Here is a 272,133-nt window from a genome sequence, read left to right as displayed (position 1 = left end):
AGGATTCAGCTCTCCTATAGTCAAGTGCTCTGGAAAAGACTTTGAGGTATAAAAGAGAGGTCCTGTAGTTAAGAGAGCACATTTCCTACCCTGGCATACAGAGAAAAAGCCATGGGACCTGTTCCTTTTACTCCTGGCTAGCAAAAAGAAACTGCTTTCACTTAAAAGCAGTTTCCTGAAGTGCAGAAAACCGACGCGGCTCTAGATCAGAAGTTAAGCCCAGCTTTCCTGCCCACAGTCCTGTGTGGTTGCGACCGAGAGCGTCTCAAACTACAGGTGCTCCATAGACCTTCCCTCCTTCATAATGTCTCTTTGGTTTATTAGCAATAAAGGTTTCTGCATGCCAGCAGCGATGAAGGCTGCGATATCACTGGTGGGAAGCCAAGGCGTTGTCTCGGCCACCGAGGTCCTCCTCGTGGCCGCCATCTTCTGCCTCGTCTTCCTGCTCATCCAGTCCCTCCGGCAGCACGTGCCCAAGGGGCTGAAGAACCCCCCAGGACCCAGAGGCTACCCCATCCTCGGCAACGTGCTGGAGCTGAGGAAGGACACGCACCTGGTCCTGACCAGGCTGAGCCAGAAGTATGGGGACGTGATGGAGATCAGGATCGGCACCCGGCCCGTCCTGGTGCTGAGCGGGCTGGACACCATCAGGCAAGCATTGGTGAAGCAAGGAGAAGACTTCATGGGGCGCCCTGACCTCCACAGCTTCCAATACATTTCGAACGGCCAGAGCCTGGCCTTCAGCCCCGACTCAGGGGAGGTGTGGAAAGCCCGCAGAAAGCTGGCCCAGAACGCCCTGAAGACCTTCTCCATCGCCCCCAGCCCCACCTCCTCTTCCACCTGCCTCCTGGAGGAACACGTCTCCAAGGAGGCCGACTACCTGGTCACCAAGTTCCTGCAGCTGATGGATGAGGAGAAGAGCTTTGACCTTAACCAGTACCTGGTGGTCTCTGTGGCCAACGTCATCTGTGCCATGTGCTTTGGCAAGCGTTACGACCACAACGACCAAGAGCTGCTCAGCTTGATGAACCTCAACAATGAATTTGGGCACGTGGCTGCTGCTGGCAACCCCGCTGACTTTATCCCCGTGCTCCAGTATCTTCCCAGCCGCACCATGGAGCTCTTTAAGGACATCAACAGGCGTTTCAGTTTCTTTGTGCAAAAAATTGTCCAGGAGCATTACACCAGCTTTGATAAGGTAAGAGCTTGGATGCTCTTGGGCGAGGGTGGAGATGCCTACAATTGGCTGCCTGCCTGGCAACGGGGAGAAGAAGATACTCCCTTGTCCCCGCACCTCTGCCCAGGAAAGCTCCTTGGAGCTCTCCAATCTGTAGTTAAACCCCCCAGGAGGCGGCACTGGCTGGGGGAGGTTTCCCCAGCCCTTGGTGTCCGTGACATCCCTGACCCACTGGCTCTTCCCCAGGAGCACATCCGGGACATCATGGACTCACTGATTGAGCACTGCCAGGAGACGAGCGTAGGGGAGGATGCCCGCGTCCCGCTCTCCAATGAGAAGATCATCAACATCATCAACGACCTCTTTGGGGCAGGTGAGAACATTTCTGAGGGTAAAGCCTCTCTGCTGGGAGGCTGGGTGGGGGAACTGGGGCCGTCGGGGTGAGACCTTGGCCATGCGTGGGTGTTTGGAGCTGCTGCTGAGCTCATGGGCGCTCTCCTGAGCAGTGACCAGGCTTTTCAGTGATAGCTGATGGGGAACTGCTCCGTGGCAAACATCTAGAGTGATGGGGTCTGTAAATACCTGCTCGCCTGTCATCTTCTGGTAACTAAATGCCTTTTTCATGTCCATCCAGGCTTTGACACCGTGACAACTGCCTTATCCTGGAGCCTCATGTACGTCGCCTTGTACCCCGACATCCAGAAGAGGATCCAGGAAGAACTAGGTGAGTCCATGAGCCCGCTGCCTCCGGGGTCAAAGCCTCTCTGGCGAGGGCTGACCCCAGCCCGCTCCCTCCTCTCGACCTCCCGCAGACCAGACCATCGGCCAGGAGAGGAGACCGAGGCTGTCGGACCGAGGCACGCTGCCCTACACAGAAGCTTTTATCCTGGAGATGTTCAGGCACTCCTCCTTCCTGCCCTTCACCATCCCGCACAGGTACGGGCTGGAGCAGCTGACACGTTATTCGGGGCTTTTTCAGAGTGGTTTTCTGGGAGGTGCCGTTTAGGCAGATAATTGCCTGGGAATCGAACCCTGCTATGGGGAAATATTCCGGTGCACAGCCTGAATTACTCATGTTAAAGCTCCCCATGGCTTTCACGCTCGCCGGTAGCGCAGCTGCCACGTTGCACTGGTGCCTGTGGCTGCATCCGCTGCCCTCGGGGCTGGCAGCTGCCCTCCCAGGGTTGAATCCTTCGCTTCGAGGGTAGTTTTACTCCAAAGCCTTTGCTAGTGGAGGGATGGTGAACACCCCCGGATTTATATTTCCCCCTGCCTTAGCAGAAACCACAGCACAACTCATTCCAGCTTCCTGAAACTGGAGTCTTTCTGCTTGAGAAAAAGTATTAACCAAGACTGTTTAGTCTCCCAAATAAAAATTGGGGTATTTCCTAGCCAGTCCTAAGAGTACAAATAGGGCATTGAAAATGAAACACCCCTAGGACTTGCCAAGCTTTGTTTTGCCGCGAAGCTGCGGGTCTCCTCTTAACGTCTCTTCGCCTCCACCCGTATTTCTTTCAGCACGACAAAAGCGACGGCGTTGAACGGCTATTACATCCCCAAGGATACCTGCGTGTTTATCAACCAGTGGCAAGTGAATCACGATGAGTGAGTATACCCAAATCCCCCGTGCTTATCCGGGCTGTGATGGGTTTGCTTGGCATTAAGCTCGCTCTGATCCTTTACAGCAAGATGCCAAAAGCCGAATGGGTCATGAAGGCAGGAAAAGGCAGATCGGCCCGAAAATCGTGTGGGTTTGATGCTGAGCCCGGCCTCGGGTCTCCGGGGCACGGCGCTGCTCTGGGTTGACCTGGTCACCGGTTCAGCAACTGCCCAACACCAGGGCTTACCCAATGTATGTGCGGTAACGTGGTGATGTCCTCAATGCACTGGACTTCCCACATATGTGCGAGGGTTGGCAGCTTGGGCTGCTGAATAATCAGGAATCGGCAGATCCTCCTGCCAAGCAGCCCTTGTGATCTGGATTGACGGCTCTGGATGTGCTCAGTGGGAACAGACTGGTTCCCTCTTTCCGGGAGAAAAATGTCCTGATGTGACTCTCGTTAAACTCAATAGGCTCGTGTCGTTATTGCTGATAATCAGCTTTGGTGAGTGAAAGGGGATGTGGAAACCAAAGCCCCGTCTTACCCCTCTGCTGCTCTCCAGTAGAGACCCTCCTGTTGGGGAGTAAGTTGACTAAAGATTGACACAGAAGGTGGCTCCCAGGTCAGGTATTTTGGATCAGAAGCTCAAGACCTTTGTATCCAAATAGCCCGGCAGCACAGAAATATTACAATATTCCTCCTGCTCCTGCGTATGCTGGTGAGCATTGCGATGGGAACGCTGTCTTTAGGGCCAGAGAGAATTCCCCATGTCCAAGCAGAAATTCTCAGCTAAGGCACTGGAAAATCCCACGTGGCACTTCCCAGCAGCCAGGCTGGGAAGTTTTGCTGAGAGGATTCAAGGTGGGAAAACCCTCGGGTCTCCACCCTTCCTTTTTAAGAGGTGCTGACCGATTTCTGTGCACAGATTTTCTTCTTTCAGCTGACACTGCAGGACCTCTAGATATCACACGCTGAATTAAATCCATCCCCGGTATCTGCACAGGCAAACACAATCCGAGTTTGAAACAGAGGTTTCAACAGACTGAGCTGATGGGGTCTGACATGCAGTTGGCATTTTAGATCAGGGATAGAGGTTGCCAAAGTTTTTGGATGGTGAAATGAGAAAGTATTGTAACGCTTCTCTCGGAGAGGAGTTTTTTGACTGCTGTCCCCATCACGGTGGGTGAAAACGGCTTCCTCAGGTGTGTCTCCTTTCTGCTCCAGGAAGCTTTGGAAGGACCCCTCGACCTTCAACCCCGAGCGGTTCCTCAATGCCGCGGGGACCGAAATAAGCAGGACGGAGAGCGACAAAGTGATGGCTTTCGGTTTGGGGAAGAGGCGATGCATCGGGGAGTCCATCGGCCGGTGGGAGATCTTCCTCTTCTTGGCCACCATGCTGCAGCAGCTGGAGTTCAGCCTCCGCCCCGGGGAGGAGGTGGACATCACTCCTCAGTACGGACTGACGATGAAATACAAGAAATGCGAGTGCTTCCAGATTAAGAAGCGTTTCCCCGTGAAGAGCTCTCCATAAGCCGCGGGAGGAAGCATCGCTTTGCAGAAGAAAGCCAGCCCTTGGAGTCGGACACTCAGCCTGCTTTTGCTAATGCTTTCTAGAAGCCAACACAGCCCCTCGCTGTGTTGCTTCACTGGAGGCTCGTTCATCTCGCGGAAATGCGAGCGGGGAGGGATAAAGCCGGCTTTGTCGGGCTCCTCGCAGCCCCCCTAGCCAGCTCCATCGCCCTTTGCCCGCAGGAAAGCTCACCAGAGGTCCAGCCCGCTCATCCCTCTCGGGGAGGTCCAGGGGGACCGCGGCCCTGCGGTGGGGAGGAGGATGCTTCGGGCTGGGAGAAGCGGTGCGGGATGTCGGTAGGGGTGTCCTCGCCCCGCCCGGTGCCACAGGCAGAGCCGGAGCCGCTGCCGGCGACTCCCTTCGTCCACCAAATGGGAATAAACCTGCGGGTTCCTCCCGGAGAAACCTGGCCAGCCTTTTCCCACAGGGTGAAAGCCTTTCGAGCTCATTTGGCAGAGCTGTTCGCAGAGCCTTCGGCTCCTTGTGCCGATGGGAATGGGCTCCCCCCGCTGCTCCGGCCGCCTGCTGAAGGGCTCTCAAGGCGAGGCAGAGCCCAGATCTACCCCTGCGCCAGCACCCACCTCGAGCGGACCCGTTCCGGGTGCACCCTCGCACAGCTAAATCCCCTGAATATAAATTCATGAAACGAATCCAGAGCTTTTCTACCAATCCTTAGTGACAGCCTACTAGAGAAAAAAAAATAAATATATATATCCATAAGTAGTGCTGTTCACAAATTGAGATATTCGATAAACTCCTAACAAGAAGCCTCCTGGAAAATAGCAAAGGCCTTAGAATAAGGGCCAAGAAGCAGTAAGAGGCACAGCAGAACGCTTCTGGCTTTCAGACTATGTATTTGCTGCTTTTTTTTTTTTTTTTAACGATTGTCTTTTTTTAGCAAGCGATAGGTTTCTATACTCAGACCAGCAAAGGGAGCAAGGGTTTGAGGACCGCAGGAGACGCACTGCCTCACGGCGCAGTCCGCTTTAGCCGGCGTGAAGGCGAATCCTCGGGGCAAACGGAGCAGCGATTCCTGCTTGTTTGTACCGGCGTGGAACGCGTCCGTGTGCTGGGATATGAACTGCGCAGTATTTCTAACCCAATAAATACTTACATTAAAGTTTCTTGCTTGGTTCTTGCTGGTTTTATTCCACTGGGAAAAGATTTTTTTTTTTTTTTGGGGGGGGGGAAAACCCCCACGCCTCTCTTTCATCCTTAAAAATCTGACTTGGGTACGTTGGATATGGATTTCTCCTCTGGGGACACGAGCTGGTTGTTCCGTGAGTGTTGGGGCTGTGACATCAGTGGCATCAGGGGGAGTTTTTAGTCCTCGTGGGTGCTGGCTCTGGTATATAGAGTGGAGAGAGTATATATAGCGCATACAGAGAAGCTAAAGCCTCGGCTGGGATTTGTGGAGAGGTGATGCTGAGCTCCGGCTCCGTTCAGGATTTCACTAAAAATCAGGACTGGCCCTCCTACCCCCCCAAAAAAATGAATCGATAGCTTGAAAACAGCCTCGGGGAGGCGATCCACGGAGGGATGCTTCGGGCCACCCCCTGCTCCGCACTTCCCCGCCTCAGAGCACGATTATTTCCGAGGCTTTGCGTAACTCCCCTTAAAAAAGGCAACAAACATTAAATCGCCACGCAAACAATAAAGGAGTTTACGGAAAATTGGTGTCTGTGCGTACCCGAAGTGGCATCCCTGCAGGGACCAGCCCTCCGGGTTTTCCGCCTCGGCGGGGTAGGAAACGGCTCTTGCCCCACAGGCGCATTTTCATGGGGCGCAAATATTTAGCCAAGCCCTCAAACGGGGGCATAACGTCAGGAATCTTCCGCTGAAGTCTTTCAGCCTGCTCTCGGTCTGCCGCTGAACAGCCGCGCTCCTGCCCCGGGACGCCCCGCGGCGTGAGCCGCCCTCGCCCCATACGGGGATAAAATCGAAATAAGCGCAGAAAGGTTAATATTTGACTCCGTCCGGCACCGGGACGTAAAGGACAGCTGAATAACTCAGCGGCTTTTTTAACGGTGCCACCCGTCGTACCGCGGAGTTATTTTTCATTTTGTGGCTGCGCCGTGGAAAGGCTGCTCCCCAGGAGAGGAGCCTGCCTCCCGCCGGGACCTCGCTCGCCTTCGCGTTATTGTTGCCGACTGCTATCGTGACGATCTGGTTTTTAATCGGCGTCCCCGGCGCAGCCTGCCGTTTAGCTCGGGAAGGTCCAGCAGCCCGCCCGCTCCGTCCTCCGAGTAACGAGGAAAACAGCCTCCGGCTTCCGCGGGGGGGAAAGGCTGACTTCAACGGAGCCGAGGAGGAAGCAGGAGGTGAACGCGCCCGTGCCTCTGCCGGTGAGTCGGGGGGAGGCGATGGAGGTGCGACGGAGGCGATGGAGGTGCGACGGAGGCGATGGAGGTGCGACGGAGGCGGCGAGGGTGGGATGGAGGTGACGGATTCGTGACGGAGGACGTGTGACAGCGGTGACGGAGAGGTGACGGAGGTGTGAGGAAGGTCATGGAGGTCACAGAGGGGACGGAGGTGTGGCAGAGGTGATGGAGGTGTGATGGGGGTGATGGAGGCGTGATGGAGGTGTGACAGAGGTGATGAGGGTGGGGTGGAGGTGACAGAGGTGATGGAGGCGTGATGGAGGTGTGATAAGAGGTGATGAGGGTGGGATGGAGATGATGGAGGTGGGATGGAGGTGTGATGGAGGTGATGGAGGTGATGAGGGTGGGGTGGAGGTGATGGAGGTGTGATGGAGGTGTGGTAGAGGTGATGAGGGTGGGATGGAGGGGATGGAGGTGTGATGGCGGTGTGATGGAGGTGTGATGGCGGTGGGATGGCGGTGTGATGGAGGTGTGATGGAGGTGGGATGGAGGTGTGATGGAGGTGGGATGGAGGTGTGATGGCGGTGTGATGGCGGTGTGATGGAGGTGGGATGGAGGTGTGATGGCAGTGTGATGGCGGTGTGATGGAGGTGTGATGGCGGTGTGATGGCGGTGTGATGGAGGTGTGATGGCGGTGGGATGGAGGTGTGATGGAGGTGGGATGGAGGTGTGATGGCGGTGTGATGGAGGTGTGATGGCAGTGTGATGGCGGTGTGATGGAGGTGTGATGGCGGTGTGATGGCGGTGTGATGGAGGTGTGATGGCGGTGGGATGGCGGTGGGATGGAGGTGTGATGGCGGTGGGATGGAGGTGTGATGGCGGTGTGATGGAGGTGTGATGGCGGTGTGATGGAGGTGTGATGGCGGTGTGATGGCGGTGGGATGGAGGTGGGATGGAGGTGGGATGGAGGTGTGATGGAGGTGGGATGGAGGTGTGATGGCGGTATGATGGAGGTGTGATGGAGGTGTGATGGAGGTGTGATGGAGGTGTGATGGCGGTGTGATGGAGGTGTGATGGCGGTGTGATGGCGGTGGGATGGAGGTGGGATGGAGGTGGGATGGAGGTGGGATGGCGGTGGGATGGCGGTGGGATGGAGGTGTGATGGCGGTGTGATGGAGGTGTGATGGCGGTGTGATGGAGGTGTGATGGCGGTGTGATGGCGGTGGGATGGAGGTGGGATGGAGGTGGGATGGAGGTGGGATGGAGGTGTGATGGCGGTGTGATGGAGGTGTGATGGAGGTGTGATGGAGGTGTGATGGAGGTGTGATGGCGGTGTGATGGAGGTGTGATGGCGGTGTGATGGCGGTGGGATGGAGGTGGGATGGAGGTGGGATGGCGGTGGGATGGAGGTGTGATGGCGGTGTGATGGCGGTGTGATGGAGGTGTGATGGCGGTGGGATGGCGGTGTGATGGCGGTGGGATGGAGGTGTGATGGCGGTGTGATGGAGGTGGGATGGAGGTGTGATGGAGGTGGGATGGCGGTGTGATGGAGGTGGGATGGAGGTGTGATGGAGGTGGGATGGCGGTGTGATGGAGGTGTGATGGAGGTGTGATGGAGGTGTGATGGCGGTGTGATGGAGGTGTGATGGCGGTGTGATGGCGGTGTGATGGCGGTGGGATGGAGGTGTGATGGAGGTGGGATGGAGGTGTGATGGCGGTGTGATGGAGGTGTGATGGCGGTGTGATGGAGGTGTGATGGCGGTGGGATGGCGGTGTGATGGCGGTGTGATGGCGGTGGGATGGAGGTGTGATGGCGGTGTGATGGAGGTGGGATGGAGGTGTGATGGAGGTGGGATGGCGGTGTGATGGAGGTGGGATGGAGGTGTGATGGAGGTGGGATGGCGGTGTGATGGAGGTGTGATGGAGGTGTGATGGAGGTGTGATGGCGGTGGGATGGCGGTGTGATGGCGGTGTGATGGCGGTGGGATGGAGGTGTGATGGAGGTGGGATGGAGGTGTGATGGCGGTGTGATGGAGGTGTGATGGCGGTGTGATGGCGGTGGGATGGAGGTGGGATGGTGGTGGAATGGCGGTGGGATGGCGGTGTGATGGCGGTGTGATGGCGGTGTGATGGAGGTGTGATGGCGGTGGGATGGCGGTGGGATGGAGGTGTGATGGCGGTGTGATGGAGGTGGGATGGAGGTGTGATGGAGGTGTGATGGCGGTGGGATGGCGGTGTGATGGAGGTGTGATGGAGGTGGGATGGAGGTGTGATGGCGGTGTGATGGCGGTGTGATGGAGGTGGGATGGAGGTGTGATGGAGGTGTGATGGCGGTGGGATGGCGGTGGGATGGAGGTGTGATGGCGGTGTGATGGCGGTGTGATGGCGGTGTGATGGAGGTGTGATGGAGGTGTGATGGCGGTGGAATGGCGGTGGGATGGCGGTGGGATGGAGGTGGGATGGCGGTGGGATGGAGGTGGGATGGCGGTGGAATGGCGGTGGGATGGCGGTGGGATGGAGGTGTGATGGCGGTGGGATGGCGGTGTGATGGCGGTGTGATGGAGGTGTGATGGAGGTGTGATGGCGGTGGGATGGCGGTGTGATGGAGGTGTGATGGCGGTGGGATGGCGGTGTGATGGCGGTGTGATGGCGGTGGGATGGAGGTGTGATGGCGGTGTGATGGAGGTGGGATGGAGGTGTGATGGAGGTGGGATGGCGGTGTGATGGAGGTGGGATGGAGGTGTGATGGAGGTGGGATGGCGGTGTGATGGAGGTGTGATGGAGGTGTGATGGAGGTGTGATGGCGGTGTGATGGCGGTGTGATGGAGGTGGGATGGCGGTGGGATGGAGGTGTGATGGCGGTGTGATGGCGGTGGGATGGAGGTGTGATGGCGGTGTGATGGCGGTGGGATGGAGGTGTGATGGCGGTGTGATGGCGGTGTGATGGCGGTGTGATGGCGGTGTGATGGAGGTGGGATGGCGGTGTGATGGCGGTGTGATGGCGGTGGGATGGAGGTGGGATGGAGGTGTGATGGCGGTGTGATGGCGGTGGGATGGAGGTGTGATGGAGGTGGGATGGAGGTGGGATGGAGGTGTGATGGCGGTGTGATGGAGGTGTGATGGCGGTGGGATGGAGGTGTGATGGAGATGTGATGGCGGTGTGATGGAGGTGTGATGGCGGTGTGATGGCGGTGTGATGGCGGTGGGATGGAGGTGGGATGGAGGTGTGATGGCGGTGTGATGGAGGTGGGATGGCGGTGTGATGGCGGTGTGATGGCGGTGGGATGGAGGTGGGATGGAGGTGTGATGGCGGTGTGATGGCGGTGGGATGGAGGTGTGATGGAGGTGGGATGGAGGTGGGATGGAGGTGTGATGGCGGTGTGATGGCGGTGGGATGGAGGTGTGATGGCGGTGGGATGGCGGTGGGATGGCGGTGTGATGGTGGTGTGATGGCGGTGTGATGGCGGTGGGATGGAGGTGTGATGGAGGTGGGATGGAGGTGGGATGGAGGTGGGATGGAGGTGGGATGGCGGTGTGATGGCGGTGGGATGGAGGTGTGATGGCGGTGTGATGGAGGTGTGATGGAGGTGTGATGGAGGTGTGATGGAGGTGTGATGGCGGTGTGATGGCGGTGTGATGGAGGTGGGATGGCGGTGGGATGGAGGTGTGATGGCGGTGTGATGGCGGTGGGATGGAGGTGTGATGGCGGTGTGATGGCGGTGGGATGGAGGTGTGATGGCGGTGTGATGGCGGTGTGATGGCGGTGTGATGGCGGTGTGATGGAGGTGGGATGGCGGTGTGATGGCGGTGTGATGGCGGTGGGATGGAGGTGGGATGGAGGTGTGATGGCGGTGTGATGGCGGTGGGATGGAGGTGTGATGGAGGTGGGATGGAGGTGGGATGGAGGTGTGATGGCGGTGTGATGGAGGTGTGATGGCGGTGGGATGGAGGTGTGATGGAGATGTGATGGCGGTGTGATGGAGGTGTGATGGCGGTGTGATGGCGGTGTGATGGCGGTGGGATGGAGGTGGGATGGAGGTGTGATGGCGGTGTGATGGAGGTGGGATGGCGGTGTGATGGCGGTGTGATGGCGGTGGGATGGAGGTGGGATGGAGGTGTGATGGCGGTGTGATGGCGGTGGGATGGAGGTGTGATGGAGGTGGGATGGAGGTGGGATGGAGGTGTGATGGCGGTGTGATGGCGGTGGGATGGAGGTGTGATGGCGGTGGGATGGCGGTGGGATGGCGGTGTGATGGTGGTGTGATGGCGGTGTGATGGCGGTGGGATGGAGGTGTGATGGAGGTGGGATGGAGGTGGGATGGAGGTGGGATGGAGGTGGGATGGCGGTGTGATGGCGGTGGGATGGAGGTGTGATGGCGGTGTGATGGCGGTGTGGAGGCGGGGATGAGGGTGGGACGGAGGTGACGGATTCGTGATGGAGGACAGGGGCGCCGGAGGGGTGACAGAGGTCAGAGGCAACGGGGGTGCGATGGAGGCGGCGGAGACGTGGCGGACGCCAGGGAGGTGAGGGAGGGCGCGTGGCGGCGGTGACGGAGACGGAGACGACGGCGCTGTGGCGGACACGTGACAGCGGCGGCGGAGGCGGGACGGAGGCGGCGGGCGTGCGATGGCGGCCGCGTGAGGGCGGGGGTGCCGGGGGTGCCGGGGGTGCCGGAGGTGCCGGAGGTGTGACTGACACCGCGGAGGACACGCGACAGGCCGCCAGCGGCGCGGGAGGGCGGGAGCCTGCGGCGACGGAGGCGGGGCGGGGCGGGCCCCTGCCGCGCATGCGCGCGGCGGCCCCCGGCGCCGCACGCCGGCCGGCGGGTTTCCGCCGCGCATGCGCGGAGCGCAGCCGGCGCCCGCCGCCGCGCCGGAGCGCCGCGTTACTGCGCACGCGCCAAGCGTCCACTCCTCCGCGCCTCTCTATGGTGGCCCGCCGGTGGCTCGAGCGCCGCTCCGAGGCGGGGCGCGGGGCAGGAAGTGACGGAAGAGCCGAGCGTCGCTGAGGCGGAGGGGCCGCGGGTGAGGCGGGGAGCCAGCGGCCGGTGCAGGTGAGGCGGGGGCGCCCCCGGTCCCCCGTCCCCCCCCCCCCCCCGTCCCCCGTCCCCTCGCCCCGGGGGGTCCGGCGGGAGCGGGCCGGGGCCAGCCGGGGCCCTCGGTAGGGGGCCGGGCCTCGGCCTCGCCCGGCCCTCCCGTGAGGCGCGGCCGTGGCGCCAGGCCCTCCCCGGCATGCCCGGGGCCGTCGTGGGGAGGCCGGGCCGGGGGAGCGGCTGGCGAGGGGCAGGCCTGCAGAAGCAGGGCCCAGCGCCTCCGCTCGCGGGGCTCCAAGCCTCGGCAGGCCGCCTCTTGCCGGGGCCCACGCAGGCGCGGGCTGAGGGGGCTCCGTGTTTACCTACGGGGGGGGGGGGGGGCGGGCTGTGTTCTCCTCCGGGGGTCAGGCTGGAGGCAGCCCACCCTGACCCAGCCCCGGGGGGGGGGGACGGACGGACGAGTCCTGCTGGGAGCATATACCCCGTGCCAGGTTGTCTCTCGGGTGCAGAGCGGGTAGGCTCGGTGGCCGCTGTGAGCCAGCGAAACCGCCTCCGTGCTGGCCCCTCTTTCAGGCAGGGGGAAGGCGCACAGTGGCACCTCTCGTCTCAAGCAGCAGTGCCCGGCGTGCAAAGCTACCAACTCACCCCGCGCTAGGTTACCGCTCACAAGCCGTGTTTTATTAGGTGCTGCAAGCCTGTTTGAGTAAGCTCTGTGACTTGAGTTTCTTTTAAAACTTGCAGGAGCATCGGTAACGTACGCTTGAAGTAAGAGGTGTGGGGGAACGTAAGATATCCGCGAGTCGTATGACAAAACCTCGGAGTATAAGACAGGAGGGTTGACTTTCCGGGTGCGTGTAAACAAACAAATGTGCTCACGTTTGTCACGTGTGATGTAGCAAATCGTTCGCTGCACGTGCAGTTCGTTCCTTCTTCTAAGTGATTTGCACACAAAGTAGTAGAATGACATCCTTTGAGATGAGGGAGTTTCGCTGTTTGGGTTTATGTTTGCACGCAAACATTGATTTTCATGGGTTTTTTTCTTGGCAAAAGGAGGCTCTTATTTTTTTAAAAGGATCCTTGTAAGATGGTGATGTGTGCTGAACTCTCTTCCTTGTTTTCAAAAAGAGACACGAAAAACAGGAAAGGGAATGAAATGTTAATTTCGCTGCAGATACTCGGGGATGTGTTATCTGTGTTTTGAAAGTGCTTTTTATCAGCCGTCATCTCGGAATCCAGACATTGTTATCATGAGTTAATATAAATACACAGAAACAGGAAAGAAAGGAGGCTGTTCCTGAAGAATTTACAGCTTAGTGACCAAATTTAGCGTTTGCTGCCCTTTGAAGCACCCCCTGTTTTCAGTCCCCTGAAAGTTGGGGGAAGTGAGTTAGTTCTGGTAGCATGGATGCATCCTAGTTACTCCCAGTTTGGTTTTTTTCCCCCTTGCATCTTTTTCCAAGAAGCTCAGGACAGGAAGGGCTTGAAGAGAATTAAAATGACTCTCACAGAAATGTGCTTTACATATTGACGTTAATCTTCCTGGGTTATCTCCTGCGCTTTCTGTCTGTGTTCCTTGCAGTAAATATCAAAGCCTTCTCCCTCTTACTGTTGATTACAGCATGAAAGGCAAATACATACGGTAGTCATTTTCATTTATGAGCTTGTCAGCTCTTTCGCGCTATCGTGATGCTAGTGAGCCTGTCATCTTCCTGTGTTCTTTGTCTGGAGGAAGAAATCTCAGATCAAAAGATGCGCTTAGCTCCTTCAAAGTGTGTTAGTACAAGTTCAGTCGAGCATCAAAACCGAGGGAATTACGTGGGACTGAACATCTAACTAAACAAAGTGCATTTTCCCCCCTGTATTTTGGTGGAACTCGATGCTGGAAAGGAGTGCAGCTTTCTTTTTTCATTTATCTAATTGTGGCGGTAATACTAATGCTCCTGGCTCGGGAGAGCATGAAGACTTTTGTCCTGGGTTCCAGTGTTGGTTTTTTTCCCCCCCTCTGTTATCTGTGTGTTCCCTTAAAGGGGTTCGTTTTCAACTGTACGTGCAGAGGTCAGTCTTCTCAGTGCTGAGTATTCACAAAAGCTGTTCTGCCCCAGGGTTCGTGTGCCAAAATTTTAAAAAGGGAAGGGCAGATAAATTCCCGGTTTGAAATTACAGGGAGAATGTCCGCAGGCAGAACTAAATGCTAAATATGGCTGTTGGAAGCTGTTCGTCTTGAATTCAGTTACAAAATTATTTCTTTAATGATGCAAACGATGAGCTGCGTTACAAACAATCCTATAGGCAAAGCCCTGTCCAGGGATTTACGCGCTCGCTGTGATCCTCGGCATCTGTATGGATGTTATTTCCACCCCACAAAGAAGAGAGAAGCTGACAAAGCCGGAGCCTGGGTGGGAGCCAGGGTTCTGGGCCGGGGGATGCCGTTGATGCTGATTGAGGTTGTCAGTTTCTGCATCTTGTTACAGCCAGGCCTGTGTCTCTTTACAGCAATTGTGTGCCGGAAATATGGCTACGGACTGGCTCGGGAGCATTGTGTCAATTAATTGTGGAGAAAGCTTGGGAGTCTACCAAGGACGAGTGTCTGCCGTGGATCAGGTCAGCCAGACCATTTCCCTGACGCGGCCCTTCCATAATGGGGTCAAGTGCCTCGTGCCAGAAGTCACCTTCAGGTTAGTGCCCGTCTTTTTTCCTCCCGTGTCTTTTTTCCAGGCAAGGTCTGTGGTGGTTTGGATGTTTTGTTTTGTTTTTCCCCAGAAATGGGCTCTTTGCCTTAAATCTCCCTACTGCTGCTGAGCGTCTTTGGATGAGAAGTGCCTCTCGTGTTTCTGTTAGTTTGTCTGCAGGAGGTTATTTTCTGGCTCTGCCATCCCCGTGTTAGAAGCTCACACTTGGAGGTTATTTGTGGGTGAGGCTGTATGCGTGTGTGTACGTGTATGTATTGTGTGTATACATTCTGTTGTTCAGGTAGTTGAGGGGGCTGGCATACTCTCTTAAAGCTCGGCCCTCAGCATGTGTACTACATGTAATTAAAGTGTGACAGAAGAGAAAGCAGAGTGGTAGATCAGTTAAAATTATCGCCCCAATACAATTAAATTAAGCGCAGTTATCAAACCCATCTCCGTCCCCTCTGTCTCTTGCCATGTTCTTTCCTCTGTGTAGACAGGAGAGAGTTTTGAACCCAAAAGCTGAATCGATGCAGCGGTATTGTAGCTCTCGGGAGTTCTCTCCCACCAGCTCCTGGTAACACTGTGCTTAAAGAGAATAAATGGGAGTCGCTCGTCACTGGACATTTTCCTGTTACCTGGCATATTACAATAGTTAAGACTCTGAGTTATTGATTTTTAAATAAGATTGATTCCCTGAAGTCAATGCTTGCTTTTTTTTTTTTTTTTCTCCCTTGGATTTTGAAGAGAGAGCGTGGGGAAAGATAACGACCATATTCTTCCAGGAGATGTGTGGAAGTCCGTAGCAAGCTCTTGCTGCTTTTATATCCCAGTTGGACAAATTCTTACTAAGTTTAAAATAGAAGACCCTACCTTCTGATTTATTTCTTGCGATCGATGCGAATGGAGGTCTTTGTAACCGCTTCTTTGTTTCGTTTTGGCTCGTGCCCAGTGCTCTATTAGTTTTCTTTATCCTTTTTCTGAGGAAACAGGAAGCGCCATCCTTGCCCGAGCGTGAATTGCACTAATCTAAGGGTAGCTTTCTGTACAAATGGATTAAAAGTAATAGTAGCCTCAAGGCTGAGATTAATTATATTATCTAGCAACTGTTAAATTAATGCAGATTTCTACAAAGGTCTGTGCCAGTTGCTTCCATTTTCTGCTTGACTGATTCCTGTTTCAGCTCGGAACAGAACCTTTCAACGCAATCCAGGTGCAGTATAGAAATACTTGAGTTGTCATTTTGAAGATTGATACCATTTCAGTTGAATATTTTGATGTCTGTGGAAATATCCTCATGTGTTCGTGTATTAAATTTTTTTTTCTTGTTTCTGTTGATAACGGCATCAGAAAAAACCCGCTGTACAACATTGCCTGTTTTTCTTTAGGGGTTGTTTTGTGAAGGTACCTCGGATGCTAAATTCCTCAATGTCTGGTTTTCCTTTCCTGTTTTTTAGGGCAGGTGACATTACTGAGCTAAAAATTCTGGAGATCCCAGGGCCAGGGGACAGCAGACAATGTGGGGACCTGCAGCAGACAGACATGGGCATCCCTGGTGTCGGATGCCAAGTGGGTCCCAGTCAGAACGGCACTGGGAAGATGTTAAAGAAGCCCATCTCCAGCAGCGCCCCGCAGAATATCCCAAGGAGAACGGACGTGAAGAATCAGGACATTATCATCTCTCCACAGCAGCAGTGCTCCAAGAGCTACATGGATCGACATGTGGAAACACTGACTCAATCCAAAGGCTTCCGTCGTAGACACAATTCCTGTGAGTATGTGTGTTTATCCTGCAACTTTCCTTTTGCCTACCTGAGTTACCGCTGCGACGTCTTCCCTTCTTCGGCAAGAACATTTCAAACGGTGCTGGAGACTTTTGTGTGTTTGCTTTTATCCTTGTACCTGAAGGTCTGGAGAAGAGGAAGATAAATGGTGAGAAGAACTTTGCAAGCTGTGCCTCACAGTATTATCAGTATAGATCTTCCAAGTGTCTGGCACTTATCTTTCAATCTTTTATGATCAGATGGTGATGCAATCTCATCCATAATTTGGTATGAATGCATCATTCATTAAAGCTTGCAGGACTGGGCTTATAAAGGTATGTGCGTACACCTGCATAAAACGCCCTTATACAGAGATACAAAATGGTTTTATTGGGTAAGAATAGTCAGGTGAAGCGGGTTGTTTGACCTGGTCTGCCACTTCTGTATTGTTGGTTTTGTTTGTTTTGGTTTTTTGGGGATTTTGGGTTGGTTGTTTTTTGTTTGTGGGGGTTTTTTTGGTTTTGTTTTTTTAAGAAGAATACATTCTGCTGCTCTAGGCTTCCGGCTACCCTACAGAAATGTGTTCAGGGTATATTGGACACAGGGTTGCTTCACTGATGTCTCCATTGCCATCAGGCTGATGCAGACCGTAAATTCTAGCTCCTTTTCATCTGTGGGGAGACTTTAAAACTATCACTAGAGTTCTTCGGAGGCAAATTTCGCTCTACTTTTTGTTCCTTTTGATTCCCAGTGAAATACCTTTCCTTGCTGGACACAGGCTGGAAAAGTTAATGCAGAGACGTTAGTGCTGTTCAGCTGAATAACTGGAGAGTAGATTACGGTGAGAGCCTTAACTTGTGTGTGCTCTTTGTGCTTGCTCCTGAACCGATGATGGAGGAGCAGCAGAAAGCAGCTGGTTCTAGCGGAGGCCAGATCCCTCTTTATCATAGCGCTTTATCAGCTGAAAATCCAGTAGGCGGTTGTTGCCCTGGCTTCTGCAGGGTATTCCACGTGGGGGCCCGAGGCAGCGCTTGAGCACGTTGTTTGCGCAGCGCAGTCCTGTAGCCAACCTAGTTAACAGGTTGGGAAGGTCGTAGCAGAATTTATGATGTCGTTATTTGCCCGTAAAGGCTGGTGTTACTCGGGTGCCTCGCGGCCGTGTACTCGCTGTTTCAGGAGTCAGCCTGTCCGGAGTAACCTTCAGAATTGCGTGGGTAAGAAGGGGCTATGTGGATGGTTTTATTTATTAGGCTCAGAACCATTTTTGACGGGATGTTTGTGTTGGGGGAATTCGGCAAGCTTCCCATGCCAAACCTGATTTGAAGTTGTTTTTGGTTTTTTTTTTCCTCTTGAAGCCCATTAAAGGAAATTCGTCTTTCTGAACTTTAAAATGCTGCAGACTGTTGTGCGTCTCTCTTATGAACATGGTAGTATAAAGAGGAACGGCCACAAAAGCTGTTCTATTGCTCGTTCAGGACAGAAGCAGGGTGGTGTTATGTACTTCCAAAACGGATTGGGATGTGAACTGCAAATTCACGTTCCTGTCGCAGGGAAAAACCAGCCTTTATTTTCAGGGTGCGTTACTTCATTTAGTTTGAGGACACGTAAGGCAACATTTAAGAAGAAAAACGCTCTCCGTGTTCTTCCCCCCACCCAACATCCTGATACAATCTCTTACCCCTTTCTTCTGTCACTGCTGGCATGAGCTTAGAGGTTGGGTTGAGAATAGCAGGGGTGGACACCACAGGAATTTGGGATATAACAGGGAAAAGGTGTGTATGAACAGAGGGCGGAGAGGAGCAGCAAAGACGCTGAAGGAAGCAGCTGCCTCTCCTTACAGCCTCCAGCTACGTGGGCTGGTGTTTGGGAGGGGCACAGATGATACTTGGGAGCTCTTAGGAAGATGCTGTGTTGCGCTGGCTATGGTGGAACTGGAGGGACTGGGGCTGTAGATGGCTGCAAAGACAAATGATACGGTGGGACGTGAGCTGGAGTATGAATAGAAAGAGATTATTTTATCAGTTGCGCTACAATTGTGCCATGCGTTTCTGTTGCGTACGCCTTTTTGCCCATCCCTGTTTCAGTCTCCCAAAGAACAGCCCTGTTTGAGCAACGCACTGGTGTTTTCTTTACTGCAGCATTTCTGAGAGAAGTGTGGTTGACGCCTATTTACGTAAAAAGCAAATACTTCTTCAACAATTTATTTGTTAAAGTGAATATACAAATTTAATTAGTGAAGTGGCGATCTTCCCTGTCCCACCCTGTGCACTACTGTGCTTCACCAGCATCAAATGTTAGAAAATGCAGAGCTGAGTAATGCCAGTTACAATGATTTCCTCATTCCTGCTATCTTCTCTATTTGAAAATTGCCCAATTGCCAGCCTCCGTTTTCCTTCTAAAAGGAACTGGAAACAAATCGCAATATTATAAAGCTTTTCTATTTAAAGCCTGTATAACCGTAACCTATTACAACATCACCCTACGAGTAATTACCAATGTTATTTGCTGTGCCGTTGAAAATACAAATTAACGGGCTCTAATGAGAATGATGTAAAGATACAATCTGTGCATCTCAAAGTCAAGCATCTGTTATTTTTATTTCTGTTCATAAAATCTTCAGCCAGCTCTCACGCTGTGCCAAAACTGGGTATGTTCTTTTTTTCTCAAAGCCCCCTGGGCTACGCTCCTTTCCAGATCTTCATCATGCAATTATTGAAACGTCAGTATATGTCCAGCATATTTCCATGACTCAATTGTTGAAGCATCGGTATCTATCCAGTGTACTTCCATGGCTTCATTTTTTCCCCCCCTTGTTTTTGTGTTTAGAAAAGAAACAAACCCAAGGGGGGCAAGGCCAGTTAAACAGGGAGATCAAAGACTGTATTTACGTGGAGAAGTTCCTGGACCTCTCGAAGTCTTCCTCCCCCACCAACAGCTGTATTATTTTCTGAAAGGGTTGTAACTCTTTTCGTATTCACTTCTTTATTTAAACGATTGCCAAACAGGCTTGATGGGAAGAGGAAGGCCAGAACGATGCGGAGGGGGGGGGCGCGCGCTCCTTGGTGACCTAACCACCTTCAAGCCTGTCGGTTTTGAGTGTTTTACTTCTACCCAGGCCTAAACACTGCGTTGTGCTTGCTGTAGGAGGAGAGCTGTGGTTCTTTTAAGGTTAATTTTTTTTAATTCCTTAACTCTTCCTAAATTCCAGTTAGTTGTTCATGTTGCTTTGGTTGGTTTTAGGAAAACTTTCAAACTTCGGTGTCAGCTACCTAAATGTCTAAAGTAACTCTTGCTTTGCTTTCTTCTGGCTGGCTGGAGCGTGTAGGAGGATTTTGCCAGTGTCTGGTAGGTCGGGGGTGAACAGTGAGTGCTTCAAGCCACTTCAGCCCACAGATAGCTCGCGTCAGTTTTACATAAGCACAACAGCAGGTCAGATTTTCTTTTACAGACTTTGTTTGAAACAAGTTGAGCAAGGTGCTGGATGTCAATTGTTGTTAGCTTGGATTCATTTTAGGATAAATGAGGTAGAAAAGTGAACTCTTACCCTCTAAAATGTGTGTGTTTGGAGAGCAGGGCAAATGATGGGTGAATCTCGGGAGGAGGACGGAAGAGGTCCTGGCTCTGTGGAGATGGTGGGTACGGAGAAGAACGGGCTGAGATGTCCTCTAGAACTTAAGTCATATAGGGTTTAGTACAGCTGAAAGTTGACCTTTTGCTGCCCTTTAGCGTGCTAAGTCAGGGACAAAGTTCCCCCTTCGGAGTACTTGTGTGACAGGAATCAATAAACAACAAATATCAGCGCAGGTTTCACAACAATGGCTTCTGTGCTGGGCTGGCACGGGGCTCGTTCATGCCAGGGCTGGCGGCAAAAGCTCCCCCAGGGATCTCACAGGAAGGCGGCCAGCTCGCTAGAGACTTTACGTTTGCCTGTGTGCTGTACATGAAAGGTTTTTTTTCCTAAGAAACAAGAAAAGCCTGGGAAGTATTGTTTATCTTTTGAGGGAGGCGCTTTTCTGCGTGGCGTCAAGCTGCCAACTTGACGTGGAGCCATGTGCTGTTCTCCTTAATAAGCTTCATGCAAACACACACAGGGCAGAGGCGCTGGGAGTTGTGATCCGAAAGGAGCTGGACTAGAAGGCCTGGATTTCTGTAGCTGCTTGGCAGGGGACTGGATCAGGCCGTGGAAGCAAGCGCAGCTGTGAATAGCAGCTTTCAGGCAATGGCTTGGTCTGGTGTGTCACACTGGTGCCCTGGAAGGCAGTAGACGCTTCTCCTGTTAGCCTTATCTCAGATTCTTCTGCCTGAGTTTTTCTGTCCCTCCCCCTGCCCTCTTTCTAGGTGTTCCTCCTCTTTTCCCTGAACAGCGTCAGCTGCCAGTCTTCTCGCCTGTCTAGATGGCGATGCTTGAGGAGGAACACCACGTAACTTTGCTTGGAGTTCGTAGGAGGCCTCTGCCATGTTCTGTGCAACTTCTGTTGCAGGGTTGTAATGCAGCCCGTGAAAAGACAGCCGGTTGCGTGGGTCAGCAGTATTTCGGAGTTGGCATCCATTGGTATGGATTAGAAAGCTGCCCACCAGAATGCCGGCACGTCTCGTTTTGATGAGGTATGGTCTTGGCTCCCATTCATTGTGTCTGCGGGGGAGCCCGGGGAGCTTTCCAGCCATTGTTCTCGCAGCTTTTCTAGTGCAGCTTTTTATTCCGTCAGCATTTACACACTGCTCACATCAGCTGCTTCTGTCCCCTGGATCCATTGCGTGGCGGTGCATCTATCCCCACATTTTGCTTTTCAGGTCAGCTGAGGGTAGCGTGGAGTTGCTTGCAGAAGAACCTGGCAATGAGTGTAAAAACTCTTGTTGGGTAACAGGAACGGACTGAGTTGCCATAACACATTGGCACAAGAAGCAGGCCTGTTTTGCCATTGTGCTCGTTGTAGGCTCCAGCTTATTCATCTGAATTCTGAGAGTCCCTTGACCATTGCTTCGACCTGGAGCCTGTGAACGTTTGGGGAACTCGGCCTGTTGTGTTGGTCTGCGGTTTCGGTTCTTGTGCAGCTGATAGCAGCAGCGTTGGATGCGATTCCCGTGTCGGTAGTGGCAGTTGCCAGCTCTATACCAAGTCGCGTGCCACTTTGGAGTGGTTTATATGTCAAATTTGGAAGTCGTGCATTAGTAAAAAAAAAAACAACCTTTCCCTTTCTCTCAAAACTGTGCATGTAAATGACTGGTCATAGCTTGTACACTGGAATCCTTCTTGCCAGAAGGACTTACCCTTTCTCTCCCCATCTCGTGTTTTGCCACCAGCAATTCTTGAATTCTGCTGTCTGTCCTTCAGTAGCTTCTTGGCAAAAGGTGTATTACCGTAGTCTGTTCTCACCCAGTTGTTTATAAAAACTCCTTGACGTCTCCCGCAGCTTGAAAGTCACTGTTCTGAAAATGATCTACCTGCTGTAGTTTAGTAGTAAGGTCAAATTATTATAAATAGAGACTCTATAAATAGAGAGTATTGTCAAAGTGTGGTGACGCTGACCACACAACTCTCTATGGCTGGTTTCAGTTGCTCCAGTACGCGCAGAATAAATATTTCATGCTGGCCGTTCTACTGATACTGCTGTTTAGAAGAAGTAAGTGGCTTTGTGCGGCGGCCACTGGATTTTCATGATGCGGTGAGGTTAGAGTAAATCCAGTAGGCAGGGTAGCTGTGTTGCTGTGAGAGACTTATGCTATTAGCTGTCTAACTTTGTAGGTGCCCTTGAAGATATTGATTTAACGTAGCAGTGCTGTAGCTATAATGATATAATGGTGTTGGAGAAGAAAGGGAAGAGCCAATGTCTTTCATAAGGCCAGGTGATAAAGCTGGGGCAAGTTGATTCTTTCAGTCTCTTCAGCGCTTGCTAGGGATGCTTGGGCAAAACTGTTTTTAAACTGGTATAACTAGAGCACTCGAGCTCATGTTTAAGACAAAAAAACCCACCAGAACAACAAATTACTCACATCAGGAAAATGGTCATTGTGGGGGGTTTTGTTTGATGATTCCACAAAGCCTTGAAGATTTGGGGTCTTATCTCCTGCTTCTCAAGGTAGGAAATACTGGACTCTGACTTCTTGCGCCCTTTGCTGCTGTTGCAGGACTTGTGAATGGCGTAACTGGAGAGGGAGTGCTTTAGGGTGCTCCGGTCAGTTTTGTTCAGCTCAAGTACTTAAGACACCAGAGAAGGAGCTGCTGAGCATTTCAAAGAGTTTCCTTGCTGTGCGGGCTGGGAAAGCTTTCAGGTTAGTCACTTAAACAGTTCTCTAGGGAAAAAAAAAGTGACACGCTGTCTAAAATACGGGGAAAAATAAACGGGGGAAAATCCTTGCTGAGACAATGCATTCCTAATTGAGCATAAAACCAAGTGCATATCTGTAGCAAGTCATCTTTCAGCGTAGCATAAGTTAGACGTGGTATTAGATGAAATCAATATCACGCCATAAAACAAATTTGCCAGAGCTTACAAAGTCCTTGATAAGCTCTGAGACCTCCAGGCAAGCCTGCCTGTATCTTCCAGGAAAGCGTGCTCTGCTCCGGTCTGTTCTTGTAGTGTTTTCTATAAAGGCTTCAGGTAATCATAAGGGTGTTCTGGAGTTAATGGCTGCAATTTAAGTTGGGTAACTGGGCTACTGAATAACTTTGCTGCAGAGAGATGAGTTCTGTTTGTTAACTTGGCCGAAATCTGCACATTGGTCTTGAATGTGCCGGTTCCTGTCCTGATCCTGAAACGAATGGACGCTCCTGTAGAAACAGCTGGCAGGAGGAGGGCCCTTCGCTTTCTGGGGGAAGTGCTGCTCCTGTCAATGGAGTGGAGGATTTCACACTTTGGAAATGTGGGTTTGTTAGGCAGCTTGCGGCTGCTCCACCAGTCTGATCCGAGGTTACAAATAAGCCTTTCCGGGCAGGGAGAAGGAGAGGTTTGCCAAGACCAAGCTAGACTTGTCTGCACTTCTGAAGGTGACAGGTAACTTTACGGGAGGCCATGAAGGTTGCGCCTATTGCAAGTCTTCTTGGGATGTTTTCTAAGTATCCTTAGCTGACTCGAAATTCTTCCTGTCTTCTCTCAGATGGGCAATAATGTGTAAAGGCTGGAAAGCTGCCCAGCGGAAAAGGACCTGGGGGTGCTGGTCGACAGCCGGCTGAACATGAGCCGGCAGTGTGCCCAGGCGGCCAAGAAGGCCAATGGCATCCTGGCCTCTATCAGAAATAGTCTGGCCAGCAGGAGGAGGGAAGTGATCGTGCCCCTGTACTCGGCCCTGGTGAGGCTGCACCTCGAATACTGTGTTCAGTTTTGGGCCCCTCACTACAAGAAGGACGTCGAAGTGCTGGAGCGTGTCCAGAGAAGGGCAACGAGGCTGGTGAGGGGTCTGGAGAACAAGTCTTCTGAGGAGTGGCTGAGGGAACTGGGGTTGTTTAGCCTGGAGAAAAGGAGGCTGAGGGGAGACCTCATCGCTCTCTACAACTACCTGAAAGGAGGTTGTAGCGAGGTGGGGGTCGGTCTCTTCTCCCGAGTAACAAGCGATAGGACGAGAGGAAACGGCCTCAAGTTGTGCCAGGGGAGGTTTAGATTGGATGTAAGGAAAAATGTCTTTACTGAAAGAGTGGTTAAACACTGGAAGAGGCTGCCCAGGGAAGTGGTGGAGTCCCCATCCCTGGGGATATTTAAAAGACGTGTAGATGAGGCGCTTAGGGACATGGTTTAGTGGGCATGGTGGTGTTGGGTTGACGGTTGGACTCTGATCTTAGAGGTCTCTTCCAACCTTAATGATTCTGTGATTCGAAGACAAAAAAAATGCTGCTTTTTCACTTATGGAGGAGGTATATAAAGAGCACACATCATCATGGTAATTTGGTGGTAATTTGTTTCTGTGGTATCAAATGGATTCTGTCAATAAACTCATTTGTATAAATGACTCGCACAGGTGATTATCATAAACTATGAGAAATATTTTAGTAGAGCAAGCAGTTTTGGTGTGATAACTCTTAGTCCATCTGTTGGACACTGTAGGCCATCCCTGTAATTGCTGGAATTGGCCTGAAATCTTTGCTAGTCATTGCAAATTTAACAATGGGTATAACAAACGGATTAATGTTGTCTGGACCTGAGTTTGCATGGGTGACCTGAATCATAATGTAAGAAATAAGCAAGTAGAGGGATATGTTGACCTCGTAATTGCATATGGTTTTGTATCAGTCCTTGATCTCCAGCCCTAAGTTGGGAATGAGGAGACTTTCATCACTCTCACTCCAGACGAATCAGGCTTTCACAATTACTTGTGATTGGAAAGAAGTGTATTTAAACATGGAAGACGATGAATAAATAGAATAAGGCGATAGGAATGAGGAAAAGGACCTCATATTGGTACAGAAATGTGTACCTGTTGATAGCAAATGCGAGGAAAAAGAAATGCTTTACATTCAGGGTTTTAAGTTCTCCCTTAAAGATCATTAATAGGTGGGCAGCCTGTTATGGAAGAAAACACCTACATTAGTCTCTGAAATTTAGGGAAATTCCAAAGAAGGTCTTGGACCACATGCCTGCGTGAACATGAGCTCAGTATAGGAGGAAAACTGTCCTACATCACGGCTAGCTTATTATCTTATCGCTAATGCGACACTATCTTGAATTAAATAAAATGTGGAGAAACACTTATTTTGCTACTGTGATAAGCTTGTTTTTCTAACCTTGCCAGTGGAAAGTCCCTGAAAGTCTCTCTCGTGATGCTCTTGTCCTATTTTCTGTTAGCTTATCTTAGCATGAGTAATGCCAAAGATGAGGTCTGCATCTGCTTTGGGAAGCGAGTATCCCTTGAGTCAGTGGACTGCAAGCATAAGCTCCCCTCTCTTACAAAATTTGCTCAGAAAGCGTATGAGCAAACGTGGCTCTTTTCCGTTTATGACGCACTTTCAACTTGCTTTTATTTTTGTTTAGGGTCATCCAGTAGCCGTCATCCGAACCAAGTGACTCCAAAGAAGAGTGGCCTGAAAAACGGGCAGATGAAAAGCAAAGATGATGAGTGCTTTGGGGATGACATTGACGAAATCCCAGACACAGATTTTGATTTTGAAGGGAACCTGGCCCTTTTTGACAAGGCAGCCGTGTTTGAAGAGATTGAAACTTATGAGAGGAGGAGCGGCACTCGTTCCCGGGGGACCCCAAATGAGAAACCAGCTCGCTATCGGCACGACGAGAACATCTTGGAATCGGAGCCCATAGTCTACAGAAGGATTGTCGTACCCCAGAACGCTAACAAAGAATTCTGCACGGGTATGCCACATCCCTCACTGATAAGGATGCAAACTGCTGCTTTTCTGGGGCACATGTGGTGGATTGTTTTTCCCCGAGAGGTGTCTATCAGCTTAGTGTGGTACAAGCAAGGGCGTTCGTTTTACTTAAGATTGGATCTGTGCCTTGTATCTACATACAACCTTTATTTTCAATATTTCCAAGATAAAAAATATTCAGATAGGGCAACAAGGTAAGGTTTTTTTTTTTGCAGTAGGGAACAAAACTGATGGTTGGATAACAAGAATGGAAATTGAATAGGAGCCATTTGAATCCTGGCTTTGATTTCAGTAGCATGACGAACCTGTGTGGACTTGATTGCTGGCTCTTGAGGGAGGGATGGTCTCAGGATTCAGGTACACGGTAGCATGTCTTAATTTGTGCTTTCTTGGTAAAAGACAGGAGATTTCGTGTGTTTCTGATGCTCCTTAGGTGGTAGTTAGATATTTCTGCGTGGTTTTGCAGAACTTTAAATGTCCTTGGTGTAAAAAGAAGCAGTTCTGGCTCTTCCCATCCATAATTCCAAACATTCGTTCTACAAAAGGCTTTTTGTGGGGTCCCCCCTCCCACTTACTTACTGTCCACTGCTGCTGTGTGAAAGATCGCGCCCCAGGAAGCTGGACAAACACATTCACGTGTGTGTAAAGAATATCTTTCTCTCCTTTGCTTTACCTTAGTCTTAATTATAAAAGGAAAGAAAAACTTTTAGGCAGATGTTTGACTTGAAGTATTTGTCAAGCGTATCACGAGGGGAAACTAGCTCAGCCTGCTGGTGCCAGCTGCGGCGCAGGTGTTCTCCTGCAAGTCTGGTTTCTGGTCCTTGCTGCCGCCAAGTAGGCTCTTGGATGGAGGTGAAGGTAGCGGGGTGGATCAGTGAGCTGCCTGGCTGCAGGGAAGCAGCGCTCCTAAAATCAAAATGCAGAGAATGATTATTCAGCTCCTAATCCATGGCTCTGGGGAAGGGTAGAATTGGTTTCATTTCATGTTCAGCAGTATTTTTTTTGGCCGAGCACCGAGTAATGGTGTTTTCACCAGGAGCCGCCTATGTATGCAAATGGATTTGACTATAAGGAATCTTTTTATTTCTACACATACACATGCTATGAAGTATAGCATATGTACTTTATGCTACAGTTAGGTTCAGATTCCCTGTAACTGTAGTCTAGTTGTGGTGTCCTGCCTTTGGTTTGCATGCTTTGTAGCACTTGCACAACGTAGGTGTGAAGGAACTTTGGCATTCCAGGAACATTTCTTTTCCACATCAGAATAAAATCAAACTTCAGATCTTTTTGTAGAGAGATGCTAAATAGCTAATATCCTGGTGGTCTGGCCACCGAGGAGAAGTGTGATCGGGTCCTTGATCTGTCATTCTTTCTCTGCCCAGAAACTCCATCTGGGGTGTGAAACACTTCACAGAAGGAAGCTGATTCGTTTGCAATAACTTGCTGCTTTTCGATTTAAAAGAAAGTCATTTTTTTTAATGGTTCTGCTATACAACGATACCATAGTTTTCCATTTGTGTCATCCATCTTCCTGTTGATGTGTTCCGCTCTCGAATGAGGTAAAAACGTACTGGGTCATATCAGAACTTGTCCAGCTCAGTATTGTGTTTCCAAGGATACTTCAGGAAAAGTGAAAGAACAGAGTAATCGTGCAGTGAGACTTTCCCCTCAGTGCTTTGTCTTTCACAATTTTAAGACTTCCTGAAGCAGAAGTGATAGTTCAGTATTAATAGATTTGATGAGGTGGGGTTTTTTTCTGCTTAATTTAACCTATTGCTTTTTAAAATCTATGCAAGCTTTCAGTCGCTCTACAGTGTCCTGTGGCAAGAAGCTCCACCGATTGCCTGTGTGCTGTGTGAATAAGCACTTCACATTTTCATGTGTGACTGACTTTTTTTTTTAAATTTGCTACTTGTCAATTCATCTTCTAGCTGGCTCGTTTGAGAGGAGTCAGGGCCTCTACGTATGTCTAGTCTGAAACAAAAGCTAACCTACTGTTAGCTGCCAATTTGAGAAGTATGGCTAATACGGTATTCTAGCAGTTCAGTTCCTGGGGGGAAAACTGACGTGCAATAAGCAGCAAGCATCAGTAAGTAAATTCAGGGGATGAAAATGAAATCGTGTTTTGCTAAGCTCCGTCGTCCTTTACTCTGGAAACTCTTGGCTCCCAGTTTGCGGCGCGCTGAAGGGAGCAGCCCAGTGAAAGGACTGCTGTTTTCTTGTTTTGTGCTTGGCAAGCCTGCACAGGGAGGGTGGCAAACGCCTCGCCTCTGTAGTTGCAGGGTCTTGCTAGCCTCATTAACTACTGTTGGGTGATTAGTCTCCCATATGGAATTCTGGATTTGTTTGGAAGAAAAGCTGTCGTGTCACACAACGGGCAGGGTATTGACAGCTACAGTTCCCTGTCGCCTGTGCTGAGCAGGGCCCATTCACAGTCCTGTGAATGATGATAAAAGTGTCCCAGTGCTGTGTCTCTCTAGATGTTTTTTCCCACAGGGAGTGACTTCTTTTGTGTCCGCTGAGGAAGTTTACTTTTGCTTAGGAAATGCTAATGGCTGTCTAGCAAAAGCTCTTGTAAACAGTTGTAACTTGCCTACTGTTTCTGGCATTCAGTCGCTTTTTGTAGCGAGTCAGCCCTCCGAGGGACAGAAAGATATTCAGTGTGCTTGGAGTAATGATGGACTGTCACTTGGGAAAAAAAAAAAAATCCTGATTTCTTTTGTTTAGGAACTGGAAGGAGGATGCTAAGCTGTAGGCAGCTTGCCTCTCTCAGTGGCTCAAAGAGCGAGCAGCAGCAGCTGAAATTAAATGAGAGTGCCAGTAGCCCCGAGAGCCATGATTTTGGATGTATCTGTGGCAGGAATTCTCTTTTTGCTTCTGAATTCTCCCTACAGAGTTGTCTCTGGACTCCTAAGGGGAGCTTTACTTGCAAAAAGCACTTCCTAGTTATAGGAGAAATAGATACTTCATAATTTTTTTCCCTAGGCTGATCTTGAAGATGATTGTCTTAAAAGAGCTCTGGCTGATAGAATGATTATTCTGTCTGCTATAATAGCACAAACAAAGTGATGCTGGTGATTGACAGTGAGCTAATATCCAGCTCTTGTCACTGTGGGAGAGGAAGAAGTCTGTGAATCCTTGCATGCTCTTTCATGCCATGTTTCCATGGAGCTGGGAAATAACCGGGACTGTGCAGCGGTAAAACCAGCAAACTGCTGATGCCGATTCTCCAAAAGACTAATCTGCAGGGCTTCCAGTCTGTGTGTTTATTACTGACTAAAGTCTATCTGTGTAGGATGTAAGCAAAGCTTGATAAACACTTCAGTCCACCAGGATGCTTTTCTGAGAGCTAATTTTATGGAGGCAGGCAGTCATGTAGGTATACCAGCGTGTGTTTTAGAGGTAAGCAGGGAGTGAAGATGGGGATCTGTTCCAAACAAAAATGAAAACCCGAAGCTAATAAAGCTTACCAGGTCTTTGATCATGACTGAGCTGAGTCTGTCCCTGGGGCTCCACACATGAGTCGCTCCCAAATATATAATTAGTCTTTACTCTTTTGGGCTGGCTGCTATTGATCTGTCTCTTTATTTGCTGTTACATGGCGCTTGAAAAGGAAAGTGCAATTGTTTAACAAAAATCTGCCTCCCTGGAAAGGCTGATCCTTTTTATGAGGTGTGAGCTGTCTTTTTCCACTTCCAGAGCTGTGATAGAGAGTTTAAATGTGCGTTGGCATAGGTCTGTCTCTGTCCCTTCTGTTGGCTGTCGGCATCTGTCTGTCCCTTCTGTTGGCTATCGGCATCTGTCTGTCCCTTCTGTTGGCTATCGGCATTGAAGCGATCTGTGTTTGAACAGCACGGTGTTTTGGGGTCAGGTCTTTTAGCAGTAGCCGCAAAGCCAATGTTCTGCAGGTATGTTGGAGCTCAGAGGAGTTTGCAGTAGGATGGAGTATCTCAGTTCATCATCAGTGACTCTATATAATATAATCTCAAGCATACCAGGCTCTCCAAATCTTTTTTTTTTTCAGTTCATCTCTCCTTTCCTCTTAACTTTTTCTGCCAAAAAAGTGTCTTTATGAGCACACTGAGATGAGTAAAGAGGAGAACTGCATGCCACGTAGGTAAGGTATATATGTATTTCCCTGATGTACTAGTAAGGCTTTGCCCAAAGCAGGTTCTCTTCTCGTAAATGCTGTTAGTGTAGAAAATATGCTGTTTCCATCCCAGCGTCTCTTCTGGAAAATAAGTGAGACTTTTCAAACTCAACTGCTGTAGAAATTTGAGATGGCCATTTGTCAAGCGAAAGCAGGACTGTGCTCAGAAAATCGGACTAAGTGTCGATATTTCTCTGTGTTCCCCCTAACCGAACCAAGCCTGTCCTTCAAGAAACCTTTTCCCCCACGGTAAGGGGATGGCGAAAGAAAATGTGTGCTTAGAAGTAAATCAATGCAGCGGGCAGAGCTGATGTGCCAGGGTTGGACTACAAAACTAAGGCTGAGTCTGTTCTGCGAGGGTGATGCCGACAGTATTGCTTTTTTTTGTGTGCCGTGTCCTTGACTGACTCTTCTACTCTCTAGCTTTTAGCTCTTCAGTCTATGGATGACTGCCGTACAGCGATTGTGTGTATTGAATGTGTGAAGTGTTTCTGGGATCTTTGAGTAGAGTGCAAATTAAGCTCGCTTTATCCAACGGCAGGAGAAAACAAAGTGGTCGTGGGGCAAAGTCTCTTTGTCCCTCGGGTGGTTTTTTGCTCAGCCGGAGTGAATTGTGCACTAACGCTGGGAGAGGCTGACACTGGAACTTCAGCCAGAACTCCCACAGAATTTGTCTTAATTAAAAATAATAATGATTTAAAAAAAAAAAAAATCTAGCCCTTAAGGTTGTGGAGAAAATCATTCGTGTTTGTGGGGCAAGTAACTGTGTTTTGCTGAGTCTGCAGGCAGGTGGCTCCAGCTTTACAACCAGCAAAAGACAGCGAGTAATGTCCCATCTGCCTGAACTGGACAAGAGTTACACCCACTTCACGGCACCGCATCTTAGACTGCGAGCTGTGTGGCTCTGGAACCTGGAGTTATTTGTGGCTAAAGGAAAGAGTTAATGACTTTACCTACAGCTTTCAGGAGATCCTAAGCCTAGTTCCAGCTCATCCATTCCTGCAGCTTGCCTGTATTTATTTTAGCAGCTAGAGAGCTGCTAAAATAGTCAAGAGAAAAGATGGGGCTTACACACTGAGCTACTCAAGCAGCAACCCCCTCTTTTCTTTTTTCTCCCTGCAACTGAAAGCATGGGAGGCGTTTGGACTTCTGACAGCAACGTTGCTCTGGGCTTGTTTGGGGAAAAACTCTTACTTCGCTAACTTCTGAAGAGTTAGCTCAGTCCTTCTGCTGGCATAGGATGTTTTAATCCAGCCAGTATGCGTGTAACACTGCATAGTGAAGCTCGAGGAGATAACTTGTTCGCAGTCGTAGTGCCCAGGACAGAGTGTGCTTCATAAATGGAGAATACTTCATGTTTAATCAGGCTTCAGCAATACTCTGCGTGTCACAAAACTGTTTAGTCTATATCTGTCTCTTTTTTTTTTTTTTTGTTTTCCAGGCAGCTGTAAAATACATTTATTTAATATTAAAAGGCCTGAGCTAATTTATTTTATTACCTTCATTACCAAACAATAAAGATGCACTGTCCAACCCAAACATAATTAAAGTTGGCAGGAGTTCAGTTTTGTTGCAGTAGTGTTATTGTTTGTGGGTTTACACGTCGCCTCCTTGATTGCTTTCTGCCAGAGTTTATTTAACTCCCTCGGCCTGGTTTTGATAAGCCAGTCTGACCGGTTGGATCTTGCGTGAGTGTGAAGAAGGGAAGTTCTCTTGGCATTTAAGCCTGCTCTTGAGAGGGAGCAATTAGGACAAAGTGTAGCCCTGGCTCGGGCCTGCTGTTTTGCGTGCAAGTTCATCTCGTGCCTCTGCTGCCTCCCAGTAACCCCTTTTGCAATAACCCACTGGGCTCTGAGTCGCGGCTAGCTGACGGTAAATGTGGGCTTGCTAAAGCTCGTGGTCTGGGGGACGTGATTGTAAATGGTTACAGAGAAGACATTGGTGGCAGTCGTACTAAATCGGACAGGCAGCGGAATATAGATCGGCTGTTTCGCCCTTCTAGTTTGGGGACTTTGCGCAAAATTTAAGCGGAGAATTTGTAGCCCTGCAGTTCAGAAGGAGCAGAACTACAGTTTGGGAGCCCCCTGTTTCAGGTTAGCAGGGGACGCGTCCCGCCAAACTGTTTGGAGAGATCCTGACCTCAGGTCACTCATCCCAAGTCCTCCCTCAAGCTTGAAAAACAAGACTTGATGAAGGAGCAAAAATAGGAATGGGAAAGGGGCAGAGCCGAGCCTTGCGTGACTCTGGAGGCTAAGAGGGTGTGTGAACACAGGGCAGGTGCGTGACTAGTCTGACGGGCTTAGGATTATTAGTGGCTCATGACTCCAAACGTTCAGCGGCTGCTATCAGGAGTCTGAAATGACTTTGATAATGTGCATGCTTGCATGTGTGCTGCATGTAATGAAAGACTAGTAACAGAGGTAGCTTAATCGGCGGTTAGCATGCAAGGTCAAGTGTTTGAACACGTTTGGGCCCTCTGTATCTGCAGAGCACTAGCCGGTGAGTTCAGAAATGAAGGCTAGAAGGATTCAGCAGGATCTGTTCCACAACATTTTACTGTTACCTTGCAGGAATACCTCCGATTTGGCTCCGAAAACCTCAAGATGTGCAAAACCTGCCATTTCCGCCATAGCTTGACTTAGTGGTTTGTGACTGGGGCACCCTGGGGAAATACGGCAGTACCAATAATTCCTCACAACTAAAATACACGCTGCTTTTCTCATTTGAATATGGCACTTGCATGTTACAACTGGTTCTGGTTACGGGTTTTGTCTGCAGAAGAGCCCGAGCCCACGAGTAACTGTTAGGTTTCCTCTCTGAGCGGATGTGTACGCTGTGGCTGTTCCCCTTTGAGCCTGTATCGCTGCAGAGCATTTTCACTGGGCCGTGTCATGTTCCCAAGACTCTTTCCCATTAGCGCAGGCGGTCCGAGCCCTGCCGTGCTCCTCGGCGCTGGGCTGCGATGAGCGCCCGGGTGGCTGCCGTCGCCCCCGAGTTCAGCGGCGGAGCCGCTGATGGGAGTGCGAAGGTGAGTCAGGGCTGCTGGCCGTTGAACACCGCAGAAGCAGAGTGTGCTGATGGAAGGACCAAGTTCATGCTTTGGCATCGTGCCCGAGCTGTAGCAGCCATCGGTCTGAGTCCCGGACCTTTTTGACTCATCGTGCCTGACTCCCGTGCACCTCATCTGCCTGTCCCAGAGTAGGAACTAAGAGTAAATTCACAGAGCCCTGGCTCAGCCGGACTCTGCTGGCATTGCTTGTTTAGCTCGGAGCAGTGCTTATGAATGATGTGAACAGAAGGAGCTGAGAGCTTTTCTTGCTGGCAGCTGTGCTCCAGCTATGTGGCCGTCCCGTATGGGGAGGGAATTAAGCTGCGCTGCTCCTTAGCTGGAAGACAGTTAAGGACATCCAGGCCTTGCAGGAGGATGTTGCAAGGGAACAATAGCACGTGTTTCTGATTCTACATAGGTGCGAATCCTCAAACACAGAGCGAAGGGGCTTGGGTATCCGAATTATTTTGGAGAAAAGTTAGAATAAAGAGGCTGATTTCTGTGGTTGAAGATACTCACGATATCTGCTGGCTGCTGCAGCAGTTTTCTCACCTGTCACGTTTTCCTCTTCTCTCTCCATATACCATCAGTAATTATTTTCAGTTTCCTTGTCCTCCACTATTCAACACACCACCAAAAACTGCTGTGGCTCCCCTCAGAGCAAGCTGCCTTTTGGTGGCAAGGAATCCTCTGTATTTATTTCCAGGGGAGTTTACAGATGTTGCTGCAGGATTTATTTCTGTGAAGTCAGTGCCAGCTTGGCCTGCCTGGAGAAGGGAAGTATAAAGAATCGACCAGAACAGTTACTCAGGTTTGTGTTTCTCTTACCTGCTGATTCCAGGCAAGTTTGCTGTAGAAGCGAGCGGGAAGGACTGTAGTGCTTCCTACTGCAGGAGCTGTTCTCAGCGCTTAGCAAAACCTCTCTTGTTTGTTTTCCCTTGATCTGCAAGCTGGAGCATTTCCTGGCTCGCAGACCAGGCTGACAAAAACATCTGAGAAGTATTTTTCTACAGGCTTTATTCTTTCAGCCTCATCGTTCCCCTGCCGCCTCAGTGTATCGTGATTCAGCTTTTGTGTCTGAAGCCAGCCCTTCTGGCACGGCACAGCTCGGGTGGTGGGGACACCTACCTAGTAAATGTGGGACGTCTTGTTTTGCTGTGGTATGTGGGTTAGGGGCTGGAGACGGTTGGACTCGATGATCTTAGAGGTCTTTTCCAACCTCAATGATTCTATGATTCTAAGTTTGGGGCCGATCACTACCGACGTCAGGAAGCATAATGCATCCAAGCTTTTTTGGTGGGAAATCTGATTCACAGCTTCTCTTCTGACTTTCACAGTGATTAGGAACACTTGTATGTGTCTGGGCACGGGTGTGGGTTAAAGCACTGGTGGCCCGGAGACCATTAAGAAAGAACTTAATAATCTATTAAGTCAAAAAGGCCTTCTCAGTCCACGTGTTGCTAAAATTGCCAGCTGCCTGCTGAATTTTCGTGGAAAAGTATTATTTCAAGCCCAGCAGTTGCGTTTAGCTGTCAGCGCTTCACTCAAACAGAGTGAGCTGAGTCTGATGCACTAGTTTGGATTCATTTGAGGGTCTTGGAAGGAACCTGGATTACTGGGTTAAGCAGCCCCTTGCTAACAGCTAATAAGCCTTTTCACTGTCATCATTTCTAAGAGTTGTCCTATAAAACCTTACCAGACTGCAGCATCCTGCAAAAGTCTCCGATTATACCCACTTTTGTCTTCCTCCCTCTGCTGTCTTTGAACCCTAGACTCCGGGCTGGTTGTTCCAAGCGTGTCTTACGAGCTTCACAAAAAGCTGCTCTCGGTTGCTGAGAAGCACGGGCTGACTCTGGAGCGGAGGCTGGAGATGACGGGAGTGTGTGCGAGTCAGATGGCCCTGAGCCTCCTTGGGGGACCCAACAGGTAAAGCTGTTGCCTTTCGCTCTGCTGTGGGTTTGCCCCCTCTAAGAAGAGCTCAGCTTATCTTGTTCTGCTAAGTGGGCTTGAGGTAAAAGAGGGCCGAGAGGTTACTCTCGAGGTAAATGTGACGTGGATGCCTGCCGCCGCTTGCGCTGGAGCTGGAGGCAGCTGTCAGCTCTCTGCCTTTCTTGCCTCTAAAGGAAAAAAAACTCATCCCAATGCCGTGCAGACCTGTGTTGTAGCTCGTGTATCAGCCTGTTTCCAAATAATCATGAAAACAAGTGTGAGGCTCAGGCTCCTGAAGTGGGAGGAAGCCTTACAGTAGGCTTCCATGCCCGTGCTGCTTTTTTTTTTTCCCCTCTCTAGCCTCTCTAGAAAAGGGCTGGCTGAACGTACCATCTTGGATGAATGACTTCCTAAGGGCTTCTTTTTGGCTCCTGTGTCCCAGAAGCAGAAGTGTCTTCTGAGTCCATGACAAAACAGACAGAGCTGAGATTTTTCTCTCCGCTTACGGGGATTTTTTTTCAGGGAATTGAGCTTTGCACAGGTGTAACCCAGGGCAGATTAAACCACTGCAGAATTTCTGGCGAGCTATTCCTTTTTGCAAATAAGTAAACCCTTCCTTTGTTGTTTTTACATGTCACGATTTAATGATATCAACAAAACCAGAAGTCAGCACATGAAAACAAAGTGCTGCTTAGCTTTTCACAATGCTAAACGAGCTTTCAGGCATCTACACCTAAACTGAGAATATCCTGCCCAATTTGATAGCAGGTTTGGAGTGCACTTACTGCTCTTTGCATGAATATACGTGCTGACTCGTTTGAAGAGGTCCGCTCTGTGCCTGCGCTTACCGTAGTTGTTGATGCGGGCTGACAATTGCACGTGTATTTTTATGCTGTTGATAGATGCTCCAAATTATTTGCTCTTGAAATGGAAGGTAAGCCTTAAGTTTCCATCTGTTTATTTGGTAGTACTTTACCAGGACCTGATCATTTGATTGAGAGCAGTAAGTGATGACGCACCAGGCAGCACTGACCCTATCTGCTGAAAATCCTACTGTAAGCCACCCGTGACGGCTTGCAGGCCATTTAAATAAATCAACTTTATTTTGCAGTTGACGAGGAGTAGCAATTAGGGAGTAGAAATTATTTTTCTTCTTTTTTTTTTTTTTAACTGTGGCTCTACTGATGGAGTAAATCACCCCATATTTTTAAGATTGTATAGTTAGCATTCTTCTAAAATCAAGAGGGTCAGAGGAAAAAAAGGCCTCCTAAAAGTCAAATGGCACTGGATTCAGGCTTGCTACATGAGCAGTGAAAACACCCCCTGCTTTGAAAATACAAGTGGGCTTTGTGATGAGCCAGGATAGACTGGGACCTTGTGCTCTCTGTTGTGGGTGCAAGGAAGCCTTGAAGGGAACCTGCAAGCAGAGCAGCTCTCTAGTGTCAGCGCTACAAAAGGATGTGGGTTCCTTCTCGGAGGCAACGGAAGATTTGCAAAACACCTGTAAATTTGCATTTTACTGATTTTTTTTTTTTTAATAATTTTTTTTTTTCTCTCTCTTACAGGAAGAAGGTAAGAGATTCTTGGGTTTATTAAGTCCCCTTTTGTCTGCGTTTTAGGCTGAACCCGAAGAACGTGCATCAGCGGCCCACGGTAGCCCTGCTGTGCGGCCCCCACGTGAAGGGGGCCCAGGGGATCAGCTGCGGACGGCACCTCTCCAACCACGACGTCCACGTCATCCTTTTCCTACCCAACTTTGTCAAGATGCTGGAATCCATCACCAACGAGCTGAACCTTTTCAGCAAGACGCAAGGCCAGCAGGTGTCCAGCGTCAAAGGTAAGTGAGCGAGGAGCAGACCTGCTCTCCGCCACCCTCGCGCCTCACCGAGACCTGTGCCGCTCAGCTCGCCAGTGCCTGCCCGGTCCGGTGGCACCATCTAGTGGCACCGCCATAGGCAGGTGGCTGGTCGGAGGCTGGCGGGACAGCAGAGACTCGAGAGGTTCAACAGTGGAGCGGTTGTGCTGGTACAGATGTTTCCTGTATGAACAAATAGGGAAGAGCTGCTGTATGGATCTGAGTCAGACCAGCCGTTCTCTTAGGATAAGGGCCTTCCTTGTTCAGCATGTCGAAACTGCCACTAAATGAGCATCCAGCTGCTGCTTCTTCAAACCAAGCAGACAGCTTTGCTGAACTAGTCCCAGCAGCTGTCAAAATTCACATCTCCTAGTTTGCCCCAGAATAAACTGATGCTCCGTCTTCTGCGAGAGAGCTGGCTGCTGTTTGTCGTTTCACCAGCGGTATTCTCAAACCTGTTTCATTTAAACTTCTTGGGAGAAACAAACCTGGTAATCAGGGCAGCGCGCAATTTTTTGTGTTGTGGCGGGGTGGGGGACTGCGCTGTGCTGGCTGAGCTACTTGTCTGTTAGAAAAGATTATAAAAGATTTTGCACCGAGGACTTCGTGGTCCATGAGGTAAGAGGAATACAGCAGATGTGGTACAGAGCAGGTGAGTGCAGTGAGACCGACGGAGCTCAGTGGGGCAGGCAGCAGTGCAGCACACAAGCTGCCTTTCCATAGCAGAGGTAGTCGGCGCGTTCCGGGAAAAATAGGCCTCTTTTTCAGCTTGTGGAATATAAAATGGTCCTTTTATAACGGAGAGAGAACACCACTGCTTCCCTGGGCTGCCTGGACTGGTGAGCCAGCTCAGCGGCAGCGTCTGGGGCTGCTCAAGTGCTGACCACTTGATGAGATTTTGTACCTGAGAGTCTGTGAACGTTCTCCAGAGTGCTAAAGAGCTTTTAAATATCGGTGTCGGCGTCTTTTGCAGAAGGACAGCAATAACAACAGGTAAGGCTAGACTGTATGCAGTGAGACTGGGGGTGCTGGAGGGGGAAAAAAAAAAAAAATGAAATATCTGCTGGCAGTTGCAAGGAGGGAAGGCACTGAGCCTTAGTTCGTGGTTTCAGGTTGGTCCTCAGCGCTCAACGGTGTTTGTGTTTCTTTCAGATCTCCCAGATACCCCTGTTGACCTAGTGATCAACTGCCTGGATTGTCATGAAAATGCCTTTTTGAGAGATCAGCCCTGGTACAAAGCAGTTGTGGACTGGGCCAACCAGAACCGGGCACCCGTCCTCAGCATAGACCCTCCGATAAACGAAATGGAGCAGGGCATCGACGCCAAGTGGTCGCTGGCCTTGGGCCTGCCCCTGCCCCTGGGCGAGAGGGCAGGGCGGGTGTACCTCTGTGACATTGGCATTCCCCAGAAGGTCTTTCAAGAAGTGGGAATAAACTACCACTCGCCCTTCGGCTGCAAATTCGTCATCCCCCTGCACTCCACTTAGAGCCCATCCAGCCACGCGGCTCTGAAGGGAGAGAAGAGAGAAGGAGGAGGTCTGTCAAATAAGCTGTCCAGTGGATCCTGACTAGTAAACTCGTGACGCCTTAAGGATGTGAAGTTCTGGAGCGTTTTCCTTCCAGAAGAAACATTGTGTATTTAAAAAAAAAAAAAAAAAGAATAATCATGAAATGAAACAAAAAAAAGAAGGAAGCGAATGTTCCTGCAAAGCTGTTTTCATTCTCTTGTGCCATTGTGTGAAGGAACACGCAGGAAGATGCTGTCTGTCCCTGGCGAAGGTGGCCAGTGCTGCCCAGGCCCGGCCGGGAGGCTGTTTAACGAGGGGGTGTACGTGGAGGTGGTACAAGCGACGGGTGGTCTGGAGATTTGAGATGTGTTTCTCAGTCCTTCTGGGCGGATAGACCCAGCAAGGGCACCCTGCTGGGAACAGCACCCCTTGATTGTGTAGAAATACCTTCTGTTGCAGTCGTACCGGGAGGGAGGATTTGGTTTCGTTCCGTTGTTCTTTTTGACTCCCCCTCTCCCCTGTTTTATGTTCCTGAAGGCAGTTGTAGCTCGCTCTCCCTCCTGGACCCTCCAGCCCCTCAAGGAGAGCGTTCCCCCTCGGGAAAGCTTATGTCAAGAGCCAGAAGCTCTCAGGTTGCCCATGCTCTGGGAACACCCGTGTCCTCAGCTACGCCTTACTTGCTGATATACTCTGTGGCTTTTTGTTTGTTCGCTTAGTGGGTGAAGCCCAGGTCTATGGGAGCAAGGTGTGTTTTGGAAAAGAGTTTTTCCAGGATAGTTGTTTTGGTTTGGGTTTTTTTTTTTTTTCCTTTCTTCTTTCTGGCACAGCGAGTGGCTGAATCAGGGAAAGGGTAGTGAAGCAGGGCAGCGTCACTCTGAGTTTGTTGCGTGGTGTATGGTGCAGTTGATGTTTGGGTGAGTTCCCCCGGTGCTTCCAGTATCCCTCCTACACTCCGTGTGGTGTGGGAAGTAGGTCATGGATCTGTTCATTCCCTTTGGGCTCGAAGCCTGCATATAGGGTGGGCACGTGTGCGCGCGTGTGTGTGCGCCCATGTGCTGGGAACCAGCTTGAGGAAGGACTTGGGTCCTCAGCTTACACGGTCCTGTTTGCCTGCAGGAGATGGCGTGGTGAGAGCTGCTGCCCTGGAGGGGTACGGCAGGAGGTTCTTGTCTAAATTACTGTAGGGGATCTGCCCCGGGTTGCTCTGCTAACTGCACTTGTGCTGCGCTCGCTTCCCACGCGCTGCCGGGAAGCGTCGGGTTATCTTTTCCCGCGTTCATTTTGTTGGCCCGATGGAGCCTTGGTGCGGTGCCTAGAGCAGGGACGAGCTGAGAAACCATCAGCTAGCTGGCTTCGGGAATCCATCGTGCTGGCTCTGTGAGCGCTCTCTGAAGACTTTGCACCCGGTAGCTGACCCAGGGAAGCGCTGAACCTAGAGTGATGCAGGAGGTGCTGTAAGGGCGAGCTTGTTCCTCCGGAGGAACCGGGCAGACGCAAGGCAGGGGCCCTGTTCTCGCAAAGAGGCGCTCAGCTCCCCGCTTGCTCCCCATGCCGTGAGTGTGGGCAGTGCTTGAAGCTCTGCTGCTCTTCTGGTACCTTACCTGTCCCCAGAGCTCCTGCAGGTACCTTGCACAGACCCTGTTCTGGCATCTGGGAGAGCTTCACGGCTTCAAACGGTGCCTTTTCTCCAGGGGAGCTGGACCCCTTCTGAGGCTGAAGCGCAGGGACGTGTGGAAGGGGTCACCTGCTGTTGTAGCTGCCCTGTCGCTCCGCTGTGCTAAGCAGGTAGCAAACCTATTGACCCACTTGTGCTCGGAGTGGTGGGGATTTACAGATCGGGCACTTGTCTTTCATCCGCTTAGAACAAAGGCCAAGTGTATCAAAGGAGGAGGGAAGGGTCTTCCCCGGTTGAAAAGAAGCAATTGAGCAATTAATATTGCCTGGAAGCGTGGAGTGAGGGGGGAAGACCCAGCCCGAAAGGACGGGAGGCTGGTGAGCGCTGGGCTTGCCCCTGCAGCTGCCTGAGGTCTCTTCCCCTGCCAAACCGCCTGCACCTTGCCGTATCTACCTCAGCAGGGCGAAGGGCTCTGCCCCTCTCCGTGGCTGGACCCCTGGTTCCCCTGAGCTTCTTTCCCCGCTGAGGGTTGGACGACTGAACCGCGTCCGCGCTGGCTTACGCCGAGCGCTCGCACGGGGAGGCTTGGCCGCCCGTCAGAGCTGTGACAGGGCGTAGCTCTGCCCTCGAGCGGTTCCTCTGCCGTAGGCTGGTGCCCAGCACCTATTCCTCAGGTGAACCACGTTTCAGCTAGAACTGTAGTGGCATTTAACAAGCCGTGGTTCTGATTCGGCCGCACTGGGAAGGGATAGCAATGTGGCTGGTTATTTAAAACACAAATGTGAGGCTTCCCTCTGCCTGCCTTGTTTCTTCGGCTGTTTCAGCTTCATCTAATCTTTAGCCAGGCAGAGGAGCGGCGGCTGGGTTAAAAAGGTTCATGACCGTCCCCCTGGTCGTTGCTGTGGTAGCTTTAGCCCCCTTATTTTCACTTTCCTTGCTCAAGACACTCGATAAGAGAACCTGCCGTTTCAATTTCTGCTTTCTGTGAACCAGGCCGCAGGCTTTTCTCGCCTCCTCTGGGTTTGGCTATTAGATTGTACGCACCGAGCAGTAACAGTGTAGAAATAATTCCAGGCTTCATCACGGGGTCCTTTTCTGCCTCTACGCTGGCTGAAGTTAACGTGCCCAGAAGGGCACTGAACCAGGTAAGGAAGTTTTTGCAGGGATGGCAGCTGGGATCGGGCCTGTACTCGCTGCTGCATAGCTCCAGGAAGCACGGAGGCCCCGTGCATCGCCAGCCCTGCAGCAATAGGGTTCCCCACGTTTAAGCAAAAAAAATAAAAAAAAAAAGTGAGCAGTGTTGCACAACAGGAGGGTACAAACCCTCCCGATAGGAAAGGGATTCCCAATCCCTACCCGTGCAGTGTTCAGGGCACAGCAGGCAGCTGTGGGCTGCGTTTGGCACAGTTAAACTTTACAGGGGGCTCACTTTCTGGAGATGAGAACAGATTTGGGTACTTGGCTGTACTTTCCCTCGGATACAGAGGCTTACTTGAGGAAGTACTGGCCTCACCCACATGAAATGCATCTTATGTGCAGGTGTGAGCTCTTCTGGAGCACTCAAGAGACCCAGAAAGGGGTCTGGGTCCCTTCTTCTCCCCCTTCCCCCACGCTGCCAGAGTTAATTCAAAGAATGGAACACTTTTTTTTTAAATCTGTGTTTGAGATAGTTTTGACCCACAACCTTAACCACCATCATAGGAACTGCCTGCGAGTGCTGCTCTGGTCACTAACACATGAAGATCACTGCACCGCGTCACTGCTTGATATTCCATTTGTGACCTAATGTTTGTAACGACTAATTCCTGCCGCTACTGGGGGATGCCCTGAAATAAAGTGCAACTATTCATGTGTGCTATTTGTGTGCAGCTATTTATTTGTCTGCTATCATTCTAGAGCCTGACACCACAGCTGGAGCAAGTCTTCCCGCTGCTCCGCACTGTTCAAGAGGAGCGAGGGCAGAGACCAGGGAGAGTTTTTTTGCCCTCCAGTGAAGCAAAGATTCCTGCTGCTTAGTTTCCAGTTAATTTTTCAACATCTCCGTCTTCCTTTGCAGAAAAGGCAAAGCTGGGAGCAAGAGAACCCTACACCTGCCTACAAGGGAAGTATCAAACAATAAGAAACACTTTATTTTAACTTTACAACATATAAATAGACAAATCTGTGCTTTCCAATGTAGCTTTTCTTCCCCTCCCCTACCCAGGGTCCTTGTCGCAGTGCCCCAGCCCCTCTGAACTCTGAGAAAAGAGAGCGAGTGGGGCTGAACTGCAGAGGCTAGACCGATCCCGTATGTACAAATCCAGCAGGCATCGCACCCTCCCCAGCTGTCATCTGCTCAGGTCCCGGCTGGCACCTCGACCGCACAGCATCCTCTCCTCTGCAGAGAGGCCAGCGAAGAAGGGATGCAGGAGGGCTTCCGAGAACGTGATCCTCCGGGAAGGGTCGAATTCTAACATCCTCCTCATCAAGTCAAAGAGCTGTGCGTGCTCCAGCGAGTCGTGCAGCATGTACGTCTGAAAGAGAAGGGCAGGGGGGAGAGAGAGAGGGGTGTAGCACTCCGGTAGGACAGGGACTGAACCCTAGGCCCGAGCTTTGTGATGTACAGGGAGGTAATGGCTGTCTCCCCTCCTGAAGTACAGCATTCCGCTGGCCCTTGCACTGCCCGACTTCCCTAGTACCTGTCCTGCTTCAGTTAGTTAGACCAATAAACTTCTGTTACTGCAGATGAGAGTTTGGGGCGCTGTAAAAGCCAGTTACTAAGGAGAATCCCCATCCCTAAGCCCCACGCCACTGATGTGGGGAAGGGAACGGCACAGCGGCTCGGCCTCGCGCCGCAGCCAGCCCTCCACCAGCCAACCGAGCAGCACCTACCCGCAGGGGCTTGCAGTTCTCTTGGACGTATCTCCCATCGGACGTGTTCTCATCCCATACCAGGTTCCCATTGTGGAAATATTTCTGCTTCCTGCAAAGGAGAGGTGGCGTTCAGCAAGGCTACTCGGGGAGCGGGGGCACGCGTTCCCAGGAGAGCTCACCCACAGGGGCAGCGGGAAGGCAGCAGCCTGCGCAACTCAATGACAAATTAACACTATAATCTCTGCCGTACATAAGCAGCTCAGCCATTTCCCCTAGAACCCGTGATCAGGGTCACAAACAAAACTTCCAGCAGGTCTCTCAGGGCTATACCCACGTAGGTAAGACCCGGTGTGAGGACAGAGAATTGCTATCCTGAGTAATTAGCCACAAACAGTTGACTGGACTGTCCGAGTTCAGGAACAGGTTCTTACCGAGTTTTGTGGATCATGTGAGATGGAATTGGCCCGAGGATTTTTTCCATCATGACAAGATGCTCACGATTCTCATGGGTCTGCAAAGGAAAAGAGCAATGGTGCATTAGTTCGGAACGTGGAGATCTGATGACAAAAGGTCTGTCCCCTATACAAGTACAGGGGAAGAGACAAGCCTCCGTCAGGAATGATGCGGCTCCTGTCCACCTCTACTTGCTCTCTTGATTCTTCTATTCTTCACGGGCACAGTGAAGAAACCAGAAGTGATCTGCACCTCGTCCTTCCAGCAAGGCACGAGTCCTCAAACCGTCAGTCTTCCTGGGCTTATTTTCAAACTCAGCTTCTGATTTTTAGTGCCTGATCTGCGTTTCCCTTCCCTTCCCATTAAGGATTTTTAGGGTACAATGCCTCTCGCAAGAATCATACCTGGAAGAGCGTGAAGCCACGGTAATACTCAAACAGAATGCAGCCGGTACTCCAGACATCGCATGGCTGTGCCCAGCCCAGCTCTGCAAAGAGAATCAAGTTAACTTTGCGCTCCCAACAAGTCCCACCAGATTTCTGCTAGTTCCTTCTTGAAACCGCAGGGATTACACAAAGACAGACCTAGAGGTTATCTCTGCACTTTCCAGTGCTGCACACTGGCAAGAGGACCGTCAAGTCACAGAATCGTATAACAGTTGGGGTTGGAAGGGCCCTCTAAAGGTCATCTAGTCCAACCCCCCTGCCGTGGGCAGGGACATCTTCAACTAGAGCAGGTTGCTCAGAGCCCCGTCCAACCTGACCTGGAATGTTTCCAGGGATGGGGCATCCACCACCTCTCTGGGCAACCTGTGCCAGTGCTTCACCACCCTCAGCGTAAAACATTTCTTCCTTACATCTAGTCTAAATCTACCCCCCTTTAGTTTAAAGCCATTCCCCCTTGTCCTGTCACAACAGGCCCTGCTAAAAAGTTTGTCCCCATCTTTTTTATGAGCCCCCTTTAAGTACTGATAGGCTGCAATAAGGTCTCCCCGAAGCCTTCTCTTCTCTAGGCTGAACAACCCCAACTCTCTCAGCCTTTCTTCACAGGAGAGGTGTTCCATCCCCCTGATCATTTTCGTGGCCCTCTTCTGGACCCGCTCCAACAGGTCCGTGTCTTTCTTGTGCTGAGGGCTCCAGAGCTGGACGCAGGACTCCAGGTGGGGTCTCACCAGAGCAGAGCAGAGGGGCAGAATCCCCTCCCTCGACCTGCTGGCCACGCTGCTTTGGATGCAGCCCAGGATACAATTGGCCTTCTGGGCTGCGAGCGCACATTGCTGGCTCATGTCCAGCTTTTCATCCACCAGTACCCCCAAGCCCTTCTCGGCAGGGCCGCTCTCAATCCCTTCATCCCCCAGCCTGTCTCCCCCAGCTGCTTCTGTTTCAGCTTACGCTGACTGTGCATTCCCCTGGAGCCAATCTGAGCGCTTCCCGAGTCTCACAGGCTTTCCTCAGCTCTCTGCACTCCACGTCAAGGGCCTGCACTATCCACGAACACCTTCCATACAATCGGGAGCTTGGGACCGCTGAGGTGGTGTTGCAGCAATGCATGGAACAGGTTATCCCCAAGAACTGGAGTGCTTCTCAAGCCGGTTTTCCTCTAGGCAGCAGCATCCTACGGCATTCCTGGGACAACTGTTCTCCTCCACCCGTCTGAGACTCCCCAAAGCCCTGCAGTACTCACCCAGAATCACTTCTGGTGGACGGTAGTGCCGGGTAGCCACGATAGTGGTGTGGTGCTCGTGATCGAAGGTGGCGCTTCCAAAGTCTGCCACACGAATGCTCGTGTTCCGAACGGATTTCTCCTCACAGCTCTGCAAGCAAACAGGAAGTCCTCAGTGCTTCTAATAGCTGGTTCAGGATTAAGCTAGGCTTTGAGAGGAGCTCTCTGACCCCAGAACTGCCACGTCTGCACTACTAATCAAAAGGATTATAACTGTGAAGCTCTGAGCTCTCTACATCTCAGATCAGTGTTCAGGAAAGCCACCGAACACGCCATTTCATGGACTGGAGCCCCTGAAGCAGTCTTAAGGCTTTTAGAAGGCACCGGAGAAAGAAGAGGCCCGACTTCCAGTTTGTTCCCACTAAACAGACTTCTAAGGCCCTGTGGGGCACGTACAGAACAGGGAAGATGCAATTTCTGCAGGGAGGGAAAGGCAGGCTATTCCTGGTCTATTCACTGCTCTTTTGGACATAACCCACCTTTTTCTCGTTGTACAGAGTGTCAAAATCTGAGTTGACGAACAAGATGTTTTCTGGCTTGAGGTCAGTGTGAGTCAGCTGGTTGTCGTGTAGAACTGCACAGGTGGCAAAGAGGAGAGAGAACAAAATACATGTAAGAACGACACGCTGAAGCACCCGTACAATTCTGCCCATCAAAGCGCCAAGCCAACTCCTCCTCAGCTCCCTCCCGACCCATTCTGGCGAGACATCGTCGCCTAGCAAGGCTGGCCCCGGGTGACTTACATCTCAAGGCGTGGCAGAGCTGGTAGGCCATGTGCCGGATCTGAGGGAGAGGGTATGGCTGGAAGTTATTCTCCTTCAGGAACTCAAAAGTGTTCTTGCCCAGAAGCTCAAAGGCGATGCACATGTGGCCGTGGAAGTTGAACCAGTCTGACATCAGGACGCACAAGCTGCGCAGAGAGAGACACGAGGATTAACCATCATCCAGGGACTCGACAGAACAGTCATTCTCCCAGTCGTTGGCTACTTCAGAAGCGGTTGGCGAGCAAAAGCTCTGAGCCAGCCGACTCGGAAGCACAGTCATCCCTCTGTGTACACCGGAGACACCCCCTCCCCGCCTTGCTCAACCACCTTTAGAGAGAGATCTCCAATTCAAGTGGGACAAGGCAGCAGGTGGCTGTTAGAGAAGAAGGTCTAGCTAATTTTTTTCCTCACTATGACCTGGCACGTCAGTCGTTAAAAGTTTAAGTAAACAAGTGTTGAGTAGAACTAGAGACAGACTCTCTTCTTCCAAAACGCAGAGGCACGAGGCAGGTTTTCCCCCACACAGGAGACAAGCATTCCAGGTATTCCAGTCCTCAGCCCTGTATTTCTTTGGACGTCACCCAAGCAGACCGCTTGTCTGTAAGGACCTGGGTACCGACGACCCGGGAGCCTCGCAGGAACTTACAATTTGTTCTCCTTGTCCTTCTCTTTGATTTTTTTCAGGACGTTAATTTCCAGCCTGGCTGCTTCTCGGTATTTTCCAACATTTTTTATGATTTTCAGCGCCACCTGAGATTTGCCTCTGTAAGGGAAGAGACAAAAGGATGGAGTCAGAGAAAGAGCCTACGTACGCACGTCCTCAGTCCGCAGAGAGAGGGCACGTGCCAGTTACTCCCGTCATGTTTTCACGTGTTAAGAGGCTTAGTCATTGCTGGGTCCCAACAAAGCTCTGAGCTCAAAGGTCTGCCAAAGATTTATGCCGCCTGACCAGTAGTTAAGTACCACATGGAAATTTGAAGCGAAAGGCTATTGCTGGCTGACACTCCAAAGAGAGCTGCAGACAGCTCCGCAAGCACACCATTTCCTGACACAGCAGTCCGTAAGGTCACTGCGCCTCCAGCAGCCACCTCCCCTCTCCAACCGTGCCAGAGAGATTTCCGAGGAGGCAGGAGACCCCGGTGGCTCCTATGCTAAGCTGACCCCACAGCTCAGAGCCAGACAGAAGGTCAGGAAGAGACAGGGGTCAAGTGTAACCACAGGAGAGGTTAAGAAAAAAAAAAAAAAGAAGTACCCCAGCAGATTAAGAGGTCGCTTCCCCCAGCTGCCCGGCCCATCCCTCAGCCGGAGTTCGTTGCTTTTGCAGTAGGGCAGTAGAACAGCCTGTGCCGAAGCCCTCAGCCACTGAACGAACTCCCCTGCTTCCCTTAACACATCAGTCTGCCAACTCGGGGGACTGGTTCCACTTTCCACTTGCTATAAGAAATAGTTTCTACCGCAGTGACAAGTGGAAGGTGACAACAAAAGTTCGGTCCAGCAGAGTCCAGGCCCATGCAAAACCGGCAGCGTTAATCCCGCCACGCTTGTGAGCATCTGGGCTTGATGCAGAAGGGACGGACAAGTTCTCTGGCAGGGAAAGATGCCCACCTGGCATGGTCCACACACTCCACCACTTTGCCAAAAGTGCCTTCGCCAAGGCTGCCGACAATTTCATCTAGGAGAGAAAACAGGAGTGGACATGAACTTCAGGGGCTTGGCGAGAGCTGAGGTCCTGCAATTTCACAGCAATAAAATGTCAAAGCAAAAAATGTCTCTCTGCTACACTCTTTAAAACTCAAGTGTCTATTGTCTGCCTCAGGCAATTTACTGGTCAGTCCATTTATAAGCAATAAAACACTAGAGACCCCTCCAGTACAATACGAGAGATCTCGTCTAACATGGGGATAGAAAGTAGAGAGGTAAAGTTTTACGAAAGGTGGCTGTACATCGCTCTTGAAGCCAATCGCCGATCCTGCACACCAGGTGGCCTTCCTTGTCATCTTCCACGCTCCTGCTGCGCTTACTGCTCTGTTGGCTTCTCTGTACACACCGCCCCCCGAAACGGCATACGACCAAGCGCGCACAGCGGGCAGTTCCGAGTGGCAGGATTGTGGTGTCATTCAAAGGTGGAGATGACGGTGCGTCGGTGGTTGGATTTTCCAGATCCCAGCATTTCATAAGGCACACAGCATATATAACGATAGGGATATTGCAAGGGACACGTCAAGACACAAACTAACTTCAAAAACAGAAAAGTAATCAACAGCTACAGGTATGTAAAGAAAACTCTCTCATTAGCTACGGCCTCTGGTGCCGCCGCCGCCGCCTCTTAGGCAGGAAAATGCCCCCCTCTTCTCTGAAGGGAAAGCAGCAGCTGGGAGGCTCCAGTGTTAAGGTGGCTTGGCACGGCACCACCGTTCCCCACAGAGGAGCAGCTTCCTCCGCAGCACCGGAGGGTGCTGCCGGAGGCACAAGAAGAAGGAGGGCTTTGCCAGAAGAACGTCATTTTCTCCGCTGGCAAACGTGACGAAGGGTATACGAGCTGTCGGTTTGGACAAGCTGTCCAGTAGAAGCCAGAGTAGCAGTTCTCCCTCTGTGTAGCCTGCTCTTTTGTACCTCGGTTAACAGGTCGCCAGCTACCCAGAGCCGTGTCCTGCCCCGGCTACGAACCAGCCCTTCCCTTCTTGACAGAACCTACTACCACGCCGATCCTAAATCCACACGCCCGACTGGCTGCAAACAGACCTGGTGTTGCACATCGGCCTTCGGATGCAATTTTAAGCCTGGGAGAACTTTAGGAACAGGACGGTTAAATTAATCCCCGGGGAGCGTTTCACTCCACTTCAGGCATCCGCTAAAGGTACGAGGTCACATTCACCCCTGCTACTGCTAGCTTCTACTGGAAAACCAGCCGAACCTTCCCGAAAGGACCCGGGGTCCACAAAGCAAGCTGCCCTAATTCCTGATCTTTTTCTGTTTAGCCTTAAAGATAGTTGCAATCTCTACAGCCAAAGAAACGAGTACAAAGCTCTACATTTCCACGCCCGAGCTTCCGTCGGGCTTCTCTTCTGTTGCCCCTCACCCCCCCAGCTAGTCCAAAACAGTGAGCCACAATCGAACCCCTGAAGGTCAGCTGAAACGGAGGAGAAGGTAGAGAGGACAGTTGAGACAGCCGTGAGACTTCAAAGGATTTAGGTCACGCCAGCCCAAACCTGCACACCGTTATCACCGCACGCACACACGCAAACCGCACTGGAGCGTTTTCCTCATAACCCTGGCTCTTTCTCAAACTAAAAGTCAACGGGAAAGAAAGAAAAGGAGGAAAGCAACAGACCGTCAGAAGTTCCCAGCCATGCAGGTATCCGCTATGACTGCGGGGATCAGGACTCGGTCGTTTAGTTGTAACAACGTTTAAAGCAACAAACTTGTGAAAGATGGAAACGTTCCTTACAGGAGAGAAGCAGTGAAGCAGAGACATTTGGTCCGGTACCTCACAACACTTCCAGGGTATTCCCGGGTCCCGGGACCAGCCTCCCTACCCAGTTCCAAACATTCCCTGTTAATCCTTGAAAGGAATACTACGTTTCAGGGTGGAAAACGGGGAAGTTTTCAAAGAAGCTGAAATCCAAGGACCCTCGTGTGGATTTCCAGGCAAAGAGGACACGTGCGTCTCCTCGGAAGGTGGAAGCCTTTCTCTAAGTACAGCGGGACGGGGATTAATAACCACAGGGCTAACAGCTCGGGAGAACCAGGCTGACCGACCCCATCTGGTACGGGATCCTGGCACAAAGTCAAATCCGGGTGCCTTCGCAGGAGCGCTCCGTGCCGCCGCTTGCGGACCAAAACCCCCCCCCCACACCCAAAGCAGCAGCAGTACGCGGAAGCGAAGCCCTGGCCGTGTGTAAACCCGAACAGTGACCGATCCCCAGCAGCCAGGCTGGCCTGCGGCCAGGGCTCGCCCTCGTCAGCCTATCACGTGTGTGCCGTTCGAAGCCTTCCCCGATCCCCTCCCCGGCCGTAAAGAACGCAGCTTGGTTTCCTCACGTATTAAGGCTACGGGGGCTGGACTAGTAAAAACCGATAGCTACAAACGCTTCCCGCTTAACAAGACACAGGTTTTGGACTATACGTTCCACGTAATGAAAACAAACACAAAAATGGGATTAGAGGTACTCACCCAGAGTGTTCAGAGCTGAAAGGAGGTAAGAACAGTTAAAACCCTGAACAATCCTGAACTCATTCTGGATGCTACTCACCGAGGAGGCACTGCTACAAGACCTGGTCCTGCGTTTCCGGCAGTGATGCTGATGTTTCTTCGGACGGTGCTGCTCTCTGCCTCTGGATCGCCGCCAGTTCCGCGAGCGGGTCGAGTAATAGTCCTCTCCAAAAGACGGGCTTCGGTCTTCAAATCTGTAGGCGTCGCTGTCCCGTCTGTATCTCCTGTGATAAGGCATCCTGTCATGGCTGTAGCACAAACAAGAATGCATTTATAAGCCCGGAAAAGCAGGAAAGGCAGAGTCCCACTGAAACGAAGTGCTCGTGCTCCCACTCCCTGGTGGCAGGGAAACGACCGCAAGCATCCTAGCTTCAAACCACCCCTCCGCTGCGGCTCAAACGCTGACCGCCCCTCAGCCGAGTTTCTCAGATGAGAAGAAGGAGAAAGCTGGCAAGAGAAAACGGTGCGGCACTCCCACGTTGCAAGGAGCCGGGGGGAAACCACCCACTCAGAGCTCGAGCTGAGCTGCCCACCTCATCCGAGCCACCTCCGCCACCGTACGCAAGCGTTTTTCTAACATCGTTTCTCCTCCCCCAGGAAGGACTCTCATTAGTCCTTGAACAAACCGAGAACTGAAGGCACCAGCGGTGCCCCAGTCACCACCCCAGCGGGGACCGGAGTCCCCCGAGCACCAAGCCTTCGGTGTACACACGCACACCGGCTCAACAGATCAGTACCGAGAGCCAGAAGGAAAACCTGGTCTCCGCGGTATAGTCAAGCTCCCGCGCCTCTAGTGACGACCGAGGGCTGCAAGTATGTGAGGGAAACTTTCAGCCAAGCTCACCTCGGCATGGGGAAGGGCCAGGAGACCTCAGACAAAGCTCCCCTGTGTGTTTACAAGCTGGCGTCGCACAGGCAGTTTTAGGTACCGTCCGTGCACGTTAACGCCGAGAGCAGCTCTCCCTGCCCCGCGCTCAGTTAGAGGGGATCTGCGAGCTGCAAGCGCCTCAAGCTAGAGCTGCGATGCTGAAGCTCCCGCCTTTTGCTCTGCGGGTCCCACGGGCTTCCCCTGGCAGCACTGTTACGGTACCTCTTTTAAAGGGGGCAGCAAAAGCGGCATCACGTAGCAGCGGCCTGCTTGTACCCGCCCCCCGAAAGCACGACTGTCTGCGCCACCCCAGCCGTTACAGTCGGTCTAATAAAACAGCTTCCGCTACAAGCCTGGCTTCACGCGTCATCGGGGGAGAAGCCGCGTTTTCGGCAGAAGGCGTTGCAACTCGGAGACGGGAACAGCGCGTTGGCTTTCCAGTGACGAACAGCGGTATTTTGGGCGGGCGCCCGGCCAGGTCGACGCTGTCGTATGTACCCAGCCGACAGCAAGAGCAACGGCTTCTCCAACCGAGACCTCGCTGCAGCTGCTTCAGGCCGCAAACGGGAACTTTCGTTCTTTGCGCCTCTCTGCTTTGGCAGCGATTGGCTCTCTCGCCGGCAGCTTAACGGGACGCAGGAACGCCTGGGGTGGTTCATCTCACCTTGGATCAAGACTAAAATTTCAAACTGCCTGCCAAGACGGCAGCGGCCCTAGGTCACCGCTGAACTATCCCAAACACAAAAAAGACCCCGAGGGCTCCGTTCCAACGCCGATACTCGGCTCCGAACACACCTTTGGGAAACTTCAGTGGGTACTTCTACGATACAGAGGATTCAGAAAAAACAACCTAAAATACAGAGACCAGCGAACCCGCGAGAGGCTCGCAGTCCGAGACTAAAGGGGCAAGAAGGTTTTCGCCTAGCAAAAGCCTGTTTTCATCCAAATCTGTCCCACGTAACCCATCAGATGAAAGAATGGAGAAGGCCATTGCGTGCGTCAGCTGTACTTTACAATCCGCTTCCTTCAAGTAAACAAAAGCCAGGCTCGGCGGAGAACTTAATCTGTAGAACATCTCAGGAATTTAAAAGCCGAACTGGGCTCCCTTCTGGCTGCACCTGCCCCGTTCAACCAGTGGAACCGCAGCAGCTCCGGTACCGCCGAGCAGCGAGGATCACCAGCCCATTCCGGTCGCGCACCGCGACGTGTCAGCGCGCAGCTCCCCACCAGCGCTCCCGCCTCTGTTCCAGAACCCTCGCCGCAGCTCCTGTTATCAGAGGCCTTATCCACCCCGCTCCCCGTACCTAATTGTCCCTGTGGAAACGCTGAACAAAGAGAGGATCAAAGGTAAAATCCAGAGCCGAAGCAGGAAAGATCAGTTAGCGATGCTCGGATCCTTTCTGACAGCATAGGTGAGGGGAAGGCATCGTTACTTTAAATCTGATCGGTAATAATTTCAGAAGGGAGCGGGTTGTCGGGCGAGAAAGACCGTAACGCCTCCACAGCATTAGAACCGGGAAACACGAGCCCGGGGCAGGCTGTTCGCCCTCGCTAATATTAAAGACGTCGCTTTGGGAAGAACTTTTGGCTAGATACAGAGACAGACGCACGTAAGGGAAGGCAGACACAATTAAGCCCTCTACTTCCATCCCTGGGATTTGCGGGTTTAAAGCTGATCCGCAGTCAGGAAATGAAAGCTGCCACCGCTCAGCGCTGGCTCTGGAACGCGATCAGAATCGAGGACGAGCGTCTATTAGATAACCGTCCCCGCTCGCTCCCCCCCGCCAGAGCGGCTGCTGGCGGGCCTCCCTCCCTCTGCCCCAACCCGCTCCTACCTTCTCGATCGCGATCTCCTGGAGAGATCCCTCCGGGGTGGGTAGCGCAGTCTCCCCTCGTAGTCTCTGCTGCGAGACCTCTTCCTCTTCCACCTGTGGCCCAGGTAGCTCTCCTGCTCCGGGGACCGGTATCTCTTACAGTGATGCATCTGAGGACGCCAGAGGTTTCCGACTCTTAAAACCCTCGCCCCTTGGCGCCTCGCCCGCTCCCCGAAGGAGGCAAGGGCCCTCCCACCCCGCCAGACACCCCCCCCCCCCCCGGCCCGAAGGCTGCGGACAGAGACCGCCCCAAAGGGCGCGGGGAAGCGCGGCAACGGCCACGGCGCGGAGCACCGCCGGCCCCGCGGACGAGACCTCTTGCCGGCCCCTGCAGCGTCAAACAAGTTCAGCGGGAGGGCTCCCCTCGGGACGCGGCGCCTTCAGAAGAACGTTACCGGTTGTTTCCCCGCTGCCCCCCCCCCCCCAATAACCCGGGTACGGGCCGGTTCCGCCGCCCCCGGCCGGCGGCCGCGTAACCCGCGACAACCGTTCGGCAGGGGAACCGGAGAGCTCGGGGCCCGAGGCACCGCCGCCCGGAGGCGGCCCGCACCGGGACCCGATCTCCTCCGGCGATACAAGTACGACAGCGGGGCGCAGCGGCTGGGCCCAGGCCCGGCCCGATCCTTCCTCCCCCCCGCAACCTCGCCCCGCCGGAGGCCCCCGCCGGCCGGCCCCGCCGAGCTCCCCCGGCCCCCCGCCCCGGGCCGGCCCCGCTGGCTCACCGCCCCTCCGCGCCCCTCCGCGCCGCGCTCGGCGGGTGCGGCCCGGCCCGGCCTACCGGCCCAGCAGCGCCGCCGCTCCCGCTACCACTTCCGCTTCCGGCGCCGCCCGCCCCCTCCCCGCGCGGCCAGAGCGGCTCCGCCCCGGGGCGCTCCCGCCGCCTCTCGGTGCCCCGGAGGTCGCGGTTAACCCCTGCCGCGCCGGGCCGGGCCGCGCGGGGCTCAGCCGGTATGAACGGGCCCGGCCCGGGGGGGGGGGCCGGGGAGCTGGGGTCTGCCTGGGCACGGCCCTCCGCACCTCCACGCGGGCTGCCTCACCGCGGGCTGCCTCGCCGTGACCTTCACCATGGCCTTCCTCGCCGTGGCCACCCTCACCGCGGCCTTCCTCACCACGGCGTACCTCACCACAGCCGTGCTCGCCCTCAGCATGGTCTTCCTCCCCGTGGTCTGCCTCGCCGTGGCCTTCCTCACCATGGCCTACCTCACCGCGGCCATCCTCACCCTCAACATGGCCTTCCTTGCCATGACCTTCCCCGCCATCACCTTCTTCACCATGGCCGCCTTCTCCATGGCCTTTCTCACCATGGCCATCCTCACCACGGCCTTTGTCGCCATGGCCTTCCTCACCATGGCGTACCTCACCGCGGCCATCCTCACCCTCAACATGGTCTTCCTCCCTGTGGTCTGCCTTTTGTCACCATGGCCACCCTCGCCATGGCCATCCTCACCATGGCCATCATCACCATGGCCTTCCTCACCATTGGGCCTTCCTCATTGCAGCTATCCTCACCGTGGCCAACTTCACCCCAGCCTTCCTCACCATGGCCTTCCTCCCTATGGCCTTCCTCGCCATGGCCTACCTCACCATGGCCTACCTCACCGTGGCCATCCTCACCCTCAACATGGCCTTCCTCACCATGACCTTCCCCGCCATCACCTTCTTCACCATGGCCGCCTTCTCCATGGCCACCCTCGCCATGGCCATCCTCACCACAGCCTTTGTCGCCATGGCCTTCCTCACCATGGCGTACCTCACCGCAGCCATCCTCACCCTCAACATGGCCTTTCTCGCCATGGCCATCCTCACCACGGCCTTTGTCGCCATGGCCTTCCTCACCATGGCGTACCTCACCGCGGCCATCCTCACCCTCAACATGGTCTTCCTCCCTGTGGTCTGCCTCGCCATGGCCTTCCTCACCATGACCTTTGTCACCATGGCCGCCCTCACCGTGGCCATCTTCACCATGGCCATCATCACCATGGCCTTCCTCACCATTGGGCCTTCCTCATTGCAGCTATCCTCACCGTGGCCAACTTCACCCCAGCCTTCCTCACCATGGCCTTCCTCGCTATGGCCTTCCTCGCCATGGCCTACCTCACCATGGCCTACCTCACCGTGGCCATCCTCACCCTCAACATGGCCTTCCTTGCCATGACCTTCCCCGCCATGACCTTCTTCACCATGGCCGCCTTCTCCATGGCCTTTCTCACCATGGCCATCCTCACCACGGCCTTTGTCGCCATGGCCTTCCTCACCATGGCGTACCTGACCGCGGCCATCCTTACCCTCAACATGGTCTTCCTCCCTGTGGTCTGTCTTGCCATGGCCTTCCTCACCATGACCTTTGTCACCATTGGGCCTTCCTCATCGCAGCTATACTCACCGTGGCCAACCTCACCCCAGCCTTCTTCGCCATGGCCTTCCTCGCCATGACGATCCCCGCAATGACGATCCTTACAATGACAGTCCTCGCCATGACGATCCTCACCTTGATGACCCTCGCCATGGTCTGCATCACTGTGGCCTGTGCACCTCCTCCCCCCACGGGCTCTGCAGACACTCTCCTTCCACCAAACGGGGCCGAGACCCGCCGTCGTCCCCACGGGGACCTGCCCTTGGGGCTGGAGATGGGTCACGGCCAAGGGGAGTGAGGAGCTGGTGGAAGAGGTTCAACGTCCAGTTAATCTGCGTGGAGAGGGGGCCTCAGTCCCATTTATTTACTAATTAGCAGCACGCAGGGGTTACGTGAGTGGGGCTTTGCTCCCTCCTGCCCCATGAGTAGGTGACCATCCCCTCCCACCCAGGCCACCGCTCTGGAGGACAGTTCTTGCTCCTAAAGCCGGACCATGGACGCTGCTGGCCTGTGGCAGAGCCGAGCAAAGAGCACCGGCATAGGGAAGAACTTCAATTACTCCGCGCGTGCAATCAGGCTCGACCCCTTCATTTATTTATTGACCACTCATTTGGGCCAGCGGTTAATTAAAGATGCCGATGAACACCTTTAGCGCTGGTGCAGGGAGGGTTGGGGCGATATCGGCGAGTCCTTGCGGTTCTTCTCGCCGAGGAGCAGAGCAGGATGCGTCCCACCCTGAGGAGATGGGGAAGGGTCTGGTCAAGGTCTTGGCTGCCGCGGGCCTGGGTGGAAAGGGTGGGCTGGTGATGGTGGGTTGGAAGGGGCAGTAGATACCACCACCGCGGCCGTCGGCGGGTGGGCATAGGGCTGGTCTCCCAGTTGGGTGACCTTCCCACCCGTCTCCCACCGTGGCCAAGGTTTCAGGCGCTCGGGGCTCGCTCGGGGTGCGGGCACCGAGCGGGCGTCCGGCGGACGTAGCGGAGAAAGGCTCCTGCTTTGCTCTTCTCCTCTCCCCAAGGCTGAAGCCGTCTCAGATGGGATCGTTCCCCTCTGGAGCCGTTCAGAAGGGGGTTTTGCCAACCACTGCCCGTCTCCAGCCCTGGAGATGGAGCCCAGGACGACGTGCGGACTGAGACCTCACCTCTCCAAGGCTCGGAGATCCCCCTTCACTCGTTCCCGTGGACAGCTGAGTCCCGGACAAGCCCTGCCCGTGGGCTGCGGGCGAGATCAGGGTCCGAGAGGGTCGGGCTGGATCCGGTGCCACCGCGCCGACTCCAGCTGGCCCCGGCTGCACATCTCCTTCCAGTGCAGCAGCCCGGCCCCGGGGGCGCGGGGACCCGCCTGTACGTGGCCCAGCGGGGAGCTGCGGGTGTAGATGCGAGCCTGTGGCAGGAGAGGGGCAGAAGTGGTGTGGGACATGGTTGATGGCCTTCATAGCAGAGCTAGAAAGACCCCTTGCCCCAAGAAGACCGATCCCACCCCAGCAACCTCCTGTGGGCAGCAAGAACTAGCTCCTCCGGGCTTGCCTGTACCCCTCCCGCAAGCCGGGGCTGAGACCCCTGGTTGCAGGAGAGGCTCCTGAGCGTGGGTGATCCAAGCCACCTTCTTGGCCGTGGTCACCTCCGTCCTGCTCACCTGCATGACGGTGAACTCCAAGGACAGCTCTTGCTGCTGGATGTCCCCAGCGGGGAGGTTGAAGAGGAAGGGCGTGTTCCAGACGGGGTTGTAGCCGGTGATGGACTTGGTCTCCTCGCTGTCGATGACGTGGCCGTTGTGGTAAAGGTGGATGATGACGCAGTGGCCTGGAAACGGAGACAGAGCCTTGGTGAGAGGGACCTGCTCTGGGCACGCACCAGGGAGGGAGGCTGGAGGTTCGCGAGCCAGGTTCCTGCATGGTGTGGGCAGCCAAACTGGGGTGCCCGGGGGTCTACAAGACCTCTGCGGAGCTGTGGGGAGAGGACGGAGACGTGCTGTCCACCTTGGTTGCACCTACCCCTCCCTGGCTGGGAGCAAGGACCTCCAAAGTCCTCAGCTCCCGTCCCTGCCCACATCCCAGGCTTTGCAGGGGCCGGGGGAGCCAGAGGTGACAACAGCCAGCAGGACAGAAAGCCACATGCTGGTTTTTTTTACCATAAATACGTATATTTTAAGCGTTTTGGGGCCATATCGGAGATGTCTAGATCCCAGCTGTGCTACCTGCCCTCGTTTTGCTTAGAAAAGAGAAGTTCAAGAGGCAATAAGGCTATCCGCCAAGCAAAAGGAGGGGAAGCCGTTCCCCGTGCCCACCTGGGCATCTCCTTGCCCCCCCCCGCCCCGTCCATGCCCGGTGCCCTACCTGGCGTGCCCGGCATGCGCGAGGGCCGGCCCGGGTGCTCTGCCTTGCGGACCAGCACCTTGATGCGGCCGGCCAGAGGTTGGCACCGGAGGAGAAGGAAGAGCTGACCGAGGGATGCGGGGGGGGGGGGGGGGGGGGCAGGAGAGGAGGCTGCGGCTCGGGCCGTGGGCGCTGGGGCACCGCAGCGAGACGAGAGGGCAGGAGGCGCCGCGAAACCTTCTCCAACCTCATCCCCTCCAACTCGGGGATGCTCGTCTCCCACCTGTGCGGCGGGTGGGTCGAGAACGGGCAAAAACGAGTCAGGAAGGTGAATTCGATGTTTGCCGTCACCGTAAGGATGGCGCCAGCTTGGCCTTTAACCCTTCCACCCCCAGCACCCCCATCTTCAGCGACGCCCCCCAGGCAGAGACGCCGCCAGTCGCTACGGTTGATGGATATTAACTGCGGGCGGCTCATGGACCTGCACCGGGAGGGATCGATGGATATTAATTGCTCATGAACCTGCACCGGGAGGGAGGACACCGCGGGGGACGGGGGGGCTGCTGCCTACAGCACCTTCAGTCCCTCCCGCCGCCTCCCACCGGGTGATGCTTGGAGGAGGCTCTGGCTCTCACCGTGGAGCTTTAGGGCTCTGAGACCAAGCGGACCTCAGCCAAAACACGAGGGCAACCCCTCCCGCTGGAGACCGCTGCCTTCCTGACCTTTCTGAGCGTGCTTTTGGTGCTCGACAGCTCCCAGCTGTAGCGAGAAGATGCCTGCGGGTCCCAGGCGGCCTGAGCGCAGGGGAAGAGGACCTCTCCCACGAAGGAGTCTTTGAGGCTGCGAAACCTGGCGTAGACGGCGAAGCGCAGGGTGAAGCTCCTCAGCTCCTCCAGGCTGTACCGGCCGAACCGGCACTGCTCCCGGCGGGCAGGGTGGAGGCTGCCGCGCTGCAATGCCGCCTGCCGGGACGCCGGGAGCCCCGGCAGCAGGTACACTTTGATGTAGGAGCCCCAGCTGCCCCGCAGCCCCTCGGGCAGGTGGGAGATGCCGAGGACCATCACGGTGAGCGTGGCCTCGGCTGGCGAGTAGAACAAGTCGCAGTGGAGCCGGGGCCACTGCTTGGGGCCGGTGCTGGGGGGCAGCGGGGCAGGGGGTCCCGGGATGGGGTGGACCAGCGGGCTCTCCTCTTTGCAGAGGAGGTTGGCTCCAGAGATGGTGCAGCGGTGCTGCCAGGCTCCCGCCGGCTTTGGGGGGAAGGGGAGGCTGGGCAAGGAGCCTCTGCCCTGGAGCAAGCCCCCGTGGGATGCCGGCGACGCCGGGGGACCCTCCTCCGCCCAGGCACCCAGCACCTCTCCTGCCACCTCCTCATAGTGCCGCTGGATGGGCACCGGCACTGTCCCGGCGGGCAGAGCGGGTCCCAGCTCCACCGTCGCCCGCTCCCAGCCGAGGCGGGGGCCCGGGTGCCGGCGGTGCCGCCAGCACACGGCGCAGCCCAGGAGGATGCTGAGGCGGAGCAGGGCCAGCCCTGCGCCGAGGAAGACTTGCAAATGCACTGGGGAGGGAGACGGGCACCGTTAGCACGGCGGATCTCGCCAGGGCTGCACCGCCGTGGCTCTCCAAGGGTGATGGAGCAACGGAGCAGAGCAAGACCTGGGTGCCCACCTCCCCTGCCATGCCCGTGACCCACCCCCCATCTTTGCAAGCCGGGGTTGAACTGGAGCATCCTGAAGCGGGAAGGTGGGAGAGGAGCCGTCAGGGCCAGGACCGTGCTCGGCATCTGCGGGCGCCGGCAGCCTGACATCAGTCCGGCTCTGGTGAGGCTAAAACAAACCCGGCCTCACCCCGGGGACGATAAGGGCTGTGGAAGAAGCGGCAGTTATCAGCCCCGCTGCCGGGCTGACGCAGGTTGGGCACGACCGACGATTGGCCGCTTGCTTGGCCGGGGGCACGAAACGCGTGGGGAGGCACCGGCGCCGCTGGAGGGGAGCGGGGGCACCTGCAAGGGGGTGGGATTTGGGGGTGTCCGACCTGGATTCAAAGCGGCAGCAGTCCCCAAGGCGTTACATACCCAAGCCTGGCCCTGAAAGAGGGGGAACCTCCTCCCCGAGCTGTGCCCAGAGGACCGGCGTCCTGCGGGCGATGAGTTGGGCTTTATCCCTCCCGGCGGGGATGCCCGCAGGGTTTCGGGCTGCCCGGCAGCTGAGCAGGGAGGCATCTCTGCACATTGGTCATTTAAGGACCGGGGAACCAAACTCCTGGACGTCAGGGCCGGAGTTTCTTGGGAAACTTGGGTTGCAGAGGTGGGCAACAAGCGCCGATGCAAACGTCGCTGTGCCGGTGCAAAGCCTCCCCGCGCCCGGAGCCGGCTTCGCCTCCGGCCCTGCAGCGAGGGATTGTGGAGAACAGGGGCTGGACAAAGCTCTGCCAGAGCCTGAGCCGGGTTCGATAAAGGGATCTTAATGTTTGAAAGAGAAAAGCAAGCGGTGTCTCACGCCGTGGGGCTGGGCTTTCCTACCCAGATGCTTTAATCCGCGCTGGGCTCTCTTTAGCCCTTTGTTATTTGTTAGGGAAGCCAGGTTGCGGCGGGGATGAGCAGTGAATGGCGGCATTTAGGGGAGGGATGGAGGGAAGGGGGTTGGGATGTCAACTTGCCTGGAGGATTATTATATTCCAGCCCAAACAACGGCTGCCGACGCCCGTGGCCGTCCGGCCCTGGGAAAGCAAGTTGGGAGGGCTGGAGCGTGGCCACCCCCGGCGCACAGACGCACACGGGTCTGTAGGGCCGGGGAAGGTGTACCGCATCCCTTTGGGTGCCTGCTTTTGGGTGCTGGGGCAGCCGGGCTGGAGGATGCTGCACCAAGCAGGTAACGGGGCCGGAGGCTGGGAGGGCTGCAGGGATGTCCCGGACCGCGGCGGTGAGGTTGGGGTGGCCACCACGGAGCACCCTCCTCCCCCCGCCTCACCCGAATTCAGGTCTCCGAGCACCCCTGCAGCCAGGGGGGAGACCCTCCTCCGGCCCGGCACCGGGGGCCGGCACCGTCCCACCTCCGATTTTAGGGCTGCCGGTGGATAAACCCCCCGGCAGCGCACACCGAGGGCGTTCGCTCCCCGCCGTTGCCAGAACCCACCTTACCTGCTTCAGGCATCTGGCTTTTAAGGCGAGCGGCGAGGGCAGGCGAGTCCTCGAGCCGTCTCGGCTGAGCGCACGTGGGGAAAAGTTGGAGCCGGGAAAAGCCGAAGCCGGCGGCGGGCAGGAGGGGAGGAAACGCGGGGGGGAAAGGCTCTGCCTTCGCCTGCCAGCTGGCCGGACAGGCTGGGACCGGAGCCCAGGCGAGGCGAGCGGCTCCGCCAGCCCGCTCTCCTCTGATAACCGGGCTCCTCGGGGTGGCCGTAAAACACAGGCACGGTCCTTCTTGCACAGCGTGGAGTGAAATCAGCAGAGACGCCGACCGGCAGCTGAATTTTGCAGCCCTGGTGACGGGCACCAGCCGCATCCCCTGCCTGCGGCGGGCTCAGCCAGCGGCCAGGCCCCGTGGTGTGAGCTCGGGGACTTGCCCGGCTTGCGAAGAGGGGAGGAAAAAGCAGGTTCTCGGCGTCTCCGTTTTCACGTCAGCTTTGGGGCCAGTGGGTGGCTCCTCCGCGCCCGTCTAGCAGCGAGAGGCTCCTCCAGCCTCCGCAGAGAGGCAGCGGGGACGCTCGAAGCACTCGCAACTCGCTGTTTTGCAGCATCCCGGCCACGGAAGGCAAGACGAGGAAGCCCCGGGGTGGATCCGAGCGCGGGGAGGCCGTGCTGACGTGTGCTGCAGGCCCGGCACAGCCATCACCCTCGGACGGGTGTTTCACAGCCACAGGCGGGTCTCCCGTAGTGATGGAGGGGCCGGCGGGCGGCGTGGGGCAAGGTGCAGGCAGCAGGAGGGGAGAAGGTTTCCCCGCCCCGTGGCACGGGGACGGGGCGAGTTTGGCGTGAAGGCGGGGAAGGTCGCGCGCCGGGCCCCGGCCCAGCAGCCTCAGACGGGCCGCCGGCCAAAACGAATGCAGGCACCGGGGCTTCGGAAGCGCCGGTACGAAAAGGGCTGGAAGGCAGCTCCTCTCCGACCGCCGAACCGGTTCAATGCCTGGAAAAACATCATCGGGTGCTGTGCAAATAGCAAGACCGTTGGGAAGCATTAAACGTCCTTTTTTTGCGCGGAGGAGGCGGTGACACAGGAGGGATTTGGGAGAGTGGCTCCTGCCCCGGCCCTCGCGGAGCCGGGTAAGGGACGCAGGGCAACACCTGGGAAAGGAGACGCGGGTGTAACTCGCGCCTACCGCCTGTTCTCCCCCAGAGGTGCGTGGAGGGGGTTTCCCAGCCAGCATCCGACCTGGAAGCCGGACCGTTTCACCCCAACAGGTACCCAGCTCATTTCTGGCCACCGCTCCAAAACGTCGCTGTGCCGGTGCAAAGCCTCCCCGTGCCTGGAGCCGGCTTCGCCTCCGGCCCTGCAGCGAGGGATTGTGGAAACAGGGGCTGGACAAAGCTCTGCCAGAGCCTGAGCCGGGTTCGATAAAGGGATCTTAATGTTTGAAAGAGAAAAGCAAGCGGTGTCTCACGCCGTGGGGCTGGGCTTTCCTACCCAGATGCTGTCCCAGAAGCCGGTCCAGCTTTACAGCCCAGCTCTCCCCACGAAGGTACAAACCGGGAGCATAAAGACCTGGAAGGACACGGAGCTCACCGGGGCTGAGCCAGCCTCCCGGAACAGCTTCCTGGGATGAAGAAAGGGCCCGGGAATCTTTAACTCGCGCTTTAGCAGAACAGCACGGCCACAAACCAGGCTGGTGGGGGTCACCGTGTGAAGAGGTAGAAGTTTATTGGAATATAAACATTCAGATAACGTGTAAGATAGAAAAAACCCAACAACAACATATACAGACACTTGTTGGAAGGAGACGTTGAGGTATTTATCCACCGCCTAGGCTATCACATTTCTTTTTTTTTTTTTTGTATTTTTTTTTTAAATTTTTCTTTTTTTTAAATAGGTAAGAAAACTAGTAGCAAGGCTGCTGCAGCTGTTTGGTGAAAACATCTTCTGATCTGAATCCGTTTGGAGCACACGCACGCACGCACGCAGCGGCCAAAAGGACTTGGTGTGACACGTTCACATTCACTTCGGGAGCCGAGCAGGCGCGCAGCCTCCCTCCCCCTCTTCCCCCCCTTCCCCAGCTCACAATCTTTGTGCCTTCCCAGCATAAACCGGGATCCGCTGGAAGAGGACGAGCAGGTTTGGTTTCGGGTCCCCCCCCCCAACCCCCCCCCTGCAGCTGGGCATCGAACCCAGCCGGCAGATCTCCCCCTGAAAGAGGAGCGTCGAGGCTGCGGGGAAGCAAGCTGGGGGCTTGCTTTTCTTTTTCTTTGTGGTTTTTTTTTTTTGGCTGCTCGCTGCGAAACCTTCGCTGGTCTGGAGTTGAAAAAGAATTAGCCACACTGCAAAGCGGAGCACTTCACACGAGGAACAGTCCTACCCGCAGTATCAAAACCCCTGAGTACTATACAATCGAACACGGTCGAGTGAAATGAAGCGGAGCCGGGGAGGGGGGGGGGGGGGGAAATCCACCACCGCTGCTCAGCCTTCCCCGGCTCCCGGCTCCTCCGCCCCGTCTCTGCTGCTGGTTTCCATAACCCTGTCCCCAAAGCCCGGCAGCTCAGTAGGAGATCCGGAGCTCGGCGAAACGCGCGTTAAGCCAGCTGCCAGCGTGGAAGCCAGGCTCAGGGAAAGGGTTACTCTTCACAGTCTGAATGGCTGGTCCTTGTCATCGTGTACTGAGAAAGGACCAGTTTTATTGTTGCAGCTTATTTTTACTGAGGTATCTGTTACACATCCCGACTTGATTCTTTCCCTGAATTGGATACAAAACAATCTGTTAGTCCCTGTCTATTTCCAGTCTAGTTGTGTAAAGCTTATAAACATTAATACTCTAGTAGTGTCAAAGCTGTTTAGCAGTTCAGTGATTCGAGTGCCTTTCTGTGCAAGAAAACACGATGTTAGCATGTGATACATAAGCAAACCCACCCATTACTAACCTCTGCTCCCCAGGACCAGAGAAGAAAGCATAAGGAAAAGCAAAAAGTCCCCCAGTCCCACTCGTAGGAAACAGCCCCCAAACCCACCCCCAAATAAAAGGGGAAAAAAAAAAACAACCAAAAACAAACCACAACCAACCAAAAGAAAACAAAAAAAAGGGAAGAAAAGCCCAATCTGAATGAGCCCCGGAGTCTGGAAAACCCTCTCCGAGCCTGCGAGGGTGAAACGCCGCGGAGGCCTGCAGGATCTGCCACGCCAACACCCAGCGGCCAAAGAGCAGCTCGGCTTCCCCGTGCCCGGCGGGTGGTCGTCAACTCCAGCTAAAAGCAGCCGGAGCGGGAACGTCTCGGAGCAGCGTCTGTCTCGGGACATGTGCACGCTCGGCCACCTTCCCTCTTCCTCCCACCGAGCCCTCACGATGTCGGGCAGCGGGATAACTCAAGCCACAGTGTGTAAGCTAACGTACAGAGAGCACCAGAGCCTCTTGCAAACGAGGAGGTGCCTTTACACGAGCCTTAGCACGAGACCTCGGGGCTCTCAAGGACAGAGCAGCAGCCCGGCCGAGTAGTGCTGCGGGATTAAAAAGGCGAACCTGGCATTTGAGAATTTAAAGGAAGGCTTATTCGTTTTCGACGGTACGTTTTTAAGCCCGATCCCCGGGCTGCTGAGGGGGCTTTTCCTGTGGCAGTATCTGGCCCGGTGTTTTTAGAAGCCGCGCTCTTTTCAGTAGTGTCAAATAAACAGCTTCTGGGAGCAGGGACGTCCTGGGAGCACAGGGACCACGCCACGGCTAACCAGAGGTGTTACGGGAGGGCGTCTCCCCCGGACCCGTGAAGCCTCACAGAGCACTAAGACAGGCTTAAGTTGCTCACGGCGCGTTGCAGAACTGACCGGGCAGGGAAGGGACAGACACTTCTGGGCCGAGCTCGGGCTCAGCGGCGCGGGCAGGCACAGCCTGTAACGGCAACGGCGCCTCAAGCCTCCCATCCTGCGGGGAGCCAAATGCTCCCAAGGGCTCTGCTCACCTGCGGGAGCAGACAGAAGGCGACCTGCTCCTCTCACACTGGTATGACACACGGCAACTCACCCACCACCCTCCAGGAAACTGGTTTTTAGCAGGCTGAACCTCTGGAGTTATAACGTGGTTTTCGCTTGGATCGCAATGTAGCTACTAGCTCGGGTGGCTGGCACACAGGCGCCTACGTACGGGTGAAAAACGGGAATAACTTCTTATTTTGGCGCCTCTCGCAAAGGCTACCCAAGACTGCTCAGTCTTGTAGCGCAGACGGAATTAGCCGCGTCTGGGATAACGCGAAGTCCCAGCGCGGCTGAGGAGGGTGGTGGGGTGCAGCACCGCCAGACCGAGCTGTGCTTTCAAGGTGCCAGGAACCACGTTCCTGTGAGAGGCCTGGCCAACCCGCGGCGTAAGCAGTGCCGTCACCTCCCAGCTGCGCTAAGCAGCTTTCCTCCAGGTAAGCACAGATCCCGGAGCAATAACGGGGACTTCGGAGACACCTTTTGTGTCCAACAGGAAAGACAGATCACCTAAGTCAGCAGTCGCTCTTGCCCTCTTTTCCTACCTCTACCTGTCCTCCTGTGTCATGCACATGTCCTGGGACAATGCTGTTCAGCTTGTCTCCTGCTGGCCTAAAGGACGGGGAAGCCACTGCTCCTTTGCTCAGCTTTCTCTCTGTCTTTGGTGATACAATTAAAAATAAAAAAACCAAGCCCAAACAACCCACAATGTCAGCAAAACCACATATAAAAAAACAAGCGATAAGATATGCCAATACTTCCTGAAGAGGTTAAAAAAAAAAAAACAACCAACCAACCCCAAACAAACAAAAAACCCAACAACAAGTACATATCTGAGGTATTTCTTCTGCTCAAAAAAACCTGACTTGGGCCTGGAGGATGGGAAGGACGTCACCAGGGCAGGAAGGATGGTGCTCGGACCTGATCTCCAGGCTGGGGAAAGCACAGGTGGGAAAGGCCGGCAGGAGGAGAGAGGACAGAATCAGGCCACCCGAGCAGGAGCCGAGTTCGTGGAGTCACTAAGTCAGCTCGGTCGGCTCCAGACGCAGGAGAGCCAGGGCCAGCCTTTGTTTGCTTTCACCTGGGGGTTCGAGGGGAAAGGGCGAGGGCGGGCTTGATTTCCTTTCCTCTGCGTCCACCCAGGAGAGCGAAAGGTCTTACTCAACTGAGAGCCGCTTTCTTTTTCCTCACGTACAATTTGAAGGGGACTGGGCGTCTGGAGGCTTGTTCAGAGACCAACGGAGATACGCCTGTCACGTTAACCGCAATACCTACGCCCCCCCCCCCGCAGCCCCGCCGAATCGGATTTCAAATATCGCCTGCTGTTTTCTCGGCGCACGGACGTGGAGAGCTTCCAGGGGCTATCGAAAGACACCTTACGAGAAGGAGGTCGCTCCAGGAAGCCTAGCTCAACCTAAACGACAGCCCTTTCGCGTCAAGGGGGCAGAGGATCGAAACAGCAAGCCAAAATAAGTTCAGGCTCTCAGGGTAAACGTCACCGGGATGAGTTCCTCAAGGGGAGAGAGAGACAGGGTCAAGGGCATTTAAAACTTGGCTGAAAGCCTGCAGAAGGCAACGGTAGGGAAGAGGCCAGCACCAGCCAGGAGAACGAAGCAGCCGAGCGAGGGGTTTCTAATGTGTCTGCGGGTCAAACGTAGCGGTGAGAAAGTCCTTCCCCTCTTGCCAAGAGCTCGGAGAGGGGGAAGGAGGCTCACGAGCCGAGAGCACGTGTTCTAGGGGAGGACATACGAACACCGGACCACGACAGAGCCCGAAGAAGAAAAGCGAGGAAGCTTGCCTGCTCTGCAGCCGCACGGCCCTCTGCGCCACAAGCCACGGGAGGACAGGGGCGAGGCATCCCGCCGGCTCTTAGGATTGTCAATACACGGAGTTGTTTTGTGGGAAGAGTCCTTCTGGCTACTGGTTCGAGGAGAACCAAGTTTCCCCGCCCCAACTCCACAGCTCTTTCCACCTGCCTTGGTGACGTCTCGGCCATCTCTCAACCCGCAGCTCCTAGAGACGATCCCTGATTGAAAAACGCCAGGCATGCCCCCCCCCCCCCCCCGCCTCCATGTCCCACCCCCCGACAGGAACACAGCAAACCCTGGGAGGAGGAGGAAGAAAACAAAAAGCAAAAGGGAGGAAGAAAGGGGAGAACAAAGAAAAAGGCTGGACAAACAGACGATGAAGAAAAACTCGCTGGCATGGAAAGGTTTCAGCATCATCTTGCCGTTGGCCAACCGCAAAAGCAGGTTCCTTGAGATGAGGTAATCTGTGCGACTCCTTCCCGGCTCGCTCCCTGCCGAGAGCAGAGAGGAAGAGCTGCCGGAGGCCAGTGTGAGAGACAGCAGGCTCGGCCGTCCATCAGAGAGACCAGCTGGTGGAGGGCTCTGCACTGGGGGTTCCCCGGGATGAGGTAGGGCTGGGAGAGCAGTGGGAGCTGCTGCTGCTGCTGCAGGAACTTTGGGTGCTGGAGCCTGCAATGAGATGGACGACTGGCTTCTGGGCAAAGAGCACTCCTGGAAGGCAGAGAGAGGGAAAGAGAAGGGTTACTGGGACTCTGGGGTGGCACGGCTGAGAGGGATAGGGTACAGAGCAAAGGGCAGTCTATCCAACCCCAAAGATCTCATCCCAACAGAAAGAGGCTCGGTGCAAGACAAGCAGGCTTGGAGACAGATCAGAGGGTCAACGGTGACCGGGATATACGAAGGGATCCCCCAGGACTTGTTCCGGCAGCCTCTGTCACAGGGATGTTGTGCTTACAGAAGACAGAGATCCCAAATGGCTTCAACGCCTTCGGAGGAGAGAAGCACCTTTCACTGCACTGCAGTGCCAGGCCTCCCGCTCGGGCTTTGTCCAAGGATGCGTGTGTGTGACCTGCAGAAGCGAAACGGCTCGAGCAGAGTACAGGGGACAACAATTCGTGCTGCCCAGAGACGCGCGAGGAGAAGCTGAGTAAAGCCACTCCTCAGCAGGAGGAGAGGGATAATGCTCCTTCCTGCCAACACTTCCACAGAGGTCCCTTCCCTCAGGTTTTAAAAACACTAACAACCACCACCGGAAGGAAAGGGCATTAATCTTGACTGCCTAGGGCTGAAAAAAGAAAAGGGAGAGAGAAAAGAAATCATCTCCTGCTGAACTTTCTAAGCCGGAGAGGTTGTGTGTGTTGCGCTTTGGCAAAGGCCAGCCCCTGGGAGCACGCCACCCTCTCCCCGTCCTGCTCTGCACCGCCAGCCTGGCTCTCTACCCATCCCCGGGAGCGGTTCTTTCTCACCAGCATAAATTGTGCCGTTAATCTCCACCGACATGTTAATGCTCCCAATGCCGTTAGGTGACAAATTCAGTGCCGCCGCCGCCGCCGCCGAGTCCGGTTTATCTTCTTTCAAGAAAGAAGAGATGCAGGGTTAGAGAGTAACTATCCTGTTTCCCGCAATATCCAGAGGTGATCAAAGGTGTACACAGCCCTCCTTTTGCCTCTTCTTTGGTGAGGAGATCCCCACGCGACCTCTGCTTCTGGCCCCCCGATAAGGTAAGTCTACGCAGGTGTTTAAATGCTTCAGTGTGAACTGAGTATGGGCTGGGATCCCAGCGGCGTTCGCAAATCCCTCCCCGACTCGCACGCTGGAGGGCCAAATTAACATCCCCTCCAAGGAAAAAGCTGCCAGCACGCGAGACGAGACCATCTTTTGAATCGGCTGGATGGCGGCTGCGTTTGCGGCGGGCGGGGAGCGCCTGCACAGCCCCTCTCCCCCGTCGCTGAGAGGCGGCGGTTTCTGGAGGAGCTGGTGAGGGGCTCAGACTGCAGCATCTCCAGCGGCCGCTGGAGGGAGGGGGACTACCCGCAGCGCCAAGGACTCAAGCCCAGGGACACGACGCTGGGCTGCCCCTACGGCCCGCGTCAAAGCTGGTTTTGGCTGTCCCCTCAGCCTGGAGGGTCCTTCCTAAGCCGTGTCGGCAAGCTCCGAACGTGCCAATGCAGAGCAGGGGTTGAATTCGCACTGACGTTTAAGGGGAGCTGAACGTCAAACGCTCCCGGCCGTTTCTGAACCTCCAACTTAAGCGACCCGTAACCGTGAGCCTGGGTTGCGGGATTGCTTCTCCGCGCTCGTGAATGCGCGCTTACAGTTTGCACAGCCGTATCATGGTTACCGGCCCACCCCATGTTGGTTTTGGGGCACTGGGCTATTAAAACAGAGAGAGATGATGCAGACAGTCTGCTCAGGCTCTGACATTGCATGTAAAATGCATGTTTTTAACTCCTTTCAAGTCTGCCGGGACAGCAAGTCCACCGTCCCTGTAAAGAACGCTAAGGACGCTGTTAACGTTTAACCTAAACGTTGCTATCGAGCTATAATAAGCTCACGTGGTGCTTTTCAAAAGCGCCTCTCAAAGCGCTCCACAAAGCACAATATTATTTTTATTTTGCAGTTGGGAAAATTAGGGCACGAAAGACAGGACAGACTCGTCCACAGTCACCTAACAAAGGTGGAAATAGTATCGCTGAATCCTTAGGGCTCAGCCCTCGGCCCGTTACTATTTGTAGAGACTAAAATTGTTCCCAGCGGTTTGATTTAGGAAGTTCAGGGTGGAAAGAAAAAAAAAAAAATAAAAATCAAGTGAGATGAGAGGGAATGAACATGACTTAATAAATTTGTCTTGCCTTTTACTCACTATTTTCGTTTTGGTTTTACGTAACCGTGACATTTAGGTGGATGCATAGCTGTCAGGAACTGTGATGTGAAGTCCCAACCCCATTTAACTCCGCAGCCAGCTGCTACTGCTTCGAAGGGGAACCCGCTTCGACCCTTGGCCATACATACGTCTGGCAAAGCGTCTCAATAAAGCATTTACCAGCATCGCTAGCAAAGGCCTCAAGAACAACTCTTCCCTTTCTTCTAAGCCGTGCCAAACTTGCCTGGCCTTGTGCCTACATCCCAATGTACAATTAATAGGGGGTCTGAGACTTTTAATTTTAACGGATCAAAAGGTTTGGAGGAAGCAGCTGTCGGGACTGAAATTTTCTGAGGCTCTGCTGTCCAGCGAAGTGCAGCCCCCAGGACAGGTAAGGGAGCCACGGCACTTAATCAGCTTTTGAAGCCACTATATAACAGTATTGATTCTGACAACGTGACCTTTGCAGGGTGACTCCCCTTTTACAAAGCATTTCAGGAGTGCATTTCCCAGGCTGTGAATGCTGCTTATACGTGACCTCCTAACCCAGCCTTGCCAGGAGTTCTTTGCCTGGAGGCTGTGCGTAGGGTTGCAGCAGATGTTGGTAGGAGTCACCTGACTTGCTAAAAGCCCTGGGACGGGCAGGGCCCCCCTGCAGATACACAGGTCTTTGTGGCCTCCTCATCACACCTGACAAAGGATTGTGCCCTAAAATTTAGATTTAGATGCCCTAAAAGCTGGGCATCTCTCTCCCGCGTCTCCTGCAGCCTGCTGCCCGTACGGAAGAAGCTGTTACCTCCACGATCAATTAAAAGGGTTCCTGACCGGGAAAGGACAGGAAAAAAAAATCATTCCCTGCAGCACAATGCTGGCATGAGGCTCAGGTGAGAGCAGGGCCGGGGAAAGCCGAGCGTCTGGCACACGGGGGGCTTTCCCCTCCAAAAGTCGTCTTATTGACTGCAGAATCACAGGACTGCCTTTGGCCAGGCTAAACCCTGCTCTCGGATCTGAAGTACGCGCCAGGTATTAAACACGAGGGGGTCAGGTACGTGGCCCAAAGCAATTGCAGCCAACCCACGTGCTTCCCGTGAAGGAAGGAGCATGCTTACAGCACGCAACAGAGCGCTGCCGCAAGGACAACTGAGCTAGCATCACCTGAAACCGGCAATTCCCCACAGCGCAAGGTCCGGGGAGACACAACAGCTTGAGTCCTGAAGCAATCTCGCCGTGATCAACACAGGAGGTCATAAGCTCAGAGTAAGGGTCCTGTTGTATGGGTCAAGGGGGTTTTGTCAGCTTAGACGCAGAGCTTTCTGAACACAGCTAGGGTGCTTCCGAATCCAGGCTGGATTCGGATGATGCCGGATTATGCAGCGACAAGAACAGAATAAAACCAGCAGCAGTAAGTGAAACCTAATAAAATATTGCTACAGTTTAGCTTTGCAGTTACTGAGCTCCATTTTAACAGCTTCTTGACAGTGACCTCTGCCTGGTACCCAGAGAGAAAAATCAAGCCTGTGTGTAAAGAGGTGTTTGACATCCTAAACTGGGAGCAGTTCCCTCCCTGCTGCAGTCTGCACAGGCCTTTTGTGTATCTAGAGGTGCTGCTTACCCTTGCCATTGATTTTGATCTTCATGGGGATCTGCCGCGCCATGCTGAACAGGTTGCGCTGAAGAGCCTGCTGGACGAGCCGCTGCTCCTCCTCTGTCATCCGTGAGACCTTCTTCTCCGGAGGCTCTCCCGACTCCAGTCTCTCCCTCAGCTGCTCTAGGGTGGCTGTTCTTGCTGCCACAGTTGCCTGCTGGCTAGCCAAGGTCACTGGCACGGCAATACGATTTGGCATAGACACAGTCAAGGGCACGCCGTCACCTAGAAAAGGAAAGAGTCACTTAGTCCCTCCCACGGCCCTTCCTAAAGCGAGCACGCAAAGGTTTAAACCGCAGGCAGAACGTTCTGCAAACCCCGAGCCACCCGAGTCCCACTGCTCTCGAGTCCAAAGCAGTCTGGGCGGACAAAATGGAAAATAACTGTGTTTCAGTGCCTGCGCCTCTTAACCCGGCCACCCTCTTTGCCGCGAGTAAAAAGTAGCTGACCTTTTCTGACAGCTGCTGCTGGAGACACCCGAGGATTGCTGGTCCCACTGCCTGGCGCGACACCGATGATGGGGAAGCGGATCTTTGGGGGAGACAGGAGGGAAGGAGGCCCCGTGGTGGTGGGCGAGTAGCTGAACAAAGAGGAGCTGTAGCTGGGCCGCCTGCCTTCCCGCCTGTTGCCATCGATTGCAGCCTGGAGCTCAGCAGGAGAACTGAGGGATTTCTTCTCGCATTCGTAGGCATATAGGTACTTCATATACCTGGGAGGGAGGCGAGCACAGGGAAACTCAAGTAGGTTTCTCAATAGAACGTGAAATTCTAGGCTACAGCAACAAGCATTGCATTCGGGAAGACTTTCAGACTGAGGTCCTCTGCAGACCCGGAGTCTTTGCGTATCGTGACCACCGCCGCGCTTGGTTTGATAAGCATTGAGCAGTTTGGGCGTGAGGCACAGCTCTCAAAGAAACGTTGAGTTTACTCAGTGTTTACAGGGAAGCACATAGTTACATACTACTACACCCACAAGGGCAGCAAAGAATCATCCAGAATTCCTTTACAACCGAGACACCGTCTAAAACGATAAGAATTAAGATCTTGGACTGTAACACTTAATGCAAGGAAGGAAGTTTGAGGAATTACCCTTGTCCAAGTCAATTGTACCGGGCAGCACCAAACCATACCGCTTTTGCCGAATACTGGTACACACGTTTGCAGGAGACTCTTTGTACCAAAGGCTGTAGAACTGGCAAGGAGCTCCCCTCGCTGGGACTCAGGGGCTCCAATAACTTCCAGGAAAACCGAGTCTGCCTAAGAGCTGGGTGCGGATTCCCAGAGCCCAGCCTTCCATGCTCCACTCACTAAAGCACAGCTTCGCCCCGTTGCTTAAATTTTACAGTAGGTTTACTTTCACTATTCTTTTTCCTCCGCTTATTCTACTTTTGCTTCCCTTTTTTTTTTTTGCTTGCCTAACCCACGTGAGGTACTGCAGGTCAGAAAGGCCATCCTCACAGTAAGTAGGTGCTGAATGCAAGTTTCCACAACTTAGTAGCCATAACAGACATTAAATGATCAAGTTCATACTCGATGCCCACAAATCAGGAGGCCTCCCTCCCTCCTCGCTGTGCCAAGCGCTCTTCAGAGACAGAGCAAGACCCTCCTTGCCCCGAGGAGTTTAAGCTCTGAAGAGGCGAGAAAGGCAGAGGACGGAGGGAGGCGCAGAGCCCAGCGAACAAGGCGATGGCGTATTAGCGCTGGGATCGTAGGGGTGGAAGGGGAACGAGTTCAGGAAGAATCGCTGCTAAGAAAAACGAGAGCAGAAAGAACAGAAAGGAAAAACTGCACGTCTTGGGCGAGAGGGATAAATAAAGCAATTTATCAGCTCCTCCCTGGCCACAGAGTAGAAGTCTCTTAGTTTTTTTTCACCCCAGTCCCTGCTTTGCACTCCCCGATCCCCACTCTGCGTTCACACCCACGCTGTTAGACCTCCCGGACTCACTGGGTTCGAAGCGTGAATGCGGCACTGGTGATGGAGGTGGGCAGATTAAGGCCTTTGGTGATCTCTCGCCAGATCTTCTTGTTGATGATTTCCACCAGCCCTCCTTTCTCGGTCACCAGCTTGTAGAGCATGTAGAGATCCAGGATCTGCTTTGCCATGATGGGGATCCGATTGATGGGAGTTCCTGCAGGGAAACAGCGGGGAAGGAAACATGGAGTCAGAGAGAAAATGAGGCCAAGAAAACCGGCGGGTTGGGGCTATCGATCTTCCTTCTAATAGGAAATTCAGGCAACTCTATTTGTAGCCTGACTTGAGGCCTCTCGATAGGTGAGTAAACGAGCCAGAGAAGTGTAGCTACATGGCACGTCCTTTTCATGAAAAATCCTTTCCTGTGGGCAAAAGCAATTATCAGACAAATAATAACCTGCAGCTAAGAGCAACTTCTAAAATAGAAAGAGGGGAAGTAGGGACTATTCAATCCTAGGGGTGAGGGAGCAGCACAGAGGAATCATTTTTTTTATGAGCTCCCAGGGCAATCGCAGATAAAAATCTGCATCGCTTGTGCTCAGGAAGGGGCTGAGCAGCCAGGCAACTCGAGCTACTCGTACATCGGGATTCGGCTCCCTCACTCCCCAGGATTTGCTATCCTGTATCGCTTGGGAACCGCGACAGAAAAGGGTACGTGACACTTGAGAGCATCTCCCTCCCCCACGTACATTTACCTCTGTCCTCCCTCACAAGCACGTGCGTAACGTTTTGCCACAGCTCCTGCTCTCACAAAGCATTTTCACCCTCCCACTCCTTTCCCCTGAACACGCTCCCAAATGACACACCGACGAGGCCACGCGTGTACCTTGGTAGCAACTGCAACCCAGCTGCTGGAGCGGTAACTCGCTGCGAGAAAGCCAGAGAAAATCGCGTTGATGGTGGAGGCGAACAAACGAGCGGTGCGACGCGGCATCAGCGTGCCCGACTGCAGACACCGCAAAGCCAGGCACCCTCGCGGCTGCTGGGAGAAGCACCAGGCATCCAAGCACCTCTTGGAGCCCAAAACAAGGTCCTGCTCCACCCTTGCGAGGATAGACGGGGCAGGCAGGGAAGCAGCTCTATCCTTCCTGTTCAGTTTTGTCATCTTGTGGGTTAACAGAGGTAAGAAAAATCTGATTTTTAACCTGATAGTGCCCTTTTAGCAGCACCTTAAAGTGATAAAGCACGCAGGGTTTGAAAAGGTCAAACTAATGAGATTTAGGCAAGGAGAGGAAGAGGGGGGAAAAACGCTGACGTAGCAAAGCTTTTATTTCGCATAGGAAATACTGTCCTGGATCAAAGAGCCGTCCATCTGAGGTCAGTATCCTGTCTACCACAATGGTCAGCACCAGCCTTTACAGGAAAGCCTGCGAAGCGCCGTAATGGACAATTATGGAATACCCAACCCACAGGGGAGACTTCTGCCACTGCTCATCAGCCAGCGATTCGGTTAATGCCCCGAAGCAGAGCAGTTTATGGCCCTTATAAATGGGTTTTATTCTGTTTAGTGAAAAGGAGTTCAGCTCAGCTCTGCAGATGTCCTCATTATACATGTAAGTGTAATTTTTTTTTTCCCCCTCCCTCTCTTTTCTTTTTGAAGCCTGTTATGCATTAGCTCACGGTACCAATTCCCACAGGTTAATGAGATGTTGGATAGAAAAAGTAAACTTTTTCAGCTTTAAAAGGGCTGCCTTCAATTTCACCAAGTTACTAACTCTGAAAATGTAAGAAAACATAAAGAGCAACCTGATCAGGCTTGGTCTACGTGCTCCGTCATTTTATATCTACCATATCCTCTTTTCCTTGCCTTGTCTAAACAACCCCTTCCCTGTCCACGACAGAAAAGTCCACAAAGCAGTAATTTCACAAACTGCATCAGATCCTCTTCCTGCATTTCAGAGATGACAGTTCCTTCAGGGAGCAGAGAGAGACAGACGTTTCCAAACTGTTCAGACGCACTGCGGCTCCATCCGTCCATCCCAGCCAGCCGCCCCAAGCCAGGAGCTGGTCCCTCCCAAAAGGCCAGCCTGTGTAAACGCAGTCCTCAGCCTGCTTCGTTTTTTCCTCAGCCACCATTTTGTCTCGGTGTGTTATTGCAAAGATTAAGAGCACACTAGCAGCATCATTTCAGACACACGGAGGGCTGGGAGTGATCATGTTACCAGCCTTAAGTTATCATTCATCAGCTGAGCCACAGTAACCACAGTCACACCCAGCCCGCTCCAAATGAAAAGCAGGGAAATATTTATCTCCGAGGACTCCAGGAAGAGCCAGGGCTGGTTTTTTCCCACCCCAAAATGCCCCTTCATTAACAGTTCAGCATTTCTGCCCCAGCTGGGGTGTCCTAAGTGGCACCGCGCTGCCAGCAAAGCTTTCGCTCCACCGGGGCAGGATCAAGACCCGCTCATCCAGCAACCCCGCGCCGCTCAAAGCCACCCACTTTTCCCCAATCCAATTTAGGAAATGGCATTAACTTGTCCAGAAGGGACTTTCATCCAGCTCTCCTTGGACAGTGACCAGATGGGGAGTGAAAGGGAAGGGTCATGGGTAAGGCTCCTCAGGCAAACAAACCGCTAATACAGAAGTATAAGGAAATATCTACTGTTTAATATACTGCATTTATCCTAAACGCAGTTTTGTTCTTCTCTAGATTCTCCCATCTCAGCATTTGAAAAGGTACACAAGTATATTTATCCAAATGCTTCTGTGAAAGGGACAAACATTATCTACATCAGTAGGAAATAAAGGCTTAAATATATTTCCAGAGAGCTGGCTCATAGCTGGAGAAGAAACAGCAATCGGATCTGACCTCCCCACCTCATGTTACTACCCCTTTGACACCCTCCCTTCCTGAAGTTTGCTTTTAAACAAGATCCACCGACCAAAGTGCCCTGAAATTTAATTAGTAGCTTTGTAAACTAAGCTAAAACCTCTAGCTGTTTTTTTCGCCCCGTGAAGTTTCTTTATGCAGGCTGAGAAATTCTACAGCAGGGACAAAACTACTTCCATCCTTCTACCACTTAAGCACGGAGATGCGATCATTTCCCTCCCACGCCTTCTCACAGTACCGCTCGAAGTAGTATCTCCCAGAGCTAGCAAAGAGTGATTTGGGTTTTGGACCTGGGAAATTAACTGTACTCTTCACCGAGCGAGCTAGGGCTCTGCCAGTTTCATAGGATCCGACTGCGAAAGAGCTGAGAAGCTCTCGCAGCCCTCTCCTCCCCCAGCCCCGCTCCGAGGAAAGGCAAAGCGATAAAGTCTTTATTGGAAACCCCCAGCGCTCGAACAGGAAAGGCTGAAAAACGAGTATCATGGGACGATTGGATGCTGAAGCCGAGCGGATCCTTTCACAGGCGGCTGCAAGCCTTGTCAGGGGCCATGATGGATTACTGTCATCTGGCAGCATCAGGATTAATGATCCGGAGGTCAGAGGGGAGAATTCCAGAGGGAAAGGTCAGCAGCCGGGGGCACAGCATAAGACTTGTTGCCTTTTGATGGCAAACTCATTTTACTGTACTTTCGAGCCTCTCTATTCTGCCGGCTCTCAGAAATGCTGTATGCACTGTGCTTGCGAAGAGGCAGAAGCCTTGCCCGACTCAAGAAGAGGGCAAGGAAGATGACTCGCTCCTCTCCTAGTTCTCTTGGTACATTACTTTTTTTTTTTTCCTTTTAGCATAACCCTAGCTACACAAGTACGGGGCATTCCTGCAAGGCATCAGCCAAAGGGGGGGAGACGACGAGGAGTCTGTTTCCACTGGAAAAGGGATGTTGTGTAGCTGACGAGCATGGGAGACCTCAGGAAGACAAACTCTAGGGCAGGCAAACTCCTGCTACCGAAGACCCAAGGGTGGGAGTATAGCCTAAGGGTAAGAGGCTGTAAGACTCCAGACAACCTACTTCCCCCTTTGCTAACTAGAAGGCCTGTGAAGAGGACAAAAAGCCCAAGAACGACACTGGAAGGAGAAGGAGGAATCATCCCATAGCCACGGGCTCCTGGTTTTTTGAAGGGAAAGACAGCTGTAACTAAGATTAACTGTAATTCAGATTTCTGGAATAAAGAGTTTCCCTGGAGGAAGCCTCACTGTAGCTATAAACGTCTCTGTCCTTCAAGGGGAATAAGCAGCCCCCTTTGCCAAGCTGCTTCACCCCGTTCAAAAGCCTCTTCTGTTTCAGGCAGACGTAACAGAAGCCTAAAGGGCTTATAAGGATAGGCTTGAATGTCCCCTATGTCCCCTACGCTGGAGAGGCAGAAGGAGCAACTGTTTGATTTTCGTCCTTCAAGAGCTCTTTAAGAAGGGTCTGAGGAAGCTGTAAACCCCGGATAATCTTTGAATGACTGTTTTTACATCTATTGGCAATGAACCAGCATCTGGGGGTGCTGGCTGAGCCATCGGCACTCGCTCAGTGCTGAGGCTCAGCCTTCCTGCTTGTCGAAAGGGACCTAAGCTTTGGACCGTCATCATCATCTTCATCTTCACCCACCCAAGCATGCTGCCCAAGGTGGGCTTTTTCCTGCTCTTCATCCTGCCTTAGCCAGACTTCAGATTTACACCTAATTCTGAAGGCGCAGACTGATGTTAAGCAAAGAAAACTGCCCCTAAGACTGTTCTTAACCGAATCATAGAAAGTAAGTCCCCTCTCATTTTGCAGGGATTCGCTTGGCTTTGCGAGTCCTCCACGACAGGGATCCCCTGCCAAGAGCCACTCTCTCCTCTCCTCACGCTGAGCTGCACGGGAGTTCCCCACCATCAAGCAGTCTAAGCCATGACTTGTCCTGCGTGCAAGAGACAAAGAGCAGTTAATTATACCCAGCCTGGAGCACTACTTTTTCAATCACCTCCCATTTTTTCCCCTATCCAATTTACTTTCACAAGTGCCCATTTTTTAAGTAAGGAACAAAGGGGGTGAGAATCCCAAATATTTATTCTGCAGAGCAACATTCAAAGTGCAATAAAGCACGCTCTGGAGCGAAAAATAGGCACAGAGGGGGCATTTTTAAGCCACAACCTGCACAGGTAAGGAAAGAGCTGCTCTTTCCAGCTTCCACTCTAAATACGTTCGGAAGAGAAACAATATCAGACGGCCAAAAGGAAGAGGCTTTTCCCAGGAGCCTGGGGAAGTCCACAGTGATTTAAAATAATTTTGAACTAAGTCTTGAAGAGATCTTCATGTTTCTTTGAAGGGAGACGGGGAAATTACTTGGTATGAATGATCCCCGCTCTCCCAGGCTAAACAGAGGTAAAAATCAGTTCAACAGCAGACCAGCAGTGTAGGAAAGGAGCAAATCAACTTGAGCCCTGCACCGTCTCATTTCAGGGCTTGCTTGAATTCCCCTCTCCCAGGACAAACCCCGGCTGGCTTCACATGAAGCTGCCCCAGCTCTTGGCATGAAGGTTGTATTTGTTGATTTGGTTCGAGTCTGTCCCAAGCACTCAGCGTTAAAATAAAAAGCGAAGGCGTACAGAAGGGAAACGACGTCTCCCCTCTTCCTCCCTGCCCTTGCCACGACAGCTGATCTAATCTCTCCCTACGCATGGCATTTCCACAGCGGGCATTCGCACCTCCCAACGGGAATGTCACCACCTGATCCACGAGCCTGCAGACCATTAGACACTCCTATCAAAGCAAGAGCCAGGACAGAGGGTAATTAATCATGCTCTATTTGACAGGAGGCCCACTTCTTATCTGCACCCCTCCCTCGAAACACCATCAGTTTCTGCTTCCCTCCCCAATAAGCGAGGCTGACAGCAGCCCCTTATCAGATTTCGGCTGCTGAACCGGAGGCAGCCTAACTGGCATCCAGCGCCCCGCTTCTATTAGCCAAGGCTCCAGCCACATTAACCTTGCCCGCACAGGGTGCTCCTCCATCCCCGAAACGGAGATCCCATGGAGATTTGCTCTCTTGTACCCAGCTCAACTACAGTCCAACTGTTTGGCTGCTACTGACGCAGCTGGGTCCAATATATTTGCCATTACAAATTTCTTCGCCAGATGTTGAACCGCCATGCAACTGGTGGTGGGTTTCCATACATACGACCTTTGAACCGAATGGGCAAACTTCTTCTCTAGGCAGAGAGGGGCACAAATACAGAAGGCAATGCAGAGAAATGGGGGCAGCTGGGAAAAATAAAGGTTGGTCGGACAGGCTGCACGAAGTCAAGAACTGGAGCATCTTCATGCCGAACAGTTCCACCTTCTTCCATCCACCCGGATATCTACAGCATCATCTCTTCGGTGCTGAGCCACCTCCGCTGCTCGAGTGCAGCAGTTCATTAATCATTTGAAAAACATGCTGTTAAAATTTAGGGGGGGGGGAAGGCCAAGAACACCCATCACAAAGAGGAAGTACCAATATAAGGAAGAGCTCGAGAAGACCAGGATTCGAGACACAAACATCCAGCCTTTGAGATGCTGGAGAAACACCTGACAATTTAACATCTCAATCTTCAGGGGAAGCGAGGAAGAAACCCCTTTGACTCCATCACTCAATTCTGTATACCCAGGAAGGAGCACCTGGGATTCAGAGATCCTCAGCTGGCAATCGCTAGAGCAGACTGGTGATGGAAATCCGATGAATGAGCTACAGAAAGGTTCATGCAAAGCAACAACAGCCAATCACTTCAAATTAATTTCTTTTGTACCCTGTCCAGTGCTAACTCAGTTCGTAACAAAACATTTAAGCTGCTCAAACGCTCTTCACGCTGGCTAAATTTAAAACAAATCTCCTGTAAGCCAGAACCAAGTAAACTCCCAATACTATTTTCCCATTGATTACAACTGCAGCTTCCAATGTGATTTTCCTTTGGAGCTAAAGCAATACTCACTCTAAAATACCATTTTTCAGCTGCTTAAAGCCAAGGGATATTAATTATTTGAACTGTACTGAGTACTTTCCCAGGAAAGATTTTTTTTTTTTAGGTCTTTCCAAAGGGAAACTTCCAGGCTTTTTCCAAATTAGAGAAAAAATTCTCATGTCTCGATGTCTGCAGTGAATGTTTTGATGTATGAAAAACAGAAGGGGGAGAAAGTTTGGTTTTTGTGGGAAGGACCGGCTGATAACTGCTTCTAAGTTATTGCACTTTGCAAATTTTGCAAATTGGCCCAGGTACAATCCCCCAAAATATCAACTTATGAATCTGGTGGAGACTTTCAGTCACCCGGCACCTAAGGTTGATGGGCAAGACACTGCCTGCAAGAGTTTTCTGGATGCTACAGAGAAGCCTACCTCAGGTACAGGACTATGCATCCCCAGAGGAGCTGGATTCAAGTTGTTCGGAGATCCCGAGCACCTCGCTTTGCACCTGTTTTTATCCTAGCATCTCTTAGAAGTGTTTAAGTAGATGGAGTAGTGCATTCTCCGTTCCCTGTTCCGAAAGGCTCAAACCACTTAAAGAATACAGAGGAATGTAAACCAGAATGCCAGCTCCCCCTACAACTTAAGGAAAAGCCATTCTTTCCATTCTTTCTAACAATATAAAGGTAAAAACCTAAAATATTTCACTGATCCCCACTGCTTACCATCTGCACAAGACACTAATCACCATTCTTCCTCAGTCTAAGTCGGAACAGCTGACCACAGAGGTTCTTTGAAGGAGGTACTGGAGGCAGAGATTCAGCTGTGTACAAATCCAAGGGTCTAACAGGGAAGAGGACTTTGCCTGGTTGGTTTGGACCATCCAGAAGAGACCTCTGCAGTGCCTCGAGTGAGAATTTGCCACTGCAGAACGTCATCTGCTATTTAGGGAAGCATTTGCTGCGGCTCAGCATTAAGCAGGTAGCATGAGCATAGGATGCTGAGAATTCATGTCTATTGACGTCTCATTTAGAGAACTACATTGCTTAATTCAGATTCAGAAATATCTCCAGAGGATCAAAAGAAGAAACCTGCAAAATTGAATCAGTAGAAGAATGAAGCGTATTCCCCAGACAAACATTTCATAAACACCACTTGGCCTATAGATAAACGAATCCATCAGTAAATGCTTTTGTCAATACCCTGGATTTGTTGTATTTCCACATCTAAAATGTGCAGGCAGAGCATACAACAGCAGGAAAACATTAAAACCACACGGTCAGACTTACAAAGCCCCTTCTATGTATATACACATAAAAAAACAGAATGGTCAAGCCATCTGGGAAAACCAAGGTCACGCAGAAACCTTGAACAAAATTAGTAGAGCTGTACAATTGGAGACGTTTTATGAGGTCTTCACAAAGGCAGTACTTAAAGTGAACAAAACAGCTTCCCTTGAAAGGGAGCCTTTCCTAAGACACCATAGCACGCAGTTAGATCTCTTCCCCGTCAAACCTTTTCTCAAGAGGAATTGTCTTGCACGAACACTGCTGATCCTTCCAGGGGATGAAACAGTCCCGCTACTCCAACTCTCTCCTGACCAGCGCTGCCGGAATACGATCAGCTCAATTACTGGTGGCTGCCTTAGTGGCTGTAGGAGTCATGCCACTAACAGCCCTTCGCCATCTGGGGACAAAAAGCAGCCTAGCTGTGCTACCTAGTACATGCTACAGGGCTAACAGCTACATTTTTCTACTACTCATCATACCTCTGCCTTCTATCGCACACAAAAAAAGGATGGAGACAAAATTTAGCTTCAGGGTATGTTCACAGGGTGAGAAGGACCCGAAAAGAAGTGGAAGATGCCATCATCTCTAACGCTGATCTGAGTAAATGAACTTGCCCACCTGGCTACATACATTTCTGTAATAAAATTCTTTTCAGTGATACAAAAGACGGGGGAACGCAAGATTACCCTGAGTTATTGCAATGGATGCAGCTCTACCCTGAGCGCTTAGCAAACTGCTCCCGCCTGCAGTGCCCTCGGTGGCAGGCAGAACAAATCCAGCCTCCATGCCTCCAACGCAGCCCACTCCGCAGCACGCTAGCCTCAGCCCGTGCCCTTAAAAAAATACCCTGAACCACAAACCTGCCCATAGAGTGGCTCCCCATGCAGCAGGAGGTTAAAAATACAGCTTCTGAGAAACCAGACCTCGAGACATCAGGGCTCAGCTTGTCACAAGACACCAGATCAGCAATGGAGATGGAGGGAAGCCACTGCCGAAGCTGCTTATCCCTGCTCAGTCCGAGGAAAGACAACCTTTGGTTTGAGACTGCAGAAGAGCTGCGAAAGGGGAAGGTGGAAGCGGTAATACAGCAAGCTAGCATCATCCCTGCCAAGCTAGCATCAGGCCGGTCCTGTTGTAAGCCTGGTTCGAAGCTAGTCCTGCACACTAATTGCTCTCATCGGCTGGTCTCCGTCCTCTCCCCATCTGCCCCTTCAATCACAGCCACGGTGGGACCCACTCACCTAAACACATACAAGGAATAAAACATCCAACAAAGGAAGAGTTACAGCTTTCCTCTCATCTCCCTCTTCCATCATTATTGCCACTGAAGGGCCATTTTATCACTTGCAGCTGTGGTCATTCAGCGACAACCTGCTGTGCTCAGAGGCAGATGAGACCTGCACATTTGATCTGCATTAAGCCTGTTTCATGGCTTCACATTTCTAGGTACATTCCTAACAGCAGCACCAACAACCAAATCTTTTCATCCCTCCAACTACTCAGTAGATCCTGTGAAATCTGTCATTTATCTTTCACATCAGGCTTTTTTTGGTTCAGCATGAGTTAGCAATCCGTGCCCCAAATCCATCAGCCCCAAACAAGGGCCAGCACTTCTCCGGCTCCTCCTGGACAACAGCAAAATCCCCATCTTTACACCAGCAAATGTTTATTAGCAGAGCTGCTTTCCACTCCCTTCAGACACGAGGTGCAAATTAACCAGCTCTTCACACATACTAGCTAAGAAACACAGCACTTTGCTCTCAGGTGCAATGAGCCCTGGGTTGTATCCATCTTTGGGGGACTCTTTCAGAACAAGGCAGCTGTTCAGCCTTGTTTGGTTTAGGATGCTCATTTTGGCACATAAAGCAAGGGGAGGAGAAATGAAAGCCTGAACGGTATCCTATGATAACTTCGCTGTAGAAGCTCGCAGATTTTTGAAGATCCCGGAATAGGACACAGTGGGCGAGTCCATCTGCTCACTAGAAAACCAAAGCCCTGCTGTAGATAGCTGTGGGGAGAGCAGGCATGGGAAAAGTGGACAGTAGAGCTTCTGAAAAAACATGCCAAGGCAGAAGATTTCCTCTGCAGTACGGCACAGCAGCTCAGATTAACAACAGAAGAGAAGCTGCCTCCTATAGCTCAACATACGCCGTTCAGTTCTCCTATCAACACGAAGAAACTTAGCTCCCCAGAGTCCTTCTGCCTATTTCTTCTGGGGCTGCCAAAATAGAAAGCAAGCCCACAACTGCCTCGTACCTTCCAATCTAGCCAGTTCCCCAGAGCAGGGCCGAACATTTCCAGCCCCTCTGGCAGAGGGCTGTCAGTTCCCGGCATCTCTCCCCCATGGGTGCTGGGCTCTTAGATTTCACTTTCAGCCTTCTAGCAAGCAAGAAAACGAGGGAGTCTCCAGAAAACAAATACAATTGGAAATGCCCAGATGATTAAAAGCTAAACTCCTACAGCAACCAGCTGGTGACCAGCTCAGCCCCTGCACTGGGAACGTGTCAATTATAAATAATTAAAAGGTAACAGGAAGGAGACACTGAAGTATTAAGCAGATTTCTCTCTAGGTATCTGGAGGTTTCTATTGCTGCCAATCACACCCTTCAGATTATTGTCTTGTCTGTCAGTCATCCCAGCCCTTACATTAACATGTGAGCTCAGGTTAACATTTGCAAGTAAACTAATTAAGCCCGGTTATGCCTCTGCACACAAAAGCCAAAAATATCAGCAAAACCCGGCTCTAATTTTTAACCGACTAGGAAGCATACCCTCAAACCGCCGGAGAGTGAAAACTCACACAGGTCAGCTGTCAGCCCCAGCCATGCCAGGAAAGACAGGCACGGATACGAAGAGCAATTGCAATAGCTGCATTTTGGATAGCCTTTCCTCTGCTTGTCGTCTAGTCATCCACAGAGGGGGATGCATCTGAAGACGCAGGGTTCAAAAGACGACTGGAAATGAGACTCCAGCTCCAACCCAGCAATCAGATAACTTTCAAATAGATGAGACCGAGATGTTGCATATTTATACTTTATTAGACTCTCAGGGCACAGTACTGCTGGTGACACTACGGCGGACCCCCTTCCAAATAAGCACAACCGGGCTCGTTTGGTCCAGCACACTCTCAGAGAGCATTACGCCAGGAGGGAGCAACCGGGTCCTTTTTATGTCCGTTCTTCACACCTACCTTCAGCAGACTTTTTGGAAACAATGAAAAGCTCTATAGCACAATTTAACACTTTGTCAGAAGCACCTTTGTTGGAAGAGTCTGGCCTGGCATGCTTGGAGAGGTAAAGGAAAAGAGAACCACAAAGCATTTCCCACAAGTGTTCAGAGACGTACGCTTCATACGCTACTACGTACATGTACATTTTTATTACGGATAGTTTGCAATGAGGGAACTGAACTTTGATAACTAGGGGACAGAAAGAGACTTTTGTGACATCCCAGCTGAGCTACTTCACACATGCATCACCACTCCTGTAGCAAGGAGAGATGCAAGTTGCTGACACCCCAGGGAGGAATGCGAGAACATTTCTGAACTGTGCGCTTCTGCACTCAGTTACACAAAATTACTCAACGGAAAGCTGACACATTGTGAATCTACAGGAAAGTGTGGCTCGGTGTCTGTTTTCCCAGTCCCCAGATTGCGCGCCACTACTCTACGCAGACTGTGAAGACATTCACAGTCAGCTTCCACATGCCACTGAAATCAAACATGAGAAGATGTGTGATCGTGCCACCTGAAGGGCAGACCAGAGAATCCGCAGCGGTACTCGGCCTTGTTTCAAAAATCCTTGGGGAGCCAGGCTTCTTGGGCTCTTCAGTGCGTGGACAACTTGAGTATTAGGTAGGAGTGAGGGTAGAAAAATAGTGTCTGGGAAATTAAGTTACAGGGCAGAAGAGTTCTTTCCTACCGAGCTCCTTACCTCCCAAGGTAAATATCTCAAGTCTTACCGCTGCTCTTCCACCAGATCTGCAGGTTCAAGGGCCGGATTTGTTCTTTCAAGCTCAGGAGGGAAGAATTCAAACTGCAGCAGCACCCCTCCGCCCCATTTTACCGTATCAAGTTCAAATAAATGCTCACCCCTCTTCTGCATGAAGATGAAGAGGTCATCCAGGAACTCCTTCCGTTCAGGGTCACTATCCAGTTCGTAGAGCTGGGGGAAAAAATAAAAATGAAGGCACATTGAGACAGATAAAATTAAAAGAATAATATTAGCTTCTTCCAGCGGGTGATCTGGTGTTTGTACTGGGGGAATGAAAGGCAGCCACAGGCAGAGAGGCAAAATGAGGAAGGATACCAGGCACAGTACAGACTGGCACCCTGAGGGGAACAGGATTCCACTCAGTTAACAGCACTGCTACAGCGCAGGGTTTGAAACCACCTGAAAGCAAAGGGGAGAGAAACGATTAAGACAAGTTGGAAAGAAAGATGAGACAACCAAAAGGAAGGTGACAGTGGTCCAGGGCGGATTAGTGGTCTGTACCTTTGAGACACCAGGGACGTAAACTTCTCTGCAGCTTCTCCTAGCCTCGTGACTCCCTCCCTTCAGGGATTGTCATGTAAGTGACAAACTCCAAGTCCCTTGAAGGGGGAGATGAAAGGATAGAGCTTTCTTGTAACTACTAAGGCCTGGCAGGAAAGGCTCCTCTAAAATAAGCCAAAAAGCCTTGAAAGATATCAGAAACCAGCCTGGAACGGGTTTGCTGCAGAAATCATTTTACCAAAAGGCTTAAAGACCCAAGCATTTAAAACAAAGTTCCGCAGGCAGCTTATTCCAAAGGAGAGGCACTGCATGCTAGCATTATCCGCTGATTTTTCAGAAGAGACAGGCACGAGTGCCACCTTACAACTACCTCCTGAACCAAAAAAAAAAAAAAAAATCCAATTTTCACCTATCCAGAATCCTGCGAGGCCACAAAGTGACAGGCTGAAAGGGCTGAAGTCAGTCTCTCGCTGAGATACAGGAGGATATAGAACAAGACAGAAGACAATGCTGCACATGAAACAGAATTTAATTCCTTCTCTCGTTTGCACTGAGAAAGAATCCTGCATAACTCCAGGGACTTTTTTGCTGGTTGTAGCTACTCTTGTGGAGCAGCTCCACAGAAAAGCAAAGATTCACTGGGAAATATGTATTTCAGCCTCTCCGTAGGTGCTGCTAGCTACTTGGTATTCATCTAGTCCGAAAGAAGAGGGGCTTTTTGGGTTCATTTCCTGTGAAGCTCTGTGCTTTCTCACACACCGAGCTCTGGGAAGAAAATGCACCAGTGTATTTGCAGAGCAATTAGCTGCACCCTTTCAGAAAGAGCCAGCTTAGTTTAAAATGAATTCCTCCGGCTGACGTGACACACAGCTGCCACATTCAAATCCACGACCACAGTGCTAATCAGGTTCAAGAAATGAAATACTCTTCTCCTCCCAGCTGGAGAAAGTATTGACTAAGATTTTACATGTCAGAAGTCTGGTTATGAAGTCTCAGTTCAAACCATTCCAGTTATCAAAGGCAACAAAATAGCCCAAAATAGCCCAACCAAATAGCAGGTTTGTAGGCAGAAGGCTGCGGGACAAAGCAGTTTTCTTACAAATTCACTACAGAGGAATAGCGAGGGCTCAGTAGTCACTCTCGTGTCACAGATCAGGGGAAGAATTCCCCAAAGTTACCCCTTCCCCAAAATCCCCATGATCAGACTGACCTTGGCAAAGTCTCGTGAAATTTCTCTTCCTCGGCACCCATCACCTTCATCGCTCCAGGTCACGTTGCCGTTCTAGGGAGAGAGGAATGAAAGGGTGAAAGGATCGCCGGGGAAAGGCTTTGCGGACAATTCCGGAAAGCTTGCAAATGTGCATTTTGGGGCACAAACACGTGCAAAAGCAGCTGCTGGCTTAGACCAAGACGACTAGGAAAGACGGGGGACATTTGTGCATTTGTCACAGCACACTTTCCCGGAATCTCTGACACTCAGCCCAAAATGGGAAGTGGCATTTCACCTTCCAGGCAACTACTGAAGGTAGGGGAAGTTTTTCAGCTCTAAGATTTTTCCCCGCAGAAATATATTTCAAAGAAGTTGTCTTGATGCCAGGGAAAACCATTCTAGAGGAAAGTCCTCAACGCCTTCAAGAGCCGCCTGCCTTCATCTGCTAAGCAGAAGTACGCTAACCCCCCTGTAGCAGGTGCTTTGCCGTAACGCGGTCCAACACCTAAATAGAGAGGTGCTGCTTTTGCTCTCCATGTCCCTATCTTTTTACCACGTGCACATCCTAGAGCCCCTAGTGAAAGGTGCAGGGGTTACCCAGGCCATCCTTCCTTTCTGTTCGCCAGGTGACACCGAACACACTTGGAAACGCCCTTCTGTCCTCCCCCCGCTTGCCTACGAAACCAAAACCAGAGTACGCTGAAGAAAGAGGGAAATAATCCCACTGGAAAGCTTCTCGCCAACCCAGGACCCTCACTCCTGGAAGCGCCCGGATCTGGATCTTCCCCACAGAAATGGAAAGCTCAGCTTTGCTGGATTAAGGTTCATTCTTCTTAGGCACTAAAAGGATTACTCTAGTTAGGCCTATTCTACTTGGTAAATCATCATCCTGAAACGATCACCGGGGCTGGAAACCAGCAGAGGCAGCCTCTGGCTGTACGGCAGGACCAAGACCAGAAGAATGATCCTGAAAAACTGTTCGAGCATCTTTAAACCATAAACTTCATAAAGCTCCGGTATAGCAAGTGCTCCTGAGCCACTCAAGGAAAGAGAACAGCCAAATCCACCCGGCAAGGTAGCTTGGACTACCCTGTCCCGATAAACACACAGCATCCTAAGGCAGATAGAAAAGCACTGGAGATAGCAAGAGGTTTCAGCACAAAAAAAAAGCATGCGAATTAGAGAGGCGGTCCAATATCTGAAATCTTGGAGTCATCTGGTTGTGACACATACATTGAATTAGAAAGATGAATAGCTCTTGTCAAGGCCAGGCAAAGCTACATTTCCCCCCTTAAAAAACACTGCAGTGAGCTGCCCTAATGCCTGCTGATTTAGTTTGAGCCACTAATTCCTGCTGGAAAGTCAATTATCCAGTGAGTCCCATCAACTGAAAGATATTTAATGGGGGATTATTGCCACTTCTGTTATGTCAGCTGTTTATTACAGCAGATCAATTCCCAGCCCTCTCTAGGAAGAGATCTGAAGAACGGTTTTGCTCACAGGAGGATTCATCTGGGTGTCCTTTCCTAGCAGAGATTAAAAACAGAGGTTTTTTGCTAATTACGGTAACATCCAGCTGCTCCTAAACCCCCGCTGATTGTTAACTCAGATCAACAAACCTATGTGAACAGTCAGAATAAGAGACAGTCTCTTCAGAAGACAGCAGCTATTTCCCATCCTCAACTTCACACGCTCCAAGGCAAAATGATCTGTGGAGGGCTGGGCTGCTTTCTTCCCATGTTTGTACTCGGTTATAAATCCAGAGAGCAAAACTGCTTGTGGTATTAAACTGGGTGCTCCAAGCAGCAAACCACTTGCTTTTCATAGGGAACTTTGGTCGTGCTGAGAGCTTATTCCACTACATTTGAGGACAGGGAGAGGAAAGAGAAGAGGGCTTAAAGGAGACAATTCTCTACTGCCAGTGGGTTTGAACTTGGTAAAATTTCCAGGAACAAAACTTTACATGGAGTTAAAGACTCTTTAGAAGTTATTTTACTTGTTCTATTTGAAGAAAAAGGGTAACTAGAGAAGAATGGCAGGATTAAGGTTTGATACAGAGAATAAGCGGGATATATGCGCCCTACTTTCCGCGCACCTACATCCCGAGATGCTCGAGAGCACAGAAGTAATGCCCCCCACACCTCGCTAGTGAAAAGGAGCTTAAAGCTAGCTGAAGCCGTCAGTGTTTTGCCATATGTCCAGAAAATTGGCAGAGATGGAGATCACCTGGCGTGACACGGAGTGATACGAGGTGAGAGACGGTGGACAGCATTAGCATTTCCTCCTGCAATAGCTGGAAAGGTTTAAAGCCAGTTACCGCTCCCCACGTTAAGCTATCAGAAGAGATAAGGAGAGTGCTTCTCAGCCACCTCGGTGCAAGCAGCAGCCGCCGCGGTGCAAATCAGCAAGGGTGCAGTGAAACGACACATGGGCTGCGGAGACATGAGGACAGAGCACAGGTTTGTTTTGGGTGGCGGAGTTAGCAAAGTCTCGGGCTAGCATGAAATGTCAGCTCAGCAGCCAGGGAATAAAGCCTTATTTATTCAGAGAACAGAGTACAAGCACCGACAGGCACTTTCCCAGGCCTCGGCTTTGATCTTGAGGGACTATTCTGCTCACCAAAACCTCTGGGCCCGTGCCAAGGCTACAACCGAAGATACCAAATATTGGCAGCGGTCAGAGCAGCGACCTGAGCACAACCGGACCAGGTAAATCAGTAAAGAGCCCCACAAAGCTACTGAAGCAAGAGGTGCTCCATATGTAGAATAAACTACATTTTGCACAGCAAGAGAGCTCAGCAGGAGCTCTGGTATCAAGCTTCCTTTCTATTCCTCCTAGGAAAACAAAGTTACCCTATGCTGAGAAGCCCTCCTCCGTATAAACAGCAGGAACCTGAGAAATCAATATATCCTCACAAGTCGTTAAAAGACCTTTGTATAAGTCAGGCAATAGTAGCAGGAAGGAAAAAACACTGTTCAGAGAGGCAGGTCGTTCTCTGGGGAGAGTCCTGCCTCTCCCTCCACCCGTTTGTATCAAGGGAATTTGCTGACGCTTGACGAACAGCCCTTGCGTTACCATGGGCAAGAATTTATCTGGTTTCTTGCAGAAAAGCAGCACTGGTTGCGCTTTACCCCCTGATGCGAGCATTGGTGGGAAGGCAGCGGTGTTGGGAAAGGCTGGCCACCTTCACGGGCTGCTGGCAGAGCCGGAGAGCCTTCCCCGCGCTGCAGACACACCTCGGAGGCCATCAGAGCCCCCCCCCCGGGACCGCCCTCTCCCCGAGAGGCTGCTGGCCTGGCTTCAGAAGCAATTATATCTGGAGCTATTTTAGGATTACTCCCTAACCACCTGGAATATCTTATTAGAGGGAAGCTCAGATGTCCAGAGCAATTTTGGTTTCCAATCCCACGTTCACAAGCCAGAGTTAACCCTGAGTTGCCAAGCAGACAGAAAAGGAGATGACAAACGCTTTCCTGCTTCGTCCAGCCCATTCTTTTGAGGACAAAAACCTTACAAGCAAGCAACCTCAACCCCTCCCCTGCAGGACACCTACCTCTCAAATATTACCATCTCACACGCCTGTCCCTCCCAGAGACTAGAGAACTAATCAAAACTCTGTGCTCAATTAAAAAAAGTGAAGTATTAAGGCGAACGGAACAGCAGCTCATTGTCTCCTTCTCCGGTTTTGCCTGCACAAATTGCAGTTAGGGTGCAAACAGCGACATGAATGAGAAGTGGGAAATGCTCCTTTTCCAGGTCATTCCCTTCTCCCGCACCCCAGTTTCAGGCTGGGGGCTCAGCTAAAGCCCGATGAGGTTTTACCAGACTACAAAGTTGTATCCAAATGGCAAACTCTGAACCGGAGAGAACCCACTAAAGCTTTACTATGTAAAAGAAAAGAGGAGAAAACTTCTGGCATGAAACTCAAAATCATTCTGCACCTGCTTACTGCAGACCTGCAGTTTTGACAGAGGTTTTAGGCCAGAATCTGCTGAAATGTCCACTTAGGGACAAGGCTAAATGTTGCAGGGAAAAAGAAAGCCCCTCCCCTACCCCATGGGTTAACTGAAAGCACCGAGTCAATGAAAAGGTACAGGGGCAGCAATTTCAGGATTATCAGAGAATCCACAGAAATTCCTTTTGTGGGTAGAGTTAAGCCTTAGGAAGTGAAACAGATGCTATTATAAAGAAAACTGTTGTACTACAAAACGCTGATAAGATCAGGACTACTGCCCTGAGCTGCAAGTTCTCAAGCATGGAGAACCAAGTTATAATTACTGCCCGCACAAGCTGCCTGGTAAAGCTCGGCTGAAATTGGAACAAACTCTTCCCCGTCTTACTAATAACAGAGCTCAATTCAAAGTCTACAAGCTTCAAAGATGGGTTTTGAAAACATTTTAGTGATTTCAGGAACGGCAGGGAGGATGGGGAAGGAAAGAAAAAGAATGGACTGAAGTTAACAGATTAATTCCTTTTTTTATTAAGTTTCTTTTATGTGCTCCCATGACCTAGTGACGGCAGCACCAACACAATTCTTTGCAAAACAGGAATCTGCTTCCTTATCCTTAAGGAAAAGTTGGACTCTTTGTGAATGACTCCTATTCACAAATACTCAGAGGAATTAACTAAAACCTAAGTGACAAGTAGATTTGCTCAGTGCTACATGGCTGTGGGAAGAGAAATTCTCACTGCCACATGAGAGAGTCTCAGATTTACCGTGAAGTGAGAAAAACAGAAGTGTAAGAAGACAACACATTCGAGCTCTTTCCACCTACTGTTCTCCAGTGTTAGCTAGAATTCCTATGAATTGGCACCAAAGGAGACAAGCCGCAACTATTCCTAAAGATAAATTTAGCGCCCAAACAAATCCTAAAATGAGCCGTATCTTCCCCGGGATATAAACGAGCTCCTCGCTCTGCTCCTTTGCTCTGCCTCCAGATATAGCACAGTCCCTGCAATATAGCATAACCTTGATGAAGCCTATGGAATGGCTCCTGGAGATGAAGATCTGGGGGAATTCTCTGATGTCTAATACAAGCTGTTTGTGAGCTTGCTGCCTACAGTCATTAGCGGAGACGGTTTCTTGGTTCTCTTCTCCCACACATTATTTGTTATATTAAACAAAAAGGAGACTTTATAACCAAGATCCTGCTCTGCTCCCGCCACTAATGCTGTACTTCAAGTTACATATCAGCACGAACTCCAAGCTAGGTGCTACAGCAGAAGCAGACTGCCGCAGGGATGAAGACTTCATCAAAACAAACCTAAAGCAGGAATGCAGGAGAAGCAGCAATTGGCAATTTAAGAATTACAATCTGTTCCTACGGAAAACAGCTTTCAGTAAAAGAGAAACCGAATACCTAATGTCGGCTATTAATGAAGAATTCTCCTCCCACTACATCAGAAAAAGAAAAATACCCAGTGACCCGCGTAAGGAATTAAAAATCCAACCCCTGAATTGGGCCCTGGATATCTGCAATAACTAGGAGGCAAAAAAATGCACCGTGTGAAATGCAACTTTTCTATTCCTGGGACCTTCACCCCCTCTGGATTAATGAGTATCTCCTGAGCAATACCTCAATACGCACAACACTTGAGGCACATACTTAAGGTTATGGAATCTCAGCCACTCATTCCTAGACCCTAGAGCAAAAGCAAAGTAATTATTTTAAGCTGACTTATCTTAATAAACACCATGACCTTTGTAAAAGTTTGGGTCAGGATTTTCAGGAGTGACTGGTGATTTCTGAGAATCTAACATGAGACATCCCCAAAAACCAGACCACAAACCACTCTCTGGAAGTCAGACAGCTGCTTTATGGCGACTTACCTTGCTGCATTTAAGAAGGCATTAAGTATCAGCTGATGCCTGAAAACCTTGGCTGTATTTTTACATTCCGTGAAGGAATGCACGTACTAATGTGCGTGCTGTAGTAACAGCCTGACAAAATTGCTCACGCTGGTGCTGCACACCAGCCTCGAGTGGAAAAGGAGCAAGCAGCACCAGCAAGACGGCGGCTGTGGTCCTGCCTTTCCTACACGGCTCTCCCTGGTAACCAGAGACATCGCCAAGCAATGCAAGAACCCACGGGACGAGGACCCACACCCAACCATCTGCTAAAAGCAACGTTTTCACCCGCGGAATTAAAAGCTCATTTTTCTTCACAGACAGGCAGCCCACAACGCCCTTTTCGAGGACGGCTGCGGGAGCCTTCGGCTGTCGGAGCCATGATGGATTTGCATGGGATTCAAGCAAGTCCGAGGAGCGAGCGAGCTGAGCACAGGCTCCCCCGCCCCCCGGCTCTTCTTTCGGGACTGCAACTCCCCGACAAGCAACTCCACTCCCTTGTTGTTTTGTGCTGACAGGATTCCCACCGCCCCTGTGTCATAAGCTGAGCCAGCTCTTTTGTCTGCCAGCTTGTTCTACAATTATTTACTTGGCTGTCCGGGACCGAACAGAACGGGGCTTCATCTTGCCGGTAGTTTCCATCTTTCTGCCATCTTCATGCCACATGCCTTCCAGGCAATCTTAGCCTTACACTTTCAAGATACATTTTTCTCCAAGGGCGTCACTTTCAGAAGAACAATCCACACTTGAAAGAAGAAATAGAAGTGACTTTTTCCCCCTCTTCCGCAAGCAACAGCCATTATGCATACCACAAATACTCCCAGAGCAGAGCTAGCTGGAAGCAGCGTATGCTGACTGGTTATTAGCCTCCATCTCAACAGAAGCTAAAAAAAAAAAGATAAGTTTGGGAATCGTTTTGAAAACAAACTGGAGAACACAGGCACTTCTGCATTCGATCCTGATTTTTCTGCCTCGAAACCGTTTTACACGAAGACAAAAGAAAAAGCCCAGTATCTTTAAAGCATGCATTTGAAATGAAAAAATTCAAGCAAGGGCAGCGTGCTACCATTTAGCAAACAGAATTATGCGGACAGTCCACAGCTACGCACACATTTCTCCCCCCTTGCTGTCATGCCAGCTAACAGTTCTAGTCTGTCTGTCTCCCCCCCCCCCAGGTTATTCCTACCTCCACGCAGCCCCCCGCTCACCAGCTCTGACCTGGTATACTGCAGTTAAATTTTTACTCCCTGGTATGCAGACTCCACTGGTGAACGCAAACAAGTTGATCTGCAATATTTACCCTACTCAAGGTGAATATACTGCACCAGCATGGCTAACGTTGGGCACTTCAATATGGCCTGCTGAGCACGCCATAGCACCGTAACAACATCGCTCACCGGCGTGATTACGAATGTAAGCCGTGCCTCGCTGGGGCAGACCATCTAGCCCAGTACTCCACCTTCAGTGACAGCACCAGGAGACAGTATTTCAGGACAACATGTGAACCTGCCCACTTTCTGCCACGCTTTCCCACCATCCAGAAGTGGTGTAGCACAGCACATCCCTGATATGCCTTTATAATCCATTCCTTAACTGAATGCCCGTGAATTTCTCTAATTCCGTTCTTTACTGCGGTACTGCCTGCCTCCCTTGCAGTGAAACAGATTACTTCAACACAGCAGCGAGAGGGTTTTTCTTTTAGTTTTGCTTCCTGGTGAAGCTTTGCGCACTTTGGCTTCCAGAATAAGTTGGCCAGCCATCAGACTAAGCTGCAACCTACTACCAAAATACTTGATTACTGCTGACATGGGCCAAAGTAACTGGATCAGTATTCGTGCACAGTATGCCAATTGTAAAACAGTATTTTATTTTCTACTTTTTTGCTCTTCCACATCAGCTAAGACCAGATCTGGCATGCTTATGGTCATTTGTCTTCCCAGAACAGGGCGAATGACCTAAGAATCAAGCCTATTAATTCAGTAAGATTCACAGGACTCTCACAAGATAAGCAAGTATTGGAAAGAAGCACAATGACATACTTGTTAGCACCGGCCGAGCTAGAAATAAAAACAGCCAAAGGCTAATGCTAAGTTTGTTGGTTTGTTGGTTTTTTTTTTTTAGAAAGCCATCCCCCTAACACCACCAGAGCCCTGCCTACTATTCTCCACCCAGAGACCCGAAAGAGGAAGTTTTCGCCAGTCACTCCAATCCAGTAAACTCTGAAGCAATTTCTCCAGCGACCGTCCCCTGACCGACATACCCACCTCATTTCCCTACAACAGCTTGAGTAACCTTTTTTCCCCCAACCCAACCCCTCTTGAGAAGCAAGCCCCGAGAAAACACGGGAGCAACTGGTTGCCTGCTGCATCCCATGCACCAGGGCTGCTTCGCCAGCGTGCCTGATAGCGCCAATAGTCACAAACGCCATTCACCTGGCAACTTAGAGCGGTTCCTGCCACACGCATTGGTGTAGAAACACCAAACCGGTACAGTTTTGCAGGAGCAGGTGGATCGGAGCCTACAGGCCACGCTAAATGGAATGGGAGAAGAAATAAAGCTTGCTGAGCTTCAGCAGTTCCTCCTCAAACTGCTGCCCGTGGCAGCGTAAAACAAATCGTCTCGTGCGTGCGACCAACAGCTAAGGGGAGAGACTGCCCTGAGTGCCCACAGCAAACTTGCAAACACCTGTGGTTCACCAGCCACCACAAAGGAGCTCCAGCTTTTTTTACTTCGTAGGGTTTTTGCAGGAGGGAAGGAAAAAACAGCTCTGTGTTTGTCCATACAAGGTTTCTTAGCTCAAAGAACTCTACCTGAAGGAAAACCTAACCCTCTTCACACTCAGGCTAACATCTGTACAAAAAGACAATGAAGTCCAGCTTTTCTTCTTTATTTGAACCATGCAGTCCTTCGACTCCACTTCAATACACATAAATGCTGTGAGCGTCTCCCAAAGTCTGCTCAAGTTAGCTCTGTAACAAAACAGCACACAAGTGCTACGTTAACTGAAATACCCACTTACAACAAAGAAAAGAATTCTTGATCCTCTAGCATTTATCTACCAGGAGTAGTAATTCTTCATTCAAACACAGAATTAACCTCCTACCAAAGCCAAGCACTAGCAAGTTAGCTCCTTCCTTCCCACACGTGAAATGAAAGCGGCTCTGCTTACTCGCAGGACCAGTGGCAGGACACGCACTCTTCCCTGCCTGCCCTCAGCACCAACCAGAAATCCAGCCAAAGTGGCTGCATCCCGGAGGTCTTACACAAAGGGGTTATAGACGTCGTACGTGAAGTAACTCGAGTGAGACATTAGCAGGCAAGTGTCTGCACCAAAAATAAACATAACGCCAGCCTGTTCCATTCTGAATGGCACAGCAGCAGTGAGAGAGAAGATAAATGAGCCAAAGATCAAACCTCTGCCTCTCCATAAAGGTTCTTACAGATTGGGGTTTCTATACCATCAGCTGGAAATCGGTATCTGTAAAGCAAATCGAGGTCTTGCGAAATCTCTTTATAAAAGAATAAACCCGGAAGAGTACCCCAGGGAAGCATCGCTCTGTACGTGCCCGGTTCTTGCACGCTTTTCAACGCACTTGCAAGCAGCCAGCGCTCGTAACAGGACGCTGGGCTAAAGAAATCCTCGGTCCGCCCGAATATGGTCATTCTTATTCAGAAGGAAGTAACGTTAACACTGACCTGTTTGAGCTGCTCGTCCAACCGCCAGTTCTGGCGTCCAGACGGGGAACCGGAATACGGTTGCTTAGTAGTGTCTTTACCCTGTTCTTCTTTGCCCTGCTGTCCCCGCTGGTGCCCCGAAGCTGGGAGAGGATTAGAGGTAGAGGCCACTCTTTGGTTGTGATGGGCAACTTTGGGAGCATGAAAGTATTTCAGAGCAGAGCAGGTTTCTTTTCCAGTCACATCAGCGCCATCCTCAAGATCTCCACCTTCCAAACCCCCTTCTTCCTCCTCCTCCTCCTCTTCCTCCTCCTCCTCTTCATCCTCCTCCTCTTCCTCTTCTGGCTCTGAATTCATGCTGCTCTGATCAAAAGCCCGCGTAGCTCCGGCTGCAGGTGGGCCTCTGGCCAAGGGACCAACAGCGGAGCCGCCCGAAGCCCTGCCAGATGTGGCTGCTAGGACGGCCTGCTGCACGGCCAGCTGCTGAGTGTAGAGCAGCTGGGCTTCTCTCATCTGCCTCTGCTGTCTCTCCCTGGAATCCATCTGCAGAGGCGTTTGCTGCTTCTGCTGCTGCTTCTGCAGCTGCTCGACCACAGCTTCCAGCTTCATCCCGCAGTTTGCATGGCTGGGAAAAGAAGGGGGCGTTTTTGACTTTATTTGGCAGGGTTCAAGCCCCGACCTTGGGAGATTGGCAGAATCTGAAAGATAGACAAATATTTGTCTGTATGAATATAAAATGCTTTCATCTTTTCCCCAGGAAGAGGATAAATAGACTGCAAAGCCAATACTCTTTCCTGTGCAGGAGACCGTGAAACAATCAGCTTCATGTTTAACAGCCTCAGGCTCAAACTTGCATTCAATTTTCAGACTGTTTAATTGTATTTTCAAGCTGAACACATTTGCTATAACCTCAGTTTCATATACCCCAAAGACAGCATCTGAAATGCCTTTGTCCACTCTCCCAGCAGTTCATTTTTTTTGTCAGAATCCTTCCACGCTTCCTAAATAATTACTTTTGAAATGTTAGGTTTAACATCTAGGGTTTGGTTCTTCTGAAAACACTACCTTAAAAGGAGATAGCCGGGATGATAAGCTTGCCCATATTTCTATTAAAAAACGGGCAGGAATTTATCGCACACCAGTTATCTCTAAATTCTTTTATGCTTTCATTACGTTGCTAAATTCTTTACCCTTTATACGTCTTTCTTAACCACCCCCCCCTATATTTAGCCATTGTTTTTCCCCAGAAGAGCGAGACGAGAGCAAAGCAAAGACCACTGTAGCCTGAACCAGACTGCTGAGCACCGAGCAACTCCTGCCTCTGGTTCCCAGAGTTGCCAGCACATCTCAAGCCCCGGCCGTGGCCTCCCTTCGATTTTCCCAGCCCAAGGACCCGAGAGGTTTCCTAGCTCTCCATTTTGACCTGCAGCAAGCCCATGCTGAGCCAGCACCAGCCTCCTCTTGAGCGAAGACCAACAGGACAGACCGCAGTCGGAAACACAGCTCTGATCTAGTGTAAATCCTAGAAAGACGACTACGCCTTTAATCCCCAACCATCAAAATCAGCACGTGTATTTTGGACTTTGTGTCGCAGACTGGACCTGCTGACAAAGACCGTCCTTCTCAGGTTTGGGTTTTGTTTTTTTTTAATGTAAAAAAGATGCTTAAACGGATCCCACTTGCTGCCCTTCAAGGTTCATCGATATCAAAATACAGTCAGCTTAGAGAAACAAAGGAAAGGCCAACTACAAACAAGCTACAGAGTCTCCCGGCCACCTCCCACCACCCTGTTAACAACCAGCACTGTGCTATTCAAGCCACATACTTGAGAAAAGAGACTACGTTGCTAACACGCATTTTCAAACCAGGCGCAGTTCTGTCCTAAACCAGCAAATAACCTACCAGATACCCGTTTCAGAAGTGCAAGACCACTTCCAGCATCTCCAGCGCAACTCCAAGTCTTCCTCTAAGGCGGTCAGACCCCCGTCTCTCGTACAAAGCGCCCGCGAGCTAGGATGCCCAACTCATTCTTCCTCTGCAAACTCTTCCCCGTGCTAAATAACAGCCCATCACCAAAATGAAAAGCCTGGCCGGTGCATTTGCATTTTTATCTAGCAGGCAGCAGCATAGCTTTAGCTTGCAAATGAAACAATATAAAGTGGATTAGTGGTTTGAATGTCAGGAGCAATAATGCATTACCTGGCAGCTGAAAAGAGTCTTAGACTCGTTGGGAAGGCACAATACACCATCTGGCCTGGCTCCACACACACACACACACACTCCTCCAGTGAAGCAACAACGAACCGGTGCGGGTGTTGCAACAGCAACCGTCAACCAGGCTAGAGAACCTACAGCCCACACCTTGCTGTATATTGTCGCACCTGGGGCACGGTGAGGTGTCACCTCTCCTGCCTGGGGGATATTCAGCAGGGCGTGCAGTTAATACACGCCTCGGGTGCGTTAACGATAATAAATGACCCGATACTCGGTTAACGTGCCGAGCAAACACACCTCAGGTGCAGCAACACCCTGGTATGCGGCGCCCGCGTGTTTCCCGGAGTTCAGGTACAACAGCGCGTGACAGGTTACGGCAGGATTTACGCGCGGCTGCCGAGGGTTTTCGTCAGAGCCCAGCGCAAACCTCGCGAGCCTCCAAAAAGATGAATTTTTGGATGCAGCAGACACGCCCTCAGCCAAGTTACCGATGTTATTGTGGAGAGGCAGCCAACTTCACGGCGAGTTTTAAGTCGCCGAGGAGACGCGTTGCTCACGGCAAAAAATTAAGTCACAATATCAGGACAGAGTTTAAGATAACAGCTGCAACTAGGCTGATAACCTTAAACCGCCCCAGGTTTTAACATCCATTTTACCCCTCAGCGTGGGTATCTGCTTACTTTTCGCGTCTCTCCCAACCGAGGCAGCGAAAGGGTTCAGTTTAACCTCCGGGTCCTCACGCACCAGCCTTTGTGCGGCTTTCAATCCCTGGGAGAGCACTTGGATTAAAAAGCCCCTTAATTTGAATTTTTAACTAGCTCTGCTTGCAGCGCGGTTGGGAAGACGCCTGCCTTCGCGCCAGCGGCCCTCGGAAAGAGCTTTTCCAAGGGGAAACCACCTGAAAGAGTTAAAGCATGAGACGAGCAGCCGAGGCCAGCCTGCCTCCCAGCCCCGAGGAGGGGAGAGGGCTCCCGGGGCGGTAAACAACTCCGCCACCCCCTCACCCCCCCCCCCCCCCGCCGCCCGGTTTTACCGGAGACCTCCCGTGCCCCGTAACCACCGCTAAACCAGCGATCCCCCCCCCCCCGAGGGGGCCTACCCGGGGAAGGGCGGCTGTACCCGCCGGCCAGCCCCGTTCCCCCGACCCCCAAACCAAACCGGCCCCACCCGCCCAAGCAGCCGGTGAGCTCCGGCCCACCCCCTCCCGCTTCGGTACCGGCCCCCGGTGCAGGCCCGGCCCCAAGACCGGTAACTTTCCCCCCCGCCCCTCCAGTTCCCCACCCGCCCCCCCCTTCACTCTCTCTCCCCCCCCCCCCCCCCACACCCGCCCCTCCTCCCCACCGGGGCCGTTACCTCCCGCGGGCCCCGGGAGCGGGTGGCTGCCGGTCCGTGCGCGGCCGCCTCGACTCCGCCCGCAGCGCAACCTCTTTCCCTTCCCCCCCCACCCCCCCCCGCGCCGCCCCTCCTCAGCCCAGCCGGAAACGGGGCGGCGGAGGCGGCGCCCAGCAACGGAAGCGCCCGCCCCACTTCCGGGTACGGCCCCGGCAACGGAAGGGGAGCGCGACGGCCCCGCTACCCGGAAACGGCGGGGGGGTGGAGGAGGAGGGAGGAAAGGGGGTGGGGTTGAGAATGCGCCGGGAGCCAATTAAATAGCGAAGCGAGAGGCGGCTTCCGGTTCCGGGGGGATAAAAGGGCGCGCGCGGGGCCAGGCCTGGCAGTCGCTGAGGAGGCGCCGCTGCGGGGCTGAGGGAGCGCGCGCAGGTGAGGGCGGTGCCCCCCCCTCCCCCCCCGGGCCCTCAGGGCGGGTTTGGGGGTCCCCGCTGTCCCTTCGGGCCCCGGGAGGGATGGGATGGGGGGGAAGTGCTTTATGTTGGGGCTCCTCTTTGTTCCCTCAGGTCTGGGGCAAAGGCAGACGTGGGGGGTCTGTGTTGGGGGATTCCCTGCTGGCCCCCTCGGGTGCCTGGGGAGGGAGTGCGTGGGAAGGGTTTGTGTTTGTCTTCTCAGGGGCTGCTTATATATATCTGCCTGTGTTTTGGGGGAGCAAATAGATGTTATGGCTCCCTGGCGTCTCCGCTCAGGCCCTGAGGGCTCTGTGGGGCAAACTTGCAAGACTCCTCAATGTCCCCTCTCGCCTTAGATCCCTCAGCGCTGCTGTTGAGGCTCCCTAGGGAATTAAATCCTTTCAGGCCTGCAGCGTGTGGGGGCAAGTGTCAGGGCTCCTTGACGTGCCTGCTCTGTTCCCTCCGAGGAGGGGACTCTGTGACATCTCCGTGTCCTTACTCGCCTCAGGCCCGGTCAGCATGGCGGATGAGGAGATCGCTGCCCTTGTGGTGGACAATGGCTCTGGCATGTGCAAGGCAGGCTTCGCGGGGGATGATGCCCCCCGTGCTGTGTTTCCTTCCATTGTGGGGCGTCCCCGGCATCAGGGCGTCATGGTGGGCATGGGGCAGAAGGACAGCTACGTGGGGGATGAGGCCCAGAGCAAGAGGGGCATCCTCACCCTGAAGTACCCCATTGAGCACGGCATCGTCACCAACTGGGATGACATGGAGAAGATCTGGCACCACACCTTCTACAATGAGCTGCGCGTTGCCCCGGAGGAGCACCCTGTCCTGCTCACTGAGGCCCCCCTGAACCCCAAGGCCAACCGGGAGAAGATGACCCAGATCATGTTTGAGACCTTCAACACCCCAGCCATGTACGTAGCCATCCAGGCTGTGCTGTCCCTCTATGCCTCTGGCCGCACCACCGGCATCGTCATGGACTCTGGGGATGGCGTCACCCACACCGTGCCCATCTACGAAGGCTACGCGCTGCCCCATGCTATCCTGCGTCTGGACTTGGCTGGCCGCGACCTGACCGACTACCTCATGAAGATCCTCACGGAGCGGGGCTACAGCTTCACCACCACGGCCGAGAGGGAGATTGTGCGGGACATCAAGGAGAAGCTCTGCTATGTCGCTCTGGACTTCGAGCAGGAGATGGCCACGGCTGCCTCATCCTCCTCCCTGGAGAAGAGCTATGAGCTGCCCGATGGGCAGGTGATCACCATCGGGAACGAGCGTTTCCGATGCCCTGAGGCCATATTCCAGCCCTCCTTCCTGGGCATGGAGTCCTGCGGCATCCACGAGACCACCTTCAACTCCATCATGAAGTGCGACGTGGACATCCGGAAGGACCTGTACGCCAACACGGTGTTGTCCGGGGGTACCACCATGTACCCCGGCATCGCTGACAGGATGCAGAAGGAAATCACGGCCCTGGCACCCAGCACCATGAAGATCAAGATCATCGCCCCGCCGGAACGTAAATACTCCGTTTGGATCGGCGGCTCCATCCTGGCGTCTCTCTCCACCTTCCAGCAGATGTGGATCAGCAAGCAGGAGTACGATGAGTCCGGCCCTTCCATCGTCCATCGCAAGTGCTTCTAGAGGGACTGCTGGCAGTCACCCGAGGGCCGTCCTCGCCGGGGGGACGCGTGCGGGGCCAACCTCCTCCTCCTTCCCTGTTCAGACCAGAATTGTTCGACTGTTATTTTATTGTTTTAACTAATTTGTTGAGGTACCGAGTAGTGTTTTAATGGCCTGTTAGGTTGTAGTTCTCCTGCTCCTCTTCCTCGTGGCTCTCCGGGCCTTGGAAGCGGACGGAGGGGGGGGGGGGGGGGTGTTGTTCACTCTTCCTCTGTAACGCCGATAGGATGACGCTCGAGTCAGACTCGGCGCCCCTCGGGTTCGTCGCAACTGACTCCTTCGTAGGAAAACAAATAAAACTTCTTGGGCTGAAAAACTGTTTAAGAGGTTATTCTGCTTTCTTTCGGGGTGGGCCCTCGGTCTCCTCATGGCAGAGGATTATTGTGCAATGCCTGGGTTTGGACTCAAACCTGGCCTGCAGGCCAGGTTTGAGTCCAAACCCAGGCATTGCACAATAATTTCAAGCTGCCTGCTTAAAACTTTGGGGTAATTGGGGGTAAACGCTCTACGAATCACCTAACGGGTGCCTTTTAGCGCTGCCCTGCAGAGGCCCTCTCACAGAGAGCCTGGCGGGCCGGCCTTCTCCCATTTTCATGGCGGCTTGGCCTTTTTTTTTTTTTTTCCGGTTTTTAGAAGGGCTCTTCCTGTGGGGGGGAGAGGAAAAAAAAGCGGGTTTGGGGGGGGGGGGGGGGCTGTTATCGTTTTCTGGGAGAGAGGGAGCTCCTCCCGCCGCGGCGGACGGCCCAGAGACTGGCTTACCTCAGCCCAGCTTCCCCCTTTTAAACCCTCAGCCGGCTGCCTATTGGTTGGCTCCGCCTCGTCGCCGCGGAGGCGGCCAATCGGCAGCTTCTTTTTTCCCTCCCACCCCACCCCCGGAGCCGCCGAGCGTTGCCCGCCCGCCTTCCCCGGCGGACCCCCGGTTTCCCAGGGTGCGCCGCGCGGAAGGCCCGCACTTCCGCTTCCGGCGACGCGGGTACGGGGGGGGGGAGCTGCGGGGGGCGGCGGGCCGGGGCCTCGTCTGGGGGTCCCGGGACGGGGGGGGGGGGCTGGCACTGCCGGGAGCCCCCTCGCTGAGCGGCCGGGGGCGCCTCGCCCCGCATTCCCGCTCCCCCCCCCCCCGCCCCGTCTCTGTGCCGGCAAACGGGGCTTTCGGGGGCTGGAGAGTCGCCTGTGGGGGGGGGGGGGGACGCGTGCCTGCCCGCAGAACCGGGCCGGGCCTTGCTCTCGGCCCCTCTTCTTCCTCGGCTGAGTGTTGAGGCTGGCGGGGGGTGTTTCTGCCTTCCCTGTAGCTTCAGAAATGGCTTAGGAGCGAGGCAGGTACCTAAAAGCACGGCTGGGCGTTGGTCAGGCCTCCTCGTAGTTTCCCCTGTGCTTCCCGGCAAAGGCTCGCCCCGTGAATTTGTAAGGTTTTATCGTCTGGTTTGGGGTGGGTGGGGTGGGGTCTCGCTTTGATTCGTTTTCCTCCCTTTCCAGAGCTGTGTGGGTCTTAGGTTGGCTTGGCTCTGTTCAGCGAGAAGGCCGGAATGTCCCTGCCGGAGTGGCACATCGCGGTGAAGCTGGCGGATCAGCCGCTGGCTCCCAAATCCATCTTACGTTTGCCGGAGACAGAGCTGGGAGAATGCCCGCTCGGTGGGTGCAGCATCTCCTACCTCAAGCAGCTCATCACCGGCAAACTGCAGGAGTCTGTCCCAGACCCCGAGCTCATCGGTAGGTGCCTGCGTGGGGTCGTGTCAAAGTCCTGCCACTTGGGGCCACCCTCTTCCTCTCCTCCCTGCGGCCGGGACACAAACATCCTACCGTTGGTGATTTTGGGCTGGTGGGGAGACTTGGCACAACCAGACAGCGCGGCGTGGGGGCTCGAAGCTTGCTCCAGAGACTCTGCTACGCTGCAGCAGTCTTAGTACCTTGTGATTTTGATAGTTTGTTCTGCGCTCGCTTGGGATCACAGCGCTCCTGCGGTGTCGGTGCCCTTGTTAAGAAGTCCTTTGACTTCCTAACACCCATGTGTCCTTGTGAGATCTCTTATGAGAACCGTGAGAGAGGTCGGCCCTTCTAACGGAGGCGGCAAAGTCGCATTCTGTGAGTCTCAGCTCCGTGATTTTCCTCCCTGAACCTCAGCTCCGTAACTTCCCTGTGTTACGGAGTCCCTGTGCTGCTGACCAGACGAAGCAGCCACACATGTGGAGCAATAACCCCCAGGCAGCCCTCACTTAAAGACCCCAGGCCCTTTCGGAGCGTGCCATAGATGTTTAGATGTTTCTCTCTCCTAGATCTGATTTACTGTGGCCGTAAGCTGAGGGACGACCAGACGCTTGATTTTTATGGCATCCAGTCTGGCTCCACTGTTCATGTCCTGCGCAAGTCCTGGCCTGAGCCTGATCAGAAACCAGGTGAGGAGGAGGCAGCGTGGCTTACCGCTTAGATCTCCTCGGGATGTGTTTGGTGTGGGTCCCTCGTGACCGAGGAACAGCTTCGCTTGTGATTTGCTTCTGGGAGGCTGACGTGGGGCCTGCAGGAGGAATCGATCGATACGTTTGTGTGGGAACTCTCCACCTCTGACAGCAGCGAGTGGGTGTCATGTTTTCCTGCTGATGGGAGAGTTAAGGAACGAGCTAGGTAATGTGGAGAGTGAATATCCCTTCCTTAATTGACTGTGATCACTTTTAGGGGGTTGCCAGAGAATTGGGAACAAAGCGACTGGTTGCTCAGCTCGAGGGATGAGGGGGCTTGTGTGTGTTCCTAGTCTGCCTCACTGCAGAATAAGATGGGTCAGTTTAGAGTTGTTACTTTAATACAGCTCCTTTTGTGCGTGTAGGAGGATATATCTGTATATTTTTACACGTCTGGAAGCTGAGAATGCAGTTCCCTGTTACGCTGTGGTAAATGTACTGAGACGTTCACAATCAGTAGTCTGTACCCTTCCTCTCTCGGTCAGTTGAATCCGGGGGAATTAAAGAATCGCCGCCGCTGTGGCAGCGTGGAAGTCCCAGTGGCATGTCAAATGGCTAGTAAAGCTGACAGAGGGAGAACCATGTTTTGTTCTGTTACTTTTCCTCCCTCAGAGCCTGTGGATAAGGTGGCAGCAGTACGGGAGTTCCGGGTCCTTCACACTGCCCTGCACAGCAGTCCCGCCTACAGAGATGCAGTGAGTGGGGCTCCGTACTTTGCCGTCTGGGTGTCTTTTCGTCTGTCCCCTCTCTGTGAAGAGTCTCCTTGAGTGGAGCCTCGTTGTGCGACGCTGCTGATCTGCTCTGATTTCTCTGGTAGGTCTTCAAAATGCTGGGGAACAAGGAGTCGCTGGATCAGATCATTGTAGCTACTCCCGGCCTCAGCAGCGACCCTGTTGCTTTGGGTGAGTCCAGATGTGACCCGGAGGATCTGAGGGAAGCCAAATGAGGATAGTCAGTGTTTAATTCCTGACGAGGGGAAGGGAGAGTTCCCCTCCTCTGGAGAAAGCGTCTGTTTTGGTTCCTTTGCGGAGCATAGGAGTGAGCGCCTGCTCCCGCGCCAGAGTTGTGCTCTGTTGGTAATGTTTGGGGATGGACGCTGGCTTCGAAAGGTTTAGGGAACACGGAGCCCAAAGGAGAGCAGTGGAGATGGATGTTTTTTCCCTTGCTGCAAAGTGTTGCAAAAATGTTAGCTAAATCTAGCGTGCTTGTTCTGTTGTTACGAGCTTTTTTGGCTCGCTGCTGTGAGGCAGGTGGAATATGGGATGCAGTCGCAACCTCTCGCAGCAAGCAGCCGGCTGGGGTGAGCCAGGTGCCAGATTTGATCCTGCCCTTGCGGTGGAGCTGTCTGTGCTGGAGCACAGCCCGTGGGATCTGCTGGGACAACCCCATCCCTTGGGTGTGTGGCTGTGATCGAGAGTCTCTCCAGGAAGAGGTTTTACGTCTTTAACATCTTTTATGGCTTCAGAGGGAACAATAATAGAGTATTTATGGTGTCTGCTAGTGACTCAGTTCCTGAAAAACAATGAATTCTTTTGGTTTTTCCCATGACTCTTGTTTGACTGGCTCCTGTTTCTTGTATCCTGTCTTTTACTCACCCTGTTTCCTGGTCCCTCCCAGGAGTCCTACAGGACAAGGATCTCTTTTCAGTGTTTGCAGACCCCAACATGCTGGACACGTAAGTTCACGTAAGCTGGTGCAGTGACTAAGCAATGCCTTTGTCACGCTGTTGTGTAGACCGCTTCTCTCTGGGGGGGGGAGAGAGAGTTCTGCTACTGCCTGCCAGTACAGACGCACCAGGCCAGAGATTCAGGATAGAACTCTTCTTCCTCGGCAGCAGAAAGGAGGGAGCTGGTGGCTTTGATAGGCATCTGCCCCCACTGTTGGATTAAACCAAAGGCTGTTTAGTGGGAGACAGGGCCATCATCGCCTCCGGCTCGTGGGTTCAAATCTGGATCTCGTTGCTCACAGCAGAGAGTTGCTCCCATGAGAGCGTATGGGAGATGTGTTCAATGGGAGGGTCAACATGCGATCAAGAAGGAGCCTCAGCTTTTCTGGCTGTGTGGAGCAAGGTGGGGAGGTGTTTGGTGCTGGACAGCCAAAAGCAGTATCTGAGGTGGTGTTGGCGCAGCCAGCGGGGATGGCTCTGCCATTCCTGACCTAAGTTCTTTGCTGGTGTTGAGCTGCTGATTTCCTCCTTTCCCTGCGTACGCGATTCATTCTTCCGCTCTTTCTCTCCAGGCTAATCCCAGCCCACCCCGCGCTTGTGAATGCCATTGTCCTTGTCCTGCACTCAGTGGCTGGCAGCACCCCGCTCCCAGCCCCAGAGACGTCCTCCCGAGGCATGTCCTCTGGCTCCTACCGGGACATGCCAGGTACGTTCAGCCACACAGGTGAGCGGGGAACCCGCAGAGATGATGTGCTGCAGGATTTGCAGACAAATCTGTGCTGTACTGACAGAGTCATCCCCAGGATGGAAGGAAGAGAAGTTTGGGTTCCTGAGCTAGGAGCGTGCAGGTGTGGTTTGATGGATTTTTGTGCTGTGTGAGACTCACCTGGTCCACGTCAGCCTCGGGGCCTCTCCCAGCCGAGCGTGTATAATGACGGTTGGTAGCAGAGCGCTGTGGCCTCTGTTTTGTGCAAGTGGTGGGCCTGACCTGTCTTCCACTGACCTGTTGCACGTGAACTTGTCGGTGCTGAGGCCCCTGTCCTAACCAGTGCGTTAGCTGGGGCTGAGCCTTGGCTGCATGGCCAAGGACTCCCCAGGACTCTCGTCTGGTGCCTAATTCCTGCCAGCACCTAGTTTTCTGCGTCTGTTGATTCTCCGTTCTGTTGCAGGTGGCTTTCTGTTTGAAGGTCTCTCTGATGATGAAGATGACTTCCACCAGGTAAGCAGCCAGGTTGGGTGGAACGGCTGTTTTGGACTTGCAATAGGGGTTTAACTTGTAGCCCTTAAAAGACTCCAAAAGTTTTCTCTCTTCCTGTCTCGTGAACGGCATGAGCCGCTCTGGCTCCTAGGGGTGTTGTGGAGACAAACATACTGATTGTGGCGTGCTTGGATGCTGTTCACGTTAGGATCTTGAGTGCTGAGGTAGGGTCACAACAGCAGAATGCAGAAGGACGGCTCACAGCAGCGCTTGCCCTCAGTGTAAACGCCTTCACGGTCAAATTGACGCAGAGCCAGCGTTGTGCACGGATGAGCACGGCTGAGAAGCACGGGACTGTTGGTCCTTGCTCTTCTGTAATGTAGGGAGGTTTTCCTCTCCAAAGGACAAAGTATTTTGTAAAGAGAAATTACATGTTCAGGCAAAAAAAGTGCCCGTCAACGGTCAATTGTTTTGTTATAGGCTAATAACACTTTGTTTTTAAGCTGATGGATGATATATGAAAAAGTTTACTGCCAGTTTCCACAGCTTTGTAAAAGCTGAGTTGGTGGAAAAAAGCACATCCGATTCTGTCGTGTTTATCTTCTAAAAGTTCCGTACTTGAGTTTCAAGTATTGTAGGAGAGGGATCCCCGGGGATGAGCACATGAGCCAGATTTCACTGGGACACGGACACCAACATCAGAGGTGGTTTTTGGGTTGGTTTTTTTTTTCCTCCATGCAGAGCACAAGATCTACACCGTCCAGCAGCGCTTCTGGTTCCCGCCCAGCTTCCCTTGGCTACGCCGGGGCTGCTGGACCCCGGCCGATCACCCAGAGCGAGCTGGCCACCGCGCTGGCACTGGCGAGCACCCCAGAGAGCAGCTCCCACACGCCCACCCCTGGCACCCAGGTACAACGGCAGCGCAGAAGCTAGGGGGATCCTCCTGGGCCATAAAAGCAGCGCTTGACTGAGCGCAAGCCCTGCTCGGGTCTGAGGGTCCTCGCTGTTTTATTTTCTTATGGCTGGGGTCTCCTCCATACGGGCTTGGGGGGAGGCATGATAGTGGGGGTGCAGCAGGCGTTGCTCTGTGCTGGCTCTGGTTCCCGTGACAAGTGTTCTCCCGATCCATATACAACTTATTTCCTCCTAGGGCCACTCCTCTGGGACCTCCCCGATGTCGTCCAGTGTCCAGTCGGGAACGCCCATCACCAACGACCTCTTCAGCCAGGCCTTGCAGCATGCCCTGCAGGCCTCGGGGCAGCCCAGCCTGCAGGTCAGTGTTGCAGCCTCTTCCTTCGGGAGCCCCTGAAAGCCCCGTAATCGCATTGAGTGTTGCAGGGTGGAGGTGGTTCCTCTAGCCGCCTCCTGTGGCAGGACGTTAAGCCGAAAGGGGCATCGCTGGAGAAGCGGTGCTTGCAGGAGGCATGATAGACTGATGCAAAAGTACTGGGCGGAAGCGGGAGAGGTGGGCTGCTGGATTTGGGGAGTTTGCAGCAAGACTTTGAGCTTTCAAGATCTTTTTGCGCACTTAGCATTGTACTTGGGAGCTAGAGAGAGGGGGGAAATCCAACGTGGAAGAGTGAGCTGTGGAGAAGGCTGTTTCATTTCTGCTTGGACTCTCGCACCTACCCTTAGCTTCTTTTGTTTCCTGTCTGTAGAGCCAGTGGCAACCACAGCTTCAGCAGCTGCGAGACATGGGCATACACGATGATGAGCTAAGTCTCCGGGCCCTGCAGGCCACTGGAGGGGACATTCAGGCTGCCCTGGAGCTCATCTTTGCTGGTGGGGCTCCCTAGGTTTTTGGGCAGGAGAGGCTGGACTGGTGAGTCGCACTGAGGCAGCCGTGACATTCCTCGGTCTGGGACTTGGCCCTGAAACTCTTCTCTGCACTGGGGTTCCTCTCTCCAGCATGGAGCAGTTGGGGTGGCTGCTCCTTTCCTTGCAGGTGGGCAGTGTGCTCCTGTTTGGGAGCGCTGACCGTGCTGAGGGCAGCTCCTCCAGCTCCAGCTACTTCTCTCCAGCCTCCTTCTTCTGGCCACCAGAGACGAGACCTCAGAACTTTGTCCAGCACGGAGAAGGAGGTGGCTCTGTGTGTGGGAGAGATGTTGCACCTACGGTTCTGCAGTCTTAGGTCTGTCAACGCATTCTCCTGCCTGTTGTTTCATTCCTGCCCACCCGACCTGCCTCCGTCTATCCTGTTTTGCTTTTGTGGTCCCTCTGTGTTTGACTGTATTAAATGGACTGTATTCACTTGCCTGTTGTTTGGGTTGTGATCTGTCCCGGCTTGTGTTCCAGATCTGCGAGGCCATGTGCTCATTGCAGGAAGGAAACTGGAGAAAATGCTGTGCCTGTTGTAGGACTGTTGTTATTTCAGCAGAGGGCACTCCTCTTACAGAGCAAAGCTGTATCTGTTAGGAGAGCAGTGTTTGGGGTGTAGCTGACCTGCGTAGCCATCCTGCCCTGAGTTAGGCCAATACAAGAGAACTCTTTGTGCTACAGATATTCTCCAAGGAGGTGCTGCAGAGAAGCATCGTGTCTCCTTCTTAGCAGAAACCTGTTTGTTCTCCGTTCTGTTGGGTGAGGCTGGTAGAGTCCCGCAAGCTGACAAGAACAAGGGTACAGGTGCAGGAGTTCATGGCCACCACAAGGTGACAGTGGAAAAAAGTGACGAGCGCGAGGGTTGAGGCAGTTGCCAGGAAGTGTGAGGTGCTGCCAAATGACTTGGGAGAAATGACTGTGTCTCTGACACAGGTTAGTCTGGCTGCAGCCAGCGCTTTCCAAAGTGTCTTCTAATCCTGGGTGCCACGTTCGAGGTGCCTAAGACCTGAGCTGCAAAGGCAATCAAAGGCATTTGCCTGTAATTACAGTCAATGGGAGCTGAGAGAAGCCAGAACCAGAGCGGGGCTTGGCTTCGCTCCGATTGTACCATTGAGATTAACAAGGCATGAAAATGGGAGCTGGTTTGCCTGAAACGCCACCGTGCGTTAGTAGGGAAGCTAAAAGCAGAAAATGCTTTCCTACCTTCAGACTGCCTGTGCTCCCCTCTAATTCCTCTCCAAGCGCTAGGGTCGCGCTGATACAATCTCAGCTATCGCCCAGCAAGTGCTGGATTGCTCTCTCCAGGGTAGCCCATCGACTGATAGGCTTTAATCCTGTCTAGAGGATTAACTCTCTCAGGAGGGAGGGACTGTTTTTATTTTTCAGTACGTAGGAGACAAGATGTGACGGACGTAACCGGCTTTCCTGACTTGGTACACCCTTCCGGGTTGCTGCCCTCATTACCTGCTTTGGAAACCCAGTCCAGATGATGGCCGTGGTTTTATGTGTATGAAAACGGATTAATTTGTTCCCGTCCCTGGTGCCTTCACTCTTTGCTTTGCTGGGGGAGTGGATAGCATACGCACAGCATCCTCCCTCCCTTCCCCGCTGTGGAGGCAAGCCCTGCTGTCAGCCCTCAATCCTCTCGGGCTAACTGAGGATTAGCTGTATCGCAGATGTTGCTGCCCAAAGCTGGAAAGCATTTGCAGGCTCTCACAGACCTGCTCAGGGCTAGCAGGACTTGCTTTGGGACCAGGGCGACTAGTTTGCTTTGCTGTACCATGTCAATTCTCAGCTTAGCCCAGCCTGGGGTTCTTGGTGTCCCAAAACGGTATTTCTTTTCTGTCCTGACCTTGCTCTTATGATTTGATCACTTTGTTGACCCACATTTTGTATTGAGTAGTTTCTTCTGTTATAATGGCTATTTCTGCTTCTCCCTGTGTCCCCAGACAATTGAGAATTGCCTGGATGTTTCGTATGGAAAGAACTGTTTTCCAATTTCTTTCAGAAATTGTCTCACTTGGCTTGAAGTACCCCATCAGACACATTCTCTCTCTGAACTGGCTACGGCAGAGAAGAACTTGGCACCGATGTTGTTCACGACGCGACTGGTGCGTGTGCTTTGCTTCCCCCATCTCGCCTGCCTTTGGCTGCCTAGAATAGACGTGCTCAGCAACCAGGCAAATTTAGAGATGCAGGGATGGGAAGAGAGGCTCTGCCTGGCACCTGCAGGGCTGGTGATGGAGGAGGAGGAGGAGGAGGGGGAGGAAGGGAAACTTTGCTGCAGGAGCTCTTGTAGGAGAGCGGAAGCTCGGAGTTCCTCAGAACTGGCTCTGCAGCAGCCAGGTGAGCGCTGCCTTCCCGCCTGCTCTAACGGCCGAGTGCCTCCCAGCTTTGGGATGAAAGGGATGCTGGCAGCCACCTCTGCGTGCAGGGAAAGCTCAGCCAGCGCAGCCTCTGCCAAGGGGGAGAAACCGGCTGGGGGGAGGCTGCAGGAGGCGCACGCTTGTTTGGAGAGGCCCTTTGCCTGGGATTAGCAGCCTGAATGTGGCTTATGGGGATGTAGCATGAGGTCTTTTGTCCAAGCCAGTTGTCCTGACTTCTACAGTCATTGGAGGAGCCTATATCCCAAGAGAGATACCGAACAAAACTGGAATGACGCTGGGAGACGAGGGTATCCATTGCTTGCTGAGAAAGCAGCTAAGTCCGCGACAGATTCTGCTCTTTGGGAGCAAATTGCAATGCACTACCTCCCTCCTGCCTGCTCCCTGTGGTCCACCCTAGGTGCCACTGCCCTGACACCCTCCCCTCCTCCTCGCTACTTCCATGCTAGGGTTAGAGGTGCATCTGTTCTTGTTGGGTCTCGGCTTATCTGTATCGGGCCTGCGTGCCCGGCCTCCGCCACGCTTTGTTCGCCAGCCAAGCATCTGTGGCCTGACCGCCTCACCGGCACTGCTGCAGGAGCAGACTGGGAGGTGCTTGGCTGACCCTTTGGAAGAGGTGGAGGTCAGGCCACGGTTCCCCGACGTAAGCGCTTTCAGTAGGGACTTTCTGGTTCTGACATCAAAGAGAAATTTTTGGTTCAGTTCCTTTGCCTGTAGTGGAGCTGACAAGGGAAGTAGTAACAGCGGGTGTTTGCAGTAGTAATGGTAGCAGCTGTTTGTACTCCTGTGTTTTCAGTGATCTTGTTGTTTGTTCTGGTGCTTGACGGCCGATACTGGCGCATTGTGGATGCCTGCAGGGCGAGGCAGTTTGGCTGGGACCTAGGCTCTTCGCCACGTGTGCTCTGCTTTTCTACTTTGGCCGCCCTGATGGCTTTTTCACTCTTTCCGCCTTGTCTCTTTCTGCCTAAGGCAGTCCTGAGCTGACTGTCTCCGTGAGGAGCAAAGCGGTGTTGTGGGGGAGTAATCTTCCAGCAAAAGGGTGAAATGGAGACAGAGCAGAATCTCCCAGGCCTCACGTCCCTGATGGCTTTTGGCTCAGCCTGTGTGACTGCCCACCTGTGTCTTCCTCTGCTTTCACGATGGTGCTGGAGGCTTCCCATGTGTGAAGTGAACGCAACCGGCGAGATCTATCCCAGCAGCAGACGTTGATGTTTGAGGTATTAATTGTTTATGTGCAGGCGCAGTCCCTCTGGTGTGGGCACGCTTGGGTGGTTTGTTGGATCAGATCGTAAACCGCCAAAGTTTCAGCCTCTTCAGCCTTGATTTCTGACTTCAAATGACTAGCGTGGGAGAGATTTCCCCTGATCCTCCCGCACGTCTCCAGTATTTCAGAACAAATGTTTCTTCCCTGCTCCCCCAGCCAAACAGAGGCTCTGAGTGTCCCCTGCTTGCGGGACGCTGGCACAGGAACCAATTCCTCATCTGGGCAAGGCAGCAGAGCACCTTAAACCGGTGTTGCTGTTTTGCCCAGCTCTGTCCACAAACAAATGTGGAGGAGCCAGAGGACTAACCGTCGCAATGCCCCTCCTGCTCATCACTGATGTCCGTACTGAGCTGGGGGAACATCGTTCTCTTCTCCCCAGCACAGTGCGGGGCTACACGCCTTGGCTCCCCAGCTGCTCTCTGGCACATCAGTTCAGAAGATTGGTGAAGGTGACTTTCTCCAGTGCTCCAGGATGCAGCGTCTCCCTCGGGATTTGCTAGGGCAGGAGTAAACTGGGTGTCGGTCTCTTTTCCCGAGTAAACAGTGATAGGACGAGAGGAAATGGCCTCAAGTTGTGCCAGGGGAGGTTTAGATTGGACGTGAGGAAAAATGTCTTTACTGAAAGAGTGGTGAAACACTGGAAGAGGCTGCACAGGGAAGTGGTTGAGTCCCCATCCCTGGAGGTATTTAAAAGACGAGTAGATGAGGCGCTTAGGGACATGGTTTAGTGGGTGGTGGTGTTGGGTTGATGGTTGGACTCGATGATCTTAGAGGTCCTTTCCAACCTCAATGATTCTATGATTCTAAGCTTGGGCAGCTCGGCAGGATACATCCATGTCGTGAGCAGCAGCAGGGAACTTGTCTGGCAGAGCTCTTGCCCGTCGGCTTGCCTTCTTTACAAAGGACTCAGTGGTTTCCTGGCTGCTTTCAGCTTTGTCCTTGTGGGGAATGCCAAAGTGTCGGGAAACACATAATCATTTTTAGTTTTGTGCTGGTTCAGTGAGCTGAACGGTCTCACCGTGGGGGACAGGCTGGTGGCAGGGCAAGGGGAAGAGGGAGCAGCGGGACCTGGTGGGGTTTCCCTGGCAATAACGAAATCTTGGTCTTACTCTTTAACAGGCAAACTTTTGAGGAAGGAGGAAAGAGTTTTACTGATGCTGGGACAACTGATCGGGAGTAAGGTGAGAGCCCAAGGAACAGGGCAGCTGATACAGTGCAGCTTCCCAGCAGCGTGTGTCCTGTGGGACTCGGTCCCTTTCCTAGCGCGAATCAACATTTTTCTTTAGAAGTGACAAAAGGGGAGCTCTGTGACTTTAGTCATCAAAGCATCCTTTTAAGGAGCTGTGCTTTGCGCAGCTGAGAGTCCATGTGATGCTAAATGGAGAACAGCACAATAAAACAGTGCGGTTTTAAGGTAACTGACTCTATTTTAACCTGGTGAAAGCAGAAAGGTACTGAAAATGTCACACCATGAAAATATTTCTATTTCCTAATATTTTCTTCTATATTTATAGTTTTCTAATATTTATAAATCACAGTGTTTATGAATAATCCTTTGATGTACAGTAGTGTGTGCAGTTCTAGTTCTGCCTTACGAGGATGCTTGAGTTTAGGAGTATGGTAAGCAAAAGGAAAGTTCAGAGGGAAGAAGATAAACATCCCCTGATACATCCTTTGAAGTCAAGACAATGGCTGAGCCACTGGCTTTAAACGTGAAGCTTCCTGCCTCTAGTCCTCTTGAACTGAGCTCGGAAACTTTAAACAAAACAAAAAAAACCCCCAACGCTCTTAAGGTGAGACCAGGGATTTTGGGGAGCATTTCTGACCACACAGTCTCTCTAGCTGACTCCTGGGTGTTCCAGGCTGCCAGCACGCAGAATGGTTGTCCCAAAATCACTTTGAGACTTTTTTTTGTCCCTGCCACTGAAATAAATACCTTGCTGATTTACGAGCGTGGTCCACTTGTTCAGCAGGGCGCATTAGTTTAGGTGTTGAGTTTGAGGGAGAAGCTGGAGAGCTGTGGAGTTCCACTCCAGGGGCGGTAAAAGCATCAAATGGGTTACGCAAGATGAGAGCCAGAGTCCCCCCGTCTTCCTGCAGTGGCCAATAACAGATGCTGCAGAAAAACCGTAAGAACAAGAGAAAGAGCCATCTCTAATAGATTTTTCCAGCATCCAGTGATCTGAGGCTTAGGGACTTTTAGAGCTAGAAATGGGGTGTTAATAGTTAACTTTTTTCTTTGAACACAGATAAACTTGCAGCCTCTGTGCCACCCCGCAGCAAGGAGTCCTGCAGTTTAGCCACACGTTCAAAGTCTGTGACCCACGAGAGTGTTCCGCAGCTGGAAGGAGGAGATGAGGTGCAGCCGGGGACTGTGGCACAGGTAACTTCGGGGATGTCACGCTCTAAAGGGGTGGCGGTGGTCCCAGTAAAGCTCTGAGGTTTAATTTTTGGGTGCCTGGGACTGCTGTGGCCACTAAAGCAGCAACAGGTGACAAGGACAGCTAGGGGAGTCGGGCAGTCAGGTAGAAGATTGTGACTTAATCTCGCTGAAGCAGAAAGGGTTGCTAATGACGGCAGAGCTCTCTAATCCCCCAGCAACGCTCGGCGTGCTGCCCTGACATCCCACAGACAGACTCTAAACTGTTTACCTTTGTGTAATTGGATTGTTTGTGTACGGCCCTGTTCCAGGGAAGGGAAGGACTGCCGACCGTCCTGTCTCCGGAGGATTCCATTCCGAGGTGTAGCTCCCTGGCATTAAATGCTTTGATCCCAAAGGATCCTCAGTTATGCATAATTTAATCATCCTGTGGATCCTGCCAGCTGGTGTCTGGTCACGCAAGTTCACGTCCATTTATTCTTCCTCCACCTCATTTTTTATTCTTCTTTTCCTCCTCTCCCAAAAGCCCATGACCTGGTTGCTTATGGCTTCCTGCGATCGCTTTCCCGAATGAGCCGTGTGGGAGCTATCCGGACACATAATAACCAGGAAGCAGGTGACAGGCATGAAGCCTGTACAAGAAAGGGCAGATGAGAGGCAGGAAGAAAGAGGAGCTCTTCTTCCCTGCCCAGGCCAGTGTCCCTTTCAAGAGTTCTGACAGGTCATAGGGAAAAAGAAGTCAAACGGGTCCAGCACATGGTGAGATCCTGAGCTGTTCCCACTCTCCTGCTGGAAGAGATGGCGGGCTTCCCACGTCTGATGGAAAGAGAAACCAGTGCATCTGTGGTGCCGAGCCTTTGTGTCACCAGGCAGGCTCTGAATTTAGAGCCAAGGACAGTGCTGAACTGCAGACACTTATCTTCTGCGTCATTTGGCCCAGGGTTGGCTAGCAGGGGCCAAAATAGGAAGGAGGAGCAGGAGGTAGACCACTTTTTAGATGTCTCTCCCTTCCTGGCGAGACAGATATCACTGCTGGAAGTACTTGAACACCGCAAGGTCAACTTAATATCTTTAAAATAGTTTACTTTCCTGAGCAGCCTCCACTTAATCTTATGTGCCTGGCCAGCTTGTAAGAGATTCTGTTGGCATTTTTCCCAGCAGCAGTTTGAAGTGGTTTCTTGGGGACCAGGTGACTTGCTTTGATTCCCCAGAGAAAAATGTGGACTTAAATTCCAACCCGTATTATCGCAGGGGATGGGGGAGTAGATTGTGGAGAGTGAACCTTAACTTGTGTGTTACCAGGAGGAATTTGTGTGTTTAATGAGGCTGATAAAGGGGGCGTATAAGCTTGTGTATGGGATGATGGGTGCTGGACCCTTCTTAGGCCTGTTCAGAGCAGCTGGCAGATGTGGGAATCGGTACTGCTGAGGAGGCTGCTTTGCACACTGCTGAAACTTAGCCATTCCTGCAGGAGAGCGTGGTAGCTGCTCTGCAGCATGTGGTGATGCTGCCCTGAAATCCAGGCCCTGCCAGGAAGCCGAGGAGCACAGCGGTCAAGAAAAGAAACACCAGGAGTTTCAGGTAAGCAAAACACAGTCTGGCCTGCTGGGCCCTCGTAGGAAGACAGAGCTGACACGCTGTGCAGCATTAATATATCAACGTGCAGCTCTCGTAGCGGGAGCGTGGCAGATCAATCTCAACAAAGCAACTTGTTTCTGTCCTTTTTGTTTTAACTTTCTCTTAATTGGGAAGGACTCTGCACTGGGTTTTATTTACTCTGCCTAAAGCCTTTGGCACCCCTGTCTGAGGGGTGCTTGTGCTTTTGGCAGTCTGTGTCGCTGATGTGCATCTGTTTTACCTCCTTTCCTGCTCTGTCGGTGAGTTGTCACTGAATCACTATTGACAGTGCTGCTTGTTAATGTGATGAGCATTCAGGTGAGATGCATTTGCCAACCAAATGCGTGTTTGCAATGGAAAGGGTGAGGTGTGGTTTGGGGTCATCTAGGTGAGCTGAGTTTGTTTGTGGCTAGTCCTAGGGCGGGACCTCTGCAAGCTACTGGGATCAGTGAATAGCGTCATGAAACTCTGGTCTGGGAGGCCCTGCCTGGGGTGAGGTCCAGGGGTTTCCTCAGCAGCAGAGGGGAAAGCAGGGAAGAAGAGGAGTCCCAGCTAGGGGTTTTGTGCTGCTCCCCAAGGAGCTGAGTGCGAGGCGGCTCTAGCACAGGTTTCCTTTGGCAAGTCAAAGGGGTCGATCTACTAGAAAAAGATGTCCTGGGGCACACGGTTCCTTCTCCCCTTCCCTGATTCATTTTTAAAGCCCTGGGAGTGGCATTTAGCACGTGGGGGCTTCTGACCCCTTTAGTGACACTTCTTGGGGCAGTAGATTCACTGTGCTGTCCTTCAGCATCATGGCAGAACTGAGAGGGGGAGGTATACCGACTGATCGGCCCCTCCAGACTCAGTCCAGCTTAAACAGCTGATGGAGATGTGCTTGCATAAAACCAGCATGCCTGGAGAGGCTGAAGGGTTGACAGCCATCACAGGGCTGTGGCTTTAGGAGAGGACGGTTGAGGTTGCGGTAGCTGTCTGTGAGGAATGTGAGTTGGAGGGGAGGATTTGTGTGTTGAAAGCAGAATGCAGCAGCTTGCTGATAAATGATCTGCTATGCTTCCTTCCCACCTCACTTTGTCATCTGAAAGACCTGTTGGTCAGTGCCAAAAGAAACTGAGTGGAATCTCACTTTTTTCCTCTCAAAGTCCATGCCTATAAGTCTGCTTGCTCCCAAAGGCAAAACGCAAGGGGTAAGAAATGGAAGATCTGGTCTTGCAAAGCTCTATAACGGTCATTTATGCTTGTGTCCCAGCCTCACGGGACGTCAGTCCATCCTGCCGCAGGGTCCCGGCACAGGCAGGGTTTATCAGGAGATTTCCCCTGCTCTGTGTCAAAACATGCAGTCTCCCAATCCCGTCTTGGGAGGGACTGTGGAAACTCATGCACACCTGTGGCGTGACGGACCTGGTGAACGTCCTCAGCCCTTTGCGCCACGTTCAGAAAGGTCCCTCTTTGTAGTGTTCTGAAGCTGCCATGGCTGATAACAGCCAGAGATCGAGATGTGCTTGTCAGGTTTCTGGAAGAGATGGCACAACAGAGAAAAGATCTTGCCTGGCTTTCGCAGGGATAAGAATGTTTGCAGTGTTGATGGTGGTTTGTTTTTTTTTTCCCATGGAAGATTTGTCTGTGTTCAAACCCATCGCGCCTACTGCCTGTTTCCCAGGGTCACCTTCCTGGCCTGGGGTTAGCAGAAGGCAATTGATATGTTGTTGTGAATAATGTTCTAACATACCTGCTCTTCTCTAATGAAAAGGTGCCAACAAAACCGGGAGGTTTCATAATACTTAGACTGCCTGGGCCACAAACATCCAAGCAGCCTGTTTCCTCTGCATTGATGAATAAAACTGTTCCTCTTAAGGAAAATCTGTGCTTTATGATTTTTACAAGGTACTTAGGGGAAGCTGCCTTCTGATCCACGTTGGAACTGAGTAGCATGATCTGGAAAAAACCGCACATAATTTGCGCTGTAGAAGTTTTGATACTTGAGTGAAGCAGACGGAAACCTCTGCAGGAGGGGGCTGAGCGGGGAGTTTGTGCCTGGAACCTGATCTCTTGTGTATGCATTCCTTGTGGAGGACTTGGCATGGGGCTGAACAGGCCGTGAGCAAACAAACTTTTGCAGAAGTGCTTCCCCGCTTTGAGATGGGTGCGTGTGTACTTAATGCACGGGGGGGTTTCTGGCTGTATTCAGGGCACTGTTCTGTGTTCAGCACCCCCTGCAAACTGGTACAGGGTTGGAGCGACCTTGAAACCAGCTCTGCGCTCCTCCGAAGCGTACAAGGTGGGCTGCTCCTTGATCAAACGTGTGCAGCATTGCACGTCTCTGTGGGACAGCCCTGCCCGGGGGAATTCATGGTGGGGTTATTTTCCCAATGCGTTGCACAGTGTGTGCCATGCCACTCCCTTGACCCTCCACATCTTGCCTGTGTGTTGGAAGTCACTTTCCCAATGTTGTCCTGTGCAATGATCTGATGTTTCTGCGTCTGTGGGAGTCAGGCTCACCCCGGCTGATCAGTCACGTTGCTGCCCTGAAGGAGCTTGTGGGGAGGAAAAAGGACGCTAAGGGGAGCTGTAGCTTCTGGAGGGAGCAAAGGCATTTGGGTGAAAGCTCAGTTTTAATGAAGACCATTCATTTGAAGAGTTGTAACCAGCACTTTGGGTGGGATGCTCCTGTATACTTGCGTGTTCCACCACTGTCTCTTTTTTTCTCCTCTGCTGCGGGCTCCTTTCCTGGTGAGCTGCGTGCAGAGATCTCACACAGCTTTGTATTTGACTGATACACACCACGCTGTCTGCCGAGTCTCTTGCTTAGCAAAAGCAAAAGGTGCTACAGCATCATTCTGAATCCAGGACCACAATACAGTCATGTTCGTGGGGTGGCTCAGCTCCTGGTCTAGGAGATGGAGTGGTATCATGCGTTGAAGCAGAAAGAGCCCAGAGCTGAACACTTCCAAGGTCTTGGGGGAGTTTGAAGCTGAATTTTATACACAGGAGCGTTGTATTTAGCTGTAGGTGGAAAAACCCCTAAAAGCTAACCATGCAGAGTCCCCGGCTGCCTTAGTTACAGGCAAGGAAAAAGGAAAAGCAAAGGATTTACTGTTCTAATAAGGCAGAAACTCTCCTTGTTCATCTCTGATCAGAACCCTTCTGTGTTTCCAGTTGGCAACTTTGTCAAGAGTGGGAGTTGAAAGCCAGTTTCCCAGCCCGCCAGCTGCGTCGTGTCATAAAAGGCAAAGCAGATAATAACGTATGCAACTCAACTCGCATAGCATAGCCCAAATTTGGGGTGGATGCAAAATGCTAAGTCCCCATGTTTATTAAGGAACCAGCATGGGTTGTATGGCTTAGGCTGTTGATTTACAAACGACGTTTCTTTTTCACTCCCGACTGTGAGAAAGAGCCTTAATGAATTAAATGTTTTTCAGCAAGCCTTCTCTGCAAGAAAACAAGTGATAACAGGGTTTAGTACCTCTGGGAGCAATGGGGCAGGCAGAGAAATACAGCCGCCTCGGGGGGGGGAATGGGCAGTTGTTTCGAGGTGAGCAGCAACTCAAACTGGTTCAAGGCTGGGAATCACCATGTCCCAAAGTGAAAAACCGGAGATGATCTGTATGTTATCATACTGTAATTACCCAAGCAGATATTTGGTTAAAGAGAAAGCTGAAACCCCATGCTTAGAGTTGGTGGGAAATTCCTGTGGGCCCTTAAAATTCACCATTAGCTGGCTCATTAATTTTTTGCTTCCTCCAAAATGCCCCCCTCGCCCTGCCACTGTTCGTCTCCTTCAGGAGCGGAGCGGTCCTGGGTCTAGCTTCAATACCAACTTTAAAGAGCACAGCTGCGTCTCTCATCCTGGTGAGTTCCCCGTGGGGCTCTCCTATTCTGGTCACGTCCGACCTCGCTTTCCTTGCGTGTAATGCCCTGCTCTTCTCATTAACAAACCTCACAGCACTTCACAAAGACCGTCAGCCCTTCCTGGCGTCCCGGTGGGGAATGGGGAGGACGGGGAGGTGTGGCAAAGCAAAGTGACTTTCCAAAGGTTGTGCCACAGCCCTGCGGCAGGCCAGCCCCTGAGAGGGCGTGCTCAGCATACCGTCCTTTCGGAGAACATTAGCATCACGAAAGTTGGGGCAGGATCTTAGGGAAGGGAGTATTTCTTCATCCCAGCTCCCAGTAGATTTTTCCACATGCTCTCTGGGATGTCATCCACTCCCACACTCACACCTGCACACTCACAAGCACCGTGGTGCGAGTTCGGCTGGTCTGGCGAGGGGGTGTGTGATGCAGGGTAAGAGACACAGCTGAGTCATCATCGGGTCCCTGGTGCTTGTCTCGTAGTCTTCCTGACTTGTGACGACAAATGAATTTTTGGGCAGTGTTTTGTCTTGCTAGGAGCGGCCCTTTGCTATTATCTAATTGTAGCACTAGCAGGAAGAGGGCTGGCACATGAGATATGCTGCAGCCTTGCTGCATTGTCCTGATGGTAGAGCGGGCTCTTCTATTAGCGAGCTGTTCCTCCTGCCTCGACATCCGAGCATGGCTTTCTGGCCTTGACTCATCCCTCTATTTAAGCAGCTGGGAGCGGCAATCCTTTGTTATCGGTCTCTGCACCCTTGGTCTGCTGTTGCTTCTTGTGCCTTCTTACCCACTGTCCTGGTTTCGGCTGGGATAGAGTTAATTTTCCTCCTAGTAGCTGGTGCAGTGCTGGGTTTTGGATTTCGTATGAGAATAATGCTGATAACACACCGATGTTTAAGCAGCGCTCACGCTAGTCAAGGACTTTTCAGCTTCTCCTGCCCTGCCAGCGAGAAGCTGGGAGGGGGCACAGCCAGAACAGCTGACCCAAACTGCCCAAAGGGCTATTCCGTACCATACAACGTCATGCTCAGTGTAGAAACTGGGGGGAGTTGGCCGGGGGGCGGTGACCGCTGCTCGGGAGCTGGCTGGGCATTGGTCAGCGGGTGGTCAGCAATTGCATCGTGCATCACTTATTTTGTATATTCTGTTATTATTATTTTTTTTCCCCTTCCTTTTCTGTCCTATTAAACTGTCTTTATCTCAACCCACAAATTTTACTTTTTTTTTTTCTTCCCGATTCTCTCCCCCATCCCGCTGCAGGGGCGGGGAGTGAGCGAACGGCTGTGCGGGGTTTAGCTACCTGCCGGGTGAAACCACACCACACACACACACGTTTTCATTCTTATTGCGTTCGTACTGACCTTAAGATTCCTCTTACAAGCCTCTGTGATAAGTTGATTGCAAGGCTTGGGCCAGCTGCAGCTTTTCTCAAGAGCCTGAGGGTGAACAAAGCCGTCGGACTCCCACCTTCCCCTTGCAGAAGGAGGGGAAAAAAAAGGCAGAAGGGCCAAAACCCCCAGCAAAGCCTGCAGGTACCAACTGCTGAAGATCCGGTGCGAAATGAAAAGAGCCGCTTTGGATTTTTTTTTTTTTTTAATGAGGGTTGCTTCCTAGCAAGTTAAACGTAGTCCCGCCCTCTGTTTCAGTCATTGGCTATGCTGGATGCTGCCCACTCTTTTGTATAAGGCAAGCGATGCAGCTGTCAGCCTCACAAGCTCAGGATCTCTGCTCGCTGAATATGGGCAGGAGGTCACCCCTTGCCCTCTTCGTGGCCCTGTGGGCCAGCCAGCTGGGCGTGTGGGCAGCGGGGCGCTCCAAGGTGAACCCCCGGATCATCACAGCTCCGCAAGGTAAGCCCCGGGCTGCGGTCGGCCGCAACCTTGAGACGCGGCAGCAGCAGTGTCTGCAGCTGACAGCTACTCCCTGCGCCGTGTATTCTCTACCTGTGTCTTGTCTTTTGAGAAGAGTTGGTCTTTTTTATTTCTTTTGTCTCTTCAGGGAGACTTTTGGCTTTCGTTAAAATGAGCTAAAATGCCTGTGATCTCACAAGGGGCTTCTGGCTTCCTTGGTTGCTTTTAATTGAATTTTTAGATCCCTCTTCTTGCCAAGTCCTTTCCTTTATACATTCTAAACACATTTTCCTACAAGCTGGGTATATTAAAGGCTGTCGAAAATGCCCTGAAACAGACGCAGTAACCATTTCCCCTAACTTGCAGGGAGAAATGGAGAAGTGTATTTGCACAATACAGTTAATTTTCTTGTTTGTCTGATGTACTTACCCTGTTAGCTGCAAATGAGTTCTGTGAGTAAATATTTGCAGAAGATCTCTATTCTCTGAGAAAATATATATGTCTGAAATGGCACGCAAGGACTTATAATCAGATCCGATCTTAGCAGAAACCGAACAAAGAAATGTTTTCAAGGAGCAGGCTTAGAGCACAGCCCAAGCTTCGTGTGTTAAAAAGAGCAGACTAACGTTTACTGTTTTTATCATGTGTCTTCCAAGCTTTTTGACTAATACCCTCCAGGGAGGCTTTAACAAAAGACACCGGCTTGTCCCCGGCGGTTCTGGTGTTTGGCTAAGCCGGCGGGTTCAGCTGAGCTGCGGATCTCACGCTGCTCTGCAGTACAACAGCTCCTCTGTCTTTCCTATTCGCCGACAACTTCAGAGGACACGAATTTCCCGTGGTTTATTCTGCGCCATCTGTTATTCTTCTGCCGTTATTTATTATGCCCTTCTTCTTCAGGCCCATCGCTGCCTGCGGATGAAGGGCCAGGAGCAGAGGGGAGGGCGGTGGGTGCCTGGCTCGGAGGTGGCCTCTGCCCGTCGCACAAAAGGGAGGGACACCGGCAGGGAGGGCAGCGAAAGGTTGCTCCTAGTATTGCGTCATTTGTTTTATTCACCTGGGAAATGAAGCGGCTCAGAAAACGGGACGCAAGAGGGGGAGAAGGCATGGAGCCTGAGACTGAACAGAGGATGGGGGTCACGTATTTCTCCCCTGTGCCGCTTAGGGGAGGTGGGGGGGGGAAGTTGAATTACAGGGGTCTGGTGTGCTTGGAAATGCCTGTCCTGGAGTAAAACTGTGCTGAGGGGGAAGAGCAAACCTGGGGGGTTGATTTCCACCCGTCTCCGTGGGCTGTGCTTGGCACGCGCATGCCGTATGGTCATTTGGCCTTTCCCTGCATCCGTGTCAGACGGTGGCTTTCCCGGCATTGTACGCAGCAAGGATCTGTCACCGAGGAACACCGAAACCAATTAGTGTTAGGACACTTCCCTGCAAGGGAATCAGCTTATGCTTAGCTCTGTTTCTCTCCTTTCTTTTGAGCGAGAGCTTAGCTGGGACATAGGCCGAGAGGGATTTCAGTTAGGGAGGTATCAGAGGTAGCTGTGTGGCACACTCATTAAGAGTCACTCACGTGTCCTATTTAACAGATTGCATTTTACTTGGCGTAACCTCTACCTTTTAGGAAGTGGGTCTGTGGGTGGGGAGGAGGGTGGAGAGGAGGCTTTGGGGGAGGGTGAAGAAATGGGACGGGGGCAAAGGGGACGCGGTGGGTGGCAGGGAGCCCTCTTTAACTTCCCCAGTGCTCCAGGCGCAGTGAAAGGCAAGGGCAGCATCTTTAGTAAAACCTGCAGGTCGAAGCAAGTGCTTCAGCCTTGCAGACTGTGTTCTTGCTTATCTTCCCTTTTATTTCTATACAAAACACTGCTGCTGTTTTGTATCCACGTATAGAAGCTTGTCCCTTGCCGTGGGGGTGACGGTGTTGCAGGGCTCGGTTTGCGGCTCGAGCCCTGGACCTGGAGGCTGGGAGCGGGGATGGAGAAGAGCAGCAGTGCGGGACATTTGCATGGGTGTTCGTGCCGGGGCTGGGCCTGGTGTGCTGCATTTGCCGTGGTGCAGTGCTGGCCTCAGCCCTGGGCTCTGCAGGAGCTGGCAGCTCTTCACGTAATTAAATTTCTTACATGCCACAGCCCATCACTAGCACCAGGTATGGCAGCCTCAGCAAAGACACCTAGAGACGTTACAGCCCTGCGGGCGAAGGGAAATACTCCTGGTGCTGGCCGGAGCCCAGCTCTCTCCAGGAGGGAAGAGTACGTGTGTGGGACCCCTCCCTGGGCTGCGGCGCTGGGGGAGAGGAGGAAATTGGTGCTGAGCAAAGCTGCAGCTGCCCTTTCATCTCTCAGCCTTGCTCTCCTCGCCAGCACCCCACCAGAGCCGGGGAGAGAGCCCTGGCCTCGCTGCAGGCAGCCTGAACTACTCTGCTGTTTCGCCCCACGGTCCCTCGTTGTCCAGTTTCGTAGCAAGAAATAGGTGAGGGGACATTGCGAGCTGGGAAAAAAAGGTAGCTGGGCTTAGGTGGCACGATCCTGAGCTCAGATCTGAAGACAAAGAAACCAAGTTGGCCTGTCTCGGTGCTTGGAGCTGCCTGGGTTTAAGTAATTTCACAAGTCCTGGGGACTTGGACTCGCGGCGGTGGGTGGCTGGAGCACCACGCTCTGCAGATCTGCCTTTCTATGGATGCAGTGCGTATAAAGCCAGCCCCGAGGCCTCGGCTGCAGCTGCTGATCTGCCTTTATTTTGCCTCCCTGATGCCACAGCGCAGTGCAGGAGCGGGTAAGGAAGGGGCACGCTTTTCCCCAACATCAGCCCCATTTCAGCGCGTGCTTGGGAGCATTTGCCACCGAAGGCAGGTGAGGGATCCCTGGAGCCCTCCCAGCAGCCGGCACAGGTGGCCGGCTCTCGGGTCCGGCTGGGTACACAGTTGTTTGAAAGCACGTCTGACTCTGCAGGATTTCTTCCTCTGAGGGGAAGGACACTCGGAGCAAAGGGCTGAGGTCAGCTCCAGACCACTGGCTGTATCTAAAGTGCTTAAGATCCTGTTTACTGACAAGGACTTTGCCCCGCTTCCCCCTTTGCAGCTGACCCACACACAGATGGGTCAGGGTCTCTTCTGGCTGTTACCCTCCCCAGTGTCCTAACGAAGGCAGATTGTAAATGGCAAGTTCCTTATCTGTTGAGATTTGCAGAGTGGGAGTGAGTTCAGCCTTAGCAGCCTGGGCTGGCGCAGAAGCAAGTGCTTCAACCTTGCAGACTGTGTTCTTGCTTATCTTCCCTTTTATTTCTGTCCTCCCCCTGCCTCCACGTATTTTTCTAACTAAACGCTGACCAGCTGGGCTTTGCTTTGAAAAAGGTGCGTCCACATCCCACACTGAGCTTTTGCTTGTCAGTGCAGATATCGTGTTTACTCTTCTGATCTATCTGCAGAGACGGAGGCCGCTGTGTCCCAGGGCTGGGCAGAGCTGTCCGGGTGACAGAGCGGGCAGATACAGCCCCTCTGTACGGAGCAGGAGGGTGGCATCCCAGGCTGGCTGGCTCATGACCGGAAAGTCACTGAGCATCGGGAGAGCGGAGGAGTGCAGTGAGGACAACAAGGAGCCTGAGGGCTGGGTCAGGCTCCTATAGCCTGGGGCCTTTGGTGCAGAACAGGAATAATTTTTAGCTACTGCCGTGCTTAAGATTGTCTTGTCCCTGTTTACTCGCACGTGCGTAGATCCGAGACAAACTCACAGCCCCTCTCTGGTTGCCTGCTGCATTTACACCCTGGGGTAGGATGGGGTCTGACAGTCTAATTATTTCCTCTTTCTCATTAACAGATGAGGCTGGAAGCTGGAGGGGACAGGTTCTGAGCTGGTGTGTAGCCCACAGAAGATAAGCAGGTCCCGCAGGGGAAAAGAAAGATTATATACTTGACCCTTGGCTGCCTCGACTGGGTAAACTGGCTCTAGCCTGCCCTGGGTCACGGGGTGGGAGTCGAAATGGCAGTTCCTGGAAATTGCCCACGCTGTCAATAGTAGCTCCTGGGCTTTGCCAAGCTCAGCTGCCTCTCCTTGCCATGGGAAAACTGTGCCGGCAAGCACCTCTGAGTGCTGTAAGAGCTCTTCTAGGAGCTCTTCGTGCCCACCGGTGCAACGGTGCTGTGTTCAGCTAGCAAGGGAAGAGGAGAGCTGACCAGAGATGAGGCCAAACTCATACCGATTGGGAGTGGCGGCAAAATGAGAGACTGAGGTGCTAGCACCAGCTTTTACTCCTCGGTGACAGCGGCACTGTTTCCTCAGGAGCCACGGTCCCCATGGCTGTGAAGCATCTCTGTAGGACAGTTTCACATGAAGCTCTCAGAGCATCAACATTTCCAGGAGAAAGCTTCTCACTTTCCCAGCAACGCTATTTTCTGCAGACGGCTCATTTTCACAGGGTAGGTGATGCTGGTATCATAAAATGTTGGTTGAAAAGATTTTTTGCTCTGCGCAGATTGAAAAAGAAAAACAAACCAAACAAACCAAGCGAGTGAATCACAACCACCTCCTGTTGCAAGAGCATGACACAAAAACAACAGGCATGGGTGAACTAATAGAAGTTGTGGCTGCTGCACTGAAATGCTCAGGGCTGGGAAAGAGAGCCAGATGCAAATTGCTGACCCGCTGCCCAGCTCTGTGCCAGCCCTCGGGCTGATTCAGGGTCAGAATTGCAGAAAATTGGCCTGGGAAGGTTTTCCGGAGTTGATGTAGTCCGTCTCTGTGCCTTAAAGCAGGACAAACTAAATCTAAGCCTGAGTACTCGAGTGCAAACTAAATCTAAGTAGTGAGTACAAGATGCTTTTTAAAGAAGCTTGTATCCAGAAAAAGGGCTGGAAGGTGAGTTGGAAGGAGGAAATTGCTTGTTTTGCAGCCATCTCTCTCCTGTTGAGCTACATCCTATGGTGTGCGGCTATTCCTGGTTGCTCCAAGAATAGGACTTCTTCCTCCTGTTGGGCACTCTTTTCTTCTCAATCCCGGCTCCACCCGATGTAGTAGGCTGTGTCTAAGTACGTCTGGCGTCTGGTGTGACAGGGAAATGCTGTAAGAGTGCCACAGGAGCTGGATGCGGAAGCATCTCCTACCATCTCTACTAATTTCAGGGTAGCTTAAGTCTGGAGCAACACGCTTCGTATAATAAACCTAATATCGCCTTTAATGATAGCTCTGGTTCTCTAGTGCTATAACTATCCAGTCCCCAGTTTGAACCCTGTTGGCTGGTGTCAGCATCCTGCAGCAATGACTCCGTGTCTAATTACCCACTTGGGTTGAATTCTTCGCCTTTATTGGGCATGCGTGGACTGGGAGGGAGAGGGCATCGCAAGTTTAAGGAGCTGCAGGAGTTTCCTTGGGGAATGCATGGACAGTCCTAGCCAGACACTTGCCCTTGGGCTGCTCACAACAACCGTGGCCATGGGTTAGCTCGTATCTTGGATAACGCAAGTTTTGGAAAGTCTGATCTGATCTGGTTTCAAATGACTGACTGTAACGCGGTGGTTTGGCTTTCCAAGTCTGAGTAATGCGGCGCTGCAGCCAGAGATGGACGTGAGAAGAATGGATATTGTGTGTCCCTGCTGGTGGGGGTCAAGCAGGCAGAAAGGGGATGCTAGGAAGGTCTGCGTGGTCTTCCCTAGCACAAATCCAGAAGGCTGCAGGGCTGAGACCTAGCCGACATTTTTTACAGGGGTGGGAAGCCTACAGCAGCAGGCAGGAGAGCTGCAAAGAGCGTGACAGGGCCCTTCCCAATCTAGCGAGAAAGTCCCTTTGCTGCGTGCATAATCTCATCTGTTTTCTGTAGGGAACTGAAACTTCATCCTCGCTCCGGAGCCACGGATTTCTCTTCCCACCTTTAAACCTTTGCAGAGGCTGGAGGCTCCGCAGGGGACTGCACAGGTCCCCTCGCCCCATGCCCACCTCCTGGATAGCCTCCCCTGGGCTGGGAGAAGAGGGCATGTGCCCGAGAAGGGTTTCTCGGCTGCCCTGCCCTAACCAGCAGCAGGGAGGTGGGAGATGGCTGCCAATTAAGCTGAAAGGTAAAGCGGCTGTTTTGCTGGTGGATGTGCATAGAGGTGCTCAGGGCAATTTTTATTCTGGGAGGCTTTTTATGATAAATCAGTCTCTGGAAACTGATCTTCCCAGTGGGAGGGGCAGCCGTGCTCTCCAGATAGCAGCTCTCCTGCGAAAAGCATCCTTTTGTTGCTCTGCCGTTGTTCCAGTGACCGTATAATAAAATACCATAATCACAGGCCAAAGTTCCCCAGCTTCCAGCAGGAACACGACACAGCTCGGGACTGTCATTACAGAGAACGGCTTTTGGAAAGTAACAAAACCTGGCTCTAAATTTAGCACCGGCAATCCTTAGGGTGCAGCAAGCAGCTCGGCTTCAGGGCTGGTAGGGAAGAACGTACCTGCTAGATGACAAGCTGCACCCTTGAAATCATCTTGCAGTGACACAGGCTTCAGTGCTGCATAATTTTGGGGGGGTGGGGTGTGTGTGTGAGCATGCAGGGGGGGCCGGGGGATATTGGTAATGTGCTAGCATGCATAGAAAACACTGCCATGCCTGTCATACAGTCATTTTGTGTTTAAAAAAGGAGAAACCCATCTTTCCTGGAGCACGAAGCACTCTGGTTTGAGCCTTTAAGAGGGTAAGCGGAGCCCTGCAGCGCTGCCTGTGCTCACGAAGCCCTGCCTGATGGCAGAGGCTTTGAAGTCGAGGCTTGTTCCTTCCCGGCTGCGGGTTAGGGGGTCTCTCTTGTTGCTTGCCGAGTGGGCGTTTGGGACCGCTGCCGGCTCTGGCTCCGGCTTGGAGGCCCCTCGCGAAGGGGATATAGGCTGCGTAGTTCTCAGAAGAGCTTTTGAGCAAGCATGCCCATGCCCAGCAGCTGGGTTACCAAACCGGGAGGTTTTTTTTCTCTTTCTTCCTGCCCTCGCTCATCCCTGCGCTGAATACTGCTGCCTGCTGCCAAGGCGCTCCGGAGCTTACCAGAAATAGAGTAGAAATCGTTAATGCACCAGAATATTGGCCTTCTGTAGTGCAACTCTAAAAAAGCATATTTGTCTAGTTAGAGTGTATTCTGGGAGCTTGAGCCTTTCCTCTGTGCTCGCGCGGCCCTCCCGGGCATTTGGATTGCACACAGGCTGAGAGCTTTTGTAGGATATATTCCCAATAATGCGGGCTGAATTGTTTCCTCTGCTCCGGAGCATTTTGCTGTTGATGGCAGGGATCTCTCGAGGGCAGCAGAAAGCAGCCGCATGAGCACCCTGTGATTGCAGGGTCTTGGGGAGCGGTTGGGGAAGAAGCCAGAGAAAAGGCAAGCAGCGTCGCGTGGTGGCAGCGGGGAATGTAGCTTGGCCGAGGGTGGAAAAGTCCCACTGCGGAGAGGATGTGGATGTTACTGATATATCCATGGCCTTGCTCTTTCCTTTGGAGGGGTGCTTAGGGGGAGTCGGCAGCAGTCGGGGAGGGGTGTGAGAAAAGATAGCGTGAAGTTTCTTGGCAGATGATTAAATGCTACTTGTCTCCAAACTGTCTTGGGGGAGAGACAGAATGAGAAATACCAAACAGATCAAATTTGTCACTCCGACTTGCTGTGAACTTAAAATAAGAAAGAGGAGTGAAATGTGTAAGGCAGTCAGGTCTGGGTTTGAGTAATGCGGGCTTCCCAGCTGCATGTCTCCCTGCGTGCTTTCACACCTCTCTTTCTTCTGGGTTTCCCACAAGCACATGGACCCCTTAGCAAGGGTTCAGGGCTGTATGTTCCCCTGATCCTCTGCAGTCTCCTGCGGGTTGCCTGTGCATTGCCCAATGCTGGGCTCACTGGTTCTCCCTGTGAAGGACAATGGTCACAGATGGAAAATGAAAGGGAAGGCAGCACGCAGCCCAAGCCCTCGCTCTGAGCTGTGCTGCTTTCGGGAACCGAACTGCGACATTTCCTACAGGATGGAGGGCATGGGAAAATTACGGTCAGGGCTTTTACCCGCCCTGGACTGATTAGAAAGCACTTTGCCTTCACTGGGAAACCATTTTATTTACTCTATCCTTTCAGGACACCCACGTGCTCTTGGGATGCATCTGTGGGAGAGTCTGGCTAAAGCAAAGGCAGCTGCTCTGACCTCAGTGTTGCTGCCCTACCTGGGCAGTGTCCTCCCCTGCCCCGGTGGGAGAGGCTGTCTCGGTTGTGAAATACGTAGGAGATGCCTGCAACAGGCCTTGTTTGATCTGCTTTCCAGACCCTGCCCTTTCCAGAGCTGCTGGTCACAGCCGGTGACTGCTCTTGGATGCTGGCAGTCGGTACTAGAAATAAGTGTACCTGTGTTTCATCAGCGGTTTTCCTGCTTGTGCTGAGCGCTCGGGGCAGGAAGAGGAGAGAATTAAGCAGCGTGGCTGCCGTGTAAGGCTCTCACGGTGGACATGGGCATGAGCTGGGGGTCTCCCCGTGGCAGGGAGCTGCGTGGCCCCTAGGAGAGCACGGAGGACTTTAAGAAGCAGGAAACACGTGTGTCTCTGTCTGGTCACACTTCAGCAAGAGACATTTTTAGCACTCTTTCTGGTTGCCTGGTTTCCGCTGCTGCTCACCAAGGCCTTTTGGCCCGTGGCAGACTAATACTGCAGTGGAGTTTTGGGGGGTCCCTGCCAAGCATCCTGAAAAGACAGCGGGGGGGAGAGGGGAGACCAGGAGGGGAAGGCAGGCAGCACAAACCCCTTCTGAGATGCGCCAGCCACCGGGCTGATGGGCACCAGGTCAAGGCCATGCTCCCAGTCCGCTACCTCGTGCCAAGTTGAATAGGTAGGGGACAGGGAGGGAGTGAAAGGGGAACAAGGATGATATTTGGCCCTGGGAGGGCTCTGGAGGGAGCTCTTAAGGGTCCAGGATAGAAATCTATAGGGGATGGGGCTGTATTGGTTCTGCTGTTTTTATTTTGCTTTCTTTGAGAAATGACTGGTGTTGGAGCATAGGTTGAACCGAAATGGTGCGGGGCTGCCCCGCGCACCGAGCTATGTTCCCCGAGGGGTGATCATTCAGCCTGTGCCACTGCTTCCCCAGCGCCGAGAGGTGGCTGTAAGGATCCCGGCTCCCAGGGGTGCAGCTAAATCCCTCGGCAGCATCCTGGTGGTGTAAGCCGGGGAGAGGAGGGAACAACGGGCCAGGTTTTTTCGTGAGCAATGAGAAGGAAGTGGTTTCCCACATTGTATTGCCTTTTCACCCCTTTCTCAGAAACCCCTCCTGCAAAAGCATATCATTTTCCGCGGGGCGTGTTGGCTGGTGGCGTGTTGGAGACCTTGCAACTCACAGCCCTTCAATTACTCTGTGGCAAACCCCCCCTGAGTGTCCCTCCTGGGTCGTCTCATCTAGAGACAAATTGTTCCTATAAAAAACCCCATCGCTGCAGGATCTGCTGGGTCCCAGAAGCCCGTCAGACTGCTCGAGGCATCCATCCCCCGGGAAGGGGACGGCTGGTGGGTGAGCGGGGCTCTGGGGAGCACCTCCCCGGCCCCACTGTGGTTTCCTTGTATGACATTGCTCCCCTTGGGCAAAGTCAGGGGGGAAGGAAAACCTAGCCGCTCGGTGAGCACAGCGGCTCCCCGGAGGCGTACTTCCTCCTTCCGAAATGTCTCAACGTAGAATTTATAGATAATCTTAAAAAAAAATGCAGCTTGGCTCTTGTGGCAGAGCTGGGGAGACAGATGGCGCGTGGCTCTTGGATGGGAGCAGTGTGGTTCAGTCCAGTCCTTCCCCCAGGGATGGAGGGGACCCACGGCAGCCCCGTGGGGTGTCTCCATCCCTCTGGGGTGGGTGCTGTGACTTCCCGTGCTCCCCTTAGAGGAGACCGTCTGCTGGTGGGGCTCCCGGGGCTGGTATCTGGCCAAGCAGGTGGGAAATCCAGGGATTGTCCTCCCGGTCTTGCCTGAAGGAACAGTGAAACTGGAACTCCACTGCGGAGTGATGTCAGAGCTGGGACCGGGAGTCCTGACCCCAAAGTGGGTGACTAAGGCACTGCGCCTGCATCGCATTCCCGGCCCTTAAAGGAAAGCAGTTGATCTACCTCTGCGGGGCTGCTTGTCATGCATCCTGCATGCACTGGGGAAGCGGGAGCGGAAGAGGGATCGGCGTTATCGAGTCGAGACGGCTCTCATGTTTCCAAAAGCGGAATGATATGCAGGAGCCTGGAAGCGCACAGTCAGCCCTGACTCACAGCCGGGCCCGCATTGCTGGGAGATAAGGACTCCTGGCACAGGTGTAGGGGACGCGACCCAGGGGAACCCCCGCATTGCCAGTCCTTGAGTCAGCGTCGAGAAGGCAGCTTTTCCTTCTGCCGTCAGAGCGAATCCCAATCGAATTGCAATGGAGACATGCTGGTAGTAAGGTCGTAATCTGTTCAGTCTATTCAAAAAGGAAGGAGGATATAAAACCGGGGAAATGAGAAATTGTTTGGAGGAGGCAACCGGGAAATGATCCGACTAGTGCGGTGATTCAGGCAGGAGCATGCTTGCTGTCAGACCTGCAGGCAGCAGAGCAGGTGGCAGTGTCATCGGCGGCGTGCCGAGGAGGGTAGGACGCGTGACGGTGGTGACTGACAGCGTTATAACATGTTATAGCGAGAAGAGTTCCCGGGGCTGCCGGGTGGATTGCCTGGGCGTCGGGGAGTGTGGCGGCGCCGGAGACTTGGCTGCGTTTGCTGCAGTGGCGAGCTCCGGCGCTGCACAGGTTTAAATCCCGTTTTGCCATTTGGTGGGTGGCCCAGCCCTGTGTCCCCGTCATACGGCAGCAGCAGGAGAGTTTGGGAGAACACAGGCAGCTTAGCTAAAGGAACTTCCCCCGCTCAGGGCAGCACAGGCCCCGTGGTGTGGAGCGGGTAGTGCCAGGGAGCAGGTAAAGCCCATACCCTGCCTGTTTTCCCCTCCATGTTCCAAGGGGGGTCCCACTTAACAAGGGTTTTATGAGCAGCAAGTAAAGGATCTGCCTCTCCTCTACATCAGCGCCGCTCCCAAGAAGCAGCAGGTTCTTATCTCGTCCTCCTTCCCTTTTTATTTTTCCCAAGCTTTATTTCAGTTCCTTATTTTAAAATGCTGGCACCAGAGCAGATTCGAACCATCACCTCCATTTTAGGGAGATGTAGTCCTCCCCCAGCATCAGTGAATCGTAGACGCGCAAAGACTTGCCCGCTACTGGTGCTGGGAGCCGTGCAAGCAGGTGACTAAGCCGAGTGTCTGGGATGCGGGAGCCAGCTGCCAGACCAGGGAATGGTGGAGTGTGGAGGGGAGAAGGAGTGCTGTAGCCGAGTCAGCCCTCCAGCCGGGGTGAGAGCTGGGTTGTTGAGTTTGCCTGCAACAAGGCTGCGCGCCCACACTGCTTCTCTAGTGGGACACCTGTTCTGGAGGTGGGGGGCACGTTCCCTCCCCCTGCACAAAGCTCTGGGATGCCCTGGGAGCCCGACCTTGCTGTGATGCTGGGGAGGGACAGGCTCTGCCCAGGCTCTCGGTGCCTTTCTGAAGGGGCCTCTAGACCCAAAGGGAGCCAGAGAGCCCTTCGGTGTGTCATTAAAGCTGGATTTGCCCAAGCTGTGTCTAGGGAGGCAGGCCCGTTTCACCCTATCAGATGGGAAGCAGGATTGCTCCGTCTGTTAGCTGTGTTGCTCTGTGTGTTTAGGACAGGCCTCCCTGCCCTCATCTCATCCAGAGCATCTCCCTCTTCGTTTCCCTCGTCCTCCATTACCTCACCCCGCAGGCATCCTTTCGAGATGCACCGGGCTTCCTCCTTCTCCCTCATTTAATATTTTTCTTCTTCTTCAATCTGGTGCGGTACTCTCCATCTCGCCTGCAAAGCACAAAGCCGCTCTTTCTCCCATTCATTCCTCTGGACCGGGGTTAGCATTTCAGTTGACAATTGTGCCATTGACTTGTGCGCTGACGGTGAGGTTTGCAGTAAATGCCAGGCAAAGGGACTTGGCGGGGTTAGCGAGGCTCTGGAAATGAGCCCTGTGTCTTCCGAAGCTCCGGACTTGATTTCGGAGGGAGGGTGGTAGCAAGGTCGTGCCTTCCCCCTTCCCGGGGGGCGAGCCTTTCTTTGTATTGTCAAAAGCAGCCTTGGACTTGCTAGGAGATGCATGTCCCCTTCTTTGGGGACATAGTGTGGGCCATTAGATGCCCTCTGCCTTGTCATCCCTGGCTCTTGAAGCCATTTACACCCCAGGCTCCTGGTCTGGGGGTGCAGGGCAGCTCCCCCCAGTCCTGCCGGATGAGAAGCAGAGGTGAAGGGGATCAAACCGCTTGCCTAAGCCGAGCTGTTTAAGGCAGAGCCAGGGCTGAAGGCCAGCTTTGCAGGTCAGCCAGAGGGCTGATGCGGAGGCAGAGGGACTCCGGTACTCGCTCACGGAAACACCTTTAAGAGGCTCCCTTCCAGATCAAGTTAAATCGGTGCTGGAGCCGCAAACACGCTTCTGGGCCCTGGCTAGCAGAGCTGTTTACTCTCAGCTTAGTGATTCAGTGCAGTCCCCGGGGAGCAGTAGGATAAATAATACGTTGGCGCCAACCAAATTATTGTTTTGGGCTTGTTTGTTTCTGGCTGTTTGGAGAGAAGTGTGTCCTTGCAGGTTGGCACAGCTCTCAGAACTGAGCTTAAGAAAGAGGCAGTGTTGTGAAAAAGCCTCAAAACGAAACCGAAGGAGCACGTGGGGCTGAAGTGCGCAAAAGGGTGAGATGGAGGAAGAGGAGTGGGGAATGGCTGCAGGTGTATATTTTCCTGGATTAGCAGCAAATTTAGGGGCCAGGCTGGAGGTTTAAAAACAAGAGCAAAGTTTGCTGAAGTCTGGCCAGACCTGCTTGCGACATGTTGGTGATGGGTTGTGCTGGCAGCGGTAGCTGGATAGGGGAGAAGGGCTTTAGGGGCTCCCGTGTGCGTGGGCTGTTGCCTGCCTGCTCCGCAGGTTGGGCCAAGAGGGAGATTTTGAGGACTGCTGGGAAGGGGGCTGGTGAAAAGGGGATCAGTCCTCTCCTTCCCGGCAGGCATAGACTGAGTCTGTGGCTGGTGCTGTGCCCGGGCTAGCTGGCATGCCCGGCTGGCATCCTGCTTGTAGGGCCACTTAGGCAAATGAGTTGCAGAGTCACTCTGAAAAGACTTGACGCCAGCTTCTCCAGCAGGCAAAGCACATGCTCAGGGAGGGGACGGGGAGCAGGCAGGGACTGTCATCCAGCTGGGCTTTCCTGGCTGTGGGGTCCTGACTGCCGAATCCCCCCCCCTGCTGCCATGCAGCCCCACGGCCTCCATCCCACGGTGCAAGGGAAGGGCAGCCCAGAGGTGATGCGTTAGCGAGAAGCGGCAGTCTGGAGGGCAGGGATCATTTCTGTACCATGGCACACCTCCACCCTCTGTCTTTGTGGCTCAGGTGCCCTTGTGAAACAGCGGCCCGTGGGTCTGGCAGGGTTTTCCATCACCAGGTGGTGGCTGGCGGCATCCCCCGTTAGCCAAGCCGGTGATGGGAAAGCCTTGCTGGCTGGGTGCCATTTAACCCCGCAGGGATTAGAGACCCTGAGGAGGTACGACCAGCATAGTGAAGTGGAGAAAAAAGCCTCAAATCAAGCAGGCATTCAGTAGCCCCAGTGACCTCTAATAAGTCTTTTTTTACTTTCGACTCTGTGGAGCCTTGGCGGGACCCCTGCGCGGCATGCTCCGGGCAGAGGGGGAGTGCTGGACTGTGCAAAGGTTGTCCTTTGCCTGTCCTGCCAAGTGCCCCTATAAATAGAGGGACACGTGCCACTGATTAATTGCCTGTCTGTGCAGGCAGCCAGCTCCCAAGGCAGACGCAGCCTTTGTCTGCTGGGAGCAGCAGCACTTGCCAGGAGAGAGGCCCCCTCTTCTCTGGAAAAGGGAAAAGAGGGAGAGATGAAAACGAAGCGCCCTGTCGCGCTAAGCAGAGGTCAGTCCTGATCGGAGACTTTTCCCCCTCGGAGGAGCAATCCCTCTCATGTCATTGCTGCAAACTATGGTAGGGGACAGGGTAGCGTACGGCAGTGCACATGTGCCACGTGCATTGCACCCTGCCGCGGAGCTGGGCCCCGGTACGGCTGCTCAAAGCTGCCCAGATGTGGCTGCACCATCCCGGAGAGGGATGCAGGACCAGCGGACCCCATTGAGGGACAGCAAAAGCCCCAGGGGAGGAGGCTCACAACTGCGCTGCGGTGCAGGGCCAGCCTCCCACACCTGAGCTGGCAACGCAGAGGGGAAGGGAGGATGTTTTTAGAAAAGAGGAGCTGGAAAAGCCAGAAGGTGAAAGAGGGGAGAACAGGCAGTTCTTCCTCCCAGCTGGGCCCGGAATGCTTCCCATCTGCAGCAACCGGTTGTGACGTGGGTCCTAGGTCTTGCAGCTCGCTTCTTGTTCACGTCTGGGGTGTGGAGCCTGTGAGTTGCGGCTTTAACGTGCACCCTTCCCCTGTCACCTGTGGGCCCTGGCCTGGGACCTCCAAACCCTGTCCATCCCTCCTGGCCCTTGGAGGGAGGGTGCTGACGGTGCAGCTGGAGGCTGGCGAGGAGAGGTGTGATGCTGGGCTGTGGCTGGTGGGCGATGATCTACCCCATGGGCACGGGGAGGTTGACCCCCAGCTGCAAGGCAGCGCAGCAGCTCCTCTCCCATTCAGCCAGATAAGAACTCACAGCTCCAGTTAAGCCTGTGCAAGGTCCCAAGGCAGGGCACAAAAAGCTGCAGGCATGTTAAATGCAAGAGGATGCAGGAGCCAAATCTACGAGGCGGTTGCCTGGAGTGGTTGTCAGAGGACGGCCAGAGAGGGGAGGGAGCCCTTAGCTCAAAGCTGGGACGCAGGAGGCACTCGGCCATTAGAGCAGGTGGGAAGGTAGCGCCCTCTTGGCTGCTGCAGAGCCAGTTCTAAGTCACTTCGAGCTTCTGGTCTCCTGCAAGAGCTCCTGCAGCAAAGTTTCCCTTCCTCCTCCTCTTCCTCCATCACCTGCAGGGGCCAGGTGGGGCCGTTCCATTGTGCAGCTCTCCTGGGGCCAAGGGAACAATAAATAGCTCAGCTCTGAGCCTGGGAGCTGCCTTTCCCTGCCTGCCTGGTGCTGGGCCAGCCATGCCAGAGGGCCCCCAGCCCCGTGTCCTTGTTTTTCTCATCACTCGCACCGAGGACACGGAAAGGGAATTGATCAGCCTGAGCTGGCTGCGGGGGCTCTCCACAGTCAGCTGCGGTTTCCCTGACCTGTGTCTCCTCTGTGCTGTTCCTAGGTGCGAAAGAGTATGCATTTCCCAGGAGTGAGAAGTACCCGGTCTTCTATCATAAAGAAAACAGCTCAGCCATCTACATCGGGGGAGAGGGAAAGCTTTATTACTATGACTTTGCAACCTATGAGAACTACGTGGTAAGGATGCTCTGCTAACAAGTTTAGCCCTGGAGCCCTATAAGAAAGTGTCCAGCATCCGTCTCACAGCCCAAACGCTTGCTACCTTGCTCAGTGTCTCTGCCAGCAGCGAAGTCAGGCCTGGAAGGGTCTGGTCTCTGCCCAGCCTGCCCCATCCGTCCGGGAAGGCGCAACGTCGGTATGATGAATGGCTGCAGCAAGGGGAAAGTCTCCTACACAAGCTGTGGGTGGGTTCTTCCCAGGCTGTGATCCTCCTGAGGTCTTTGCTGCCCCAAAGGGAGGATTTTTCCGGTGAGGGACCCTTTCTTTAGTGTGAGAAGGGGTGCTCAAACTCATGTCACTGGGGAGAAGCTATGTTCCCATCCCTTTCCATTGTCGGAGCCCAGGCTGCTTTTCCTCAAAAGCAGGACGTTCTGGATCAGCTGGGCACTGAGTTTTACAGCAGGAAAACCCTCCAGTTGGCTTTCTCATGACCCCTTCTTGTCCTTCTCAAACAAGTCGGTTGCTGAAGTTTGGGCCCAGATACTTCCCTTCTTGTTCCCAGGAACAGTGTGGTTCATGTGTCTCAACCCTCGGACACCACCCACTGTTGAACACCCACTCCCCACAACGACAGACCCTCTCCCGAAACCCTTTGGAGAGCAGCCCAGGCTGGCTGCCAGTCATGCCTGCCATTTTGGCCCTGCATCCCCACTTCTCCCCATCCCCTCGAGGGCCTGAGAGGTCCAGCCCAGCCTCCCCCAGCCTTTTCAAACGCTGAGGTGGGGAAAAGGGCTGCGTTGTAGTGTTTAATGACCTTCTCACCAACGTGCTTGCTTTGCTTCTTGTGAAGAGTGGCTAGCATGTAGCGCATGGGGCTGAGCCCATGTCGGTTGGCTTTTAGAGGGAAGGAATTAAAGCCTATCTCTTTCTCTTTTATCCTAGGAAGACTTCCCAGTGAAAAATGAGGGACAGTGCATGATGCCTGGGAGTTTGGTAGGTCCTACCTGTGGTGGAACAGCATGTGGAACAGCTGGATGGGCGAGGGTTGGGGGACTGCTGGGGAAGGAACTGTGTATGCTCCTCACGTGCTCTCTCTGGGTGAAGACCTCCAGTGCCTGTGGAGCAGGAGATCAGATGAGATGATGCTAGTTTCCTCCTCTGGTTTTAAGACCCATGAAAAAGCTAGGAAGCCATATAGCAGTGTGCTTGGTAGTGCTGTGGGCTTGGAGCTGTGGGGCTGTGCTCTGCCATTCGCAGCTGCTCATGCTCCTCTTCTTTCTCTTGCAGAAGGACAATAAAAATTACCTCACGTTAGTGGAGAAGTATGGAGATGGGATGTTAGTGTGTGGGACCGGCGCCTGCGCTCCCACCTGCTGGAACATGGTATGCTGTGGCCGCCTGTGATGGGACCAGAGCAAAGCACTTGCTGTTTTGTTTTGTGCTATCTCCATCTGTAAAATGGTGTCCTGATCCCCCCCTCCTTCTCAGAGTGCTCTGAAATGCCCAAATGCCAGCTCCCTCGAGGAGCTTATCGTGACAGCATGGGACAGCCCGCACGATCAGAGGTCGGCATGGGCCACCTCCGTGCTCACTTGTCGTGGCCCCCCTCTCCTCACCTCCTGCCTGCAGCAGGGGCTCTGCCTGGCCCATTCGACGATGGGCTGCATCGTTCCCTCATTTGGGCTGTGCCAGCCAAGGAGAGCTGCTTTCCTCCTGCCCCAGGGGTGGATGTGGGCACCTGGCTCCCCTGCCTTCCCTGAACTGATCATGCTTAGGGACTATTTCTGTCCTTATCCAGACACAGAGAAAGGAGAGCACTTCGTGGGATGGGAGAGGTATTGCTCCTTTCACCCCTGACTCGAATACCCTCGTCGTCGTTGATGGTAAGTCTGACTGCTCCCATATTTTCAGTCGTAGTGCTGTGCAGGAAGGCTGGGCTCTCTGTAAAAAAAAGGGGCACCTTGAGGCTACTCCAAGGGCTTTGTCCCTCTGCTCTAGCTGGCGATCGGCCTTAAAGCTTCTTGCTTTTGCCTCATCAAAATGCACATCCTTGTAGGACAGAGCATGGCACAGGGTTGTTTATTCCTGTCCAGGGCACGGGGGTTGAGTCTCTGTGCAGGAGGGTAGAGTGCAATGGAAACAGCAGGGAAAGAGGGTCCTGCAGTAACTCCACTGCTCTGGACCTGGCAGAGGGACAGATATAGATCTTTCCCAAAGGTAGAGCAAGAATCTGTCCCTGCCACTCTTTAAGGAAAAGGACTGGGGGAATCCTGCCAGGCCTGCTCAGTCCTAGGCAGTGAGGACTGGGTTTCTTGACCTGTATCCACTGCCTCTGTGAGTCCATGTGCCCAGAGAGTTCTTGGTTCTTTGATTTCTTCTCACAAACCCTCCTGCCCCTCCAGAAACAGCCCGCTGCAAATAAGCCTTCCTATCCCACAGGTCATGACATCTACTCCACCATCAAGAAGAGCCAGCAGAACGGCAAGATACCCCGTTTCCGCCGAGTGAGAGGGGGTGGAGAGCTCTACACAAGTGACACAGTGATGCAGAGTAAGTACAGGGGAAATCCTGAAGGCGTGGGACCCGCCGCTTTGCCCCTCCAGGCAGATCAGCTGGACTCTTTGTCAGCCCACAACTGTGGGCCATAAGCACAGCTTGGAGGGGTACATCCTCTCTGCCCAGCTGGGGTTCAGCTCCAGAGCTTCTTGTTTGGGTTTGGTCACCCCTAGAGCTGAGCTGCGGAGAGGGCTGATCTAGTCCCCATCCGCAATGCCAGCGAGGAGGGACCCAGCGGCTCCCTCCAGCTCTCTTGCTGGCAGCTGGGGGAATTTCACCTCTTTGCTTCTGGGAGAAAACAACTGACAAGTAAGTTCCTCTTGCTCAGGGTGAGGAGATGGGGAAATGGAGAGAAATGGGCGGCAAGTCCCCTGTCAGATGCTGGAAGGAAATACGGTTGTGTAAAGGTGCCCGTCAGCTGGTGGAAACAGGAAGAACAACTTCCACTCCGGGCAGTGACTCTTTCCAAATCCCCAGCCAGGGTGAGACCTTGAGGAGGAACATGTTGGGCTGTGCATGGGACAGGTGGGGAACAGAGAGAAAGGACCCTCCTCGGTTTCCATGAGCTTATTACGTTGCCTTCCCCCAAGCCTCCCCAGTGACACTGGGAAATGGGAGATTATTGAACCCCTGGCTGAAGAAAAAAATCAAATCAAAATGACACAAGGGCAAACCAGAACTTGTGCATGCAAGGGCAATGGAGGGGGCAACCAAGGCACCAGCAAACAAAACTGATAGACCCAGAGCCGCGAGGCTGATCCCCTGCTTACACAGAACTCCCTGCCATGGGGACGCCAGCTAACGATGCTCAGAGGGACCCTGCCTCTGCTGGGGATGCCCTTTATGGCAGTGGTGTATTAATAGGAAGAGCATCATTGGGTTTTCCACGGCAAACACAAACAACAGTGCAGCTTGCTCCCACCGAGGGAGCCTTCCTCTACGATAATAGCTCCGCTGCGCAAGAAGGGAGAACGGGTTTCCTTTGCTGCTAAGCAGCCGAGGCTTCACCGGGCTCTGGGGACTTGCCCTTCAAGGGAACGGGTGCGTGGAGTTGGGCAGGGGGGAGAGGAAGGGGAACCCACTGGGAAGGTGGCACGTGAAGAGCGGTTGTTGGTGCGATGCACCGGTCCAGGTGTAGAGCATGGGCTCGGACCTGTCCTTTGCCGGGAGCACCCTCATCTTGTCTGAGGGTTAGTGGTTAGCTGCAGAGCACGCTGGTTTGGTCCCCACTGGTGGCTTTTCAGATGAAACGTGTGTGTTCAGGCCAAGGTTTTCTGATGGCTCGCTTCCCTTTTCAGACCCGCAGTTTGTCAAAGCCACCACATTAAGGCACGAAGAGCCTCACCAGGACAAGATTTACTACTTCTTTCGTGAAGACAACCCGGATAAGAGTCCTGAGGCCCCTAGAAACATCTCTCGAGTGGCCCAGCTGTGTAAGGTACCACAGGAACAGTGTATGGTGGGGAGGCAAGAGTGTTACAGGGGTGGCAAATGGATGTGCCAGCTCATGTGGTGTTATCGGCATATGATTTGGCCCCTCTGGCTCAATTCTCTCCTCTGCCACAGAGTTCGTGTGGGATACGGCCATGTCCTTTGGCCTTCCCATCCTCTGGCTCCCATCTTGCCTGTAGGGGAGAGAAAGCCCTGTTCTGTCTCGCTGGGATGTTAGAGAGGTACATGATTGTTGCAGTAACCAGCATCAAGTACACCTCTGGAGCATCCCCTGGTTATCCATCCAAGATGCTGGGCAGGAGGGCACTTTGTGTTCTTCTCTGCCAAACCCTGACTCCCTTGCTTTCCCTCTCCCCCAGGAAGATAAAGGGGGAACCAGTTCGCTCTCTGCTTCCAAGTGGACCACCTTTCTGAAGGCCAGCTTGATTTGTGTCGACCCAGTCACCAAGGGCAACTTCAACTGGTTGCAAGATGTCTTCTTTGTCCCTGCGAGTAACTGGCGGCACTCCAAAGTCTACGGGCTCTTCACGAACACCTGGTGAGGGTCTTTGCAAAACGGGGGGATGTCCTGTCCCATGGGCCAAATCCTTTCTTTGAGCCCTTTAGTCTCTCTGGCAAGCACGTGGGTGGAAAACAGCCAGAGTGGACGCGGTCAGCGAAGGCGCGATGCACGCAGCCATGCCCCAGACGTAGGGGTGATGGCCAATGTCTCCCTGACCCTCTCTTTGTCTCGTTGTCCGCAGGGGAAGCTCTGCTGTTTGCGTCTATTCCTTTGGGGACATTGACAACGTGTTTCGGACATCCAAACTCAAAGGCTATAATGGTCCCAACCCAGAGATCAAGCCTGGGCAAGTGAGTGAGTGATAAAAGATGCCCACATGAAGTGGAGAGGCCTCCCGAGGCCAGGAGAGCAGGTCCCTGCTCTGCCACTGCAGTTGCCAGAGTAGCTGGGGCAGGTGAGGGGACGGTCCCATCACTGAGCAGCCAGGTGAGAGCTGGGGCAGCGAGGAAGGTTGTAGGCACTGCAGGAAGGATCTGAGCTTTGTTGCCAGAAACAAAAGGAGGCTGGATAAGGTCCAATGCCTTCAGAGAAAGCAAGGGGAGACAGGCTCTTACGTGCCTCAGCAAACAGGTCTGTGAGCTCTCGTGTGTGAGGCTGGAGGACAATGTCTTGCCTTGTGTTTGCTAACCCTGCGGGTTTCGCCGAGCCAACCTGCAGCCCAGCCCTGCGGTTACAGGTGCATCACTGACCTGGCAGCAAACAGCAGGGTGGGGGGAGGCTCTGGGGCGGTGACAGGGCGTGAGTCTCCTGAACTGCAACTTCTGCAGCGGAGATCGCTGGTAGGACCTGGCACGAGCACAATCACAGCAGCCCCAGGGCTTGTGTTTACACCCAGGGCAGGCTTGTGCACGTGCCTGGGTATCCTTCTCGGGGCTGAGATACCCATGCTGTGCCCTGCCTTGCTCTCCTGCCCTCGAGCCTCATCCTCAGGGACCTGTCTGACTCTGACGGTGGCTTTTGTCCCCTCTTGCCTCAGTGCGTTTCCTCTGGACAGCACACCCCGAGCGAGACCTTCAAGATAGCGGACAGCCACCCGGAGGTGGAGGACCGAGTGGAGCCCCTCTCCCCCACCAAGAGCCCCTTATTCCACAACAAGCACCGCTACCAGAAGATCGGGGTGCACGAGGTCTCCGCGGGTGACGGAAACCGCTACAACGTGCTGTATCTGGCAACAGGTACTGGGAACCATTCCCTCTGGAGTTCTCCGGAGTTTGCTTTCCCCTCGAGGGCAGGGAACCCAAGGGAAGCAGACGAGACCCCCAGTGCAGAGGGAAGCAGGGGGCTGTGTTCCCAGCTTGGCATATGTTTGTCAAGCAGAAAAGAGCTGCCAAGTCCCAGTACAGCTAAACACATCCCATTTGGCTGCATAGGCGAAGACAGGCTGAAAGCAGAATCCCAGCACGTGGGATTTTACCCAGTTGGGCTGCTTCAGCCTGTGGTCTCAGGCCAAGTGTTTTTAGGACAAGGGAGGGGTAGCACAGCTCTCCCCACGTGCAGCTTTACACTGTCAAGCAGAAATCCTTTGCCAAGGGACCCACTCTGTCATCTCCTGTCCCCGCTCGCTCTAGTGCAGCAGCGCAGACTCCCTCCGAGGCCAGGACCTCTGGCTGGAGACACAGCCAGCTGATCACAGCTGCCGGTGGTCCTGGGGCAGCCGGAGATGCTGCGGAGCTGGGCCAAGGCAATTCGGCTGCAGGTGAACGGGATGGAGAGCAAAAGGTTGGCCAGCTCAGCCAGGTGGCTTGCCTGGGTTCCCACGCAGTGCAGCTACTCGCTGCTCAGAAGGTGCAAAGGTCCCTAACCCAGCGCTTCCCTTTCTCGCCTGCTTGCTCCCTGCAGCTGTGCTCACCCCTTTTTCTGCACTGTGCTGGCATTTGTTCACTGGAACTTGTGGAGGGACTTTCTGGGGCTTTTGTTTCCTAATCTGTGATTAAAAAAATGCAAACGGCTCTCAGTAGGTGGCCTGGGTTGGATTAGGGCCCACGCACGCTCAGATCAGATTGTTCTTATCTTGCAAAAGCCGTAGCTTAAATGCAGCTAACGCCTTGCAGAGTCCCGCCAGGGAGCTTGCTCCAGGATGCAGGGCTTGGCAGGGCAGCTGCCCACCCTCGCTGGGGCGGGCGCGGAGGCAAGGGCCAGCACCTGGCGGGTCCTAATCCCTGCCTGACCTGTGGTCACATCTTTCACCTCCCCCTGGTTGATGGTGGAGAAAGGGGCGACTACTTGGGAAGGGGAAAACATGCAAGTACTAAAAGAGGGTAAACAATGAGGACTCCTGAGCCCTGTTCCCTCAGGATCTGCCTTTCCACCCCTCCACCAAACTGACTCATTTTCTTAAATCACCAGTTTGGAGTCGTTTAGCTGGGGAGGGGAGTCAGTTTAGTTAGAAAAACAGAAAGGCAAAACCCCAAGTTTCAGCCTCAGGCGAGCGGTGAGATGAGGCTCACGCAAGAACAGGCCAGTGATCAAAGCAGAGCGGAGCTCGAGAGCGGTTGGTTTTTCTTGCTGAGGCTGTTACAGGCGCAGCTGATCAAAGCAGGCACAGCCGAGTCCCGAAGGGCAATGGGGAAATGGGTTCCTCGTGGCTCTTGGCTGGGAGGATGACAAGGCTCTGCTGTGGGAAACACTACTGTCTGGGGGACGATTTCCCAGCAGAGCAAGCAGGCTCCTTCTGAGAAAGGTCCTGTCTTCTCTGGGCGGCTGGTTTCAGGAATCCAGTCGAGCCTGGCTCTGCAGAGTGGGTATTGTCTGCCACAGGGAGGGCTGGAGGCAGAGCTGGTTCTCTGCCTGGCTTCCCCACCCCTGCCTGCAGCCCCTCTGCCTTACCTTTCTGCTCTCAGCAGGCTTCATCAGGGCTCTCCCCTCTTTCTTTCCAGACAAGGGATCCATCCACAAGATCGTGGAGCTGCCGGACGGGGTGCAGAACATCATGGAGCTCCAGGTCTTCCCAAAGAAGGACCCGATCCAGTCTATGATCCTGGACCACAAGAGGGTGGGTCTCCGCCTGCTCCATAGAAAGGAAAACAGTGGGTCGGGCTGTAGCTTTAAAAGCAGGCAGCAGGGGAGGCAGGGACAGATGGTTTAATGACAGCCCCTGGATCTGGAAGTAGCCTCCGGGTGGGTTTGTGGGGGGGTCCCGCAGCGTGCTTTGCTAAATCCTAACAGCTGGGCTGATGTCCTCAGTCCTGGGTAACTCTCTGCGTGGTCAGTGGGCAACGGAGCTTTTTGGACACCTCCTCCCCTCTGGAGGCGAGGGAAGAACGAGGCTGTTTGCTCCCTGGGCCAAATCCCAGCACAGTGTTCCCTTCCCTCTGCAGTTTCCCTCTCGTTGTCCAGCCTTGCTGGCAGATGAGCTGTCAGACAGCGCTGGTGCTCCATCCCGGAGGTGACAACGCTGCTGCCACTGATGGAACAAACTTATTTATACACAGGGCTGGTGGGGGAAGGATGGCTGCTTCCCCTGCATTGCAGGGGACATACGACTGCATTGCCCGGAGACCTACCAGCCCCGCTGGTGAAATCCACCCCATCATCACAGTGAAGCTGCAGGAGAAGTGCTAGACACTCGTAAGGTGGCACTGGGACACGGTGCCGAGATGATCAGCCCCTCTGCTTCCCTCCTGCAGGCGATGCTGTACGTCGGCTCAACAAACAAAGTCATGGAGATACCCATGGACATGTGCAGCGTGTATCGCAACAACTGTGACAGCTGCTTGCTGGCGAGGGACCCGTACTGCGGGTGGTTCAATGGGAGTTGTCAGTCAGTTTATCTAAACCGGTACGTGGCACCGACAGCTTGCTGTTTCTCCATCACCTTCAGCCGGTTGCTTTCATGTGAGAAATACCCAGACCCTCAGTATTCCCCTTCCTGGCCAGGGATGCACGTGGTTTTGAGGCCATCTTCCCATCGCAGAGAGGGATGAGCCCATCGTGTCCAGGCAGTAACAGCGCAGACGTCTGTGCCGTCCCCAAAAACTGTGCCTCTGCAGGGATCCGTCCCTCCCGCAGCACCCCTGCTCCGGGGAGGGAGAGGTCAATGGGTTTTGAGCACCCAGCCCGTCTTTTGCTGTTAGAAATGTGTGTCGCCCTGCTGGTTGTGATGCTGTTTAAAGCAGTTGATTATGGTGAGCTGCTGGGTCTCGTGTTTGTCTTCCACCAACCTCCTAAGTGGGAGTGTGGGGTGTGTTTTTCCCTACCCAGGTAATAGCAGGTGTTTAAACTTTCTTCCTTATCTGATCCACCGCATCTCGTATGGGCGATTCCTTTCCTAGCCCTGCAGCGCTGCTTCCCTGACGTTAGTGCTTTGTTAATGCTTGTTCCCATCTGCTAGGGAGGTACATCAGAACCTGAACCTGGACCCGTGGCGAGGAAAGTGCCAAAAGGGGGATATTAAGGAAGGTATGTAAAGGTTTTGAGCTGTAGGCCATTTATCCAGGGGGTGTTTGGGGCAGGGTGACTGATTCTCAGGTCTTTGTACGGGCTGTGCCGGGTGTTGCAACTCATTGCTGGGGAACTGGGAATGACCATGCTGAGACCAAGACAGCAAGCAAGTCTCAGCTTGGAGTTAATCGCTAGATAATGTATTTCTGAGCTGGCTGAGGGCTCAAACTCTGTTTGCTGATGTCCAGGGAGAAGAGTCCCATGGACTTCACCAGGCGCGGGTCAGGCCCTGCCCTTGTCGTTAAATGGCCGTGTAACACGTCCCCATCGACCCCAACTGTTCTTCCCTCCAGACTTGTGGGGGAATCGGTGGTTCCTGGAGATGCCTGTCTCATCCCCCCCCCCCCCCTTCTCAATCTCTTCCAGTAGATGACTATCAGAACATCACAGTCGTCCCTTTCTCCCGCTACTACCTCAACTGTCCCATCGAGTCCCACTATGCCACCTACAACTGGTACCACAACAACAGCCTCATCAAGACCTGCAACACCACCCACCCCCAGCAGGACTGCTTCCACTTCATCCAGAACGTGAGCCACATTCACTACGGCCACTATGTCTGCATCTCGGAGGAGGACGGCTTCAAGCAGGCTCTGGTGAAGGAGCGCCTGGTGAACCAGCTCAGGTTCATGTCCCAGAAGGGCCAGGCCACCATGACGTTTGGCTCTTGGCTGCAGCTGCTCCTGATGGTGGTGTTGGTGGAGCTCTTCCACTGAACACGACAGGACTGTGTTCCCACCGTCCTGGCTGCCGCTGCTCTTCCTGCACTTGCTGTCCGCTCCCAAGGCGAGATCCCCATTCTCTTAGTCGCTCCTTGGACGTTAATCTTTGACTGTCCCAAAAGGGGTCCCGGGCAGCAACCCCTCCATCTTTGGCCTTGGTGGAAGGATCATGGCGAGGAAGATGCGACTGCAGGGCCAGATGGAGCGGGGTTTGGGGGCAGGGAGGGAAGGGTACCCTAACACGCGGGGGACGTTCACAGTACCCAGCAGCGTGAAGGGAGTGGCGTCAGCCTCTCCCCGAGCCCATGCTGGTAGCTCTGTACTGAATATCGTCCTGAGCCTACCCTGGGTGCGGATGTTCAGGGGACTTCTGCCGATGTGCATGCACTGATCCTCAGGGCACAATGACTCCTCTCTTTGGGAACGTGCATGTGATGAAGAGGAGGAGCCAGCCCTTGGCCTTTCTAACTGGTTGATCTGTGCTTCGCTCCGAGCGGGGACTGATGCCTCCAAGTTCTTAGTGGCTAATGTCTGTTTGGGTTGGCGAGCAGCTGGAATGCTCCCAGTGTCACACGAGGGTCCCGTTCTGGTCTGGAGAATTGGGCTCTGGAAGGGTTTTAGGGTTTGGTTTATTATTTTTATTTACAGCTGGCTTTGACATGGGAGGGAGGTCGGGAACTAGTGTTGGAAACCTGCAGGCAAGGGCAGGCACAAAGTTAGCGTTTTGCATGGAAAAGCCTCGGAGGATGACTAGATTTGGGGCGTGGGGAAGGACAGACGGAAGGGGAGGCGGAAGCAGAGCCCAAACCAAACCCGGGAGGCCCTGGGATGGAGTTTTAAATGCACAAATCCTCTGCAGGCAGCTAAGGGCATTTATCTGTGGGCAGCAGGCAGCCCCTGCTCCCAGCACCTCTCCTCCGGGAGAGGGACCGGGCTTCCTCAGGGAAAGAGGCGGCAGGCTGTTGATCTCAGGGCGATGCCGACGGGCTCAGGGGCGCTGGGGCTTGTCCCCACCGCCCGGAGCAGATCTGCCTCTCTCCCTTGCAGTGAGGGGACAGGGGAGGACCAGGGTTTGCTTCCCTTGGGCTTTGAGGTCTCTGAGCAAGACTAAACTGTGAAAAACGGGATGCTCTCCCCGTGCCTGGGTGCAAGGGGTGATCCCACACCTTGTCCAAGCCTTTCCCAGCCCTCTTGACCGCCGAAACGCCCGGCCTCGGGCCGTGCAACGGAGGGGGCATCGTATCTCATGCTTCCAGTAACCTGTCACAGCGGCACAGCTCCTGCTTCGTGCCTGCTCGGAGACACTCAGGAGTGCCCGAGGGGTCTTTTTGGCAAGGGGGAGAGATGCCACGTGCATCTCGCGACCGCAGACTACGGACAACAGGCCAGAACTTCCTACTGCACTACATTTCCAAGAACCCCCCCCTCCCAAATCTAGGATAGAGCTTCTTACATCCCTTCTCAAAGCACTTTAACTTTGTGAGCTAACAAATACCTATTTATTATCAACTGGTGATTACTGCACTTGTATAATTTTATAATATTATAGAAAGTGGGTTCAAATTAGAGAAGAGAAAAAACAAACAACACAACAGCTACCAAAAAAACCTTTCAGAGCTGTGACCAAAGTGAGAATGTGATCGTTGAAATAAAGAATGGAAAAGAGCGGGCGAGTGCTGGGTTTGTCACCGGGAGCCGAGGGATGCTGCTGCGGCGGTGGCTGGGGTCTCCCCTGTCCCTCTTTGCCCACGATCAAGGGGATCCCCCCACCCTCCTCCATGTCCTACCTGCCTCTCCTCTCCAGCAGCAGCCCCAGCCCAGTGCCAGGCCACCCCTCGTGCCCTGGGCTCGCTGCTCCCGCTTCAGGCTGGCACCATCGGGAGCAAGAAGCCGGGCCAATTCCCACTGGAGAATCCCAAGGCGGGTGTTAGCAGCAACTCCGCTCATCACCACCCACTGCCTGCGGAAAGCGAGGGATATAAATAGCGGCGGCGGGTCCTTGTGGGCGCGGAGCCGTCCTGGCACCTTCTGCCTGCGGCTCTGCCGCTCGCCGGGAGCCGGGGCAGGCATCGCGATGCTCCCGCGCATCCTTGGCTTTGACGTCGGGAACGGCTTTTAGGAGGGCGCGCGCGCGGGCTGCCTGGCTGACAGCCCGTGAAACGGAGCGGTGCTGAACTCGCAGCTCTCTTTCTGCTGATTTGGGGGAAAAATGAGCTGATGGTTGAGAGCCGGGGCGGGAGGGGGGGGGAAGGCCAGGCCGGGGATGGAGGGAAGCAGGGAATAGGAATTCAAGCTTTAAAAACATGCCAACAAAAGCAGGAGGGAACAATAGCCTCCCCCTCTCTTTCGAACCCTCCATCAAAGCACCTCGGCACAAAGGCGGAACCGGTTGCAGAGCCCAGCAGACCTGTCGCAGCGCTCGTTCCCCTTTTGCAGGGCTTTCAAAGGGTCCCGGCTTCGTCTAAACCCGTGCCCAGGTGCCTTTCTGTGCGCTATTCTTAGTGCTTGCTGCTGGGCCTGTTCCTGCAGGTAGTGTGGGAAAATATTTGGGCACTGGTGGTTGGGTAGGAGCCCCCCGAGCTCCAGCCCCGGTTCGCAGCGATGCACCGGCGAGCTCCTTTTGCAAAGCATCGGAGGCGATGGGGGACCAGCCGGGGGGCACAGGGACGGCGGTGACGGGCACCTCTGTCCCCTGGGACCTGTGCTAGACGTCCCGACCAAGGATTTGCAGGAGAGTTTTGCAGGTCCCTGATCTGCGGGGTGGGGTTAGGCAGCCGAAAGCAAAAGCCTCCCCTGCCGTGTTTCTTTCTTAGCACTGGGTTTGGCAGAAAACTTGGCGCCGGCAGCATATGCGGTAGCGGCATCTTGACGTAAAGAAAGAGAAACAGGACCGAAAGGCAGGCAGGTTTCAGCGGCGCTAAAACAAGAAGTTTGATCTCTGGCAGCCCCCCCCTCCACGGTGGGAGGAGGCGGGGAGCTCGCCCAGGCGGGGAAGGGAGAGAAACCCGGCACCCAGGCGTTATCGCTCGGGTGCTGTATGCGGACGCCGAGATGTTTGCATTTCCAGCTCTATTGCTGCCAAGCGTTGGATTACCAAAGCTCTAAAAACTGTCGCTAAACCCCCAAACACCGAAGTGTTTCGCAGTGCCCTGGGAAGAGGCGAGCGGGAGGGCTGGGAGCGGCAACGCTGCAACCCCCTGGGAGCAGGTGGGAAGCGATGAGCTGGGGCCGTGCGGGGCGCAGGGCTGCGATAACGCCGTTTCGGCTGCCTGGGCTTGGTTTTCTTGCCCAAGAAGCAGGCTGGGAGCACGGGACCGAGCGCCACAGGGACGGCCCTGGGTCCCTGGATAACATAGAGACCCCACAGACCCGCGTAGGGGCTGCAGCAGCATCTCCTTCCCCAGCCCAGCCCTTGTCCCCGCTCCCTGGGGACAGCCAGGACAAAAGACGGAGCCTTTTGCTAAATTTCCTGAGAAAAGCAGCAAAGACCGACCATTTCAGGCTGTGTTTTATGCTGGGCCGCATTTCCCCTGGCCGCCAGCTGTTTCCTATGAATACAATGAACCGAAAACTATGGGGCTGCTGAGCAAATACATGCGCCGAGATTTATTGTGGACTTCAGGGGAAAAGGCATGCGTGGGGAGGGGAAAGCCGAGGCGTCGCCCCCCTCACCCCGACTGCGGCCACATTGTTCGAGCGAGTTATTTTGGGAGCCTTGTTTGAATGGGAACGGGCACGCACACGCCTGAAACAAAAGCTTCGAGAGCATTTGATTTTTCCCAGTGCCGTTTTTGGGGGCTATTTCTGCCTCCAGCCTCGCCAGCGGCCTTGGAGGCTGCTCTGGGAGGAGGGTTTGCTGGGCAGGACAATAGACCCAGGAAATCCTGTATCCGCCCCAGTCGGATCCAAGAGCTGGTGAGAAATCCCACAGTGGCTGCCTGCTTGCTCCGTGCAAGCACCCGGGGTATGCACTGACTGTAGGCTCACCCGAGATGCCGTCTCCAGCCATAGCATCCCCCTGGGCAGCCTTTCCTGGCGGGATGGGGGTACAGAGCAACCCCGGAAGGAGCCGGCGGGAGCTCGGAACTGGGATGCCCCGACGGGCACCCCTGGTTTCACGGGAGCTGGGATCCCAGGGATGGAGAGGTGCTGCCACACCGGGGCAACAACTTCCATCCTCCCCGTTGACCAGCCTGAGCCCGCTCCCGGCGTTTTTCTTATCTTGCACCTTATCTTGGGGTCAGCCTGTCCAGCACACGCTGCCCTTCCCGGCCACACCTGAGCTGCGGTTAGAGCTGGAGCCGGCCCAGCGGCACTCCCACACGCCGTCACCCCCGGGCCAGCTCTCCCATGGGTGTCCTACCCATCCTGCCCGTCCCGCCTGACGCGGCCGGTGTCACCGCCTGCTTCCCCCGGGACAGGCTGGCAAAGGGGAACCATAAACTGAGTTCACGTGTCTGGATCGGGTGACCGAAACCATGCTGCCCACCCGGCTCGCTGCCAGCTGCCTTCACCCCTCGCTCCCCTTCGTCCAACCTGTTTTTCCCATCGGTGATGTGGCAGCTCTGTTTGCACGGGGTCTTTGCTGCCCTGCAGCTATTTCCCCCTTTTCCCTGAGGATCTCGGGATTTAACCAGCCTTGGGCAGGTGTCTGTCTGTCTGTCTGTCTGTCTGTCTGTCTGTCCGTGCACGGCTCTGGGCTCCTTTTGCCCGTCGTCCATGCCGGGGCATGGGGGATGTGGCGTGGGTGATGCTACGCCACCAAGGAAGGTCGGGGCCGGCTGTGGCGAGCGATGTGAGTGGGAAATCCAGCCGCTTACTAGAAATGAGATGACCCAGGAGATTCTGGAGGAAGTTAAACCCGCGATAAACCAGCGTGCCTTTGCCTCATGTGGCCACGTTCCTCCTCCCCGCAGCCACACACATGAAAGCTTTCCTCTCCAGCCATGAATTTCCACCCCGAGATCCCGGAGGGGTGATCACGGCCAAAGGACGCGTCCCATCGGGCTGAGATACCCCATCCCAGCTCAATGGAGACCCCAAAAGCCAGGCATCAGCCCGGCAATTTTTAGGTCCGGGACTGCACGCAATAAATTAGTAAGAGGAGATTCAGTTTAATGGAGCGGGACAATAAAAACAAGCTAGACTCGCCCCTGTTTCAGATTAAAGCTTGTCCTGGCTGGGTCCGTCCTCCCGATGAGATGCTCTGGGTGCCCCCGGCAGCTCCTCGAGCATCACGCGCTCAGCCCCGAGTGCCTCAGGGATGCTGCCCAACACGCGCCGGGTCATCCCCTTCTCTCTGCTCCCGGGGGAAACCCTCCAGCAAGAAGAACTGCTTGATCATGGCTACGGTCTGTCTGCAGCTGAAAGTTTTCTCTTTTTCAGCTTAATATTATGAAAATGAGTTTTTCCCCCTCCCCTCCAGCCCTGAACTGAATCACAGGGGGTTTCTGGGCAGGAGTTTTACTACTGAAATTTTCCCAACCACCTGCTCGTGGGCAGGAGCTGAAAGCTTGCAATGAATGGATTCGCTCATGCGGAGAGCGGGGAAGACCCCGGGATGAAATCACTGCAGAAAAGAAAAGAGCTTGTTGGAAAATACATGAAAAACACCGTCCTTCCCAAGGGACGAGTGTGATCGGCGGGGAGCCGAGCAGCGTCCGTCCACATATGGATGCGGGCTGTATTTTTAAGGTAAGAAAGCAATGCAGTCAGCTCCATGCCCTTTTTCCAACCGCCAATTTCACGCCTGCTCTGCTCCGCTCTCCATCCCAGTGATGTGATGCAGTCACTTTATTCTGCCCCCCGCAAAACGGATCCAGCATCACCCTGGCTGAAGTCAGCCCCATCCCGGCCGGTTCCCATCGGCTCGGGGAGGGGGGGCAGAGGTGTCTGCAGCGGTGTAGAAAGGATGAGCTGCTCTGCCAAGACACCTTCCCTCGTCTAAACCACTGCAGTCTTGGCATTCCGAGCCCCAGGTGCCTGAGGGATGAGGTCGAGGAGGGGGATTTTCCAGGGAGGTTGGGGTTTCGCTGGGGCTGGGGCTGCGGCGCTGGCTCAGTGACGTTTCCTGCTGCGGAGCAGAAAGCCCAGGGGTTTCTCAGCAGCCTCCCAGAGGTGTGATTTACCGGGGGAAGGTGTGAAGGGGCTGGGCAGCTAGTCACCCTGCTCGCTCGGGAGGTGATACACACCCGGAAAGCCCCACGGGTGGAAAGCGAGACCCTGACGCCCACTGTTGCCACCTCTCAGTAGCAGGAAACCCGGCTGGAAGGACCCTCCTTGTCCCCAGCGTAGGTGGCACGGGGAGAAGGAAGGGGAGAGACTCTCTGTTTCGGCTCATCCAAAAATAGTAAGGAATACACATGAGTCATGTGGGCTTCGTGGGCGAGCTGCTGCCTGCGGAGGCGGGGGAAACGCCTCCTCCCATCCACATGCCGCCTGCTTTGCTCATGACGGATGAGGCCATCGGCAAAAGCAGTCAGAGCCCCGTCCCCGCTGCCATTTCTGCTGGCTGGGGAAAGAGTGATGCTGTGGGTTTCTGAGCACCTCCCCGACCCGTTTCCTGGCCCCCCACCTTTCCATCAGAGCCCCCCCCCAACCACACGGGTTCCTGTGCCCACCGCGGCAGCCGGCGGTTTCCTCTGCGAACAACGTGTTCGGGGGTTGTCGGAGAGGGGGGACAAACCGTCGCGTTTCCTTCACGCTGCAGGGGTGGCAACACCGTTGGGGAGGTGTCCGGAAAATTTGGAGACCTCCTGGGGTGTGGGGGGGCATCGAGAGAGGAGGGCAGGGCCCCCACGGAGGATGTGCGTGGGACCCTTTGGAGATGCGGGGCACAGGCACAGGGTGATGGAGCCCATGAGCTGGCTCCCCACGCTTTGGGGAGACGGTGGAAAGAGGGGGTGCAGAGGTGACACTGAGTGCGATGGGTGGCTGTCCCCTCTTGGGGCTGGAGCTGGTGGCCGACAGGGCCACCCAGCCCCGCGCGAGGGCAGAGCTCAGCCGCGTGGCCGTGCGTCCCTCCGTGTCCCTTGGGCCCACGACTCTGTTTTTACAAGCACCGAGGTGGCCAAACTGCTCCGGACTGACCCCGTTCCCGCGGCCGGAGGGGAGGCAGCAGGTCCCACCCAGGACAGTGACAGTGCAGGGGTGAAGGACGGCGGGGTGGCACTGTGCCACCATGTCCCCCGGGGGTGTGGGGCTGCTCTGGGACGCACGCTGAGCCGGCGGGTGTTGACCCAAGGTGGGCATCTTCACGCATACGGTGGCAGCTGGGACAAGCCGGGACAGGAGGGGGACAGAGCCGGTGCCTTGGGAGGGGACAGGGACCGCGGGGCAGGAGGGGACAGAGCCGGTGCCTTGGGAGGGGACAGGGACCGCGGGGCAGGAGGGGACAGAGCCGGTGCCTTGGGAGGGGACAGGGACCGCGGGGCAGGAGGGGACAGAGCCGGTGCCTTGGGAGGGGACAGGGACCGCGGGGCAGGAGGGGACAGAGCCGGTGCCTTGGGAGGGGACAGGGACCGCGGGGCAGGAGGGGACAGAGCCGGTGCCTTGGGAGGGGACAGGGACCGCGGGGCAGGAGGGGACAGAGCCGGTGCCTTGGGAGGGGACAGGGACCGCGGGGCAGCAGGGGACAGAGCCGGTGCCTTGGGAGGGGACAGGGACCGCGGGGCAGGAGGGGACAGAGCCGGTGCCTTGGGAGGGGACAGGGACCGCGGGGCAGCAGGGGACAGAGCCGGTGCCTTGGGAGGGGACAGGGACCGCGGGGCAGGAGGGGACAGAGCCGGTGCCTGGCAGGTGACAGGCTACACGTGGCGGGGAGGGAGGGGACAGGCCGGCGGCTGTCGCCGGCGCCGGTGGCGGCAGACGGGGCAGGCGCGCCCCCCGGTGCCCGCCGCCGTTCTGGCAGCCGCCGCGGAGCCCGGCTCGGCATCCTCGGCCGCAGGCGTCCCCCGCTGCCTTTCCCGGGGAAAATGAGAACCTAAGAGAGGTTGAAAACCAGAATAAGCCCAGCAGAGCCCTCCTCGAGCTCCTCCTCCAGCCTTCAAGGCCGTGGGATGTTGTGCCCCAGGGACCCCCGGGTCACCCCAAGGAAAGTCCAGGGACACCCCAGGGACCTGCCTGGAATCTTCCCCCCCCCCTCTCCAGGGACACCCCAGAGACCCCAGGGACGCCCCAGGGATGCTCAAGACCAACTCCAGGGACACCCCAAAGGGATGCCCCAGAAAGGCCCGGTGACACCCCCCCCCCATTAACTCTCCCACACTCCATTGATAACTGGTCACCAGTGGGTGTTACTGGGCCTGGGGACAAGGGAAGGTGTCTGCCACCACGCTCGGGGGTGGGGGCCTTTGTCCCCAGCTCCGTGGGGGCCACGACACCCCAAAACGCCTCTCCCTCCTGGCGGGGGGGGCTGTTTGGGGTTCCTGCGTTAAATGGCAGCCGACAGGAGATGCTCTGGGACAGGAGAGCCCAGGAAGGGGGGACCTGCCTCCCCTAGGACCCCCTGCCCTGGGGTGGGTGGAGGTGAGACACCCCCGGCGGTGGCCAGGCAGTCCCCAAGGCTGTCCCCTCCTGCGGTGACCCATCAGGCTGGAGCTTTATTAAGTCTAACCCACGCTATTTTGTCCCCTAGATCATTTCTATCATTTATTCTGCAGACAAAACATTTCTCCCCTTGGCAGCTGGGTTTTCTTTTCCAGCGCTTGCAACAGCACCCGCTTTTATTGGGGTGGCATGGGCCACCTGCCAGCGTCACCCCTCGTCACCCCACGCCGCTCGAGATCTGTGCATCACCCGGCAAAGCCCCCTGTGGCAAGGCTGGGAGAGGACAATGCTTGGCAAACCCACTTGCCTTCCCCAATGTCAGCCCGCCTTGGTGCCGGGGCGAAACGCCCTGTGCCTGTCCCCGTCCCTGGTCCCTGGGGCGGCCGTGACTCATCGGGAGGCGGGCGAGAGCATCTCACCTTGAGCGGCGGCTGAGGCGGGATAAGAGTGAGGCCACCCTCGCCTCCCTCTCCCGCCGCCCGCTCCCATGCTCGCCCGGGCTGCGCCCAAGCCAGGCGCCTTGCGGGGATGTCCCCCTGCCCGAGCTGGGGGATGCCGCCGGACTCGGGGGGCTGCCACCCCATCGCATGCACCCCCCATCCCACCAGCTCCTCGACCCTTTAACCAGCTGCCCGGTGACTGGCGAGCCGGCTGGCTCAACCTCTACCGCTTCTGGCAGGAGGGCGGCTTGCACAACGTCCATCACATCATGGCTCGCAAGTTCCAGCAGTTCGGGCCCATTTACAGGTGAGGCAGCATCTGGCCCTGGCATTCCCCCCCCCCCCCCCCCCCCCCCCCGGGCTCTCCGGCTCTGGCAGCCTTTCCAGTCCGGGATGCTGCTGCTATTCCCAGCCCTGCTCCGGGCGAGAGGAGGGTAAATAGGTGGCTGAGCTGCCGGAGCACGTCATCTTGCCGTGTGCCAGCCAGGCTCAATGCCACGGTGAGGGGCGAGAGGGGAGACCTGCTCGTACCTTGCGGATGTGGGATGTTGGGAGGAGGGGGCGGCAGGGCTGGAGAGGGGCTCTGCCCCCTGTGATCTCCGAAGGTCCGGAGCTGACATCCCCAGGCAGAGAGGGATGGGGGGGAGGTCCAGGTCCAGCACCCCCCCCCCCGTGCCTGCCTGAGCCCTGGGGCCCGATCCTGGTGCTGAGCCGCTGCATCCCCTGGGATGAGACCCACAGACAGGATTTTGGGGAGTGCGAGGGGGAGGGTGGATGATTTGGGGGTGCTGGGGGAAGGTGGTTGATCTGGGGAGATGAGGGGCTGCGGGGGGATGCAGGTGGGGGTCGGGGTGCAGGGCTGACCCCCCTCCGCGCCCCGGCAGGGAGAAGCTGGGTGTCTACGAGAGCGTGAACATCATCAGCCCCCGGGACGCCGCCACCCTCTTCCAGGCGGAGGGGACACTGCCGGAGCGCTTCAGTGTGCCCCCCTGGGTGGCTTACCGCGACTACCGCAACAAGCCCTATGGCGTGCTCCTCAAGTGAGTCGGGGGGCAGGGGGGTTCCCCTCAAAATGGGGCTCCCAGGTCCTACCGCAATAGCCCCGGCACACAGGGCGGTGAGAAGCTGGAGCATCAGGAGGGTGATGGGGACGTTGGCTGGCCCCATGCTTTGGGGGGTGGCATCCTCTGGCGCGGGGGTGTGGATGGGGGGGACACGCCTCTGACTGACCCCCCCACTTTGGTGTCCTGCAGGACGGGGGAGGCCTGGCGCTCGGACCGCCTGATGCTGAACAAGGAGGTGCTGTCGCCGCAGGTGGTGGAGGGTTTCGTGCCTTTGCTGAGTGAGGTGGGCGAGGACTTTGTCCGGCGGGCACGAGCCCAGGTGGGGAAGAGCGGCCGGGAGAGCTGGACGGCCGACTTCACCCACGAGCTCTTCCGCTTCGCCCTGGAGTGTGAGTGTCAGGGGCATGAGTCTCTGCAAGACATGTTCCCCCCCCGCCCCGAAACACCCCTTTGCATGGTGCCCGAGATGGGCGACGCTGCGTTTCCCCCAGCTTCATCCTCAGAGATGGGCAAACAAGCTTCTCCCCCAAAGCCATAGGGTCTAGAGGGATGTCCTCTCTCCAGACAAGTAGAGAACAACTCAACGCTGTTGATAAAACACTGTTTTATCATCTACCGGTCATCAACTGGTAGCCAACCCTACCCAACAAGGGATGCCTCCATGGCCCCGTGATGCTCGGAGCGAGGAGGAGGCCAAGTCAGGTCCCTGTAGCCGTGGAAAGGCTGGAATTGGCCATGGGAGGGTGGAGGGGACGGGGTCCCCTCTGGCCAGGTCCCCTCATGGGTGCTGGCTCGCAGCTGTGTGCCACGTGCTGTACGGGGAGCGGCTGGGGCTGCTGCAGGACTTCGTGGATCCCGAGGCGCAGCGCTTCATCGACGCCGTGACCCTGATGTTCCACACCACCTCGCCCATGCTCTACCTGCCGCCCGCCCTCCTCCGCCACCTCAACGCCAAGACGTGGCGGGACCATGTCCAGGCCTGGGATGCCATCTTCACCCAGGGTGAGCGCTCCTCCTGCCCGCACCTCCCTGTGTCACCCAAGGCCCCTTTGAGGACTTGGCTTCATAGTGCAGCCTCATCTCACCAGCGTGGAGACCTTCTCCTGGGTCCAACCACCCAGCACATTGCCACCAAGGCCGGGAAGGCTTTCCACATCTGGAGCTTGTGGGACAGAGTAGTGGGGAACCAGCCAGGAGTAGCGGAGGGCAGATGATGGGCATCACTTTTAGGGGAGCAGCTCTCCCAGAGGGGCTTGCGGCCTCAGAGAGCTTTTGGCACCTGGGACAACCCTCCTGCAGGGTGTCCCCCCCCGGGGGGGCACCCTCACCCCCCACCCTCTCTGCCCACCCAGCCACTGCTGGGTCCCGCAGCAGGGACCGCAGTCCCAGGCTGCTGCAGGGACAACTGTGATGGAAAAGCCACCAGCATGGGGCAGTGATGTCCTAAGGTGCCCCATCTGGTGCCTTCCTCCTCCACCATGGCCCTGGGGGAGGAAGACCACGCCGTGTCTCCGTGTCTCCTCAGCGGACAAATGCATACAAAACGTCTACCGGGACCTGCGGCTGCAACGCAAGAGCACCAAGGAGTACATGGGCATCCTCTGCAGCCTCATCATGCAGGACAAGCTGCCCTTGGATGACATCAAGGCCAGCATCACCGAGATGATGGCGGGCGGGGTGGACACGGTAAGGAGCAGGCAGGGTTGTTGGCCAGGGAGAAGGTCCTGGCTGGTGTTGAGCCTTGCTCTCCTGCCCCGCTCCAGACCTCCATGACGCTGCAGTGGGCCATGTTCGAGCTGGCACGGTCCCCGGGGATCCAGGAGCAGCTGCGGGCAGAGGTCCTGGCTGCCAAGCGGGAGGCGGCGGGGGACAGGGTGAAGATGCTGAAAACCATCCGGTTGCTCAAAGCCGCCGTCAAGGAGACGCTCAGGTGAGGAGGAGCCCCTGCTGAAAAACACCCCCCAGCCCCTTCCCTCCCCTCCCCAAATCTCTGGCACTGCTGGGACATCGTGCACCAAGGTAGCACGTGGGCGGGCCAGGCTGTCCCCAAAATCAGGTCCGTGGGACCTGTTCCCCCCCCCAGGCTGCACCCCGTGGCGGTGACCCTGCAGAGGTACACCATGCAAGAGGTCATCCTCCAGGACTACCGCATCCCTCCCAAGGTGAGCACGGCCACCGGCTCCCTCCTCACCCCGACCCGCTTTGCATGGGGCTCTGGACGGAGGTGGGACCTGGAGCACGTGACGTGAGGGGAGCAGCCGTTGGGGCTCCTCCGGGGCTGGATCCCAGCCCTGCACCCCCTTCCTGTACCCCGAGTGCTGGCGAAGCCCCGTGGGGAGCCCAGACCCACAGGGCTGATCCTTCCCTGCAGACGTTGGTGCAGGTCGGTCTCTACGCCATGGGCCGGGATGCCAAGGTCTTCCCCAAGCCGGAGCAGTTCAGCCCCCAGCGCTGGCTGGCAGCCGGTCCCAAGCACTTCAAGGGGCTGGGTTTTGGTTTTGGACCCCGCCAGTGCCTGGGGCGCCGGATCGCCGAGCTGGAGATGCAGCTCTTCCTCATGCACGTGAGCATCCCGCTTCTGGGGACGCCAGGGACTTGGCGCTGGAAGGGACCGGGGAGGTGGCACGTGGGTGTTGGTACCTCCAGCGTTTTCCATCTGCTCTTTTCTCCCCCATCCCAGATCCTGGAGAACTTCAAGATCGAAACCATGAGAGCGGTGGAAGTCGGGACCAAGTTCGATCTCATCCTGATCCCGGATAAACCCATCTACCTGACCTTACGGCCACTCGAGTCCCGGGCGTGAGGAGCCGTCCCGGGTGACACCCAGCTGGTCCCGGTTTGGGGGACATCCCCAACAGCCCGGCAGGCGCTTTCGGCTCCTTACAGCCAGACTCCGGCACGGGGTTGCGATTTGGGGGACGGCTGGGACGCTTTCACGGCCACAGCCTTGGCTCGGCACATCCCTGCCTTCGCTCCAGCCCGCTCAAGGCTGCGCTTACGCCACAGGGGAGATAAACCGGAGGAACCCCAGCCCCGCCGCCGCCCCTGTAACCCCCAAGGGGGTGCGGGGTGGGTGGCTGCTGCTGCACCCCTCCGGCTGCTCGGGGGTCCCCAGGGACCAGGCCGGGGATCGCGGCCATGCTCCCCCGACACCCTCTAATGTTTTGCTTCGCCTCGAACTTGCTCTGTAATTTCATCTTGTGAAAAAGCACCGGCTCCTTTTTGCCAGCGTTAGGTTTCTCCGTCTCTCTCGCCGGGCGCAGGCTAGGGCAGGGGGGGCAGGGGCTGGGGTCTTCTCAGGGGGGCCGTGGGGATCACCGGCAGGTTCTGGTGGGGAATGGGAAAAGGTCTCGGGGAGCTGTAAATCCATCCCCCCCTCCCCACTCCCCTGGGAGGCATCGGCTCTGGATGAGAGGGCTGCGATAAGGGGGTCTGGGGTTGGTGGGGGGGCATATCCTGGGATGCCGGGAGGGGGTCCTGCGGCCCTAGAGACCACCCACCCCCCTTCCTCTTGCCCAGGGTCCTGCAGGGAAACTGAGGCAAATCCCCCCTGATGTGGGGGTGGGCATGGAGACCCCCCACTATCACCCCACCCCAGCTGCCTGGGTGCAGAGGGCTGGCTCTGAGCCACCCTCCGTCCCCCTGGCAGCAAACACCAGCTGCCAGCCCCCATGTGGGGTGGCCCTGGTGTCCCCCCGCCCCGGGTGCTCACCGAGGCAGGGGCGTGGGGGAAGCCGTGCTGCCGCTCCAGCAGACGAGTGCCGAGCTCCTGCTTCTCCCGTCCCCACCTCCTCGACGCCTCCTCCAGCTGGGACAGACCCAAACCAGGCTGGCTCTCTCCAAGGCGTGGGGGCCAGAGGTGTCCCCCACCCCGGCCCAGCACCCCAAGCCCCCCGCCATCAAGCGGGGTGCGGGAGGGCGATGCCCACCTGCCTCTCCAGCACCCTCCCGCGGGCTCGTGCCTCCTCCAGCTTGGCCAGCAGAGACAGCTTCTCCGTGTCCCCAAAAACACCCTGCAGGCCACGAGATGAGCAGGAGTGGGGAAAGGCAACGCTGGATATCCCCCCCTTCCCACCCCTTGCTCACGGGGATGGCTATCGCCCCACAGAGCCAGAGATGCCACCTGGGGGATGCCCCCGGCGTGCCCAGTCACCCCCTGGTGTTGTTTTCTGGGGTGCCACGGCTCTGCCCCCCTTCCCACCCCGTGACCCCCTCCCTGGTCTCACCGGTAAGGCTGGGGGCCGCAGGGCGATGGGGGCCGAGCGGTGGGGGGGCCTCGCCAGCTCCTCCCGCAGCCTGCGGTTCTCGGCCAGCAGCACGGCGTACACCTCCCCGGAGAGCGCTTCGCCTGTGGGATGGGGTGGGGGGCCACTGGGACCTGTCCTACCCCCCCCTCCCCGCCCCATGCAGAGATGGGGGCTAGGAGCAAGCCCCCATCTCCCTCATGCCCAGGGATGGGTGACAGGGAGCTCAGGACCTCCTCTGATCCCCCACCGCAAACCATCCCATGGTGCAAACCATCAGAAGGGGATGGCCACCAGCGGAGCCCAGCAGCTGTATGTGGGTGGCCCCCCCGAGGGTCCCCGTCCCCACTTGCACCCACCCGCCAGCTTCTCAGCGCTCCTGCCCGCCCCGGCAAGCTTCTCCTGCAGCATCCGCTCCATCGCCTCAATCACCTGCGGGAGAGAGCAGAGCCGTCCCCGCGTCACCAGGGCACGGGGGACAGCTCGATGCAAGGCTGTGGTGGCCATCACATCCCCTCCGGCACCAGGTAGTGCTTGCAGAGGGGTGGAACAGGCCAAAGGGTCCCATCTTCTCCAAAGAGCCTCGTGCCCCTCAACCTGCCCTTCTCACTCCCAACCTCGTGCCCCCCAACTCACCTTCTCCTGCTGCCGCACCGTCTCCCCCAAGCCCTTCGTCTTGGCCACCTTCTCCTGGCACCTCCTCAGCGTGGCTTGCTGCTGCCAGTGGGCTCGCTGGAGTAGCACCAGGTCCTTCTCCCGGTCATTTTTCTGGGGGGGGGGGAGGAAGGGGAAAACCCCCAGGGACCTCCGTGCCGAGCCTCAAGTCTTGGGGCATCACTTGTAGGGCTGGGAGAGCCTCGTGGTGGGGGTCCTGGGGCTTTCAGGCACTTGCTTGGCTATGGGGGTGCCGTGATGCTCTCCCTGCTGCCCCCCTGCTCCTCCACCCCCACCCCGTCCCTCGGGCAGCCCCTGCCCGCTCCTGCCGGCGTCCGTACCCGGATCAGCTCGTTCTGCAGCTGCTGGACACGGTCCTTCAGCCTCCTCATCTCCGCTGTGCTGGCCACCAGCTTGCGCTTGAGGGTGGCTGCAAGAGTCCGTGCCACATCCTTGGCACCCGGCCAGGGGATGGTGTCGTCCCCTCCGCTGCGTGAGGGAGAGGGGTCCCCTAATTTCCACCCCTCCGCCTTCCCCATCACGCACCAAGCCTGTCCAGAAGCTCCTCCCGGGTCATGACGTCCAGGTCCGCATCGGCAAGCAGAGCGTGGCCCAGCTCCTCCTGCGAGGCCAGGCTGCGCCGCAGGTGCCCGTTCTCCACCTCCAGGCTGGCGACGTGCTGGCGCAGGGACAGGAGGTCCCCCGCCATCCGCTTCAGCGCCAGGCGGTAGCTGCTTCCTTCCTGCCAGCCCAGAGCAGAGCCGCTGGCACCCCGCTGCCAGCCCAGGCTCTGCCCGTCACCAAGGGCTCAGCTGAGGATATTTGTCTTGAGGGTTAGACCCACCACGGAGGAACTAAGAAACATCCAGGTTTTCCCCTCTTCTTGCAACCATCCATCCTTCCTTTCCCCATCCATCCATCCATCCATCCATCCATCCATCCATCCATCCATCCATCCTTCTCTCCTTCCCTCCAAACCTTCTTCTCTCCACCCCGCAGACACCTTCCCCCCACATTTCCCCATCTCTTCCCACCACCCCCCTTGGTGGAAAAACAACTCTCCCAAGGACGTAGGGTGGAGCAGTGTCAGAGCTGGGGGTCAACCTCACGCTCTGAGCCTTACGGGGCTTTGCAGGTCTTCAGAAGAAGGGAGGTGGTCAAGAATAACAGAGGATGAATGTTTAATACAGATGAGCCCGAGGGGTTTTTAGCACCCGTGCGGCCGGGGAATGTCTTGCCAGGTGATGCTGGGGGGAAATAATTCCCTGAGGGTTTGCATCTTCTCAGGCTGACCCTCCGGAATCCCTCCCTGCCACGCTGGGCTGCGGAAAGGATCCTGGCAGCGGGGACCTTGGCTGGGGGGGAGCCGCGTGCCTCCAGCTCCCCTGGCCCCCCGCTCCCAGCCTTGGGGATGGCCTTGGCCAGCGGCCCGCGGGAGGGGCCGGGGCGCGGGGAGGGGGTGCAGCAGCATCACGCAGCCTTGGGGAAGGGGGGGAAGGGGGGAGCAGGTGCTGCCAGAGGCTCGGCTCCTTCCTCCCCATCTGCCCGAGAGCTGTTTCACCCAGGACTCAGTTCATGCCCAAGACAAACGCAAGGGCTGCCCCCCCACCAGACCTTCACTCACCGGCAGCGTAGAGCCGACAGCATCCTGGCTTTGGTCCCCACAGGAGCCAGGACCCGCCTCGGGGACACTGCTGTCCCCCCTGGTGCCCCCACTGCCCCCCGCTCCTCCCGTCTCCCTGGCACTCACCGTCTCCCGGTGGTCCCCGATGATCTCCTGGGACCTGCGGAGCAGAGAGCGGGGGGACACCCTTGGCCAGCTGCTCCCGCCCGGGCGAAACACTGGCAAAGCCTTGGCCGGGGAACCCTCCTTAGGAGACAAGGAGCTTATTTGGGGTGCCAGGGGGCAAGGCAAGTGCTGGTGGGGATGGGGGGTGCAGGGAGGGTGGGAGCCTGGAGGAGATGAGGAGGAAGATTGGCAGTGATGGGGCGGGAGGAGAAGCTGCTGGGGAAAACATGGGGAGAATGGAGGAAGGAGGAAACCACCCCAAGGAGGATGAGAAGAAAGAGCCAAGAGGGGGCTGCAAAACCGGCGTGGCCCCTGTACCTCCTCTCTTCCGATGGTCCTCCCATCCCACCTGGGAATAGCTGCTTTCCGGGCAGGATGCTGGCCACGGCGTCAGTCACCGGGAGGGACACATCGTCTCGGTGGAGCTGGCAGGAGACATCAGAGTGGAGGGTGAGGATGAGGAGCAGGCCGGGGAAAGCCCTCCGAGAGGAGCAGCAAGCTCCTTCAGCCCCTTCCCCGCAGCCGGCAGCAGCTCTCCTGGCTTTCACCTGGAGCAAAACACCTTTGCCATCGTTGCTTTGGGGTCAGGATCCAGCCCTGCCCCAAAAACCTCTGGCATCGCTGGCTGCGATGCTTCAAGCACCCCCCTTTGGGGCTTGGATGCAACACGGTGTGGCCACAGGGCTGGAAGACCTTCTCCTGAGGATGGGAACGCTTAGAAATGCTTGGCTTTGAGCATCATCTCATGGCTGGACCATTGAGCCATGCGCCCTTGGGAGGAAATTTGGCTATGACCGAAAGCAACCCCAACCGAGCACCCTGGGACCTCTGGGTCCTCAGCTCCCGTGGTGACACCAGAGACAGGGTGACGTCCCCATCCCCACCCACCGCCCCCCGGCACTCACAGTGGAGGAGAAGGGTCTGTAGTACAGCATCATCCCCGCGCCTGGGGCGCCCCGGTCCCCCCGGTACCCCGCTCCCGGCAGCCAGCCCTGCCCGCCGGCGGGTTGCCAGGCTCTGCCTGCCCCAAACAAACTCCCCAGCGGCTCGGCCACCCCCCCGGGCAAACATCCCGTCCCCGTGCCGCCACCCCAGCTGCCGGCTGGTGGACTTACGGCGATGCCGGGGTGTTGCAACATGAGGAAAAGCTGTTTTTCCCGGGCCCTTTCTTGCTGGCAAAGGGATTTCGGTGGCGCAGGGGCTCCCGGCAGCCTGGCGCGCTAGCGGCTGTTGCTACAACACAACCCTCCTCTTAGCAACTCCTCCCTGCAGCAGCTCAGCGCCTAAAATCACCCGGCTGCACCCCGATGGGTGCATTCCAGGTGCAGGCAGGTGCAGGCAGCTGGCTCTGCTGCTCCTTGCCCCGGGCACCCCGCATCTCTTCCCCTTTAGCATTCCTCCAACCATCCCACGTCCCATTGGCACCCTATGGCCGCTTCCAAAGCCATCGGGGGCAGCAGGCAGCGCCTGCCGGCAGTGCAGCACTCCCTTTGAGACACCAGCCCCTCGCTGGGAGCCAGGGGGGGGCTCCCCCTCCCCATCCCCATCCCGGTTTCGGCCTCCGCTGCCTTATCCGCTGCTCCCAGCAGTGCAGACCCAAGGAGGTGACTCGGTGGCAGCCACCGCCGGGTCCCAGCGCGGTTGGATGGCTCTGGTGGTGACAGCACCTCATTTCCATGCCTTGGATGTGGGCATGGAAACGCTCTCCCCTCCCAGCACGCTCCTCTGATGTTTCAAACGCTCAATTAACTTCCGAGGACCCACGTCTTGGAGATGCTGGGCAGCATCGGGCTTCAGCTCTGCCTCGGGGTTTGGCCTGATCCCGAGCAGAGAATAATTCACTGAATAATTCGCTGATCAAACCCCACTTTCATCCCGGGATTGAATTTCTAGCATTTTAAGGCAAGGCGTGCTCTGCCCCAACCGGTCCCCCAGTCCTGTCCTCCTTTCCGGGTACCCACAGAGGCCCTTGTGCCTCCCACCCGCTGCGACATCCCGCATCCACCTCTCCTTCGGTGTTTGTTAAGAAACAAAGAGGCCGGTGTAAGTCGATGGAGCCCCTCGCTACCTTGTCCCGTGCCATCAATTTTTCATCAAAGAGCCGGTGGGAAGCGCGCAATTATCTGCTCCATCAATAATGCACGGGACTGCGCTTGGCTTGCCCGGGCCGGGCAGCTGCTTTCCCTGCCTGCGCTGGAAGGTGCTGGCTTGAACCACAGCTTTTCTAAGGCTCAGACGCTACCTGCAGAGGCTGAAAAACCATCCCCCGCCTTTAGTCCCAGCCTAACGCTGCTCAGACACCCACCGTCCCGTATTCCCGCCCGCGCTTGTCCCGGCGTCACCCCGGCGCTGCCTCTGGGGACGGGGGGCAGAGCTAAGGGTATTTGGACACATTCTCCCCTACACCTCCTATCTCAAATCCACCCGGAGATAGCTGCGTCTCTCCTTCCCGCAGGGGTCTGGGATGAAAGGCTGGGAATCCACGTCTGAAATGACGGAAGCTTTGAAACTCCCGGCACCGGCTATTTATTTTTTAATTTTTTTTCCCCTCATCGTTTCCAAGCCTCTGAAGCTTCCCCTGCCTTTAGAGCCTTTCATCCGCCCCGACGAGCCGCCCCCCTCCTTCCCGTATTTGCTCATGCCAAGTTGGTTTGGTTTTTTTTTTTTATTTACTTAACGAATTGCTCCGAGACACTTTGATGTATCCGATTAGCTTGAATCGATTCATCTCCAGACGGGCGAAGGAGCAGCACGGAGCAAAGCGAGGAGGGGCAGCTGGCAATAAACCTCTGCGGGAAGCAGGTGGGGAGCCCACAGGTCTGAAAATGGCCAAAAATAAGGTGTGCCGGAGGATGCCGCATCCACGTGGCACGGCCTGCCCCCGTCCCTGGCCGGGGAGGGGACAGCAAGGCACCCCCGGAGAGAGGCTGAGGACGGGCCAACTCGTTTCACTCGTGAGCACGGAGGCATTTGAGCCCCTGGCAGCGCACCAGCCTCTTCTGCAACACAGTCTCTCTCCAGCCCAACAAATAACACGTCCCTGGATGAGTATTAAGCCCCATTCCTTAATTGTTACGAAGTTGGGATAAGCTCAGATTTACATATCTGAGAAAAAAAATTGCTGCAGCAGCTTAGGAAGATCAGAGGGGAAAAAAATCCAATTTTTCCCTCTTTTGTGTAACAAAAGCTCACGAAACCATCAGGAGATAACGACGCCTTCATTTGCTTTGCCCGATGCCTCCATCAACCTTACCCCCATCCCCTCGGGACACGGGTACCGGCTGGGGCTGGGGGGGAGAACGTCAGGTCCCCGATGCCCCCAACCCCTCCCCGGTGACACACCGGTACCCAAACCCATCCACGGGACAACATCTGGGTGGGCAGATCGGTGGGTCAACTGGGTTGTGGGTTTTTTTTTTTCCCCTCTACTTCCAAAATCGAAGCGTTTCCCTGGGGAACGCCAACCACCGGGGGCTTTGCGGGTCCCCCGGGGGAAATAAGGAGATTTTTAGCCCGGCCGCTCGCCGCACACCTTGGCGGGATGCACCCGCCGGCGAAAGGCAGCGAGTAAGCGGGGTTTTATCTGATTAAACCGAGGCTGAACTCCCTTCCCATACGTTGGGGCCAGGGGGGGAGCCGTGCTGGGGGGGGGTGGGGGGTGGTGTATATTAGCCACAGCATTACAATTCAATTTAAGAGTTAATTGGATTGCATTAAAAAGTGCTTAATCTGAGCCGAGTTCGATTTAATAGAGACACCACATCTTCCGCTCCCTTCCCAACCAGGATGATGATTTTAGGGCGGGCGATTACCATCGCTATCCGGCTCCGGGCCCAGCTGCCGGCTGCTGATATCGTGTCGTACAAGGAAATAAAAGCCTCTGAATTACACCGGGTAACTCGGGGAGGCAAGATGCTTGGTGTAGAGACGACTGCTCCTCGGGCTCCCACCCGCCCGCCTGCTTCTTCAAGATAAGGCTCAAGAAAACAGTCGTGCCACCAGCAGGGACCGTGATTCCTCTGTGAGTCGCTGCTGGTTTATTTTGCTCAAAGAAAAAGAAGGGGGGGGGGGGGGGAGAAAAAAAAGAAAACCAGCGGCTAGGAAGAGGTGGGATGACTTCTGAGAGCAAACTCCGGCTGAGTCAGCTCCTGGCTCCTGAAAAAACAGTTTTTCCCCCATCCCGCTGCACGGGGCTGCTTTTGGGAGGGATGGGGACAGCCGGAGTGATGTCCCCAAGTGATGTCCCCAGGTGACGTCCTGCTGCCCATGGTGACCAGGGGGAAGGGGAGGAAGGGGAGGTCAGCGGAGCCTCCCAGGATGGGTCTCTCCTCCCAGCATGGGTCAGAGCATCCCCCAGTGCTGCTGCTCACCCATGACCACAAACCGGGGCCAGACCTAAAAAAGCCCCCTCCTGAGATCAAAAAATGAGGGAAACAGGTTACGACTGTTACCCTGGGTTCCCGCTGGTCCTTTGCAGGGTTTTTTTTTTTCCCTCCTAGGAAAACATCCTCATCTGTTCTTAAGATAAACACGTTTCCAGCAACTGGGGATGTGAAGAAGTGGAGAAATATCACCAAAAAACCCCAGTACCAGTGGGAGACTTGGCAGCACTCGGCAGCTCCCCAAAGAGTCTGTTTTCCAAGCATACCTTTTAAAATCCGCGCGTGGGACCCGAGTTAAATACCCTCCCCTAGCCCCACACTTTTTAAGTGTCCTCAAAGCATTTTCAACCCCTGGGCTTTGAAAAATAAGTGGCTGCAGAGGGATAAAACCCAGGCATCCCCATCACCCTTGGTGACAGGCGCTGCCGTGACTTGCCCTTGGCCTGGCAGGCGGTTTATTGCCGGCGCTGTGGCCATCCATTTTCATGTTTGCTTATGTAGTGACTCGATTTGCTGATAAAACGCCCCTTGCATTTCAGCAGCAAGCATAAATCCATCAACACCCCAAGCCACCGCGCCGAGAGCACCCAGTGCCGCGCAGCACCCGCCGCCCTGAGCACCCACCACCCCGAGCACCTACCACCCCGAGCATCTGCCCCCCGGCCATCGGGCCCCATCCTTCATTAATTAGCACCGGGAAAGGCTGAGAAGTCACTAAACGAGGGTGGACGAGCCCTTCGGTGCTCTGTTCACCGAGGGTTTAGTAGTGCTGCCGGGACTGGGTTGGAGCAGGACGCACAAGGGCGCACACATGCCGACGCACGCACCCCCAAACACACAAAAAATGGTATTTTGGAGCCAGTTTTCTCTTTTTCCCCTGCTCTGGCTCACTGCTGGGGTCCCCGGTCCATACCCCCCGCAGCCACACCCACGGCCACCCAGACCCAAGCAGGAGAAGCGCGTGCAAAGCCCACCACGCCCGACCTGTTTCCCACCCCTGCCCAGAGCCTGGATCACCAAAAAACCCCTCATGCAACGTAGCCGCGGCACTCAGACCCTTTGCAAGCCCCCCAACCCGCTCCCAGCCTCCCCCACCCCTCTGCCATTGGGTCCCTGCCCCTCCAGCACCCTCCGCTGCCCTGCAAAAGCCACGGCCCTCTGTCCCGCTCCTCGCCATCCCATCTCGCCCCATCTTGCCCGCAAGAAAACAGCATTTCCAGCTGCTTTTACTCTCCCCCAGCCCAGCCGGGCTGGAAGCAGGGACCGGGGATCTTGCAGCCGGATTTGGGGTGGCTGGGAGGCTTCTGTCATACTCTAAATCCCATCAAGATCCTCTCCCCCCTTTGTGACTGCTGGATGCGGGTCGCCCCGTCCATGCCCCGGTGTCACACAGTGGGGGACACTGGGGGACCCGCCCTCAGCACGGCACCTGGGCGCGCCGGGTTCATCATCACCAGGGCAAAAAGCTAATTAAATAAAAGGGGAAGCAAATTGCTGAATCCTTAATCTCCTTGAGAAGTAAGAAGGGCATAAATATCACCTGGGGTCACATTAGCTGATTTATGGGCCTCTTTTATTAATCGGCTTAATCCTGCGTAACGGGTGTGCTGGGGAAACCCACCCTCACCCACCCAGCCCGACACGGGCTGAGCCTCGTGCCTGTGGGTGCTCGGGCACCCATGGGTGTCCAGCTCACCTGCAAACCTCACTGAGCCTCACCCGGGGCCAGGGCGGAGAGGAGCATCCTCATCCCAACCTTGCAACCGCTCCTGCCTCCATCCCTGCCTCTCCCAGCCCGGAGAAGAGGAGCGGCGACCCCGGGCACCAAACCGGAGCCCGGCTGCAGCTGCTGTTGGATTTCGGCTGGCACTTAGCTTGCAGCTTAAAAATGAAATGTAGAGTAAATCCTCGTTTGTCCCCCTCTGTGGGAACCCTGCGTTCTCCCGGGCGTTTTCAGAGCCGTGCGGAGCTCCTTCTCCGGCGAGCCTCGGGGCGGGGGCTCGGCAGGGCGGCGGGGCTGACGCTAGATGGGGCTGCAGCCGCGGACGGGGCCGGCCGGCGGCCCGGGGGAGCGGGGGAGCGGGGCCGCAGCGCCCTCGACCCTCCCGGCGGCCTTCTCCCTCCCAGCGCGCTCGGGCCCTGCAGCGTCTTCACCCCTTGCAGCGTCTTCTTCACCCCATGCAGCACCCGCTCCCCTCGCAGCATCCTTTTCCCTTGCAGCCCCCTCTCCCTTCACAAACCCCTCTCCCCTCGCAGCACCCTCACCCCTCACAGCACCCTCGGCCCCCTGCAGCATCTTCACCCCTTGCAGCACCTTCTCCCCCTGTGCCATCCTTTTCCCTTGCAGCATCCCCATCCTTCGCATCCCCCTCTCCCCTCACAGCACCCTCTCCCTTTGCAGCATCTTCACCCCTTGCAGCACCTTCACCCGTGTGCCATTCCTTTTCCCTTGCAGCCCCCTCTCCCTTCACAAACCCCTCTCCCCTCGCAGCACCCTCACCCCTTACAGCACCCTCGGCCCCCTGCAGCATCTTCACCCCTTGCAGCACCTTCACCCGTGTGCCATTCCTTTTCCCTTGCAGCCCCCTCTCCCTTCACAAACCCCTCTCCCCTCGCAGCACCCTCACCCCTTACAGCACCCTCAGACCCTTGCAGCATCTTCACCCCTTGCAGCACCCTCTCCCCTCGCAGCATCCTTTTCCCTTGCAGCCCCCTCTCCCTTCATGTCCCCCTCTCCCTTCACGTCCCCCTCTCCCCTCGCAGCACCCTCAGCCCCTTGCAGCATCTTCACCCCTTGCAGCACCTTCTCCCCCTGTGCCATCCTTTTCCCTTGCAGCATCCTCAGCCTTTGCATCCCCCTCTCCCCTCACAGCACCCTCTCCCTTTGCAGCATCTTCACCCCATGCAGCACCCTCTCCCCTCGCAGCATCCTTTTCCCTTGCAGCCCCCTCTCCCTTCACGTCCCCCTCTCCCCTCGCAGCACCCTCAGACCCTTGCAGCATCTTCACCCCTTGCAGCACCCTCTCCCCTCGCAGCATCCTTTTCCCTTGCAGCCCCCTCTCCCTTCATGTCCCCCTCTCCCTTCACAACACCCTCTCCCCTCGCAGCACCCTCAGCCCCTTGCAGCATCTTCACCCCTTGCAGCACCTTCTCCCCCTGTGCCATCCTTTTCCCTTGCAGCACCCTCATCCTTCGCATCCCCCTCGCATCCCCCTCTCCCCTTGCCAGCGGGCCACCTTTGCAGGCACCAGCCCTGAGGAGCTGCTGGGCTCAGCAGTGCCATGCTGTGCTGGGAGTCCCCTCCCAGCTCGACGAGGCAGAAGACCCCGCTCAGCGGACGCAGGAGCCCCCATCTTCCTCAGAGGTCACCCGGCAGCTGGAAATGGGTCCAGCAAAGGGGCCCCAATGCTGCTGGCAAGCAAGAAATCCTGCCCCCAACCAACACTGCCTGTTTTACCACCCCACGGTGTGTTTTGAGGGGACAATCTGCACATCTGGGCTCTCATCTTATGTGATGGAGCTGGTGGCACACGTGCAGTGGTGGGAACAAAATGCCAGCAAGGGGGGGAAAAAAAAAAAAAAAGACATTTACTTCTCCCAGCCCCACCAGAGGCCCTTCGGCTTGTAAAACCCCTGGCGTCGACAGGTCGGGGAAATACGAGTGATGGGAGTGGGGAAAGAAAGGCTTGAAGAAGAAGCAAATGTTTGAAGAGGTTGGAGAAAACACCCCCCCCCCAATCGTTAAGTGCTGCTTGTAAATTATTCATGGACTGGTAAGAGAGGCGCAAATCTATTCAGCGAGGGGGCAGAAGGGTAGAGAAAACATGGTTAGGCTGAGCCCAGTGTAAACCTCAGCCTAAGGTCAGATATCTCGTCCCTCAGAAATCAGCCTCAAACCTTGGTAAGCCCGAGGAGGGGTTTAATGTCCCAGCGCAAACCTGCACGGAGGCTTTTCTGCCTCTGCGGGACCGGGGCAGGGCAGGGTTACCCCATCTCCGATAATATTCCTCATCGCTTTGTTTTCCTCTCCCCCCCCCCCCCCCCCGCACTTTTTAATGAAGGCATTAACGGGCAGATCCAGAGCAGGTCCTCAAAAGCCGCAGGGTAGGGATGGGGATCCGGGTTTGATCAGCCGGAGCGTAGTGGGAAGAAGTGACAGGGCTGTGATCAGCCAAGTGCTCCCCCCTCCAGACACCCCCCCGCCCCCCCGCCCCCGCTGCCGGGGGTGGGCTGTCATGTCCCGGCTCCCTCCCGCACACACGCTCCATTAGTAGGGTGTCAGCCCTGATTCCCGGGGCTGTCAGGAGATGGGCTTTCCAGGGCTTTCCGAGCAAATCCCCCGCGTTGCAATGCAAGCCGAGTGAAAAGAATTTGCGCTTTAGGGGGAAGGAAAAAAGCAAAAAAGAAAGAAAACGGCCGCCAAAGTTTGGAGGGAAAAAAATTAATCCTACCAGCAACGCTTTCTACCAATTTTAGCCAGAAAAAGGGCAGGGCAGGGTGTGCCCAGGGCTTGTGCAAACCCTTTCTGTCCTCCCCAGCTCCCGTTGTCCCGCTGGAAGCATCCGTGAAACCACTTCCCACCCTCCCTCGCTTTATCGACACAGGGATGCTCTTGTGAGGATACAGCGAGCCGGATTTGAGGCTGCTCGGAGCATCAGCGCAAGCAAATGGCAAAGCTGGGGGTGAAAACGCATCGCACGGACCACGTAGCGATGCCAGGGCCGGATCCTGCGCAGGTCTGAAGGGTGTTGGGGCTTCTCTGGAGCCCCGGGGCAATTTGGTCCATCAATTTTGGACCTCGCGTCCTCATCGCATTTAAGCTGTGCCATGGTACCCGCCTCTGCACGCCCCATTACGGGTTTCTATTAGGCTGGGCATAAAGCAGCCGCCGCGGCCACAGAAAAGGAAGCAATAAAGCTCAGTGGATTGGAGGAATTAAAACAGCTGGAGGAAAAAAAAATAGCTTTTCTGTATTTTTATGGTCGGTTTTTTATTGCTAATTTTCTTCCTGCTTTGCAGCCTGAATCGCAGGGAGAGGGACCGGGTTGAAGGTGGGGTTCGGGCGGCCGCTGGCGGGGAAAGAGCTGGGTGTTTGGGCAGCGCAGGGCCCCTCCACCTCCTCCCTCCCAGCTATTTAATAAGCAGAATTGAGGTTTAACGACCTGTTATTTTTAAAGCCAGATGGCTTAAAGTACAGGAAGATATTAGGACCACGAGGGCTGGGTTTGAATTCATCCAAGGGCTCCATTTATCAATACAAAGGGCTGGAGGAGGAGAGCAGCTGCCTTTTTTTTTTTTTTCCTGGAGCCGAAAGGTATGAGCTGGAGGTGCCTGGGCTCTCCAGCATAATGCAGCGGTAATAGGAGAGAATTTGCTAAATGGATTTGGGATTGAGCAATCAGGTCGAAGCTGGTGCATCCAGGCTGCTCCGGTGAGCGCTGCCCCCAGCAAGGCGATGGGATGCTGTCCCCCCTCCAGCCCCTGTGCCAACCCGAAACAGCCGGGGACCAGGGGTGCGGGCACCGATGGAAAAGCTCCTCCACGGGCACAACACAAGAAATTATTGGTACAACCAGGCTATGGATAAAACCCGCTGCTCCCAGCAATGCGTACATTGGAAGAGAGATTAACATTTGGGATTTATGCCAGTTTTTCACCGTTACGAGGCAGGGTGCGTGCCTTCGTGGAGGCTGGCGGGGCGATGCAGCCGGCAGGGTGCCGGCGTGGCATTGCTGGCTGCTCTCATGGGTTCTTACCTGGCAATAAAATGGGTGCACGGGGGCTGCCCGCAGCTCTTCGCCCCTCTCGAGCGTGCTGGCGGCGGCGGGGTCCAGGCTGGGGAGGGCATCGCTGCCTGACGGGGTCAGGAACGCCGCCGGTCTCTGGGGAGGGAGAGGCAATGGTCTGTAGGATGGATGGATGCGATGACAGGGGCAAGGAGGGGGCACCTGGACTGAGCAGCCCCCGCTGCACGTCCCCTGTCCCGCCATCCACGTCCCCAATATGCCTCCAGGACCGGCGTGATGGGAAAGAGCTGTGGGTTGGCCACACTCATCTCATCTTTGCGAGGTGCAAGGGGAGCTTTGGGCAGAGAGAGGATCCCCGGGGAACCAGCGCTGGACCGACAAGGCAAGGAGGAAGAGGAGGAGGAGGCAGTTCTTCGTATTGAAGCCTGTGTTGGTGGAAATAGCAGGTCTGCGCCCAGCTCAGCCCATCTCTCCCCTTCCCTGGGCGGGCAGGAGATGGGTACCCAGGTCCTGCGGGTGCAAAGGGATGCGAAAAGCCACTTTGCCGCCTGGCGCTGCCCCGGCTTTGGTGCCTGCCGGATAAGGCACCTCCGGCACACCGGCAGCCCCTGCCAGACCCCCTGCCAGACACTGCCGGCAGCAGTAATGTGATTTCCCTGCCCCTCATTTCCCGCGCCAGGCTCTGCGCGCCCTGCTCTCCTCCCGCCAGCCTGGCTTTTATAGACTCCCTTCTAATCTGGTTAGAGGGGGAAGTCGGATCTAATGGAATAAACGATGGAGTCCGCGCGCTCCTCGCTGCCGCCTGCGATGGCAAGGTCACGAACAGGGACCCTCGCCCTGTCCTGGCCATCCCGGCTCCCAGTATCGGGGCAGGTTTGGGCGACGGGGACCTGCCTTGCCACTGGGATCCTTGCATCAAGGCATGGCACCCCGGCACCCACCTATTTCACCGCCCGAGAGCCGGTGACTGTGAGCCGGCAAATCCTCGGCTCCCCCCCGCCTCCCCACCTCGCAGATGCTCTCTTCGCTTCGCCGGCCGAGCAATCAGGCTGGGTGCCCTCTCCAAATTGGCTGTGGGCACGGGCAGCGGCGAAGTGGCCCTCGCTGTGTATTACTCCGTGCCTGCGCCCGGCCTCACCTCGTTAGTGCGGCTAACGAGGGCAGTGAGCATCCCCCCCCCTCTGCGGCAGGGCGGGGGGGACGAGGAGGTGTCCGGAGGCGTCCCCGTGCCCTTCCCCATCGCTGCCTCATTAACACCATCAGCATCATCGTCCCCTGTGCCGCCGCATTTCATTACGCCGCCGGCCCCGACCTCAACCAAGCTCTTCCAGCATCAAAGCCGGGGTGAAGATGCCTCCCGCCCCGCCGCTCTCCCCCCTCCCCGGGGACCGGCATCATGCAAAATGCAACAGTTTAGGCTCAGCCTGCAATTACCGGGGCCGGCGTACAGCTGCTGCCCGCCGCGCCGGAGCGATGGCCAGCCTGGTCCCGCCACCGTTGCCCATTGGAGAGCCGCTTGCCGGAGCGCACGTGCTCTTAATTCAATTAGCGTTGCCCTGAACGCTCCCCCGGGACCGGCGGACGGAAACCAACAAATTCTCCTTAACAAAGACATTCCCTGCTTTTTTTTTTTCCCCCGGTTCCTCGCTGGCTCGGCTCTCCCCAGCTAAAGACGCTCCCGGCCGGCCGGCAGCGATGCCGTAAAGCCTCTTGTAATCCGCCGTGTGATAAGGGGAATGGGTGATATGGTTGATGGACAGGTGTCAGTCAAGAGCTGGCAAGCAGGAGCTCAGCTGCCAGCAGTTCGGCTGTGCCAAAAGCCCTCAGCCAGCTCACCGAGAGAAGCTGCTCAGCAGGGAAGGGCGATGTTTCCCCAAAACAAGCCTTTCACCAGCTTCTGCATCCCCCGCAATGTCGTCTGGGGATAAAACCCCATTTTCGGTGCTCGGGGAGGACAAACCTGGCCAGGCAGGCTGAAATAACGGGAAACCCATGGCGATTCCCCCCTTCCCAACCAATTGTAAACCCATTTTTTTGCCAGCCCAAAAGGGGTCTGATCGCCGGGCTGGCACGGTGACAATTTACACCCCGGCGCTGTGACAATTTACGCCAGGCGCCGATCTGCTTCTGGTTTTAAATGGCAGCAATTACATAAATTAAGGCTGTTTAAGCAATGATATAGCCAGCCTGTTGATTTTTTTTTTTTTTTTTCCCTTGCCTGGAAAAAAACAGCACTAGCTTTTCCCTTTTTTTTCAGAGGCTGTCACCGCGTGCCGGCGCGTCCCCAGACCCCATTTCGGGTGACATGACTAAGGGCGCTCCGCAAAGCGGGTGGCAGAGGCTTGAGGTGACCCCGAAGGTCCCAAGTGCTGAGTTAATGCGCTGAGCAAGGTGGGGTCGTGCCAAAACGAAGCGTAAAACAGGGCTGGTTAATAAATGGGGGCGATGAATAAATCCTTTAGGAATAAAGACGCCTCCGGTGTGTGTTTTCCAGCCCTTGGATGGGGCGCAGCGTCCCCCGGGGATGTGGGGGACGGCACCCTGCTGACCCTGCACATGGATTTGCCACCAGCTGCTGCACGGTCAAACACATCTCTCCTGGGCGAGACACCAAATTCGGGGTGGAAAAAGGAAGAACGGAGGGAAAACAGGAGCCCTGCCTTGAGCCACAAGCCCGTACGGAGGTGGATGAAGTCGGCTGCAGGTTTTCCCCCTGCAACAGTTTTTCGAAGACAGCCGTTAATTTGCTAAAACGCCAGCGTTTTGCTGAAGTCTTTGATTTCTTTGTCTCCCTGAGATGATCAAAGTCTTTTGTTCTCGTTTGGGCTCCAAAGAGAGAGTGCAGGGAGACGAAGGCAGGGGGGAAATGGGCTGGGTGGGGGCAAACCCGGGGGTCTCGGTGCCTTTGGGGGGGGGGGTGTGAGGGGTGCCGGGGACGGGGGGGGGGGGGGGCTGCCCTTTCCCTGGGATACCACGACTCCCGTTTGCTCATCCCTAGTGTCAGGGCTCTTGGCTTTTAATAAAGCACCTGCTCCAAACCCCCTTCCCTGTGGCTATTACAAACGTAGCAGGGTTTTGAGAGCCTGCAGAAATACCGGGGGATGAGTCCTATTTATGGGGAACCCCTTATCCCTAGAAAACCCTGGTGCTGAAGACATTTTCCCAGCACGGAGGGTCGATGTGAGCATCCGAAGCCAAGCTTGGGAGCATCCAGACCCCCGGTAGGAGTCGGTGACATCCCCGCAGAGGCCACGGAGCAGGCGGGATTTACGCCCAGCTCCGAGTGCGCCGGGGAGTACAGATGGCCCAGGGTTTATTTAGCTGCTGTTTGTTATAAAAAGCCCAGCCAATCTAGGATATGCACTTTCAGCTCTCTACATTAAAATTAAAAAAAAAATAAGAAAAGAAAGGAGACGAGCTCGGTGAGTCTGTTCTCCTTTGCCATCTGGCTGGGGAGAGCTGTGAGGCGAGAGAGCACGGGGCAGGACGGGCAGGGATGCTGCGGCTCCTCGCACCCCCGGGACGGGCAGGGATGCTGCGGCTCCTCGCACCCCAGGGACGGGCAGGGATGCTGCGGCTCCTCGCACCCCCGGGACGGGCAGGGATGCCGCAGATCTTCGCACCCCCAAGAACAACCCCGGTACGGAGGTTGCCCTGATGCCTCGCTGGGTCAGTACGGGTCCTGTATTGACTGTCTTTGCCTCTTGGCCCCGGTTTGGCCACTTCTTGCTGTCCCAAAGCCGAGCTCAGGACTAATCCATGAGCCGAAGAATTGGAAATCCAGCCTTCAAGCATCCCTTGAAGCCTGGGGCTGCCAAAAGGGGGAGAGAAGAGGCTCTGCTCCTGCAACCACGGCAGCATCTCCCCTGCCCGCCGGGCTGCAGTTTTGGGGTGCTGGGGATCACAGCCAGCCGTCTGGGGCATCTTCCTTGGAAAATCCTGACCTCCAGGCAAGAAATAAGGGCCTCAGCAAAGCCGGGAGGAGCCAAACCTGCCCTCACCCTGCTCGGTAGCAACTCGCTCATTGATTTGCATCACTCCCGGTCCGTCTGCCCGGGCTGCCGCCGGATAAATTAACCAGACGTGGAGCCCAAGGCCGGCTCTGGCTCTCCTGTTTTTTGTTTCTGCTCCCAGCTCTTACATATATTAAGGAAGGCAGGGCTGGAGGGGGGGAAAGGGAGAGGTTGGGGAAGAGGAGAAAAAAAAATTACAGCTCCCAGATCAAAACAATAATCAGCTAAATGAATTCCGCAGCATTTTCCCGCATGACTGCGAGTGATAATTTAGTGCAGCAGCCAGCTGGAAGCAAAAGGATTAATTCTGCACTTAGTGACACCCATGTGAATAATTCATCACACGCAGACCCCTTTTCGCTGACCCCCCTGGGCAATCACTCCAAAGACCCCCACCAGCCGGCCCCGGCCCACCGCGGCTCCCCTGGGGACGGGGGGGATGCAGTCGCCAGCGCAGCATCCAGACCTGTCCCAAATTCACTTTATGGATAGGATTTTTTTTTGCAGATGGGAGCAGAGGCTGGCGGCTGCAGTAATTAGATCAATCGGGCTCACGGCCGCATCCTAACCTGCCCGAGGGCTGGTCCTGGAGCCAAGGGCAAGCGGGGTTCCCTCCTCCCCGGGAAAAGCCAAATTCCCTCCCTGCTGTGACATCCCTGGGGACCACAAATGCTGAAGGATGAAGACAGCTGGACATTTGTCACCGTGGTTAACCAGCCTGGTCCTTCTCCGCACGAAGGCGGCGAACAGCCTCTCCCAAATACCCTGCCTGTGCCCTGCCTGCCCCCCCTGCCTCCAACCGGGATTTCCTGGGAATATGAGCACGTGCCAAGAGCCCTGGGAAAGCGATGGATGCGCGAGGGCAAGAACGACGCTGCTTTTTCCAGCTGCCCGGTGGCGCAATCCAGAGCCCTGAGACAACAGGCACAAGGGATAAAACCCGGATCCAGCCCAGCTGATCCCCGCCTGAGAGTTTCGGAGAGAGGGTGGCAGCTCTAAAGAGCCATCTCCTGCCCTGTCCCCATCCCCCCTTGCCTCGGGGTTCGCCATCCCCAGCGTCTCACCTCCGATCGAAGGAGCTGCAGGCAGAGCCCCACGGTCGGGATGGCCCCAGACGTGGTTTTGAGGTCCGTGCCCTGGGGAGAAAGAGGAAGGGTCACAGCCCGCGCTGGCCTCTGGGTTTCTACCGGGACTCTGGTGGCTTTGGCATCAGCCAGATGACATCCAGGGGGTCCGGGGCTGCGGTTCGGAGCAGGGACCCCGGCTTCCCGTGGGATCCTCGGGAGCTCTGCACCAGGCTGCCCACCCAGACGCGGAGATCCCTCCCACCACGCCAGCAGCTATACCATCACCTGTAGGTACCATCACCGTGCCACCTGCCCAGCATCACCCCGCAGCCCCCGGCTCACCTGCACGGCGAGGCTGTCCACACGCATCCCGCCGCTCTGCGCCGTCAGCTCCCGGAAAACGCGGTTGGTGAGGGGCAGCACCGAGTATCCCACGGGAACGAGGGTGCCCGGAGCATCCCACACTGGGGAAGGGGTGAGAGCAGCCGGCTGGGGGCACGGCAGCTCAGGACCTGCCCCCGGCCAAACCCAGGGACGAGGGAGAACATCCTCGGTGGGGTCCCCAGACTCACTGGCTTTGTGCGGATAATATTCGATCGCCAGGGCAGTGTCTTCAGAGAAGATGGTGGCCACGTCTCGGCCTTGGAAGAGGAAGGAGGTGTCCCAGGTCGGCTGCTCTGGGGGCCCGGCTGGTCGGGACATCTTAGGAGACAACGGGAAAATTATCCTTCAGATACCTTCTCTCTCTACAGATAAATAAGCAGACAGATAGGAGGGAGAGGAGAGGTGGGGGTAAAGAAAAGCACAACCTGTGCAGCTGCATCCCACCCCTGGCTCAAAAGCAACCCCAAATCCCAGTTGCTTGAACAGGTTTTCACTGGGTCTTCGAGCTTGGCTGCTTCTGTCTGGCTAATCCCTGCCAGCATCTTCCCCTCGCAGAGCCAGAGGAGGAAAACGGCACATGGATCAACTACCCCATGCTTAAAAACACGATGGGAAGAGCCTGGAGGATGAGCTGTGCTGACTCCAGGGTAAGCCTTTTGATATCTGTTGTGCAACCTGGTGCTCACACTTGGGAAAGGGTTTTGTGACGATATACGGACCCCGAAAGCCTGCTTGCAGGGGGGGGTCCTTATATCATCGCAAAACCCTTTCCCAAGCGTGAGGTCCGGGTCGCCCGATAGATATCGAACAGCGGGCAACATGTTTATCCCCAGAGCCACGATCTGTCGTTGGAAATGGCATCGGTCCATCCCCGCCAGCAGCTGCTCCCCTTTGCCTTTGGAGAGCCCCGCCAGCTCTCCAAAGGTCAGCCTTAACACCGGCTGCCCAGCGCCAAGAAAGTATTGACAGCGGCTCCTTTTTAATGCTGTTACTCCATCCCCTCGGCCAGCATCACTCAGCGGGGACGAGAAGCCGATCGGCTTTTCTGCATCAGCACATTTCTGCTTCGTCGGGGAGGGTGGGAGGAGGAGAAGGGGGGTCTCCCTCTGCTCACGTTTGGGGATGCTAATGGGCATTACGCACCTCGGAGACCCGCAGCGGTGCATTACTTAGCCCTGGGGGCTGTTAGCAAGGGGAGAGCGAGGCTGGGATGCTTCAGAGCCCGAAAACACCTCCACGATGGGCTGCATCAGGCAAGCGCTGTTAGTGCTGGCTCAGCACCGGGCTGGGTCTCTCAGCCAGGAATTTGTCAGAGGCTCCCCAGCATCAGCTGGGATTTTTAGCTGGGATGCAGCTTGCTTTGACTGCAGGGAGCCCAGTCTGTGCCTGTAAGTCCTTAGGGAAAACCCGCACGGACTGGGGCAGCTCCCAGCAGCTGGATCCGGCTCAGCATCCTCCAGCCGCTCCTTTCGTTTCCCAGCCTGCATCCCAGCCCACGGGGCTGTTTCATCAGCCTCAGAAAGCCGAATTTGGGGGGGAAATCTCCTAAAAACCACTGAATGCCGCCTCCAGTTACTTTTCCTGGCATCGACCTGTACAAGGCGCTGCGAGATGGTGCCGTTTTAGACTCAGCGGGGAAGGGAAGAGTCAAACGTGGGAGCATATTGTTAATTTGACCCCATTTGTCAGAGGTCCCAAGCCCACATGGCTCCTCTCGCCGGGACAGGGATGGGAGATGATGTTCCTGAATTCCCCCCCTGATTTTGGGGGTTGGGGGCGGGGGGCAGGAGCGCTCGCCAGGGCCAGGCTGTTTCCCACCGGCTCAGCGGGACAGATGGATGCTCTGCGCCGGGGCGTCAGAGCCGATGCACTGATCTGGGCAGACGTCTTGGCACAACAACCGCCCCTGCCCAGGGCCACCTGGAGAAACACAACAAAGGGGACAAGGAGGAGGAGGAGGAAGGAGACGCCTTCATCCTCCTTGGATACCCCAGCTCGTCTCCCGTACAAAGGCTGGTTCAAAGGCAGCATCATTGGCACGAGCAGAGGCAGAGGTGGCCAAGCGCACAAGCATCTCTCCTGCCTTCCCAAGGGATGGGGCCATCCCCTGGTCCTCACAGCTGCCTGTCTGGAGGGTGCAGACCCCGGAATAGAGCGAGAAGCTCCAGATACGTGGGTTAAACTGGAGGGTCCCTAAGGGAAAGAGCCCAAAAGGAGATTTATCTTAGAAGGGACCAACATCACGAAGGCTTGAGCTTGGTGGCGGGAGGGCAGACATGGCGTGGCTTTCTGTAGGAGGCACAGCCCGGTGCCCATCCACCCCATGGATTTGCCATTGCCACCAGCGTGTCCAAACACATCCCTTTTGTTGAGAAAGGGGCTGTTGGCCCAAGGAGAGCACCCAAGGAGAGCACGCAACCTTCTCGCAGGCGGCTCTGTGCAGGTCTCAGCTAACTCCTGGCCAGGAAGACCAGGTGTCCAGGAGCCCCGGCCAGGCAGGGAAGGGTTAACCACCCAAGAACCCAAAAAAACCCCTAAGTAAGAGGGGTGCCCTGCTGAAGGTGAACCCAAGTGCCGTTGTCTGCAGACGCTGATGGGAACCGACAGGCGAGAGGACACGCTGGGCTGGCGGAATTATCGAATCCGATTAGCCTGCCCAGGAGTTCGCTCCGGGAAAGCCATTAACCTCTGGAACCGGAGCAGCAATGTTCCCTCCGCCTCCTCCTCCTCCTCCTCCTCCTCCTCCTCCCAGCCTTGCCCTAACCTTTCCTCCCAGGCATTAGGAGTTCATCCTCCCTGGGAAGGAACCGCGTCCTACAGGTGGGGAAACTGAGGCAGGAGACAGGGGGAGAGAGCGGATGGGGGTTATGCAGCTCCCCAGGGCACCCTGTCTGTGCATCCCCAGGGAGAGCATCCTTGGTGACGTGCAAAGCCAGACAGCCATGTGGGCGTGGAGAGGAGGAGGAGGAGGAGGAGGAGGAGGAGGAGGAGGAGGAGGAGGAGGAGGCGGCAGCAGCATGCACGCAGGCCAGATGGCCAGGTTTAATCACTCGTCCTCCCGCATCGGGCTCCCATGGCTCTGCGCTGGCACCGCTGCCTGTGCCAGGGCTGTGGGGCTCAGCTTGGGCTCACCCAGTGCCCGGCTCCCACGAGTTCACAGGGGTTTGTGTGTGTATTTATCCATATAAATCTGAAGGAAATGGATTTTGACTGCCTTTAGAGGAGAGAAATATCCCTGCTCTGGCTGGGAAACTGCAGCCTCGGGGTGCTGCATCCTGGAGCAGAGGTGTGTGTGGGGGGAGATAATGCAGGGGCAAGCGCACGGGGATTTCTTTCCTAATATCTGCTCCGGAGCCAGCGTGGGCAGCCCGTACCCCAGACCCATTGCCATGGTGGGGCTGGGGGTGCTGGGTCCCAGGGGGGCCCAAAGCGGGTGCAGACCCAAAGCAGAGGGTCCCTGGCTCTCCCCCCCGCTTCTCACCTGCAAAGAACAACCCAGAGAGGCGGAGGGGGGGGCAATAAAACAACAATTATTGTAATGAATGAAATGCACTAGCGATTTTTATGATCATTCACCGCCTTGTGGGTGACTTGGCATTTGGCTGGCCTCCTCTAAGTAATATTTTATTTATGGGCTCCCCGAACGTGTTGATACAGGGTGTTTCGTTCCGAGACGATCAAAATTCAACGCACGGGGGGGAGAAGGACCGAGACGGAGAAACGTGTGCTCCGCCGGCGTTCTGGACCAGCTGGATCCATCTTTTGGGGGCAGCTGGACATCTGCCTTTGCCACACTTTCGGCTGGCGCTTTTCGGAGGTGAAGGGATGGAGCAGCTCTGGTATTGAGAGGCGGCAGCTTCACGCCGGCTTCTGGCTTGGCTGCCCCATCACACCTCCTCCCTGCCCCAGCATCCCTCCAGTCCCCTGCCTCTCCCTCCCTGCCAATTTTTGGCAGGGCTCAGGAACAAAAGCGGGGCCCTCCTCCTGCTCGCCGATGATGCCGCGTGCCGAAAGCATATGTTTCCCTGGCAACAGCTATTTTGAAGATGTGCGTCGCTAGCTCTCCCAGCAGTACTTGAGCCCCCGGGAGGAGAAGGTCTCTGCCTTCGAGAGGCGGCACTCAAGCCGGAGGCGCGAGCGGAGCAGGGGGAAAATCGAAGGACAAAGGCACAAACGAGGAGCTGCCTGTGGGTTTCTGCAGGCAGGGCGAGGCGGATGTGGGGATCGCGTCTTTGGTGCTCAAAGCATCGCTTTGCCCCTAAAGCTTTTCCCTGCACGGGGTGCTCAGCTCCCCTGCCAAGGGAGGGATGCTCACCGGTACCCAAGCGGGACGGATGCTGCCGGACCCGTGCATCCCTGCGGATGTGCTCGGCCTCGTACCTGCGGGCAGCCGTGGTTGGCAGCTCGGGCGATGCTGAAGGCTGCTGCCGGAGGGTCCGGGAATGTGATGGTGGTGGGGCTGATGCCAGGCCAGGCGATGGGATGCTTCTCCATGCGGTGCCTGAGAGGTGATGGAAAGGGGGAGAGTCAGCACGTGCGGAGTCTTGTCTGCTCCTGGCAAGCCAAGCGCCGCAGGAGGGGGTGATGGCACCAGGGGTGCTCAGGTTGTCCCAAGCCCAGCACCCCCCGCCCATGACACCAACAGCCCCCCATGGCCATAACTCACTCGTACTCCCGAACGTTGGTCACAACTCTGGCCACCGCGACGAGGGCCCCGAGGGGGGTGGCCAGGGGGGCTGACAGCCCCCGCAGCAGCACCTGGGAGGTGGGGAGCCCATGGTGAGGGCTCAGCAGATGGGGCGGGGGAAACAAGCCGCCCTAAATCAGCATCAACAGTCACTGGAGCAGGAGACAACTTGCAGCAGCGTCCTCCCTGACTCGAGATGCTCTGGTCTGTCCCGGACCCCGCCACCTCCTGTCCCCAGGGCCACCTCTCACCTCCAAGGCCACGTAGCTCAATCCATCGCAGCGAGGGATGAAGCTCCCTTTGCGGATGATGGTGACGTGCAGGACCGTCCCCGCGGGGTCCCGCGTCCTCGGCTGTTTGCGGAGGAGAGCGAACCGTGGGAGGAGGAAGGGTCAAGGCTACCAAACGCGGGTGCTGCGCGCGCAGGCAGCCCATCGCTGACAATAAAGCACCAACTGACAATTAAAACTCACTGTCCCCCCGAGCCTTGCCAGAAAAGATCAATATAATAAATCCTTCCGCATTTAAATATTGAATCGCTCCCAATCTCTTTGCAGGGAAGAGGAAAGTCATTTCTGCCAGCCAGAGCATAGGGGAGGCTGCTCTGGGGGAAGTATTGAGTGAGTTTGCCAGGTCTCAGCTGTACAGGGAGCCATCAGCCAAGTCCCTGGGACTGTTAATGTGTTGGGCCGGAGAAATCCCCACCGAGGGGCTTCGGAAGCGGCTTCTCTCTGGGGCTGGGTACCTGCCTGCATTAATTAATGCACAGCGGCCCCTGTTTAACGAATGCTCTGACGTATGGCCCAGCCCCGCATCTCCTTCCCCAGGATGCTGAGGGCGAAAGCACTTCCCAGCTTGCGATCCCATCGCTTTTCCTCCATGTTTTCCCACCGGAGGGAGATGAAAAAAAGCCCAGCACAACGCCTGCCTTGTTCCCACCTCGCGGGAAGCTCACAAGCCTCTTTGAGCACCTTCCCCAACTTGCCAAATTCGGTTTTCCCACCGGGATTATGCCGTTACACAAGGCTCCCTTTGCCCACAACCCCCAGCTACAGCCCTGGGGTGAAAATCAAAGTTATCAGCAGGAATAAGCAGCGGGATGGAGGGGCAGGCGCCCTACTTACCAGCACCAGCCTGCAGTGGTGGGGCTGGAAGGGCTGGAGGTGCCGCACCGGCAGCTGGAAGGTCCCCAACGCCTCCTTGGTGGCTTTGTCTGCCACGGTGAGAGTCAGGGCTGGAAGGGAGAGGGTCAGCCATCAGGATGAGCTGGGCTGGCCGCGGGGTTTGGGGAAGGGGAGAGCAGGCGAAGGGATGGGGAGAGGTTTGGGGGAAGGTCTGGGTGAAGAAGGGACAGAAGCGATGGGGGGATTGATTCACTTTCAGCAGCCCCTTCCTCGCAGGTCATGGTGGGGTGGACAGGGGCAGGATTTACACCCATCCTGGGTTTACAGGCACACCCACACACATGCATCTCAAGGAGCCATCAAGAGCATGTCCCAGACATCCCCAAGAAAGCGAAGCCCGTGAGCAGCTGGCACCAATGCAGCTCAGATTCCCATTTAAGAAGCCGGGATTTCCCGCTTATCCATCTAATCCACCTCCCTGTCTCCAGCCCACCTCGCTCAGCTGCCGGGGTGCGATCCTGCCCTGAGCCCTCCCTGCCCCGGGGTCAGCCAGCAGCCCACGGGTGGGTTTTGCAGACACTTGCCACCACAGACATCTGCCCTCTCGGGGGTGCCCAGTCTCCATCTGACTCCCGGCACAGCAGCATCACCCCCACGGGCGCTGGCACCCCCAGCTCTTCCCTTAATTTAAAGCAAAGCTGCAATTTAGTTGACAAGCAGGAGCAGGAGCCTTTTATCAAAAAAAAGGAGCTGATGGAAGGGAAAAACGCCCTCTCTTTATGCTGCCATCAAGACTTGGGCTTCCCTTCCCCCAGCTTAATGACTGTGCCGAGGCACCCGCCTTAACTCCTGCTTGGCCAACCTGGCGATGCCACAGGTCTTGCATGTCCCCAAAACGAAGATGATGGACCAGGCAAGTGCGTGGACCACGCTTTCCCGAGCTCGTGCTTTTCAGCAAGTGCTCGATTTATATGGAGATTTTCTTTTCCTCCCAGCCCCTTGTAGAAAGAGCACCAGGGAAAATGTTCTGGGGTCGAGCGAGAGACAAGTGGCCTTTCTGCTCGTCATCACCAATGATAGATCACGCTCGGCAGTCCCACCGATGGAAACCATATTTCTGGGCAAGAAAAGGATGGAAACCGTATTTCTGGGCAAGAAAAGGTGCGAGCTGCACCTGGAAATGACAGCTCCGGTCTGAACATCTGGGGGACGAACATCTCTGAACATCTGGGGGATGCTGGGAAGCGGACGAGCGGGGCCGGAGGTCCCATCGGGTCTCCCCGCGTCTCTCCCGGTACCGCCCGGGGCAGGTCCAAAGTACATCAAAAGCTCCTCAATTTCATTTAGGTCAGGGTCGAATGGGATTAGGCACGATGTGAAGATTGGTTCCCACAGTTTGTTTTGCAAGGGTCTGATTATAATCAAATCCCGGCCCCTAATGCCATGAGTCTTATTACAATTACAGACTTAGCAGCCCTGCGCGGGGAGGAACAGCATCATGATGTGGGTCCAACCGATACAAGGTGTCAGGGTTGGGATGGCAGTGGGGAAAGATTTGGGGTGCTCTCCCCTGATGCCGGTTCCCATGGGACGCTTTGGAGGACGCCCAGCGCTCGGCACCGTCGCTTGCCTCATCCTGCAGCACCGTATCTGGGGACATGTCCCTCCCGGTCCTACCCTGAAGCCACCACAGCCACGCAGGGCTCAGGGCATGGCTCGTCCCCATCGCGGTCGCCCTCTGCCTGGGTGCTGCTCGGGGTCCTTCAGAGCCCGGGCTCCCTAATATCCCAAAATTAACCCTTTGAGGAGATGAGTCCCATGTCCTGGTCCCCAGCATCCCTGTCCCCATGGTCCTCCGATGCTCTCACCTGCCCAGCCCGCATCTTCAGCATCCATTTCCACTGTCACCTCCTCCTCCCAGGTGGGTGTGTGGGTGGGCACCGAGGATGCATGGGTCACCTCCGGCTTCTGCTCATCCTCTCTGCTGGTCTTACTGGGAGGAAAAGGGAGGCGAAACAGGCCGGTTACTGGGTGAGGAAGGGGAATGTGTCAGCAGGGAGCTGGGCCTGGGAGAGGGATGAGCACCGTCCCCGCTCGGTGCAGCTAACAGCGGCCAGCCCATGTTCCCACCACCCTTAGCAAAGCTCTGGCCCTGCTCTGGGGGGGCTGTGCTGGGGGTCCAGGGCTGGTTTTGCTCCCGTCTGCCAGATCCTGCCGAGCCCTCAGTGGTAGGGTTTGCAGCCCCTTTTATCCAAAAGGCTATTTCAGGCCCCGGAGGCTAATTATCTGGCTGTATTGATGAAGGGACAGGGAGGAGGCTGCTGGGAAAGGAGAGAGAAGATTGAATGTTAACGACTGCTGTCATTAAACTCGGCACATAACGAGGCTAAGCAATAATTACGGCGGCGCTAGCGGCTATGGGTCCTGGGTAATTCTTCATCCATGCTGGTGCAGGGCCATCACCAGGAGGGCTGTTTTGGGGTTGTTCCTCCCACTTTTATCAATTGATCACCAACCACTCACGAGCTTGGCTAATGATAATAATGCCCCCCCATTTGGGGGGTTAGCAGATCTTCTAGGGAGTCTCCGCTGCCCAGTAAGACACTTGGTGTTATCCTGGGAGTCCCAAGACCATGACAGAATCCCACCGCCTGGTGATGTGGTGACCTCACGTCCTCTCCATCCCCAACCACGGGGTAAAGGGGGACAGTGACGTGGCATCAGGCCAACGTGACACAGATGCCCCAGCCCTGCCAATGGGATGCTCTGGATGTTAAGATGATAAAGTGTCCAGTGTTGGCTCCTCCAGGAAATCTCTTGCTGTAGCAGAGCCAACGTGGCTCTTAGGGAGAGGTTACCGGAGCACTGTGGTGACAGAGAGCAGATGGTGGCACTTTGCCACCCCATCTCTGGGAGAAAGGAGATTATAAAGGTCCTTCCAGCTGCAGCGTGGGCTCCAGGTAGTGGTGGGACCAAGCAGGTTCATCCCAGCGGTACGAGCCGGATGGGAGGATGCTCCATGTTCGCAAGACCTCCATCCTCTCTCATTGCTGGAGAGACCAGTCTAACAGCCCCTCAGCCAAGCTGCATCCATGCCCCGTGCTCCTCTCCCATCTCCCACGTGTCCCCTTCCCCACTGGAGAAGCCCACCTGCATCCCGCAGGGATGGAGCCGAGCCGGCCAGCTCTGGCAGGTGGGAATTAGCATCGGGCTGGCACCGTTGTGGAGGGGCTGGAAGAAAATCGGCTCTCCAGTAATGAGCTCTGTGGGGGATTGCTCTACCAGCAACGTGCTCGGAGTCCGAATGAAGCCAGACCTGGGCTAGGGGGGGTGGGAGGAGGAGGGTGAGAATCGGCTGCTCTGGGCCCCCTTCATTATAGACTTGCCTAAGGACGAGAGAGCATTCAAAAAGAGCTGTGAAGTGGGGGTGGGAGGGGGAAACAACCCACAACAGTGCAACACATGGTGATGTGCTTCAAAATCAAATGAATAGGCCGGGGGCAGCAGGAACGGTGGAGAGCGGAGATGGTTTGATGTCTCCTCCTCACCCCAGCCAGCTCCAGACCCGCTGGTGGGGCCGGAGATGGGATCTCCAGCGAGCAGGCGCTGCAGAGAGCTGCCCATGGGAGCGCATGCCTTGGGGCAGGACATGACCGGGATGGACCAAGAGATGTTCCTCTGATGCTCCGCATCCCTCCCCGCCTGCTCTGGGGTAGGCACTTTGCTCTGCCGTGCAGGGATGCACCAAGTCACCCACCGCTGCGATAAAAGATAAAGATGAAAGATAAAGACAGTCACCCCTGGGGAATTATACACAGCGTCTCGGCTACGGTGCTCGGGGACAGCATCACGCAGCCACCCCATTGCGTGTGACACCTGGGTGCCCAGCAAAGGGCTTGGCAGGGCTGTGCCCAGCCCTCGTAAATATTTATTTATCCAGAGTTATAAGTTATTATCTCTACAGGGTGAGTTATTTCTCGGAGCCAACATCCCTGCAGAAGCAATGTGGTGGTGCAGACTCATCGTTCTCGGGGAAGGAAAATCCCGTGCAGCACAGCCACGGTTCGCAGGGCCGACATCCAGGGTGTTACTTATGCGGCGGTTGCGGAATCCGGCGCTGGGGAAGGCGATGCCGCCCCCCGCCACGCAGCCCCACTGTGCTCGGTGCTGAGCCTGGGGGGCTCAGGTGCAGTTTGGGTAAATAAATACAGACAAATAAATTACAGAGGTGTAAGAGCAATTTCTGAAAAGATTCAGAATGAGAAATGAAGAATTATCATTTCCCGTCTCCTTTGCGATACCCAATTTTTACATTGCTCCTGACCCTCTAACCCTGGGACAGTCCATCTTCATCCCACCATGACCTAAGCCGGGTGCTGGGGTGAGGAGGGGACCCCCAAAGACCCCGCTTAGTCCCGCTTCCCACACCCTCTTGCTCTGGGGTTATCAGCTGAGCCCCTGGTTTCTTTTTGGCCACATCACAGAGCCAAAAGGCTTTGCTTGCAGGAACACCCTAACCCCTTCCCAGGTGGAGCACCCCATCCGCACCACAACCAGGACGGGCAAACCCGCAGGCGGGGAGACATCGGAGCCCCCATCCCCCAGGCTGGGAGCAGACGGCGCATTCAGCAGCGACCTTGAGTTTCTTCTCTTGGCGCTGAAGAGCAGAAAGGAAGAAGCGAGGAGGTGCTTTCACCAACCCGCGGTACTCAATGGAGAGGAGAAGCCGGCTGGAGCCAGGCGCTTTGTGCCGTTAATTGCAAACACACCTGGCTCCAGCGCGCCAAGGTCATCCCCGCGTCACGCCGGTCCAGGAGCAATTTATCTGTGTGCATGAGGGAGTGAAAGGAAGACGCAGAGCAAACCCATGGATGCCCCTGAAACCAGGGAGTGGGGATTTGCTCAGGATTCAGAGGATGAGGAGCAGAGCCAAGCCGCTGCCAGGTCCCCGGAGCAGCCCCATCCTCTCCGGGGCAGGGATGAGCCCAAGCCCATCGGGATGCCTGCGCGGGCTCTCCTGCTGCTTGAGGTCTTTCAGATTCACTCTGCCAAACCTTTTCCTCCCCGATCCTCTGCACCGAGGGCTGGAAGCGATGCACACAACTACGGAGCGCTATGGGATGCCGAGTCCGGGCACAGCCACAAAGGGTTGGTGCAAGTGGTATTGCTCCCCTCCTCCCATCCCACTCCTGATTTTGGGGGGTGATGCTGTGGGTGCCGGCAGTTTGAGCTCGGGCTGGTTCCGCTGGTGGTACCCAGCCGCTTTGGGGGGGACCAGCTGCCACCAGGTCCCCACCAGCACCATCCGCCGACCGCTTCTCCTTCCCGTCCGTAAAAACCCACCTTTTAACTGCAACATGCTACTCTCCTTCAAAAGCAAGCGCCCTGAGAAACAATAACTGATTCCCTTCTGCCTTGGCTCCCTCACTATGGTTACTAAAAGGCTCCTCATGTGTCCTGCATCCCTAATACCACCCTCCCCTCCATCACTCCCCCGTTACCATGGCAATGCGGTGATGGAGCAGCACCAGAATGTAAAGAGAGATGCAACAATCACACGCCACCCTCGTGCTATCATTTAGGATATTGATGTTTAAATCTCCTGAGATTATCTGGGTATAATTGGTTTATGGAAATAGAGACAACTCCTGCGGTGGCGTTACTCAGGCTGTCGGGGCAGAGAGCGGGTCCTTGGCATGGAGGGTGTGGGAAAGAGGGGAAGGAGTGATAGAGGGGCGGCAGTGGGGGCTGCCAGCCCATGTGCCAGCCGGCTCCTGCTGGGCTGCAGGTGCCAGCCAGCCCCAAAAACCCAACAGACGCTGCCCCCGCAATGGAGAGGTGCATCCCTCTTGCCCAGGGAGCCTCCGGGACATCCGAAGCGGCTGGCGTCGGGCACCATGGAGAAAAGGCATGCTGTGCCACGCTGACAGACCTTGGGACCCCCTCCACCATGGAGCTCAGGGTTTGTACATTGGAAAATGCCTAGCAAGCAACAGTTTGCTCTACACGCTTGCAGAGATGTTTCCAGGCTTTCACAGCCCTGGCTGCTGATTGTCCCCAGCGGATGAGTCCCGGCCCCGCTTCCCTGTCCCCTGGCATCGATGCACCTGCTTGGGTACCAGCCTGCCCAGCACTGCCCCAGGGGGATGGCCCAGAAAAACCAAACTCCGCAGGGAGCCAGGCGATGCTCCAAAGCCACCGACAGCCACTTTCTCCCCCCTTTTCCAGGGAAGTGGTGCCGAAGCCGCTCTGCCTCCTGGAAGGGCTCTTTGGGATCCCAAGCTCACCCCGCAGCAGCGCCGAGCGGAGCGGCCTCCCTCTTAACACAGACCAAAGCATGACCAGCTAATTGAGTCCCCTGGCACATGCATAATGCACGAGGAGCCAAGTTCTCCTTACCCAAGCATCCTGTTTTATTTATTAAAACACTCTTTTATTTATCGTGATATCATCCCCAACCCCAGGCAGCATTACCCTGTGGATTCTTTGACATCATTTTATACTTTCAGTATTTGCAATGCTTTCTTCCCGATGCCCCAGCGAGCCAAAGCACCCCGTCCCCCGCCTTCCCCCAGCTCAGTGAGGAGTCCTGGCTCCTCTCCCTGCACTGAGCATCACATGGAGGTGATGCTTGTGCATGTCACCGCAAAAGAAGTTTCCCCCTCAAAATTTCTGACCTCCTGGGGCTTACAAAGTTAATAACAGGGTGACAGCTCCTCAGCTGCTGTGTCCCCGCTGTCCCCCTTCGCGGATGCTGGGTACTCACACGATGACGTATGGCCACGGCACCCGGCCCTCCCGCGTGGCTGGCAGGTTGCTGGCACTGTGGAGGGTGACGGTGATGGCTTCCTTCCCCATGTGAGCCACGTGCCCCCTGCCAGCCCCCGGTGCGTGCCTGGGCTCCTCCGTCCCAGCGGGGCACTCGGATACCTGCCGGGAGTAAGCGGGAGAGACGTCAAGGTGGGGAGCGGCTGGCAAAGCTGCCGGCACATCTCCGTCACCCAACCTTGTCCCCATGGCCCCAGCTCAATGCTGAGAGCCCAGATGGGGGAGATGATGCCCCTGGTGCATCTCCATCACCCAGACTTGTCCCCACAACCCCTGCTTAATGCTGAGAGCCCAGGTGGAGTAGAACAAGCTGGGGTGATGGTGTCCCCAGCACATCTTCATTGCCCAAGCCGGTTCCTACAAGCTTTGCTCGATGCTGAGAGCCCGGATGGGGGAGAACAAGCCGGGGAGAGGATGTCCCTGACACATCCCCATCACAGCTGCCTCTTCCCTGTCCCCAGGGCCCAGCCGTGGCTCTGCACCAGGGATGTCACCATGCCACGGCAGGGCCACAACGGGTGCCAGGCTCTCTGAGAGGACACCCAGCAGCACGAGAGCATCCTGCACAGGCTGAAACCGGCCCAGCATCCCTGCTCACCATGGTCCCATGGGCGCCAGCTACACCACGGTCCAACCACAGACCCCAAGCCAGGTCACCAAAACAGGGATTAACCGTCTAAAACATCTCCATTTCCCCCAGGGCCCTCTGACCTGCCAACAACCCCCACCCCGGCCCTGGCCCCTGCCATCCCCCTTCTCACCAGCCCAGGCATCATCTGCAATTTGTAGGGACTCCGCAGGAATTGGGATCTCAGCCCAGTCCGGGGGGAAAAGGGGAGAGCTCCCCCCGCCCCAGCTCATTAATTCCCACCAGCTGATGTGATAAGGAGCGGCAGAGCTGCAAGCTGCCGCTCCTCACCCGCAGGGGGACCGTCCCCGCGCCCATCACACCCCGTCCAAGTGAGAGACGGCGCCGTCCTCCCCACCCCGGCTGCATCCTCGCCGTGCCACCGTCTTGGGCAGCACGCAGCATTAACGCATCTAATATTGCATAGTGCTGTGCCTACAAGGGGTTAAAACCCACCCTGCACCGTTTCAGACCCTGAAAAGCAAACCCTTCCTGCATCCTTCTGACCTCCTGGGGTGAAAGCAAGAGCTCCAGCTCAGCAACCACCCTGTGGGCTTCTCAAAACCGCTGCCTGCAAATCCCCTCCGACGCGTGGCTTTGCCTCCAAACTCTGTAATGAGGGGCTGCTTCGCCCTAAGCCCTCTCCCTTGTCTCTCCGGAGGCCGCCCGGCTGCAGCGGTGATGGGCTTGGCAGCGGGGAGGTGACCCACCACCGTGGGGGACAACAAACCCAAACCTGAGGATCGCTTGGGGGATGGAAACCTGGGTGCTTTGACCACTAACGGCTCAGAAAAACATTTAAATCAGCTTTTTTGCCCCCTTATTTTTTTGCTGTCAGCTCAGAAGCCAGCTGGAGCTCGGGGCTGGGTGCTGGGGACCGGCTCAGCATCTGTGACAGCCAGAAAGTGGCACCGAAGGAGCAGAAACACAAAGTGGGGGAGGATTCCCCGACCTGCAGAGCAGATGGGGGGGTGGGGGGCGTGGATCCCAATCCCACCTCAGCTCCAGCTCTGTAAGCAATTATCCCCCTGCCCAGCGACGTTGATGGAGAGGGGAAATTACAGGGTTTCGTGACCTGACGTGAGATGTTACCCGTCAAGTCACCCCCCACGGGCATGGGCTCTCCCTGCCGCCAGCCGGAGCGGGTCCGCTCCCTGCCCGAGCACCGCAGCACTCCCTGCACCCCCAAAAGCCCAGCTCGGCAAGCCCTGACACCTTCCCAAGGCTTTTCCAGAGAGGAAGGGAAAAAGGGGTGTGTGTGAAAGAGCATAAGCACTATCCTAAAAAAAAAAAAAAGCATGATTTTGCTCCATCCCAGCATCGACAAAGAGGGCAAACTGCGGGATGGAGCCGGGGAAAAGAGGAGGAAAGCACAGACTTGGGTTTAAGACTCCTGGGCTGTATCAACACGCAGCTGCATCGCCAAGGGAGGGCAAGAATGGGTGGGGGCTTCAAAGAGGCAGCGTGCAGGATTCGCGGGCAGGAAGCGCACACGGGTGGGCAGGCAGGGCAGGCAGGGATGCTCTCCCTGGAGACCCTTCTCTCCTTTCAAGAAAGCATCTGTTCAGGCTCCGGCTCTGGAGTTTCAGTGAGTATTTGCACCCCAAACACTCACTAAAAACCCAATCCAGAGGAATTCCAGCTGGCAGAGCCAGGAAACAACCTTGCTTTGAATTGCACGGACACGTCCGAGCTCGCTGATGGAGCCCTGCTCTGGGGGACCCCAGGACCTAAGCTGTGATGCTGGATCGGTGTCCCACACCACACCCTTATTTACAGCTCCAGATCACTGTTTTGGGACATTTTCCTATGTTTTTCCTATTTTCTTTCACGTTCCAGATAACAGAAGCAGGTTTCTTAGTGCACATCTTCATACCCACCACATATATTTACATTTCCCTAAGAAAACAAGTAGGTTTTACCTCTAGCAATGGTTACAGCACGATAATTAGCGAGGGGTTTTAATAGCAAATTCACGAGCGGTTAAGCTAAGTAAAACCAGCAGGAGAACAAAACATTTTAAAAATAGCAGGCGTGAACAATGCCACGTTTTGCAGGCAACTGGTACCCGAAACCCTCAGCAAGGCTGTGATTAACTACCGAAAAAAATCCCCAGTCGCTATTTAAAGCCAGGAAGAAATTCAGTATTTCTTCCAGAAAGGAGGGTGCCTGCGGTTCCAGGTAGAGCCCACGCTTGTTTTTCAGCTCTCTTACTCAGCGGGAAGCAAAACTTCTCCTTCCCTGCCAAGCCAAGCGCTCTCACCCAGGAGTTTGCAACCTGTAGCTTGCGTAGGCGGAGAAAAAATAAAGTTCCCATGTCCCCAGGGGTCTCAGCTGGGGACACTACATGTTTAAAACATTTTGAGGTCCCTTGGAGCATCACCGACTCCTGCAGAGCATCTCGAGCACCTCACTCAATCCACTGCCCTGATCCCATACAGCACCTTAACCCCAAGCCACCCTTAAAGCATCCTTAATGACGATTATTAATTATTCACACTGCAATGTTGCGGGGAGGTTGATTAACGGTGCCTGAGCTGCCATCATCGTAATTTGTTTTTCTATCAACTCTTTATCATCTCGAAAGAAGCATCGGGGCCCAGGCAGTTCCTCTACAGCAGCGTTCAGCCAAGATTAAATTGCTTCTGGCTGCGGGCTGACAAGACATAAATAGCCTCAAGAGCCCGGCGTTTAGTTCGGGGAGGGCAGCCCGGGCTGGGAGCCAGCAGGGACATCCAGGCATGGCACTGCAGCGGGGCAGGGGCTCCTCCATCCCGGCTCAGCCCCTGCCCACGGCTGGGGGCTGGAGCTGCGTTTTCCCCCTTGCAGAAGGTCAGCGCTTGCAGGATGCTGCTTGAATTTTGATTTCTCCGGTGCGTCGGACAGCACAAGACCAGAGGTGAGCGCCTGGGGCTGTACACCTGCAGCGTTCACCTCTTCAACCCCAAACACAGCCCTGCCAGTGCTCCTTGGGACGATGCACCACTGCTCTGCAGGAGAAGACGCCAGCCCCTGCTCTACCGTGGAAGGACTAGGACCCTCCTGGTCCTTCGTAGCGAGCCCCACAAGCTCCCCAGCCCTGGCTACAGCCAGGAGCGACACTGCCACGGGAGCGGGAATACGCTCCTCTACGGTGGGAGCATTCGCAGCCCCGAGCTCCTCCCTGCCCCTGACAATTTATGAGCTGCTGTTGGGAATGTGTCAGCTTTATTCTCCTCCTGAGACTTCATAAAATAATAGTAGGCTCCATGAGCGAAGATGGACTGGAGCTGGTGTGAGTTTTCCTATGTGATGTCTCCCCAGGCTCCTTTCAAGCCTCCTTATGGCAGCTAAACACCGGCAAGCTGCTTCCCCTCCCCTGGCAAGCCAAGAGGATGGGAAATAAAGTGCCACTTGGCTTTAAACAAGCAGCAGGATCCGTCCACAGGTTACACGTCCAGCGCTGTGCCATGGGGGGTCTGAACACGAGGTAGAGCTGGAGGATGATCAGGACAGCCCGGAGCCAGGCCAGGATATCCTGGAGCCAGGCTGGCCTGAAGATGCTGGGTCCCCAGGTGTCCCTTGGGACATTCTAGTAGATCCAGCCACCTCTCAGGGCTGGACCTCAGGGCTCTGGGATGCAAGATCATGCCAAGAGCCCCCCAGGACACCACAGAGCATCTCCTGCTAACGGGGGCAGGCAGCCAGCTAACAGCCGATCATCTCCGTCACGGGCAGCGAGCAAGCACGCACCTCCGGGCACAGGGGAACTGGGACGGGGAGGGGGATTTTTACATGTCATCAGGCAGCAAAATGGGGTGAAATATGGTCTTACAGGCCACGAGCAGCCCAGCAAGGACTCAGCGGCTGATGGGTGAGCGGATGCAGCTGCTTTGCCCAGACCAGCCTTCTCCCAACATGCTGTGCAAGGGACAATTTAGCATCCTGAATTCAGAGTTTTCTGGGGGTGGGAGATGCATTGCATCCCGGCTGCACCGTGCCCTGCTGTCGCCATGTCCCCAGGCTCCACGCTGGTCCCCGCAAGCCCAGAGTGTTAGGGTAGAGCGTGACATCCCACATCCGTATGGGTTTGCACCCCCCCCCCAAGCATCACGGCTCCTCGTCTGTCTGCCCCACTCTCCAAAGCAACCGGAGCCTCAGCGCTAATCAGATTTGAGGCTGTGAAATCTCATTTGAGGCTCTATTAATGCATAGCTGGCATGACACAGGCCCCGGCCTGTCTCCAATGAGCAAAACAAGGAAAGCAATCTAGCTGGGAAAAATGCATCTCCCGGAACAAGCTCGGGGGAGCCGGCCAAACGCAATTACAGTTAAAAGGAAGATTAAAACAGTATCAGCACTCTTCTTCCTCTGACCCCTGCTCCCACCTGTGAGGAGCACCGAGCTGCACGGATGGGCATCCCCAGCACCGTGGTCCTTCAAGCAGGGCTGGGACCTGGTGTTTGCAAGATGCAATTGCAGCGGGATGCTGCCCCTACAAAGCAAAAGGCTTTTGCACGATGCCACGATCTCCCTGCATCGGTGGAAGGCACGTGGGCTCGTCCACGGTTTGCTGATGCAGCATGGGGAGGTGTTATCCTGCTGGGTCCAGCCGCGGATGCTTTCTCCCTCTTTGCTCGGACACCACTGAAGTTTTGTTCCCCGATGCCTTGGAGCTGCTTGGTATGGGATGGCAGGAGAACACAGCCCCCCTGTAACGACACCTACAGTTAGCATCTGATGGAGGAACCCTTGCCCTTGAAAAATAGCCTCTAAGGTGACACAGAGGTGGGCGCGCAAGGCAAGGAACAGCCGTCAGCTTCCCAAATGAAAGGAGCCAGCACGCACACGGTTTCCATTTCGAGGAGCTAGCAAGCATATCCTCCCCCCTGCAAAGGCTCTAGACTCTGGCAAGCGCAGCTCAAAACACAGCCCTAAGATAAACAGCCATATGGTTAGAGAACCTCAGCTCCACCAACGGCCCGAGGCAGCCCGAGCTCGTTTTTGAAGCAAACCCAATTGTATTACAAGGGGTATTTCCCAACACCTTCACACAGCAGGTTCAAACCACCCTCCAACACCCGAGCGGTTAAAGCCCTTTAGTAGATCCCCAGCGAAACAAAAGCGAGAGGAAGAAAAGCGATGCAGGAAAGCAAACACTGTTTTATTCATCGTTTCATCCTGCCAGCCTCGGCCCTCCCTGCCGCTCCAGTAACCTTCATTGCTGCAGGCAGACACCGCTGCTCTGCTCCCATTTCCAAGCCAGCAGCAGGGACGGGGGGATTTTTTCCTTGGATTCGGGCTGAGCTTGATATATTCTTCTTATTATTATTTTTAAGCAAGTTGTTCCCTCGAGGGGACCCTGCGGGAGCTCATTAGAGATCACAGGGCGGTTTCAGGGCGCCAGGAGGGAGGATGCTCTCCCCCATCGGCACGCAGGGATGCCGACTCCGAGCAGATTTCCCTGGGGACCCCCATTGCCGCCGTCCGGGAATCCCTTTGGGCTAAAAATTGCCAAATTCATTTTCCTTCCATTTATGTAGAAAACTCCCAATTCACCTGTCAAATAATTAAATGGGCCGGCAGCCCAGCACCGCCTCGTCTGCTCCATTAGGAGAGTTTTACACTTTCTATATTTATCAGTGGCACCAGTGCAATTTCCTCCACCCCACCTCTTAAAACGGAGCAATTTTCTCTTTTTAACCCCATTTGCTTTTCTCATCAAGGCAGTTATTTGACACTTAAAGGGACACGATGACTTAAATTGCAGGAATTGGAGCTAGCAGCCGCTCCTCCTACCTGCGTTTCCTCCGAGCATCCAAAGAGTTTGTGCTTTACAGACGAGCAAATTGAGAAGCAGCTTGGAAAACCTCTTGAGGATCTGTCTTCTCCATCCGAAAAGATTCTTCTCCATTTTTAGCTAAGGAAATGTGAATTGCCGCTCTGCACTGGCCCATTTCCATGCCGGATCTCCACTCGGGCAAGGAGAAGCAAGCGGAGAACAGAACTTTTGGACCAAGCTGGGCAGCCTCAGCTCCCCAGCGTTATGATAGGGGATATCGTTTCCTTGCAATACATCACTAGGAGCATGCATTTTCACTCCCAAAAACATCATCTTTCCGTAAATCAGAGCTATGCAAGCAGCACCCCAAAGCCATTTGCCTCAGGTCCCCTTTTGCTCCCGGCTCCCGCCGGCACGGAACAGGGATGATCAAGGGATACTGAGAGCCGGGGCGCTGCCGGAGGAAGGCAAAGTCCCCAATGAACCCGTCAAGGCGTGCTCCTCCCCGGGCTGACAGCTTTTCAAAGCCCTACAAATTGCTCGCCGGAGTGGCGTTATTCATCTCACCCGCATCCCGGGGTGAGCCCTGCCAGCAAAGTTTGTTTTTCAGCCTCATCGGGCTTTCAGTGAGTCGAGGCAGCTCCAGCCCCTCACCCCGGTGTCGGGGCGGCAGGCCGGGGAGAAGGGCTGGACCCCTGCCACCCTCCCTGTGACGGCCTCTGTCATCGGGATGAGTGATGGATGAGCGGGCCAGGGGACAGACGGGAGACACACGCCATCCATCACCCGCTAACAGAGACCTCTGCCCCGGCCCTGCCGCTCCGGTGATGGGAAGACAGAAGCTTTTATCCACCATCATCGCTCAGCGAGATGGGGCACATCGCGAGGGCATCTGCATCCCGCCGCAAGCATCCTTGCCCTGCCCCCGCAGCCCCTCTCCCCCTACCACGGTAGACGGACAGAAATGCAATGTCTCAGCCCAAAACCATCCCCCAGCCCCTCGGCACAGCCAGATGGATGAGCCAGGCTTGCAAACGGGTCTGGGTTTGATCTGAAGCATTCAGGAGAGGCCAGGGCTGGGCTCTGCTCCCCACCGAAAAGCAGCAGAGCTAGCAAACTAATTCACTTCACAGCCTGTCATCCACATCTGACCGGTGGGGAAAGGACTCCTGAGATACCCCCTGCACGCATTAAGAAAGCCCCAGCCTGCCCCCCCCCCCAAAAAAAAGGGCCAAAGTTGGTCCAGCTGTGGCTCAGACTCCCGCAGGTCCCTGTGCCTGAAACGCACTCGGTGTTTGAGGAGCCGCTGCTTTACTTTCTGTATCCTGCTTAAAAAAATAAAGGTGATCCTTATTCTCGGGGAACTTCTTTGCTCGTCCCTGTGATTTATGTTACACCAAGTCACGCTGCACCCGTGCACGCTTTGCTGGGGAAGCTGTTTAGCTCCATGGAGAATCCAAAGGGATAAAGCACAGCGTAAGCGGGGCCAGGAGCTGTTTTGGTCCCATTTTTCAGACCTGTTGAAGCTCCACAAGTCACAGCTGGCCTTGTACGGCATGGATGGGGTGTGCTTACCATGGGAAGCACCAGCTGCCTCTCACCCAGCTGCCTGGTACCCCTGCGCTCTTGCAGCCTGGTAAACAAGCGAGACCGAGCGGGAACACAAGCTGTGTGCAAACCTATTTGTTTGATGCAGAAAGGCTGCGATTCCTTGTACCCTGACAGCAACAGATTGCTGTTTTGGGATGGGCGCCTCGCTGCCAGCTGGTCCAGGGAGACTGGAAACAAACCATCTTCTGTGGGCTTGCAACCAAGTCCAACTGCCAAGGAGATCTCCAAAAGCTGGCTCCTTCCCCCCAGCACCACACAGACCTGCTGGAAGTGAAACGGGAATGGTTCCCAGAGGAAGGGTCCGACTTCTGCTGACCTGGGGGCTGATTCCCCTTAACTGAGCCCTGTGCTCTGCTGCAAAGTCCCCAGGGATCTGGTGAGCCCAGTCCCCTCCCCTCCATCCCTGCCAGGCTAGGGGAGGAGATATCCCTGGGGCTGACAGCTCCAAGGCTCAACCTCAGCCATCCCAGCGACTGAGAGATCCTCCGTGGCACATTATCGACCTGCTCGGTGCCATGCCCAGGTCCTGGGACAATTAGGGAGCCGTCTGGCTCTGCAACACGCGCGAGGCATTTGAACAGCTAGCAGAGCCTCCCGCTTCGTGCCTAGGAATACATTATCTGCAGGTTGCGGTGAGATGAGAAAATCGTTAGCCCCGTGCCTTGGCCTTTCGGGTGGAGCTCAGCACCCATCCATCACCCCCACCATCCTGCAGATGAGATGCTGGGCACGAAGGCAGTGTCAAAGAGCCGGTACCCCTCTGGGATGCGCCCGCACGTCTTTGCCATTTGGGAAAGCAAAACAGATAGACACAATACCCCAGCATCCAGATTTCTCAGGCCACCGCTCCGAGCAGCAGCCCTGCGATGGGACCCCTCACCCCTCTGAAGTTGCCCCTCTCCATGCCCCAGCGTTACTGACTCCCCAAGCTATTGACCACCCAAGTCCTGCCTGAATTTAGGAAGATATTTAGGCTCTCAAACTTCAGTTTAGGGTTCAACTTCACCATGCACTGCAGGATCAACATGCGATGCTTCGAGATGCTCAGGTTTGGACCACCGAGAGCCAAAACAGCTCCAGACTGACAAGCAACTCCCATAGCTTCAGCTTGCTCCGGGCTGCAGCATCCCAGGAGTGCTTTTGGAGATTAAAACTCCCTCCCAGCTCCACCTGGTCCATCCCCCTTTCCCATAACCCAGCACAGCTCAACCACCCTCCAACACATTTTCCGTCACTCCAGCCCTCCCCGGAGGGCGGGGAGCCAACATCCCCCCGCCTCTCAGCTTTTAATTTTTAAATAAAAACCACCCTGGCGAATACTTGCCGGGTGACATCAGCAGCAGGTGATTTATTGCATTCCCTCTGGGGGCCCAGGAGCAAAATTACATTTGCTAATGCCTCGCCTTACGCCCCTGGCCTGGCTCCGCACCATCCTACTCCCCATCCCAGCTGATTGCTATCGATTTCCGCAGCTCGAAAGAGTTTACATCTAGACATTTGCTGAGCAAACTCAATCAGGCCTCGCTAATAAGCATTTCTGGCCAGTAAATTTTCAGCTGATTGGGGTGGGGATAGCACATCCACTTGAAAATCAAGAGAGGCCAAGTGCTGCGAAGGGCGAGGAGTCGCTCCAGGGTCCTGAGGGTTTGCAATGCTCAGCATCCTGCCTGCAGCGCAAGGAGCAGGCAGCTGCCCTGGAGGGGGGCTGAGCAGCTCAGCAGGGCTCGAGCACCCCATAACTCCTGTGAAATACATGGATCAAGTGCTCCAGAGCCATCAGCAACACATTTATCCTGCACAAGGGAAAGAGCCGAGGCACGAAGGCGTCCTGCAGCACTGCAGCAGCAGGTAGCCCCCGTGCAGGGCACACCGCAGGGGAGAGGGATGCCAACCCAATTTTTACCCTACAGCCACACCAACGTAGTCACCAGGACCAAGAAGCACATGTCCAGCATTGAGGACATCCTTGTGACTGCACCCCGGACACAAGCCACCACCTGTGGAGTCCCTTGTCACCTCTCCACCGTGGAAGCCCTTAGCTGGGGGGGCTGAGTAAGGGCTGCCAGCCCCATCCCTGAGCCAGCAGCGTTTGCCGGTGGCCCAGAGGCTGCAGAAGACCTTGCCATCAAGCCCACCATCCCCAGCTCTCCCACCAGCCCAGCTGGAGGCCGCGAGGGACTCCCTCGAAGGAGAAGAGGGCCCAGAGGATGCCTGGGGGACGGTTGCATGAGATCAATCCTGTCTCCGGTGCTGTAATCCAGCTTTCACAAGCAATGTTTTCACAGGTGTATGAGACACCTCTGAGAGCAGCAGAGACAATGTCTTCATCAACGGACATGTTATTCTTACAGCGAGATACAGGAAATGGAGCCCCTGGGGTAAGGGTTGTCTCTTTTTCCTTTATTTAGACAGCTTTTAACATAACTAAGGGAAGAGAAACGCAGCCTCTCAGACTGCGTTAGCCCTGCCCTATGGTTTCTGCAGTTTTTAGAAGTCTAGATTTGAGCTGCAAGATGAAATATTTAAGACATGTCAGCCCCAGATGCCCACAGTCAGCATTTTAAGAGCTTCTAGGTGACACCGTCCGCTGCCTGGGGACAGCCAGCTTGCAGGGCTGCCTTTTGGTACTAGAAATGCAAAGTTTGATGTCTCATTCCCCCATCTGCACGATGGGGGAACGATCCCAGGCTGGGAACGCGATGGCCTGGGAGCAGGAGCAGCGCTGGTACGCAAGCTGAGCCGGGGACGCGGATGGAGGTGGCCATGTCCCCTTGCACCCCTCCATCTCCTCTCCAGCACCGCAAAGCTCTAACAGGAAGCTACTATGAATAATAACATTTTGTTATTAATTTAGGATGGTGTCTTCAGCGGCTGCACTCACCTGCACTGGTGAGGAGGCCAGATCCGGGCTGTAGCCTGGCGAGGAGAGGTGGAAGCTGTTGCGGCTCAGTGCAGCAGGGGCAGGCACCGAGGAAGAGGAGGAGGAAGGAAGCTCGTCTGCCGAGTCACCCGGGAGCTCCGGGGAGGATCTGAGTGCAGGGTCAGCCCACAGCCTCTGGGGGTAAGAGAAGGGGTTTGAAGACCCAGCTTTAGGCTCCAGCACCCCTTTCCCAGTCCCCCCATAACATCTCCCCCCACATCCCAGGGAGATCCCTCTGCATCCCAGCTCCATCCTCCAACACTTGGGCTCAGGACCTCACCCTTCAAGGGCAGAACTTTTGCAAGAAATAAAAAGAAACCCTAAACCAGCCATAACCACCCCAACAACATTTATTTTAGACTTAGAGACCATCCCCTCCCCCGATCCCTTGGGATTGCTCCTCCACAGCCCCAACTGCCTCAGGAAAAAAAAGAAAAAGAAAAGAACAAACCTATTCTCATTTAAAAAATTATCTTATTAATCAGCTTTTTAGCAGCCCAGCCCTCCCTCCATCCCTTACAGGGAGCACCTGCCCAGCTCCCAGCTGCCTCTGATGGGGACTGGCTGCTCCCAGCCCTTAAAAGAGCGGGGCAGAGGAGGGCAGAGTGATGCTGGGGAGCTTCACCCTCCCTTGGGGGGGTGGTGGGTTTTCTGCTGGAGGGGGTTGCCCTGCACCAGCCAAGAAGGTGAGGGAGATTTGGCTGGGTTAAGCAGGTGGGTTGGTGGTCCTGGTCCTAGTCTTACCGCAAGTGCTGTGGGTGAGGTCAGGGGCAAGCTGTAGGTCTTGTGCTTGGTAGGGGATGGTTAACGTTGTGTTGGACCATGCTGGGGTGGGCAGAGCCAGGTGAATGCCCCATAAAGGATCTTTTCCTGCAGCTCTGAGCATGGTTTGACACGCATAACCCTCTTTACTGGCTTTGCTTGGGTGGTTGCTGTCTCACCAAGACCCTGCCTGCATCCTGAGCTTGTCCCAGCTTGCTCCTGTCCTGGACAAAGAGGGTCCCTAACTTTGGTGGCAGGCAGGGGACAGGATTCAGGCTTCTACCCAGCAATGCTAGGGAATGAGGGAGGGGAAACTGAGGCAGGGCTGTGCTATTTACTAAAGACACCCCTGAAAGCCATAGAGACCTCTCCCTTTTTGCTCTTACTCCAGCTGGTGCCTACGTGGGGCCATCTAGCTACCCTAGAGCCAAATCCTGTCCTAAGCAGACTGGTCTGCTCTTGTTTTGCTGGAGCATAAGATCTCTGGCCCCCAAATCTGGGCTCTCCTACCTCAGGGGAGCAGGCGCGGCCCTCGGTGGGCAGCGAGTGGTAAGCAGACTCGGGAGTACGGAGCAAGCAGTTGGGGACAGGGATGCCCAGGGTTCGGGATGCTGAGCCTGTGCCCGCTGCTTGCTGGTCCTCCTCCTGGGTGCCGGGGGACAGTGGTGGGGGTGAAGCCAGCGTGGTGGGTGGCCGGTGCTCGTGCAGGGATGCGGTGAAGGCCAGCCGGCCGCAGTGCATCGCCGGCTGCTCGCTGCCCACCCGCAGCAAAGCCATCACTGCGCTGTAGCGGTACCAGTCCTCGTCCCTCCTGGCGGAGAGCTTCATCCGGGGCTGGTTGGTGCGGGGGTAGATGGCGAAGAAGGCTTTGCCCACCTGCCTGCTTCTCCTCATCCTCTCTGCCCGCCTGGGGAAGTTCAGGGCCTCGATGTGGAGCCGCACATCGTGGTTCTTGTCATTCTTGCAGAAACCTGCTGGGGGGGGGTGAAGCCTTGCTTAGGAGGACTGGTGGTCCCAGGAGCATCTCCTGGGCTCACCCATCAGCAGCCCTGGTCAGCTCTGCTCTGTGAACACTAGCAAATGGGTTATGCAGCCTGGATGCACCTAGACCTTGGGGGGGCGAGGGGGGAGGAGTTGCATTGCTGGTGGTGTTGGCCCCACTCTCCAAGCTGGACCTGCCCCGTCCACCTCACTAAGCTCGGACAGCTTTGACTCCAGCTCAGGGGTTTGCTGTGGAGGCAAAGGTATGAGCATGATATGGGGGTCTGCAAGCCTGAGACAGGCTGTGCTTGCTGCAGAGCTGTGCTCCTGGGTCACCTCTGCCATCAGCCCATCCCTGTGGCATCAGCCTCCTACCTCTGGGCAGGGTGAAGGTGAATTTCCTCCTCTGGAAGGAGTAGATCTGGTCAAGGTCGCTCTGCTCGATGGTGTCGGTGGTGCCGGTGCTGCTCTGGATGACCTTCCCGCTGTTGATGCGGAGCTGAATGCCGGTGCCAGAGCCCTGCAGCAGCGGGTTCTCCACGGTGAGCCGCAGGGCGTAGCGGCCCCGCTGGTTAAACTGGGCACTGACCACCTCAAACTCAAAATCCAGGGTCTTCTCCTCAGCCTTCAGCCGGGAGCGCTGCAGGGCCGGGGGGATGCGAGGCTCCCCTGCCTTCCCTGCCATGGGGATGACAGAGATGGGATTGGAGATGAACACTCCTTGATAGCAGGGACCTTACAGATCTCTGCCCTAGAGCAAGCCCTCCTGGCAGCCTGGAGCAGGTTTCTGAGCCGAGCTGGCTCTGCTGCCACTCTTCCCTTCTCCTCTCCAGCTGGGAAAGCTCCTGAGGGTGCCCCTGGGTATGTGTTGGCTTCAAATCTCAGCAGGCAGCTTTCAAAGGCAGCAAAAAAAGGAAAGGAAATCCCCACCCCTGAAAAAGCATCCTTCAGTGCCGCAGGGAGATGCTGAGAGCTTTCCTGCCCCTGTGCAATGGCAGGGACAGGGGCTTTGAACACCAGTTTGTTTGCTGGGAAACCAGGTAACTAGATGCAAAGCAGTGGCTGCCTTCCAGCAAACAGCCTGGGATATCCAGGGTGATGCTGAGCGATGCAACACAGACGTGTGTGCGCATACCGGGTGTGCTGGGGGGGGTGCGTGTGTGTGTGTGTCCCTGCAGCGGGGAGTTGATGGCTCCTCGAGCCCTTTGCTTTGGGAGATTCACCAGAAAGGCGTTTGCTGGATGTTGCAGAGCCTTCCGGAGATGCTGGTGCCGAGGGTGGTGCGAGCCATGCCAGCTGCTCCCATGTGTTGCTGGCCCCCGTGGGACTATCCCACTCCTCCTGCACCCACGGGCTGTTTGCTGGATCTCCTGCTGATGGGACCAGGCAGCCAGGCCTGCAGCTGCTTTTTGCTTTGTCTCTAAGGCAAGTTTTTAGCTGGGTTTGCCAGTGGAAGTGGCTCCCCACAGGGTCAGGCAAGCCAGGGGAGGGGAACGGGATGGGCCTGGGGAGCAGTGCTTGGCTGTTAGGTCAGCTCCCAGAAGGGATAGGGGGCACTTGCCCACCTAATCCTAACGCCTGGTAACTTTGCAGACAAGCCCAAGGCAGAAACTGCCCCATGGCTTAAAGCGTCTCTACAAAACAAGCAGTTGAAATGGTTCTTTGCACGGACGGCTTGGAGATGTGCATTCGCAGCCTGCCTGGGAACTTGCTGGGCTTTGGGCACCAAGGGCTCAACACAGAGCTGGGATCTTGCTGCTGCAGCAAGGGCTGGGAATGCCCTGAGAGTCACAACTGGGCTGCAGAAGGGAAATTGGGGCTGGTGGGGTGCCTGCATGTGGGTCAGGAGCCGTTCAGGGGTGATGTCCTGAATGAAAGCTGGTTGCAAAGGGGTTTTGGTCCACGTCTGCTCTCCTCCAGCTCAGCGTTACACGGGCTGCTCTTTCCTGCACAGAAGTATGTGATTCTGGCTGGTGCAACTGGAGCTGAGCTCCCTGCCTGCTAAACCTGCTGCCGAGCCAGCTGAGCATCCAGAGGTTAGTCCCACCATGGATATTTTGGGACTGACATCAAGGGGGTTGATGGTCTGGGGTGGGCAGGAGCTGGAACAGCACAGTCTGATCCTCGCCAGGAGCCCCCTGTCATATCTCATTCCCCCATCGCCACTGAGAATAGCACGTTCCCACAGCTTTCGGGATGTTTCCAGTGAAATGTGAGCTGGAGCCGGGCTACCAGATGGCCCTTCTCTAAGGCAGCTCCGTGCTCCATATAAAAAGCCACATTCCAGTCTCTTCACGCTGGTGCAAGCTTGAAACAACAAGGTTATCCTAGGGGGGAGCAGGTTGGAGGATAAAGCAGCATCTGAGACCCTGGGGCATAAGACTTTTTTGCTTTTTTTTTTCTAGCATGGGAGCAGCCCAGGGATCTGCAAGGCAGCTGGCCAAGACCCGTACTGAAATCACTGCCCCCAAGAATCCCTTTGGAAGGGTGCGTGGGCCATGGATGGACTCACTAAAAATAAATCCTGGTGACTCACAGCTCCTTGCTGCTTCCAGGGAGGCCGATTGTACCTCCTGGTCCTTCCTCAGTTTCTATTTGGGAAAGAAAAATAGAGGTTGGAGCCTTGCCTTGAAGCACCGATCCTGAACACAACCTTGGCTGACGCGTTTAACCTCCTGCCGTGGTGAGGATGTTGTGGAGGTCAGGATGAGGACAGGAGGGAAACAGGCCACAATTCAGGGGGTTTTGGGCACCGAGTTGGGTTTAAAGCAGAAAAGGGTGATCTGTGTGGTGCTAAGCTTGAGCTGGTGAAATGGAGGTGGGGGGGGGGTCACTCCCCTGCCAGTCAAGCCTGTCGGGAAGAGTGCTAATGTCTCCAGGGCGCTCAGATATGCTGACGGCTGGATTGCTTCCTTGAGAGGGCTGAGAGTATAAATGCTTTTAATGCTGTTGGAGGGTTTGGTGGTTCTTTCCCCTGATGGCTGGAGACCGCTCGGTGCTCCCAAAGCAGAGATGTGCGTGAACAAGATGGTTTCTCCCAGCCGGGAGCCCAGGGATGGCTTGAATTGAGTGTGCGATGCTGCTCTGAGTTGTTTCACCTACAAAATCGTGGCAATCTGAGCTGCTAGCCCTCTATGGAGGTGTCACAGTTGTGCTTATCTGTGCAGCTGGGACTTGCTCCTGCCCCCCCCCCCCCCCCCCCCCCTTGCACCCCCATACCATGGTGGGGACCCCGTGCCACTGAGCTGGGCTCCGCTTCCCTGGGGCGCAGCAGCAGCAGCAGGAGGAATCATGGTGATCAAACTGGTGTACGTGTGAAGGATCACGCCCTGGTCTTCAGCTCCCAAACGCTTCTGAAATTTTTCTCTGCCTCAGCCAAAACCCTGCCAGGCTCTAACGCGGGGAAATGGGAACTATTTCATCCTTAACTAGCCTGCTTAATTTCCTTCCTGCCCTTACGCAAACACATTACGGAGCTACTGCTAATGACAGCATCATCAAAGACTAATTTTCCCCTAATCTATTCTAAGGCGCAGTTCATTCATGCAGCGTTTTCCCAGCTGTATCGGGGGCGCACGTGCAGCGGGTCTGGAGGTGCCACCTCCATCACGTTAATGTGGCACCAGGCACAGCCAAACCTGGGGCTGAGACCCTCCCTTGCCCCCGCCAAAACCGAATACCAGTTTCCACAGCTCTACTGGGAACGAGGTTGATTCATAGGACGCTGTGAGGTCTTTTTTGGCAGCCTGGGGGTTTTGTTCTGTAAAATGAAAGGTGGCCTTTGGCTGGAGCTCTGCCTGCGTAACGAGCTCAAGGTTTGGGTCCGGAAAGCTGTGTAATAGCAACGAGAGCTGGGTGTTTTGGCCAAAGGTGGGTTCCTGCTGTCCTTAGCTCTGTTCCTCCATGTAAAAGTCCTTTCTCTTAGGGAAGGGTCCCCATAGGTGCAGTGATTTGCTCATGGCTGCTGGGTTGTACCGGAATCTCAATGCTCCAGCACCTTATCCAGTGTTACAAGATAAAACAGGCTCAGGACGTCAATGCATAGAAGAGGAGGACACTTCTCCAGAAGCAGAAAAGGGATTTGGGAGAGACCTTACCGTGTGGGGCAGAGGCCAAGGATGCATGTAGCGATGGGCTTGTGGTGTCGGAGGGTCTCTGCACCCCGCAGCTGCTGCTCAGGACTGGGAGAGGTGTAAGGAGCAGGAAAACCATCCCATCTCCTTGCTTATCCAGCACGAGCAGCAGCATCTGGGGATGCCACTGAGCTCCTGGTTCACCCGCACCTTTCAGGGCTCTTCCCAGCCTGGTCCCTGCCGCCTGAGAAGAGGGCAGGGAACCTTGGCAAGGTGTACCATCAGAGCCTGGGTGGGAACCGCACACCCAAGGCTTGCGGCTGGTTTCGCAACAGCCATTTTTGAGTCAAAAACACCAAACTGCTGGAATACCAACTTTTTGCAGGGCGTTAGAGTGCCTTGAGATGTTTTGGTAGCAACAAAGCCCTTCCAGGGCTGGTGTGCATCTATATAATGATGACTTTGCTAAGATCAGGATAGATGTTGCTGGAATATTTTTGTCGGGGGGGGAAGGGGGGGGGAAACGACCCCTGTGACTCTGAATTTCAGCCCCTTCCCTCTCTGCTAGCCCTTTCCCCAGTCCCTCAGCTTTCCCAGGAAGCACCTTTGGGATCCAACAGCAGCATTTATCATTTAAAAACAATCCCAGAGAAGGGGGGAAAAAAACCAAACCCTGCAGGTCATTTTGTTCAGTATTGCCACAAGGTTTTGGCTAAAAATTAAGCTAAATCTTCACCCTTGATTAATTTTCCTTTGCTTCACTTGCTGTCACGTGTGGACCGTGTGTATATTTGTCCGGATTATATCCTTTTTTTGTAAGCTGCTGTCTCCTGGACTAAGTGTAGCTGGTGGGAAGGACGTGTTGGCCGAGGAGCAGATGGATAATGGCAGTGTGGCAAAGCTGCCTGTTCCACCCAGCCGCCTGTGCCCACCGGGGCTGGTTACTCCTGCCCTCACCCTGGGGGCAAAGCATCCCTCAGTTCGTACCCCAAGATGTTTTGCATCCCTTTCCGACCTCCTCCAGGCTGTTTCCCGCTGCTGTGGGACTCACTCTGCACCCGTGGCACTTGCTGTGTGAGCCCTGGGCAGGATCCGGCCATCTCTGAGGGCCTGCAGGGAGGATGCTCTGTTGGTGGTGTCCCCAAACCAGGGACGCTTGTCCCCAAGCTTGCAGCAAACCAAAACTTTCCCTCCCTGTTCCCACCCCTCCCAAGTTGCACTGGGTGGGGGCAAAACCAAATAAATCTGCAAGATTTGGGCAGAGGATTGGGCTCAACTGATTTACACCAGTAAGGAGCTGGCCCTTTGATTTACCCAAGGAGGAAGCAGAGATGTTCGCATCCCGTGGGTGGGACACAGCAGCATCTCAGTCCCTGGGCTTCCCCCTAAATCTCAGCGTGGGGGGCGGGGGGGGTGTGTGGAGGGAGCAGCTACAACCCAGCTGAGCCACCGGAGAGCCGGGGAAGAAGGGGGCTGGGTCGAGCTGCCTCCTCTCCCGAAAAGCTCTGCCTAATCAAAGGGAGAGAACGGAGCACGGGGTTGGTTGTTTGTAATTTTCTAAACCCCAGGGTGGCCCCCAGCCAAGGCCTCCTGCTGATGGAGGGGATAAAGTTCCCTGAGCCACCGCAAGCCTCCGCTCGCTCGCCGGTGCTCTGAACTTTGCCATTAAGCTTGCATGGCTGCATCTGCGCCGGGCTTCCGCGAGTGGATGCTTCAGACCCCGCTTAGCAAGGCCACGCTTCTCCCGAGACCCTCATCAAGCCTAGCCTCTGGGTGCCTTGCAAGGAGGTCGCTGGTTGGAAGAAGGTAACTTTTTTTTTTTGGTCGTCTTTCCTCTCCCCCCCCCCCCCCCCCCTTTTTGTCGTCACTTCTCGCAAATTTGGCGTCGTGGGGGAAGCCAGGCTTAACGAACCCGCAGAATTGATTGCTCCAGGTTGTAATTGCGAGCGTTAATCTGCAGCCTGTTTGCTCGCAGTGGGGCAAATCCTGCTCTGGGGGTGCAGAGCCCCCAAAAAATCCATGCTCTGCCCTTAAGCAGGGATTTCACATCCCTCTTGGGAAGCAATCCCGGGGGGGGGGGCTTTTCCTGGGAGGTGCTCGCTCCCCCCCAGCATCAGAGGAGCCAAGATTATGGAGTGCTCTGCCCTGAGCCCCCCCAGCACCGCTTTCCGTGCTGATGTATGACTTAGCCAGCAGGTTTCGGTGCAATCCTGCAAACTACTGACTTTTCCCCTTCACTGGCTTGTGGGGGGGCTTCATGTACAGCAGGTGCTGCTGCCTTTGCTTTGAAACAAAGAGCGGGGGGGGGGGGTCAGGAGCCTAAAAATAACCTTAAACAGCCTCCTTGGCTTAAATGTTTAAGCTGCCTTTGCTTTTAAAATGCGAAAGGGGCTTCTCCTTTGACTTGCTGATGTGTTTATGATCTCTGCGGTGGATTTATTATCTGCAGGCTCCAGCTTTGCAGAGAAAAGGGTTTGTGAAGAGCTGGCGAGGCTCCTGGGCTCTCCCCAGGTTGGTGGAGGTCGGGGTGCGGGAGAGATCTGGGGGAGAAGGGGGTTGATCCGGATGAGAACTGGCCTCGCCGTGTCTGAGCTGGGAGGAGGGAGGAAAATGCTGTCGGAGTGGGACGGCTGGATGGGATGAAAAACTTCCTCCCGATCTTTCCCTGCCCCGGGCAGGGGCTTTCCCGAGGGGATGAGTGAGTTGGGGTGCAGTGAGTTCACCAGCCACCGGGCTTCCTGCATCAGCTCACCAGTGCAATGAGTTCGGTGTCCTCAGTCCCCTGGGGCTGAGCCTGTCCCGGGGGAAGAGTGGGCAGTGACTTCCCAGAGGTCCCAGCCTCCAGCTTGGATGGTCCGGGGTGTGAGTCGGCTCCTCGGCACTTGTGTTTGGGGACAGCATGAGATCTTCACACTGAAAAAAGCTCTGCTTTTCCAGAAAGATGATCAAAGTCTTCAAAAAGCTCTGAGCAAGGGCTGGCTGGGGCATCTTTGGTGCTTGGAGGGCTCCAAAGTCACCGGTGGAGGGAAGGGATGGGACTGACTGTCCCCTTGCCCTTCCCAGCTGAGCACAAGTGGCTGCAAACCGACCTTTCCCATCTCACTTTGGGGCTGGGACACTGAGTTTGGTGGACTTTGGGGGCTGAAGTTGGCTGGCTCAGCCTGTGCTGATGTGAGACCGGGCTTCAGCCAATGCTCGGAGGGGCAGAGCCGCTAAACTCACCTTTGGGAACGAGCATCTCATGAGCTGGGTCACCAGATCCTCTCTTTGCTGATGTCCTCCAAAGCCATCCCTGTGCCACCTGGCTTTGCAGCCACCAGCCCAGCAGCCACCAGCGCGGCTCCCGAATGGCAATTGAATTAGAGGAGATCTCGCTTAAACAACTCTTCCCCTCTCCCCGGCCCAAGGGCTCCCTGAACAATTGTGAAATGAGATCTTTATCATTTTTATTAAAAGCTGTACACAAGGCATCACCATTAGACTGGATGGGAGGAGGGAAGGGGGGGTAATTCCCTTACGGCTCCCCTCTTCTCTTCCCTTCCCCCCCCTAGTTTAATTCATAGTGGTGGGATGCAAAAGCTCCCCAGAGGGTGATGGATAGTGGGAAATGAAGAATATGAAGGAGCTTTATTGAACCCATCAATCTCGGGCGAGGCTGCTGTGATCAAAGGCCCAGCCTGTTTCGGCAGAGGTTATGCAGAGGAGCAGAGAGATCAGGTTTCGGGAAAGGCAGGGCACCGAGGGGCTGCGAAGCCGGCAAGCTCCTGGCTCGGCCCTGGCGAGAGGAGCCAGCGCCCGCGGAGCAGGGTGGAGAGCGGTGGCCTTGCCCTGGCTGGGGATGCTGATCCTGCTGAGGTTTTGGCACACCTGCGTCTCCTCCTCCTCTGGGACACCAGCCTTTGCAGCCTGGGCAGGAATAGAGCGGTTAACTCTTCCCTGTGCCTTGGTGAGGCTGAAGACCCTCATCACGTGCTTCTCCCCAGCTGAAATGCCCATGTGCCAGCAAGGTGTCTGCTCCAGCACAGCACCAGCCCTGTTGCCCAGGGCAATAGGAGATCCACTGGGGTCCGGGCTTGGATGTTCCCGTGTCACACGGTCACTCGTTCAGCCTTGCACTGCCACGGTTTGCCTGATGGTGTCCAGCAGATGGGTTGAAGGCTCTGAAGCACCTCCTGATGTCTCCAGACACCTGGTTTTTGCAGATGATGACCAAGATGTTGCCACCCTGCTTGGTGGACCACAAAAGGGGACCTTCCCCTGGAGCAGGAGAACATCCATCTCATGAAGGTCACCTGGTGCTGGGACAGTGTTGATCCACCTTGGTCCCATACCCAGTCAGAGACGGGCAGCAAAGCCCCGGGGTCTGAGTGTGCATGATACTCCGAGCAAGGATGCGCTGGAAGGGGAGCTGACACACCATCCGGGGAGCTTCTCAGCTTGGTCTCGTGATGTTGCTGCCCGGCGCGGATTCAGGCTGCGGCTTGCCCAGCGGGGCTCCCTGACGGCTGTACGTGCCTCTTGTTGGGCTTTTCTCTCCTTTCCTTCCCGCTTTTCTGTGGCCGTTGTGTCCCCCCGGAGGCTGAAAACCAGGGCATTGGCAAGGTGGCTTCTGCTGGCTTGTTTGGAGGTGGGTCACATGGGGCAATGCTGCTGGGCTGGTGGGTAGGTAGATCTTGCTTTCTGCTGGTTCCCCTTCTTTGGGTGACCCCAGAGGGAGGTGAGAGGGGCACGGGCAATCCCACGGTGGCTTATGGAGCTGGTCCTTCATCCGAATGCTGCAGGGGAAAACAGCATCCCCAGAGCGATGCTGCCCCATGCCAGGGCTGGCATGGCACGCTTTACCTGCCTAAACCCCAGCCCCAACTTCCAAGCCCTGCCAGCCTTCGGTGACCCCACGGGAGCAGAAAGGGGCTTGCAGACGTGTGTGTGCACTGCCATGAACTTTACAGGCTCCTTCTACCTTTTTACGGAGTGCTACATTCCTGGGAGGTGAGGTCAGAACTGCTTCCCCGCGCAGGCGAAACCAAGGGATGGCTGGAGAATCGATGCTTTGAGGCTGGGACATGCGCTGGGTGGGTCGAGGACGGGGTCTGGGGTCCGTCTGAGTTGGATGCTTGCCTGGGGCTGGTGGGGTCCATCCCTCCTCTGCTGGAGCCTGCGCTAGTGGGGAGCGGGATGGCAGTGGCACCCTGACATGTGGACCAAATGCTGGGGTGGGGGGGACCTTCTTTCCAGCTGAGTTTTGGTCCTCTGGGAAGGGAGGTGAAGGTCCCAGGTCTCATGTCCTGACCTAGAGGGAGTCCCTGGAGGGCACCCAAAACCTGGCTGGGGATGTGACATCCAGTGGAGCATGAGGCCATGGGGCAGCATGGTTGTGGTGGCGAGTGCCGCTTGTCTGTCCAGAGACGGATCTGCCTGCAGATTTGCCCTGCAAATCTGCCACAGCCCTGATTTGGGGAATCTCTTTGAAGCTGGCGTGCTATATCCATCACGGTCCCTGGTGAACACCAGCTGTACAAACAGTAGCCTGGAGCAAAGCTGCCGGCTCAGTCATCCGTCTCCTACTCGTTCCCTCGGAGCCACTGAGCAGCCCTGGGGGGTTTGGTGATGTCCCCGAGCTGTGGGATGAGGTGTCGCCAGGTCCTGGGCTGGTTCCTGGGGCTTGGAGGCTGCACTGAGCACTGCTGCCTGGCATTTGGGGATGCCTTTGGGCACTGCCTTTCCAATAGCGATGGTAGATGAGGCATGTTGCAGCTTGTGCGATGTAGCTCTGGGACAGCAGTGGAGGGTGTGGGGCTGTCTGGGCCAAAGTCATCAAAAAATAACAGGGAGAAGGAGAAATGAGAGCTTGTTGGGTCTGGCACCGTGACAAATCCTTCTTCCTTTTTATTGCTACAAAGGGACAGGGGCTGAGGTTTCCTCCCGGGGCTGGGGGAGGCTGGATGCTGTGTGGGGCATCTGGTGGCACAGAGGGACATTGGGGACACAGGTCACAGCCTCCCCAGCAGCGGTGAGATCTTGTCCCCACTTTGCCAGCCAGCCCGTGCCGCCGAGCCCAAAACTTGACCCTTGTGCCAGTTTTCGAGTCGTTGGCGTAAAAGCTGTTAAACAACCCAAACAAAGGCTCTGAGTCTATCAGCATCCCGCAGAGGGCAGGGAGCGGCTGGAGGATGACTAGGTGTGCCCTGAGCGCTCGGGTTGTGCGGGGAGGGGGATGTGGGGTGTGTGTGTGTTCATCCTTCTCCCTCCCTCCGAGCCCAGATAAGAGTTGGATCCTTGGAGGCACAGCTGGATTTGAAAGCTCCCGGTCCCGCCTGGCTGCGGGAGTGACCCAAGAAGATAAAGCTTCTTGGCTCAGCGCCTCCATCCCTGCTTTTCCAAGAGCCCAGGAGGACCCACCTTAGGAAAGCCCGGTTGCTTTCTGCCTCCGGCTGCCTCTTGCCATCTCTCTCCAGCCCGCGGAGGGAGGAAGGAGACAGCCATGGCAGCCAACGGCTCCAGTGCGATGCATGATGCTCTGCTGGACAACGGCTTTGCTGGCACCGACGACCTTGTTTCTGACTGGTACATCTACGAAACCATGGAGCCAGCCATGCCACAGGATGAGTAAGTGTCCAGCCCTGCTGGCGGGTGCCACATGTCCCCCTGTCCCTGCCGGGGTCACCCTGGGCAGCTGCCAGCCTTCTGGCCGGCTGCTCTATCCCCTTTCTGTAGAGCAATGTCCCCTGAGCAGCAGAGCCAGGATTTATTCCCAGGTGAGCGGGAGGGGATTAAAAAGGCTTGTTTTGGCCCCCTAAAAATGCTTCATTTCTCTGGGGTGCTTCTGGCAAGAGCTGGGGTAAATCCTGCAGTGGGTATCTCTGCCTTCTTACTCTACTCTTAGCCTTCCCCAAAATGCAAAGTCAAGTGCGTGGTATTAACCTGCTGCCCTGACCCCCCTGAAGCCCCCAGAGCCTTTGCTGACCTGGAGAGGGCTGCTCTGGCTCCATGCTTCTGGGTTTGAAGACATCCTCATGACACAGCCTTGCAAATCTGTCCCCTGCCTTCATCCCGCCCCAGCTCTCGGCAAGCAGCTGTGCAGATTTTGGCTAGGGGTGAAGAGAGCTGGCAGCACACCCTGATCTACTGGCAGGGAGGCAGGGCTGGGATGCTCGGCCAGGTCCCTGCACGGCACGGCGAACCCTGAACAGGTTTCCTACCTGCAAAATAGGTCTGAGCATCCCTGGGCTTGCATGGATGTCTTCCTTCCCCCCCCCAAAACTGGTGTATCAGTGGGTCTTGTAAAGCCTATGCCCTCTCCGTCCGTGATGATCCTCTCTGTAACTGAGTGTACTCCCAAGAGCAGTGCTGTGTTTGCCCCGGGGACGGGACCCCAGGGCCCAACCTCGCAGCAGGGACCCAGCACTTCATGCCCTCCTAGCTGAGTGTCCTTCCCAAGGACAAGAGAAGTGCTGTAAGGAGGGGAAACTGAGGCATGGAGCAGTGGGGCAATTTATCCAAGATGTCCCACAAGGCTCGAAGCTGGGCATCCCAAGGCTCATCTATCAGCATGTATTGTGCCTCTGTTGACTTAGTCCTCCGCAGGTGGGTTTTATGCCGCTCAGTTGACTGATACCTAATCCTGAGGGCAAGCAGGAGGAGATCCTAGCGGTGACCAGCCCAAAGGGTTCCTCCTCATCCTTAATCTTCTGCATTGCAAAACAACCTTTGAAATCTCCTTGCCCAGCCCCGGTTTCCCCAGGTGAAGCCCCACCTGCATGACCCACACCCCTGCTAGAAACCTTTGGGGTATTTTCTGGGTGTCCTCCTTTGCAGCAAGCCATGGTCAGCGAAGGGATGGAGGCAGCACCGGGGGGTTTGCCCATCCGACAGCTCCTGAATGCTCTGGATTTAGATGCTGAAGCCCTGGTGATACCAAAAAAGGTTTTGGTATCCCTGTGCTCTCAATCTTGCTGGCGGGTGCCCTGGATTTCCAGAGCCTGGATATTTTTGGCCAGCAGGAATTTTCTGGTCTATCCGGGGCCAGCTGTTGGCAGAGAAAAACAGGCAGAAATCAGAGTTTTGCTCATGGCAGCTGGTCCTATAAAGCCTTTTCTGGCAGGTTGGTGACAGCCTTGGACATATGATGCCCGAGAAATCCTAATTTCACTATTGGACCCTTCCCTGCAGCCTTGCTCATGGGAGCTCTGCAGCTGGTGTCCCGTCTCTGCCTACCCCAACAGCACTGCAGGGTTTGGGAGGGCACGAGGGCTTGTGTGGGTTCCCCCCCTCGAGAGTTACGGGGCTCAGGGGGTCCAGCTCCCCGGCACAGGGATTTGCTGCCCAGTGTTGGGTGAAGGTGGCTGGGCATGATCACGCCTGGCCTTGGGGAGAGGAGGAGGGCTGCGGCAAAGCAGAGATTAAGGGATGTAATGGAGGCCAGAGAGCAAATAAATAAAGCAAAGCCTGGCACGCCTGCTCGGCTGGCCTTGGCTGGCCGGGGGATGCGGCTCTGGGACCCTGTCCCGCACGCACCTACCCCGAGGCAGCCATCGCCTCTGCCGTCCCCCCAGCTCTCGGGCTGGTCCCTCTCCCATGAGAAAGGCGTCAAAACACCCTACAAGGGGTCTTCGGCCGCCCAGCTGGCATTTAATAAGTGCAGTGCCTTAGGCAGCAAGGAGGACTGCTGCTTTGCAGGCTGCATCTCTTGGAAAAGACAGTGCCAGAATGGGTATAGGTGTAAAAGAGGTAAAGGGGGGCTTCATCCTTCCTTGCTGATCTCCTGTTCAGCCTTAGCATCCCTGTACGTGCAGGGAGATCACCCTGCCCCTGCAGGGATCAGCTTGGGGCCACTCCCGGGTGTTACCTCTCTCACTTGATCATAAAGTCATCTCGTGAGGGTGACTTCATCCCTGGTTATTGACAGTTGTGTAACCCAGCTCTTCGGAGGTTTGCCCCTTCTCAGCATCAGACTGACGTCTCTGCTGCTGCAGTGTACGTGGGCGATACCCCAGCATCTTTGCTTTGCCCTTTTGGGACTAAATACAACCACGTGTTATTTATTTCCCCCCCTCCCCCGGCTCTTTCTAGCATGTTTCCCAGCGTAATCCCAGACTGCGACCCCACCATTTCTCCCAGACTGTATCACACCTGCATGGCACCTGTCTCCGTAAGTACCTGCCAAGTCCCACGGGGTGGGTTATCTGCCCCCATGTCATATTTGCTGTCCCCCAGCTTGGGTCATGCCCATCTACTCCCAAATAGCAAGTCTGGGCTCTTCAGCTTGAGCCGGAGCGAGGCTTGAGCTGGGATGCTCTAACAGGGGACTCGCACATCTCCAGACTTTGTTTTGTGCCTGTAGTCAATGGAAGGCTTTGATTTATTTTTATTTTTTCCCAGCGTGGTCCCTCTGAGGCGCTTAGAGCCTGTAACTCATCAGAGCAAGTTGAGAAGTGCCCGTCCCTGCTTCAGCCATGGCTGGATTTAGGGTTTTGGATGGAGACGGTGTCTCCGTGGAGGCCCCGTCACATAGCAGCATGTCCGAGCCCCCCACCCAGACACCCCCATGTATTTATTGCTCCCTCGATTGTGTTTCTGGCAGCTGGCTGTGCTCGTGGGCTTGTCCTTGCTCGTGAAACGCAGGCGTCTCCACCGGCGCTGCTGGAATGGTGTCCCGGGACTGCTCAGGTACCCTGGCCCTGCACCCCAGTCCCCAGGGTCCCTGTCACCCTGCAGCCAAGCAGGTGGAGGGATGCTGAGGTGCAGCATGGGATAAACCAGCTCTGGGGCAGAAGATGGTGGGGACAGGGTGCCCATGATCTGATGTCAGGCTCATCCCTTCCTTGTCTTGCAGCCCGGCCAACTTTCTGGAGGAGGAAGGCAACCGAGGGCTGGTGGCTGCGGTGTTCGGCATCCTGTTCTCCTCCCTGTGCGTGCTGGTCTTGGACAGGGACCCTCTGCCGCTCATCGCCCACTCGTCCCAGAGCACACGGGGTAAGGCGAACACCCTCCTGGCCCACGGGCACCACGCTCCTCCCCACCCAGGAGCTGTGCAGCTTTGGGTGGCATCCCTTGAGCAGCCTGTTCACTCTGGTCCATACTGAGAGCACTGCCTTCTCTTCCCCATTTTGCTCTCCCTCCCCTCTTCCCACCATCCCATCTAGAGTACTGGAAGATCCTGGCTTTGCTCTACTACCCTGCCTTCTACTACCCCCTGATCGCCTGTGCCACTGTCCGGCACAGGGTCAGCTACCTCGTGGGCTGCCTGCTCTCCTGGTGCCACTGCGTGGTCCACATCTGGCAGAAGGTGGATTGTCCCCAGTCGCCAAAGGTATGTGTCCCGCCGCCTGGGTGGAGGGAGGCTGGTGTGGCCCAGGGTTGGAGGTTGCTTTCTCACCACCTCCTTGAAGTGACATCAAGGTGTCACCTGCCCAGGACTAGACCCCCAGGCTGGGGTGGTGTCGTGGTTTAATCTCAGTCAGCAATTAAGCACCACGCAGCCGCTCGCTCACTCCCCCCCACCCGGTGGGATGGGGGAGAGAATTGGAAGAGCACAAGTTAGAAAGACTCGTGGGTTGAGATAAAAACAGTTTAATAATTGAAATAAAATGATAATAATAATATGATAATAATAATAATAATACACAAAACAAGTGATGCACAGCACAATTGCTCACCACCCGCTGACCGATGCCCAGCCAGTCCCCGAGCAGCGGCCCCCCCGGCCAGCTTTCCCCAGTTTATGTACTGAGCATGACGTCACATGGTATGGAATGTCCCTTTGGCCAGTTTGGCTGTGCCCCCTCCCAGCTTCTTGTGCACCTCCAGCCTCCTCAGTCAGTAGAGCATGGGAAGCTGAAAAGTCCTTGGCTAGTGTAAGCATTACCTAGCAACAACTAAAACACCGGTGTGTTATCAACTTTGTTCTCATCCTAAATCCAAAACACTGTACCAGCTACTAGAAAGGAAAATTAACTCTATCCCTGCCGAAACCAGGACAATATCCACCCCTTATTCTATACCATTTGCATCATGCTCAAGTCTCACATTTTCCAGTACATTTTCATTAATCACCACCCCCTTTTATATATATATATATATACACACATACACAGATATCATTCCCTTCATCTGTGGGCCATCCCTCTAAAATGTTCGGTGAGTTCATTTAGTCCATGACTTCAGGCTCCATCTGTCATAATAACCTTTCAGGGCAGGAAAAAATGGAGATGGTATGTGGTGTTGGATTGTTTCAGGTTGAAGTCAGTTCTGGTACCATCATCACTGTGCTTTGCTTGGTTTCACTGAAGTTATTCTTCATTAATCTGGGTGATTCTTATTATAATAACATTAGTATGGCATATAATATTATTAGTATTATTAGTATATCTGTGTATTATTAGTATAACTATTATAACTATAATTAGTACTTAACATCACATAATTCAGATCATTGGCTATTCTCACCCAAAATCAAATCCCCTTGAGGCACACATCGGACTTCCCCATCCTTCCGCATTATCCACCAAGTGCACCCAGGTCCTTGAGCAAAAGCAATCCCACGGATGGGTCTGCCTCTGCCCGAGGCAGGAATAACCCAGACTGTCTTCCCCAGCATATTTTTTATGTGCACTACAGGGACTTTATTCCCATCTACAGTACGTAAAAGTTCTGACTGGGCAGGGCCTGCTCGATTGGCAGATCCCCGAGTGTTGACTAACCAGGTGGCCTTTGCTAAATGCGTATCCCAATGTTTGAACGTCCCACCACCCATTGCTCTCAGCGTAGTCTTTAACAGTCCATTGTATCGTTCAATTTTCCCAGAAGCTGGTGCATGATAGGGGATGTGATACACCCACTCAATGCCGTGCTCTTTGGCCCAGGTGTCTATGAGGTTGTTTCGGAAATGAGTCCCATTGTCTGACTCAATTCTTTCTGGGGTGCCATGTCGCCATAGGACTTGCTTTTCAAGGCCCAGGATAGTGTTCCGGGCAGTGGCATGGGGTACGGGATATGTTTCCAGCCATCCGGTGGTTGCCTCCACCATTGTAAGCACGTGGCGCTTGCCTTGGCGGGTTTGTGGGAGTGTGATATAATCGATCTGCCAGGCCTCCCCATATTTATATTTCAACCATCGTCCTCCATACCAAAAAGGCTTTAACCGTTTGGCTTGCTTGATTGCAGCACATGTTTCGCATTCATGGATAACCTGGGCTATAGTGTCCATGGTCAAGTCCACCCCTCGATCACGAGCCCATCTGTATGTTGCATCTCTTCCTTGGTGACCTGAGGTGTCATGGGCCCACCGAGCTAGAAATAATTCACCTTTATGTTGCCAGTCCAGATCCACCTGAGCCACTTCAATCTTAGCAGCCTGATCCACCTGCTGGTTGTTTTGATGTTCTTCAGTGGCCCGACTCTTGGGTACGTGAGCATCTACGTGACGGACTTTTACAACCAGGTTCTCCACCCGGGCAGCAATATCTTGCCACAATGCGGCAGCCCAGATGGGTTTGCCTCTGCGCTGCCAGTTGCTCTGCTTCCATTGCTGCAACCACCCCCACAGGGCATTTGCCACCATCCATGAGTCAGTATAGAGATAGAGCACTGGCCACTTTTCTCGATCAGCAATGTCTAAAGCCAACTGGATGGCCTTTACTTCTGCAAATTGGCTTGATTCACCTTCTCCTTCAGCCGTTTCTACAACTTGTCGCATAGGACTCCATACAGCAGCTTTCCACCTCCGATGCTTTCCCACAAGACGACAGGACCCATCAGTGAACAGGGCATATTGCTTCTCATTTTCTGGTAGTTCATTATACATTGGGGCCTCTTCAGCACGCGTTACCTCCTCCTCTGGCAATATTCCAAAATCTTTGCCCTCTGGCCAATCCATGATCACTTCCAGAATTCCTGGGCGACTGGGGTTTCCTATTCGAGCCCGTTGTGTGATTAGTGCGACCCACTTACTCCATGTAGCATCAGTTGCATGATGTGTACAGGGGACCCTCCCTCTGAACATCCAGCCCAGCACCGGCAGTCGGGGTGCCAGGAGGAGCTGTGCTTCAGTGCCGATCACTTCTGAAGCAGCTCGAACCCCTTCATATGCTGCTAATATCTCTTTTTCAGTTGGAGTATAGCGGGCCTCGGATCCTCTGTATCCCCGACTCCAAAACCCTAGGGGTCGACCTCGAGTCTCCCCTGGTGCTTTCTGCCAGAGGCTCCAGGTAGGGCCATTCTCCCCGGCTGCGGTATAGAGCACATTTTTTACATCTTGCCCTGCCCGGACTGGCCCCAGGGCTACTGCATGAACTATCTCCCGTTTAATTTGTTCAAAAGCTTGTCGTTGCTCAGGGCCCCATTTGAAATCATTCTTCTTTCGGGTCACTTGATAGAGAGGGTTTACAATCAGACTGTAATTTGGAATGTGCATTCTCCAAAAACCCACCACGCCTAAGAAAGCTTGTGTTTCTTTTTTGCTAGTTGGTGGAGACATGGCTGTTATTTTGTTGATCACATCTATTGGGATCTGACGACGTCCATCTTGCCATTTTATTCCTAAAAACTGGATCTCCTGTGCAGGTCCCTTGACCTTACTTTGTTTTATGGCAAAACCGGCCTTCAGCAGGATTTGGACTATTTCCTTCCCTTTTTCAAAAACTTCTTCTGCTGTGTTGCCCCACACGATGATATCATCAATGTATTGCAGGTGTTCTGGAGCTCCACCCTGTTCTAATGCAGTCTGGATCAGTCCATGGCAAATGGTAGGGCTGTGTTTCCACCCCTGGGGCAGTCGGTTCCAGGTGTACTGAACGCCCCTCCAAGTGAAAGCAAACTGTGGCCTGCACTCTGCTGCCAAAGGGATTGAGAAAAATGCATTAGCAATATCAATTGTGGCATACCACTTGGCTGCCTTTGATTCCAATTCATATTGAAGTTCTAGCATGTCTGGCACAGCAGCACTCAGCGGTGGCGTGACTTCATTTAGGCCACGATAGTCTACTGTTAGTCTCCACTCTCCATTAGACTTCCGCACTGGCCATATGGGACTGTTGAAGGGTGAGTGGGTCTTGCTGATCACTCCTTGGCTCTCCAGTCGACGAATCAGCTCATGAATGGGAATCAGGGAGTCTCGGTTGGTGCGATATTGCCGCCGGTGCACTGTGGTGGTAGCGATTGGCACTTGTTGGTCTTCGACCTTCAGCAACCCCACAACAGAAGGGTCCTCCGAGAGACCAGGCAAGGTGGACAGCTGTTTAATCTCCTCCGTCTCCAAGGCAGCTATACCAAAAGCCCACCTGTACCCTTTTGGGTCCTTGAAATACCCTCTCCTGAGGTAGTCTATGCCAAGGATGCACGGAGCATCTGGGCCAGTCACAATGGGGTGCTTCTGCCACCCATTCCCAGTTAGACTCACTTCGGCTTCCAATACAGATAGCTGTTGGGATCCCCCCGTCACCCCAGAAATATAGATGGGTTCTGTTCCTATATATCTTGATGGCATTAGGGTACACTGTGCACCGGTGTCTACCAGAGCCTTATACTTCTGTGGGTCTGATGTGCCAGGCCACCGAATCCACACAGTCCAGTAAACCCGGTTGTCCCTTTCCTCCCCCTGGCTGGAGGCAGGGCCCCTCTAATCCTCATCACAGTACTCGTTTCTCATTTCTTGTACGTATGAGTCAGAAGTTTCTTTATTAAGATCAAGAGTAAGATCAGCCCTTCTACTCTCTCTGGGGAACTGCCCGCTGGAAACTGGAGCAGCAATTTTCCTGGAAGAACCTCTTTCTGTGATTGTTTTCCCTTGTAATTCACGTACCCGTGCCCCTAGGGCTGCAGTAGGTTTCCCATCCCACTTCCTCATGTCCTCTCCGTGGTCACGCAGGTAAAACCATAGGGTGCCCCGTGGTGTGTACCCTTTATATTCTCTCTCTTGAGCAAAAGAACGCTTACTTCTAATAGCCGAGATACTGGTCCGTATAGGTGAGGAGTAGGACCTATCCTCTCTGAGTTGCTGGATCTCCCGGGACAGTTTTTCGGACAGTTTCTCCACAGCCGAGACGATGGAGGAAGAAAGACTTTCCTCGTATTGCCGGAGTTGACTAGCCAATTCATCCACCGTTTGTTCCTCTCCATCTTTCCAGGTTATCACTGCCAATGAATTGGCGTATGACGATGGTGCGCTCCTTATAAACTTCCGCCACATGGGTCGTGTGCACTTGACTTCGTCTGGATCTTTGGATAGTTGTTCATTGTTCAGGTCATCATAAATCACCTCCAGCACAGCTAATTCTCTCAGAAACTGGATACCCTTCTCCATGGTGGCCCACTTGCTTGGGCGACATATGACATCTTCCTTAAAGGGATACCTTTCCTTCACGCTTGACAGGAGTCGCCTCCAAAGGCTGAGGATACGTGTCCCTTTTCCAATTGCTTTGTCAATGCCCCCTTCCCTAGAAAGGGATCCCAGCTGCTTGGCTTCCCTACCCTCTAATTCCAGGCTACTGGCCCCATTATCCCAGCATCGGAGCAGCCAGGTGACAATATGCTCACCTGGACGGCGGCTGAAATCTTTTCGTATATCTCGCAGCTCACTCAGGGATAGAGATCGGGTGGTCACTGTCTCGTTTATGAGTTCTTCCTCTTCCTCCTCCCCGATCAGCGGCCGGCTTTCCTCCTCCCGTTCTCGTGATGGTCCTTCTCTAGGGTCATCTGTCTCGTATACTTCTTCCTCCGGTTCCCTTTTAGAAGAAGCTTCTTCCTCCCTTACTAAACGAGCTGACTTCCGCTTCCAAGATTTCTTCTTGTGTACAGGGGCGACTGATACTGGCACAGGCTCGTTCTTTGGTTCAGCCACAGGGCGTGTTGCTGGGGTTGGAGTGGCCGCAGTGCAAGTGCATGTCACCGGAGTCTGAGTGGCCGCAGGGCCTGTTGCTGGAGTTGGAGTGGCCGCAGTGCATGTCGCTGGGGTTGGAGTGGCCGCAGTGCATGTCGCCGGGGTTGGAGTGGCCGCAGTGCAAGTGCATGTCACCGGAGTCTGAGTGGCCGCAGGGCCTGTTGCTGGGGTTGGAGTGGCCGCAGGGCCTGTCGCCGGGGTCTGAGTGGCCGCAGGGCCTGTCGCCGGGGTCTGAGTGGCCGCAGAGCCTGTCGCCGGGGTTGGAGTGGCCGCAGTGCATGTCGCCGGGGTTGGAGTGGCCGCAGGGCCTGTCGCCGGGGTTGGAGTGGCCGCAGTGCATGTCGCTGGGGTTGGAGTGGCCGCAGGGCCTGTCGCCGGGGTTGGAGTGGCCACAGGGCCTGTCGTCGGGGTCTGAGTGGCCGCAGAGCCTGTCGCCGGGGTTGGAGTGGCCGTAGTGCGTGTTGCCCGGGTTTGAGTGGCTGCACGGCCTGTTGCCCGGGTCTGAGTGGCCGCAGTGCGTGTCGTTTTACTGTCAGAGCCAGAGACCTTCTCTTCCCTTTGAGGGTACTGAATGGTGTTGAACAGGGCTCGGTAGGCATGGGCCAGGCCCCAGCACGTTGCAATGAGTTGCATCTCTCTAGAGTTGCCAGGGTGACAGCATACTTTTTCCAAATATTCTACTAACTTTTCAGGATTCTGCACTTGCTCAGGGGTGAAGTTCCAAAACACTGGGGGTGCCCATTGGCCTAGGTACTTGCCCATCTTGTCCCACACACCCTGCCACTCATAATTATTCAGCCTTGGGGCAGATCTCTGGATGATATTCTTAAATTGCTTACCAACTTTAGACAAAACCGAAACAATATTCCCAAGAAGTATTAATAGAAGTATCTTAACTGCCCAAGGATGCTCAAAATACTGAAAAATTACTGTAATGAAGGAGGAAACATCATAGAAGAAGGTAGTGACACTGCCATTCTGTATTTCCTCCGTAAAAAAACTCTCAGAAAAGTTACTGCAATTACTAGTTGTCTCCACGATATGGTATCCATGGTACAGTAACGGCTTCATTGCGAAGTTTACATACCACAGAAACGTCAAGGTCAATGTTCTAAAAACAAACCTCACAAGCGAGACATTACTATTCACTGCAGACCACAGCAAACTGCAAAACCCAACACCAATCTTTAACATGTACAGCAGGAAAAAGAGCGCGATGCAGATTATACAAATCAATATCGAGAACAGAGAAACCAACATTGTGACCCTCAACTATTAACAGATATAAGTTCCTTAATACACTCCGGTTAATCTGTTATTATCTCAAACCCTTCGTGCCCCACGTTGGGCGCCAAAAAGGACTGTCGTGGTTTAATCTCAGTCAGCAATTAAGCACCACGCAGCCGCTCGCTCACTCCCCCCCACCCGGTGGGATGGGGGAGAGAATTGGAAGAGCACAAGTTAGAAAGACTCGTGGGTTGAGATAAAAACAGTTTAATAATTGAAATAAAATGATAATAATAATATGATAATAATAATAATAATACACAAAACAAGTGATGCACAGCACAATTGCTCACCACCCGCTGACCGATGCCCAGCCAGTCCCCGAGCAGCGGCCCCCCCGGCCAGCTTTCCCCAGTTTATGTACTGAGCATGACGTCACATGGTATGGAATGTCCCTTTGGCCAGTTTGGCTGTGCCCCCTCCCAGCTTCTTGTGCACCTCCAGCCTCCTCAGTCAGTAGAGCATGGGAAGCTGAAAAGTCCTTGGCTAGTGTAAGCATTACCTAGCAACAACTAAAACACCGGTGTGTTATCAACTTTGTTCTCATCCTAAATCCAAAACACTGTACCAGCTACTAGAAAGGAAAATTAACTCTATCCCTGCCGAAACCAGGACAGGTGGTCTCACGTGTGACAGCTCTGCTTCTTCCCAGATATACAGGTACTACTCTACGCTCTCTTACATCCCCATCATCCTCTGCCTTGTGCTCTTAAGCCTTTGGTATCCAGCCCTGCTCATCAGGAGCTTCACCACGCAGGAGGAGACCTTGGATAAGGAGGTAATGAAGATCCACGGGGCAACTCAGGGGTGGTAGCATGGGAGAACGCTTTGATGGACCCGCGTGGTTTCGGGAGCTCTCCTGCCCTGCAGCCCATCTGTCTGCCTGGGGGACCAGGAGAACTGGAGTGCTCCCAGGGCACGTGTTCCCCACTTTGCTGCGGCACCGGGAGCTGCCTTCCCTCCGTCCCTCTGACGGCACGGGTCGCGGCTCTGTTTATCTTGCTGGATTTGAAGAGGGAGTGAAAAATCCATCTTTGGAGTAAACTCCTTAGTACAAGAGGCTTAAGGCATCAATGCGTCCCATTCAGGCCAGGACTGGGGTCGCCTTGTTTTCCCGGCAGGCTGGATAATCCCCGGCCCTTAGGGAAATGCCGGGCTTTGTTGGGAAGAGAAGAGGAAAAACCTACTTTAAAAAAAAAAAAAAAAGCCGTCAGCCCAAGCGTGGACTGAAGTGACCCCCAGGCGCTTGTTGGGAGCTGGCTGGTGGGGATGAGGGTTTTTGGCTATCCTACCGGTGCACCTGGTTTTGGGCTGCTTTGTTGATGGGAACAAGGCAGATTTATTTCCACCTTTGCAACGCCGGAAGATTTGCTGCCAGCATCGCTCCAACGCGTTCGTTATCCAAACGAGGGCTGGGAGCCCGTCACCCGCATCCCATACGGAGGGTGCTGCGGGGCATCGTACTAGCAATGGGCGGGTGGATGGGGGTAGCAGAGCAAGGAGATGGCTGCTGGGTGGGATGCAGATGCTCTGGACCTCCCAAAAGGCAGAGTCACCTCTCCCTGCCCCGAGTGCCTGAGCGTGTCCCTGTGCTCAGATCAGGCAACTTATTGCTGCTTTCCTTAAGGTTACAGGGAGAGGTTATTACAAGAAGTACCTAAAGGCTGTCCTGTCCAAACGCCCTCGGAAGGGGAGGTAAGGACGACACCTTCCCATAGCTCTGCCTGATCAGTCAGCGCCTGTGCCAGCCCTGCCTGGCTGCCCGCAACGGGGGCAGAGAGGGTCCCTGCTCCCAAGGGACATGCTTTTCACCCTCTCCTTCCTCCTCCAGCTCCACAAAGATAGAAGAAAGTCTCCTATCAAGGGTCCAGACGTATTTACGCTCCTACATCTACGCTCCTGAGGAAGGTAGGCTGCGGGCAGGCACGGGCTGCGCTCTTGGCTGCAGCAGCAGTTCGGCAAACAGGCTGCCTCCCCCTCCCCAGGGAGAGCAAATGCCTTTCTTGGCTCCTTCCCCAAAGCATCTGTGCCGCGGCAGCTGCCGCCCGCAGCACGTGCGACGCCTCGGCTTTGCACAAACTGTTGCGGTTTGGGATGGGGAGCTGGACACCTCCCCCCCCCACCATGGGGCCATGGGTGGGCTGAGGCAGTGAGGTTCAGGCATGGATTGTGCTAATATTGCAGCCTGATGCTTGATAAGGCTACGATAAGGGAATAAAATCTACAATAAGTGGATAAAATCCCTAACAGCCCAGGAATGGGGAACTACTCCTTGCCCCCTCTGCCCATGCAAGAAGCAGGGGCTGTCCTGGGAGGTGGCACCTCAAGGGACGTGGCTCCCCACACAGCAGGCGCCCGGCTCCTGGGACTTGGTGCTGCGGGCGCACGAGGTTTCGTGGGCTTGCAGGAAAGGAGGATCAACAGGAAGGAAATCCATCCAGCCGAAGTACGGAGAAACTGCTCCCAGCCATACAACCTTGCAGGATTTCCCTGGGGAAATCTCAATTAATATTTGACTGCCCTGTTCCAGTGCTCTCCCCCGGGGCGTTTGCTTTGGCTGCTGGGTTGGGTGGACCTGCAGCCTGCTCCGCTCTTCCCCCATGATCCCATGTCCCAGCTCCTCTCCGATACACCACTCCAATTCTGCCTTACAGGTTTCCAGATCCCGCTGAAGCTCGTCCTGTCCATAACCATGGCCGTGATAGCTGTCTATCAGGTGATGCTGATGGTTAAATGCCAAGCAGAGCCCCCTCCCTGCCTTCTTGGCTGTGTCCTCTCAAGGCAGAGGAGCCCAGAGGTCATTGCCACGCCACAATTTTAGCTATGGGGATGGTATTAGCATGCCTCAAGGTATTACTATCCCTCAGCTGAGCCGCAGCAACCGGCCATGCGCTTCCAGGGCTCAGCCAGCCTTAAGTCTCTAAGCTAAGGCGGTGGCTCAGCAGTGGGATGCTGTGACCCGAGGCTCACGTGGCACCGCTCCCTCACAGGTTGCCCTGCTGCTCCTGGTAGCCGTTGTCCCCACCCTCCAGATCGTGCGGGCGGGGATGACGAAGGACATCGTAGTGTTGTTAGTCCAGTTTGGCTTGGTGCCCTCGGAGAGCCCGGCTGTCCCGGGTGACATGGAGAAGGAGCTCAACACCGTCAAGTACTACCTGTGGTCCCTGGAAGGTGGGTTCCCAGCCAGGTCCTGCATCCATAGGTGATTTTTGGAGGATTTCAGAACTTATCAGTGAGACTTCTAACCCAGAGGATGGTCCAGGAAACCGGTCGGTGATGGGGTAGCTTCCAGGGGGACTTAAAAACCAGCTGCTGAAGCTGCAGCCGTGCAGACATGAAAGGCGGCTGCGTGAGCCTGGTGCCGTGCCAGGCATCTCCGAGCGGCTGCCGCGTGCCAAGATGGTGAGGCAGGGAGAGCTGGCTGCACCGTGCTGCAGATGCTGCCCTTCGGCTGCGGGCTTTGATATGTGCTGGAATCGAGCAGATGGCCCCTGGCCCCCTGGATAATTGAAAGCCCTGGATGGGGGGGCGCAGGCAAGGCAGGGGTTCCCCCTCCCTCCACAGCGCACTACCTTGGGGTACCACCAGCCAAGGGGGGCTTTTATGGCTTTTCCAGAGTCACCAAGCCCCTCTCATCCTCTTTGTTTTCCTGACATCTCCATCCCTCCTTCCCCCCTCTTGCTTCCTCCCCCCAGCACCCCCTTTTCTGAGACCATCTTCCCAGGCTCTCTCCATCGCACTGCCTGCTTATCACGGCTTGCTCAATGATTTGTCCAGTGCTGAGCTAGCCTAACTGCTTATATTTCCCCTGGCTGCTTGGCCTTCCCCTTCCCTTTCACTGTCTCACCAGCCCACGCCCGCCTGGGAGATGGAGAAGGGCCTTCCTGTATCACAAAGGGGTAGGGAGGGAAACTGAGGCACGATGCCCCGCTGGGGGGGGGTACATCCATGCAGCCCCATAACTCAGCCCCCCCGCGATGCTCCTGAGATACATTTTTATAATAAAATCCTGTTGCTGGCCGCAGCCCTGACCCGGCCGTCTCCCCCTGCTCCTCCGCAGTCTGCTACATCTGCTCGCTGGTACTGTGCTGCCTGCTGACCTGCGCCATGCTCCTGAGGACGCTGGTGATGCACAGGTACGGTGTCCTCGCTCCTCTGGCCTTGACCTTCTCACCGAGCTGGGTTGCAGCTGGTCTCTCTCCCCAGGAACAACCTGAAGGCGCTGTACCAAGGGGCCGTGCTGGACGTTTTCTACAAAGCCCATATCCTCCGCCCGTCCCGACAAGCCGTTGTCTGCTGGATGAGTTTTGCCGGCTTCCAGACGGCTTTTGCCTGCCTGGGTAAAGGGGGCTGGGGGGCAGGAGGGGGCGGATGGGTGGTGGACCCCCACCTCGCACAGCCTGCCCCAGGTTTAAGCATCTCTTCCCCCTCTCTTGCCCCATTTTGCAAAGGGACGGCTGTGAGGCTTTTGTTCCTCTTTTCCCCCAAACACAATCTGTCCTTCTGCGGGGAGGACCATGCTGAACACCAAATGGTAGGGAAGAAAATAAGGGGGGGGGGGGAATGGTGACTCGTTTTGGCTCAAGCCCAAATATTTTGATTTGGGAAGCTGTCACAGCATCTTGTGCAAAGGACTGTCTGTCTCCTCTGGTCCTGGTCTTCGCATCCCAGGTGTTCCTCGCTGCACGTCTTCCCCAGCACGGCTGGGGTCTCCCTGGCTGGAAGGGCTGGCCACCGCAGGGATGGGTGGAGGACGTCAAAGAGGGTAGAAATCATCACTCCACCATGGTTTGGAGATATTTCAAGGCCTCTCTGCCCCATGAGAGGAGACTCTGGGCAGCATCTGCAGTGATGCATGTACAACACCCAACCATATCAGCACCCCGAGGCTGCGCAGGAGAGTCAAACTGAGGGTCCAGGGGAGCGATGGAAGGACAGGGGGTACCACCAGGTCTGTTGGTGACCACCCCTTGGGAAAGGGGACCTATTTTGCAGGCAGATCGCAGAGATCAGCGTGTAGGTAGGAGCTGGGGAGCACCAGTCCTTGCACCCCTTTGCCAGCAAGGAGCAGCTTTTCTTCGGCCACCCGGCGCTTGGTGCATCCCTGGCAGAGCCAGCTGCATCTCGCTGTGCTGCCGTGAATCTACCTCCTGCTTAAAAATCTTGGTTTTCAAGTCATTAAAGCAAAACAGCAGAGGTGAAGCACAAGCGTGAGGAACCACAGCCGCTGCTGATCTTGGTGTGATTTATGATTAGAAATCAGAGCTCAGGCTGATTTTTATGATGAGGCATCATAGTTGCAGCCCCGAGTGATGGCTCTTCTTGGCGGGGATAATGTGGGGAGTGATAAGAAAGGCTGAACTTGTAATTAAATCCCGCGCGGAGCATTGTGTTCGGAGTGGGGAGGCAGGTAAGGATCTTGCAGGCTTTTTATAGGGTTAAAATGAAAGACATGCTCAGCAACGAGCACAGGTTTGGGGAATAAAAGCAAGAACAAGAACCGTTTCTCCGTCCTCCCCCACCATGGTTTCTCTCCCCGTGTCTCCCTCCTAGGTCTCCTCATCCAGCAAGTGATTTTCTTCATCTGCTCGGTGGGGTTTACCTTCCTCTTCGTCATCCCGCTCCAGTCCGGCACAAACACACACCTCTTCAAAATCATTCAGAACATGTGGTGAGCGCTCACAGCCCTCAGGGAGGGATGGAAGACCCAAGTGGGTGCCATGGCCATGGTGTGTTTTGGGGTACTCTCTCAAGGGGAGGCTCTATCTTGGGCTCTTTCAACTTTGCTGGAGGTTTCTGCTGCCTGGGATGGTCTCTCATGCCTGGGACCCTCCTGGTGTCCAACCTGTCTCTTCCCTCCCACCCAGGCCCTTCTGGTTGACCCTAGTTGTTGCTGTCATCGTGCAAAATTTGGCAGCTCACTACCAATTTCTGGAACAGCATCCCCTCCGGAAGGAGCTCACCAACAGGTATGGGGACGTGGGGGGCCTTTGGGGCAGAGCTGTCCCTCCCAAGGTCCAGGACCCTGGGACTGTGTTGGGTTTACACGTGCCCCTGATGTCGTGGCATCCTCTGTGCCATGAGCTCAAGGGGGAAAGGCTGCGTGTTTGAGGAGTTTAAGTGGCTCCGTGTTCCCAGAGAGGTTTCTTTAGATGTTTTAGAGGGCCATGGTCCATTTACAGCCTTGATTTTGGTGGGGTGAAGCTGGTGAGGTCTGTGCCCTGCTCTACCACCCCCATTTGCAAGCCTCGGAGGAAGCCCAGATCCCTCAGGATTGGCTGGACCAGTTCAGATGCTGCTAGCAGATGTGGTCCCTCGCTCACGCATGGTGTCACTGCCTAAGCTGTCTTCCTACACTGAAGACCAGGGTGACAGATAGATCGAGGTGTCCTGCTCTGTCTAGCCAAGGCACTTCCATCACCTCCATCACTTGCCCAGCATTGTGGGGTGGCTGCTGTAGGCTCTTCTGGTCTCCACAGGAGCTGGTGTCCTCCATCCCAAACCACCATACTCATGATTTGTCTGGTTTCTAAGTCCTCAAGGAGAAATGGAGACCCTGTGCGTGCTGGAGGCCGAGTCTTGAAGTCCTGACAGTGCACCAGACTGTCTCCTCTCCAAGAGCCCTGAAGGGTGTTTGCTTCTCTCCATGGGATGGAGACACCTCAAACAGGGACCGTGTCTGCTGGGGAAGGAGAGAAGGGTGGGAGGCTTATTTTGGCAGGAGGTTTCTCTGGCAGGGAAGGGATGCTTCCCGTCCCGTGGTGTTTGTGTTCCTTACTCCTCCTTCACCACCCGCAGGCGAGCTCTCTACATAGTGACCTACCTGCTCTTCCCCATCAACGTCCTGGTGGGCGTCCTGGCCGGGGTGTGGAGGATGGTCATTTCTGGCCTTTATAACGCTGTCCACTTCTGCCAGCTGGACATCAGCCTGCTGAACCGCGGTGTGGAGAACTTCGACCCTGGTAGGACACTGGGGGGTCCCTCTGCGGCACCTCTGTGAGCATGGGGGCCCTTCTCCCACCATCAAGCTCCTGGGGGACACAGCCAGGGGCTCCTGCATCACCTGGAGCTGCTGGGACCGAGGGTGGCTTCAGGTCCTCATGCTCTGTGTTCAGAAATGGGCAGGTGGGACAACGGGAGCAAGTGGCTCCTCCTGATGCCCACTTAGTCCTGCTTTTCCATCCCTCCCCAAGGGCAGGTGATGCCCTGCTGGGGACCCCTGGGCTTCACCAGTGGCCAGACCTGGTTCCCATGGGCAGCGGACCCTCATGTCTCCTGCGCTAAAGGCAGCAGGGAGGGGACCTCAGCCCTTCCTCTGCTTTTCCTGCTAGGATTTTGGGAGTGGAGCTCATCCCCAGCTCTGAAAGCAAAGCAGCTCTGCAGGGCAGAGATGGAGCCCAGCAAACAACCCTCCTCTTTGCTGCAGGGCAGGAGGGAGGGGGGAACCATGAAGTCTGGCCCTACCACAGGTGTTTACCGTGGGCTGTGTTCCCCCAGGCTACCACACATACTGCCACTATCTGAAAATCGAGGTCAGCCAGTCCCACCCGGTGATGAAAGCCTTTTGCTTGCTGCTTCTCCAGCTAGCCGGGCCAGAGGGGCCACCGGGGCTCCGGGCCAGCAACGTGGAAGAAGGTAAGACCTTCCCACCACCAACCAGGGGGATGCACGGCCATCGCCGTGGGGTGGCATCGGGGTCTCCTCTGCGGGTTTGCTGCTCCTCTAGAGATGCTGTTGGTGCCTTGGGGTAAAGGGACCACTGGGGGTTGTGGTTCTGCTGCTCCCTCCACCTTTATGCCACCTCCTCTGTTTGGTGTGTGACCATCTCCATCCCAGGAGCTGCCACTGTTCCTCTGCCTGTGCAAGGACAGGATGGGGCTCATCTGCTTTCACCCCAGGGTGTAGATGGCATCTGGCCAGCCTCAGCGAGGGGGAACTGGAGCTGAAATCGTTCCCCCCTCCTGTCTCCTTTCAGGCATCCAGCTGATTCAACACAAGAAGGTGCCGCCAAGCAGAGCCAGGTTCAAGCAGAGCCGAGCCCGGTGGTGGCTGGTCTACACACTCCTCAACAACCCCTCACTGACAGCTTGCCGGAAAACCGCCCTCTCCGACTCCACGGCTAATGGCACCCAGCTCAGCTCCCCCAAGCCCTGACCTCCAGAGAAGCCCCCCACCTCTCTCTGCCTCCCACACACGCTCCCATCCCATCCCACCCCTGTCTCCTGTTGACTCTCCTCCCGCGCTGGCAGGAGTTTTGGGCACCTCTTGCCCCTCTCCAGCCTCCGGTCCCTCTCCAGTGGTGATGGGGGCTGGTTTTTAGCTCTAGGTCCATGCTGAGCCACTACCAAGGTCCAGAGGTGAAGGCACAGCCAAGGCAAATGGGTCACCTCCAAGCCTGACCGAGATGGAGAGGAGTTGATGAGCCAAGCTAAACCCTTCAGGCATTTCAGAAACATTTTCTTAAGTGTCACTCCTACAATGAGCCCACCAGTTCTCAACAGCTGCCCATCCAACACGTGGCAAGGCAGGCACAAGTCCCCAGCACCAGGGCAGTAGGGAAAGAGGGAGGAGGGGGGGGGGGGGTGTGTGTGTAGGGATCCTCAGCCCGACTGAGCACAAAGAGCTACCTCCATCTCAGCGTGGTCTCCCTGCGGAGAAGGTCCCCGCTGCCAACCCCGTCCCCAGCTTCTCACTTTCAGGTCTGACCCTGGCTCTCCTCGGGTGCTGTACCTAACCTTGGGATGCTTCCCCCCCCCCCCCCCAGCCCCAATATTGTGAAGGCTGGAATCCCAGTCTGCTCTGCTCTGGGCCATGAGGTTGCAGAGCCATTTGTTTTCCACTCCCTGTAACTCTTGTCCCTTTGGTGCTTCTTGCTGCCGCCCCATTTTGTTTAAAGCCAGCGGTTCCCCAGGGCCAGTGACCCTCTGAGAGAGCTGAGCTTGAATCCATAGAAAGCAGTTTTACACCGTGCTTGGATGTGCTGAGTCGGGGAAGGTTAATAAATCACATACCTCATTCCTATGCTTGGGGTGTGCTTGGTCTCTTGACCATTCCCAAATAAGCTGGGCCTGGCAGGAGGTACACAAGGACTGTTGTGGTCATGTCTCTGGGTGATGGTTGGGACTGACCTTGCTCAGCAGAGGCTTTGTGGTAGATCTGCTTGACCTGGGGGTGATGGGACCAAATCTGTGATCCTTCTCCCCACCTTAGGGAAATTTTAACGCAAAGCTGATCAGCTTGCTTTCCCATCAAAATGTTTGGCCCCTAAACCACAGCTCCCATGAAGGCTGGGAACTGAAACAGGACATTTTGTGGCTAAAGCACCAAAGGTAGGTGTCCAAGGTGTTGCTGGATCACCTCTTCCCATGAAGTGTCCCCTGAAAATCCTGCCTTCAGTGGCCGGAAGGATGCCCGGCATCAGCCCACCACTGCAGGTGGCAAGCAGGGCTCTTAAGTTGTACTGGTGGCTCCTTACTCTTCCATCTCACCACCATCTAAACACCTCAGCCTTGCTAAAGCAGGTGCCTTTGAGACTTTGCAGCCCACCCTGCATGGAGCAGGGCTGCTGTGCCATCCCCTCTGCTCGATGGGGTCAATGCGGTTTGAGCCCCTCGCCCCAGGGTGAGCAGACCTGCTCTTCACAGGCTTTCGAGGACCCTGTGCCCTCTTGCTGCGGTGCTTGCAGCACCATCGGTGTGGCTTGGGGGTGAGCGAGGTTGAGCCCGGTGCTTTGGGGTTTGCCTGGAGTGTCCTGGCATCTCCCCAGAACGTTGAAGCTTCTTGGGTGGGAGCCAGCCCCCTCCCCAAGAGCTGGACCCCCTCCTTTTCCATCCCAGCAAAGAGAGGGAGGTCCCTGCCTTCATCTGCTGCCTGCAGGCGCTGCCCAAACAGCCACCCGGTACGCTTGGATGCTCAAAGCCCTGTCGCATCTGCTGCCCTGACCAACACTGTTTTAATCGTATTTGATCAGTCTGGCACATAGTACAACGTCACCAAACTGGGTGACAGCAGTGGCACCGGAGGCAGATCTGGGTCATTTTCTTTTTAAGATAGCAGGAGCCCAAGGTGCAATTCCTGCTGCTTTCCCAGCTCTGGGCTTTGCGTGCTTGGGTCTGCATGTCTGAGCACAGGAGAGATGCAGTGCTGGTGGGTGCTGGGTGTCCTGCGCGTATCGGGTGAAGGGATGTCCTAAGGCAAAGGCTGCGCCTTTCCCTTGCAGCCCATCCCAACCCATCTCCAGCCTCTGAGGCGCTGGGGCTTTGAAGGCAGCCTTGGTAATCCCTGCAATCTTTCGCAGCTCTGGGCCATGGGTGGAGCTGGATTTCAGCATCTGTTTACACAGCCCTGCCCGAGGCTTCCTGGAGATATCTTGGCAGGCAGTGGGCTGGGGCCGAGGTGAGAGATGACAGCCCTGGGAGGAAGACAGGAGGTGGCTTTGTTGATTTGCTTGTCTTCTTTCCCTTCTTTGACATAAGCAGGGTGCCCTGGGGGTGAACGGAGCTCCTCTTCCTCATGGTGGCTTCTCACCTCCTCTCCAAACCCCCACCATCAGTACAGCCATGGGATAGCTCTGCCCCTGCGCCTCCACAGTCCTCTCCACCCAACCTTGAACTGATAGGGAGGAGGTTCAGGGAGCTGATCTGGCTGAAAACCGCCCTTAACAAAAAAATGCCCGCGTGGGGAATGGAAATTCGGGTCTGGGTCATGCTGTGGCTTTGCAAACCTGAGGGACAGAGAGGAGCTGATGGCGGGTTGTGGCATCCCAGACTTGCACCGGCTGGTGGCCGTGGTGGGTCAGGATGGTGATGCCAAGCGTGGTATCACCTGCAGCATCCAACCCAGGAGCTGCATGACAGGGTGCCCTGTTTGTTATGAATGAGAGATGCTTAACATCGCTAATAACTTGCCATAAAAACTATGAGTAAAACTTGGCAAACGCGGAGGAATTCACTTTTCCGGCAACAAAACCGCCACACACCAGCAGCTCTGCAAGGCGAGCAAAGACTTTCAGGCATGGCTTAGGGCTGCTGGGAGCCTACATTTTATTTTTTTATCCTTATCCCAGGCTCTAAGCCCTGTTCCTAGCTGAGGTTGCAGGAATAAGCTCCCGTACCCCCCTATTCCCAGGCAGACAGGGAGGGGAGGACCCCGGCTGGGATAAAATTGATGTTAAAAGTTGTATCCTACGAAATGAAAAGAAACTCTCGTTGGGGCCGCAATGTTTTTCATCCTTTCTGCCTGTAATGGGAAAAATATGCGCCTGCTTGTTACCATCAAAGGCCGTTCGTGCAAGGAGCCGCTGGCTGTTTCTGCCTCGGGACCCCCGCAGAGACCTCGGCGCCGTACCCGGACGGTGTGGGCGTGTGGCAGCTCCTCGGCTGCCCCTTTCCTTACCCTAGAGCTGGCTGGATACTGAATCGTGGGGCTGGAGAGCTTGTGTGGAGGCTTGAGGCTCCGGGACAGCTGCTTTTCAGCTGGTTTTGATGTCGCTGCCTTCCCCTGCCCGCTGCAGGCACCGATGGGGGGAGTTTTGGGTACCCTAATAAATGCATCCTGCCTCCAGGGTCATCATGGAGGGATGTTACAGCACGGGGAGGGCTTTGGGGGAGCTGGGGGGAAAGGGGGTTGGTGATGAGTTGTGGTACCTCAGATGATGCTGGGTCTGGGGGGTTTGGGGGTGCACAGAGGCAGCACGCACCAGCTTGTTTAAAAAAAAAAAAAAAAGTATTTATTGCGCTTGGGACTTTGCTGTCCGTACAGCTTTGGTTATAAGGCGAGGGTGGCTGCAGGGGGTCCGTCCAGCTCCCGCAGGCGAGCGCTGGCAGAAGGCAGGAAAGCCAGAGTGCGCCTGCCTCGGGGTGGGGGAGGTGGAGATGGTCAGCCCCCCCGCCATGAGACAAGGGGTCCCCCAGCACCCTGGGGCAGCCGGGTATGGTATATATGTCCCGCGTGGGAATGCTAAAGCACTTAAAGAAAATTGTGTTTATGGCTTATAGGTCAGCTCAGCCTCTTTCTCTCTCATCTGGATTTTCCCAATCTTTCTTCCTCCCGCTCCATCATACAGCCCCTGCTCGGTTTCCCATCAGAGAGGAGCACTGGGAAATTATTTTGATCTCTTTGGGCTCAATCCCTCCCTGCCGGGGACGGAGCCAGAGCAGTGCAGCTCGGTGGTTCCAGCCCAGCCGAGCGTTTTGGACTGCAGGCTTCAACAGTGAAAGGGAAGCGGGGGGGGGAAATCAGCTGCATCACATCTGGGAGAGGTACTGAGGGTGGCAGGGCCTGATCCTGCAACATGCAGGGAGGGTGCAGGCACCCTGGGTGCTCCCAGCACCCAGACAGTGGGAGCCCTTTGTGCTCCTACAGGGATGAAGCCTGTGGGAAAGCTTCCTCTGCTCCACAAAATGGCCTGATCCAAGCCCATGGCCCCATCCAATGTGTCCTACCGTACCCATCCCGCTTACAAAGCACCACCATATCTCTGTCCCCTGGAGCCATGTGTCCTGGGACCCCAGGACCCCGTGCCCAGGCTATTCCCCCATTCTTAGACTGGTCCTTCTGCTCCCTGTGCTTCACGTGAGGTTGGTGGTAGGAAGGATGCGCCTGGCCGGCCAAGGGCCCAGGCGCTGGTCACGGCGGGGATGTCACCTTTGGTGCCGCTGGACCGACGGAATCCTCTGCGAAGGATCCCCCCCCTGGTTGTGGCTGGCTGCTGCGGGTGGAGGAGGGCTCGTGGTGGGCTCTGAGGATGGGTGATGGTCACCCTGTTGAGGGTGGACTTCAATCCTGCAGCCGCACTTTGGTCTCAGAAGGGAGTTAACTCAGGAGGTGGCAGATTTGGACGCCTGGAAAGTGGCAGCAGGGTGTGGATATGCTCTACATCACCCGAGCTTGTTTGAAGCTCTCCACTAACGGAGCCCAGCCCGGACCCCCATCTAAGGAGGGGTTGAACTACCAGCCCTGGGCCTGAGTCTCAGCCCTCTTTGACTCCTGACCGCCTGCAGTTCCCAGAAGCTCAGCAAAGGCATGGCACTACGTGAAGATAAATGCTACAGAAAGAGGGGGAACCCCCAAGGCACCATTTCCTTCTCCCCCCTTTAACAGCAGAGCGCGATGCCCAAAGCCAGCAGGAGGGTCCCCAGGTGGACCTGGGGCAAAGCTCCTCCAGCCCTGCTCTTCGACTCCCTTGGCATGTGGTAAACTATCACCAGCTTTTCTCCAGCACCAGAGGGATCCATTTCATCCCCCTTGTAGCAGCTCTGACCCCCGAGGTGGCTGGCTTGGGGGTCATCTCGGAGCAGGTCTTCAGCTGGATTCTCCGACCCAGCCAAGGCCACGTTGACCGAGACATCCCGTGTGCCCACATCATTGACAGCGAGGCAGGTGTAGATGCCTTCATCCTCCTTGCTGAAGTTGGGGATGGCCATGGTGCCGTTCTTGAAGACCAAGAAGCGCTCCTGGCTCTGCTTGACGTTTCCATCCCGCGCCACGTTGGGCCCATTGATCTCGACGTGGCGGCTGGAGGTCTGGATCTTCCACCTGATCTCTGGTGGGGGGCTGCCTGCCACGCTGCAGTGCAGGGTCAGGGTGAGGCCATCGTACATGACGGTGTTGTCCAGATTGGAGAGGTAGGTGAGCTGCACGGAGGGAGCAACACAGTGGTGGTCAGGGATGTCCGTCACCGCCCTGCCCTTCAGCCTGCTGGGAGCCACGCACAGGGTAGACCCCCCCTTGGTGACGGAGACAGAGGTGTTCTCGGTCCACTTCTTCAGCCAGAAGACCTTGCAGGAGCAGTTGAAGGGGTTGTTGAAGATCTGCAGCTGGGACAGGGAGGGCAGGTTGTTAAAGGTTCCCTCGGCCAGGGTGGTCAACTCGTTGTCATTGAGCCAGAGGGAGCGCAGGTCCTTCAAGGAGCGGAAAGCGTCCCGGGGCAGCCCGGCCAGGCGGTTGTTGTTCATCTTCAGGATCTGCAGACCGCTGAGGTTATGGAGGTCCTGCCAGGGGAAATCCGCAATCTTGTTGTGGCTCAGGTCCAAGTTCTTCAGGTGCACCAACAAGGCGAAAGCCCCCGGTTCCACCACCCCAATCTGGTTGTAGCCCAACCACAGCGACTGCACTTCGGGAACCTCGGAGAAGGAGCCCTGCCCCAACCAGCCGATCCTGTTGGCCGACAAGGTGAGGATGGTCACGTTGGAGGACAACCCCTCGGGTACCTCCTGGAGATCCTTGTAGGCGCACTCGGCCAACAGCCGCCCGTTCTTCTTGGTGGAGCAGGAGCAGGCGCTGGGACAGGCCAGGCACGGTCCCAGGAGCACGGCCAGCTCCAGGCAGCAGAGCAGGGGCCTCATCCTTCCTCCTGGGAACAGAGACGGAGGGGGAATGAACGGGACGGGTCTAGCCGAGATGGGGATCTGCTTTTTCTTGCCAAGTACTAAGAGGAAGCGGCAGAAGAGGGAAGCATCCATGTGATTATCCCCAGCACTTCAGCTGGCAAAGGCTGTTTGAAATATTCCCTAATCTGAAGGCATTTCCTCGCCAAGAGCAGAGCCCTCGACTACGTATGTGAGTGGGGAAATTCCCCCTAAACCCTTTCCTTCCCCCACTAGAAAATGCCTCTTTTTGATCTTTGATGAAATACCAACCCCCCGGGATGCTGTTTCCCCAGGTTTTGGGATGAAAAGCGGGAGCTGGGGGTTCAGACTTCACCCTCCTGAGGCTGGAATTAGGGGAAACAGAGCAACCACAGCTCTTTCACAACCAGCCTTCCCCTAAACCGTCAAGCTGTTGGGATTTTCAGCATGCTTTCAGACCTCAAACCAACCCCCCATCTCCATCTTTTTCCATGTCATGGAAAAAAACAGCTTCTCAAGTGCTTTTCCTCAGCGAGAGAGTGTGGGGTCCCTGGCTGCTGGAAGTCTTTAGAGTGAAATACTTCTGAGCTAACTCCTTACTCCCCTTGCAAAGGGGACTGTGCACGCTCGGTTCCCAGCGTCTGGAAGCTGTGTCCCACCGGGGAAGAGGTTAACTGTGGCTCTGCGAGAAGCTGGCAGCGAGACCCCTTTGTCTCTGCCTCGTAGGCAAGTTTTGCTGCTCCTTCCAGTCGCCAACCCTGTCATTTAGAGCAGGAGGGGGGAGACATTTTATTGGCAATGGAGAGGCTGAATAAGACCTGCACAACAACTGCGGGGGGGTGGGGGGGACAAAAGGGGACACAAAGGTTCCTGTCCTGCAGAGCTAGACCACCCCAAGGGCTGGGGTTCAAGGGCTGGGGAAGGAGCCCCGAGGGCTCTGGGGGTGATGGAGGGGTGAGAGCCCAGCAGTGCGGGGCGGGGGGGGGGGAGGGGGGGGGGGCCTTGGCTGATGCATTTAAAGCCCCTGGCTGGTGTAATTTTGGGGTGCCCCCTGTCTGTCCCAGCCCAACCTGCCCAGCGAGGTGTTGGTCCCGGCTTGCAGAGACAGATCCCCATCACCCCGACCAACGTGCTGCGGGATGCAGAGGGAGCAGGGATGGGGGCGCACCCCCAGGACAGCACCGCGGGGGGGGGGAGCGGGCCCCGCCGGGACGGGGGGGGGGGTCCCGCGCAGCTTGAGCTCCCGCAGCACCCCTCCACCTCGGCTCCCTCCCATCCCAAACCCCCGCTCCACCGCCAGCATCCCCCCCCGGGGGAGCCCGGCGGCGCTGCCCCCCCGGGGGCGCAGTTACCTCTCCCCGCCGCCTCTCTCGCTGCCCCGCGGCCGGGGCGGGCCGAGGCAGCCCGGGGGCGGTGTGAGCAGGGCCGGCACGCCGCATACCAGAGCCGTGAATAACCATCCAGCCCTCCCTCCCTCCTTCCCCGGCCCGGCCAGCCCGCTCCCTCCCGGCCCCGGCGCTCCCCGCCGGTCCCCGGCCCCCCCCCCACCCCCGCTCCCCTCTCCGGCCCCTCCTGCCCCTTCACCGGCAGCTTCACGGGGATGGAGCCCGGTCGCCCTCGCTCCTCTGGAGGCGGGGGGAAACAGAACCGCCGGTTCCCTCGGCCCTGGTCGGGCTTCTCCTCCCCTCCCCGTCCCCTGGGCCCTTTTGTTTACCATGGCACCGACCCACTCCCGCCGTCGGAAAACGGCTGCGGGGGCCCTTCCTCCGCCCGCCCGCCTCTCCCCCCGGAGCTGCTGCCGGAGCCCAGCCGCGCTCGGCCCCCCCCCCCTCTGCCCCCGGAGCTGGGGGAGCATCCAAACCTCTGGCCCCCGGGGCACCCCAGCCCCGCATCTCGGGGTCCATCATGCCCCCCAACTTGTAGGGGACATCTTGGGGGGGCAGTGCGGAGGGTGAGCGGCTTGTGGAGGACATGGGGAGGCTGCTGGCCGGTGAGTTGCCTCTGAGAGGGGGTGAAAGGCTTCGGGGTCTCGGGGGCGGCAGGATGCCCCCGCTGCAGGGCTGTGTGGGGCTGGGGCAGGGTGGGAAGGAGGGTGCATCAGGGTGGCAGGAGGAAGGAGGACGAGCCGTCAAGGTACAGGGAGGTCATCCGGAACCATCTCTCTGCCCTACAATAAACTGCTGATAAAAGCTTTTAAAAGTAGATCACGGGGCGTTCATCCTGCAGCCACCGTTCTCCAGCCTAGCAGGACCGCTCGGGCAGAGGTGGGCATCCAGAACCAGGATGGTGAGCGGTCCTTGCTCCCTGCCCTCCCATACTCATCCACTGGCCAAGCTGGGGCATCACTGGTAGGAAACCTGCCTTATGTGGGGCTGGCGTTGGAGCAACGCGGTGCGAATCGCCCGGAGCGTGGAAGCACCGAGGCATCTGCAGAGGTGCAAGGACCTCCACCCCGGAGCAAGCCAGACCCTCTTTGGAAAAGGCCCTGAGCATCATGAAGGTGGAGCAGGGGTGAGCTGGAGCCCCCCGGGAGAGCAAGTCCGTGTATCCCAGCCACAGCTTTCTATCTTCACACTTGGGCTGACACCGCTGTCACTGAGGCCAGGCTGTGAACAGGATTGGGGTTAAAAATAGTGCCGTGCAAGGGAGAAGGGGATTATTTTGAATCCAGAGCAGTTTATTGGGCAGGCTCGCAGCGTGGCTGCTGCGGGACGTGCAGGCGTGCCGAGTGAGCTAGGGATTTTCTCCATGGGGGCCAGGACCCACTTTACAAGGCATTTGTGGGGGCTGTCACTGCCCCTCTTGGGTGTGATGCTCCCACTGGCAGGGCCAGCATGGGGGTTGCTTCCTGAGCCTCCCGTGGGTTGATATCGCTGGTGCCCATCACCTCAGACCAGGCAAGCTGATGTCTGGCTGGAGGCGGATGGTCCATCAGCCCCCCGTGATGTGAAGCACGTCTTTGAACAGCTTCAGAGCCCATCCGGAAGGGCTCAGGGGCTCTGAACCAGTGGAGGACGCAGAGCAGGGGTGACTGCCAAGGACCAAGCCTAATTCTGCCCACTCACACCCACGCAGCAGATGAAAGATGCTGCTCTGACCACTTCTACGGGGACCCCAGACTCCATCTGTGACCCCACCGAGGCACAACCCCTTCAGCGGGTGAGGGCTGTAGTGCCGCCGGTGGCCATGCCGTGGGGGACACGGCGATGCTCTTTTCCCTTGATTTTTTCATCTGGGTTAAGAGATAATTTGGGGATGGGGGTGGGGGGTGGGGTGAAAGCTTCTTTATTCTGGGGCTGTCCTGGGCAAAGGATGCCAGACGCCTTCCCACAGTTTAGGTGACACCATAAGTGTGTGACAGCCCGGGCTGCGTGGGCTCGAGCTTGTCATCATCACGTGTGGGCTCTGCAGAAGGGTTAATGCCTTAGGAGGGGCTGAGCCACCCTGCCGGGATGCTTTAACCCTTCCCAGGAGAAACCCTTTCCAGCCCCCCGTGGACATGGAGGGGGTGGGAGGATGCAGAGCTCCATCCCTGACCCCTGCTTGTGCTTTTGGGCACTGGGTGCTAATTAGTGCCCTCCTGAAAAGGAGCAAATCTCAGAGTAATCCAGCATCGGTAGGTAGCTCATCACGGCGAGATTCCCTGTAGATATGTTAGGCGGGGAAATCTATTACTCTCTAATTAAATGGAGGCAGAAATGATTGTTCTTTTTCTATTCCTTATATGTTTCTAAGCGTGAAACTCAATTATAAGTGTATCCGCAGAAGGGGATTTGTCTACAAGAGGGAGTCTCTGCCTGGCACGGGGTTTTAAAAGCTGGAGCAAACACCTGGGCTGCTGCGGCAGAGCCTCAAATTCCCAGGATTTGGGGGATTTGGGTGGGCATACCCCCGCCCGCCGCCTCTTTGCATGCCGACCTGCTTTGTCTGTCTCCCCCACGCTCCCTGCCGCAGGAGAAAGATGCAGAGGCTGGACTTAAAATAGAAAGCCGTCCTCTGGAGGATGGAGAAACGAGTGTTTGCTTGGGGGGGGATCTGCTGGGATGCGGAGGCTGCATTTGGGGAGGGTGAGGGGCATCAGTGGGGCCTGAGGGGCCACCCGTGGGTGCTGGTGAGGGGGTGACCGTCCCCACACGGCGGCGGGATGCTGCCTCTCAAGCAGGGACACTAGGAGGGCATGTGGCTTCGTAGCTCCAGATAAGAAAAGCAATCAAAGGCAGCCTTAAATCTTCGCCATGTAATTGTGGGCTTAAATCATCAGCGGGACGAGAGGGGAGTGCTCCCGGCCGGGCTGGGGAGGGGGCGTAAATCCACTGGGCACCTTCTTAGCACCCTCGGTCTCGGGGCTGGGAGTGCTTGGGGACCAGGCAGCCCCGTCCTGCCCCCGGCACGGCTCTGCAGGGCGGCACGGTGCCGGGAATATAGTTATTTATGTACATACAGGGTGTCTACAGGAGATAAGCGTTGGGTGCACGTGTGCATGGAGAAAGAACACGTCTATACATGGGTAGCGTGGGTATTTAGCGTGTACTTGTACATATATTGAGCATACATATTGTGTGTGTGTAGGTACACAGAGCTCATATAAATTGCATGTATATATTGTATGTATTCTTACCGCGTATGTGTGTATATAGTGTAAGAGTATTAGTATGTGTGTAGAGAGTGCGTGTGTATGTGCTGGGGGAAAATATTGTTTGTATTTTTCTATATAGTGAGTTTATAGACAGTGTGTCTACAGAGTATATAATATATTTGGTTTATTACATTTTCATACATATGCTGTATTTACGTATATATTTACGTATTTACATGTACATATGCTGTATTTACATATATATACACACACACGTATATATATTATATAATATATAATATTTATATTGTGTGTATAGACTAAGTGCATATGAAATGCGTGTGCAGTGTGTGTGCATATAACAATTATTTGTGCATATACATAGCGTGTATGTATATATATAGAATGAGCGCATACAGCATAGATGTGTATACATAGTGTGTGTCTATCTGTATATAATATATGTGTGAATTATATATAGTATGCATATACATAACTACAGAAATATAACATATGTACTGTATGCATGCACGGTGTATGGGTAGAAAAATATATATATACACACATTTATAGTGTGTGTGTGCTTCACCTGTAGCTGTGGTGATGTGTCTCCGCGCCGTCTCCCACCTCCTCGGGGCCCCCTCGGCCGCGCCGAGCTGTACCGGGGGCTGTACCGGGCTGTACCCGGCAGAGCCCCGGAGGCAGCGGGGTGGGGGGGCCGGGAGCAACCTCCCCCTCGCCCCCATCAAGCACGGACCCGGTTCCACTTTCCATCCCTTTTATTGACTCTTTCACAGACAGAAGCTCGCAGAAAGGCGCCCGCGGCTCTCGCCGGCCCCGGGGCTCCCGGGGACCGGAGTGCGGGGGGGCGGCGGCGGCGGCGACCCCTCGCCTCCCGGGGCCGGGCCCCCCCGGGCGCGTCTACGGCACAGACACTTGGCTACACGGCTACTCTACCCAACACACATCGAGAGGCCCCGCCGGGCCGGGGGGGGTCGGGATGGGACCGGGGGGAGGGGAGGGGGGTCGGGCGGCCCCCGCCGCCCCGGGGACCGGGCGGGGGGCGCGGAGCTGTCCAGCCCCGCCGGGTGCTGAACGGCGCCGCGGGGAACCGGCGGGGAGCGCACCGGGGAGCGCACCGGGGAGCCCCGGCACCCACCGGGCAGCAGCAGGGCTCGCACCCCGGCACCCACCCGGCAGCGGGGAGGGGAGCGCACCGGGAAGCCCCCGCACCCACTGGGGAGCCCCGGCACCCACCGGGGAACGGAGACTACCGCCGGGGAGCGGCAGGGACCGGGGAGCCCCGGCACGCACCGGGGAAAATAGGGATGAACCGGAGCGCGATGGACACCCACCGGGGAGCGGCGGGGACCGGACCGAGGCGCGGCGGGGGACCCACCGGGAAGCGGCGCGGAGCGGGGAGCGGGGAGGATAACGCCGAGGAGCGGTGGGGACGGCACCGGGCAGCGGCGGGGTTCGCACCGGGGAGCGGCAGGACCGGACCGGGGAGCGGAGGGGACTTACCGGGGACCGAGGGAGCGGCGAGACCCGACCGAGGAGCGGCAGGGACCCGCCGGGGACTGAACCGTTTCCAGAAAAAAAAGGTTTGGGGCTATCGGGCTTTTTTCTTTTACCCGGTTTTTCTCTTTTTTTCGTTTTTTTCCTTTAAGGGGAAAGAAAATACGGGGCGAGCGGAGGGCAGAGGCGGGCGGGGGAGCGGGAATCGTTGCGGTGTTGCCGCCGAGCCGGGGGCGAGGACCGCCGGTACCCAAAACGGAAACGAAATCGTGGGAGAAACGTCCCGCCCGCATCGAGCATCCCCGGGGCAAAGTCCCTTCCCCGGGGTCCTGCCGCCTGAGGGAGGAGGAAGAGGAGGAGGAGGAGGAAGGTCAGGCGGGCGTCGCTGAGGATGCTTCGCTCTTCCGTCAGAGGAAAAGCAGCGGCGGTGCCCCGGGAGGCGGGGGGGGGGGGACGGACCAGGGGGAGGTGGGGACCGGGGGGGTGGCGGAGGGGGTGCGGGGAGGCTCAGCGGGGGCGCTGCCGGTAGTTGCCGTTGATCTCTTGGGAGATGGTGACGGCCTCGGCGCCCAGCGGCAGCTTGTCGCTGTACTCGGAGCGGACCTCGAACTCCTCGCCGTTGGCTTTGGATTGCGACTCCGCCATGGAGCTGGCCGCCACGCTCTCGTCTCGCTCCAGCTCCGGAGCCCCTTCGGCTTCTCTCCTCCTCCTCCGCCTGCCTCCTTCGTCATCCTCCTCCTCCTCGTCGTCTTCTTCCTCCACGTCCGCTTCCCCCACCTCGCTGGGATTGTAGTTCTTCTCGGACTCCAGGTAGGAGGCACGGGGGTCGAAGTCGGCAGCCATGTGCTTCTCCATCTGATCCGGGTTCTGGGCCTTCATGATGAGCTTGTAGGTCTTCCCTTGGTACTTGGAGAGGAGGTGACACCATGTGGCCCCCATCAGGGGTAAGGTGGCCAGCACCAGCAAGAAGATGCTGACGACCACGATGATGATGAGCGAGGGGATCTCTTTTTTGGTGGTGAAGACCACTTGGACCTGGCAGTCCTCCCCCAGGTAGGTGAGACACACAGAGTAGTTGGTGCCAGGGTTCAAGCCCTGGAACCAGTACGAGTTCACCCCTTCCTCGATCTTGGACCACTGGACCAAGGCATGGCCCTGGCTGCTCTCCTGGCACAGGTAGAGCATCCTGAGGTGGACCTTCTCGGGCTGAATGTAGGTGGGCGTGAGCTGCACCCGGGCATCGCGCTCCGACACATCTAAGGCGATCACTCCCAGGTCAAACGTGTGCTGCTTGAAGTCACCGCTCTGGTTGAAGGCATGGTTGGAAATGTACTTGCTGGTTTGCGTGGAGCCACACTTCTCAAAGGGTGGAAGTTGGAAAGGGACTTGCCCATCTCCTGTGGACTCTGTCCCAGCTGCTGAGGATGGTTGGCTCTGCCGGGTGGGACCGAGGGGTTTGTTCCTCTCATCTGGCATGAGTACACTGTTCTTTGCTCCCTTGGCCCCAGGCTTCTTGTCACCTGGCTGTGCTTTACCCCCCAGCGGGTCCCTCCCGGGCTGCAGTGGGTATTTCTGGGTGCCCGCCACAGCCACGTTGACCGAGGTCTGGTTGCTCCCCATTTCGTTGGTGGCCAGGCAGGTGTAGGTGCCTTCTTCCCTCTTGCTCAGGTGGGGAATCACCAACGTGCCGTTCTTGAAGACCAAGAAGCGCTCGGGGTCTTGTTTGGGGAGGTCCTTCCCAGCGCTCTCCTTCGGGTTCCCATTGAGCTCCAGGGTTTGGCTAGAGGTGCGGATCTTCCAGCTCACTTCGGGCGGCGGGGTGCCCGTCACGGCACAGTGCAGCGTGAGGGTGAAGCCATCAAAGAGCTCCGTGGTGTCCAGGTTGGGGTAATAGGTGAGCTGCACGGTAGGTGAGGTGCACTGCACATCTGGGATCTTCCCCACCGGCACTCCTCGGAGCTGCTCCGGGAGGGCACAAGTGATGGAGTCCTTCTCGGGGATGGAGATGAGCGTGCTGTCCATCCACTTCTTCAACCACTGGAGCTTGCAGGAGCACTCGAAGGGGTTGTTGTAGATCTGCAGGTGGGAGAGGGAACTGAGCGAGTCGAAGATACCCTCTGCAAGGGTGGTGAACTTGTTGTTGTTGATGCGTAGGGACCGGAGGTCCTTCAGGGTGTGGAAAGCCCCCTGAGGCACCAGAGCCATGTGGTTATTGTTCATCTTGAGCAGCTGGAGAGCGCTGAGGTTGTAGAGGTCCTGCCAGGGGAAGTCCACGATCTGGTTGTGGCTGATGTCGAGGTTTTTCAGCTGCACCAGGATAGCGAAGGTACCGGGCTCGATGGAGCGGATCTCGTTGTGTGCCAACCAGAGGGAGGTGACCTGGGTCACCTCCACAAAGGAACGCCGCTGAAGCAAGGTGATCTTGTTAGCCGAGAGGCTGAGGGTGGTCACGTTGGAGGGCAACCCCGTGGGCACCACTTGAAGATCCTTGTAGGCGCAGTCGGCGAACTGGTGGGCATACTTGTCCACGCAGGCGCAGGGCTCGGGGCACGCCCGGGCCAGGCCGAGCAGGGCCACCAGCCACAGGGACAGCAGCGGGGCCATCTCCCCCTGCCGAGGGACACAGGGGGCTCTCAGGGCTCCCGCCCCCTCTCCCCGCCCCGCTCCCGGCCCCGGCCCCCGCCCGGCGAGAGGCGGTGGCGGGGCCGCGCCCCATTGTCTGTGCCCGGCTCCCCCCGGCAGCCGCCCCCTCGCCCCTCGCTCCTTCTCATCCCCTCTTCCCCCTTCCCCTCCTCTCCCCGGTTTTCCTCCCTTTCCCCTCCCGCTCTTCCCACCCTTCTCACTCTCTTTTTCTTGTCTTGATTGTGCTTTTCCTCCCCCGCCCCCCCAAAAAAAATTAAATCTCGGTTTCTTTCTTCTCTGCTTTAATTTCTCCTTTTTCTGTTATTTCTTTCGCTTTTCTTTTTTCTTTCTTTCTTTCTTTCTTTCTTTCTTTCTTTCTTTCTCCTTCCAGCCTTTTCTCTCTTCCTCTCCCCACTTTTCTCCCTCCCTTCTCCGTCTCTCCCTACTTCTCTCCCTACCTATTTTCCTCTCCCCCCTGACCCCCGCTTCGCCCCTGTCCCCCACCCCCGCCTCGCCGCACCGGGGGTGACCCCGCACCTTACCCGCTCCTAAGTGGCGTTAAGCAACACGCAGCCCTTCTCCTCGCCGTTACCGGTCCTCCGCATCCTCCTCCCGACCGCCGTCCCTGTGGCACGGAGGAGCCTCCGCCAGCCCGGACACGACGGTGAGGGGCGCGGCGAGGAGTGGGGGGAACCCCGCCCGTACCCCCGCACCTCTCCGGGCTGAGCTGCGAGCCGGAGCGGGGCCGTACGGGCACTGGGCTGCCGAGGCGAGAGCGAAGGGAGGAATTAGCATTTCTGCCAGCCTCCCCCTCCGCACGGCTGCCCCCTCCCTCCTCACCACCCCTTTCCCATCCCACCACCCACCCACCGCCGCCGCTCGCCAGCCTCCGGCGGGGACGGAGCCCGCTGCTTCCCGGGGCGGGCGCGGCACCCCCCCCCCCCCCCCCCCCCAAAATAAAAAATACCCATAATAAACGCCCTCCCCGCAGAGCAACGAGTACAACTCACACGCACTTGGCAGCAGCCATAATCCAGCCCCCATGCACCCTGCCTTCCCTGCGGGTCGCCTCCCCCGGTCCCCCCCCCGGAGACACCGGCATGCCGTCGGGGCAGATGCGGGACACGGCTACCCCCGTCCTCCCGGGACATCGCGGGGCCGCAGCCCTTTGGGAAGCGCTTGTGGACTGGGAACCGGGGCTCGGGACGCAGCCCAGCCCTCCCGGTCGCCCCCCCGGTGCTGCCGCCCCCCCCTGCCCGGGCGATGCGGTATTTCTGCGGGCGATGCGCGGCGTGTGCCGCCGCCCCAGCCCGTCCCGTCGCGGGTGGTTCCCTTCTGCAGGGCGCTAATTGAATGCAAAGGGCTTTTAAGCATTTGAGCGGAGGGGGAAGGAGGCGCGGGGGGGGGGGGGGGGGGAGGGCACAGGGGGCTGCCGGGGGTTCCCGGGACGGGGCCGCTCTCCCTCGTCTTCCTCCTGAAGGTTTCAACCCCGTGGAAAGGCGCGGTAATGGGGAGCCCCCTCTCCCCTTCGCAGTTTCGCTTCGAGTGGGGGTCCGTTCTCCCCCCCAGACACCCCCGGCCCTGCCCCTCGCCTCTCCCCCCGCCATGAGAAACCCGAGGAATCATTGATTTTGTGAGCGGGATCGATTCCTTCCTCCCGCCGTCCCCCCCATCCCCCCCGCATCCCTCCATCTCCGCCCCACCGGCGGCTGCGCCCGGGAGCTCTGCCGGCGGGGGCTGGGGCGGGCTCCGCAAGGGCTCGGAGGGGTCAGTCCGGTCCTCCCGGTGTCCCCGACCCGGCTCTGTCGCGACAGGCCTGCGGCCCGGCCCTGCGGCTACCCGCTCCCCCGCGGGGACTGGGCACGTCCCGGGGGGCTCCGGGGGTGGGGACACCCGCGGGTCTTGGGGGGGGGGTCTCGCTGCCTCCTTGCTTGCTCGCGGGCAGGGTAAAAGCCCGGCTCCGCATCCCCGCCCCGAGGCCACGGGGATGGGCGTGTTCTCCCAAGATCGAGGAGCGGGAAGGGCGGAGCGGAGCGGGGGGGTGGGGGGTGGGGGGGGTGATGGCTGGAGGGGAGAGAGAGGGGAACCTGCTTGACAGCAACATGCCAGGTCTGATCCTCGATGCCGGCTCCAGGCACCTCCGCTCTCCCAGGACCCATGTCCAAAACCCCCCAGCCTGACGCCTGGTGCCCGGGAACCCCCTTGGCCACAGTGGTCTGCCTCAGACGGTTTCCTTGCAGCCCTGCGACCTGAGGGCTGGCGGGTGGCTGACACCCACGGGGTGGGCGAGGCTCTTGGGTGATGTGCGGCCACCAAAAACACCTTGTTTCCGTGCAAGTGAACTAACATTGTCCAAGTGTTGCACCGTGGCCACCTACACCACGGCTGTCACCACGCTCCCCGGCAGAGTTTTGGCCCAGCCCAACATCCCCCAGAAAAGGCCTGGGCACGGTCCAGAGGACTGTCCCAAGCAGATGGACAAAGCCACCTCGCTTTGGGGGGCTACACGGGTCTGCAGAGGGGTCAAGCAGGAGGGAGGCACAGCTTCAAATCCAGCTCAGACATCTGCAGGGCAGCACTTCCACGCCTCCCTTCCAGCTGGAGCGGAGTTTGAACTGCCGTGGTGCTCTCAGCATCTTCAGGGCTGAGCCATGACTCACTCCCTTCCCATCCCCGCGGCTGGCTGGTCGCCCAAGCATGCCCTCACCCTTACCGTGACACTCTCCCAAGCACTAGCAATTTGCAGCTCGGGGAATTACGGCATCAGACATTTGGAGTTGTGGTTTATAGGCATTTTTATTCCTGTTCTGCTCACTCTCTGGACGCCCATGGGCTGTCAGCCTCTCCCCAGCCCCACGGCAGGGAGTCCCATGGTCAGCGGGACAGCACCTGGGGGCTCAGCATCTCCAAGCAGGCCAGATGTGTACCCACACTGCTCCTCACCCCTCGCTGCTGCGTGTCAGGCTATTGCATGTCCCAAGTTCTCCACGCCACCGTGGGGCTATGGGACCATGGGTCAGCCCTTGATGACCCATAGCTGGGACTTGGGCTGCAGAGCTCAGGTAGGAGACACAGGGCTGCAAGACTGCAAAGTTGCTTTGAGGAGCATGAAAGTAGGATAAAATGCCACAAGGACGTGGCCAACACGGAGAAGATGCTTGCTTTCTGGCTTGGCTGCTGTCCACCACACTACGCTGAGCTCTTCCCAAGATGCCTTCATTCATCATGCAAGAGGAAGAAACCCAAGTGTCCTAGATATGGTGGCAGCATTTCAGGAGCATTGGAGGCAGCGTGTTGTGATAGAAATGGGTCAGGGGATGAGGCACGTGTGACAGGATGGATAACACATCCCTCCTGCTCCTGAGGGCCAGACCCTAACCTACACACTCTGGAGGTCATCGTAGCATGAAGCTGCATGGCGTGGGTTACATCACCCACCCACCTCCCCATTCATGCCTCCCCAGCGGACACGATGTGTGGGGTTCATGTCACCACTTGTGCCTCAGTTTCCCATGGGCTGAGCGCAGGGAATAACAGCAGTGCTCTGTGATGGCTTTTCAATCCCCTCAGATGAGAGCTCCAAGAGAGGACGGTGGAGGATGGAGGCTTGGAGGGAGGGAGGGAGAGAGGGAGAGAGGGAGGGATGGAAAAATGGGTGGATAGATGCGTGGATGGATCGATGGATCGATGGATTGATGGATGGATAGATGGATGGATGGATGCATGCGTGGATGGATGGATGGATGGATGGATGGATGGATGGGTGGATGGGTGGGTGGGTGGAAGAGCAGGCTCTGGGGCTCTCCTTCTCACACCACATCTGCCTCAGCCCCAGGCACCCTAAGTTTCAAGCATGCTCCTAAACATGTGACAAGTAGAAGCTGGGCTGGGGGCCAGGTCCACAGCTGGTGTTGACCATCGCAGCTCTGGGGACATGTCTCCCACTGGTATAAATGAGGGCAACCTCCCAGCTGGAGGAATCACTGGATCACCACTGTGGTCAATGAGGGTTTGCTGATTTACACCATTAATCTCCAACTGAAGTCTGAGGGAGGAGCCCTCCTCACCACGCTGGTCAGGGCATTGTCTATTTAAGAAGGAGAAGGCCAAGCTCCCAGTTTGGGCTCTCCTGGCTTCTCTAGCTTCTAGCTCCAAGCCAGCTCCTCTCAGTTCAGGCGAGTGCATCAGGCCACCACCCTGGGAGCATCCTGGCTGCAGGAGCTAGCTGGCCAGAGACATTGTGGCTTCTTCTTCCATCTAGACAAGGCTTCCCTCAGCTTTGCCTCACCATTTCTCCAAATATTTAAGAGTCCTGACCACCCCTTCCTTGCTCTTGATGGTCCGTGGGAAGCAAACCTGTTTGGATGTTAGCAGGCTGATGTTTTTATTAGAAATATAATCCAGGTAACCTTTCTCAGGCTCATTGGGGCGAATCCTCCTCTGCCTTGGCCTTCCACCCACCCTGGCCAGCCAACCTGAGCGGTCTCGCAGGGCGTAATCAAATGCAGAGGAACCAGCCCTTTGGCTCTAATTAGTTTTGCATGATTGTTGGGGGAAGAAATCCATTTTCATAAACAGAAAGGATTTATGCTGCTCCTTCTTGCCTTTTTCTCCCCCCTCCTGAGTCCCAAAGCACTTTGCTCGGGGCTAGCAGGGAGTCGTTTTATGAATGGTTTAGATTGAGCAATGCATTATTTATAACAGCCAATCAAGCAAGCAGCATATTATATATCATTTCAGAAGATTCGCTTAATTCAGTAAAGTTATTTATTGCTCTAAAAAACCAGAGAGACTCCAATTCTTCCTTATACCTGTGGCTTGGAGGGGGATTTTCATGGGGTGGCTGTGGGTGGAAGGGAGGTCCAAGCAGGGCTGTACCAACCTGTGAGTGTGTAGAAGCTGCCTGTTGGAGGTGGAAGCTGGTGGGACCTTTGGGGAGCCCTCACCCCGCAGGGGTACCCCAGCTCCAGCCCTTTCCTCCAGAGCTGGGGCTTGTTGGGTGCTGCTCTGCTCACTCCGCAGTGACAAACCCTTTTCTAGCCAGATGAATGAGCTTTACGGCAGCTCAGGGCGAAGAAACAGCTAATCTGGCTCCCGCAGCCCATTGACTTCGCTATTGTTTTACAAGACTTTGATGAGGCTGGTGACAGCAGACAGATGGGGTCTGCTCTCCTCCGGCTGTGCCCCTTGTAGAGGCTGCTCCCCGCACACAACCCCGTATCAGACACCAGAGAATCCTCAGGGTGAGATGGCATCGTCTGAATTTGGTGACAAGCCCCGTGTGCCACCGTGCAGTCGTGGGGGCTCCTTCGGGCTCGCTCCCTATAAACTGCTGTATGGTGCTGGATCTGAACTGATTCTTCCCTGACCCGGCGAAGGCAGCAGGCGGGGGGGGGGGGGGGGGGAAGGCAGCAGGCAGGACAGGCAGGGGGGCAAGGCAGCCCCTTGCCTACCCCCGCCTCGCTGGCCGAGACCCCGCTCCAATAGTTCACAGCTGTGTCCGGGCCGCTGCTTGTTCCCGGGGGGCTCCCAGAAGATGGGGGTGACGTTTCCTCCCCATCTCCCCCCGATTTTCCAAGCCCGGCAGCTCCCACCGCACCCTCTCCGAGAGGAGACCTTCACCGCGTCCCTTTCCTGCCCATCTTCACCCACCTCGAGCCACCCAGAAGACCTGTTCTCACACACACACACACACACACACACACACACCCACACACCCCCCACCCCCCCCCCCCCCGTGCCCAATCCAGCAGACCAGACGCCCCGGTGATGGTCGCAGTACCTCCCAGCTACGGGAGGGACCGCCGGCGGCGGGCTCCAGCGATGCCTGTGCCCGTGAGCCGCGTGGGGTGCGCGGGTGGCTGCACAAGCACGGGAGCCAGCCCTCGCACGCCCGGCCGAGCGCGGCTGTACGAAGGGGACACCTGGCGGCCTGTGTCCCGCACTGCCTTGTCGCACGCAGCCCCGGCTGGGGACACCGCTGGCAACCTCTGCCTGTCACCGGGGGCCGCATCCAGGCTGCGGGGGGTTTGCGGGGTGGGGGGGGGGACGGGACACGGGGGGCGGGCAAGGTACCTGCTGCTGCCCGGGCAGGGCGAACAGCGCTCCGAGTATCTCCCCTCCCGCCTGGCTGGGAAAAGGAGGGGTGGAGACACCCCAATAAATTACGCTGGGCTGCGTTGTGTAATTTATTTTATAAAAATATTAATTCGATTGGGTGGTTTCTTCCCCCTAGAGCTGACCCAGGGTCCTGACGCTTTTAAGCACCACGCTGGGAGCAGAGAGGCTCTGCGAGTCCTGTTTGATGCTGCTGCGAGCATCCCCGCATCCCTGGCGAGCACCCCTGCATCCCTGGCACGGTTAGCCTGAGGCCTGGCCAGCTCAGCTCACGCCACGATTGCGCTCATGCCTCTTCCAGCTCCTGGAAGATGAGGTTGCGCCGGGCCAGGATCTTGGCCACCCTCCTGGTGAGCAGCTTCTCCTGCACCAGGGGCCGCAGCAAGGTGTAGCTCTGCAGGTTGCAGTGCGTGAGCATCATCCCCACGTCGGCGTGGGCAGGGAGCTCCAGGGCTCGCCAAAGATCCTGCAAGGCCTTGGCCGTGGCCAGCGCGCTGCTCTCGTGGAGAGGCTGCTGCACGTACCTTTTCAGCATGTTCTTCAGCTTGTAGGAAGGGGCCTGGGGCAGCTTTTCTTTGATCAAGGACAACATATCCACGTAACCACGCACAATGTGGGCGAACTCCACTTTCCTGCCCATGGCATCCAGGGCTTTAAAGAAAGTGGGCAGCTCCGGAGCCCAGAAGTTATAGACGATGAGGATGGGCCTGGGGAACAGGGAGAGGTACCAGAGGAGGTGCTGCATCCCCACCTCCATGGAGACACCCTGGGAGAGCAGCGCCAGCACCGACTCGGGCGTCTGAATCAGCGTCTTGAAGGTGTGCTCTCCATTTGCCACTGCTACCTCCTTGATGTACTGGGCTGCGGAGGGGAAAGGATGGGGCTGGAGTAAGTATTTGGGGGTACCCCTCTCTGCCCCCCAGCCCCCTGTGCCTAGGAAAGGCAATGCTCACTTCTCTGGTCAACCTTCAAGCTGAGGAACACCAAGGTGCTCAGCTCCGACTCGTCATCCCGGGGGCTGGTGGGGCCAGTGTCGTAATAGGGCGAGGTGCCACTTGCAGACCACATGGGGCTGGAGGGCTTCTTGCTGTCCTTGGGCTTGCTGGAAGCCTGCAAGAGATTGGAGGAGGGGGCCAAGTCTCATCTGCCTGCTGGGACCTGGCTGGGAAGGCATGAGGAGCACCTTGGGTGCACCATTGGCCATGCGCAAGGACCTGGTTGTGTGCAATGCCATGAAATCCACAGGGTCGGATGTCCCGGCACTGCCAGGGACGGGTTGGGTGTGTGTTGTGTCTCAGGAGTGGGCTGGCCATGGGGAGCCCTGTTGAGAGCCCAAAACCAGGGTCTGGGCCAAGTGAGCAAGAGCAGAGCCCCGGATGCAGCTCATCCTAAGCAGGGGGTGGGATCCAGGCAGTGGCCAGAGGGACACAACACACAGGTCCGGGGACTTGCTGTCCCTTTCTGCCCATCTCATGTGGATGCAGCTCGTGGGGGGACATAAACGTGGCTGGGCAACCTCACCACATGAGATACCACTAGGCTTAAAGATCTGGTTGGTGTCTAGAGAAAAAGGGACTGAATCGGGCCAGGAGGAGGTTTGGTGCCTCTCCAGGCTCAGCAGATCCAGTGCCTACAGCAGTGCTTCCCGAGGGTGAGTAAAAGCAGCCACACCAACCGTCCCCTGCCCAGCCTCGGCAGGGATGGACATCCACAGTGAATATCTCCCTACGGGAAGAGTAGGACAGCAATACATTCAAGAGGCTCCAACCTCAGTTTTCCTTCCTCTTTCCCCCAGGGACAATCCTGCACCTCTGGCCTGGGCACCCTGCAGCGATGGGGCGTCCATCTCCCTCCGCACTAGCTCTCTGCATCTTCACCCGCAGCCCAGAAGTGGTGGAAACATGGCTGGACCGATGTCTGCAGGAACATGAGCAAAACCAAGCACTCCCCAGCTCAAGGAATGTGGGACGAGAGGAAACGGCCTCAAGTTGCACCAGGGGAGGTTTAGATTGGACGTGAGGAAAAATGTCTTTACTGAAAGAGTGGTTAAACATTGGAACAGGCTGCCCAGGGAAGTGGTTGAGTCCCCATCCCTGGGGGTATTTAAAAGACGTGTAGATGAGGCGCTTAGGGACATGGTTTAGTGGACATGGTCGTGTTGGGCTGACGGTTGGACTCGATGATCTTAGAGGTCTTTTCCAACCTTCATGATTCTATGATTCTATGATTGCTTAAATGCCAGGATAAAATTAGGTGTTTGAAGGGCATATGGGGTTGCTCTGTCTGGGAAGGGACAGGAGGAGGATGGTACTGGTGGTGGGGTGGTGGCAGTGCCCCATGTCCCGCTTGCCTGGCTGTGCCCGGAGTGACCCAGCTGGCCTGAAGGGAGTTAGATGAACCAAACTTGGCGACAAAATGTGACCACAGATGCTCTTGTTACCCAAACCAGCAACAAGCAAATTGAATTTCTATGCAAAAAGGTTTTATGGAAGGGTTAAGCAGAGAGGGAAAATGTGCGGAATTTTGGGGGAGGAAAAATCACCCATTCAGAGACACATGCTCGTAGCACCGCGGCGGCCGTGGACGATGGATCCGGGCACAGCCGGGCACTGGCGATGCTCTTGTGGCTTCAGCTCGGCGTGCAGAGCATGACAGTACCCAGGTGACCCCACAAAGGTTCCTCCCCAGCCCCAGAATCTCCCTTTACATGTCTGAGCCTCTAGGCAGGTCTTCAGCCCTTGCCTGCCACCCCCTGAAGGCTGCAGCTTCCCTGGGCTGCATCCCGCTGCCTCATCCCATTGCTCAGCCTTTTTTCTCACTCAGCTGCCATTTTTTCCCCCTTTTCCAGGCTTTAAACCAATTTTTCCCAGCTCTCAAGGTTGCACTTTTCTAGTGCCCAGCACCAGACCATCGGTGAGATGTTTATACCCCTGGGACCTCTCTTTCTTCAGCCTGCACCTTTGCTACACCCTTAAATCCACATCATGCCAAAGGACACCTGATTCATGCAGGGATTTCTCACAGCAAGCTGCTAACATCCCCAAAAGTCCCAGCCTCAGGATTTTTTGGCACTAGCAGGGAGCGGGGACAGGGTTTTAGCCTCACAACTTTTTTTTTCCCTCCGTTAGAGATGAATCAGGAGAGCAAGGAAGAACAGAAAAGGAAAAATGAATAAGGAAGCCAGCAGCGGGCTGGGATTTAATCTAGAAACAGCTTTATTGAAGAGTAAGAAGAGCTTCTGCATTAGTTTATACAAAAAAAAATGGGGCTGTTAACCCCTCATTAAGCCAGTGATGGAAAACCAACCCCCCCCAATCCCAAATCAGCCGCACTCGCCTCCATTTGCAAAGGGAGCCCCTGCTCGTCCTGGTGATGGGGTATCCCAGCAGGGATCCCATGCCCTTGGTTCATCTAACCACCTCGGCCAGGGCCATTTGGTTGCCACACACCAGTTTGCAGCATCAGTGCTGTGAAATGTCACCGCAGGGAGCTCAGAAATGTCACTTTGGGGATGCTCAGATGGTCCCTTACCCGCTCTGGTGGCTCCCGGGAGCTTCTCAGCCTGCATAGGTACAGGACTGATGAACTCTCTGAGCACGGATGCTACATTCAACTTGCAAACTTGATTTTTATATGAAAATTGATTTTTTTGAAGCTGAGAACAACCTTCCCAGCGAGGCGGAAAGGAAGAGGCCATAAGGACCGACTCAAAAGGGTCACCTTGGGGGGTCAGCTGGTGTGGGATCCCAACTCAGAGCAAATCAAGGTGGGGTTTGCTGCCTGCGAGAGAGGACCCTGGCTGCTCCAGAATACCAGGAGATACTGGCAAAGGTCCTAGCCCGGGAGGACTAGATTTGGGATAGCCCAGAGGCCCTGTCACTTGAGAGCAACCCAAGGGGAAGAGAAAGATGCAAGCAAGTCTCTGGGCAATGCTAGGAAGGGAGAAGGCTTGGCTTTGAGCATGGCATGAAGAAAGGGAAAGGCACCCCAGAGATGATGGGGTGCAGCTGCCTCTTCTGCCTGTGGCGTGGCTCAGCAAGGAGGGAGGTCTGGCATTACACTCACCGCCGTGTCTTCCTCGCTGTCCTCCGAGCTGCAGATGATGATGCTGGTGTCTTCTGTGGAAGGAACAGGAGGGTGTTGAAGCTTCAAGACTGTGATTTTTGGATCACACCAGTTTTCCCATGGGAGGACTGACCTTATCTCCCAATTTTTGCTGCAGAGGGTAAACGCTTCTACCAGGACTGTGAACCACCCAGCCCTTGGGTGCTCTCGGATTCACCCCAAGTGGAGGCAACCTCTCCACTGCTGCTTCACCCCCATAGACCCTGTACCAGCCTCTCCAGAACATGCATTTCATCCTCCCTCCTGTTTGCAGAGCTGAGCCCGGGACCCCTTGCTGCGGGATGCTGCAGCAGGCTGGAGTGGGGCTGGGTGAGCTCGGGGAAGAAAATGTGTCTTGCTAAAAATTGTAGCATTTTTTGCCTCAGGAAAATCCAGAGCTCCTGGAGCAGGAGGCAGGGGAATCTCTCTGCACGCTTGCCCTGCTGCTATGCTCTTCCCTAGGCTTGGTTTTGGCTACCTCGGAGGCAGGACGTGGAGCTGGATGGAGCATCTGCAACAACCCCTGAGCATTGCGCTCGTATTTACCCCCTGGGAACCAGCTCCCACCCTCTGCTTCTCTGACCCAGGGGAGGTTGGCCAAGGCTCTGAGTGCATGGGGGTGCACAGAGGTTGGGAAAGATGGGGGACTCCCATAAGGGGGAGGAAGAGATGGGGTAACGAGGAGGGCCACGTCCCTGGTCCCCACCTGCATCATCAGTGTGGCTGCTGGCAGCAGGGATGCTCCTGCAGTTCTGCCTCGGCACGGAGGTGCTGGGCCCCATTCTGTCATCCCACTGGTTTGAACTGGGATCGCTGGGGACCGGCACAGTGTCGTGCTCCAGCTTCAGTAGCTTGGGTGACATCTGACTGCCCCTTTCCACACAGTGTGAGCTCCGCTTGGGACATGTGGTGATGGGGAGAGCCTGGAGAGAGGAGGGCATGGGGGATGTAAGGTGCCAGGGTGGCATCTCCTGGTCCCCAAAGGCTCCTGCCTGGCTAAGGCGGTTCTTACCGGGCTCGTGTGCATCTCCTTGAGGCTGATGGTGAAGGTGGGCAAAATGCTCTGGCTCTCGGGCTGGACCGGCTCCTCTTGCTGTGGAGAGAGTGCGGAGCAGCATTAGGGTGAACCTCGAGACCACCGACCCCTCTGCAGGGCTGGGGTGTCCCCGAGCAGCGGGCAGAGCCGGGGGGTGCAGAAACATCCTCAGCAGGGGGGAAACTGAGGCACAGCCTGGCCCTCTGGCTTGGCTCAAGGCTTGTGCCTGAGCTGCGGGTGTTTGGCAGTCCTACAGCCAGGGGAGGCTACGGTTTTCCCTGCCAAAAATGGGGGATGAAGCAGCAGGCTTGGGGAAGCGGGATGGGGTAGGAGCACGCCTGGGTAGCAGGAACCGATGGCTACAAAGCAGGTTCTTCTCTGCCCAGGCAGAAACATCCCCGGGGGTTTGTTGTTAACAAAGAAATGGGAGTGACGGGCTGGGAAGGGGAAGGCAGTCCCTTGGGAAAGGCTTGCAAAGGTGAGAGGAAGTGGGGGGGTCCAGGTCTCGGCTGATGCAGGAGCCCTCCCCGCATGGCAGCGCACCGGGACGAAACACGGACATCTCACCAAGTTGTTCTCCAGGGCCACCTCGACCATGGGGACAGCTTGGGAATTGGTACCTGCAATGGAGAGAGCAGGGCTGCAATCCCAAATCGGAGCCTCCGGAGCTCCCACCCAGCCCCAGCAGCAGCTGAGCCAGGAAAAACTTGCCCAGCAGCTGCAGCAAGGAAGGGGCAGCTCTGGTCTCCTTCCCATTTTCCAGCCCTTCAGTTTGGGATGGCCCAAGGGGTTTAGGAGCCTCTGGGGACCCAGAAATCAGCATCACCAGAGCCTGTCAGATTGGTGGGAGACCAAAAAGGGGCTCTGGCCATATAAGCAAAGTAGCAAATCTTGGAGCCATTGGAAGTAAGCACCCTACAAGAGTGAATTTGGGCTCGTTTTGCTGCAGGGAGGTGGCTCTGAACCCTGCGGGACCCAGAGCTGGGTGATGGCTTTCTGAGCTGGTCCAAGTCCCCGCTGCCTGTGGGGTGGCTGGATCCATCCCCATGCAAGTCCTCACCTGGGTGCCCCGTGACACGCTCCACCAGCGCCTGCAGCCTGGCTCTGCACTCGGCCAAGTCCCCGGGCTGCGCTTGGTCCCCGGTCGCTGGTGGCTGCAGCTGCTGCAGCTGCTCCAGCGAGTCCTTGATGAAGGGCTGCATGTCCATCACCTCCTGCTCCGTGGCGTAGAGGCTCATCTTCTCCACCAGCCGCTCGCCCGCCTCCATCCGCCGCAGCACCCCCTCCACGCGCTGCAGCTCCCTCACCACCTCCTGCCGGCCCTGCTCCTGCTGCGCCTCCACCAGCCCCAGCAGCTCCTCTTCCTCCTGCCGGATCAGCCGCACCAGCTGCTCCACGCGCTGCCGGATCAGCTCCCGCATCTCCTGCTGCACCTGCTCCAGCCGGACGGCCTCATCCTGCAGCGCCACGTAGGTGGCCTCGAAGCTGCTTCTCTTCTGCTTCAGCTCCTGGCTCATGATGCCCAGCTCCTCCTGCCTGCGCTGGGTCTCGCTGTGGATGTCGCAGAAGGGGGCATGCTGGCTGTCCAGCAGCGCGCACGAGCAGCACAGGGGCTTCTCACACTTCCTGCAGTAGATGCTGGAAGGAAACGGGAGCATCCTTCAAAGCCGGTACGTGAGCAGGGGGAGAAAAGCATTTCCACTGTGCTGGGCATGATTCCCCCTCCCCAAGGGACAGCTGAGGAGTTTAACAAGAGGGGAAACTGAGGCACGGGGCAGGAAAGGGCTCTGCCTCACATCACCAGCTGCAGATGTGGGCATGAAGCTGGGTGTTCAACCCACCTTTGCTCCCCTCCCTCCTCCCAAGGACCTGCCAGCCCCATATCACACCCTGCTCCTGCCCAGGGTCTCTCCAGGGTTGCAGTGGTCCCTCTCCAAAGGCAGGTGATGAAACCCCCTTAGCTCTGCCCTCCTGGCAGAGTTGGTCCTGGAGCAGCTGCCCCAAAGCCCTCGCTGCAGGATGGGACCTGGGGACAAGGCACCACCCTCACCTGGAGATGTGGCCCTGGTTGGCGTGACCAGGACTGGAGCAAAAAAGGTTGTAGGACTTTCTGGTGTCTTCCAGGAACTGATGGGCTGATTCAGCACGAAGCTCCTCCACCCTCCTGGCCTCGTGGCTCCTCTTCTTGAAGAACCACTGGTGGTCTTCAAAGCACTTGGTGCAGAGGAACTCCTCGCACTCGGAGCACCACACCGCCGCTGTTTCGCTACGGCACCGACTGCAGCTCAGGCCACTGCTGTTGCTGAGCTTCTTGTAGATGTTGAGCCTGGTCTGCAGGTTGGTGAAGAGCAGGTTTTCCATGTTGGGGATGCCGCTGGCCTGTGGGATGGCCGTCCGGCATATGGGGCACTGCCCAATGGGCTTGTTCTCGCTCAGGCAACCGAGGCACAAGGTGTGGAGGCAGGTGAGAAGCTTGAGGTTGGGCGATTCCTGTCGGCAGCGCTCACAGAGGACGAACTGGAAGTCATCCTTCACCGCAGGCTGCTGGGATGAAGGGGAGCACGGGGGTGTAGCCGTCTGGGGTCCCGTCTCCATGGGGGCAGCAGCACCATCTCCGTCTAGGTGGGATGTGGGGGAAAGACCCCGTTGGAGCACGTGAGATGGAGGCGGATGGGAGGCTCAGTCCCACCCTTGGGGGCCATGCAGGCCACCCACGGGCGGCCCACTTTACCCACCCTGATGCATGGAAGCAATAAGGGAGCCGCAAGGCGGGTGAGCAGCTCCTCTCCATCCTTCCTGCCGAGGGCGAGTGGGTGGCAGCACCCCGGCAAGGCAAAGGGTGGTCTCCCGGGGAGACTCTCTGCTGGCTGCAAAGGGCTGTGCTCCCTCCTGCCCTCAGTGTGGGACCCTTGGAGGCTCTCCTCCTCGCCCCCCCTTTCCCTTCGGGGAATTTTGGATTTCAGAGTTGGGGTGGGGGAGGAAGGAAGGCTGCAAAGCGACTTTTCTTTCACTTTGCTGCCACTACCTCTTCCCGCCCTGCGAGCGGGGAAGGCAGGGGAGGGAAGGGGGAGCCCCGGCGACGATCCCCCCCGCTTCCTGCAAAACCTCCCGGGCACCACCGGGACGCTGGCACCAGCCCTGTCCCCAGAGATGCCCCCCTCCCCACCCTTCGCCCCCCCCCCCCCCCCCCCCCGGGCCTCCCGCTGCCCGGCAGCGCAGGCAGGAGCCCCTCCGAATAAAGCAGAGACGCCCCCCTTACCACCTCCCCCCCACACACACACAATGGTTTTGCACCCTAAAAAATAACGCCCCCCACCCAAGCAGGCAATCCCCGCGGCTCCCTTTGTGGGGCGGGGGGCCTGGGCCAGGCTTTGCCTCCCTTCCCCGTCCCCCCTCCCCCTCCAGAAAAGCGGGGAGCCCCCCCCTTACCTGCCGGGGGGCCGTGGCCGGGCGGCCGGGGGGCTGCGGGGCTGTCGGGCATGCGAGCGACGGGGCCTAGCACCGCTCACCGCGAACTTTCGTTTCCCCAGCCTGCCTGGGGGGAGGAAGAGGAGGAGGAGCTGCCAGGAAGAAGGCGGGGAAGGCCGGGGGTTTCCCCGGGCGGGAGAGGGGCGATATGGGGGGGGGGGGGGGGCTGGTGGGTGGGATGGGTGCGAGCCGGACCCGGAGTTCCCCGCTCCCACCCGGGCAGCGCCCTCCGCCCTGCCTGCTCCTGCCTTTCCTCCGCCCTGGGGTGCCGGTGGCAATTTCGGGGGGGGGGGGGGGGATGCAGGCACCGGGGGCGGGGGGTATGCTGGTACCAGGGTGGGGATGCAGACACCGGAGGGGGATGCTGGCACCGGGGGGGGGGGGGGGACGGGGACGGGTCGGATGGCAAAGCTCTGCTTCACCTGCTAGATAGGACCCCCCGAGCTGTGCTGGGGTGCATGTCTGGGTGCTGGCTTGGCTGCAAGGGCTGCTGCTGTGTCTGGGGCAGTGTCTCAGGCCCCCACTTCAGCCAGAGGGGGCTTTCAACCTGCCCTATTGCCACCCCCTGTCCTCAGCAGCGCTTCTCTGGGCTGCTCTTCGGTCCCCACTACCCTTTGCAGGCCGGTGAGATGGGGTGGGGGGCCTTTGGCACGGTGAAAAGGCCACGCCGGAGCCAGGAATCACTGGGAAAAATACCTCTCCCGGTTCCCCGTGGGGCTGAGGTACCCTCTGGAGACCCCCAAGGTATGTGTGCGATGGAGGATGCTGTCCTCCCCATGGCTGGTGGAGCAGTTCCCCTGCAGGGCCTCTCCAGAAAAACTCACCGAGCCGTGAGCCGTGAGCCGTGAGCCGTTTCGTCCCTGTGCCGTCAGCAGCCACATGACGGGCGGACCAGGAAGCGCCAGCGGCTCCCTCCTTCCCCGCCGCAGCATCCTTGCCGCGGCCTCCGGTCCCCCCAGCCACGGGGCTGGTGGCCAGGGACACCCCAGGGTTATCTCCCAGCTCCAAGGGGGTGCAATGTGGAGGGTGGCTGTGGGGCCGTGGCTTTTGTCTCCCGGCTCGGCCACTGCCCAGAGGGTCGCTGGGAAGATGTGAACCCCTCAGCCTGGGTGAGACCCCGGCAAGGAAACCCCCTGAAGGACTTGATTTCTTCTAGCAAGCATCCTCCGTGATAACAGCAGGGCTCATCAGCTCTTCTCCGGTGTCTCTCCGGTTGCACGACAGGGCGGGGAGGTTTGCAGGCAGCCGGGCAGGGACGTTGGATCGGGTCAGGGGCAGGCAGAAGCCGTGCTGGCCACAGAGGTGGCTGCGATGGCAGCGGGGAGCCGGGCTTAGAGGGTGCCGAGCACTGGGAGCGGGGTGCCGTGCAAGGCACCAGCACCATGTTCAGCCGGTCGGGATACCAGGCCCTTCCCTTGGGAGACTTTGACCGCTTCCAGCAGTCCAGCATTGGGCTCTACGGTGCCCAGAAGGGCTGCTTCTCCTTCGGATCCAAGCAAGACCCTCTGGGGCCGGCCGGGAATACCACAGGTGAGTCCCGACCTTAGAGAAGAGCTGCTGCCTTTCTCTCTATTGCCACTTTTGCTGTAGGATGTTGCACTGGCTGGCTTCCCCCTGACACTGCCGGCTTCCCTGGGGTGCAGGGTGCATGGGGAGAGAGGCTCGGGTGGGGGTTCATGGGCAGGGAAGGGGGTTTTGGAGCAGGTACATCCCCCTTTCACCCCCCTGCAGATTCCTCCCAGGGTTGGCTGTCCTGGATCTGCCATGGGATTATCACCTCCTTGGTCTTCTTGCTGATGGCTGTCACCTTCCCCATCTCAGGATGGTTTGCCTTGAAGGTAAGGGAGGAAAGCAGGCGAGGAGTGGGATGACAACCCATCCTCCGCAGGGGGGACCATTCCTGGCTGCCCCTGGCCCCATTGCTCCTGGCACCGCAGGACCCGGGGTTTTGGTCTCAACTTTCCCGTTCCAGATCGTGCCCACCTACGAGCGAATGATCATCTTCCGCCTGGGCCGCATCCGGGCGCCGCAGGGACCCGGCGTGGTCCTGCTGCTGCCCTTCATTGATCACTGGCAGCGAGTGGATCTGAGGACGAGGGCCTTCAACGTGCCCCCCTGCAAGGTGAGCTGCCTTGGGCCTCAGGGCAGTATGGAGAGACATCTCTCAAATGCCCAGAGAGGTGGATTTTGGGATAGCCTGACCCTTGGTGCCATGCATGGACCCAACTCTCAGTTCCTCCATCCTCACGGCGAGGCGAGGGGGGTCGTAGCTGGTGCTGTGAACCCAGAGTCCTCACCCGCCCGCAGTTGAAAAGCTCCTCTTGACTTTGCACACCTTGTCCAATGCACGTTCCTGGCTGGAGACATCTCAAAAACATCAATCCCTATCCTTCCCAGATGTCTTTCAAGAACAGCCCCGTGCTGGAAACTGGCCTCACCATTCAGACTAGCCCAAACTTCATCCTTTGGGTTGGTTTTGTTTCTAATAACCCTCTTAATAAAGAGAGCTAGAGCCGGTTGCCAGCTGGGAAAGAAGTGCATGCCTTTGCTCTCAGGCTCTATGCACAAGGGTTGGGCCACGGGGTGAAGAGGGGGAGAGACCCTGACTCCCCTCTGCCCCAGCTGACCTCCAAGGACGGGGCGGTCATCTCCATGGGCGCTGACGTCCAATTCCGGGTGTGGGACCCCGTGTTGTCCGTCATGATGGTGAAGGACCTCATCGCAGCCACCCGGATGACAGCGCAGAACGCCATGACCAAGACCTTGGTGAAGAAGAGCCTCCGCGAGATCCAGGTGGAGAAGCTGAGGATCGGGGAGCAGCTGCTGGTGAGCACTACCCCAGCCTGGCGCAGAGCCCCCGCAAACCCTCGGGCTCTTGGTGTGGACGTAAGAGTAAGGGAAAGCTGTAGCTGCTGGAAGTCCACCTGGCTATGGACCTGGCCAAGGAGGAGAGCTGGGAAGAGGTGGTGATTAGTGGGGAGCAGATGCCTTCAGCCTGTGGGTCTCTGGAGCTCTGTGGCTTATCTCGAAGGGCTTTGGCCACGCAGAAAAGCCCACGTTTTGTCAGCAGGCTTAAATTTGGCCTCCATATCTCCACCAGGAAAATGTCTGGAGGGGGCTGCAAACTGGAAAAGGCTTTTGGGGAGAGAAGCAGGACAGGGCGGTGGCAGAGGGGCAGTGACTAGTGCCCGCAGCCGACCTGGGCCAGGCCAAGAGCTTGTGGGTTGAACGTCTACAAGGGATGATATAAAAGGAGGCTGGGGGGGATATACTGGTATCTCTGGGGTGTCTGGGGTAGTTTGGAGGTCAGAGGTGCTGCCTGGTGGAGCACCATGCCAGGCCGCAGTGCCCAGGGGAGAGCGAGGAAAGAGGCCAGCCTGGGAGGGAGCCACAGAAAGGGGACCGAGACAGAGCTGTCCTCCCTGTCCCGACCTCCTCCAAGCTGGGAGAGCACCTGGGTGAGCAGGGTTGAAAGTGAGAGTGGGCAGCTTGGAGGAGACGGACTACTGAGCCTGGTTCAACACCCTGCGTTTAAAGCTGGTGGGCAGCAGAAGTATAAGCTATGGGAATGCCCATGGTGGGGGGTGCTGTTGTGGGTGGTCTCCATGGCCATACCCAGCTCTGCCTGGGCTGCCAACACCTCTCCCTTTCTTCCCGGCTCGGCAGCTGGAGATTAACGACATGACCAAGTCCTGGGGCCTGGAGGTGGACCGGGTGGAGCTGAGCATGGAGGCAGTGCTGCAGCCACCCCGGGAGAACCTGGTGGGCCCTCTGGCCACCATGCCACCCGTGCCCGGGCTGGAGGGGCTGGATGGCACCGTTCAGCAGCTGGCTGCCCATTTCTTCAGCAACACCCTGGCTCTGGCAGGCAGCGGGACTGGCGCTCCAGAGGCAGGTAACCAACCCAAGGCCATCACTTCTGCGCTGGGGGATGTCCCTCCTGCCCAATGACCTTTGTGTCCATTGGCTGTTTGACAGAGGAGTCCAAATCTGGGAGATATCACGCTCCTACAAGCACAGCACAAAGAGGCTGGTAGGGAGGAGGAGAGAGGACTGCTTCGGGCACAGCTCCACACGGCGTGTAGCACAACACAACCTTTCTAACAAGACATTGGAGATGGGACTGGGGAGGGCAGGAGCAGCTCTGCAGGACCCTGGGCTGAAGACCAACTCAGAGCTCAGCATTTCTGCCAGGCAAACCCAAGCCTGAGCTTGCCGAGAGAGTCGCATCTCAGGACAACATGGAATTTTTTCCAGAAACCCTGCACCAATCTGTGCCTCGCTATTTCTTTCAGGGATGATTTTCCACCCCCTGGTAGCAGGGGAAGAGTAACCCATGGCAGACAGAAGAGCAGGCAGTAGGAATTGGCAAAACCATGTTGTCCTCTTCTTGCTTAGCTGGAAACTTGCTGGATAAGTGGGTTTCTTTGCTCTGGAGACCTTTTCTGGTGGGTCCATGCAGACCAGCAAAGCTCACTACCCGAAGGTGTCCCCTCAACCCCCTTCTGTCCCATTGTCCCCAGCAGACAGCATGGAGACGGTGAACGAGGTGGAGCCTCCCACCGCTCCCCTCCTCGCCACCGCCGGCAGCGCCCGGAGGAAGCCCAGCGCAGACGAGCTGCTCTCGGCGGTGGAGCCCATCCTCTCCGAGGCCCTGGTCAGCCAGGTGGGAGCATCCTACCAGGTCAACATCGCCCTGCCCAGCGGCGCCCAGAGCACCTACTTCATAGACCTCTCCTCAGGTCACCGCTCTTCGGGGTTGTTGTGTCAGAGGTGGGAGGGTGTTTCGTGCCCGTGCCCCCTTTGCATGCTGCAAACCCCACCGAGCTTGGTGGTAGGGGGTCCCAAACCAGGTCTGTTTGGTAGCTCCATGAAAGGCACCCCAGGGTCTATCAGCCGAGCACTGCATTTTGGCGACTGTGGCCTTGAGTCCATGCTCCCTGAAAGTCCAAGGTATAATTTGTTTTGGGTTAAAACCATGAATTTTCCTTCAGAAAGAGAGTATGGATAGAAAATTGGCAGCTAGGTCTCCTCGTGGCTGGCCAAGTGGGATGGCTCAGAGACCTCAAGGTTTGTTGGTTCTTGCATGCCACCAGCCCAAAGGGGTAGTGATGGAGGGACATGCATGGGCAGCGCCTTGGGCCACTGCCACGCTGGCAGATGTCCTCACAGCACCCTAATCCGTTCCCCTAGGGGTGCTGATGGTTTTCCTGGTGGCCACGTGTCCTGATTTTGGATGGGATAGAGTTAATTCTCTTCCCCGTAGCTAGTACGGGGCTGTGTTTTGGATTTGTGCTGGAAACAGTGTTGATAACACAGGGATGTTTTCATTGCTGCTGAGCAGTGCTGACAGAGTCAAGGCCTTTTCTGCCTCTCACCCCACCCCACCAGCGAGCAGGCTGGGGGGGCACGAGAAGCTGGGAGGGGACACAGCCGGGACAGCTGACCCCAACTGACCCAAGGGAGATTCCACACCATATGACGTCGTGCTCAGTATATAAAGCTGGGGGAAGAAGGAGGAAGGGGGGGACGTTTGGAGTGATGGCCCCATACTAGCTACTATGAAGAAAATTAACTCTATCCCAGGCAAAACCAGCACCATGGCAAAAGTAGGACAGGGCTTGGAGGTAGACCACTGTAACAGGACATTGGTGGAGCAACGCAAGAGAAATTTATCTCCATAAGGAGTAAGGACTCCTGTCTCCAAAATCTCCATGCCAGGCCCTTGTGTGTCATCCGGCCCAACTCAACCCATGTGAAACAGTGGGGGAAACACCAGCAGGCAAGGCTGGATCCTGAAGCCCGCTGTTTCTCTCTCTCCCACCCATCGTGTCCTACAGGCAAGGGGCGAGCTGGCTGTGGCGTGCCCGAGTGCAGCCCCGACGTTGTTCTGGAGGTGGCAGAGAAAGACCTGCAGGACCTCTTCTTGGGCGACCTGCGCCCCTTGAGTGCCTACATGAGTGGGAGGCTGCAGGTGAAAGGTGACCTGCACCTTGCCCTGAAGCTGGAGGAGCTCGTCAAGGCGATGGAGCAACGTAGATAGAGCATGCGTGTGGGTGCGTGTCTGTGTGCATGTGTCTTTGTAGGTGTGCAAAAGCAGGGGACATACAGGGGTGCTGAGCGGCAGGGGCCTTGCCCTGCTGGAGCTCCTGCTGCCCTCCCCGTGGAGGCTGCGGGAGTTGGGTGAAGACCTGAGCAGGGAAACTGAAGCTGAGCTGCATTGCCTGTCCTTGTCCTTGGATTTACCTCCCCTGCCCATCCTTTGCCTACAACGTTATGGGATGGGAACCAGTTGGCACCCCAGCATATGCCAGTTTGCTTCCAGGTCCCTTGGCCAATATGCCACCAGGGCACAGACTGACGTCCTGCTGCCCTCACAACGGGCTGCATGGCCAGGCATCTCGGACTGGAAGGGGCATGAGCTGAGCAGACCGGACTGGGAAGATCTTGGGGACACTGTGGCCAAGGATGGCAGTCATGGGGTGGGGTGGGGTGGGCAGCCGAAGCGGGGCACGAGGGCTGGCTGGACCAGGCTGGGATGCCACCAGCGAGCTGGGGTTGGGGTCCAGCGTGGCACTGCTGACGGGATGCTGGCATTTATGGGGAAGGAGCAGAGGTGGCGATTTGGGGAACGAGCTTCCTGGTGGTCCCTGAGCCTTCCTGACACAGCGGTTTGTGAGAAGTCGTTGCTCTAATTTGTGCTTCAAAGTGCTTTTGCATGCGTGCTGTGAGGTCTGTCCGCGGGGGGCGTGTGGACTGTATATAGGCGTGTGTAGATATTTCTTTCTTTTGTAAGCTTCCTTTCTGTCAACTCTCCACGGACAATAAACCTGGTCTGCAGCCTTGCGCTTGGGCAGCGATGGGCTGATGACTTCTGCAGGCAGACGGGGCTGCAGCCCTTGGTGCCTCAGTTTCCCCAAGGGACCCAGGGTGCTGTATAAAGAGGCCACGTGCTGGCCAGGGCGTGGGAGCTGCTGCCAGTCAAGGAGGCTGCGTGGTGTGAGCCCATCTCACCATGTGGTCGTGATGAACACGTGAAGTCCTGTCATGGCGAGGAAGAGTTGTCAGGATGCAGCACGGCCTCTCCAGGGATGCTCAGCTCCCCTACAGCGCCCAGCTCTCCAGGGGTTAAAATGTCTGGGAGCTCCAGGCAGCTTTATCAGCCCCCAGGACGTTTTGCTGGACCAGTGGGATAAGCCTGACTATGCAAGGGGCTGCCTGCCAGGGGGGCGGGGGCAAGGAGAATTGAAATGTTTCCGGAATGGAAATGTTTTGAAGTGAAATGTTTCATGGGTGCATTCAGGCCAAACCACCTGCCAAATGTCTTCTTCAAGGCCTGGGGCTGGGTGGCACCAGCCTGGGCCAAGCTTTGCAGATCCTACAGGCATCAAAAGCCCCGAGGGGAGGTGACAATAGTGCCCCACCATGCCCTCTCCTTTTGGGGCTGCCAGGCTGAGTGAACCCCAAGTGCTCCTCGCGGTCCCCCGTTCATGGTAGTCCCCTTTTTTGTGGTGGTCCCCTTTTTGTGGTGGTCCCCCTTTCATGGTGGTCCCCATGGTGCAGATGGCTGGGGGGTACCGATGCCCTGCAGGAAGGGGCAAAGGAGAGCCAGGACACAGCCAGCCCCCCAGAACAAACAGGGAATCATAGGATCATTAAGGTTGGAAAGGACCTCTAAGATCATCGAGTCCAACCGTCAACCCAACACCACCATGCCCACTAAACCATGTCCCTAAGCACCTCATCTACTCGTCTTTTAAATACCCCCAGGGATGGGGACTCCACCACTTCCCTGGGCAGCCTGGTCCAATGTTTAACCACTCTTTCAGTAAAGACATTTTTCCTCATGTCCAATCTAAACCTCCCCTGGCGCAACTTGAGGCCGTTTCCTCTTGTCCTATCGCTTGTTACTTGGGAGAAGAGACCGACCCCCACCTCGCTACAACCTCCTTTCAGGGAGTTGTAGAGAGCGATGAGGTCTCCGCTGAGCCTCCTCTTCTCCAGGCTAAACAGTCCCAGTTCCCTCAGCCGCTCCTCATCAGACTTGTTCTCCAGACCCCTCACCAGCCTCGTTGCCCTTCTCTGGACACGCTCCAGCACCTCAATGTCCTTCTTGTAGTGAGGGGCCCAAAACTGAACACAGTATTGGAGGTCCAGCCTCACCAGGGCCGAGTACAGGGGCACGATCACTTCCCTACTCCTGCTGGCCATGTTATTTCTGATACAGGCCAGGATGCCATTGGCCTTCTTGGCTGCCTGGGCACACAGCCGGCTCATGTTCAGCCGGCTGTCGACCAGCACCCCCAGGTCCTTTTCCGCCGGGCAGCTTTCCAGCCACTCTTCCCCAAGCCTGTAGCGCTGCATGGGGTTGTTGTGGCCGAAGTGCAGGACCCGGCACTTGGCCTTGTTGAACCTCATCCAGTTGGCCTGGGCCCATCGATCCAGCCTGTCCAGGTCCCTCTGCAGAGCCTTCCTACCCTCGAGCACATCAACACTCCTGCCCAACTTGGTGTCATCTGTAAACTGACTGAGGGTGCACTCGATCCCCTCATCCAGATCATCGATTAA

General features: G+C 55.5%; 14 protein-coding genes and 1 long non-coding RNA gene across 34 annotated transcripts in view; 9 read left to right on the top strand and 6 right to left on the bottom strand.

Moving 5' to 3' along the window:
* The window catches only part of LOC143165277 (cytochrome P450 1A4-like), a 6,124-nt gene extending 651 nt beyond the window's left edge, over positions 1 to 5,473 (top strand). Inside the window, exons 2-7 of the mRNA XM_076348733.1 lie at positions 325 to 1,198; positions 1,424 to 1,550; positions 1,812 to 1,901; positions 1,990 to 2,113; positions 2,696 to 2,782; positions 4,003 to 5,473. Of these exons, the coding sequence (XP_076204848.1) occupies positions 341 to 1,198; positions 1,424 to 1,550; positions 1,812 to 1,901; positions 1,990 to 2,113; positions 2,696 to 2,782; positions 4,003 to 4,309 (1,593 nt within the window). The 5' untranslated portion in view covers positions 325 to 340 and the 3' untranslated portion in view covers positions 4,310 to 5,473. The remainder of the gene's footprint in view (positions 1 to 324; positions 1,199 to 1,423; positions 1,551 to 1,811; positions 1,902 to 1,989; positions 2,114 to 2,695; positions 2,783 to 4,002) is intronic.
* Positions 5,474 to 11,639: 6,166 nt separating this feature from the next.
* Positions 11,640 to 41,414, top strand: EDC3 (enhancer of mRNA decapping 3). Of its 3 annotated transcripts, XM_076348531.1 has the most exons (8): positions 11,670 to 11,723; positions 12,444 to 12,550; positions 14,196 to 14,377; positions 15,829 to 16,142; positions 25,095 to 25,430; positions 34,422 to 34,575; positions 36,198 to 36,415; positions 37,586 to 41,414. In XM_076348531.1, the coding sequence occupies exons 3-8, from the start codon at positions 14,214 to 14,216 to the stop codon at positions 37,918 to 37,920; spliced, it is 1,521 nt and encodes a 506-aa protein (XP_076204646.1). In that variant the 5' UTR covers positions 11,670 to 11,723; positions 12,444 to 12,550; positions 14,196 to 14,213; the 3' UTR covers positions 37,921 to 41,414. The 3 variants fall into 3 exon arrangements, with proteins under 3 accessions (XP_076204648.1, XP_076204646.1, XP_076204647.1); XM_076348533.1 differs by lacking the exon at positions 12,444 to 12,550 and having other exon boundaries at positions 11,640 to 11,694; XM_076348532.1 differs by lacking the exon at positions 12,444 to 12,550.
* Positions 41,415 to 41,662: 248 nt separating this feature from the next.
* CLK3 (CDC like kinase 3) lies at positions 41,663 to 53,091 on the bottom strand. 2 transcript variants are annotated; one of them, XM_076348535.1, is made up of 13 exons: positions 53,082 to 53,091; positions 52,265 to 52,413; positions 49,602 to 49,809; positions 47,292 to 47,385; positions 46,954 to 47,020; positions 45,995 to 46,111; positions 45,328 to 45,494; positions 45,064 to 45,158; positions 44,546 to 44,675; positions 43,267 to 43,349; positions 42,841 to 42,920; positions 42,428 to 42,518; positions 41,663 to 42,069 (listed from the first exon to the last, which is right to left on the bottom strand). In XM_076348535.1, the coding sequence occupies exons 2-13, from the start codon at positions 52,411 to 52,413 to the stop codon at positions 41,884 to 41,886; spliced, it is 1,467 nt and encodes a 488-aa protein (XP_076204650.1). In that variant the 5' UTR covers positions 53,082 to 53,091; the 3' UTR covers positions 41,663 to 41,883. The 2 variants fall into 2 exon arrangements, with proteins under 2 accessions (XP_076204650.1, XP_076204649.1); XM_076348534.1 differs by lacking the exon at positions 53,082 to 53,091 and adding an exon at positions 53,026 to 53,081.
* A 13,087-nt stretch (positions 53,092 to 66,178) lies between these two features.
* On the bottom strand, positions 66,179 to 99,292 carry ARID3B (AT-rich interaction domain 3B). 5 transcript variants are annotated; one of them, XM_076348528.1, is made up of 9 exons: positions 99,230 to 99,292; positions 95,684 to 96,360; positions 86,140 to 86,211; positions 84,527 to 84,599; positions 72,328 to 72,511; positions 70,833 to 71,092; positions 70,351 to 70,608; positions 67,342 to 67,446; positions 66,179 to 66,586 (listed from the first exon to the last, which is right to left on the bottom strand). In XM_076348528.1, exons 2-9 carry the CDS (start codon positions 96,269 to 96,271, stop codon positions 66,432 to 66,434), a joined length of 1,695 nt encoding a protein of 564 aa, XP_076204643.1. In that variant the 5' UTR covers positions 96,272 to 96,360; positions 99,230 to 99,292; the 3' UTR covers positions 66,179 to 66,431. The 5 variants fall into 5 exon arrangements, with proteins under 5 accessions (XP_076204643.1, XP_076204644.1, XP_076204640.1 ...); XM_076348529.1 differs by having other exon boundaries at positions 67,342 to 67,443; XM_076348525.1 differs by lacking the exon at positions 66,179 to 66,586 and adding an exon at positions 66,600 to 66,944.
* A 286-nt stretch (positions 99,293 to 99,578) lies between these two features.
* On the top strand, positions 99,579 to 101,670 carry LOC143165142 (actin, cytoplasmic type 5). Its single transcript, XM_076348524.1, has 2 exons — positions 99,579 to 99,637; positions 100,166 to 101,670. The coding sequence occupies exon 2, from the start codon at positions 100,177 to 100,179 to the stop codon at positions 101,305 to 101,307; it is 1,131 nt and encodes a 376-aa protein (XP_076204639.1). The 5' UTR covers positions 99,579 to 99,637; positions 100,166 to 100,176; the 3' UTR covers positions 101,308 to 101,670.
* Positions 101,671 to 102,293: 623 nt separating this feature from the next.
* Positions 102,294 to 108,913, top strand: UBL7 (ubiquitin like 7). Of its 6 annotated transcripts, none has more exons than XR_012996207.1 (12): positions 102,540 to 102,747; positions 102,820 to 103,053; positions 103,617 to 103,736; positions 104,409 to 104,491; positions 104,614 to 104,698; positions 105,414 to 105,471; positions 106,035 to 106,168; positions 106,632 to 106,681; positions 107,402 to 107,569; positions 107,811 to 107,933; positions 108,319 to 108,605; positions 108,682 to 108,913. XR_012996207.1 is itself a non-coding variant. In XM_076348523.1 (12 exons), exons 2-11 carry the CDS (start codon positions 102,870 to 102,872, stop codon positions 108,454 to 108,456), a joined length of 1,143 nt encoding a protein of 380 aa, XP_076204638.1. In that variant the 5' UTR covers positions 102,540 to 102,747; positions 102,820 to 102,869; the 3' UTR covers positions 108,457 to 108,482; positions 108,682 to 108,913. The 6 variants fall into 6 exon arrangements, 5 of the variants coding, with proteins under 5 accessions (XP_076204637.1, XP_076204638.1, XP_076204636.1 ...); XM_076348523.1 differs by having other exon boundaries at positions 108,319 to 108,482; XM_076348522.1 differs by lacking the exon at positions 102,540 to 102,747 and adding an exon at positions 102,294 to 102,319 and having other exon boundaries at positions 108,319 to 108,913.
* A 1,579-nt stretch (positions 108,914 to 110,492) lies between these two features.
* LOC143165141 (uncharacterized) lies at positions 110,493 to 116,072 on the top strand. 2 transcript variants are annotated; one of them, XR_012996208.1, is made up of 5 exons: positions 110,493 to 110,589; positions 111,836 to 112,079; positions 113,246 to 113,307; positions 114,376 to 114,509; positions 115,978 to 116,072. It is a non-coding gene; the product is annotated as an uncharacterized LOC143165141 (long non-coding RNA). The 2 variants fall into 2 exon arrangements; XR_012996209.1 differs by having other exon boundaries at positions 111,832 to 112,079.
* A 5,614-nt stretch (positions 116,073 to 121,686) lies between these two features.
* On the top strand, positions 121,687 to 148,575 carry SEMA7A (semaphorin 7A (JohnMiltonHagen blood group)). 2 transcript variants are annotated; one of them, XM_076348517.1, is made up of 14 exons: positions 121,687 to 121,825; positions 137,062 to 137,195; positions 138,120 to 138,170; positions 138,465 to 138,560; positions 138,976 to 139,060; positions 139,617 to 139,727; positions 141,032 to 141,171; positions 141,545 to 141,723; positions 141,929 to 142,037; positions 142,724 to 142,922; positions 144,624 to 144,739; positions 145,374 to 145,525; positions 146,078 to 146,145; positions 146,557 to 148,575. In XM_076348517.1, the coding sequence occupies exons 1-14, from the start codon at positions 121,714 to 121,716 to the stop codon at positions 146,901 to 146,903; spliced, it is 1,899 nt and encodes a 632-aa protein (XP_076204632.1). In that variant the 5' UTR covers positions 121,687 to 121,713; the 3' UTR covers positions 146,904 to 148,575. The 2 variants fall into 2 exon arrangements, with proteins under 2 accessions (XP_076204632.1, XP_076204631.1); XM_076348516.1 differs by having other exon boundaries at positions 146,554 to 148,575.
* A 7,368-nt stretch (positions 148,576 to 155,943) lies between these two features.
* CYP11A1 (cytochrome P450 family 11 subfamily A member 1) lies at positions 155,944 to 159,763 on the top strand. The gene is made up of 9 exons (XM_076348732.1): positions 155,944 to 156,203; positions 156,781 to 156,936; positions 157,150 to 157,349; positions 157,759 to 157,962; positions 158,486 to 158,646; positions 158,724 to 158,890; positions 159,044 to 159,122; positions 159,332 to 159,523; positions 159,641 to 159,763. Exons 1-9 carry the CDS (start codon positions 155,944 to 155,946, stop codon positions 159,761 to 159,763), a joined length of 1,542 nt encoding a protein of 513 aa, XP_076204847.1.
* Positions 159,764 to 159,893: 130 nt separating this feature from the next.
* Positions 159,894 to 205,227, bottom strand: CCDC33 (coiled-coil domain containing 33). The gene is given in 24 exon segments (XM_076348677.1): positions 159,894 to 160,162; positions 160,165 to 160,287; positions 160,685 to 160,793; positions 160,890 to 160,973; positions 161,187 to 161,308; positions 161,564 to 161,636; positions 161,841 to 161,972; positions 162,200 to 162,288; positions 162,405 to 162,600; positions 163,483 to 163,642; positions 163,966 to 164,072; positions 173,786 to 173,911; positions 178,854 to 178,925; positions 179,199 to 179,320; positions 179,429 to 179,558; positions 183,621 to 183,741; positions 183,907 to 183,998; positions 184,179 to 184,280; positions 185,052 to 185,161; positions 186,920 to 187,044; positions 191,818 to 191,981; positions 202,761 to 202,934; positions 204,072 to 204,532; positions 204,918 to 205,227. Coding segments are annotated over 24 exon segments (3,573 nt in total).
* A 5,136-nt stretch (positions 205,228 to 210,363) lies between these two features.
* STRA6 (signaling receptor and transporter of retinol STRA6) lies at positions 210,364 to 234,508 on the top strand. Its single transcript, XM_076348731.1, has 18 exons — positions 210,364 to 210,421; positions 215,071 to 215,221; positions 217,685 to 217,763; positions 218,196 to 218,281; positions 218,448 to 218,587; positions 218,758 to 218,924; positions 226,429 to 226,554; positions 227,404 to 227,471; positions 227,608 to 227,684; positions 228,431 to 228,492; positions 228,767 to 228,947; positions 229,837 to 229,912; positions 229,983 to 230,116; positions 231,330 to 231,447; positions 231,644 to 231,745; positions 232,575 to 232,738; positions 233,274 to 233,411; positions 233,752 to 234,508. Exons 2-18 carry the CDS (start codon positions 215,097 to 215,099, stop codon positions 233,928 to 233,930), a joined length of 2,022 nt encoding a protein of 673 aa, XP_076204846.1. The 5' UTR covers positions 210,364 to 210,421; positions 215,071 to 215,096; the 3' UTR covers positions 233,931 to 234,508.
* Positions 234,509 to 237,490: 2,982 nt separating this feature from the next.
* Positions 237,491 to 241,766, bottom strand: ISLR (immunoglobulin superfamily containing leucine rich repeat). Of its 2 annotated transcripts, none has more exons than XM_076348514.1 (2): positions 241,709 to 241,766; positions 237,491 to 240,129 (listed from the first exon to the last, which is right to left on the bottom strand). In XM_076348514.1, the coding sequence occupies exon 2, from the start codon at positions 240,119 to 240,121 to the stop codon at positions 238,871 to 238,873; it is 1,251 nt and encodes a 416-aa protein (XP_076204629.1). In that variant the 5' UTR covers positions 240,122 to 240,129; positions 241,709 to 241,766; the 3' UTR covers positions 237,491 to 238,870. The 2 variants fall into 2 exon arrangements, with proteins under 2 accessions (XP_076204629.1, XP_076204630.1); XM_076348515.1 differs by lacking the exon at positions 241,709 to 241,766 and adding an exon at positions 241,477 to 241,499.
* Positions 241,767 to 246,710: 4,944 nt separating this feature from the next.
* Positions 246,711 to 249,631, bottom strand: ISLR2 (immunoglobulin superfamily containing leucine rich repeat 2). Its single transcript, XM_076348513.1, has 2 exons — positions 249,383 to 249,631; positions 246,711 to 248,828 (listed from the first exon to the last, which is right to left on the bottom strand). Exon 2 carries the CDS (start codon positions 248,820 to 248,822, stop codon positions 246,726 to 246,728), a length of 2,097 nt encoding a protein of 698 aa, XP_076204628.1. The 5' UTR covers positions 248,823 to 248,828; positions 249,383 to 249,631; the 3' UTR covers positions 246,711 to 246,725.
* A 5,384-nt stretch (positions 249,632 to 255,015) lies between these two features.
* Positions 255,016 to 264,543, bottom strand: PML (PML nuclear body scaffold). 2 transcript variants are annotated; one of them, XM_076348507.1, is made up of 10 exons: positions 264,390 to 264,543; positions 263,527 to 263,632; positions 262,148 to 262,715; positions 261,158 to 261,735; positions 260,665 to 260,717; positions 260,074 to 260,154; positions 259,768 to 259,984; positions 259,023 to 259,075; positions 255,911 to 256,067; positions 255,016 to 255,818 (listed from the first exon to the last, which is right to left on the bottom strand). In XM_076348507.1, exons 2-10 carry the CDS (start codon positions 263,576 to 263,578, stop codon positions 255,244 to 255,246), a joined length of 2,334 nt encoding a protein of 777 aa, XP_076204622.1. In that variant the 5' UTR covers positions 263,579 to 263,632; positions 264,390 to 264,543; the 3' UTR covers positions 255,016 to 255,243. The 2 variants fall into 2 exon arrangements, with proteins under 2 accessions (XP_076204622.1, XP_076204623.1); XM_076348508.1 differs by having other exon boundaries at positions 263,527 to 263,628; positions 264,390 to 264,417.
* Positions 262,850 to 270,041, top strand: STOML1 (stomatin like 1). 4 transcript variants are annotated; one of them, XM_076348512.1, is made up of 7 exons: positions 262,850 to 262,869; positions 265,297 to 265,403; positions 265,538 to 265,687; positions 266,188 to 266,391; positions 267,232 to 267,460; positions 268,089 to 268,307; positions 269,406 to 270,041. In XM_076348512.1, the coding sequence occupies exons 2-7, from the start codon at positions 265,362 to 265,364 to the stop codon at positions 269,606 to 269,608; spliced, it is 1,047 nt and encodes a 348-aa protein (XP_076204627.1). In that variant the 5' UTR covers positions 262,850 to 262,869; positions 265,297 to 265,361; the 3' UTR covers positions 269,609 to 270,041. The 4 variants fall into 4 exon arrangements, with proteins under 4 accessions (XP_076204627.1, XP_076204625.1, XP_076204624.1 ...); XM_076348510.1 differs by lacking the exon at positions 262,850 to 262,869 and adding an exon at positions 264,882 to 265,095 and having other exon boundaries at positions 268,092 to 268,307; XM_076348509.1 differs by lacking the exon at positions 262,850 to 262,869 and adding an exon at positions 264,882 to 265,095.
* The last annotated feature ends 2,092 nt before the right edge of the window (positions 270,042 to 272,133 follow it).

This window comes from Aptenodytes patagonicus, chromosome 10 (assembly GCF_965638725.1).
Source record: "Aptenodytes patagonicus chromosome 10, bAptPat1.pri.cur, whole genome shotgun sequence".
Lineage (NCBI taxonomy): Eukaryota > Metazoa > Chordata > Aves > Sphenisciformes > Spheniscidae > Aptenodytes > Aptenodytes patagonicus.
This window is presented reverse-complemented; position numbering and strand designations above follow the sequence as displayed.

Excerpts from the sequence above, each read along its gene's own strand:
- EDC3 (XM_076348533.1), top strand. The coding sequence starts at position 14,214 with ATGGCTACGGACTGGCTCGGGAGCATTGTGTCAATTAATTGTGGAGAA. Across the intron at positions 25,431-34,421 it reads TAACAAAGAATTCTGCACGG|ACTCCGGGCTGGTTGTTCCA; the intron begins GTATGCCACATC and ends TTTGAACCCTAG. Across the intron at positions 36,416-37,585 it reads GCAGGTGTCCAGCGTCAAAG|ATCTCCCAGATACCCCTGTT; the intron begins GTAAGTGAGCGA and ends TGTTTCTTTCAG.
- CLK3 (XM_076348535.1), bottom strand. The coding sequence starts at position 52,413 with ATGCATCACTGTAAGAGATACCGGTCCCCGGAGCAGGAGAGCTACCTG. Across the intron at positions 47,386-49,601 it reads CTTGTAGCAGTGCCTCCTCG|AGAAGCCAACAGAGCAGTAA; the intron begins GTGAGTAGCATC and ends CGGTGTGTACAG. Across the intron at positions 45,159-45,327 it reads GCTCTGCCACGCCTTGAGAT|TTCTACACGACAACCAGCTG; the intron begins GTAAGTCACCCG and ends CCACCTGTGCAG.
- ARID3B (XM_076348525.1), bottom strand. The coding sequence starts at position 96,271 with ATGAAGCTGGAAGCTGTGGTCGAGCAGCTGCAGAAGCAGCAGCAGAAG. Across the intron at positions 72,512-84,526 it reads CATCTTCATGCAGAAGAGGG|GAACTCCCATCAATCGGATC; the intron begins GTGAGCATTTAT and ends GTTTCCCTGCAG. Across the intron at positions 71,093-72,327 it reads GCATTCACGCTTCGAACCCA|GTATATGAAGTACCTATATG; the intron begins GTGAGTCCGGGA and ends CCTCCCTCCCAG.
- LOC143165142 (XM_076348524.1), top strand. The coding sequence starts at position 100,177 with ATGGCGGATGAGGAGATCGCTGCCCTTGTGGTGGACAATGGCTCTGGC.
- UBL7 (XM_076348522.1), top strand. The coding sequence starts at position 102,870 with ATGTCCCTGCCGGAGTGGCACATCGCGGTGAAGCTGGCGGATCAGCCG. Across the intron at positions 103,737-104,408 it reads TGAGCCTGATCAGAAACCAG|AGCCTGTGGATAAGGTGGCA; the intron begins GTGAGGAGGAGG and ends TTCCTCCCTCAG. Across the intron at positions 105,472-106,034 it reads GACCCCAACATGCTGGACAC|GCTAATCCCAGCCCACCCCG; the intron begins GTAAGTTCACGT and ends CTTTCTCTCCAG.
- SEMA7A (XM_076348516.1), top strand. The coding sequence starts at position 121,714 with ATGGGCAGGAGGTCACCCCTTGCCCTCTTCGTGGCCCTGTGGGCCAGC. Across the intron at positions 141,172-141,544 it reads GAGTGGCCCAGCTGTGTAAG|GAAGATAAAGGGGGAACCAG; the intron begins GTACCACAGGAA and ends CCTCTCCCCCAG. Across the intron at positions 141,724-141,928 it reads GGGCTCTTCACGAACACCTG|GGGAAGCTCTGCTGTTTGCG; the intron begins GTGAGGGTCTTT and ends CGTTGTCCGCAG.
- CYP11A1 (XM_076348732.1), top strand. The coding sequence starts at position 155,944 with ATGCTCGCCCGGGCTGCGCCCAAGCCAGGCGCCTTGCGGGGATGTCCC. Across the intron at positions 157,963-158,485 it reads GGATGCCATCTTCACCCAGG|CGGACAAATGCATACAAAAC; the intron begins GTGAGCGCTCCT and ends GTGTCTCCTCAG. Across the intron at positions 158,647-158,723 it reads TGGCGGGCGGGGTGGACACG|ACCTCCATGACGCTGCAGTG; the intron begins GTAAGGAGCAGG and ends GCCCCGCTCCAG.
- STRA6 (XM_076348731.1), top strand. The coding sequence starts at position 215,097 with ATGGCAGCCAACGGCTCCAGTGCGATGCATGATGCTCTGCTGGACAAC. Across the intron at positions 218,925-226,428 it reads ATTGTCCCCAGTCGCCAAAG|ATATACAGGTACTACTCTAC; the intron begins GTATGTGTCCCG and ends GCTTCTTCCCAG. Across the intron at positions 227,472-227,607 it reads AAACGCCCTCGGAAGGGGAG|CTCCACAAAGATAGAAGAAA; the intron begins GTAAGGACGACA and ends TTCCTCCTCCAG.
- ISLR (XM_076348514.1), bottom strand. The coding sequence starts at position 240,121 with ATGAGGCCCCTGCTCTGCTGCCTGGAGCTGGCCGTGCTCCTGGGACCG.
- ISLR2 (XM_076348513.1), bottom strand. The coding sequence starts at position 248,822 with ATGGCCCCGCTGCTGTCCCTGTGGCTGGTGGCCCTGCTCGGCCTGGCC.
- PML (XM_076348507.1), bottom strand. The coding sequence starts at position 263,578 with ATGCCCGACAGCCCCGCAGCCCCCCGGCCGCCCGGCCACGGCCCCCCG. Across the intron at positions 261,736-262,147 it reads AACCAGGGCCACATCTCCAG|CATCTACTGCAGGAAGTGTG; the intron begins GTGAGGGTGGTG and ends GTTTCCTTCCAG. Across the intron at positions 255,819-255,910 it reads CTTGAAGGTTGACCAGAGAA|CCCAGTACATCAAGGAGGTA; the intron begins GTGAGCATTGCC and ends TCCCCTCCGCAG.
- STOML1 (XM_076348509.1), top strand. The coding sequence starts at position 264,948 with ATGTTCAGCCGGTCGGGATACCAGGCCCTTCCCTTGGGAGACTTTGAC. Across the intron at positions 265,096-265,296 it reads GCCGGCCGGGAATACCACAG|ATTCCTCCCAGGGTTGGCTG; the intron begins GTGAGTCCCGAC and ends ACCCCCCTGCAG. Across the intron at positions 265,404-265,537 it reads CAGGATGGTTTGCCTTGAAG|ATCGTGCCCACCTACGAGCG; the intron begins GTAAGGGAGGAA and ends TTCCCGTTCCAG.